Below are 288,358 nucleotides of genomic sequence, written 5' to 3'. Positions count from 1 at the left end.
GCATCGTTGCTTCATTTTCATAGCTATTTGTAAGTGTACCAATATCACAAGTTGAAAATTCATCAACTTTGAGTACCGTTAAGTTATCTACTATATCGAATTAATCTTGACACTCATTATTTCCTTGTGTTTCACTAACTAAAATATGTCTATGAACCTCTTCACCAATGGAGTAATATCATATGCTCTTATCTCTCAAATTATAAATTGGTTGATTTTTCCTTCTTATCAACCATAGAACTCAATATTTATCTAAGGGGCATATCCAACCTTATCATTACTTTATGATGTCTAACTTCTCCATGCTCAAATATATTATATTATTTCGTCAAAAGTATTTGGAAATCTGAGAATTACCATATCATGATTTAATAATATATATAATGCCTTTAGAAAATCTAATTCAAAGATCAACATAGGTCACACATATGATCAAGAAGTATTGATGATCTTGCTTGTTGTGATTTATTTTAATGATTTTACTTTTAGAATTAAACATGTTGTAGAATATTGCAAATTTATATATATTTTTTATTGATATTTCAAATCACATTTAGTGATCCATCATTGTGAAGAGAAAATTCTTTTTTCTCTCATCTCACTTCTTCCTCCAACATTTTTAAGGTTATTTCTCCACTCCAATCTCTCATATTCCTCTTACTAATAATGGATCATTGAGTGTGATAGGAAATGTTGACTGAAAATATACACAATTAAATCTAGAAGTTTGCAATATTCTACTATATGGACTATGGAAAAACCATACCAACTATTAAGAATAATATCATTATTCTCTTTATGTGTATTGTAATGCCCACCAAAATACCCTAGAGAAATTAACCTACTAAACAAAAAATAGAGATATTTTTTTTAAAGTGATCTAACATTACACATGCTTAGCTAACATAATATCCAATAAATGCATACACAATTGAATCATGAACATAACAATAATAATAAGAACACAAGCAGAAATAAAATCGCAACACATAGATATTATTCCTTGGGGTATTTTGACGTCATTACTTGACATAGTACTTAAGAACATGATTGTAAATAACATCATAACAATTCAATCCAAAACCTATTCCTTCATCAATTCTAATATTCATCTCTATCAAGAACATAGGTAATCATTCATTAACTATGCTACTAAAATACTATTACAACCCAACTACCATTAATATTTTAGATTCATTTTAATACACCAAACCCAAATGTTCCTATCCCATAATTCCATCATCTAGAACATAATTATTCCTTCCAATATAAGAGAACTACAATATCTAGCATGATAGTCATTACGCAATTACAGCCAATAAAATAAGATAAATAAGAGTATAACATCTATTACCAACAAGGATCATAGTCACTAATCATAAGAATAATCAACCATTTACATAACATATCTTACAAGAGTACCTTCTCCTATATACAACATCTACTACAATGAATCATAATCTTAAGTTATAATCAGAATTTTCCAATGTACATGATACAATGATATCTCCAACATCAAGATACATAGCCTCCAACTACAATATGAATACCTCATGATACATGATACAATAATGTCCTTCCAATCCATAAGAGAGCATAATAACCTTCTCCAAGAATCCAAGTACAAGCCAAAGAGATAAGAATCCACATCCATGCACACGAGCATCCAACGAAGAAGCAAATCCCAATGGAAGAAGGTATCAAACAAACTAGCCATGTGGAACCATTAAGGAACCACCCCTCGTGCTCTGAAGAATGACACAAGGTCTCACACACACACTCTAATCTTAGGCTAACACCTAACAACCAAAGCACATAAGACAAGAACAACCACAAAAGACAAATCCAATTCTTGAAGCAAGACTCAATCAACAAAGCTCAAAAGCAACAAACACAAGAGGTTTCCAAACAATAAGGCATAAGGAACTAGGACACATGTAGGGAAGAGTGTCATCATATGATATCACCACAAAATAGAAAGACCCACAAGCTTCATGCCCTGACACTCGTGATACCCATGTGGAATCGTCTCAATCGTTGAGAGAATCAAGGGAGTTCAATTTGTCTCTCCAAGGCCTTCCCAATCTCATCCTAAGCATGTAGTAGCACTCTAGGCCATGAGTGGGGAACCAAAATAATTCATCATCTTATTTAGATGAATTCCTACTACCCATCCCATCTAGATTAATTATTAATGTTATCACTTGTTAAACAAGAAAAACTTCCAATGAGATTTCCTAGCGGTCTAGATCTCCAAGGATCCTTACAAGGAACCTCTTGATAGTCTATCTCTTGGTACCCCAACACTCACTTGAAATCCCACTCTCCCATACCATGTTCCAAGACCTTAGGGTAAAAAAATACACATAAACAGTAAGGTTGTACCATAATAATCACATGACGACCATTGGTCTAAAATGACATAATGCCAAAATGTTATAGCTCACATCATCTAACTCCAACCAAGAGCCACAATAGAATTCACAACCATCCAAGGGTTCCTTCCAAAGTAATAATCAATAGATTCATATGACAAGGCCGATATCCACAACCTCATACATAGGCAATCAAGGAACCATATGATATCCAATAATTTGTAATATCCGCATATATTGTTTGCGAACATAATAATCCATAGCAAGTCACATCCATCTTTCTCAAAGACATAAAATAACCAATACCAATCAAGAAAGACATACTGAAACATTATAGGAAATGCATAAATCCAAAACATCGCCTCGGGACTGACGAAAAACATCACAGATAGCAAAAATGACCATAGAACAGGAAATAAACAAACTGCCACATATACAAAATGAAAGATCACATTTAAAACATAATCTAGCACCTACATAAACCAAAATAGTGCATGTAAACCATAATCTGGTGCATTCATAAAACAATGTGGCAAATATACCATACTCTGCAGTGCATACAAAGGATAAACTGGTGCATTTACCAGACAACACAATGCATATAAAATGCCATTTAGCGCATACACATAACAGACTAGTGCAAACACAAAACATTGTGGCACATACACAAAACAATGTAGCACGCAAAAAATAAAATAGTGCAAGGTAAAAGCTCAAACCTGTGTCACACTTTTATAAAGGCACCAACCAACAGAACTAAAATTGTTTAAATTTGATCACATAAAAGTGACATTTCTAAATTGAATTTTGAAATGATGTAAATTGATCAAATGTAGAAATATTAATGAATTTATGTCTTGTATTTTTTTAATTTTTTAGCAAAACAATTGGGTATGTGCAGGATCATGGTGTGCCAAAACAGGCCCTTAAGTGGCAATGAAATTTCAAAAAATCAGAGTTATGCAACTTGACATGAAAATTTGAATAAGTTGTGAAAATTATTTTTAAAATATGTAAGAAGAGAATATATATAAAATTGAATTTAGTTTCTAAGCTACTAGTTGTTTTTTGGAAAAAAAAAATCCTATTTGATGAAAATTTCAAATTTCAATGCAGTGGTACTAAAATTTCAGGAAAAAAATAAGAAGTAGACATATGTCTGACCACCCTAATCACAATCAAATCATAATATTTTTTTATAATATTTATAATATAAGTATTAGATTCATGTCCGGATGTGACACATACTTTTTTTTAATTTTTTATAAAGTAAAAAATTATTTATGAATTTTTTACTACAACTTTTCAGAAATTCAGAAACTCCTACGTTTGACCACCTTAACTTGGTCAAAACCTTATGATTTTTTTTTTCTAAAATTTTTCCCTATATTAGATGAAGCATAGGATGTGATGCATGTTTCGGATTCAAAAAATGTTATACCATTTGAAAGTTATGAGTGTTTTTCAATCAGGACTATTGTCAAAATTTAATTAGAAAATAAATAATAATAATTTATTAAAGTCGAAATAAGACAAGCCTTATATTGTTGGAAAGCTGGGAACGTCCTTAAAAAACCCTTTTCATTTTATCAATTTTGGCTACAAAAAAAGTCGTCAGCCACTAGTGTAAAGTTTGGAAAATCAAGGAATACTGAAAAACACGTTTTTTCAGTTGACTTTCCAGGCTTGTCACTTCCAAGCCAAATACCAAAGCATCCCCGAGCCGAAATTTGAAAATTTGACTACAAAAATCAGATATCCGATTAATATATAAATAAATTAGTATATGATATTAGGGAGAGAGGGAGAGAGAGAGAGAGAGAGAGAGAGAGAGAGAGAGAGAGAGAGAGAGAGAGAGAGAGAGAGAGAGAGAGAGAGAGAGAGAGAGAGAGAGAGAGAGAGAGAGAGAGAGAGATGCCCATAATTAATCTAATGTTTATTAATATATTAATTTATAAATAAATTAGTGTATGATATTAGGAAGAGAGAGAGAGAGAGAGAGAGAGAGAGAGAGAGAGAGAGAGAGAGAGAGAGAGAGAGAGAGAGAGAGAGAGAGAGAGAGGTGGAAGGGAGAGAGAGAGATAGAGAGAGATTAGGGGAGAGATAGATAGATGGAGAGATTAGGGGAGAGGGATAGAGAGAGATTAGGAGAGAGAGAAAGAGGAGGAGAGGGAGAGAGAGATTAGGGGAGAGAGAGAGAGATTAGGGGAGAGGGGGAGAGAGAGAGATTAAGATACCATAGGACCCAAAATGACCCAATATGGTATCATAACGGGTCGTATGGCATCCTAAGGGGTCATAAGGGTTCATGGGACACCATATGACCCCTAAGGACAACATACAACCCCTTATGACACCATATGGTATCATTAAAGGTCATATGGTGTCCATAGGCATTATATGGTGTCCTAGGACACCATATGACCCCTAAGGACAACATACAACCCCTTATGACACCATATGGTGTCATTAAAGGTCATATGGTGTCCATAGGCATTATATGGTGTCCTAGGACACCATATGACCCCTTAAGACACCAAATTGTGTTGTTATGGGTCATATGTTGTCCTAAGGGGTCGTAAGACACAATATGACCCAAAGAGACCCAATATGGTGTCATTAGGGGTCATATGGTGTCCTAAGGGGTCATATGATGTCTTAAAGGGGTCATATGACACAGTATGACCCACTAAGACACAATATGACCCATAACGACCAAATATGGTGTCTTAAGGGGTCATATGGTGTTCTAAGGGGTCATAGGACACCATATGACCCCTATGGACACCATAGGACCCCTTATGACACCATATGGTGTCGTAAGGGGTCATATGGTGTTCTAAGGGGTCGTAAGACACAATATGACCCCTTATGACACAATATGACCCAAAGAAACCCAATATGGTGTCATAACGGGTCGTATGGTGTCCTAAGACACCATATGACCCCTATGGACACTATAGGACCCCTTAAGACACCAAATTGTGTCGTTAGGGGTCATATGGTGTCCTAAGGGGTCATATGGTGTCCCATGAACCCTTATGACCTCTTAGGACACCACATGACCCCTAATGACACTATATTGGGTCACTTTGGGTCATATTGTGTCCTAAGGGGTCATATTGTGTCCTATGATCCCTTAGGACACCATATCACCCCTAACGACATGATTTGGTGTCTTAAGGGGTCATATGGTGTCGTTAGGGGTCATATGGTGTCCTAAGGGGTCATAATGTATGACCCCTTAGGACACCATATGACCCAAAGCAACCCAATATGGTGTCATTAGGGGTCATATGGTGTCCCAAGACATTATGACCCCTTAGGACACAATATGACCCAAAGCGACCCAATATGGTGTCATTAGGGGTCATATGGTGTCCCAAGACACCATATGACCCCTTAAGACACCAAATCATTATGACCCCTTAGGACACAATATGACCCAAAATGACCCAATATGGTGTCATTAGGGGTCATATGGTGTCCCAAGACACCATATGACCCCTATGGAAACCATATGACCCCTAACGACACCATATGATCCCTTAAGGCACCAAATCATGTCGTTAGGGGTGATATGGTGTCCTAAGGGATCATAGGACACAATATGACCCCTTAGGACACAATATGACCCAAAGCGACCCAATATGGTGTCATTAGGGGTCATGTGGTGTCCTAAGAGGTCATAAGGGTTCATAGGACACCATATGACCCCTTAAGACACCAAATTGTGTCATTATGGGTCATATGTTGTCCTAAGGGGTCGTAAGACACAATATGACCCAAAGCGACCCAATATGGTGTCATTAGGGGTCATATGGTGTCCTAAGGGGTCATATGATGTCTTAAAGGGGTCATATGACACAATATGACCCACTAGGACACAATATGACCCATAACGACCAAATATGGTGTCTTAAGGGGTCATATAGTGTCCTAAGGGGTCGTAGGACACCATATGACCCCTATGGACACCATAGGACCCCTTATGACACCATACGGTGTTGTAAGGGGTCATAAGGTGTCCTAAGGGGTCGTAGGACACAATATGACCCCTTAGGATACAATATGACCCAAAGCGACCCAATATGGTGTCATAATGGGTCGTATGGTGTTACAAGACACCGTATGACCCCTATGGACACCATGGGACCCCTTAAGACACCAAATTGTGTCATTAGGGGTCATATGGTGTCTTAAGGGGTCATATGGTGTCCCATGAACCTTTATGACCTCTTAGGACACTATATGACCCCTAATGACACCATATTGGGTCGCTTTGGGTCATATTGTGTCCTAAGGGGTCATATTGTGTCTTATGACCCTTAGGACAACATATGACCCATAACGACACAATTTGGTGCCTTAAGGGGTCATATGGTGTCCTAAGGGGTCATAGGACACCATATGACCCCTTCTGACTATGGTGTCCATAGGGGTCATATGGTGTCATAAGGGGTCATATGGTGTCCTAAGGGGTCGTATGACACAATATGACCCCTTAGGACACAATATGACCCAAAGCGACCCAATATGGTGTCATAACGGGTCGTATGGTGTCCCAAGACACCATATGACCCCTATGGACACCATAGGATCCCTTAAGACACCAAATTGTGTCGTTACGGGTCATATGGTGTCCCATGAACCCTTATGACCTCTTAGGACACCATATGACCCCTAATGACACCATATTGGATTGCTTTGTCATCATATTGTGTCCTAAGGGGTCATATTGTGTCTTACGACCCCTTAGGACAACATATGACCCATAACGACACAATTTGGTGTCTTAAGGGGTCATATGGTGTCCTAAGGGGTCGTAGGACACCATATGACCCCTATGGACACCATAGGACCCCTTAAGGCACCAAATTATGTCGTTAGGCATCATAGGGTGTCCTAAGGGGTCATATAGTGTCCCATGAACCCTTATGATCTCTTAGGACACCATATGACCCCTAATGACACCATATTTGGTCGCTTTGGATCATATTGTGTCCTAAGGGGTCATATTGTGTCCTACGACCCCTTAGGACACCATATGCCCCTAACGACATGATTTGGTGTCTTAAGGGGTCTTATGGTGTCGTTAGGGGTCATATAGTGTCTTGGGACACCATATGACCCCTTTGGACACAAATATGGTGTGTTAAGGAGTCATATGGTGTCCTAAGGGGTCTTAGGACACCATATGACCCCTAATCTCTCTCTCTTTGTCCCTCTCCCTCTCCCTCTCTCTCTCTCCCTCTCTCTCTCTCTCTCTCTCTCTCTCTCTCTCTCTCTCTCTCTCTCTCTCTCTCTCTCTCTCTCTCTCTCTCTCTCTCTCTCTCTCTCTCTCTCTAAAATCTGACTAATAAAATCCGATATCGAATTTCTGCCATCGCCATTAATGTGGCAGTTCAGTAAATAAAAGGCGGCAACGGGAAAAATTTTGGGGACCACAAATTTATACATTAAAATCGGATATCCAATTTTTGTACAAAAGAAAAGAAAAAAAAAGCCTTGTGGGCCATTTTGTGGATTCCAACGGCCCACAGTCTGCATATTCTATTTTTTGTCAAGGATCACGGGTTTTTAGGAAGGTTGAGACAAATTTGTGCTTTTGGGAGATTCTTAAAGTGAAAACTTACATTGTCAATCACATAGGAGCATATGTGTGGAGGGAAATGGGGAGTAGTAGTCCTCAGAAGTCTAAACACAAAAGAAAACTTTCAAATGGCCAAATTGAAGTGTATAGATAAAGAGATAGAGAATGTCATAGGAGGAGAAGACAAGGTATGTTAAATATTGCTAATGTTACTTCAAGTGAAGAGGAAATTGAATTTAAAAATGTGCCACAAGTTATTGAAAATTAAAATGTAGATTTTGAAAGTGAAAATATTGAAAATTTTGAAAATGTTGAAAGTGATAATGAAAATGCTCAACATGTGGAAAATTTTGACATAGGAGGTGAAAATGTGGAAAACTATAACATTGAAGGTGGAATTGCTCAACCAAGTGAACCATATGTAACACCTAATTACTTTAGAAATGAAGACCCTCTCATGGATGAAAGACAAATTCCAAATCCAAGACCTTCAAGAACCCCAAAATGGTTATTTGAAATCGATGAGAACATTATTTCGAATCTTGAAGGCAAGAGGTCAACAAGAACCGTTCAGTTGTGGGCTACACAACTTTTCAACCAAGTTTTAGCATTAAGACATTGGCCAAGCAATGCCAACTCTTTGTTCAATTGCTAAAGATGATAAAGATGAGACCATTGCTAAACAAATTGAAGATTCGTATGAACAAGAAGATGGAGAGAAATTATATTATTGCAAAAAATCTATTTGACGCTCTCAATTCTATTGGAAAGAATACCAAAGAAAGAGATAAGAGAGCCACTTGAAGAGTGATTACAACCTCCTTAGTAAGAACTCAATTGAGGAAGGCTCGTCAAATGAGACAAACTTGTGTTGATTTTAACATAAACCGTAAAACTTTGGATAGAGCACTTGCACAAAGACAAAGACTTGACGATCCACTTCAACAAGATACATGGGCATTTGGTGGGAGGCTTCCACGTGTTGATAGAAAGTTGACTGACAATGTGAAGGAGGAGATTCAACAATTTTGGCACTCTAATTCTAGAGTGTCACTTAATGTAAAGGACGTTTTGAAATTAAGAATCGGCAACCGAGACCACACACCGCATCCCAAACATTTCTTGGAATCAAGCCAAACAATGTTGTACAAATTTTTTTGTGAATTACATCCAACTTTTCAAATATCACAAAGGGCCTTTGAATCTTTGAAACCATTTTATTGTGTTCCTCTTAAGATTCGCAATACTTGTTGTTGCAAGTACCATGTGGAGTTTTCAATGTACCATGAACTTTTATGTCATATTCGTTCTACGATGCATACTAATGAGATGTTGCAGGATTGTGGTACAATGCTATTTTTGAGATCATCAAGAGACTTGCAAGATCTATTTTTATGCCCTAGAGATGATGGCTGCTATTTCTATAGAAATGATTGTTTGAATGAGAAGTGCTCAGAATGTGGTGGGTTGTCAAAGTTTATTTCATGTTTTCATGAGGGCAACGAACACAAGTTTGGAAAGAATTATGTTGAGAAAAAAAGATACGATATAGTGAAATATACTTCAAAGAGTGGAGGTGAAGGTTCTAGATGCGAATTAGTCTCAAGAGAAGTGAGTATTGCTGATTTTATTTTGGATTTTAAGGAAAATATTTTTTACAAGTATGCAAGGCACACCCATAGGTCTCAATGGTTAGATCAATAGTTCAGGATGTGTAAGAACTCTTTCCCGATTGGCACTATTGTATCAATGGTTGATTTTGCAGAGAACTATACATTGCAACCACAGAATGAGGTACAGTCTCAGTACTACAATTTAGTCCAGATTGCTATTTTTGTTCACATTACATATAGACATGCTTCTAATAGTACAGAAGAGGACAGGAAGATAATCAAGGAGTATCATTTTTATATGAGTGATGATAGATCACACTCCTTCGAGTATGTGCAACATTCTTTCGAGAATTTTTTTGAGTTCTTGCATGAGAAAGATATTGCAATTAACCAATATATAATATGGTCAGATAACTGTACGGGTCAATTCAAGAATGCCCGTATGTTTTATTGGTTGAGTAGAATGCATGTAGAGAGGTGTATAACTCATATTTGGTTTTTTTTTTAGGCAGGGCATGGGAAGGGAGAGCATGATGGAGCAGGTGCATGTTTGAAGAGAGCTCTAGTCAAGGAGCAATTGAGGATTTCAGGTGCAAATCTCTCTGATGCACATTCTATTGTTGATTGGTGTAGTTCAGCATTAATGTCACATGGAGGTACTCTTGATTCAGCAGTGAGTAGATTCTTTTGGTTGGTTGAGGAGGGAATAGTGGGAGATAGATTAGATTGTCAAACAATTAAAGATTCTTCAAATATGCATTCATTTCTCAGCTCAGATGATGCAAGTACATGGACCATTTGGACATGAGCGTTGGCTTGTTTTTGTCAGAGTTGTGTTTAGTGTGATTGGGATCAGTACGAGTCAAGTGAGTGGGTTGATACGTGGGTTCCCCACTATCTAACTCCTTTATCTCAAACAATATCCTTGTCAAATGATGACATGGAAAGTTCACTTGAGTATGATCGTCTATCAGATCTTGTACAGCCAGGACATGTTTTTGCAATTGTCACACCACAAGGGAATGAAGAGAGATCATAATATTGGTTGGCACAATGTGTACAGGGAAAACAAAAGCTAACACAACTAGTGACAGATGATGACGGGTTCACATATCCTACAGGTTCAGTTGTTGTTGTGGGAACTTGGTTGCGAACATACATGATTAGAAAGAATGGCATACCTGCATTTGAAGACTATGAGAGACACAAAACCATTATAATGTATTCACACCTTATTATAGCTACAAATATCAAGTTGTTGAAGCATCAAGCAAAACCGAAGACCAAAGAGCTATGGACAGTTACTACTACTGATCATGAAGCAATAATGGATACTCTTAAGCAAAGAGATGACCCTTCAGGCACACTTGAGTAGTAGGTCTTTAATGGTGCCTTATTTTTTTATCATGCATTTCATTTCAAACAATGATCATTAAACCTTAATGATCAAGTTTGTTACGTGTATATTAAGGATGTATTGAAAATGCAGGTCTATTGATGAACCTTTATTTTTGGCAACACGGTTTTTGCATGCACATAGTGGGTACACTCGATATAATCGGAAGGGACGTATTTTTGCAACATGACTTATTATCATGCATTTGATGAGCTTTACAATTTTTGTTATTAGAGAACACTATTTGACAATTTTTGATGATATAATTATCGCAAAACCTTTATGCTCATGCAAGTCTTTTTTGATGATATACAATAGTATCACATTATGATTTTTGCGTCAACATAGTGGGTTCTGTTGATATAATTTGAAGGGACGTATTTTTGTGGTATATAATCTGACCTTTTCATTTATTATCATGCATTTCAGTTGAAGTGATTATCATGAAGCCTTTATGTTCATCCATGCATTTTATGTGTAGAATAACAATTCTTAAAAATACAAGTTCATGCTAGATCATTCGCCGTTGACAAGACCCTCTCTTGGTGATGGTACCTATTCCTTTGTGCATTAATGAGATAAATTTGTTTTGCATAAACATTAAGTCAAGTGAATGTATTTCTATTTAGAAATGACCATATCTACCATCGTCTTCAACCATGCAGAGAAATGCAGTGAGAAGGGCTTTAATAAACATGTGTCTTTCTTCAAAGTTATGCTTGTATACTTTGTAGAGAAATTGGTAAGTTTCGTAATTATACAATCTTGTGCGTCTTCAAAATGTTTCAAATGATCTATTTATAATTTGCCAAACTAATTTGTATTAAGTGTTATAATTTGTTTCTTGTAGCACATTCATTCCGCATAAAAAGATTACTTATTTTGGTCTTCATTTATATGCAGGCATTGTTGTACGTAAGCTTTTCTCTTAGGACATGAGGATGTTTGATGCAGATGAAGTGGGATGTTGTATTTGTATATGGATGTGAATTGATGTAACATTAATGTCCATGTATTTGTACATGAGTACATTGGTGTAGTTGTATTGATAATGAAAAAAAAAATCATGTTTGCATATCCCTTCATGGATGTCACATGCAAGTGTAATGGTAATTATGTGTATACAATACATGGAAATATTGATGATCATTATGTGTCTACATTGTAATGCTTGTTTATATATAATTTTAGCACTTAGGGTGCTCAAGGGACGACGCCAGTAGGGTATGACCCCGAGTGTTCGATCGAGTGGGGGGATGAAATAGGAGCATGCATAGGGTAATAATGCCTAATTGGACATGTCGGAGCTGATGACTCATCATCGCGATGAGCAGAACGATAAATTGGCCACACAACAACATTCGATTGAGTGAGACTGATGATTTTTTCGCCAACCGAAAACTTGCTGCACTATTAAAACCATGGGGCAACTTGAAAAATCGAGATAGGATTTTGTAGGGACCCTCTCGTGGCCCTGTACGTTTAAAAAAATCGTTCGTAGGTGCCACGGATTCCGAGTTAGGGCCCGTCAAAGTTTGATAATTTTGAGCACTTAGGGCGCTCAAGGGACGACGCTAGTAGGGTATGACCCCGAGCGTTCGACTGAGTGGGGGGGCAAAATAGGAGCATGCATAGGGTAATAATGCCTAACTGGACATGTCGGAGCCGACGGTTCGTCATCACGACGAGTTGAATGAGAAATTGGCCATGTGACAATATTCAATTGAGTGAGACTGATGATTTTTTTGCCAACCAAAAAATTGTTACCCTAATAAAACCGTAGGGAAAATTGAAAAACTGAGATAGGCTTTTGTAGGGACCCCCTTATGGCCCCATAGGTTCAAACAGATTGTTCACAGGTGGCACAGATTCTGAGTTAGGGCCCGTCAAAGTTTGACAATTTTGAGCACTTAGGGCGCTCAAGGGACGATGCTGATAGGGTATGACCCTGAGCGTTTGACTGAGTGGGGGGGAAAAATAGGAGCATGCATAGGGTAATAATGCCTAACTAGACATGTAGGAGTTGACGATTCGTCATCGCGACGAGCTGAATGAGAAATTGGCCACATGATAACATTCAATTGAGTGAGACTGACGATTTTTTTGCCAACTGAAAAATTGCTGCCCTAATAAAACTGTAGGGAAACTTGAAAAACTAAGATAGGCTTTTGTAGGGACCCCTCTCATAGCCCCGTAGGTTCAAATAGATTGTTCGCAGGTGGCACAGATTCTAAGTTAGGGCCCGTCAAAGTTTGACAATTTTGAGTACTTAGGGCGCTCAAGGGACGACGTCGGTAGGGTATGACCTTGAGCGTTCGACCGAGTGGGGGGGCAAAATAGGAGCATGCATAGGGTAATAATGCCTAACTAGACATGTCAGAGCCAATGATTCATCATCACGATGAGATGAACAAGAAATTGGCCACGCGACAACATTCGATTAAGTGAGATTGACGATTTTTTCGCCAACCGAAAAATTGCTGCCCTAATAAAACCGTAGGGCAAATTGAAAAACCGAGATAGGATTTTGTAGGGACCCCTCTCGTGGCCCCGTAGGCTCAAATGGGTCATTCGCAGGTGCCATGGATTCTGAGTTAGGGCCCGTCAAAGTTTGATAATTTTTAGCACTTAGGGCACTCAAGGGACGACGTCTGTAGGGTATGACCCCAAGCGTTTGACCGAGTGGGGGGGAAAAATAGGAGCATGCATAGGGTAATAATGCCTAACTGGACATGTCAAAGCTGACGGTTTGTCATCGTGACAAGCTAAACGAGAAATTGGCCACGCGACAACATTCGATTGAGTGAGACTAACGATTTTTTCATCAACCGAAAAATTGCTGCCCTAATAAAACCATAGGGAAAATTGAAAAACCGAGATAGGATTTTGTAGGGACCCCTCTCGTGACCCCGTAGGTTCAAATGGATCATTCACAGGTGCCCTAGATTTTGAGTTAGGGCCCGTCAAAGTTTGACAATTTTGAGCACTTGGGGCGCTCAAGGGACGATGTCGGTAGGGTATGACCCCCAGCGTTCGACCGAGTGGGGGTGCAAAATAGGAGCATGCATAGGGTAATAATGCCTAGCTGGAGATGTTGGAGCCGATGGTTTGTTATCACGATGAGATGAACGAGAAATTGGCCACGCGACAACATTCAATTGAGTGAGACTAACGATTTTTTCGCCAACCGAAAAATTGCTGCCCTAATAAAACCATAGAGCAACTTGAAAAACCAAGATAGGCTTTTGTAGGGACCCCTCTCATGGCCCCGTAGGTTCAAACAAATCATTTGCAGGTGCCATGGATTGCGAGTTAGGGCCCGTCAAAGTTTGATAATTTTGAGCACTTAGGGCGCTCAAGGGACGACGCTGGTAGGGTATGACCCTGAGTGTTCGACCGAGTGGTGGGGGGGAGGGGAAATAGGAGCATGCATAGGGTAATAATGCCTAACTAGACATGTTGGAGCCGATGGTTCATCATCGCGACAAGCTGAACGAGAAATTGGCCACGTGACAACATTCGATTGAGTGAGACTGACGATTTTTTTGCCAACCAAAAAATTGCTGCCCTAATAAAACCGTAGGGAAACTTGAAAAACCGAGATAGGATTTTGTAGGGACCCCTCTCGTGGCCCCGTAGGTTCAAACGGACCATTCACATGTGCCATGGATTCCGAGTTAGGGCCTGTCAAAGTTTGACAATTTTGAGCACTTAGGGCGCTCAAGGGACGACGTCGGTAGGGTATGACCCTGAGCGTTCGACCGAGTGGGGGGGGGGGGGATAGGAGCATGCATAGGGTAATAATGCCTAACTGGACATGTTGGAGCCGACGGTTTGTCATCGTGACGAGCTGAACAAGAAATTGGCCACGCGACAACATTCGATTGAGTGAGACTGACGATTTTTTCTCCAACCCAAAAAATTGTTTCCCTAATAAAACTGTAAGACAAATTGAAAAACCAAGATAGGCATTTGTAGGGACTACTCTCTTAGACTTGTAGGCTCAAACAGATCATTTACAGGTGCCATAGATTCTGAGTTAGGCCCCGTCAAAGTTTGACAATTTTGAGCACTTAGGGCGCTCAAGGGACGATGTCAGTAGGGTATGATCTCGAGCGTTCGACCGAGTGGGGGGGAAAATAGGAGCATGCATAGGGTAATAATGCCTAACTAGACATGTCGGAGCTGAGGGTTCGTCATCGCAACGAGATGAACGAGAAATTGGCCACACGACAACATTTGATTGAGTGAGACTAACGATTTTTTTGCCAACCAAAAAATTATTGCCCTAATAAAATCGTAGGGAAACTTGAAAATTCGAGATAGGCTTTTGTAGGGACCCCTCTCGTGGACCCGTAGGTTCAAACAGATTGTTCGCAGGTGCCATGGATTCTGAGTTAGGGCCCATCAAATTTTGACAATTTTGAGCACTTAGGGCGCTCAAGGGACGACGTCAGTAGGATATGACCCCGAGTGTTCAACCGAGTGTGGGGGAAAAATAGGAGCATGCATAGGGTAATAATGCCTAACTGGACATGTCAGAGTTGATGGTTCGTCATCGTGACGAGCTGAATGAGAAATTGGCCACGCAACAACATTCGATTGAGTGAGAGTGACAATTTTTTCGCCAACTGAAAAATTGTTGCCCTAATAAAACCCCGAGCGTTCGACCAAGGTGGGGGGAAAAATAGGACCATGCATAGGGTAATAATGAATTGTATCAAGTATTGTTCATTAAATGAATTGTATTGTATTGTTGATTAAATGAATTGTATTGTTCAAGAATTGTATTGTTCATTGAATGAATTGTATTGTATTGTTGATTAAATGAATTGTATTGTTCATAAATTGTATTGTTCATTAAATGAATTATATTGTTCATTATACAAACAACACTTACGATGAAATGAAATGAATTGTATTGTTCATTAAATAACCATTGTTAACCATTGTTAATTATTGGAATGAAGATTAAATATTTCCATGATAGCACCATGCACAGATGAGCAACAATTTATATGATCAAATATCAACTTCTATATATATAAAAATGTCAAATGATTACAAATGTATGTCCATACACAAATATGGCATAAACGCCAACTGAAACAAAATGTATGTCTAATACGTGAATGTATGTCCATATACAAAATATACATGCCAACTAGACATGTAAGCATCCCAAAACTATCTATAACATCCTAAGCTGCTGATGGATCATCAAAATCAATCCTCTTCACCGCACTGCTTGGCTCTGAAGGATCTTGCACAAGAAAAACAAACCACGATTAATATTAGTTATATTATATAATTCACATTCGAAAAGTTAACATAAAAATGAACTATAATTGAACTATTCATGTTTACCTCATCTCCATGTTTTCTCTTCAGCTTTGCAGGACTCTTGATGTATGTCTTCGGCAGAGGAGGTATGTTTTGAATATTTTCATACACAACCTACATATATTCAGAAATGTGACATTGATACAAGTTAGCATATAATTGTCATTGATAATAACAAATTATATCTACTAATCAAAAAATAAAATAAACACACATCTAGTCGAGGCATCTCTTCTTCTTCTTCAAGTATATTAGGTGTAGTCATCAAGGATGTGAAGCCAAGAATTCTCGGTATATATACACAACAAGTATATGAAACTATCATTCTATGTCTAGACATGTATAATCACTATAAGCTATTTAAACTATTCATTCAATCATATTTGCATTCAATTACCTTTCCCTTGTCTCCAACTGCACTACCAGATCCTAAATCACACTGCCCTACACTCGTGCTGCTTGTGCCCTACAAGAGTAAAATAAGATATACATGCAAGTTACTATATAATCTAATTAATACCAATATAAATGATGAGCATGTATATACAATAAAATACAAACGACTAGGTGCAATAATATATGTACCGTCAAGCTATCAAGGCCAAATGAAATGGCCGAGAAGGTGCCCTCCTGAATCTGTCTCAACTCCTCAGTCATCAACTGTTAAATAGACCATGTAAATAAAAATTAGTACTTAATATTATCTAGATTATAAATATTTTTATTAAAATATAACATGAACTGTGAAAATACAAATCTTACCACTACATCATCAATGTATGATGACGGTGCCTCCTCGCCTCTAGCATGTGAGGACTCCCCAGGGTATCCTCCAGTCTGTGTAATAATATCCGGTGCATCATGCATCTCATGCACCTCATAATCTGCAATGTCCACAGGAGGATCAACGGGTTGTCCAACTGGACCCAAGCATACGTGCCCACACATGACACAACTATGGGGCACACATATGTGTGGAGCTGAGGATGATGTGTCAACGCCACCAGATGCACTACTACCATCAAGAATAGGTTGAGCTACTGACCCAGCTTGAGAAACCAAAAGGCTACTCAAAGAGTGAATAACCGATGGTCTGTGAAGCCGCCTCACAAATGATATCAGGATGTTGCACTGCAGGTGGGGGATCAACAGGAAGAGGGGGGACATTTGGGCCCTGGACTACTCTGACTGCCCCAGGTCTATTTTGAGGCATACCTAAACCTACACCCTGGAAAGGTTGGATGTCAAAGCAGTTCACATGTTTGTGTAAAACAAACTTAGCATACAATTTTTTTATGAAATAGAAGGGGATATCAAGATTGTTGTTGGGTGGTTTGTTGAAAACCATCCACCAACGATCCCAAAAGTTTTTCACAATACCATCATTTGTGCACCATTTAATAGAAAGTTTTATTTTTTTGGGATCTACGGGTTGACCAGTGCGGGTATTGACAAACAATGAGGCGATAGCGGCTTTGGATATCTCGAGATCCTTGATATCCTTATACGACAAGCCATCTACATATTTTTCCCTCATAGAATCTTGCCACAAAAGGGCGGCATTGTGCTCCTTAGTCATGGTTTCCATACTCTTTATGATCGATGTGAGAGGATCAAACATTGGGTTTAGACGAGGGATCCTATGATATACTTCTGCAATCCCCCTCAATTCATTCAAATTTTGTGCAACCAAATCCTGAATTGAGGGGGGGTTTGGCAAATGAGGGTTTGGTTGTTATAGTTGTGGTTGGTCAATGTTTTCATTGTTATCCCCCATTTTTAACCTAATTGAATGTAAACAATTAAATTTAGTTAACAAATTCAAACAATTAGGTATTTGATTTTAAAAACCTAGTTTTCATGAAAAAAACCATATTTTCAATGAAAAATCAAATAAACATTAACAAAAAATACAAAAAATGATTGAAAATGATTGAAAACAATAAAATTATTACCTTTCAATCTATTTTTTAGCAATTTTTTGCCAAAACACCGGATATCGGATTTTAATAAAATCGCGCAACTCGTGAGTTAAAAATGACTCATGGGCTGTCACTGTTGAAATATATTTGTCTCAGAAAATCGGATATCCGATTTTTATACTTAAATTATTTTAAAATAACATATATAATATAATAATATATTATATAATATATTATATAACATATTATTATATATATATATATAAAAGATAAGTACTACCATTTAATGGGGGTAGCTCCCTATATATTATTATATTATATAATACGTGTTGTATTATATTATAAAATATAATTATATATTATAATATATAATATAATATAATATTATATGTTATATAATACGTATTATATAATATATAATATTATATTATATTATACATTATATAATATAATACGTATTATATTATATATTATTATATTATAATATATTATATAATACGTATTATATAATATATTATTATATTATATAATATATATAATGTAATAATATATTATATAATATAATAATATATTATATAATATAATAATATATTATATAATATAATAATATATTATATTATATATATTATTATATTATATATATTATTATATTATAATATAATAATATATTATATAATACGTATTATATAATATATTATTATATTATAATATAATAATATATATAATATAATATATTATTATATTATATAATATATTATTACATTATATATATTATATAATATAATAATATATTATATATTATATAATATATTATTACATTATATATATTATATAATATAATAATATATTATATATTATATAATATATTTTTTAAATTAAAATTACAAATAAAAATTGGATATCTAATTTTATTGAATATCCGATTTGCATAGGTAATTACCAAGCCAAGGTGTACTGACACCCAGACCTAGCAAAAAGTCAACACAGATTTTCATGTTTTTAGGTGAGTGAAGAAGGCTATTTTTTTTCACATCGCCACTTTTTGCCCCCCCTTGATCCTGCACTAACCCAATTGATATTTTTTATACATTCAAAGACAAAATTTTCATTGTTGAAAAATGTTGAAAATCAGGGGTTCTAGTCGGCGCCACCAAAAATAATGAAAATGGACTTTTTTTTTTTAGATTTTTTTTTCCAAATAGAGAATATATATATATATATGTAGTGTTAAAAAAAAATTAAATTTTGATATATATTTTTCTCGTTATAATATTTTGAAGTCCAACATAGCTAAACTTGATAGTTTTTGTTTGGCGTCACCTTTTGACTACTAAATTTATCATTATCCAAAAAATATAAAAAATCTTTTTCGAGAAGATTCTTTCATCTAGTGTAAAATATTTTTTTTAATTTCATTTAATATTTATTTTTTAATTTCTAGTCAACCTCTTTTTTAACATTAAAAAGCTACTCGCAATGTTTAATTACTAAAAAATATTAAAAACTATCAAAATAGTAAAAAACTTATATGACTGGTTTTGTGACTTCGAGCTCTACAAAAGTGTATTTTTAGATTTTCGTAAAAAAAATATTCTGCTTGAAGAAAAATTGAGCAGAAGTGAGAAGTTTGAGAAATACAGATTTTTTTCACCATTTTTGTGCTACATCACATGACACATAGGCTAGTCTGGTCGTACTCGGTCCGACTGAACTACCCTTAGTTCTAACATTAAAAAAAATTGAATTGTTTTTGGATGGCACCATTTGAACTAAGGGAGTTCGGCCGAACTCAGTCCAACCGGACTCCCGACACCACATGGCACCACAGGGCCCGGGAGTAGTCCGACCAGACTCATTCTAGCCGGACTACCCTCCGTTGGCCCAAAGTGTGACACAGCTCCATTCTTTGGCCTCACATTTGTTAGACTAAATAGCACATAGACAACAAAGAATTGAAAGACTCAGATACGGAACAAAATAAAATGACTAAGTCCAAAAAATCAATTCCAAAACAAATATGAATTCAATAGAAAGTCTCATATAAGCTCAATTCATCCTAAACCAAGATGCATGATGACATAGATCACATAAAATAAAGTGAGAGACCTCCTAACACTGAATAGAAAGCTCATTCATGGAGACAAATCTTATGAAAATCAAAGACTTCAAACTACACCCACAACAAAGCAAGGTAGAAGATTCAATGTAAAGATGCAATGACAATAAAGTATCAAGCCATAAGATACTAGAGTTCCCCAATAAGTATAATTTCAAAAGATCAAAACAATCTCCCTAACAGTGCTTATTTTCTAACACGCACATCAACAATTCTCATAGCATACGACAACCATAAAATTGTTTTTCACTGGCATAGAGAAGACAATCCTTTCGAATTAAAAATACAAAGAAGTTATTAAGATCCTCCAACCTAGAATAATAGAAGTTATGGAAAGCAAATTGCCGAAGAGAAAATTTCACAGCCAAGCTCCAATCTTCATGCATACACAAGAAACTCCATTTCCTGTCAAAGGCAAAAAAACTCGAAGAAAATCTTCAATCCGAGAAACCCCCTGAGAGTCTCAAAACTCAATATTTATATAAATTAATTAAAAATAATAACCCATCACATCTGACTCAAAATAATGGAAAAAAATTATAAATTCTACCAACCATCACAACAAACGATATAAAATATAATAAAAATAATATAATTCTCCAATACCACTCTCAACAGCTAATAATAAAAGATGGTAAGTAATAAATAATAACTAAAATGAGTAGAAGATAAAACACTTAATAAATAAATAAGCTAATAATTAATAAACCAATAATTAAATAAAATAAATAAATTATGTAATGCCCCACCAGGAAACCTAGAGGACACCGGACAAAAGAAACAAAAAGACATAATTTTTTATTTTTCAAACATTAGTAAGAACCATGATTCCCATTAGCTAACGTCACTCAACATAATGATCAACTTTCAAATGAACATGCAATCTTAAGTTACCAGTATTATTCACAATGAAGTAAACCATCGATAACTCATAAAGTAGTAGCGGAAGATAGTAGAACTTATCATTTACATTTTACACCTAAGTCCTCCTAGGTTCCCCAACATTGTTACTTACAACAATCATCACAAGAAAGGGTTGCATTTCTTTTCCCAATCAGTCTACTAAATAAGGATAAACAAACTTTTAACATAAGAGAACAATATCATGATCACTACATATTTACTAAAATGAAATGAACATCTTATAGTTTACTTTTCTAGGAACTTAGGTACATCATGATACATACCTAGATCAAATTAATAAATAATGAGATAACATCAATTCATTAGTCATCTCATACCAATTCCTACTCCATACAACACTAGCCAAAGATCATTCCATTACATCAAAGTACCATGTTACATTCATTCTAAGGTAGGTTCATTAACACCATTATGTAGTATAACATAGATATTAAAGATGACTAAATGACATTGTCCATATATGAATTATTAACACCATACAACAACCAATTAATCACACCACATTGCCTTATTTACTATAAGGAATGATAATTATATTAAACATAACCACGATGAATGCAAGGAGAATAATTCCAAAGTGAAGATCAATATGATACTACACATTGCCTTAACATAGTTTTCTATCACTCAACATGGCACGCCATCATTTCGTATAACATGCACCAATAAGAAATGTGACTAAGGCAATCCTCATAAACAATATGCCTATAGCAATTAGCCACCCACTCATTTCAATAGCTACTTTTTCTATAAATGCTTATCCTAATTCATAAGAATGAAACATCTTTTAAGAAGTGTATCTCATGAAGCATACATCTCATTTAAGGTTTAGGATCTTAAGTTCATTCATTAGCCAACTCATATGCCTAAGACTAACATTCATCATGATGAAAAAGATATAAATATCACAAGAGAACATGAAAGGAACACAATAAAATAACCTAGATAACCAACTATCATCATTAACCTCCTAATTCATTACATCATAAAACATTATCCTCATACTAGGAGTAATCCAAGACTCATGTACAACTAGAATAATCCAATTACAAAATATGATCTTCAAATATAGGATCCAAAGCATGAAGCAATAAGCACCAGAAGAATCATCACATGAAGACACTCGAATCCATCCATGCACTCAAACAAGAACACAAATGGGTATGTGCACAAAGATGGTGGTCAAAAAAGTGGACACCACCCAAAAAAACATGAAAAGACAAGTAGCACGCACGCGGTTCTAAAATTTGAAATCACCTTGTACGCACTTAGGTCCGTTGTTCCTGAGCCTAAAAAAGATAGCGCGTATGCACTTCTTTTAGGAAAGTGAGCGCATACGCGGTACTTGTCAAAAAAAGTTTTTAAAAAAAAAATTGGGTCTTATTTTCCCATGACCACGGCGATTTTTCCTCCATTTCCTCCATGAAACCACGAACGGGCTGCCTCATTTCTCCTCCAGACGCTATGGATCAAGGTTAGTTTTTCTTAATTTTTTTCTTTCTTTCCCATTTATTCAATTTGTTTTATGTTTTGAATTTAATTTTGTTAATTTTGATTAGGTTTTTTAATTTTTTGTTTCAAAAACTAGATTCTGATAATCCACAATAAGAACAACAAAATGCACCTCCTGAAAACCCCGAAGAAAACCCACAAGATACACCTCTAGTTCCTCCTTTTGACCGTACACCTGAAACATAGGAGCAATTGATTAATCAGTTAGGGCAAAACACATCTAAAATAAATAGACTGATTAATAAATTGAAAACATCTGAGCTTGAGCATCATAAATCCCTCACCACTAGCCTAGAAACATTAGCTAGTGGTGCCACAACCGTTTCCACACAAATTACAAAATGGGGAAACTTTAGGGATAGGTTTCGTCAATACTATGCTGATGGGTTATCATACGAGGGAGTGAAAAACAAAAATATTAGTAAACAACAAATATGTTAATGCAAAGAGGTTTCCCATACATTGGTGTACCAATGTGCAGATGAAGAATCTTTTTTGGTAGAGGTGGTGGATGGTCTTTGATGATCCACCTTGTAATAATTATGAGGTGCCATTGTATTTTTTGAGAAAAGTATATTGTGAGTTTGTCCTCAATGTGCGGCCAAACTATTTTGACATGAGAGAGTTTCATGGTAGAGGTGGTGGCTCTGCCCAAGATAGACCTGGAGCCCCGTAGGTGAGTAGCCCCAAAGAGTCATCGCCCCCTAGCACCTAAACCCAAGGTGCATCAGGTTGTCCCAGTAGAGCTGAAAGAGTCGATGGAGCTACAAACTCTTCAGATGGCCACAACATTGACTGGTGCCATCATCCAACATGGGATGTCGTTAGCACACCCTCTTGTACTAGATGATGAGCCATTAGTTGCTCCAGGTGGCGACATAGAGCCCATTCAGCATATGTGTGTCAGTTGCTCGAGGATATGCTCAGGGATGGATGACGCGGCCACTGCAGATGGATCCACATCTCATTAGTGCATGATTTTCGGGAGTATATGTTAGGCCCGCATAGCTGAGGATTTGGCACTGACAGAGGAGTTGATGGACATGGTGTTTGCCCATCAGCGACAGACACGGGTGTGTTGATTTGAATTCATAGCATTTTATTTATCAGTCACTTTAAATTTGTAATTACATAAATGAATTTTCATTTATATATCGATTTAAATTTAGACAAATAATATGCATTTTAGGATGCAGCAATGGTATCCCATACTCCTCCCGCAGTTACTACAGGTGCAACTTCAATGTCTGAGGTATAAATTTTGTAACATGTTAAAATAGAATAGTACACTTTGAATTCAAAAAAATTACAAGATAGATTAACTATCTTTAATGCTTGGTCCAATTTTTGATTTGTAGGTGTTGACAGGGGACCAAATGTCCCAAATTGATGACATCACGCTCTCAGTGATCGATTTTGGCCTACAAGGCTATACGGTATCATATTTTGTACAACCTTTTTTATGTATTGTTTTGATGGAATATGCAAGTAATTTCATTTTAGATTTTTTAAATTATGTTTAATATATTATATGTACTAATATCTCAGGTTAATTTTATTTTTTTAGGGTACCCCCTCCGCGTCTAGGCCTCATCCTAAGAAAAAGAATTCCTCGAAGATGCCAAAACATGGGAAGAAGGTAATTAAACACATTTTTAGTTGTACAATTATTTGAAAATGTTGAAATCAAGTCTTAGTTGGGGTTTGTAGATTGATTAGTGTTTTTTTGTCTATTTTACATGTACAGTAGCCATTGAGCTATGTGGATTTGTTGAATGCACCTAATTCGCCTGTGGGTCAAGAGAGGACGGAGGTATGTATCTCTACTTTATTTTCTTGATTTCATGATTATATGCATGTGTACATGTGAACTTGTGATAAATTATAATCTTATTATTTTTTCATACAGGAAATATCCATAGTTACTTCATCAATGGTGAGCCCTCCTTCGTGCACTGGAGAAGCATCTCAGGATTTGGTACACTTTTGTTTGATATATTACATTAATTGTTTTTAACCTACAATACTTATGATTATATTAATTGTATTTAATTTGTGATCATTTTTTGTATAGGTAATAGCGACATTTTCTCCATCGATGGTGAGCCATCCTCAATCCATTGGAGAAGCATCTCAGGCACCGGTACATCATTGTTCTCTATATTATAGCTTTCAAGTGTTTTTGATGTATTTATGTTAGTACATTATATTAATTGTACATTTATTCTACAATAGACCCCTTCGTGGTTCGGCCATAACGTGGATCCTTTTAAGTTTGCCTTCAAGAAAACTCCTAAGAGTGACAAGGAGAGGAGAGCGAAGATATTAGCTCTGAGATCATTCGATGAGGTAGTCTACATTTCAATTGAAAAGGAATTATAGTTAAATGCATAGTTATGTTGTTAATTGTGAACTATTTTCTACAAAAGAATTCTAACTTGGGTTTTGAATTGTGGTTTTGCAGTCATCTACAGAGCCATGTATTGCATCAAAGAGACTTGATTTGGATGATCCACCACAAGTTTAGGATCATATAGTGTTAGTTGTGGTCATAGAATGACCAATACATGTAGATATATTCTATATTTTTATTGTATATCAATTTGGACATGACATATGCCACATTTTTGTAATACTTGTATTGACTTGGTAGACATGCCTTTTTTTTATATATATATATATATAAATGTTGATATTTGATCCAATAAATGTGTATTGAGTTCATTATTGTGTATTTGTTGTATTTCGTGGTTGTCCTTTGATAAAGTTAATTGATCATTTGCCTATGTAATCAACAATATGAATATAAACATCAAAAATCTATGATATAAAACATTGCAATCGTGGAATATGATTTGATAATTTTTTTAACAAAACTCCTTGTATTTAGTTCATTATTATGTATTCGTTGTATTTGGTGGCTTCCCTTTTATAAATTTAAATGAATATTTGCCTATGTAATTAACAATATGAATATAAACAACAAAAATCAATAATATGAATAAAACAACAATATGTGTGTGGTGTGAGAGCACCCTCACGCTCGTAATGGTCAAATTTTGGTTCTCGCGTGAACAAACTGATGTCACGAGCACGTTTGGGTGGGCAGGTTTATGCTAGGAATCCTCCTCTCATGCATCTCAAAGCATCAGAACGTCGAGAGTCATACCCTCCCAACGTGATCTCTCAAGTGCCCTGAGTCCAAGAAAATGTCAAACTTTGACAGACTGTTTCTTCCAATATAGGACACATATGATCAATCTGTTTGAACCTGTGGGGTCGCGTGAGGCTCCTCTATAATGGCATATCTTGGTTTTTGACGACTCGGAGCCATTTTCAATTGGTAGCAATTTTTTGCTTGCTGCAAAATCTGTCAATTGCATGCAATGCAAAGTTGCAAGATAGGCTAGAATTGATTCGGTTTGTCATGTGCACAAACCGATGTCACAAGCACATCTGGGTGGGCAGGTTTATGCTAGGCATGCTCCTCTCGTGCATCCCAAAGCATCGGAACGTCGAGTGTCATACCCTGCCGACGCGATCTCTCAAGTGCCATGACTCCAAAAAAATGTCAAACTTTGATAGACTATTTCTTCCAATCCAAGACACATATGACCAATCTATTTGAACCTATGGGGTCGCATGAGGCTCCTATACAATGGCCTATCTTGGTTTTTGATGACTTGGAGCCATTTTCAATTGGTAGGATTTTTTCACCTACTACAAAAACCGTCAGTTGCAAGATAGGCTAGAATTAATTTGGTTCGTTGTGTGCACAAACCGACATCATGAGCACATTCGGGTGGGTAGTTTTACACTAGGCATGCTCCTCTTGTGCATCCCAAAGTGTCAGAATGTTGAGAGTCATACCCTACCGGCCCAATCTCGCAAGTGCCATGAGTCCAAAAAATTGTCAAACTTTGATGGACTGTTTCTTCCAATCCAGAACACATATGACCAATCCGTTTGAACCTGTGGGGTCGCGTGAGGCTCCTCTACAATGGTCTATCTCATTTTTTGATGACTTGGAGCCATTTTTAATTGATAGCATATTTTTGTCTGCTGCAAAAACCGTCAGTTGCATGCAATGCAAAGTTGCAAGATAGGCTAGAATCTATTTGGTTTGTCGTGTGCACAAACTAATGCCACGAGCACGTTCGGGTGGGCAGTTTTACACTAGGAATTCTCCTCTCATGCATCCCAAAGCATCAGAACATCGAGAGTCATACCCTACCGGTGCGATCTCTCAAGTGTCCCGAGTCCAAAAAATGTTAAACTTTGACGGACTGTTTCTTCCAATCCAGTACTTATATGATCGATCTGTTTAAATTTGTGGGGTCACGTGAGGCTGCTCTACAATGGCCTATCTCAATTTTTTACGAATCAGAGCCATTTTCAATTGGTAGCATTTTTTTGCCTGCTATAAAAACCATCAGTTGCATGCAATGCAAAGTTGCAAGAGAGGCTAGAATTGATGTGTTTCATCGTGTGCACAAACCGATGTCACAAGCGCGTCCAAGTGGGCAAGTTTACGCTAGGCATGCTCCTCTCGTGCATCCCAAAGGGTCGGAACATCAAGAGTCATACTTGATAATGACAATAATGACAATTTTTGCTCAAATTGTATCTAGACTCAATCTATGATTCCTATGACCCGATAATGACTCAAATAATTCTCCATGATTATACAAGAATCAAGAATGCTTATGATTGACTTTATCAATAATGATCATGATTGACCTTATCACATCACATAAAATCAAAACATAGTCACAAAACATCGACACAAAAAATAGTCACATATTATTCAAAAATTTGCCTCTAAATATGGTCAAATCGACTCTTGGCTATTTGAATATACAAAAAAATGTCGTACAAATCATCTCATGGGCTTTTATATAAAATTTGGCATTACAATATGTGCGATTTAGCTCATCGCCATTTTAATATATAAAATTTGGCATCTAAATACGTACAAATCAGCTCATTGTCATTTAAATATACAAAATTATGCCCCTAAACATGTAAAAATCAGCTCATGGGCATTTATATATACAAAAAACGAATATAGAACATTTCGTCAATGATATATACAAAATTCTCAAAATCATTCTACTCTGAACCGTAGAATCAATCAAGTGAGCCTTCGGGATTGGCTCTAACTCGTATTGTGTCAAGTATTGCCTCGTGGTTAGATTCATGAACTTTCCATAAATCTTGTTATGAAGTCTACCATGATACTTCATCAAATGAATATTTGTTGCAACAACAAGGTTAGAGAAATGAAGAATGTGTTTGTGTGTTTCAAAGTCCTTGAACAACCAAACATCAGAATTATTGATAGGGTCTATCTTAAGCCACGTTCCTGTCACGACAATAGACCCTATTGGGTACTCAATACCCTCTCCGTCAATGATTGTGGTTGTCAATTTTCTTTTAGGCTCAACACAACGACACAAATAGTAATCTATTCCTTCTTCATTGTTCTCTTCTGCAACAACTGCATACACATGACCTGCATTTTATAAAGTGATAATTAATACCAAAAATAAAGTGTGATGTACAACAAAATGAACCAAAAAGAATACTTGCAAAAAAATTCACTCAAAAAATCACCTAAATCCACTAGGTCAGATAGGTCAAAATCCATTGATGTCTCCATCTGGCTCAATTGTAGTGCTTTGGGAATTTGATATGTATCAATGGGAACCAACGGTCTACAAGACCATTTGTCAACCCACTCTTATCATTCACATTCTTCCCACAAACAATACATGCATGAAGAGAAAAAACATACCATCTGTCTTGTATAAATTACTAATGAACTTGCATTTGAACTCATAAATGAGTGCATGTCACTCGATCCTGCAACTGTACAACAATCTAGATAGTTTTCAATGTTAGATCCAATGATCAACCAAAAATATCTAGGAACCATTGACGTACCTGGATTACCTGGACCCATCGTAGACTTACACCATCACACAATTGTTTTTGCATCTATCAACTCAGCACCACCTTCGTACTTCAATTCTTCTCTAGCTAGGGCTCTCTTTACACATGCTCTCCCTTACCATGTCCAGCCTCAGTGAAATTCCAAAAAAATTGTACACCACTTGTCATATGCATCCTTGTCAACCAATAAAACATCCTTGCATTCTTGAATTCTGCAGTGCAATTATTTGACCATATTAAGTGTCAGTTGTATTGTATGTTTCTTTCCTTTAAATTATCATAGAAAACTTTAAAACATCCTTGTACAAAGTCCAATGAATGAGTACGATCATCACTTATGTAGAAGCGATACTCTCTTACAACCTTTCTATCCTCCTTTGTGCTATCATCTACATGCATGAATGTTATGTGTACAAAATTAGAAACTTGTGTAGAATGATAATACATAGATTGCACTTTATTTTGAGGTTGTAGTATATAATTTTCAACAAAATCAACGATAGAGACAATGTTTCCAAGAGGAAATGTGTCCTTACATAACTTGAATTTCTCATCTAACCATCGAGCTCTATGTGTATGCATTATGTACTCATAAACTAGTTTCTCTTGAAACATTTTCATTAATTCAGCTACACATATATCATTTTTCACTAGCTCACATCTCTTCAAATCTTTTTCATCTTTAACTCTATATGTGATTGTCTTGTATTTTCCAAAAGAAACTAGTTTCCTACCAATTTCATGTGTGCTCTCCAAATGTACACATCTTGGTAAATGTTGCAAACCACCACATATTGCACAAGAACCTTCCAAACAAGGCATCTTATAATAAATGCAACCATCATGTCTATTACATAGCACACTTGAAATAAATTCTCTTACCAACTTAGGAGGTGCTTGTATATTGCATTCCTACAAACATCATTAGTGTGCAAAGTAGAATAAATATGACGAAAAATATCATAGTGCATGGAAAATTCAATATGCATCCTACAACAACACGTGGTGCGTACATGATTAATCTTAATATAAAAAAGTTTTGCCATTTAAAAAAATCTTTGAGAAATTCTTATTTGAGGAAACTTTTGAAGGAATCTTTCATAAAATTTTGTTTGAGTCATATCCAAATAGTGTTTGGCATGTGGCTCACGATTTGTAGACCTGATTGGCCTTCTAACAACATCTCTTTGGTTGGGAGAAACTCTTGTGTTGTCATACCAAAAAAAATCAATTAATGTTCTTAGTGCATCAACAACAACCTTGTCTTGTGTGGTAGTCTACCAGTGATAGAAGTGCAGACACAGTTGCAGTGGGGCCTTCAACGACCTCAAAAACTTCTTTTGAGGTCGTTGAGCCTCTTGGGAAAATAAAACTACGTCCAAGTACCCCGTACGCGGTATATTAATAACCGTGTGCGTTTGAGTCATATCCAAATAGTGTTTGGCATGTGGCTCATGATTTGTAGACCCGATTGGCCTTCTAACAACATCTCTTTGGTTGGGTGAAACTCTTGTGTTGTCATGCCAAAAAAAATCAATTAATGTTCTTAGTGCATCAACAACAACCTTGTCTTGTGTGGTAGTCTACCAGTGATAGAAGTGCAGACACAGTTGTAGTGGGGCCTTCAACGACCTCAAAAACTTCTTTTGAGGCCGTTGAGCCTCTTGGGCAAATAAAACTATGTCCAAGTACCTTGTACGCGGTATATTAATAACCGCGTGCGCACTGTTAGTCCTAAAATGTTGGCAAGCCCAATGGTATTTTTTTTCACCCTGTATGCGCTTAGAACTCATAATTAGCGCATACGTGCTCCTACGCCTTAAAAATGTTATGGCAGGGAAGCGAACTAATAGGCTTAGTACCCCGTACATGCTATTTGTAGTAAAGAAAATGTGAAGGAAAAGGGAGAGAGAGAGAGAGAGTACACACATATGTGTGTATATATATATTTAATATATTATATAAAATATATTATATATATATACATATATACATATATATTTATATATTATATATTATATGTATATACACATTATATATACAATATCATATTATACACACTCCCAAAATTTAAATAAAAGTAGCGCATACATATTGTTTATAGTTAAGATAGAGCATACATGCTTTTTACGCCATAAGTACCACGTACGTACACTCTTTTTATACCATAGGTACCTCGTATGTGCTTTTGATTGTTTAGGCTTGGAAATAGGCCTGGATGACAAAGCTACGGTTTGGAAGTTTTATTTCCCTCCATTTCCCTCCTTTTTGATGTGTTTTATTTTATCAACTTGGTTTCTCGAGTTTGTCGTCATCAGGTTTACACTTCATCAATTAGGTATTTCTAAAATTACCACCATATTTTCACCCATCTTCTGAGCTTTCTAACCATATAATTTTAAAAAAAATTGAACAACAATAACATATTATTATTGAATTTCTTTTACCAGTGTCTCCATAGTTCTCACAGACATACGTGCACCATTTTTTTAATAACTTTTGATATACTTATCCAAATTTAAAAAACTTTATATATTATTGTAGTGCACTTGATTATTTACAATTTAAAAAAAAATGTATTTTTTGATTTTTTTAGTGCAACTTATGCTTCGCGCACGAACAGGTACCTAATTTTTCAGGATGTGCTCGATTGGAAAAATCATAAAAAAAAAATACTCAACAAAAAATTACAAAGAAATACACATCTTCTAGTACTTACTCTTAACTATCTTTCTGAAAAAGGATTTGTCAAAATACTAAATCTAACTATGAATTTTTTGATGCGCACGTCAGACACTATGTTATGTTTTTTTTAGAAAAAATCAGGGTCTAGTTTTCGTGCGCGAAGGATTTGACCCCCTTAATCTTATCTAGTTTTTAAAAAGTTTAGTAGTTTGGAGACTAGATTTAGAGTAATACAATATTTATTCTTTGATTATCTTCATATCTTGAGTGGATAACTTTCAAATTTTGCCTCCAAGTTCAGGTTAACCTAATTTTAGAAGAAAAAAAAAAAGTGTCCACTTATACCCCCCTTTTTGACCACCATCTTTGTGCACTTACCCAAATACTCGATGGAGATAGGAAACCACTCGACCATGTGGAACCTGAAGGCCCACCCCCCATGCTAGGAGATAGACATAAGACCCTCAAATAAAAAAGCAACCAAAGAAGGGAAACTACCTATAACCAAGGGTAAACATACAAGGGAACTCAAGGATATAATGTAGACAAGGGCCATTTCAAGGACTTACTAGCCAACTCACAAGGGTAGAAGACTATACTTACCTAATCCCAAGGTTCTATATTAGTTACATAAGGGATCACACAGGATGTGTTTTTGCTTTGAAATCTGCTTTTATTCCACCAGGTACTGACAACTTTGTAGAGGCATATGATTTACTTGAAGGTATTCTACTAGTAAAAAAACTGAACATCTCTTATATTCGCATTGAAGGTGATTCAGCTATTATTATCAACGCTTGTATAAAGAGAAATATTGATAATTGGTAGATAAGATATTTACTTGAACAAGCATGGACACTAATTGATACATTTACAAACTTCACCATTTCACATGTGTATAGAGAAGGGAACTGGGTTGCAGATCATTTGGCAAATATGGGAAGTTACAAGGAGGAACTTAATATGATAGGTCCGAATTGTGATTTTGATTCTTATCCAATCCTTAAGGGGAAAATTTTGGAGGATATGGGTACAGGATAATATTACATATAGCTATGCAGTGGTCTTTTTCATAATGATATAAATTGGTATGTGTGGTATTATAAGTGCAAGGTCTCGTGGTTTTGTTGTATCTATATATTGTGAAGGGATATCGATTTGAGAAGCGTGTTGGATTGTAACTTGGATAAATGCATAAGTGAGATAGGTTGTGGACTGCTATGTAAATGTGTACAACTCTCGTGATGTTTTGGTTTGGATTGTATCTTGTTCAATATATTCCAGAAAGCATTCGATACTGGGGGATGTTTTATGGTACTCAATATTCTAGACACTATAAGATATTGTATTTTTTGGCATATTTGAGATTTAAATCTCACAACCTTTATATGTATTGTAGAGCAAGGATCGGCATTTTTCTTACTGGTTCTTTTCTCTGAGATCTCTTTGAATCAGCTTTATATAATAAAATATATTAAGTGGCACTACCACCTTTTAAAAAAAAACCAAAAAAAACCATCAAAATGTGATTCATAATAATCCATGTATACCCATGAACAATAACATCATCACGTATACAAGTAATTGGATCCAAGTCCATCTTTAGGTACACATTCCATCTTCAATCCATCCAAAACACATTTCAAAGCATCGAGATGTCATAAAATAATTCACAAGACATCAATAAACTTTCCTACATTAATAAATTAGATCTATATACATGCTTTAAACAACATCATAAACTAAACATTCAAGTCTCATAAACAAATTTGTTTCCAAGTGCTCAAATCACCTCCTAACCTCACGAAACTCATCACAACTTTATGAAACTGAAGGGAAACCATTATAGAGCCATATAGGACCAAATTATACTCTATAAACCTTCCATAAACAATAATTATAGACCCAAAATTGAAATGAATTCATTTAATGAGTTTTGCAAACATATCTCCAAAACAGCCTTAAAAATCTAGAAATGGGGGAGGGAGAAAGGAACATTCATAAGCCAATAAAAGCACAACAATAAATTAATTTTAAAAAATAAGAATACATAGAAAATAGAATTAAAACACACCATAAAGATTCCATTCCAATATAATTTGAATGAAAGGATTAAAAAAATTCAAAAACCCTACCTCGAATGGTGAGAAATGAAGACAAGAAGGAGAAGAAACTGATGCAGGAATTCCTAGCCCCAAGGGCCAAGCAAGCAACCAATCCAGAATAATATCCAGACCATAAAAAACAACAGAAAAAAAATCCACACACCCTCGAGCAAAATCCCTCCAAAAATCTCTTCAAAATCCTCCCCAATCTCCTCTCAAAATTATCTAAAAACTTGCCTAGAATAAATCCAAAAATGCCCTCACAAAAACTCCCTCAAAATTACTCCAAATTTTCTGGCAATCAATCCCAAATTTCCTTGCATCCATACACAAAAAAATAAGATATTTCTAGCATAAAACCATTTGCAAAAATTGTTTGAAGGAAGCCCCCAAAATCCCCCAAATTTTTTTCCCTAAAAACTTCCTCAAATATACAATCCAAAAGACTCTTCAAAAGCCACCTCTCAAAAGCCATTCATGGGAATGTGAAACCAATTCCTAACTAAAAGGTAATAATTAAAACCATAAGACAATAATAAACTCCCACCAAATAAGAATATAACTTAAAATATCATATATAAACTTAGTTAGGGTTTTCCACCAAAAGATTTAAATATGAAAAAGTGAGGATAATTCCCCTATAAAATAGCCACTCCAAAATATATAATAAACCAAAATATAAATATAATTATATGCACACCAACAATATATAAATATTTATTTATTATAAACCACATTAATTCAATAAAATAATATTAGATTAATTATCACATTATAACCATATTATTCATACACATAAAATATTCATGCACGCATATACATACATAAAATATAAATATAATAACTCAAGGAGATAATTAATAAACCATAAATTAAAGTCACAAATCAAATATGATGAAATACTTAAAGTACTATAAAACACTGAAACATAACCATTCACCCAAACCCATTCGCAAACTAGGGGTTAACAGACAATGCCTTGATGGCATTCTGAATAGGTGAACAAGACTGACAACATCACCTATTACGAGGCAATGGTTTAAGGCTAGGATAATGTAGGGCCATTACATTATCTAAACATATCACCATGGAGATATTTTTTAGGCGCGCTCAAACTTATGGAACTAGATGGAGTCGATGTCTAGTACCTGCAAACCTACACCACATAGCGAATGCATATGCATATATACAAATATAGCCTAATACATATATAATCACACTAGTGGAGGTGAATCATGACATCACATGTCCCTCCTAAGAGGGTGATGTGAGATCATCCCCTCTCACCACCAACATGAACACACATGATGCATAAATCCATCCAAATGTAACATCTATGATCAACTATACTAGGGTTAGTGGGTCATAAATAATGCGCCTACTTAACATTTATACATTAGGGAAATGAGAATATCTAACAGAAACGTGCACCATAATCATACTACGCACTAAACTCTAACTTTATCACGAATACGGTCACATAAGTAAAATCCATCATTAAAGTATCACACTCCTAGAACCAAAAACACGTCGTAAACAAAAATTAAGAATTAAGTAGAAGGAATAATACCATCACCAAACTAGGGTTTAGTGTCATAAAACTTGTTAGCAGTGCCCAAATTGGTGGGGTATTCAAATGCTATAAACAATATAAAAATAATAATTCACCAATAAATAACAAACCACAATAATTAAATACACAAAATATTAAATATCAAGAGCAAAAATTTAATTGAATTTATTATTAATAAACTATATAAATTCATTAATTAATAATTAGCAATTTAATTGATAAAATAACCAAAGCTCCACAAGACACCCCAACATAGGGATCACATAAAATACCACATGACGCCTAACAAAGCAACTCTAGCCACAACACCAAAACTGACAAGGTACCAACTAAGCTTAGAGTGTGTGATAGAACCTCATGTCCTCCGATCAACTTGCCATTGGGATTAGAGACGCACTCAGACCTGTGAGACTAGGTGGAGTCGATATCTATTACCTGCAATTTTGCACAACACCAATGTCTCTACAACAACATACATGTTGCATATAACATAAAATAATCAGGCAAGTGAAAGAGAGTTAAAACATCATACCTAGCTCATAAATGAGTAACTTATAATATCATCTCTATCACGAATACAACGATAATGCACTCATGGCAACCATAACATTTATCATCATATCTCATAAAGCATGGAGTAGGGTTAGCCTATAACATGATCTCATCACAAGCAAATATAAACCTCCACAACACATAATGAGTGCTCATAACATCCAACATATGTCAAATCAACATAAAAGTCTTGAATATATCATCATCCATATAAACCATAATGTATCAACGATCAATATGAAATATCAAGCATCAACTGTAAGTATCTGAGATATAAATAGGTCCATAATCATCCATCTAAAGCATCATAAAAGAGTCTAAGCTGAGTCCATAAAGTCTATCAATGCATAAAAGAAAGATGAATCAAGGAGGGGCACTACATATATTCAAGTTTTTTACTAACTTTTTAATAGGTTCATATATGTTTATTGTTCCACCTCCATGTTTCATTATGTTGTTACGATGTCTTATATTAACCAACACTTAAATATCTGTAATTGTTCCTTCTTAGTTTCAACTTTGTTGGTTTTGGTGATCTCATGATCTAAGTCATCACTAGATTCAAGTCAATCTCTATTTTTCACTTCCATGTGGAATAATCAAAATAATGACATGATCTTGATAAGCATTCACATTTATTGTCAAATGAATAACATTAAAAAAAATTGATCGGCTCATTGAGATTGTCATGATATCCACTTCTCTTAGCTTTGGTTAGGCAATAAGTACATTTGAGTGATTTGACCATTATAATTGCTCAAATCCAAGATAATTTTTGGTTGCATGCACGTTAATGTAATTAATAATTATAAAAAAATAGAATCTTATCAATAGTCTAGTTGATTTGGTTGAAAAATTATACTTGGGTGAGGGTAATAGCTCATTTGACTTGGTTGAATTTTATACACATTAAGGTTTATTTAATAATAGCATTTGATTTTGTTGAAAGCTACAATAGACTTGAACTTGCATTAACTACCATGTATGATCATATTAGGTAATTGGGACAACATTAAAATTATTTGAGAAAAAAATTTGATCATGATTACTCCCAGGGTATATCTTACTAGTGCACATATGGAAGATCCAATCCCCATAACTATTGATTCAACAAATCAATTTGACTTGGTCTATGTATAATATTGACTTTTTCTAACATGCTTGTTAAAAAATTAATTAAAATGGGTAATAAGCTCATTAATTTATCTTATTATTTTTAATTGAAAGAAGGATTCTCATGGATCCATATTCTACCCAGATTGCATCAAGAATGCATTTTCCAATTTGACCCATGAACATATGAAATTTTGTAGGAGCAAAGCATATCAATGACATATTGCACAAGGAATATGTTAATGAATAACTATCAACAAAAACCTTTCTATTAATTTAATTTTTATAATAAAATCCTTACAAGTGTCAACCATTAGGAAAAAATATTAGCATTTGATTTGTATATTCATTGGGAATTGTTTAAAATCCTTATCTATATACACTAAGCTCACTATTAGGATAAAATTACCCCTCATGCTATCTAATGTACATTGAGTATGTGGATAGATAAACTTCAATTGTAATTAATTGTTCAACACAATAAATATGCATTTACTTGTGATTTCTTTTTGTGTATCTTTTTTTATATACTTTTATAATTTTATGAAAAAATATATCTTAAGATAATAAATTCTAGCAATTTTGAAATAAATTTGAATATTTAGAGAAATAATTGATACCTACAAACTATCTTCACTTTCTAACTTGACCCTCCTTCTAATGTCATTTTTATTGATTTCAGTTTTCGCACACCATAATTTTGAATGACAAAGATTTCCCTAATTGAAAGTTGGCTAGTCTCAAGATTCTTTATCAATTTATTTCATGAGATTTTACCAAAATTTCTCAATTGAAAAATGTTTTGGCTAGTGTTTTCAAGGGGTTAAATTGAATATCAAGAATTATTCATGTGAAAAAAGGCCTACTTCTAGTATAACTCAATCACTATTAGCAAACATAAACTTTCTATTTCTCTTTTGAAGATGTTATAAATTTCATTTCAATATGTTAGACTTCCCACAAGTGATTGTTGACTTTTAATTTCTTAGAAATATTTAGAAACCTTCAAACAACAATCTCTCCTTAAAACTAGGGTATTGTGGAGTGGAATTTAAAATGACATTAATATTATTTTTTTGCAATTTTAGAGAATTTAGTTTTAATGTTGAGGAAAAGAAAATATATGTTGAGATGTACACAAATTTTTATCATATGTAAGTTTAAAAATAATTTGATATTCATGCCTTAACTTTGAAATATACTATCATCAAAACTAAGACTAAACCCAATCTAACACCAATGTCAAAAAATGCAAAAAAGAAAGGAGAAAAAATAACATAAATCAGTCTCTCATTCTTCCTTATACCATTTTGTGAATGTAAAATTTTGATGAGAATTTGATCTTTGAAGGACCAAAACTATGTGCATGATTAATGTTATATTTTAGCTCACATAGGTATATTTAGTTTGACCACACATGATGCCTCATCATAAATAATACAAATACATAAGAGATTTAAAAATCTAACCTTCTTAAAATTAAATGCATAATAATATAGAAAGAAAATAAAATTAAAGTTTTAAAAAGATCATTAAAATAAAAACCTAGAAAACTATAAATAAAAATTTGTATATCGTATTCAAGGTTGAGTTTTCATGAGTTTTCATGAGTTTTCAATCCTTCATAATGAGTTACAAGTGAGTCCATATAGGAAAATTTGGATGCAGAAGACTAACAATCATTCTCTCCAAAATCACAAAAGGTAAATTATATTAAAAATCAAAGGGTTAGTTTGACTTTCCCTTCACATTCTATTCAAGTCAAAATTTGACTTGTAAATGCATGTCACAAAACTAGTATACACTTTCCAAGTGTCTGACATGCCTTTCATGAGATCATTTGATGTAAATGATAATTCTTTTTTTTTACCAAATACCAACTTGAAGAGCTCTAGGTAAAGCTCAACTTCACATTCACCTTCCTTAAATTGAGTCCTTTAAAAAGTAAGCAACTTAATCTTTTTGAACAAAATGGAGTATTTTCATTTTGCAAAGAATATTTAACTCTTCCACCAGTCAAATTTTTCTCCACTACTATCTTTAGTAGATACCAAATTTTTCTATTATTTTAACAATTTACATTCTTTGCACAAACTCTTCATTCTTGATGATCAACATGTCTAGTATCTTGATCAAAGTTTTAATAGGTTTCAATGTGGTGTGTGATTCTTCAAATTTATCAATGCTACACAAGAGGTATTTGTTCAATCTTGCATCTATAAGGCATCATTTGGTGGCATTTGAATATTTGATAATAATCATAGTTACTCCAAATTAGAGATTACAATTGAGTTTTAGGCTATTCAAATAAAAAACTTGCACTCATGTGACCATATTACCTCTAGTAGATCTAAGCTATATTCCATTTTCAAGATTCCAAAGTGACCTAAGATTATGTAGATCGGTGCTTCATGTATTTGACAAATGTCTTTACATCATATTAGAATAAGTGCATAGCTTAAAAACTTACATGACTAGTAGATCAAATGAAAGTCATTAATCCCCTTACATGAGGTGCAATGCTATAACTTAAATATGGAAGTTACTTCTACTTCCACCAATTCCAAAGCCTGTAATATCCCCCTTCATTCTTCTAATAGACCTCCAAATTTGTCTAACGGATGCTTCTTGATGAAGGTCATTGATAAGGATCCAAGAGTATCATTTGTTATGTAATTTTAACTTGTATCTATGCTTTAACATTATACATTTTGATTTTCAATCTATGCATCTAATTCCAAGCCCTCTAATACATTGTTTTAAAAAATACACATAGTATGCACACGCGGTGTACACAACAATCACTTATTTCAAATAAACTAGCAAAACGCCCACATACATTAAGGGCTATATATGGTAATATTCCTTAGAAAGTTCTTCCAATATCCTATCGTAACTTATTTCCATCAGTTTGAAGTCGTTTGACATCACATTCCTCATTACCACTAGAAGGTCCACCAAATGTTCTACTAAAACTATCTAACATCGATATATCTAGAACCATGTTCTCAAATATACCCAAATTAAAATTTGCATGTCAATTAGACAAATTTGACAAATATGTATTCAAGTAAAAGTTCAAAATTGTGTCACACTTTTGACCAGCAAAGTGATTTTAGATTAAACATTTTTTCTTAAAACTACTTGACAACATGACACAAAGAAATTTTTGGATGAAAGAGTTTTGTCCAAAACCATTAAAGTGATATAATTTATTTTAAAAATTCAAACTAGATTGAATATATATAAAGTATTTTGATTGAAAAATTCCCTATACGGTAGGTAGTAAACCTCTTTCTCAAAAAAGAAAAAAAAATAATAACAGCAAACTCCAAATTTCTCCAATCAATGGTACTTTCCTAAAAAAAAAATTAAAATACTTTTTATAGAGCTCAAAATCTAATTTTTTATATATTTTGGTTAACCTTTTTTTTATATACTTTCCCATGGAGGCTTCAAATGCTTCAGAATTTGCTAGCCTTTTCAATGAATCAATCGTGAACATCCCACGACCACTAAGGGAGTTCCAGGAGACCACATTTATTTGAGGCATTATGTCAAACAGGTCGCGTGCTCTAATCGTGGTTGTATTTCTTTGAGGAATTTTGTCAAACAGTTAATGCACCCTACCCTGTCATGATTTCACATTTTGCATGTTATCTGAAGTGAATGAACTTCCTTATAGATTTGACGGTGTCCATACCTAATACATAGTTTCTTTTGGATCCAGGCATTGCAGATGTTGGCAAAGATTGCAGAATCTAGCTTTACACTGCCATTTGCATTTGCCTAGAAGTTTCTAAATCCTTTCACAAATCCATTTTGGTACACCCTCCAATATAAATGAAATATAAATTAAAACAAATATATTTTAGACCTATAAATTTCAATTAAAATACATGTGAAAGAATGTATTGAAGAGAAGAACTGATTTTTACACATCTTTTATTTTATATAAATTTAATGTGTGTGTCATTTTATTTAGAAATTTTGCCAACATCTATGAGTTTATTTAAAAGTGCAGGGAGGGATTAATTAAATAAATATGTTTTATTTATTTAATTAATTATCGGCATTTGGTTAAGTGAATTAAATCAAATAAATTGAATAATTTATTTAATTAATAGAAGAAGAGGGCTAGGGTGAATTAATTAAATATAATTGTTGATTAATGGTTAAGTAATCAAATAAATACTAAGTATTCATTTAATTAAGTGGACAAATTTATGTGTCTACAGGTTTCAATGTGGTTTGTGATTCTTCAAATCTCATCAATACTACACAAGAAGAGTTCGCTCAATCTTGCATCTATAAGACATCATTTGGTGACATTTGAAGATATGATTACAATCCTAGTTACTCCAAATTATAGCTTATTGTCGAGTTTTAGGTTATTTAGGACAAAACCTTGCACTTGTGTGACCATATTTCCTCTAGTAAATCTAAGATATATTTCATTATTAGGATTCCAAAGTGAACTAGGATTATGTAGATCACTACTCTATTTATTTGACAAAGGTCTTTCCATCATAATAGAATGAGTATGGAGCTTAAGAAGCTTACATGACTAGTAGATTGAATGAAACCAATTAATCCGCTTACATGAGATGCAATGCTAACTTAAATAAGGGAGCACAACCTCTATTTCCATCACATCTAGAATGCACAATACCCCCCTTCATTCTTCTAGTAGGCCTCCAAGTTTGTTCAACAAATGCTTCTTGAATAAGTCCAATGATAACTATCTAAGAGTATCATTTGTTAAAGCTCATAAGTAGATTTATTATGTCATTTCATTTTGATCTATGGTTTAACATCAGACACTTTGATTTTCAATTTATGCCTCTAATTCCAAGCCCTTTATATACCATTCTCTAAAAATACACACTTGTCCACAACAATCATTTATTACAAATAAACTAGCAAAACACACACATCCATTAAGGTCTATATGATAATATTCATTGGAAAGATCTTCCAATATCCGATCTTAACTCAATTCCATCAATTTGAATCCCTTTGACATCATATTCCTCGTTAACACTACAAGGTCCTCCACCAAATGTTCTACCAAAGCTATCCTTAACATTGATAATCTATGTTCCGCATACCCATATTGAAATTTACATGTCAGTTAGACAAATTTTTGTATTTGGGTATATGTTCAAAATTGTGTCACACTTTTGATTGACAAAGTGATTTTGGATGATCTAACAAATGCATGACATAAAGTTTTGGGTGAAAAGGTTTTGCCTAAAACTATTAAATCAATATAATTTATTTTTAAAATTCAAATTAGGTAGAATTGATATGTAATGCTTTGATTGAAACATATTTTAGTGAAAGTGTTTTGGTCGAGACATTTTTTGTTGATATTATTTATGTGATAGTCTAACCCTTCTTTTGATATAAACTCAACAAAAAAATTTATTTCAACTTCAAATTTTCCTATAAAGATACTTCATAAAAATTTAAAAATACTTTTTTATAAAGCTCAAAGTTTAGAAAATTCTTTTAATTTGTTACTAATCGATTATCATTATCAGACATAGGCAAAAATTAAAAAAATAATTTTTCAAAAAAAATATTATAATTACTATATTTTTATGACATCCTATCAACTTCGCTATTTTTCCAAACTTTCCATCCTAATTTTTTCTTTGTTGTATGTGAATGATGATATCAGCCAACCATTCCCTTTTGCTTGTTCAGCATGACTTACAAACTTTTCCCTTGCATTGGGAATGTCCAGGGCAGATCATCCTGGCTATTTAGGACGTTAAAATCAATAAGTTTTTAGAGGAATGTGAAGCATGTCAATTCATTCAAGATCTAGACATGCCATTTTTCCAGCAGGAGGTTGTGACGAAAGTGTCGGGCTGTTGAATTTGTTGCATGAAAAAACAAGTAAAGATTTGATTGGAATAAACCAAATGAGAAAGGGTTTCATGAGAGTTTGTTAGGGTTTGACTAGAGCTTGAATGAGATCTGGACATCACTTAGCAGTTAGCATTGAACAGAGCTTGAATGTTTCCTCTCCAAATTTTCGTCTGACCCGACTCATGAGTGCCTTCAAAAAAGGTGTTCCAACCCCAAAACATGATGATTTCAAACTTTGAACTGAGGTCACCATTTGAGATCCATTTTCATGAATTCCTTGCGGTCAAGTCATCTGAGAATGCCTGATCCACAATACATAAAGATTTTTCATTTCTTGGCAAACTTGGTTCACTGAGTAGATGGTATTTAAACAGAGGAGCTGCTGTGTGGATCTTTTTAAGTATCAGAATAGATGTAATTTACTTGTACCAACAAGCCAAACAACACAACACTTCATAGATAAGATTGTCTTTCATTTTCCCATATATGGCCCAGTCTATCTGATCAAGCTTCTTAGAAAGATTTTGAATCAAAACAGGAAATATGCTTTCCCATAGAGGATTCAGAATTTGCTAACCTTTTCAGCGAATCGATTGTGAAAATCCCACGGCCATTAAGGGGATTCCATTAGACCACATTTCTTCGAGGCATTATGTCAAACAGTTCGCGTGCTGTGGCTGTAATTCTTTGAGGAATTTTGTCAAATAGTTCACGCACCCTAGCCTGCCGTGATTCCACATTTTGCTTTCAGCTTTGATGGATGTTCATACCCTAATACATAGCTCCTTTTTGGTCCAGGCGTAGAGGAACGTTGGCAAAAATTGCAGAATTTGGCTTTACAAAGTTTCTAAACCCTTTCACAAATCCATTTTGTGTACCCTCCAGTATAAATGAAATATAAATTAAAACACATATATTTTAAATCTATAAATTTTAATTAAAATGTATGTAAAATAATGCATTGAAGAGAATAATTGATCCTTTTATAGGCATTTTATCTTATAATTTTAATTATGATATATTGATGCAAATTCAAAATGTTGATTTCGAAATAGAAATTTTTTTATCGAGAGTCCAATGCTAAATGAAATCAAGGTTCATTGTTTTAATTGAAATTTTTGCGAAGGTACATGAGTTTAGTACAAAACATCCTCAAGTGCTATAAATTCATTTTGGGTAACTTTAATCAAAATGATCTCAAAATTGGGGGTACAAAACTTAGGGATTTACTTCCTTGTTTGCAAGTTTGATATTTGAGTTAGGAAGTACAAGGAAGATAAATTTTGATGTATAATGACAAATCTTCGAGCACATAATTTAGTATGCATGAAATGTGACAATTATAATAAGGCCTTGAGAGATGATAGCTATATGCATAAACATTTGTGACTAACTTATAACAACCCTGTAAAACGGAAAATCGCGATCGAACCCTAGTAGCTCTCCCCTCTTCCAACTCTAAGGAGAGAGAAGGGAGATTCACTAGGGTTGATGGTTTTCACTTAAGGGAGAGACTTTACATTCAAAAGAGGGGTTGAAACCCACAAGATCCAATCCCACACAATGCAAGATTGGATGCTAAATGCGTTTCAAGGGTTAAGACAGCAAGGCTACCCTCTTTTGTAAAGAATGTTGATAGAAGAATTAAGCTAGGAATGCATAGAAAGTGACAAAGATTCGCTTATAAACTGAGATAGGGATATAGGATGAAACTGCGGACCTGGAATTAGCAGTAAAATGTCGATACGGCGCTGTCCTGCAAATTTGAGCAAAAGTTGACGGGACGATGGCGCCTGGCGTGCACACGGTCCTCCGAAAAATCCGTGAAATGAAGGGGGATCTGTTCATCTCTGCACAAGGATTCCAGATCTTCAATTTCAGCCACGTACCTGCAACCTACACACAGAAAAGCGAAGACGATTGGGGGGTTAGGGATTAGGGGTTTGCCTTTAGGTCAAACCCCAGTTTTGGAATTAACCAAGAAATGAGAAATGCTGTAAATGTAATGTAAAACAAGTACTAATACTTTGTTGTAAGGATGTTTGTATCCTTATGTGCGAAGGTATAGATGTTGTTGTTTGTTGTATGTTGTATGTTGTAGCATGTAATGTGTTGTAAGTGATCTCCTCTTCAATGGTTGAATCCTTGTCTTGAATGCAACACTTAGCCTTGAATGGAGACTTGAAATGATCAATTACTTGAAGGAATGCTTGAATGCTTGAGTATAGTTTCCACGCTTTTTTCCATCATATCCAATGAAAGAGGAGAATGTAGTTTATATACTTGTCAATTAGGGCTGATAGACTGATTTTCCCGACCTTAGGCCGACCAGGAAAGTTAATTTTCCAATTTGCAAACATAAAGACCCGAAGTCCAAAAAAGACCGGGCCCAAAATAGGACCCAGGGACCAGGGCGCTGGGCGCCCTGGTCCCACCTCCCGGGACAGCAGGGTGCAAAGGAGGTTCAGGCCAAGGTGCAAGAAAATGCAGTTTTCAGTGTCATAATCAGGTTTCGGGGTCTCCATTCAGGTTCCGTGTTGCGTCGCCATCGTGAAGACCGAAATGCAGTCGAAATTGCAAGTGTCGCAATTTTAGGACGCTACATTTAGCCCCCACTTTAGCGGGAGTATAAGCGTACGCCAATACTTCCGGTAAAGTACAAGGAAACAACATTGAAAAACTTTCACCACGTCAAGGAGGCAAGATACACCAAACCCCCAGTGGACTAAGGATCTTACGACTTCGATTGACAAAGTAAAAGGGAAGATCACGAGGGAGAACCATGACTGTCAGTAGTAAGGTTCCCTCACTATGAGTCATGCAAGAAAGATATAAAAAATTTTCAAGGCAAGGCTAAATTTGCCAAGAAATTTTCAAGTATCTTGAAAAGATATGAACGGGATGTATGCCCCCCTACGTTAAAGCGATCGCACACACCTCATCGGGGGTGATTGCTTTGAGGTAGTGATACATATAAGAAATGAGAAAGGAGCACGTTATCACAAGGATTTAGCCCCCAAGTGTAAGGTAAGCCCAAGGATAATAGACACAAAACACAAAGCACAAGGTGACTTCGCTTTCCTCGGGGTCAGTATGCTGTATGATAATTCATGTATATCATATGTATGTATGCATAATTGTTCTTCATTCCCCAATCAAGGAAGGTCACCTAGAAGAAGGGAACACATGTGTCTTTTGAGTCAACATGAGAGAGATCGAGAGATCTCAATGCTTTGCATCGTCCTCAAGTAGACAACACTAAGGACAACAAATAGAAGAATGAGAATAACACATAGAGGAAGTAACAAAAGAGAGGAGGAGAGAATCTGCTATGCTAATGTAACTAGTCCAACACGTCATCTACCCCCCGATCTTGCTGATCAATGTTTCGGGAAGGTAGGGAACACGCTAGAGGAGGAACATCCAACACAGCAGATGGAGCTATCACAAGATCCAAACAAGGGCTATGTTCATGTTCTGAGCCACATTGTTCTTGTCTAGGAGCTAGGATAAGTGCTTTAGAAAATTCATTAGATAAATGGTTATCAATATCAACAAGTTCATATTCACTATTAGAATGAACAGGAGTAACATTTTCATCATGAATAACATTTTCATCCATATCATCATCAAGATTTATAAAAATAGGATCTTTAACTCGCACAGGATCAAGACCATCATGCATCTTATGTTTAGGAGATTTCGGCTCAATCGTCGGCTGAGGAGAAAATGGAATAATGCTTGTTGAAGGTGTTTTTGGAGATTGCGAAGTTTGAGAAGCAGCTACTTGAGCTCTAAGACGACGCTTTCGTCGGCGTTCACGTGCAGAACGATTTCGTCTAGTCTTAGTAGGAAGTGGAGAAGATTGAGGAGGAGGAATGTTCTCATCCTTATCACTTGGGTGTTTAGGTTGTGGTCTCTTAGGCTGGATAATAGGAGAAGAAGAAGGTCTCTTCTCTCTATAGAAGGAAGGAGGAGGAACTGTTCCATATAAAGGAGGAATTTTTGGTTTAGGAAGGAGACCAAGTCCATCATGACGAGGAGGTATAGGTCTACTTTTAGGAAGTTTATTAATCATAGGCATAGTCACATCCATAGGGATGGGTTGGGAATCTTCTTGAGGAAAGACATTAGTTTTATCTTTCAAAGGAAGAATTTCCTTCTCAAGAATGATAGGAATGTCAAGTTTGGGTGTTCTAGATTCACTTAGAGATATGATCATATCTGTTTTCCACTTTTGATAAGATTTGAAAAGATGATCACTTCGCGGAGGAAGAGATTGGAATTGTTTAGGCCAAAAATAATCAACAGGAACGCTAGAAGTTCTTTCAGCTGGTTTAAAGAGACTATGATTGACAGTAACAACTTCACCATTATGGGGAAATTTCAAACACTTGTGAATAGGAGAAGCAATAGCTTTCATGGAAGATAGCCAAGGATAGCCAAGCTTCACACGAAATTGTTCAGAAGATGGGATAATAGCAAAGTCCACATCAAGGGATTTGTTACGGACCTCAATAGGTAATGTAATAGAACCAATTGCAGGAGAAGAAAATGCATCAAATAATTTCACAATCACATCTGTTTTGTCATAGATTACTTGATTCAATTGCAAAGTAAAAAGAAATTCTTCCGTAATGATATTAACCATACAAGAAGGATCAATAAGCACTCCACGGCAAGGTGTGTTCTTGACTTTTGCAACTATATATAAAGGACCATCAGGTGCCCTGATAGTTTCACTAGAATCAAATGTGATGGAAGGTTCTTTAGGGATTTTCTGCTGCTCTACAAAGTTAATCACATTCGGAGTCATAGACACAAGATCATCAGGTGAGACAAAGGAATCAGTAGTATCAATCGCATTAGAGGTATGAGAAGGCAATGGATCAGTAAAAATCTGAAGATTTTGGTTAGGAGGAGCTACAGATGTATTGCCTTTATCATTCACTCCAGAAACAGAAATAGTATTATTATCAATCAAATCTTGAATTTTCCCCTTTAAAGCAAAACATTTTTCAGTATCATGCCCAGGTTGACGATGAAATTGACAAAAAGATTTGTTATCAAAATAAGGTGAAGTAATCTTTGCAGGATCAATTTGCCTTATAGGAGGAAGAGTAAGCACATTTTGTTCCAATAACTTATTCATAATACTATGCAATGATTCATTCAAAGGAGTAAACTTTCTTTCTTTCTTGAAAAACTTAGAAATAGGAGACACACCTGATGCTGCATTCACATTGTTGTTGATGATGTTTTCATTGAATTTAATGGACTCTCTGTTCGGTTTAAACTTCCCAAATGGTTGTTGACTACTATCACCCTTATCACTCGGAGCCATAGGATGTGATTGTTCCATTTGACTCACAGTCAGTTGACAATTGTGAAGAGTTGCGCACAACTGTTGGAAAGAAGTAAACTCAGAAAACAGGAGTTTTTCTCTAATGTCTTTTTGTAAATTAGAAATAAAGATTCTTTGAATATCATTGTCAGGCACTGGAAAAGAAATTTGAGCATACAAATGCTTATATCTACCAATGAAATCAATCACTTTTTCTTTAACACCTTGTTTACAATGCATTAAATCAATCAAAGTAACTTTAGGACTTATATTGTTTTGAAATTGTTGAATGAAAGCATTTGCAAGTTGTTCGAAAGAAGTAATAGAATAGGAAGGCAACGAGCAATACCATTGTAGGGCTTTGTCTCTTAATGTTCTAGTAAACAGTTTTGCAAGCAGCCTTTGGTCATAAGCAAAATCAGTACATATTGTTTGAAAAGTCTTAACATGTGTTGGAGGATCACCCTTACCATTATAAAGCTCCAAATGTGGAATTTCAACATGTTTAGGGGGAATAGCTCGAACAATATCAAGAGAAAGTGGGCTCGCAACATCAAATGTGGGCACACTAAACTTGGATTGATTCATAGAGGCAATTTGTTGCTGTAAAGAAGAGACAGTTTGTGCAAGATTGTTAATGGTCGCTTCAGTCGAAGAGTTCATATTAGACATGTTAGATTGTGATGGAGGTGTTATGTTATTGAAAGAAGGTAGAGAGTAAGGTGGTGGGACACTATGATAGTTAGTCATAGGAGATGATTGGATAGGAGGAACACTACAAGGAGGAATGGAATGATTAAACGAGTTGCCCCCTTGCATCATGTTCATTTGTGGAGATATAATAGGAACACTCATTGAAGGAATGAATGAAGCAGTTGGATTGAATGAAGGAAGAGGGTTAATTGAAGAAGAAGGATTGCCCCCATGACTGGTGCTCATAGGAGGAATGTCTTGTGTTGAAGTAGTCATTATGTTTGATGTAAAAGTAGGTATGCTAGCAATAGAAGTCGTCAAAGGAATAGAATGATTGTCTTGAGTAGGAGGTTGTGTATAACCTAAGGTTTCGGCACAACTTTTCATAGGCATCACATTTGAATCCACAATGTGTGCAATACCACGCAAAATATCAATTCCATTCTTATCACTTTGAAGCATACGTTTTAGACCCTCAATTAAAGGAAGAGCTTGACTATCAGGGTATTCTTGAGACATCCATTGTCGAAAATCGTCAAATTGGTTATCCAATTTTGAAAGTTGTTCTACAGAAACCTCATGGAGAGCTTCTTCATCATTAAGAGGATTAGAGGAATTACCCATGTCCTCGTTAAAAAGGCCATTCAAATTAGGTTCCATCTCCTCAGTAATTAAACCTTGGAAGGACTTAATTCTAAGGCTTCGTCTAACGGGAATAGTGTAGCAAATTTCAGTAAAACTAGCCAATCTTTCAGATTTAAGCTGTTAAATACAATCAGGACAATCTCCCGAAATTTCGGAAAAAATGTCCGGGACCGTGGCGCTCGGAGTGCACACGGTCCTCGCAACTTTTTTTGAAATTTGCAGGGATGAAAGTTATGATGATTTTACAACTAACCTGAAAAAATTGAGTGATTTTACGATCTGTAGATAGGCCAAATTAAAGTTGCAATCTCAAAATTGAACCCTACCAAGATTGTCGAAAAATGCAAAATTTGAATTTTGAAAAAGAGAGGGAAACTGAAATTTTGAATTTTATGATTTTAGAGGGAATACCAAAAGCAATGCAAGTTTTGAAATTTGAAAGTTGACTCAATTTCACGCAAAATTCAATTTTGAAAGCGGAAATCAAAGTTGTTGTAATTAAGCACTTAATTTCAAAAGTCACAAATTGCAAAAATTTGAATGAATTACTGAAATTTCGAATGAATGATAACACACTTCTCAGATTTAGGACTGTAAGAAACACAATTTTGACACAAATTTCAATTCCAACAATTTTTGAATGATTAGAAGCCTCAATCCAAGCAATCACTAGACCAACTTTGACTGTAATTTTGAAGGTGTTAAAATTGATAAAATCAACCAAAATTCTGGATTTTAGCAGAAAAATACAGTAAGATCTCGCTCCCGAAATTTCGAAAAAAATGTCGGGGACGATGGCGCTCGGAGTGCACACGGTCCTCGCAACTTTTTTCCAAATTTTCAGGGATGAAAGATATTGTGATTTTATTGCGGAATCCAAAGTTATAGCTGATTTGGAAATGTTTTGATCAGTGAAATTGTCGGACAAAGGTTGAATCAAGAAGGTTTCAAAAATTAGGGTTTTGACACTTAACCACTTAATTTTCAAAATTAAAGCACAAATATGAATTGATAATTTGTAATAGAAGGGCAGATCTGAAACAAGCATTAACAATTAAACATTTCACAAGTTTAATTACTTAAAAAGAAAATTTAGGGTTTTTATGCAATTAACCTCTAAAATTTTGCAAAAGATCAAACATGGAAATGTAATCAAGGAATCCAATTTTCAGATCTAACTATGAATAATCAGAAAGGATGTTCACGTCGGGTTCACCAAAATGTAAAGCAGAAAATCGCGATCGAACCCTAGTAGCTCTCCCCTCTTCCAACTCTAAGGAGAGAGAAGGGAGATTCACTAGGGTTGATGGTTTTCACTTAAGGGAGAGACTTTACATTCAAAAGAGGGGTTGAAACCCACAAGATCCAATCCCACACAATGCAAGATTGGATGCTAAATGCGTTTCAAGGGTTAAGACAGCAAGGCTACCCTCTTTTGTAAAGAATGTTGATAGAAGAATTAAGCTAGGAATGCATAGAAAGTGACAAAGATTCGCTTATAAACTGAGATAGGGATATAGGATGAAGCTGCGGACCTGGAATTAGCAGTAAAAAAGTCGATACGGCCCTGTCCTGCAAATTTGAGCAAAAGTTGACGGGACGATGGCACCCGGCGTGCACACGGTCCTCCGAAAAATCCGCGAAATGAAGGGGGATCTGTTCGTCTCTGCACAAGGATTCCAGATCTTCAATTTCAGCCGCGTACCTGCAACCTACACACAGAAAAGCGAAGACGATTGGGGGGTTAGGGATTAGGGGTTTGCCTTTAGGTCAAACCCCGGTTTTGGAATTAACCAAGAAATGAGAAATGCTGTAAATGTAATGTAAAACAAGTACTAATACCTTGTTGTAAGGATGTTTGTATCCTTATGTACGAAGGTATAGATGTTGTTGTTTGTTGTATGTTGTATGTTGTAGCATGTAATGTGTTGTAAGTGATCTCCTCTTCAATGGTTGAATCCTTGTCTTGAATGCAACACTTAGCCTTGAATGGAGACTTGAAATGATCAATTACTTGAAGGAATGCCTGAATGCTTGAATGCTTGAATGCTTGAGTATAGTTTCCATGCTTTTTTCCATCATATCCAATGAAAGAGGAGAATGTAGTTTATATACTTGTCAATTAGGGCTGATAGACTGATTTTCCCGACCTTAGGCCGACCAGGAAAGTTAATTTTCCAATTTGCAAACATAAAGACCCAAAGTCCAAAAGAGACCGGGCCCAAAATAGGACCCAGGGACCAGGGCGCTGGGCGCCCTGGTCCTGAAGGACCAGGGCACTGGGCGCTCTGGTCCCACCTCCCGGGACAGCAGGGTGCAAAGGAGGTTCAGGCCAGGGTGCAAGAAAATGCAGTTTTCAGTGTCATAATCAGGTTTCGGGGTCTCCATTCAGGTTCCGTGTTGCGTCGCCATCGTGAAGACCGAAATGCAGTCGAAATTGCAAGTGTCGCAATTTTAGGATGCTACAAACCCTAAATAAAATGAGACTCCAATTTAGCGAATGATAAGGTCATGTGATTGTGCTAATTTTATGACAATGTGGCACATGTGACACTAAGGTGTGTCATGCAATAAACCCAAAATCAACAAATGTGACACCACGAAAGAAAACCATGGCAATAATACAAAGCAATGAACCCAATACGTAAAAGCCAAAAAAATAAAAAGTGATAATGTCAAAATGGAGAAAAAATAAAATATTACGAGATTCATGATAAAACAACCCGAGTGACAATGACTCAACTATTCCTCAATCAAACAAAGGCTACTAAAAGAAGTTTGAAAACTAAGTTCATGACCAAGAGTCTCTCAAGAATTTGGTGACTCAATTTAAAGAAATCGTATTAATGCTTGTGGCATAAACTTGCAACTAAAAACTTGGCCAAATGTGACTGGGTGAACCTTAAGTTTAAGATGTCACACTTAGAGTGACAAGAGCATAAATGCCAAGTGATTTTGTCTCTCCAAGACATAATTGGACTAGCCACATACTTCAATGAATGAGCATGCGACTACAGATGGTATAAACTCAAGATCAAACGATATGCCAAAAAGTCAACATAAACTTCCCCTTCCTACACTTGAAATATGAGGGAGGACTCAAAGTGAGGGATAACAAATTAAAGGTAAGGATCTCTAATCTTAAATTGATAGGGGCACATTGTGGAGGTTTCAACAAATGCCCACCCCACCCCCACTTTAAATAAAAGAGAATATTTCCAAAGACTAGGACTTAACAAATGTTGAAAAATGATGAACTTTATTCCAAGGTATGGAGCTCCTTATTAAAAACAAATGATCATCGTATGTTGAGTTGAAAAATTAATGGTTGTTTTCACTATTAAAGACCTCGCCCACATTGGTCAAATCCTAATGAATTCCAAAGAAATATTATGAAGTGAACAATTTTCAGCATTCAATGCATCTAGGCATGTAGAATTACGGTCATACCAAAGTTAAGACAAGGCAATTTTACAATCATGTTTGTACATCTTTCACCTAGGTGAACATATGATTCTTTCCCTTCTTTCCTCTATTTGAATTAACTATTATAGTTTAAATATTATTTGTTATAACTCTAATACTCATTTAGGAAAAGGCCTTATTTATATATGACAAAGTGTATCATTCAATCATGCCTCTTTTGATTACTTTGATATAGCTCTATTTCTAGCCAAGCATCTATAGCCCCAATTGAATTGCTTCTTGTCCCACTCTAGGTATATCCTTGTTATCGATCAATCATCCATAGCTCTAGGAGAGGTTACTTGAACCACTACACTGAAAGAGATTCATAATTATTTATTTTTCTTTCTCTTTTCTTCTCTTTTCACTTTTCTTATTCCATAGGTATTGAACCTTGTCTCTAGATTTGGGTCCACCATGGTAGTCAATCATTAATTTGTTTAATGGTTTACTTATTTACTTGATACCTACTTTGGCATGAAAGTAACTCTAGCACAACTAAACAAAAGATTTCTAAAACTACACCCTAGAAATAAACCTATTTTGATGAGAAGGAATTTGTCTTTGGGAATGAGGTAATTCGGTTGAAGACAAATAAGGTCTCAAAGGGATTGGTATCTTTAGATAAAGTATTTGATAGTGCAAACAAGTAGACAACAAAACTAGCACCAATTTGTGAACAAGACTTAGAAGAGGTAAACTTGGTGACTGATGTCTCTCTTAAGAAGGTGTACATTGGGAAGAAAATCAATCCAAAAAATATGACTACACTCATTGCTTTTCTCAAGAAATATAAACATGTGTTTGCATGATCCTGTGGTGATATAAAGGCATACAGAGAGGATCTATTCAACATGAGATACCTCTGAAGCTAGATGCCATGCCCCTCAAGCAAAAACATAGGCCTATTAACCCAACATTGGCACTCGAGATGCAACATGAATTAATGAAACTCAAAGATGGTGAAATCATAAAGCCCATCAAACATTCCTCTTAAGTCTCTAATTTGGTGCCAGTAAGGAACAAGAACAGATACATAAGTCTTTGTGTGGATTTTAAAAATCTAAAAGTGCCTCCACTTAAAGACAACTACTCATTGCCCAACATGGAAGAAATGCTACAAAAAGTGATTAGGTGTGCAATGTTGTTAATGATGGATAACTTCTTTGGCTATAACCAAGTGAAGGTTAAAGAATCAAAGCAATACAAAATTGCCTTCACTACTCCACAAGGAACTTATGTTTATGTCAAAATGCCATTTGGGTTAACAAATATTGGAGCAATATTCTAGAGAGCCATGAATGTTGTTTTTTTTTAATTTGATTTGCATCATTATGGTGGTATATTGGGATGACCTAACTAATTTTTCTAAGAAAGTTGAGGACCACTGTATGCATTTAGAGAAAATATTTACAAGGGTTGTAGAGTATGGGATATCCTTGAATCCCAAGAAGTGTACATTTGGGAGGTTGCATTGTTTCTAAGGATGGGTAAGGATTGATCCTGACAAAGTAGAACAAATTAACAAGATCCAAATCCCCAAAACTATTAAATAGATCCTATCTTTCTTTGGCCAAATCAACTTTGTAAGGAGGTTTGTTCCTAATTTTCTTGAAATAACAAAATCAATCTCTAAGATGTTGAAGAACAGAGAGAAAATTGATTGGGATGAAGAGGCTAAAAAGGCTTTTATGAACATAAATGAAGCCATTAAACAATCACTTGTACTAAAATCCCTTGATTTCAATAAGCCTTGTAGATCTTCTCTTTTTCCTCATTCCACATTGTTGTTGTTTTCTTGCTGACGTAGAAAAATGAAGAAGGATTTGAACAACCTATAGCAATTTTTAATAAATCTCCGCAAGTAGCTGAATTGAAGTATGAGATGATGGAAAAGTAGGCTTATGCCTTGGTTAAGGCTATCAAAAGATTTAGACCATACCTAGTGGGAGCAAAAATAATGGTCTATGTGCCTAATGTTGCAGTCAAGGATATCTATACCTAGCAAGAAGTCACTGACAAAAGGTGTAGATGGATCAATAAAATTCAAGAATTTAACATTGATATCCTAACCACTGAACTTGTCAATGGCCAAGGGATAGCCAAATTGATGGCTCAATGCAATCTTGAGGCAACAAAAATCAACAAAGTGGAAGAAGAATTTGTTGAACACTCGGGAGGACTGAGGGGGAGGGTTGACTTAGTGTGAAACTTCACAAATAATTATTAATGAATAATATTAACTTACTTAACAATAGCACATTGATCATCAGCACAAGAATCAACCATCAACAAAAGAACACCAAATTTACATGGAAAACCCAAACAGGGAAAAATCACGGTGAGAATCTAACTCACAATATGAATAAAAATGTTTACAATATTTTAGGCTTAAAGCCAAGGAGCACCAACACCTAAAGGACTTGCAGAACTAAGGTGCACAACCTTAGGCAAGATATAAAGAGGACTTTCATAGCTAAATGTCACTTCTTCAAGACAAGATACAAACTACTGCCAAAGGACTCACTATCAATTAGCAATGAATGAAATAGTTGAATTGAGTTGAGAAGGATTCTTCTGAACATGAAATTTTCCTTAAACAATTGAATCAAGCAACCAATATCATGGCAAACATCTATGATAATCTTCACTATCATAGCACATTGTCTTGCCGAATATATCAACTTCAAAGCTCTTCTCAAACTGATTTTTGCATCACCACAAACTCAAATCTGCTTGCAATTCATTCACATACACTTCTCACACAATTCACTTCCCATCCACACTTAATTCATCCATCCGCACATCTTAAATATGAGATACAACATTGAAATTCTAATTAAGGGTTGGCCAAAACAAAATAAGCAATATTACATAAAAGAAGTCACCTAAACCTAAAATACTGAAATTAGTCCACTCTAGGAGAAAGAGGGAACCAAAACAAATTATAACACATCCTTCCATGATTGATCCAACGGTCTGCACACACCAACACATTCTTCAAAGATGTTACCAACTGTAATGTGTAGACATAATCAACTAATCGGCCACATAACCTCTTCCACTACAAAATACTCCATGTGAATCTCCACATGCCAAGGTGAGACCCAAAATAACATGCCAACATATCTTCCAACACATATCCAGACCAAAAGAATATGATCCACTAAACTACAATACAATTAGAAACATCCAGAGGGCACTAAAAGCATTTTGAACCACCCATAATATAGGATGCCACAACTAACACCAAGAAGATCAACTGCAACAATCAAAAGCATATCTGGAACAACATCAATCCGGATAACCAAGTTTGACATCAATGACAACCATAACCACAACAATATCCAACAATCTCCCCTTTGTCATTGATGACAACACCAACGACAAGAACACCAACAACAACATGATCGTAATAATCTCACAACAACTCTCTCTTTTCAACTCTCTCCCCCTTTGACAAAAATGACAAAAGGCGTTGGAAACCATATTTACCAACTTGCACCATTTCTCCCCTTGAGAGCAACAACAACATTAATCCAAGAGACAAGAATAAGCACTAAGTCCCCCCATAGAAAGATGCACCACTGACAATGCATCTAGTTAGAAAAAGGAGGGGCAATAACCCCTAACTTTTGCTTGAGATACTCAAAATTATCCTTTGCCAAAGCCTTGGTAAAAATATCTACAATCTTCTCTGATGTAGAAATGTATTCTAGTCTGAATTCTTTCTCTGCAACTTTCTCTCTTAGGAAATGATAACGGATTGAAATGTGTTTAGTTATTGAATGCATAACTAGATTCTTTGAAATGTTTATAGCTCTGGTATTATCACACATAGTAGGAATATCTTCAACATATACTACTCTGATATCCTTAACAGTCTGCTTCACCCACAAAACTTGAGTACAACAAGATGCTACGACAATATATTCAGCTTATGCAATGGATAATGATATCGATTCTTATTTCTTACTCATCCATGAAACTAATCTGTCTCCCAAGTAAGAATGCTCCACCACTGGTACTCTTCTATAATCAACACTTTTGACCCAATCAACATTTGTCTATGCTTTTAGCATGAAATCTCCATCCTTCTTGTACCATAGGCCAACATCATGCATTCCTTTTAGATTTCTAAAAATACTCTTCACTGCTTGATCATGAGTTTGCTTCGAACTAGCTTGAAATCTTGTAACCAAACGCACAGTCTGCATAATATCTAGTCTAGAAGTGGTAAGATACAATAGTCCTCCAATCATAGATTTGTACTTCTTTTGATCAACATATGAAGATGCATCATCTTTGCCTAACTTGCATCCAACAACTAAAGGGGTAGTAACAGGTTTACGATTCTCCATATCAAACTTTTTTAACATCTATTTAACATACTTAGCTTGAGAAATAAAATTTACATCATCCAAATGAGCAACTTGAAGACCAAGAAACAATGACATCTCTCCAAACATAAACATCTCAAATTCTTTTTGGATCTCTTCTACGAATTCTTTACATAGATCATTACACCCTCCAAAAATAATATCATCAACATAAACAACAACAATCAACAATCTAATGTCTTCAACCTTGAAATAAATATTGTTGTCTACAGTTCCTTTCCTGAAGTTTTGTTGCAATAAATATCTATTGTATCTTGCATACCATGCTCTAGGCACTTGTTTGATTCCATACAATGCCTTCTTCAATTTTCAAACCATGTTCGAATCATCTGATAGTCTGAATCCATCTGGTTGTTCAATATATACTTCCTCTTCTAGTTCTCCATTAAAAAATGTTGACTTAATATCCATCTGATATACTCTAAATTTCTTATAGGTAGAAAAATAAAGATACATTCTAATAGCTTCCATTCTAGCAACTAGGGTAAAAGTTTCTTCAAAATCAATACCTTCTACCTGAGAATAGACTTTACATACCAATACTGCCTTGTTCCTTGTGCCTTGTCCTTGTTCATTCAGCTTGTTCCAAAACACTCACTTAGTTCCTATCACATTCTTATCCATTGGTCTAGGTACTAGATCCCAAGTCTGATTCTTCTATATTTGATTCAATTCTTCTTCCATAGCTTTAACCCAACTTTCTTCCTTGCTTGCTTCTTCATATGATTTAGGTTCAATGAAGGAAATAAAACAACAATCAGTTTGTTCATTTACCTCTATAACACTTCTTCTTGTCTGGACTCCTTTGTTCTCGTCTTTGATTATCTGATCTTTCAAATGATTCCTCTACACATATTTTGGGGTCTTAATTGTTTACTCTAGTTCTTCTTTATCTTCTTCTTCTAGTTCATCTGATTTCTCTTCATTGTTTCCTTTTGGTCTTGTCTTCTCTTCTGCAACAACATGGATGATCTTAAATTCAGTCTCTTGAACAGTTTCAGGGGCAATCTGATCCCATACTTTGCATACTTTAACATTTGTACTCTCCACTATCCTGTATAATCTCTTATTGTAACACCGGTAGGCTTTGTTGTTTGTAGCATATCCCAAGAATATTCCTTCATCTACTCCAGTATCAAAATTTCCAAGAACATTCTCATCTCTTCTAATATAGCACTTACTCCCAAAGATTCTAAAATATTTCACAGTAGGTGGTCTTCCATACCACAACTCATAAGGTGTCTTTGTGTGATTTATTCTTATCTGAACTCTGTTAAGAATATTAACAGTAGTATGCACAACTTCTTTCCAATACACATTAGCCAAGTTATCATATTTTATCATAGTTCTAGCCATCTCAATAACAGTTCTATTCTTCCTTACTACCATACCATTATGTTGAGGAGTTCTCAAAGCAAAAAGACGTCTCCTAGTGCCATATTTCTCACATTAATTATCAAATTCATTTGAAGTAAACTCTCCACCTCTATCAGATCTCAAACATTTGATTCTAGCATCAACTTGATTTTCTACCATTGACTTGAAATCTTTAAATCTTCAAAAACTTCATATTTTTCTCTAAAAAGTGTAACCCATGTCATTCTAGAATAATCATCAATGAGTAACATAAAATACCTTTCACAATTTGTAGGGCCATACAGATTTCTATTAATTATCTCCAATGGATATGATGTAGAGTACTCCTTGTTCTTGAAACTTCTCTTTGTTTGCATCCCTAACTAACATTCCCTACATACAGTATCAATAGTCTTGACAATTCTTGGTAAATCTCTTACTTCTTAAAAGTTATTGATCTTTATCATGTTATCAAAGTTAACATGCCCCATCCTCTTATGCCATAACTAGCACTCATTACTCTGACACAAATAACATGTATTCCCACTTCTGTCCTTTATAAATTAAACATTTCCATTCGTCTTAATTCCTTCAACTACCAACTTTTCGATTTTTTCTTTTTTGACTATACATTCGGTTTTCTATGAACACAAATTTATAACCTCTATTGTACATCTAAATAATACTCAACAAACTATGTCTCAAACCTTCTACATAATAAACATCATCAGTTTTATGCTTACCATCAATCGAGATGCTTCCTATTCCACAAATCGGTGCATCTTCCTCTCTTGCAAATTTCACTGATCTACCATCATACTTCTTCAAAGTGATAAACTTGTCTTTGTCTTTGGTCATGTGATTTGAGCATCCAAAATCAATGATCCATGATTTCGGTTCAACTTTAGCATGCAGTGTTGTCTTCACTTTTGGTCTTCCAGATCCATTTTGATTCTTCTCTTCAATAGCCAAAAATAAGGATTCTTCATTTGAGTCTTCGACATCTTCTTCTTTAGATGAATGTGCCTCCATAGAACAAAAACTCATTTTCCCTTTATCTCTATCATTTATTCTTCTTTAAAAATCATGTCTTCTATATCTACTCTTCTTTTCGTCATCATCATATTTCCTATAGTCTTCGTTGTATATATATTTAGAAGCATAGTGTCCAATTCTTCCACAATTAAAGCATTTTAAGGGCAACTAACCTTTGTAGTTTCTAGTTCCTTGCTTCAACCGTCTTACAAAGTTTTCTTCAATCTCATCTAGGTTCTCACTTGTTTTCGGTTCATATCCCGATATCCTTGAAACGTTAAATGCGGCTTCCCTTCGATAGGATTTTATATCTTCTATTTCTCCAATTTCATAAGCAAACAAAGTTATGATAAGTTGATCAATTGTGTAGTTGTTCAGATCATGGCATTTTTCAATAGCACACTTCTTCGATTTGTAGGGCTTGGCCAATGTAAATAGGATCTTTCTGATGACATCACTTTCTTCTAGCATTCCAGCAACAACTCGGATATCTTCCACTGTATCATTCACTCTATGTATTTATCTATCAACACTTTCATCATCAGCCATTTTGAAACCCTCAAACTTTTACTTCAAGTTCAAAAGTCTTGCCTGTTGAGTCTCGAAACACCTTCATATGCATAACATAACTTGTTTCAGATTCCTTTAGCTTCTTTCATTCCTTTAACCTTTCCAAAAACTTCATCAATAAGACAACTAATAAGAATTGTTCTAGCTTTGCATTTGTCTCTAGAGCCTTGATCTCATCTAGAGTTGATGGTCCATTCAGTCATCATTGATAACCTGTTTGGATAATCTCCTAGATTCCATTATGCAATGCTTTCAAATAAGATTCTATTATCTCCTTCCAATAGGTATAATTCATTCCATCAAACATTAGAGCTTTAACATGATGGTCCTACTCCATCTCTAGATCTACCTCAAGTGATTAAGCTTTCCAAAGAGGAACCTTGCTTTGATACCAATTGTTGAACACCCAACTAGATTGAGAGGGGGGTTGAATGAGTTCTGGACTTCACAAATAATTATTAATGAATAATATTAACTTACCTAGAAATAACACATTGATCATCAGCACAAGCATCAACCTTCAACATAAAAACATTGGATTTACGTGAAATAGGGAAAAACCATGACGAGAATCTAACTCACAATATGAATAATAATCTTTACAACATTTTAGGCTTAGAACCAAGGGGCACCAACACCTGAAGGACTTGTAGAACTAAGGTTCATAACCTTAGGCAAGATACAAAGAGGACTTGCACAACTAAAGATCACTTCTTCGAGACAAGATACAAACTACTGCCAAAGGACTCACTATCAGTCGACACCGAATAAAATAACTAAACTGAATTTGAGAAGGATTCTCTTGAACATGAAATTATCCTTAAATAATTGAATCAAGTGACCAATATCATGGCAAACATCTTCGATAATCTTCACTGTCACAACACACTGTCTTGCAGAATATATTAGCTTCAAAGCTCTTATCAAATTGACTTTTGCATCACCACAAACTCAAATCTGCTTGCAAATCATTTGCATACACTTCTCACACAATTCACTTCCCATCCACACTCAATTCATCCATTCACACATCTTAAATATGAGATACAGCATTGAAATCCTAATTATGGGTTGGTCAAAATAGAATAAACAATATTACATAAAATAAGCCACCCAAACCTAAAATACTCAAATTGGTCCACTCCAGGAGAAAGAGGGAACCAAAACAAATTATAGCACATCCTTCCATTGTTGATCCAACAGTCTGTACATGCCAACACATTCTTCAAAGATGTTACCAATTGTAACGTGTAGACATAATCAACCAGTCGACCACATAACCTCTTTCAATGCAAAATACTCCATGTTGATCTTCACATGCCAAGGTGAGACCCAAAATAACATCCCAACATATCTATTAATACATATCCAGACCAAAAGAGTATGATCCACTAAACTGCAATACAATTAGCAATACATCTAGAGGGCACCAAAAGCATTCCGAACAACCCAAAATATAGGATGCCACAACTAACACCAAAAAGATCAACAACAACAACCAAAATCATATCCAAAACAACATCCATTTGGATAACCAAGTTTGACATCAATGACAACCTTAACCACAACAATCTCCAACAACAAAATACAACTTGTATTCATTGCCTTGGTATAAAGATGTTATCAAATACTTGTAGACGGTGAGTTGTCCTGAAGATATGATAGATAACCATAAGATGACTCTTAAGTTGTAGGCCATCAAGCACGTCATACTACAAGGAAAATTGTATTGGAGAAATATAGATGTAGTGTTATTAAAATCTGTTGATAATGATCAGGCCACCAAAATTTTAGATGAATGCATAATGGGACTTTTGGTGGACTTTTTATAACAAATACAACTACTCATAAGATCTTAAAGGCAAGATACTAGTACATTGTTTACTGATGCCCATAAATTGCTAAGAAAGTGTGAAGCTTGTCAAAAGTTCTCTGGTTAGCTCAAGTGCATTGCCTTTGCAGCCTATGACTGTGGAAACCCCTTTTTAGCAGTGAGGCATTGACTTCATTAGGGAAATTACTGAGAAATCAAGTGGTGGCCACAAGTGGATCTTTGTAGTGACTGATTATTCACCAAGTGGATAAAGGCTATTCCCACAAGGAAGACAACTAACAAGGTTGTAATGGTTTTTATTGTGTAAAATATCATCATTAGATTTGGAGTCCTTACAAAGTTAATTGTTGATAATGCTATGTACTTTAAGTCAGATGAATTTATAACCTTTTGTGATAACTATGACATCAATGTCCTATTCATCACCATACCAACCACAAGGGAATGGGTAGTCACAATCAATCAACAAAAGTATGATGAAGATCATCAAAAGGATGCTCAATGAGAAAAATAAAAGGTCAAGGGATTCCAAGCTTAGGTTGGCACCATGGGCAGATAAGGTTGCCATTAAAAAGGCCACAAAGAAATCTCCATTTAAACTAGTTTATGGTGCTGATGCAAGACAACCAATCAATAACTTACTATCAATGTAAAAATTTATTTAGAAAGTCAATGAAGATATCTTAGATCCTATGGAAAACAAAATTAATCAATTGACAAAAAATGGATGAGGCAAGAAGGTTAGGTCAAAAAACCAATATGAAGAGACAACAACATGTCAAATAGTATGACAAGAAGACATTTGACATAAATTTTCAAGAAGACGATATGTTTCTACTTTGGAATGCAAGATTACACGAGAAGGGAAAACATGAAAAGTTTGAAGCCCCATGGATTGGTCCTTATGACATTGTCAACAATCATGGTCAAGGTTCCTATTTTCTTCAAAGTATGGATGGTTAGATTTAGGAATTGTCAATGCATGGACAATTCTTGAAACCCTACTTTACCTAAAGTAGGTTTTGATCCATGCACAATTGTGTATTAGTGTATGTTTGGACATAACGTTATTTGGTTGATTTGTGTTTTTTAGGTATGGTTTGCTCCAAAGTTATCTAGGTTCTCATCATATTCCTCTTGAATGCACATCCCCAACTAGAGCCACTAGTAATTCTTTTGAAATTTTAGGGTTTTTCTTTCATCCCAACTAAAACCCTAAAATCTTCATTAGGGTTACCTTGTTTAACAACAACATTTGACATAATCACTATTTTTAATTTTGCATACTCTATTAGCAAGATTTCATTTATATAACTTTACCTTGTTTAACAACAACATTTGACATAATTGACAACATCTATTTTCATTATCCATCTATCAACCTTTGAATGGTTTCTTCATCTAAAATTCTTCCAGGGCATAAACTAAATCCTACATGACCTCTTCAAGATTACACAATAGCGACACCCAAATGATATGCTTTACATTGCATGATTATACACAAATCCACAATGTGTATCTACAAGGTAAGAGTCTACTTCAACTTATGTGCTATGTATCAACACCCTTAATCTTTGGTCTTTGCATTACCATAGTAGATTCTTTAGGGTCCAAATCTAAACACACAAAACTACAAACATAAACTCAATTGTTCTTGAACGATACAATCTTACTCGACCTGTACGATACTCCTACGTCAAAAAGCATACATGATATCAAATTATGTAAAAAGATTAAAAATTAAATTACTACATTTCCACCTTAACACACTTTTAACAATTCACACTTCACAATATAAACATGTGACACATTTAACACTTCACATTTCACAATTTAACACACACTTCACAAACATAAACTCAATTGTTCTTGAACGATACAACATTACTCGACCTCTAAGATACTCCTACATCAAAAGCATACATGATATCAAATTATGTAAATAATTCCATTAATCAACACAACTCTGAACAAAATGTTAAATACAATATAAAAAAAAGCTTTATATACAATTAAGAAAATTTTAACCATTTAATTAACATATATAAATTTATTATATCAAATACAAAAAAATATTTTTAGTATATAGAGAAATCCAAACAATAAAGATCCTTCTCCATTAAATTTGTTTTAGCTATTAAGACTTTGTTTGAGCTTGACCCTTTTATTAAATCGTTTTTATGCTGGACTTACCTAGCTCATTTAGACTTTGTGGATGTGACTACAATTTTTCAAATACTATCATTTATTAAATAGGAAATATTCACCCCAAAAAATTAGGTTAAATTTTGGGATTCATACAAAAAGATCTTATTCAAACATATTTATCAAATATTAATAAAATATGTCCAAAATTTTCAAGAACAACTAGGTATCATTTTTTTTTTCGAGAACGGCAGACCACGGAAGGTGGTCTTAATCTAAAACGTGTAAAATTCCTGTGAGGTAATTTCAAAGATTTTTCATATTGCCTTAGCGGTAGGAGATTCCCTCGAGTCGCCATTCACGTGACTTAATTCAGTCCACTCAGTCGACCATACATTACAGTAATACACGGAGTCGAAATTGCCTTTTGTCAAAGCTTAATCCGACGGTTCTGCTTCCCTTTTTTTCCGCCATCCGAAGCTGCAAAGAGAATTCGCTTTTCGTTACACCAAGCATGAGGCTTAGATCTGATACCGGCTTGGCCCACATTCTCCAGTATCTATATATGCATGCCAACACATAAGGGTTGTACAAGAGGGAGAGGGTGAAGGAGAAGGAGAGGGAGGGAGAAGAGAAGCACAATTAACCCGTTTGCTTTCTCATCACTCGTCCCTTGGGCTGCAACCTTACCATAATCGTATCATCTTCGATTTGAGGCCACCCAATGGCTTCTGCAATTCTATTCAATTGTGGGCTTTATACTTGTTTACCCAATGGAGGGCATTCTCATTCAAGGACCTTCAATCACAAGCCCCTGCTATCTTCCATTCATTCTTCTTCTTCCTTCTCTTTGTTGCGCTCTGCGGATCACAAGCGCCCTTTCCTCAAACGAAAGGGGTTTCCCCACCGTCATCCGCTCATCACAATACATAATGTGGCGGCGCCTCTGAGACCAACTTTGGTACCTGAGAGTGAGGAGGAGAAAAATGGGGAAGACAGTTTTGAGCCCAGTGCACCACCACCGTTTAACTTGGCAGAGGTTAGAGCAGCCATTCCCAAGCATTGCTGGGTGAAGAACACTTGGAAATCAATGAGCTATGTGTTGAGGGATGTGGCGATTGTTTTCAGTTTGGCAGCAGGAGCTGCATATTTCAACAATTGGGTGACCTGGCCTATTTATTGGATTGCCCAGGGAACAATGTTTTGGGCACTTTTTGTGCTTGGCCACGATTGGTAAGCAGTGCTTGACATGCTTTCTTTTCTTTTTTTGGCTACTACGGCCTGCTTATTTGCTGTCCTTTCAGGGTATATGCTTAGCCCTATAAATCTCTTTTCTGGATTTCGTGCGTTGAATCCAAGTGGAGCAGCTTGCGTCCAATAACAAACACTGATGACTAATCCTATTGTGGTTGGGTTATACCCGAGTTTTCTTAGCAGCTGCTACAGAGAAAATATCCCATGGAAAATGAAATCTGTGCTTACCCACAGGGTTTTAGGATTTTTATTAGCAAAATGCCTGTAGTCCTTTCTCTAAAATTTAGCAATAGGAGCAGACTATAACTAAAACTCCTGTTTGTCAAAAAAGAAAGCCGCTTTCCAAAACAATCTCAGCAGCTTCAGTAAAATTTAATGGGAAAAGGGCCACTCATTTATAGGAAAAGATTATAAATTCTTGAATTGCAAGAATATTTACTTCGTATGATTCCATATGTTCCATTGTTATGGATTATAGAAGAGGTCGCACCCTCCATGAGAACTTGCTTTAATGTACCGAGTTTTATCTCTATACTAGTCAATTATGGCTTTTATGTATCAGAACTGTACAGCTTATGGTCATTTAGGACGAGGCCCCATAGAGAGCGTTTCAATTCCACACTTAGTCACCTAATTTTTGGGTACTGCAAAACAGTAAAAATGCCAGGGAAAAATAGAAACGGTCAAGGTATGGGAGCTCCTTTTTCAGAAACTCCAGAAAGGATCCATTGCCACATCTCAGCAGTGCATATACCAGAACTTGTTCGATTCTAAATTCTATTCCCATGCTGCTGCCAATTGTAGAGGACCACTGCTTGTAAAATCCCCACAAGGACATAGTTCTACTGCTCATCCTTGAAAAATGTTGATGATGTTTTCTGAGACTACAGTGACTTAGCTCCTAGTTTTACACAGCTGTAGCTGCTCGCAAAATTTAGGTATAAATATAAGTAGGCCCCCTTTCATGGGATTGCTAAGTCAGTTCTTCACTTTCATGAACTTGAAGTTTGGACAGCTGCGTGTGGATGCACTTAGTCAGTATTCTGGCCCATTATTCCTGAAATTACAAAAATCATTTGGTAGCTTTGTCACATGGAAGCAAATATAAGCTATTATGGCTGGTTTATGTTCTTTTTTAACAACTTAGATTATGATAGTAACTCCGTTGTATGTCCCTCTGCTTTTTAGCAATAAAACATATTCATTTTCAATCTAGGAAGTTGAAGGATTAAATTTGGTTTTAAAGGTTTCAAATCTTATTTGTACGCAATTTTGAAGTTGTCTTCTGACAGACTCTTTTCAATTGGATTTTAATAAAGACTGACGATACAAATTTTCAATATTTGTCTGCAGTGGCCATGGAAGCTTTTCTAACAATCATAAACTCAATAGTCTGATCGGGCATTTGACTCATTCTTCTATTTTGGTACCTTATCATGGCTGGTAAACCTCTAAAACCTCTTTTTAAGATAAGACATTTTTATTTTCAAACTCTAGTGTGTTCTACCAAACTGAATTGAATCTTTGCTCTGTACAAAATGAGCAGATCCTTAAATGAATCGCTGTATAGTAAAAATTAATAATTATAGTCCACGAAGAGCCTTAAAGAGAGTTGGATTTAGTTTTGTTGAAGTCCAGCCAGTGCTATGCACATGGCCTGTTATATCACAACCTTGTCTATTTTTCTTTGGCAAAATGTTTTCAAAACTTTATTATTTCTCTATCTGCTCACCTCTATGTATTAATTTACTATATCGAACTATGCTTGACCTGTTTATGTAACAAATGTAATGGATAGCTATTATGATTCTTGTAAATACTTTCACATGGCATGAGGTTGAATTTTTGGCACGCATGAAATTATTTATTTTCTTAAAGCTGTGTTTGATGTAAAAAATGGAAAAAATGCCAGTATAGCATTAGAACGGGTAAAGCAGTTTCTGACTATTGTCAGAAATTTTGGATTTCTAATTCCTAGACTATTTTGTTGGTAGAGTTCATTTCGCTCTTCCACTTAGTCTCCTTTGGCATTGTCAAGTGAGTACACAGATATTGTTTTGGCAGATGCTCTTTTTAAAAAAAAACTGTTTGGTTATATCTCAGTATTTCCTTTGGAATTTCCACCATGGATAAGAGTGTTATTTTTCACTCTCTTTTTAACTTTTGTTCTTCTTCTGGGTGTTATATCTGTCTTGTCCATGCTTGGCAACATGATGAAATTGGTTTGAAAATAATTTAAATGAGTGGGCATGCAGGAGAATCAGTCATAGGACTCATCATCAGAATCATGGTCATGCGGAGAATGACGAATCATGGCATCCTGTAAGCTTTATAACAAGTTTCCTCCAAACTGCACATTGTTGTTTACTGTTGGTTGTGTGCCTCTGCTATTTGGCAGTTATAAATGATCTGGTTTTTGGGTATCTCAATTGTTAATATGCACAAGTGCAGAAGGGTTTCTAAGTTTAGAGAAACATAGGTAAGATGAAGATCATAACAACTTCCAAAGGTTCCTCTGTCCCTCCCCGGGCGTGCATATCCATGATTACTGGGATATGCTCTGACAACACATGGAGGAACTAAACATAATTTCTGTCAATTCTGGAATTAGATTATCTATATTTCTACAGACACTCATTTTTTCCCTCAAATATTGAAAGATAGCTCAGGAAATAAGTCCTCTTTTTTGTACTTTTTGGATTACATGTTGGAGCTAAGAGGATACCCATGTTTGAGATTTTGATCCATTTTCTTTCAGATGTCCGAGAAGATTTACAACACTTTGGATGAAACAACAAAGAAGATGCGGTTTACCATTCCATTTCCTCTCTTTGCATATCCTTTCTACCTGGTAATTCTTACTGGACTTGCAATATTCATTTTACTATAAAGCAAAATACAGTTAGTCATGGTATTGTTTTCAAACTTTTGATGCAACCAATTATTTTGCATAGTGACGCATCTGCCAATTCTTTTTGCAGTGGGGGAGAAGTCCTGGGAAGAAAGGTTCCCATTTTCAGCCTGATAGTGATCTTTTTGTTCCAACGGAGAAGAAGGATGTTATTACATCAACGGTGTGCTGGACTGCAATGGTGGCCTTACTTGCAGGACTAACAGTTTTTATGGGTCCTGCGTTGGTGCTGAAGCTCTATTTTATTCCCTATTGGGTAAGCACTATCTGTTTCAGAAAGGTTATTCTATCTTTAATTGTATTCCATGCCTTATTATTTTGATCACTTGTATATTCCGGGATTTTTAAACTGGAAAATTGGGTTTACTTTTACCATTATGCTTGTTTTCTTCCATCCCCTGTTGGAGCTTCCTTGACAGCGTAATACACTTCATGGAACTTAGATTCTTTTGCAATCTTAGACATCGATCACAATATTTGTTATTAACTCATGAAATGTGTTATGTGCTTCAGATTTTTGTAATGTGGTTGGATCTGGTGACATATCTGCATCACCATGGTTATGATGAGAAACTTCCATGGTACAGAGGCAAGGTACAGACTGTGTAATTGTCTTAGCAATTCCATTAATTTTTTTGAATGTTTGACAATAGGCACCAGCTACCATGCAGGAATGGAACTATCTTAGGGGAGGGCTAACCACCATTGATCGAGATTATGGTTGGATTAACAACATCCATCATGATATTGGAACGCATGTTGTACATCACTTGTTTCCTCAAATACCTCACTACCACCTGGTGGAAGCGGTATGTATGTTCTCTTTTGTGTTCATCAACTATTAAATTATCTGACGAATAAACCCATTAAGTTTAACTACCTCATGCTTTCTCATCCAAGTGTGGCTAATGGTTTTGGGTTTGAGCCAGAGTAGCCAGAAACTCTATGTCCCTCCTTGGGCACGCGTATCCCCATATCCGAAACAGATACGTATCCAATACAGCCCGGATACATGTTGGATACTGTACCCACGCATGCCCAAAAAACCTTGATTTCCAACCGTGCCAAATACTATGTGATTTGATTTTTTTAAAATTTGGCATAAATCTCCCTAAATTTAATTAAAAAAAACTTCATTCATCCAATTTAAAAAAAAATCGGTATAAACAAAACCTACACAAAATGAAAATGACAAATGAAATGTTTTTCTATTTCATTGACCGAATTTTTTGGGTTATCTTCCAATGCAACTCTACTATTTTTGTATTTTGTAAATTGTTAAATCAACTTATAATTATTTATGTAGCAATTATGTGTGTATGTTGCTTTTAGAGTAATGAAAATCTCCTCCAATAACTTAGAAAATTGTGTTAAGTATATGTGTACGTGTTTTTTATGAATATCGTATCCAGCCATATCCATATTGGGGATCTTAAAAAATGGCCCTATCTGTATCTGATACAGTACCCGTATTTGTATCCGTATCTGTGTCCATGCAACTTTGGTTTGAGCACTAAAAATAATTCTGGCATGTCCATGCAACTTTGGTTTGAGCACTAAAAATAATTCTGGCAAATAGCTTACATATAATGTCTGTGCGGTTATGGATGTATCAAAATATTATCAGTATTTGAGCAATCATTTCATATAGTATGAGTTATATGGGAAACTAATTGGAATATTTTTCCTGATGTATAGACTGAAGCGATCAAGTCTGTGCTTGGGAGATACTATCGCGAGCCTAAGAAATCTGGTCCTTTTCCATTTCACTTGCTGAAGCCCCTGCTGAAGAGTATGGCAGAGGATCATTATGTTAGCAATGAGGGAGATGTTGTCTTCTACCAAACGGATCCCAAACTCAGAAAATCTGAAACATGATGTTGGTGCATGCATGAAGATGGCAGAGTATTGTTTATTTATGACATCCAACCCCAGCTATATACTGACTAGTGCCCCAAGTTTTGGGTGATTATTATTGTACACTTCAACAATTTAAACGGTTGCTGGCATGAAGGACGGCCTGATTGGTGTCTGGTGCATTTCACAAAGAATATGGAGAAGTCAATATATTACTATATATTGGCTTGCAGATTTTTTTTATAAAAATTCATTTTTTATTGGCACATTTTAATGTCCAAATGCTTGGAAGTTCTCAATGATATCAAAATTTGAATGTATTTTTCATATTGAAAAGTGCATGTAATACTATATATTATCAATGGCTTTACAACAACAGATCCAATATTGTATTGGAACGAAGTAAGTGTCCATGATTCTTGAAAGTCTTTAAGGATTTTAAAATTTGAAGATATCCTTCATGTGCTTTACATTATTCGATTGGCATTATTTTATTTGGCTAGCACTAATCCACTGGCCCACGTTTTGAATTTGTTTGTATTGAATATTTTTTTGGATGATGATTATTTTATGTTCCAGCCATTTTAGAAGTTGGTAGGAAGGAAGCCCAAGTTAGTTTTTGGTGCACTTCAGAGAGAATATAGAGAAGATATTTTATCATATATAGTACATGTTTATGAGAAATCCATATTCTGTTGGTCCATAACGCTGCAAAGACTTAATGATTTCAAAATATGAGAATTTATTTTTTGCATGTAAAAGTGCATTTCATACTTTATATAGTAGTGGCTTTGCGAAATCAATATTGTAACAGGCCATAGTGAATTTCCAAGATAAAAACTGAAGATATTCTTCCATACAATATCGGATTACCATTCTTTCCTATGGCATCTAACTCTAGCTGTATACTGACTAGTTTCCAAGATGTGGCTTTATTAGCTTTCTAGTCTCTAGATTTAGAAATTATTATTTTGTGGGTGATGATTATTGCATGCTTGACCAATTGCAGAGTTTCTGGTCATGCCCCAATAGGTTTATGGTGACTTCAGAGGATAAATATATTTCGTAAGGCCATTATGAATAACAGTAAATAATGCATTTTTGAGAAGGAAAAATATCTTTAAAATTTGAAATCATTCAAGACTTGAAAGCATTTTGAACACTTAATCACAGTTTGCAAATTCGGACTTGGGGAGTACTCAACACGTCAAAAATTTCAACTTGGAAAGTACTCGGGGAAAACTCAGCCCTTAAAAAAACACATAGTTACAAAAAAATGTATCAAATGAATTTGGTGGGGGTCTGGGGGCAACTTCCCCAACAGGATTGAGGAGCAGTGCCCTCAGTGGGGTCAAGGGGCAATGCCATGAGTTAAATGGGAAAACTTGCTGATTTTTTGGTAATCTCAGCGAGTAATTGCCATAACATGCAGAGCAAAAAAAGGCTAGTACTTGGTGACTTGCTGAGTACTCGCGAAGTATGTAAACTATGCACTTAATGCACCAATGCAATATAGATTCATTACAGAGATGTCAAAGCCAATATATGGTAAAACATTGGTTTTTGTTTGATTTGATGACTGTTCCTTCAGCATTGTCATCATCTATGCCCTAGATGACTGTTGGGCAGTTGACTTTTTGGCAGTTTGTTGGATGCACTTGTCAATGCCCACTGGGCCATCTATGGAGATTTTTGTATCATAGAAAACCCTAATGTGTCGGTGTGTAACAGAACATGATGCCTGGTTTTATTGGTAGTCATAAATTGGATATTTTAAAGCCACACCACCGTGCCTGTGCTTCCTCGCTGTTGTACTTTTGGAGCATTTTTTATTATTTTACTTGTTCCTATGATTTTCTTAGTCAGAATGGTCTGAATGGCCATGTTTTTGGACCATTCTCCCATTTGTTTTGGATTGAATGGGTCAAGTTGAGGACCAACCGTCATACAACCAGATTTATTTAAATATTGATCATCACTGTCATCAGTTTATTATTTGTCAAATCAAGAGGGTGCACAACTTGGTTCAACAATCCGTTGGTGATCATTCATATTTTAAATAAAAATACAGTGATAGTATTTTATGTCAAATAATGTACACCAGGTCAAGAATGAAAGCATATGACCAAGGCATTCCTAGGGTTCAAGGTTATCACAAATTTTGCCTTGACAAACCACACGATACTACCAAATATGAATCTTAACATTGGGCGTAGTTTTAGCGCAATAAAATTCTTAACGTGGCAAAGACATACTAGAAACAATAAAAAATTTAATGAGCAAAAGACAAATATGTTCCAATGGATTTTAATAAGCGTTAAGAAAAGTAGGCTGTCTAAGATCTTGCCCTAGAACAGGGTTTTAACAACTGGTCAAAGAGAGTCCATTACTTCATATTGTTCTATCATGCCTCACATCTCTGAGGATTTTATTCACCACATTTTCTGTTTTGTCTATTAAATTTTGAGTATCTTTTTAAGTATTAGTCAACAATTTTGAATGTCTTCTCAAGTTTTATATCAGACTATTTCAACTATATTTAATGCTTTGGCTTTGATCATGTATGGTTTATTTGAAAGAAAGTCACAAGCTAGCCATAAATGAAAAGGCTTATCCATGTTGGTGAGAAAACTATTTCAATTAATGGTCCACAAAGTTATTGAAAACAACATGCACAATGCTGCAAATCATTGCACGGAGAAATTGAGTATTTTAATTCTTTATCTTGTTTGAGACAAAAAAAAAAAAAACTATTCTTGTTTTATGTTATGTACTATGCCTGTCATATTAGCTAAATATGTGACTTACATAAAAGAAAAGTAGAGAAACAAATGGCTCAAACTTAGCACTACTACTCACCTCTGTTTATTAATTGTAAGAAATAAAGACAGCTTGCCATATGAATGGTAATTTATATCTCAATAATTGATGATGACAAGTTCATACATTTGATTTTATTGTACCACTTAGAGCGGGGTCTCTCCAAGTATAAATCTAAAATCTTTATGTAACAACAAACCCTAATCAATTAGTGTCTTAGAGGCCCCAATAAATAAGCGAGGACTAGGATATTTCAAATAAGGTGATTCTTGGGTATGACATAAGAATAAGAAAGAAGATTAAAAAGGAAGTTAAAATTAAATTTTCTATAAGCGCTTTTTAATTCATTCAAATTTATATTATTGTTATTGTTTGTTGCACAATTTATATAGCCTGAAAAAAAAAATTGTCACAAAAAATATTTAATTTATGAAAAAAATTATACAATTTTTTATATTAAAATATTTTTATCAATTTAATTTAAGATTTGATCAAATTAAAATAAAATATAAAAATAATAGTAATTTATTTCTAACAAAATCTTATTTTATTTTTATGCATTATAATAACTGAAGTTAAAAGATTTTTTTTATTAGTAAAGAGAAAAACTCTTCTCAAAAAATTTAAAATAACAATCATAGATAAAAGCAAGTGAACATTTTATCATAAAGAAATTTAAAGATAAAAATTAGAGTTTACAATCATGTGATCACATCATATGAAACAAGTGTCACATAGTGGCTAGTGCTTGCCTTGTTTTTAGTATAGTTTTAATAATAATTATGATTTAATTTTAATAATGATTATATTTTAAAAATTATAATAATGAAGATAAAAAAATTAAACATTTCATAATAATTAAAATTTTACTAGAAAAAATAATATAAATTAAAGAAATCCTAATAAATTTTTAATTTCACAAAATAAAGTTAAATAATTAAAATAGTTTTAGATTAGCCAATAGGCTTTTGCTATAAGTGAACTTGCCCTATTGCAATGGATGGTAATGATAATGATGTCTCCATTATTTATAAATTAGGGGTGATAATTTATTAATATTGTAATTGTAATAAATTAAAAAAAATTGTCTTACCCTTTTTAAATATAGATAGTTATATACTTATATTTTTATTAAATATCTTAAATTTAATTATAATAACATTGAAATCTATATAGTAAATTTATTCTTTTATTATGACTCTCATGAACCTAATTATATTTTACTAATTTACTTAAATATAAATTATTTTTAATCCTCTTTTTTATTAATGTTAATTATTCTTCATTTGAGGTGGAATGATTTCACTCTACCTAATTCTAAAATAAATAAATCACTTTTAATCCAAAAAAACAATAAAGAAAATAAAGAACAATATTTGATGTTTTTTTTTTTTTAATAGAAAATATTTGAAGTAAATTTTAAAGTTGGTTTTTAATATAAATATTTAATATAATTAGATTTTTTTTTATTGTTAATATAATTTAAATTATTAAATATATTAAAAAATATAAAAAATTTAAATATGTATGTTTATTAAAATTAAAATATAAATTAAATATGTATAAGATATATAATGAATATCAAATAATATTAACATCAATAAAAAATATTGTTTAATAAACATACATATCTAATTTTTAATATTTTTACTCTAATGATAAATCTAAACAAATATTGTTGTAGTTAGTTTTAGTGTTGTTGTGAATCAATGATATGTCTTGATATAAGTATTTTTTTCTTTAAGATTTTCCTAAATTTACATATATTTATGGCTATACCACTAAAACTAATTATTTTGGATTTCCTAAAAATCGGCTTATAACAACTAAATTGTGTATTTAGCCAATAAGTGTACAGAAATAATTTATAATGTTAAAAAAGTACAATTAGGCTTTGGTAAAATAAAAGATTAAAAAAATTAAAAGTTAAAATTTGTTTGTGATTGGTTCAAATTAATTTTTTTAATAACTAGTTAACTAGAAAAACAAAAAATTCATTACAATAGTATTGCCTAACAACAAGTACTAATAATATACAAGTCATGATAAATGCAAAGTACATATCATTGTAGGTGCAATCCAATATAGAGATGCAATTGAGAATTTCATAACTATTTTGATATACATGCCTTTAAACTATATCATATGCTTTTAAAAATTAATGTATATTGGTATGTCTTTAAATTAATGCCTTTGAATTTTAAATTATATTAATATATTAGAAAACATAATTTTTGGCTCTAATTATAAATAAGCAAAAAAATAATAGATACAAAAAATGTAGATGAATGTTTTTTGAATTTTTTAAAATCTTTATTTCATTGCTTATATGATAAAACAATTATTACTATTAGTAATATGTGCTTTAAATTTAGTATTATAATTTACTAAGCTTCTATATTTATATTAAAGATATTAAATAATCTTGTTAAAAATATTATAAAAATAAGAAACAATCTATTTTTGATAATATTCTAAATCAATTTGTATTTTTTATAATAAATTTTATAAAATGATATATATTAATATTATTAATTAGAATAAGGGGGTGATCCATGTAGTATAACGGTAAAACATTTGTTTGGTGAAACCGTCACCAAAATTCAAATCTTCATTGGGTTGGTGTACTCGCAGTCTAAGAATACAATATTATATCTATGTGTGCTCACGAATTTGAATAGATCAAAAAATATATATTAAAATTAGAATTATATATATATATATATGCCAATCTTTAATATATCATAATGTCCCCTTCCTAAGCATTGATAACTTGGTGATTGCTAGTTTGTGGTTGGGTTAGGGGACTTGGAGACCTTGTAGTTCAACTTATTTGGTATTTACAAGTGTTGCTTTAAGCTTAGTTCAATTAGAGATGCATCATGACACTTTTTGGAGTGGTTTCAAAAATTTAGTCATCATTACTATTTTTAGTAAGTCATCATTTTGGTGCCAATTTGATCCCTTAGCATCAATTACACCTTGACATGGTTGGTTTGTGTATTTAATGATGAGTTGGTGATTATTTATAATTAGGAGAATAATTTTAAGTAATGCTAATGTTATAAAGTTAGATTAAATATTTAACTCAACATTATTTTAAATATTTAAATGCCTTCATAAAGTGGGCACTTAGGGGACATAAGGCAACTTTAAAAAGTTAAGTTAATGTTGTTTTAAAAAGGAGGATGCCTACATGAGAGACATAAAGGGATTTTAATAAAACAAAACAAATGTTTATTTCTTCAATATGGGTGTGGGGTTTTGATTGTGATACAAAAAGGTGTTTTGAAGTGCATTTGCAAGTTATGTTTGAGATTTGATAACAATGCATTATTGATTTGAACTTTGTTTTCCAAGAGCTTTATGAAGATGAAAAATCTCATAGAGGACATTATTCATGGAAGTGAAAGATCTTTCTTGGCTAGTGCCAGGTGGTTTCATTAAGGAACTACGCATGAGCTTTGTGAAAATTCTAGTTTATCATACAAATTATTGGAGGGGAAATTGTGAACAAATTTGTTGAAAATCAAACAAAATATTAATGAAGCATTCAATTGCAAATTTATCCTCCCTTTTGTTGGTCGCACTTTCATAGCTTGTTGTACTAGTCTAGGTGAGGGTGTGAGTTTCCTAGGGTAAATTTCCTAGAGTTTGGTGTATATTTTTGCATGAAATGGGACACCTTGGTGTCCACTTTTATAATGAGAGATTTTGGGTTGGATCATCTAGGGTTTGAGGGGGGTTTGAAGGCCATTTGCATCCATAGTTTGTTGTTTACAGTCACATATCAGACCTATTTACAAGAGTAGCAAATGGGTATGCTTGCATTGTTATTTTGAGGCTATTTGACCATCTGGATATTATTGTTTTTGCTCATATATTGTTGTCCAAACTTTATAATATTTTTAAAAGTCATTTTTAGCTTGTGGGCATTTCCAATACTCAATATATTAAAGTTTAGTTCATCTGCAAATTGTTGCAAATAATTACATTTGATTGCATTCTTCATATTATCATAAAAAACTCAAACATAACAATTCAAAAAACACAAAAAAGTAAAGTGGATATTGCATATACAATCTAGAAGTTAAAGAATAGTCATATACACCATCAAATTCGAGGCCTAGATGTCACTCTCCATCCTACTTTCTATTTACCTTCAAACGAGGGACTTTTTAAGAAGTGAGGAGGCTATCTACATCTACAATAGAGGACAAAAGAAAAAATCCACTTTTGATTATGTTTGGATGGGCTTTCTTTGGAGGTGCCAATACACCATTAAGGTGTATGATATGAGGATGCAAAAGTGTTATGGCTGAAGAGCACACAAAAAATACTAAGAAGCGGGTGGGGGGGGTGGTGTGGGGGTGAATCAATATTTTAATTTTTCAAATGCACAAAACCAGATAAAACATAGAGAGAGAAAACATCAAGATGCAAACACTAGATTTCACATGGAAAACCCTTTCGGGTAAAAAACCATGACACACAATATCTTGCATAAACAAAATGGGCACAAACCCAAAATACAAAAGTGAGCACCAACTCACTGAGAGCACCTACTCCCCTTGAAGCACCAACTTCAATTAGCTAAAGTACCTACTCCAGTCTAAAGTGAACAACCATGCCAAACCTTCACTAAAAAATTAGCATCCAACCACATTTATTTTGTAGTAAAATATCATCTGTGCTATTCCCTACACCTTTTAATAATGTTCCTTAATCTTTAGCAACCCTATGATGAAATGAGCTCTTAGTAACAACATCTATACAATACCTATAAAATTTCAATCTTGTTGGCAATGACATGAACTAAAGTAAGGCAATCTTTAACTTGTCTTCATCAAAGAAAATTCCCAAACCTACCTTAGTCCTCAAAGCATATTCACTTAGAGATTTTTTTTGATCAAAAGATAAAATGCAAGGACCACACCAAGGTCAAAAAGTGAGTCATGACTGATTTATCCCGCCACTAACAAACAATACCAATAACAGTCTCAACATCTGAACACGATGTAACACTTATAAGGCAATAATTATTCACTCTAAATAATGCTTTACACACTCCCACACAAGCATTACACCTGAAGAAATAAAACCAAAAAATCAATGCAAATAAATAGTTTTTTAAAAATATTTTAAAATGGTTCAACATTAATAAAACCAAGAACTATGCGATTTTTGTTAGACTTCTAGTAAGGGATAAAGGCTGATACATCACGTTTCAATAATGATTCCTCACCACCCACAAATAGTCCTCTCTACTAAAAGTATGAAGTCACCACTAATAGTCAATGCTTAGGAATAGAAACCACGATGTCTATTGTGAACAAAATATCATAGCTCATGTATTCTCAAAAGGAAAATCCGTTCAATTCGAAAGGCATTTTTTAATAAAAAAATAGTCCATGCATTCAAATCCAATATTTATATTGGTCTATTAAAAACATGTCTGCTTGTTTGCTAAAAATAGAATCAACGAATCCCATCCTTAGCTATGTAAGGGCAATTGGACTCTCACAGATAACCACCACTACACAACGTACTATCCAAACTTTAAGATTATTCGATTCTATATAAATATCACATCAACATCTAAAACCATGAAAGAATATTAATTTTTTGACTACCGTTTTGTTGAATATTCAATTGGTCATTTGTAAGTAGACAAGTTGGTAGGTGAAGTGGATAAGCAACCAACTTGAGCTGACACCCTAGTTGCTCAAACAAACAACCAAGTAGCTCAACCAGACAACCATGTAGCTCAACCAATAAAGCAAGTAGCTCAACCAACCAAGCAAGACAAGTATCTCAACCAACTCAAACAAACAACCAACCCTCTCAAGCACACAACCAAGTAGCTCAACCAAACAATTAATGAAGATCTAAGGAATAATCAGCAGCTTGACAAGCATCTCATACCAAATCCTTTTAGAAAGCCAAACATAGTTCTAGACTACTTTGAGTAATCCTCCAAAATTTACACAACCTTGATCATCAAATTTTGACATCAATGACAAAATATCCAACAATCCTCCCCTTTGTCATCGATGGCAACCCAACCTGAAACAAAAACAACTTTAAAACAATGTTTCTCCCCCTGACTTACTACTCCCCCTTTGACATCAATGATTGAAACCAACCTGCATAATTGAAATGGGGTTAATAGAATATGACAATGAAACCCCCCGAGTCTAAACAATAATTCAATGATGGAGTGGAATCACTCCCAACTTCCCTCTTCTAATATAATCAAGAATGTATAAATTGTTAGCAACCATACTTGCATCAACAATATCTTTATCATCTTTAATGGTTTCACAACAATCTGAATTGAAAATTAAAGTGTGTCCTTGAATACACAATTGACTCACACTTAATAGATTGTGTTTCAGACCTTCTACATATAAAACATTCTCAACTTTAGTCTCACCATCATCCAAAACAAGTGTACCTTTACCTTTGATTTTTGCAAATGTATCATCGCCAAATCTTACCTTACCTCCATTAGTCCTTTTGAGAGCCAGAAACTTTCTCTTGTCTCTAGTCATATGCCTAGAACAACCACTATCTACATACCATATGCCTTTTTTCATTTTGTGTATGAAAGGTTGTTTAGACAATCAGGGATTCCACTAAAACTTCTTTCCTATTCTTCCTCCAAACCTTAGCAACCTCCTTTGCTTTGTCCTCTTTTTCAACCTTCTTGTTCTACTTAGAGAAATCTGCCATATCACTTCGACAAGCTTTTGCAATGTGACCAAAGTTATTACATTTATAACATATAATATTGTAATTCCTTGGAGGAGCAAAAAAATTCCTACTCATAAATCTGAAATCATTTCTTGTAAACATTCTATAGTTGATTGCCTTGTGTCCAAAATAATTTCAAGAGAAGCAATAACCATAAAGGGAAAGAATTGTTAAAATTGGTCATATATGCTTGCCTTGAGACAAGAGGCATTTTGAAAAACATTATTTTTTATTTTTGATGGTGAATTCTTTGTGTTATCCACATTGATCTTCTGTTCTTCTTCTTTTGTAGACTTAGAACTTTGACCTTCATCAAGACCAACTCCACCTTTATGAGTAGATGATTTTTTTGATCCAATGACTTCATCCAATGACATGGAACTTTTATGATTTATCTTATCATGATTCAAATGTGCCAAAGATTTATCTAACTTTCTAAGTGAAACTATTTCAACTTCAAGTCTCTCAGATTTTTCTTCCTTGAGCTTAAGATGATTTCTAATATCTTCTTCTATTTTCTTTACTTCTTCAACCTGAACCTTTAAATCAACTATCAATTTTTCCACTTCTTCAAGAGCTTGAGATATCTTGTATTTTGTCTCACTCTCTTCTTGTAGCAACAACTTCAAGTTCTGATTTTTCTTTCTAAGTCTCTTAATTTCATATAGAGCACTTATCAACTTTTCTTCAAAATCCACTTCTCCTTCTTCATCAGTATGATCTCCATCTTCTTGATTTTCAGCGTGTGCTTCTTCTATGGCCATGAACATTATTTCATCACTTATAGATTATTCATCACTAACACCTGATGAACCACTTTCCTTCCTTGAATAGAGACTCTTTTTCTTTTTCAGAGTCTTCTTTTCTTTTCCCTTGTACTTATTTTTGTTAAGCTTATACTTCTTTTCATAGATGCTATCCTCACTTTTTGCATATGGATATTTAGCTGAAAAATGTCCTACCTTACCACAGTTAAAGCATTTGAAAGACAACTTGCCTTTATATTTACTAGAACCTTTCTTCAACATCCTCATAAAATGTGCTTCATCAGAATCAAATTCTTCATAAGAATTTTCACTAGATACACACTTTGTCTTTTCCTTTATTCAAAGCTTTTAAGGTTGCCTCTCTTTTGGATGAAGAACCAGAGTTTGTCCTCATCTCATACACTGTTAGAACTCCATGAACCTTATCAACAATCAACATGTCAATTTTTGTCATCTCTTCAATCATTGAAACCTTTGCATCAAATCAGAAAGGAAGAGACCTTAAATTTTTTTGTATATAGTGGACTCCTCAACCTTTTCTCCTAAACCCTTAATAGAATTAACAACTTTATCTACTCACAAAAAGTAAGCAGCAACGTTTTCCTCTTCCTGTATCTTGAGACTTAAAAAAATTATTCTATGATTATGAAGTTTTTCTTTCTTAACCTTGTCATATCCTTCATATGTTTTCTGAAGTTTCTCCCAAATGTCATGAGTGTAATTCCCACCAAGAAACACTAGAGAATTAAACCAACTAACATCCTAACTAAAAAACTTAGAGATAATACTTTTTTTCTAAAAGATACAACAACACATTAAAAAAAAAACCTAAATAAGATGCATATAACATATTAACATGATTACATAATGTATGTGTAAAATATGAATCAAACCACTGAACTATCCTAAAACACACAAAATGAGATGGTTATATGGAAAGAAAATTAATAATTAACAATACAAACTCATCCTTCCTAATGGTGTCCCATCTTCCTCTAATTCCAAGGATTTTGTAGATCTTTTTGATGTGGCTCTCAGCAGTAGCATGATCAACAAAATGACTACCTAGAATATGAGGAGCTACATGATATTATGCTAAATGCATGATTGATATGGTATGATGCTAAAATGCTATGCTAATTTGCTATGATAATTGCTAATTGCTCAAATGATAAAATGTAGAATTAAACTAGCATGAGGAGAAGCCCCTTTGAATGCAAATGAGATGCTTTTTATAGATTTTTCAAGACCAAGGCTGAGGTGGAAGAAATCAACGGTTGAGATCTGATCTGGAGACATCAAGGGCTGAAAATGAAGAAGTTGGAGAGGGGGGACACTTCTCATCCTCAGAGGGACAAGTGTCAAGGATTCTTCAACAAATGCCAATAAGAGGGCAAGTGTCAAGGGGATAAAGGACATGTGGCAAAGATGCCACGTGTCCTCAAAAGGGAATATCCAACCTATAAGAGGTTAAGATAACCTTGGTTAAAGGATAAAAGGTTAGGTAAGGAGGAATAGGGCTAGTTAAACCCAAGATTAGAGAGGATGGGTTGGGTTAGAATATGGTTAGGATAAGTGGTTAAGATTAGGAGCCATGTGCTCATTTGAATTAAAAATTCAAATTAAATGATAAGGGATAATTAAATTCAACAAATAAATTAAATTTGTTTATTTAATTATGGAGATAAAAGAAATGAATTATGATGGGACAGATTAATTAATTCAAGGGATTATCGAAATGAACTATATAAACAAATCCTTAGATTTATTTACAAGTAGAAGAATAAAAGGCTAATTAATTAAATCACTTCGTATTTAATTAATTAACAAGGCTTATTAATTAAATCACTTCATATTTAATTAATTATCTCCAGAACAATTTTAGGTGTATACATTTTGCCCCTCTTTGAAGCGATGTGCGGCAACGCATTGGTTCAAATAAATTTTTGCTTGATGATGCTGACATTCCAGATATTGATAAAAATGCTGATTTTTGCCCTAGACTTCAATAATCACGTGGTAATGCATGTACACCCCCTCGGGAGATGAATTGGAGAATTTTTTCAATTTTTAGGATTTTTTAGAAAATTTTGAAATTTTTATGGATTTTTTTTGGAATTTTTTTATTTTTGTGAAAATTTTCAAAATTTTAAATTTTGTCTATTGATTCATCTCTTGATAGAATGGGAAAACATTAATTTAAATGGCTTTGAAAAATGAATTAATTTGAAAAATAATGCCACTTAATTTACTTACCGTCTCACCTTTTTAAAAGGGTAAAAGTAAAATTCATTTACCATTTAACTCATTTGTATTTTGATAATTTGAAAAATCGAAGCTCTAAGACAAAATGGTTATCCCCTGGTGAAATCATGGATTTGAGTGCGTGCGGCGATGTCAGCGGCCTCTTGAGTATGGTCCTCTTGTACATAGGTCGAAAACCCTCTCTTGTACGATTTTTTCAAAAAAAAAATTGGCACATTTTTCGGATTCTTTGTTTTAGGGTTAAGTGTCTCGGTTTTAGCGTTAATTTTTTTTTTAGTGCCCCCAGCCTTTCCTCTAGCATTTTTGGTAGGTGTTTTAGTGTTTTTTGATGATTTAGCGTATTTGGATTTTTTGATAGCGTTTTCGGTCTTTCTTTTAGCGTTTTTAGAATTTTGGTGTTTTGATCAAATTATTTAGCGCTTTGAGCACACAGATTAACATTTTCATTTTTCTAGCCCTTTCAGGCATTGTTTTGGCATTTTGGTATGGCAATTTAGTGTTTTTGGTATCAGGATGATTAAAATGTGATTTTTCGTCCTCATCGTTGATTGATTTTGATCAGTCTCGATTATCATGATGTTAATAGGTTGATAGGATAGATAAGAATGACCTCATGATAAATGAGTCAATGATGAAATCTCAACGAGATTGATTGAATCTCACATGAGCTGAGTAGATTGATAGATTGATTGACAGATAGATTGATAAGTCAAATACTGATACTGTGATTATAGGAGGGCTTACGTGTTTTACAGTTGCGGGAGAGATTCCTGAAGACCTGACAGTTGATACCTCACCTTAGACAGGCCAATATTGACACTATTGATAGATGCAAATTATCCTCAGTGATAGATATGCCTCGGTATATGATTAACTGGGGGTTGTTGACTGTGCTAGCAGAGAGATGGTATAGTGAGCATAACACCTTCCACCTACCTACCAGCGAGATGACAGTGATGCCGGAGGACGTCTATCGAATACTGCGGATTCTTGTTGTTGGGGATATTGTTTTCTATGATTTGATCGAATAGGGTGGGATCGATGCATTGAGGAGGATATTCCATGATGACCAGAGTTGCAGATATGACATCCCCTGGCAGGAGATGCTTGACTTATCATATGCTCCACTACCTTCTGTTCTTGCCGGGTTCATTGGAGGGTCCCTTTGTCCCGATCATAGGTCAAAGGGATTATCGGTTGGTTGGGGTTGCTTGCTGGAGTAGATGATTGTGCATGGCATATGATACTCTTGGGGTTCGTATATGCTTGCACACTTATACCATCATCTCCATAAGGTTGTTTATCTTGGGGTCACTAGTTTCTCAGTAGGAGTTACACTATTGCAGATTTGGGCATGGGAGCATATAGCCATTACATGTCCTTTAGCAGACAATGATTGTCTAGTGGGGAGATCGTATTTCTATGGTTATGCAGGTGTGGTTGTCTAGCGAAAGCTGGGAAAACTCGAGCACTGACGACGGGTGATAAATGACTTGGATACAATCATTTGCAAGCCCTACCGAGATTGTGTTCCATGGTAGGAGGATGGACTCGAGATGCCTTATATATTTTCGTCGTGATACCTGATTGGCTGCACTCCATTTATTATTGAGCGCTTCATTGTTACCCGAGTGTTGAGACAGTATGGCCGAGTACAGGGTCCTCCATAGGCTACAATACATTATGCATGAAGATGACAAGATGTGTCCGATTGGGGGCCTATGATTGCTTATGATCAAGCTTGTTTTGAGTACATGTCACTTGGAGCTCACGATTGCTATTATCTGCAGGGCACCATTGATGGAGGGATGACTATTGAGTATGCATAGTATTTTGTTGCTCATCCATTTCCTAGATTATCATGCCCTGATGAGCCAATGCCATCATTTTACAATGAGGAGGAGTGACCACCATGCAGGGTTCCAAGACAACAAAGGGATGGAGGTGAGGGTGGAGCAGGTGGAGGGGGTGATGGCGGAGATGGTGGTGGTGGTGGGGGAGATGGAGGTGGTGGAGGTGGCAACTCATTAGTAGTAGTAGGTACAACATGGGCAAGCAATTTGAGGCCTCGTATAGAGATACCTAGTGACTGGGAGGCTTGGGTAGTTCGAAGGAGGAGATCTGGGGGTTAGGGAGGACATGTGCAATAGGGACCACATCAACAAGCACCCCAGACGGAGGCACAACAACCAACACAACAACCCTGACAAATACAAATCAGAGTGTCATCTCACCAGCAGTAGGCACATATCAATAGCTTGCAGAGTCTTGTTTAACAGTTACATGATAGGTGACATAGTTGCAGGGTCAGGTTGCCATGCTCACAATAGAGAGGGATGTTGTGATTTAGAGATATGGGCACGCTGAGGAGCTAGTATAGACATTACAACAAACAGTCGGCCAGGGACTGACCAGAGACCATGAGAGATCTTGTCTATCACCCAGGATGAGATGATTACTACTAGTGTCTCTACTTCTAGGCTGTGCCCCCAGAGAGACGAGCAGAGTCTGACACACAGAGTTCCAGGCATGGGGAATCTCAACAGGGTACAGAGAGTCGGGGTGTTACAGGCCCTAGGAGAGATCCAAGAGTCCAGGAGGAGCAAGTCCCTTAGGTGGTTCTGTAGCAAGCACAGGTGTAACTAGACCAATAGATTTTAGGGAGAGTTCATCTCATCACCCCACTTGATATAATGAGACATTGATCATTGATCCGATTTTTGTATACATGATTGATGAGATACATGGTGATTCTTTCTATGTATTTTTGTGATGTATCTCCGATATTTTTGTGATGTATCTCCGATATTTTTGTGATGTATCTCCGTTATTTTTGTGATATATCATTGTACATTGGATATCAATTCTTTTTTATTATATGAGATGCTACTGATATTATTTCCCTATATGTTTCATGATGCAATGGATGCACTTATTTACATGGTTATGCATTTACTTTCTATATGATGGATGTATGCACTTATTTACATGATGAATGCCTTTTTATGATTATGTAGCTTATGGGTTTTATTGATGATGAGATGCAATGCATGATGGATCTATTTATGATGGTTTATACTTATGAATGAGTATGAAATGGATGATAATGAATCTATATGATCATGTTTTATGAATGATGCAATGATTTTATGTACTATGCTATGCACATGCAATGAAATGATGATGTTATGATACCATAGGATGATGATACCATGTATGATATGAGACGTCTATTGATATGATTCCTTCTACCTTTATGTATGTATGGCTTTGTTTTTATGATTAATGATTCAATGATAATGTGAAATGCAATATTTTACAAAATATGATGATATGTGAATGTCATATGCAATGAATGGACTAACTAAATGAATAACATGTTGTACAATGATAATGATGTGAAATTCAATGGTTGATGAACAATTCAATACAAATGATTTACTTTATTTTTTTGTGAATGCCATATGCAATGAATGGACTAACCAAGTGAACGATATTTTGTACAATGATAATGATATGAAATACAATGGTTGATGAATAATGCAATATGAATGATTTTATTTATTTATTTGATAATGTCCAATGTATTCAATCACTTAATAAGGGAGATAACACCATTTCAAGCCTCCAGTCATGTAAAAGTGAGATGTCTAGCATGCTTTATGCAAAATGCAATATGAATGCAATCTACTGTACATATGCAACTACTAAGGAATGTGTTGGCTTGATGATGATTTTTGTAATGGATGACTTTATGTGTTTTCATTGATGACACATATACACACACCTATGTTCATATTTTCATAGTCATCTTAGTTAAGACAAACCGGTACTACTCCTAACTCTTAGTATTGCAAACCAATATCATTTGTATAAAGAAGTCTAACCGGTATGAAGATGTCTAAACCACTATATGTAGACAATCGGTATATGCAGGAATGACAATTGGTTTTGTTCTATTTCACTGACACTAGTTTGAAGATTCAACAAAGATCAACAAGGAGGCGAATGGAGGACAATCGGTCTATGAGTTGGAAGCAGTTAACACTCAACCGATATCGATGTTCCAATTGGTTTCACTAATTGTGTGATGAGTTATCACCGGTCGTGATGAGTTATCTCTGACCAATATTTTTGGCGGTGATCTGTGATGTGTTATGAAGATTGTCCAGATATACTAAACCTAGGAAATTGTGATAAGGTTCTTGAGCCGACATGAAATCTAATGTCTACAAAAAGACATTGTGATGAGCTATTTTGATATGTAAGATACAAGTGATGTTATGAGTTAGAGTTGATGCGATTTATTGAAGGAGTTGCAGAGTATGTCGGTGATGTAGTATTGAGTGAGCAAAAGAGGATCTATACAAGAAAGATGTACTATTTCTAGATCATACCACATGTTGTTTTCTAATCACTACAATGGTTAAATCCCTTAACTGAGTGAGCTCTAACAAGCTTCATTGTACAAATCCTCTAACCAGGTGATCCATTAGTTTCGGTTTGAAATCTTCTATCAAGGTTACTCCTAACAGGGTACTACCTTTAACTGGGTATAGCTCCAAACAGGGCTTTGGGATCTTTAACATGATTCACTCCTAACAGAGCACTTTCTAGACCTTAACCGGTCAGTTACCTATTTCTATAGATAGTTAACTTGTGAGTCCCATCTCACCATGGTTTTTCCTAGTTGGGTTTTCCACGTATAAATACTTGTGTTATGGTGGATGTTTTACTTATTGTGGATGCTTTTATAACACTTTGGTTTGCATGCAAAGTCTTAAGTATACTGGTTAATTGTTTTTACCGGCCTATGTTTAATGTGTTATTATTTTTGCTATCACTGATTCACCCCCCCTCTTAGTGCTTTATGAGTCTATCAATTGGTATCAAAGCCTAACTTTCTTAAAACTTAATCACTTGGAAGGAAACCCTAAAGCCATTATGGGAGATATGAGTTATAGAGAGATGGCTAGAGTACTTGATGCAACTAGGGAAGAGCTTGAAACCCTGAGAGGTAGATTTAAAGCTTCACAAGAAAAAAGGAGAGAGCTGACTGAGCAACTATTGGAAATCTCTGACAACAGTTCTTCAAATGAGGCCAACATTGATGCACTGGTTGAAGAAGTGGAGAAATTGGATGGTGAAAAGCTAAATCTGAGGAGAGAACTTGAAGCCCTAACAATCCGTATGAGTCAAGAACTAGAAGCAAGGAGGGAAGCTGAAGACCTGATCAAAGAGAGAGATCGTGAGATTTATAAGATCAAGGAGGAGAATGCAACTTTGCATTAACATTGGTATGAGGAGAAGGAAGAAAAAGAATCATTACAGTTAGATCTTAAAATGGCAATGTCTCTTAGAGAGACCCTTACTAAGCATAATGAAGATCTTACCAAAGAGCTTATTGAGGCTAATACAAAACTTGAGAAATTCAACAAGAGTTCCTCCATGTTGGATGAACAGATCCAATCTCAGAGGATGAAAGGTGACACATCTGGACTAGGATTCAATACATCTGAGAAAGGAGAATCTTCTGGTACCAAGAGCAACATGCATAAAGGTAAAAATGCTCCTAAGGCTAAGAGGCCTACCGGTAAGAAATCTTTTAAACATGTTTGGTTTATTTGTCACAAACCTGGACATACTGCTAATGTGTGTAGAAGCAAATCTAATGAGAACACAGACTATAATGCTAACACTAGATATGTATCTAGAAGATTTGAAGGTCATTGTTACACATGCAATATGTATGGACATAGATTAGTTGAATGCAGATATGGAGCGAACAATCTAGCACCTCACATGAATCCAAGACCTATCGGTGACTGGAGAAGTACCTATGACAACTAGAGAAACTTGAACTGGCAAAAACCCTATGTCAACCGGATCATTCCATATAATATGGAGAAGGTAACAAATGTGATTTTCACAATTTGCAATAACTATGGACATGTAGCTATGAAATGAAAAAGGAGAACTGGAAGAGGTAATGCAGGACCTTGGAGAACTGGAAGAGGTAATGATGGCCTGCTATCATTGTCACAAATCGGGACACATGGCTAAGTTTTGTAGAACCAAGAAGAACAAACCGGTTAACCACTTTGAAGATCAGAAAGGTAAGAAAGAGGTTGAAGAGAAGGAGACTGGAAAGAAAAATGATGAAGAAAAAGAGAAAACAGAGGAGAAGATAGCAAAGAAAAAAGATGAAAAGGAAAAAGCAAAGGTGAAGCAACAAACTGATGATGATGATGACTCAATCAGTATACAAGGTCCAATTGATGTGGAAAAATTGAGCGCATATGAACTTATGGAGATTGCTACAGTGATGCAATCCCAGGCTCAAAAGAAAAGGTTAAAAGAGTAGAGAAAAGAAGCATAAACTATACAAATTGCTATTGACATTTTGTCAAATATCCTACCAGAGACTGACACTAGCAATTTGTCTACCCCTATTGGCAAGCTTGGCCAGTTGGTTGCTGACACTACTGACCAACTGAAATCACTTGAAGAAGCAACACATACCTTAGCTGAAAAGAATTACAGGAAGAAGAGGGGAGAGCAATTAATGTTAGATATTGATAAAAGCAAGAATGCTTTATCTATGAATAAAGATCTTTTGAGAACTATTGTTGAAACTGGAGGATGAATTTTGGCCTATACATCTAACATTTCATTTTTCTATTCTGATTTGAAGAAGAGGTGAGAAGATACAGAAAAGGAAACAGAGAAGATATGTAATGCTTACATACCATTAAAAGATTCAGCTTTAGATTTTGGCAAATCAATTGATGCTTTTCAACATCGGTTAGATGTTTATGATTTTGAACAGGCTAAGTGGCTTAGATCCTTGAAAGAACTGAAGAACCAATTGAGTCCAAAAGTGGAAATCTTACAAAGGGCATACAAGGATTCAGAAGCAGTTTTGGTGACCCCGAAAATGAGCACAGTAGATGTAATGAATGGATTTGCTGCACAAGTTATGACAACTATTGAGATCACTGAAACATTATTAGAAACATGGGATAATGATTTTGCACAGATGAAGATTACTTTCAGTGACATTTTCTTAAAAATTGCAGTGAACACTCCTTGAAAAACACTTATATTTATGTATATGCAGTTTTTAATGCTAATTTTGATATAATATATATGTATTTTACTTTTCAATTTGGCATTGTTGTCAAAGGGGGGGTAGAAATATGTATGTGATGTGAAAATTTTGTATGTAATGTTGAGGGGGAGTTTGTAAAGAGGAGTAGAAATATGTATGTACAATTTTTGTAAGCACACTTAGTTGTAAAGTTGTAAAATTTTCTAAGTGTTCCCATCAATACCAAAGGGGGATATTGTTGGCTTGATGATGATTTTTGTAATGGATGACTTTATGTGTTGTCATTGATGGCACATATACACACACATATGTTCATATTATCATGGTCATCTTAGTTAAGACAAACTGGTACTACTCCTAAGTCTTAATATTGCAAACCGATATCATTTATATAGAGAAGTCTAACTGGTATGAAGATGTCTAAACCAGTATATGTAGACAACTAATATAGGCAGGAATAACAATTGGTTTTCGTCTATTTCAGTGACACCAGTTTCAAGATTCAACAGAGATCAACAAGGAGGCAAATGGAGGACAATCGATCTATGAGTTGGAAGCGTTTAACACTCAACCAATATTGATGTTCCAACCGGTTTCACTGATTGTGTGATGAGTTATCATCGGTTGTGATGAGATATCTCTAACCAACATTTTTGGCGGTGATTTGTGATGTGTTATGAAAGATTTTCCAGATACACTGAACCTAGGAAATTGTGATAAGGTTCTTGAGCCAACACGAAATCTAATTGTGATGAGCTATTTTGATATGTAAGATACAAGTGATGTTATGAGTTAGAGTTGATGCAATTTATTGAAGGAGTTGCAGAGTATGTTAGTAATGTAGTATTGAGTGAGCAGAAGAGGATCTATACAAGCAAGATGTACTATTTATAGATCATACCACCTGTTGTTTTCTAATCACCACAATAGTCAAATCCCCTAACCGGGTGAGCTCTAACAAGCTTCATTGTACAAATCCTCTAATCAGGTGATCCATTAGTTGGGGTTTGAAATCCTCTATTGAGGTTCTCCTAACAGGTTACTACCTTTAACCGAGTATAGCTCCTAACAGGGATTTGGGATATTTAACATGATTCACTCCTAACAGAGCACTTTGTAGACCTTAACTGGTCAGTTACCTATTTCTGCAGATAGTTAACTTGTGAGTCCCATCTCACCGTGGTTTTTCCCAGTTGGGTTTTCCATGTATAAACACTTGTGTTATGGTGGATGTTTTACTTGTTGTGGATGCTTTTATAACACTTTGGTTTGCATGCAAAGTCTTAAGTATACTAGTTAATTGTTTTTACCGGTCTGTGTTTAAAGTGTTATTATTTTTGATATCACTGATTCACCCTCCCCTCTTAGTGCTTTATAAGTCTATTAGAATGCAATGCTATGATTGGACTGGTCATTTGATCATTCCTTTTTATCATCATTGAGCCTTTAAAAATGTGGCAAGCGAGTGCAAACATCAATGGTATAATTGAACCATGATGACCTGAGCATTGTTTAATTGGATTTTGATATTGCAAGTTAAGACAAGCTTCGAGGTATAATTGAACCAAGATGAACTTAGTATTTCTTGCGTAAAATAGACAAAAATTAACCCTTTTCATGTGCAAATCTGAAATACCCTCAATGACACTTTCTTGATCATTTCTTGAGACAAATTTGCACATTATTAATGATTAATTTACAAATAGTAGACAATAAAATATTACGTTCCCTTCCTTGTTCCTCTAGTCCCATACATCTTTGAGTCACTCAGGAAGCATGATAGAAAAATTCAAGAATAAAACATTTGAACATTCTTGTTGAAGTGTACAAACCATTTTTTGGAGGATATCATCCATTGATATGTGTTTGCAATGTTAAGTTTGATGGTTGATGTCTTAAGGTTTGATCTTGTGTTCAACGTTGGATGTTTTAGTTTTCTCTTTACAATTGTTGTTTCACTGTTGTTCGTCTATTTTGTTTAAGTCAAGTGTGGAATGCCCCTAGCTAGGTTCATGATTTTGCCCCCAGTCCAGAAACAATAATTTATTATGGATATATACGATGATCCAAGCCATGGTGAGAATTTATCTATAATGCCTACGTATGTACGAAAGGCTTTATTATGGATATATGTAATGGCGGCGGATGCAATCGGAAAGATGCGTGAACTAATAGACAAAAGAGCCAGTTGATAGATAGCACCTGTTTCTAGGTTTTCACTACCTGTTCTTATTGCACTTTTTCTTATATTTGATTTTTTTTTCTTTCTTTCTTTTTGCCCCTTTTTTTTTTTTTGCTTTTTTTCTTTTTTCTTTTTTCTTTTATTTGTTTGACTTTTTTCAGACATAGAACTTCTTCAAATTCATAGTATTGATGGGTTCTTCGAACCAGTCACCTTCTGGTGTTGATAATTTATATGCATTGGATTCATATGAAGCTACCACGACAAAATGACCTAACCAGTTTGGCTCAAATTTCCCCTTTTTCTCACAATCTCGTTTGTTTCATGGGTTTTATCTTAGTACTAGATCTCCCACTTGAAAAAGCCTAGGATTGACTTTGTGATTATAACTCCTTGCCATCTTTTGCTAATATTCTCTTAGATGATCAAAAGCATTCTAGCGACACTCTTGTAACAACTCCAGTTCCTACAACTTAGATACTCGTTGTTCCCCATCTGGAATGAGCCCTTTGAGTGACACATGTAAAGAAGGCATCTCTACTTCAATTGGTAAGATTGCTTTAGATCCATAGACAAGGCAATATGGTGTTGCCCCAGTGGGTGTAAGAATACTAGTACGATAAGCCCACAAAGTAGGATTTAGTTGAACATGCTAGTCTCTACCAACTTCATTAATTGTCTTCTTTAGAATCTTCAGGATAGTTTTATTAGATGCTTCGGCCTGACCATTCCCCAAAGGATAATATGGCATGGAAAATCTATGCTAGATCTAAAAAATTTCACAAAGCTCTTGGACATCTTGATTTTTGAACAGACGCCCATTATCAGTGATGATGGAGCTAGGAATGCCATAGTGACAAATAATGTAGTTTAGGATCAGAGAAGCAATCTGTTTCCCTGTGACCATTGTGAGAGGCACTGCTTAATCCATTTTGTAAAATATTTTGTGGCTATTAGGATGAATTTGTGACCATTGGAAGAAGGATGATTTTTCCCACAAGATCAAGATCCCATTGAGAAAAAGGCCACAAACCCGCTAGAGGATGCAACTCTTGGGTTGGTGAATGTATGAGATTGCCATGGATTTGACATTTCTTACATTTATTTTCACACTAAAAAGAATATTTTTCCATGGTTGGCCAATAATAGCCCAATCATATGAGTTTCTTAGCAAGAGTAAGACCACTTGAATGAGTGCCACAAATTCCTTCATGGACTTCGTTTAAGGCCTTCTCAGATTCTTCACGTTCAAGGCACATGAGGAGAGTACCATCAAGACCTTGTCGATAAAGCGTGTCAACGATGATGGTGTAACGAGTGGATTGGCGAATGAAATTTAATGTTTGATTCCTTGATAAGTCAGGAGGAAGAGTATTATCTTTCAAGTAAGTGTTAATTTGACCATAGCAAGAGGAATAGGGTTCGACAAGATGACAAATGATTTGGGAAGTAGGAAATTCATACGCTAGGTAAAAGAATTCTTCCACTAGGAATTTGTAACGATCTTGATTTTCTTTTGTTTGTAGGAGAGAAGCAATCGTAGCCATGGCAACTGCTGCTTTGTTGTTGTATAGACCTAAAAATGGTCTGAAGATAGTTAATTAAATAGGCAGTTATTTGATTAATTCCCCTTCCCAATTAATTGAATTCACAAGCAATTTAATTAATTTATCTACTCATCTACTAGTAAATAAATCTAAATGATTTATTTATATAGTTCATCTCATATCCCCCTTTGATTAATTAATTCTAAATTAATTAATGTCCCTCCATATTAATCAATTCTTCTAATCCCTAATTAAGATTAACAAACTCGAGTTTGTTGAGATTAATTACCATTTTCCAATTATTTGAATTTTTAAATTCAAATGAGCACATGGCTCCTAACTTTAACCACCTAACCTAACCATCCTCTAACCTAACCCATTCCACCTAGCCCTGGGTTTAACTAACCCTATCATATCTTGCACATTCTAACCTCCTTATCCTAACCTCCCATGGTGTGGATATTTTCTCTTTGAGACACATGGCACTTTGGCCACATGTCTCCTCCCTTGGACACTTGCCCTCTCATGAGCAAGGCTCCTTGACACTTGTCACCATAGAGATGACAAGTGTCTCTTCCTCCATCCTCTTCTCCAACTTCCTCAATATTGGCCCTTGATATCTTCAGATCAGATCTGGACTGTCGATTCCTGCCACCTCAGCTTTGGCCTTGGAATTCCTATAAATACCCCTCATTTTGGAGCAATAAGGATCCCATCTCATATCAATTTAGGCATTGTTACTATAGGCAATTTGCATTTCAATTATCTAGTAATTAGCTTTGGATTAATCATAGCATGTTAATCTAGTTTCTTAAATCATGCATTTCATATCATTTGCATAATCCATCATGATCAAGTAGCTACTCAACTCTTGAGTTGTCATTTTGGAGGTCATTGTTCCACTGAGAGCCCATCAATCCAACACCTTCAAGGTCCTCAAGAATAGAGGAAAATGGGACATTTCAAGGAAGGCTTATGGTTCGCATCTTTGATCTACTTTTCAATTAAGCTTTTTGATCATGTTTTATTGTCTCATTATATGTGTATGCTTCTTTATATATCACCTTTTTAGCATCACACTAATTGGCGCAAACAGTTGCACTAACAGTCCAAATAGTAGCTCTTACAGTCCAAACAGTCGCACCTACGGTCCAAACAGTTGCACTATGAGTCCAAACAGTCGCACCTACGGTCCAAATAGTTGCACTATCAGTCCAAACAGTTGCACCTACGGTCCAAACAGTTGCACTAAGAGTCCAAATAGTAGCTCTTACAGTCCAAACAGTCGCACCTACTGTCCAAACATTCACACCTACAGTCCAAACAGTCGCATTTATGGTTCAAACAGTTGCACCTATGGTCCAAACGGTCACATTTCCAGTCCAAATGTCAGCTCTCTTGGTACGAATGTCAAGTTTCTCATATTTCAACATAAACTCTCGAAGGTTGAGCACAATTAGAGTTTCTGGTCTAAACAACATAGTTCTTAGTTTAAACAATATCACTCTTGGTCTAAAGGTCAACTCCTTTGGTCTAATCAACAACTCTTATGAGTTGAATATCAAATGGCTCATGTTGCAACATTGGATCTCCTAGCTTGTACTTGTTAGGTCTAAATATCCGTCCCGTGAGTCTGAAAATCACAAAGTTCGATCAAAATTACAATCTCCTAAGTTCAAACACTTAATTTGCTAAGTCTACACATCATTATTTGAGCTTTAGAGTCATTGTATTGTAGAACAACATTTTTTGGTCTGTCTGTCAACATTTTTGGTCTGTTTGTCAGTGTTTCTGGTCTGCAGAGTAGCGTTTCTGGTCTATTTGTTAGCATTTCTGGTCTATTTGTCAGCGTTTTTGGTTAGTTTGTCAGCATTTCTGGTTCACAGAACATCATTTCTAGTAAGTTTGTTAGCATTCCTGGTCTATATAGAAGCGTTTCTGGTAAACTGCATCGAAATCAGAAAACAAAAACAACCCATTTCTCAAATAGTCAAACATAGAGACTAGGTCATTTTCTTGGGTCATTTCAACTGCGTTATCTTTTGTCAAAACAGATTCAAGAGCAAGACACGCTAAAATTCTCAAGTATTCACCTCAAACAAGTTTAAAGATCAAACACCTTAAAGTGCAACATCACAATTTTCTTTGATAAACTGATCATTCAAACATAGTTTCTCATCAGGATCTATCATCCTTTAATCATGAAACTACAACGCTTGATCAAAATAACCCCGTTCTTTATCATAGGATACATCATTCCTATTGAACTTGGTCATATCAAAAATCACAAAATTTGCACTCCAAAACTAAGATCGAAAAACTTACCAACAAACAAATACTTGAAAAGATCATTTCCCCAACAATTCCTCACTTATTGCGACACATTACACAAGATTTAAACACAAAAACATTCAAAACACGTGCATGCCCATTTTAACCAGAGCTCAGAGATGAAAGATTATAGAAAAGGAAACAGAAACATTTGAAATAGCTAAAAATCATATCAACATGACATATCAAAGCAAAATACAAGTAACAAGCCAACATACCAGAACAATCAAACAAGTTCAAAATCAAAATCCAACTATGTCAAAACCTCACAAGGATTCAAATGCATCTCCAAAGAAAGGTGGTTCTTTTATGCAACTCTTAAAAACATCCCTAAATGATTTGGCTGAGAAAGATCAAAATCGTGCGCCTATGTCTAGCAAAGGCTCATCCCCACATAAGCAAATTGACTCTCCAAAGGCATCTATTCTTACACTTTTTAAAAGCTTGCAAGAACCTTCCATAGCATCATCACCAAACAATACACCCAAAGATGAAGTTCCCAAGTGATATCCATGATTGGCATCAAGCCTATTTCAGAGTATCCTATTCAAAGCTCACCTCCTTCATATCCAAACATTAATTCATTGCAGCATCCCCATAGCGCTCCCTTGCAAATTGAAGTCCTCATTCATAGAACGCTCATTAAACGTGTACTTATAGATGGGGGAGCTAGCTCAAACATTTGCTCTTTAAGTCTTGTTCGTGCTCTAGGATATTCAGAAGATGCAATTGATCCCTAGAAAAAGATAAACATCAAAGTACATAATGAAGAAGAGCATCCCTCCAAGGGAATTGTGGTGTTACCTATCATAGTAGGACCTTTGCAGAAAGATACACCATGCCAAGTTATAGACATGGAATCACCATACAACATACTCTTGGGAAAATCATGGATACATGATATACAAGCTATTACATCAACGTACGATCAGTGTTTAAAGTTTCCCTACAATGGGCAGGACATCACAATATCAACAGACTCAAATCCATTGCAGTGTTGTAGCAATCTGAAATCATCACAAGAGGTCATTGTTTCACATAACCGAGAGGCAACATCTTCAAGAACACAATCCAAGGAACAATCATTTGAATCATTTATGTCAAACATGGAAAACCAAAAGCAGCAAAGAGATCAAGAGAATGAAGAACATTTGCTATCAGGGAAAAACAAACAAGAGAAACTTCAAATTGAGAGGGACAAAGAAGCAGATATAGTAGTCAATGTAGTTCACATGTATGCAGGACAAACGTTAGGAACTAGACCACTTGAATCAGAATCACATTCGACTAACATGGACTTAACCGAGGACGATCAAGATTTTCTTATACAAGGTCATTCTAATGAGAGTATCATTCTAGACATGGAAATACATACTGAAAGCTCTGACATCTCTATCATGACCCCTAATATCTATGAAACTATTCAACTTGAAGATCCTTTATCCTTAAGCTATCCTGAACCTATGGATTGGGAAAATGAAGGACCTACAACCATTAATACCCTACCTAATGACCATGCCATATCATTATATCTTAATGAAATCAAACCCATAACAACTTTCACCAGGGATTTTGCTAACGTATCTTCAAGTCAAATGGGTGTTAAATCTCCTAGTCGCAAAAGTGAAAATCAAGAAAACAATATCAGGTCTAATGCCAAAACCATTTATTGGCAACATTAGATCAAGAAAAAATAAAAATAAAGGATGCATCTAACGGTGAAAAGCTCCTCGAGGTGCCGAAGGATGGGATATTTGACACCTTACTTGAATTTTATCAAGAGAAGTCATCAATTCTGATGGAACCAACATAGGTAGTTATCATTGGCACAACTGATCTATATCCAACAACTTCTCTATCAGAACCAACAAAGATAGTTATCATTGGCACAACTGATCTATATCCAACAACTTCTTTATCAGAACCAACAAAGGCAGTTACCATTGACACAATTGATCTACATCCAACAATCTCTCTATCAGAACTAGCAAGGCAAAATTATTTGGAACTTTTCAAAAGGAGGCAAATCAAAAGATGGTCATATGCAAACATTCCAGGGTTGGATCCAGATCTTATAATACATCACCCAAATATCAGTCCAGGAGCATGCATCAATAATGGAACACAACATAGATCAGGAGCAGGAATTCTATTCATCACACCACAAGGTCATACAATTTCAAAAGTGTACAAATTAAGCTTCTCATACACCAACAACACAACAAAATATGAAACTTTGGTTACAGGTATCAAAATGGTTGTAGAATGGAATATAAAACAACTTCAAGTCTTTGGAGACTCTCAACTCGTCATCAATCAAATCAGTGATGACTATCGAACAAAATATGACAAACTCATGCCTTACAAAAAGATGGTGGATGATTTCAAGAAATATTTTGTTGAAATCACTTTTGCACAAATTCTAAGAAATGATAACAAAGCAGCAGATGCCATGGCAACACTTGCTTCTCTATTAAAAATACAACAAAATCAAGAGCGTTATGAATTCTTGGTTGAAGAGTTGTTTTACCCTTCTCATAATTGTCCCAATTCCCAAACCATTTGTCAACTTATTGGACATGATTCCTCCTGCTATGGCCAAACTTACACATACCTAAAAGATAACATCTTAGCTCCTGACTTATCAAAAAATCAAAAGAGAAACTTTATTCGCCAATCCTCCCACTATACTCTCGTCGCAGATACCCTATTTAAACAAAGTCTAGACGGTACTCTTTTAAGATGTCTTGAACAAGAAGAATCTGAGAAGGATTTACATGAAGTCCATAATGACATTTGTGGCACTCATTCAAGTGGTCTTACCCTTTCGAAAAAACTCATACGCTTAGGCTACTATTGATCGACTATGGAATGAGATTCTTTTCAAATAGCTAGAACATGCAAACAATGTAAAATCCATGGGAACTTGATTCATGCACCAGCATAGGAACTTCATGCTTTGGCAACATCTTGGCCTTTTTGCCAATGGGGACTTGATCTGGTAGGAAAGATAAATCCTTCTTCATCTAATGGATACAAATTCATCCTGGTAGCTACAGAATATTTCACAAAATGGATTGAAGTAGGTCCATTTGTGGTTACAACAGTATTTGGGTCAGGAGCATATCAGCTATCAACACAGGACGGGGATCAGCTCGAGGAACCCATCAATAGCATGCATCTAAAGAAGTTTTATGTTTGAAAAAGCAGAAAATCCAAAAATAGTGAAAAAGCAGAAAATCCAAAAACAGTGAAAAAATAGAAAATCCAAAAACAGTAAAAAAGTAGAAAATCCAAAAATAGTGAAAAAGCAGAAAATCCAAAAACAGTGGAAAAGCAGAAAAAATACAAAAAATTCTAATATGAGAAAAAATGCAATAAAAATATATGGTGAAAACCTGGCAAACAGGCGCTATCTGTCAGCTAACTCTTCCATCTATTGGTTGATGCATCCTTCTACTTGCATTTCATTTCCGTCAGCCTTGTTCATATCCATCATAAAGCCTTTATACATACGTAGGCATCCCAGGTGATTTCTCGTCATGGTTTGGATCATTGTATATATCATAATAAAGTTTGTTTCTAGGCCGGGAGAAAAAATCCTGAACTTGGCTAGGGGCAAAAAGGTTTCGATCATGTTGAGCTCAATCAAACAGGTAGAACAACAGTCAGACAACGCTTGTCAAGTGAAAAACTGAGACACATCCAACACTGAACATATGATCACATTGTAAACCATTAACTATCACATATCAATCTAAATATGACAAAACACATATGAATGGATGATATATCTTGACTCATAATTTTTAACACTTTGGCAATAATGGTTCAATTATTTTATTTGGATTTTCGCTATCATGATTTCTGAGTAACTCCAAGATGTCTTTGACTAGAGGAACAAGGAAGGAACATGATATTTTTCTTGTCTATTGTCTGTAAATTAATCGTTAATATGTGCAAAGTTGTCTCAGAACATGATCATCAGAGTATCATTGAGGACATTTCAGACTTGCATATAGAAATGATTAATACTGCCCGTTTTATGCAAACAACACTCAGGTCATCTTGGTTCAATTATACCTCAATGCTTGTGTTAACTTGAAAGATCAAAACCCAAGAAAGTAGTGCTCAGGTCATCATGGTTCAATTATACCATTGATGTTTTCACTCACTTCCCACATTTTAATAGCTCAATGATGAAACATAGCAATGACTCCATGACCGTCTGATTGTTGTATTTCATTCGCATCTGCATTTGCATTTTAAAGTAGATTTGCATTTCATTCTGCATGGGATCACAATGCTCATCTTTTCCAAGGCCAAAGACTAACATGGTGTTATCTCTCTTATTACGTGATTGAGTACATTGGACAATAACAAAAATAATCAATTCATTCATCCTGCATGATAAGTTAGTTCATCTCATGTAATCATTGCATACTAAGGCATCACTCATATAAAGCATCAAATCAATCATTCATTTAGTTAGATCATCACACAACATTCATCTAATCTCAAATCATATAAAATAGCACCATTGCATTGCATTGCATCCATCTCATTTTAACATGCATGGGAAAATCATAAAAGTATCATAAACATGGAAAGCATTGCATTGCACATACATCACATGACATTTATAAGCATCACCATACATATTTGCATTTGCATACATCATGTAAATAATGCAGCATCATATATCCATCATCTAGAATTCATAAGCATATAGAAATTAAAGCATACATCAAGCATACGTCATGAAAGTGACTGCACATCATAACCATATATCAAATATAATGCATCCATCATCTCATAGGTCATGTAGATCGAATAAGATGAACTGCATATCATATCATCAAAGCAAAATCAATGTCCAAGGTACAATGATATCACAAAATATATGAGATACATCACAAATATACACCGCGGGAATCATCACTATCTCATCACAAAAATGTGTGTACATGAATGGATCAATGTCCCATATCAGTGTGACCACTATGACGCAGAGCATAACTCATATTAAAAATAAAAATAAAATCAAATAAAAAATCATCAAATCAGAATAAATCAAAAAATTGTCAAAAATCATCAAAATCGAAAAAAAAATATTTGAAAAAATCGAAAAAAAATAAATCATCAAATTGAAAAAAATAAAAAATCATCAATAAATTAAGCAAAACCCCCCCGCCCGTGGTGGCGCCCAAGGCACCTGTGGTGGTGCCCGCAGCGCTGCCTGCGGTGCCTTAGGCACCCGCGGTGGCGCCTAAGGCGCCGCCCGCGGCTCCGATGGTGCCCGCGGTGGCGCCCAAAGTGCCGCCGCACCACCATCCTCCCCTCAATTTTGAAAAATTGCTTAAAAATTTTAAAAATTGCAAAAAACAAAAATGACATTTAAAAAAAAAAAAAAAATCGATGTATTTTTTTGGAAAATACATGGATAAATCTAATTTTTGGGAGGCGAATTGAATTTTTTTTGAAAATCTGAAGAAAAAAAAACCCAACGCGAATCTTATGCTCCCCCCTCAAACAAACCCACATCAACATATTTGAATCTTCCTGCAACATGATATCAACAAACTGTCAGTTCTTTATCCAATCAATCTTATCAATTCTCTCAATTGATCTCATATGATCCATGCTATCATGTCTTATACAGGATGAATCCCTCCTGGAACCAGACGTTTTGATCAAGTCTTATACAGGATATATCGTTCCTGAAACCAGACGCTTTGATCATCTTTGTCTTATACAGGAGGTGCCATTCCTGAAACCAGACTTGATCTCAATCTTATCAATTCAATCAAACTCTATCAATCATCACATCAAGAACCACATCAAAGTGATTGAAGAACTCACACTTTCATCAACCACAGTTAGAGGAATCATCCAATAGTCTATTGGGAAATCAATTTCGCAAAGATCCAAAAAATAAAAACTCCAAAGGTCAATTATCTCAATTGATCTTCCGAGGGGGCATCATCATACCGCATATCTATCAATCAGTGTCTGGGGCATCATATCATCTCAAACATCGAATCCACATCATATCAGCATCATATCATCTCAAAAATTGAATCAACATCATATCGAGATTTATCATCTCCAAAATCGAAACCGCATCATATCGAGATTTATCATCTCCAAAATCGAATCCGCATCATATCGAGATTTGTCATCTCCAAAATCAAATCAATATCATATCGAAACCAAATCTGCATCAAATCAAAATCGAATCTACATCCTATCGAAATAAATATCAACAACATCATCAATCGAGTTTTCTTTGAACCAATGTGTCGTCACACATCGCTTCAAAGAGGGGCAAAATGTATACACCTAAAAATGGTCTGAAGATAGTTAATTAAATACGCAATTATTTGATTAATTCCCCTTCCCAATTAATTGAATTCACAAGCAATTTAATTAATTTCTCTATTCATCTACTAGTAAATAAATCTAAATGATTTATTTATATAGTTCATCTCATATCCCCCTTTGATTAATTAATTCTAAATTAATTAATGTCCCTCCATATTAATCAATTCTTCTAATCCCTAGTTAAGATTAACAAACTCGAGTTTGTTGAGATTAATTACCATTTTCCAATTATTTGAATTTTTAAATTCAAATGAGCACATGGCTCCTAACTTTAACCACCTAACCTAACCATCCTCTAACCTAAGCCATTCCACCTAGCCCTGGGTTTAACTAACCCTATCATATCTTGCACATTCTAACCTCCTCATCCTAACCTCTCATGGTGTGGATATTTTCTCTTTGAGACACATGGCACTTTGGCCACATGTCTCCTCCCTTGGACACTTGCCCTCTCATGAGCAAGGCTCCTTGACACTTGTCACCATAGAGATGACAAGTGTCTCTTCCTCCATCCTCTTCTCCAACTTCCTCAATCTTGGCCCTTGATATCTTTAGATTAGATCTGGACCGTAGATTCTTGCCACCTCAGCTTTGGCCTTGGAATTCCTTTAGATACCCCTCATTTTAGAGCAATAAGGATCCCATCTCATATCAATTTAGGCATTGTTACTATAGGCAATTTGCATTTCAATTATCTAGTAATTAGCTTTGGATTAATCATAGCATGTTAATCTAGTTTCTTAAATCATGCATTTCATATCATTTGCATAATCCATCATGATCAAGTAGCTACTCAACTCTTGAGTTTTCACTTTGGAGGTCATTGTTCCGCTGAGAGCCCATCAATCCAATACCTTCAAGGTCCTCAATAATAGAGGAAAATGGGACATTTCAAGGAAGGCTTATGGTTTGTATCTTTGATCTAGTTTTCAATTAAGCTTTTCAATCATGTTTTATTGTCTCATTATATGTGTAAGCTTCTTTATATATCACATTTTTAGCATCACAGTTGTCAGTCCATGAAATTTGTGTAAAAGTAATTTCAACAAAATACTTTTTGAAGTCATCAACCAGTTTTTTGTAAGGCATTAGATTATCATCCTTTGTTTGATATTCGTTGTTAATTTGATGGATTAGTAGTTGAGAATCTCCATAAACATGTAACTCCATGATGTTCCATTCTATAGCCATTTTGATTCCTGTGACCAATGCCTCATATTTTGTTGTGCTATTGGTGCAAGGAAATCTCAATCTATATGACTTCATAATGGTGTGACCTTGAGGTGTGATGAATAGGATGCCTGCTCCCGATCCATGCTGTGTATAAGAGCCATCAAAATATAACTTCCAACTTTGTTTGGTAACCATATAGACATCTACATATGAGAATTCATTGTGCAATGGACACTAATCATGAAGTAGCAGTTCTCCTAGTTGGTCTGCAACCACTTGTCCTTTGATAGCCTTTCTGTCAACATATTCAATGTTAAATTCTCTCAGGATCATGATCCATTTTTCTAACCTTCTTGTTAATGTTGTGTTACTGAGAAGATATTTCAATGGATCTATTTTAGCTACCACCTTTATTGAATGACTCAACATATCTCGTCGCAACTTCTAGGATGCAAACACTAAATTTAGGCATGTTTTCTAAATAGATGTGTAGTTGAGCTTGTAGCCAACTAGAGTTATTTTGATATAGTATATAGCTCACTCTCATCCCTCATGATCTTGTTGTGCTAGAAGAGTTCACAATGATACATCTATGGTTGATATGTAGAGAAACAATGGCTTGCCTTCTATTGGTGATACTAAAATAGGTGGAGTTACCAAATATTATTTTATTTTGTTGAAGGCTTGTTCACACTTGTCATCCCATCTGAATGGAATGTTTTTACGTAGCAGAAGAGTAAATGGGTGGCACATGTCAGCCAACTGAGCAATGAACCTTTTGATGGACTGCAGTCTTCCTTGAAGAGATTGTAACTGACTGATATTTTTAGGTAATTCTATTTACATGGTTGCCTTTACTTTAGCTGGATCCACCTCTATGCCTTGAGATGAAATAATGTATCCCAGAAGATTTCCAGAAGTGACACCAAAAGCACATTTCTTTGGATTTAACCGTAGCTTGTATTTTTCTAATCGGTCAAAGATCTTTTCCAGGATCTTAATATGTTCATTTCTGTTATATGATTTAGCCAATATATCATCAACATAATCTTCCATGAATGTGTGCATCATGTCATGGAAAATTGTTGTCATCACTCGTTGGTATGTAGCACCTATGTTCTTCAGTCCAAAAGGCATGACGTTCTAGCAGAATGTACCCCACTAACATGTGAAAGTCATCTTCTCCTGATCTTGAGGTACTATTTTTATTTGATTATACCCTGAAAAAAAATCCATTAGAGAAAACATTTTGTGTCCTACTGTTAGGTCCACAATGATGTCTATGCTTGGTAAAGGAAAGTCATCCTTTGGACACACTTTATTTAAATCTTTGAAATCTGTATATACTCTGATACTCTTGTCTAGCTTTGAAATAGACACAATGTTTGATACCCAGTTTGGATATGCGACTAGTCTTATGAACCCCACATCTAGTAATTTTTTCAGTTCTGCTTTGACAAGGAGAGCTATGTGAGGATGCATCTTTCTCAAATTTTGTTTTACCGGTTTGGCTCTCAGAGCGACATTTAAGTGATGCATTATGAGATCTGGATCCAACCTTGGCATGTTTGCCTATGACTAGACAAAGTTTATTTGTCTTGTTTTAAAAAATTCATTGTAATCCTGCCTCTCCTGTTCTAGCAGTGATGCTACTGGATGTAGAATCTTAGTATTTTTTGAGGTCCCAATGTTAACTGCCTCAGTTGGCTCAATTAATATAGAAGATCTCTCATGTTAATATTTGGGAAGAGTGTCAAATCTCCCATCCTCTAGCGCCTCAAAGAGGTTTTCACCATCAAATACGACCTTTCTTTTTACTTTTTCCCTATCTAATGTTGCCATTAAATGGTTTCCAATATTAGATCTTCTATTTGATTCATTTATTTCACTTTTACGATTAAGAGATTTGACACTCCCTTGACTAGAAGATGCATTAGCGAAATCCCTAGTGGAAGTTGTTTTGGGTTTTACTGCATTGAGATATAAGGAAATTGCATGATCATTAGGAAAGGTATCTATCTCAATGGATCCACTATTTTCCCAGTCAATAAGTTCTAGGTGTATCAAAGGTAAAGGATCATCAAACTGTGGTGTGTCAAAGGCATTTAAGGTCATAATGAAGATATAAAAATCTTCAATGATTATTTTGATGTCTAAGATGTTACCCTCCTCAACATGACCTCTTGCGAGTAGTTCCTGATTGTCCTCAATGGATTTAGAATTGATAGACTGTGATTCTAATTCAAGTGGTCGGTATTCTGACGTTTTTCCTTCATACAAGTGAACTACATCGACGTCAACATCTTTTGCATAACATGAGTCTTCAAAAGATTTCCCAGATTTGTAGGAATCCCATTCCCACTCATTGGAATTTGTTTCACTAGAAGCTTGCAATCTAAGGATTTGTTCATAAAGGTTATGAGTGGCTTCTTCTTTTTTTTATGGCAAGTTCTTCCTATCTTCTTTACTCTGTGTCTTCTTGCTGCTTGTGAGCTGGTTCTTCTTTTTGTTGTCTGCAAGTTGCTTGTTGTTGTTGTTGTTTACAAGCGACTTCTTCTGCCCTCTTAATGGCAAGATCTTCCTATTTTTGCTCATTTTCCTTTTCTTGTCATCTACGTGCTACTTCTTGTTGTTGCTCTGGATTGTTCTGCCGAAAACCTAATCTTGATTTATCTTTGGCATGTTGAGAAGGAGGTTGTATGGGCTCTAGGATACCTTCTTTTATTTTGCCTATAGGGCCATTGCCCTTATACCCCATTTTTCACATGATATCATATCCTTTTCCACACTACTCAATTGGGATGCTAATATTGTTAACCTCTGGTTGAACTTCTTCGTCATCTTTATATAACCATTGTAAAACATCTTTATCTACAATTTCCTCAGCTAGTGTCCCTGCTTTGACAAATGATCCATCAAGTATTTTAAGTGGTTTTGAGGTTGGTTGTTGTTTTGACAACAATGACTTTCCATATGATTTTGGAGAGAGTGGTAAATCTGGTAATGAATATTCTCCTACCCCTTTGTCTTTCAGTTGCACCTTTTTCTCAAAAATTTCCAAAATTGAGGCAAATGAATTCTCTTTGGGTGGTGCTCTAGATGAAGCTGTTTCTCAGTTGTGTAGAACAATAACCTCTTGCATTGGTTTCAAATTACTGCAATATTAAAAAATATTTGAGTCTGCTGATATTGTGATCTCTTGCCCATTGTAGGGAAACTTCAAGCACTGGTGATAAGTGGAAGGTTTAGTTTGCATGTCGTGGATCCATGGTCTTCCCAAAAGCATATTGTAAGACAAATTCAAGTCCAAAAATTGACACACTGTATCTTTTTGCATGGGCCCTATTCTTATCAGTAACACCACTGTTCCTTTGGAAGAGCGTTCTTCTTCATCATAAGCTTTTATTGTGATCTTTTTGCGGGGATCAACTGCATCTTCAGAGTAACCTAAGGAACAAACAAGACTTAATGAAGAAATATTTAGGCCAACTCCTCCGTCTATTAGGACATGTTTAATGCGCATTTTATGGATGAGAATTTTGATATGAAAAGGAGCGTTATGTGGATGTTGTAAAGACATGACATCAACTTCAGTGAAGGATAGGAAATGAGGTGTTGTTAGGTATCCCACCATGGTTTGGGATTGATCAACATCCAGGTCTTTGGGGATTGTGGTATCTACTAGAGATTTTTCCAAAATCTGTTTATGTGTTGGTGACAGTTTTAAAAGCTCTAGTATTGATGTTTGTGCGGGGTCTTTTGCAATTGGTCCACTATATTATATTGTTTAGAGATGGATGGTGTGTTGGTTGTAGGACCTGACAAAGTTACCTTAGCTTTACTCCTAGTGATGGCATGTGCTGGTTCTGGTTGTGATTTCTCTTTAACGACAATAACATTAACCATATTATCATAAGCATTAGCATAATTGATTTTTTCTTTTCCTTTGCCATCTCCTGTTGTTGATGCTTCACCCTTCTCATAATTTGGGAGTCGAGTTTCATGAGTGGAATTTCTAAATAAAGGTCTTGGAAATGAATAAAGATAAATACTTTCTCATGTTAGCAACTTAACTCCTTGATGTGCTAACATGAGGAAGTATTTCTCTTTATTCATTTCCAGTACCTTTTCCATGAATTTACTGAATTTTGGGTCTTGTTGCACTTCTTTGATAGTTTCTTCAGTTATTTCCTCATTGTCATCTTGATTGTGGGGTCTATAGAAAGGATTTTCCTCAACCATCGTAGATTTTTGTTTTTGTTTCTACTATCTCAATTTATTTTTTTGATTTCTAGACAAAACCGACATACTAGTAATTGAGATTTTAAGTTTTTGATCCATGTTTGAAATGCAAATTTTTGATGTGATTTGACCAAGTCCAATAGGAAAGTTCTATCCTATCGATAATGACAAGGTTAATCTGATCTAACATTTTAGTTTCATGATGAAGGATGATAAATCCTGATAAAGAAACTATGTCTGAGAGATCAGATATCAAAGATGTTGATTCTGCACTTAAGATGTTTTGATCTTAAACTTGGTTAAAAAATATGTACTTGTAAAACCTGTTTTTCCAGTTTCAAATTATCCTGACATAAATAACCTAAGAAGTACTCCAGAAAGGGTATACAAAATTGTGTTTAAGTTTCTCAAAAAAATTGTATTTTGCTCTGTATTTATGATGCAAATCTACAGATGCGCTAAAAGAAGGTATGAAAATGATACACTGTCCACCCAAAACGCTACTCTGGACACTAAAAATGCTACGCTGTCCTAGGAGAATGCTACTCTGTCTCACTAAAATGTTAATTCCAGGTCTTAAAGTGTTATTCTACTATGTGGACTGAGAATGCTAGAATTTGAATTGATAATGCTATAGGATTCCCTGAGAACTCTAAAGTTTCACCTTAGAATGCTAGAGTTTGACCTAAAAACACCAGTGTTTTAGCTAGGAACGCTAATGTTTCACCTGAAAATGCTAGATTTTGACCTAAAAATGCTAGAGTTTCAACTAGGAACACTAATGTTATGAACTGATACGCTATTTTGTCACCTAGGAACACTAAACTACTATGTGAAGTGTATTCCAATAATTTGATGTTTATAGTTGAAATTTTGTGTCTCAGTGGATGATATTTTGATTTGATTTAAAAACAAAATAGAAGCCAAAATTTCAATAGATTGTCTTTGTCTCATAGTATAACGTCAAGTGTATGTTCAAGGCTTGAATAAAGCCCAAGTTTCTATGAGTATATAACATAAAAATACTTCAAGTAGTTCTAGCCTAAGCATAATTGGCTTCACTATTATTTCTCAACCCACATCTTGGTACCCTTTTATCTCACACAACCTTGTCACCCCCAAAAGGGTGCCCATGTTTTTTCCTTTGCGAGAGCTAGTGGAATCCTGTTAGGAACCTTAGAATAAGTACTCAAAAGGGGAGTTGACAAATATGCTCAAGAGGGACTTATGGGGAGTGTCTTCAGGAGAGATTCTCCCCCTTGCTCGCACTAAGAGAATAAAAGTGTTCGAAGGTGAACCAGGTAGCTCCTAGCTAAAAAGAGGTACTAGTAAAGGTATTTGTTTGGTGCTTCGGGGTATAAATCAATTAAGAGGTCTCCTAGCCTTGAAAACCAAGGTTTTATATACTTGAAGGTATGAAGGAGAGATATTCCCAAGCACTTTCATTAACTTCAATTTTCATCAAAATCAGTTTTATTTTAGAGCGGGTTAGATGAACCTGGCATAAGCCATTCCCACTTGGGTCGTTCCCCTCCCACTCGACCTTATGGGATCCTCATGAGGGTAGGCCCACTAAAGATATTGCACTAATGAAATGAAAAACAATGAGTCTAGCTTTCTGATCACCTAATGAAGGGGAGAGCATACTCACCTATCATCTCAGATATACAAGACATGTTGTTCTTTGATCTATTAATTAGTCTATGTGCCTATTTAAAACAAAAAAATGCAATATCTCGTGGCTGCACATAATGTTAATATTTTATAATTGAGTCTTTGGATGCGTATGGTTTTGTAACTTTGGTCTTTGATAGTGAAAAGGTACGTGAAAAACAGAAAGGTAAGAATTAGTTTATGGAAATTAGAATTATGCAAGTAGAACTGAAAATGCTAAAGAAACTCATCTAAGCGCTATTATGATATATCAAAACGCTATTCCATGAAACGAAAAATTCTAAACTTTCAAAGAAAAATGCTTGTCTATGATACTAGAATGCTATTCTGTGAAATAAAAATGTTAAACTATCAAAGCAAAATGCTAGTATATCAAATTAAAACATTATTTTCTAAAATCAGAATGCTAATGTTGTAGGCATTTACACTGGAACAGAAGCTGAATACACCAATTTTAGTTACCAAAATGCTAGATTGGATTTATGTTGGCATATTGGCATAACTGATAGAGATGATGATATATTGATGGACTATTAGTGATGGTATATTGATGGACTGTTAGTGATGATATATTGATGGATTGTTGGTGATGATATAATTGTGATATGATGCTCTATGATCAGTTAGTTGTGTTGTCATTGATGGAAACCATGTTTTTTTATGTTTGGTATATCATCTAAGTTATCTAATTATAGCCTAACCGGTAATGAATTGGGTTGGACAACAAAACTGCTAAGTATCATTCAACCTATAAGCAGGAACAATGAAGGAGATGGTTGCGGTAGAGATCCGTGTTGAGTTAGGTATTGTGGTTTGGAATGTATGCTTATGAAATTATAATGAATCTATGAGAGGTACCAATTCATGTTTGGAGAGCTGGAAGTCATGTTTGTTATTGACTATTGTATATTCAGTGTAGGGTTTGAGAACCAGTGTCAAGATCTTTAACCGGTAATGTTTTATGGTTTGGCGGTGAATCTTATCATGTCCACTACTTAGTGATGACATGTAAGAAACCATGTGTGATGATAAGATTGCATTTAAGCACGTACAAGGAGCGAATTTCTTGGGAAATAATGAAGTGCTTAACAGAATGTGTTAAAGGGTTTGGCAGCTTATCAGATCGATGTGCGGTGATGTGTTATGATCATTCAACAACTGTAATTGTCTCGAAATTTGTTGTAATGATCTGTATGATGATCTATAATGATTTTTAATGATATGATGTGATCTATGATGTAGATTCAATGTATTTTGAATTTGGTTAGGGTTATGTAATCGACCTAATTGTAAAGTGTATTTAGGTCAAGTTTGAGAAGGTTTAGTGTGCCGGTGATTAGAGAAGGAGAGTGTGCTGAACTAGATTGAGATGTCTGCATGTGTGAAGCATATTGGAGCTGAAATGGATCTGTAATAGCAAGCAGGGAGTGCATTGATCAGATTACTTATCTGTTTTTCCCTAACAATTGCAGTAGTATTAAAATCCCTTAACCGAGTAGGTCCTAACATGCTTGATGTTGTAAATCCCTTAATCGGGTGGCTCATTAACTTGAGTTTAAATCCTTTAGCAAGGTTACTCCTAACAGGGCTGAGGTTGAAATCCCTTAACTGGGTGACTCCTAATAGGTTCTACTCTTAACCAAGCATTATTGTAAAGCTCCTAACCGAGCTAGGCCTTTAACAGGATGCATTCCGAAAGAGTGCAAATTTTGTGGGTACCAATTCCCACCGTGGTTTTTCCCATTTGGGTTTCCAAGTGAAAATATTTGTGTTCATATGGTGGTTGATTTTGTTATGTGTGGATTTGATATCTTTACATTTCTTACATGTTGATGAACACATGAATGAGTAGTTTGGTAAAAATGCTTTAAGTGATTGATTGAGTAGGCATCGACTGGTTATAAACTATTTTTGAGAAGTATTTTCAAATTGGTAAAAGATTTTAGTTTATTATTATCACTGATTCACACACCCCCTCTCAGTAATAAATGGATCTTCACAATAATAATTGGTATCAGAGCATCAGGTCCTCTTTGTGCAGAAGCTTAACCGCTTGAGGTAAATATCCGAGAAGATGATGAAGAAGGAGAGTCCCAAATTCACTAAGGACAACTACAAAATATGGAGTGACAGAATAAAGATTTACATCAAAGGTATGGGTGTTCAATTCTGGCAGCATGTTATTACTAAGTATGTACCTTGTATCAGTCCTTTGATATCAAATCAACTTAAGGAGCAACAAGAAATCATTCAAGCATTGGAAGCCATTGTAAGTACACTTTCTGATACTGAATATATGGATGTCCATGGTTAAGAAACTACTTTTGAAGTTTGGGAGAAGTTAGAATTAATCTATGGTGGTGATAAGCATGTGCAAAAGGCTAAAGAAGAAAGCCTTAGAGGAAAGTTTGATGATATGAGAATGATGGAAGGAGAAAATATCACTCAGTATGGATAGAGGATAAAAGAAGTTGTTGGTGGAATTAAAAGTGCTGGTGGTACTATAGAAGAAGACACTATGGTGAGTAAAATTCTTAGAACCCTATTGCCTGCCTATGCCATTAGAGTGTCTGCTATTCAAGAGTTGAGGTCAGTTAGTAATGATAAGGTTACTGTTGATTCTTTGATTGGTAAGCTCACTTATTTTGAGTTGAATAGTTTTGATAACAATGTACCTAAGACAAAATCTTCTTTCAAAACATTTGTATCTAGTGCACCAGTGAGAAAAGGGAAAGATGTTTGTCAATGCAAGTCAAGTCATCATGGTAGTAGCAAAGCTGATGTGAATGATGAAGACAATCTAATGGAATTTGAAGCTCTATTGGAAAAAAGACTTCCTAGAGGTACTGGTAAGTACAAAGGCAAGCTTCCTCTTAAGTGTTTCTCTTGTAACAAGATAGGACACATACTTAAGTGTTTCTCTTGTAACAAGATAGGACACATAGTTGCAAACTGTCCTAATACTGATCAAAAGGAAAAGTTTAGAAAATATAAGGGAAAAGGAAAGAAATAGTGTTATGTTGAAGTGGATGAAGGTGCTACCGATGAAGAATCTATGGATGAAGACAATGAGAAGATTGTTTTTGTTGTGGTTAAGGAAGATATCTCTGATAAGAAGGCTTTGGTATGTCACATTGATAATAGTGATGAATGGATTATTGGTAGTGGTTTCTCACACCACATGACTGGTGATAAGAACAAGTTTATTTCTCTTAAAGAGTTTGATGGCGGTGTATTAAGATTTGGGAACAATTCTCCCTGTATGGTAAAAGGTAAAGGTTCTACCTCTTTGAATGGTAAAAGTAATGCTGATGATGTATATTGGGTTGAAGGTTTGAAACATAACTTGTTGAGAGTTGGTCAGTTGAATGCCAAAGGTTATCATCTCGAGTTTAAGAATGGAGTGTGCAGGATCTTAGAATGCAAAGGAGAACTGATTTCTATTGGTAAACAAACTAAAGTTAGCTTATTCCATCTGAATGCTAGTGTAAATAGTTGTTTGGTTGCTAAGTTTGAAGATAGTTGGTTATGGCATAAAAGGATTTGTCATGTGAACTTTGATAATGTGGTTAAGGTCAACAAGTCAAATATGGTGAGAGGTATGCCAAAACTTGTTAAACCAGACAATGTGATGTGTAAAGAATGTCAGTTGGGTAAGATGACTACATCTTCTTTTAAGAGCAAATATTTTTCTTCTGAGCATATTCTAGATTTGGTGCACACTGACTTATGTGGTCCTATGAGGACTAGAAGTTTTTATGGTGACAAGTATTTCATGGTATTTACTGATGATTTTCCTAGAATGATGGTTACTTTTCTGAAGGAAAAGTCAGAAGCTTTCAGCAAGTTTAAGGTATTCAAGGCCTTAGTAGAAAAGGAAACCAATAAGAATCTTAAGTGCCTGAGATCTAATCGGGGTGGAGAGTTTACATCAAATGAGTTTGTAAGATATTGTGATGAAGATGGAATAAAGAGGCAATTATCTTCTCCAAGGACAATACAATAGAATGAAATTGCAAAAAGGAGAAACATAACCATTGTTGAAGCAACAAGGACTATGCTAATATAGGTAGCTATACCTAATATATTTTGGAGAGAAGTAATCGACACTATAGTATACACATTGAACCGGGTATTGGTGAAGAAAGGTAATGAAAATACACCCTATGAGTTATGGTATGGTAAAACTTCTAATGTTAGTTATTTCAAAGTCTTTGGTAGCAGGTTTTTTATAAAGAGGGATGATTATACTTGTAAATTTGACCCTAAAAGTGATGAAGGAACATTTCTTGGCTACTCTACTAAGAGAAAAGTTTTCAAGTGTTTCAATAAAAGAACAAAGAAGATTGTGGAAAGCATCAATGTAAAAGTTGATGAATACTCTGATGAATCTGATGATACCAACAAATCTGATCCAACAGATGATGAACAAAAGCTAGTGATTATTGAACCGGTAGTGTAGAAAGATGTTGAGCAGAACAATGTAGAGGGAGATGCTCAACCGGTAGATGAAGAAGATGAAGATGAAGAACAAGAAGAGGTTATTGCACTGGAATGGGTTATACATAGGTATGTAAGGTTAAATCATTCCGAAGACCATATAATAGATGACAAGAATGCTGGAGTGCAAACTAGAAGAAAAATCAGAGAAAGCTCGTGTCTATTTTCTACAGTTGAACCAAAGACAGTGAGAGAAGCTCTTAAGGATGATGATTAAAAAAAGGCAATGAATGAAGAACTTGATCAGATTGATAAAAATAACACTTGGTCACTTGTTCCTAGAATTGATGATAAAAATGTAATTGGTACAAATCGGGTGTTTATAAACAAGTTGAATGAAGAAGGAGAAGTTGTTAGAAACAAGACAAGACTAGTTTGCAAATGGTATGCAAAAGAAGAAGGTGAAAATTATGGAAAGATCTTTGCACTGGTTGCTAGGCTTGAAGTTGTTAGAATGCTACTTGCATTTGCAGCTTTTAAAGTTTTAAAAGTCTACCAAATGGATGTAAAGTCAACATTTTTGAATGGTATTCTTGAAGAAGAGGTGTATATTGAACAACCAAATGGGTTTGCATTGACAAAATATACGGATATGTCATGCAAACTACATAAAGCATTATATGGATTAAAGCAAGCACCAAGGGCATGGTTTGAAAGAATTCATGAACATCTGATAAAGATAGGATTTCAGAGAACCGGTGAGGACAACAATGTTTATCTGAAGACTGAAGGAGACAAGATGTTGATTGCAAAAGTATTTGTTGATGACATCATATTTGGAGGAAATGATGATATGAGTATGACTTTTGTAGATGAGATGAAGGAAGCGTTTGCAATGTCTCTGATAGGTGAGATTAAAAAATTCATTGGTTTGCAGGTCCAACAATTGAAAGGTGGAATTTTTATCAGTCAGTCTAAGTGTGTGAAGGAAGTGTTAAAGACTTTTGGAATGGAAGACCGTAAACCAGTTGGAACACATATGGTTATAGGTTGCAGATTGTCAAAAGAAGATGATTCACCCTTAGTGGATGAGAAGGAATACAAATCTATGATTGGAAAACTTCATTATGTTGTTCATAGTAGACCGGATATTTCCCATGTAGTTGGTTTACTAGCAAGATTTCATAAGAGCCATAAGGAGACACATATGACAACAGTGAAGAGAATATTCGGATATCTTAGAGGCACAGTGGACTATGGATTATGGTATCCATACAGAGGAAATTTTTCTTTGCAAGTATTCATTGATGCTGATTGGGTAGGTAATGTAGATGACCAGAAGAGCACAACCGGTGGTGCATTATTTCTAGGAGGAAGACTGATATCTTGGACCAGTAAGAAACAAACTTTTATTTCTCAGTCTACAACAGAAGCAAAGTATGTAGCTGCATCCATGAATTGTGCAGAAGCTATATGGATGAGACATGTATTGGAAGGATTCAACTAAGATATGACAGAACCAATGATCATACATTGTGATAACACTAGTTCTATAAACATTTCAAAGAACCTGGTACTGCATGCTAGAACTAAATGTATTGAAATGAAGTATCACTTTCTGAGAGAAAGAGTGTAGGAAAGAAAGTGAGATTGGAGCATGTGTCAAGTAAGGAGCAGTTGGCAGGTATATTCACTAAGACATTACCTAAGGCTATCTTTGAATATCTCAGAGGTAAGTTAGGGGTTATACCCCTACCCATGGTCAACTAAGAAGATGTGGAAGCATCAATTCAGTGAACTCATTGAATATCTTTTACTATGGATTGATGAGAAGTGGGCTACTCCTTAGGGGGAGAAGCAAAGATGAAGCAACAAAAATGAAGACAGAAGATGCCTTTGCACCTTTGACATTGTTGTCAAAGGGGGAGAAGAAAAATGACAGGGAGAAGTAATGCAAAGGAGGAGAAGATCAAAGGAGAAGATCAAGTGAAGCACATATCAGTACAACATGGAATGATGAGTTCCTAATATTTGTCATCAGTTGATTGTTTTAGTTGCATTCTTTTAGTGTTGCCATCAATGCCAAAGGGGAAGAATGTTGGCATATTGACATAACTGATAGAGATGATGATATATTGATGGACTATTAGTGATGATATATTGATGGACTGGTAGTGATGATATATTGATGGACTGCTGGTGATGATATAATTGTGATATGATGCTCTATGATCAGTTATTTGTGTTGTCATTGATGGAAACCATGTTTGTTTATGTTTGGTATATCATCTAAGTTATCTAAGTATAGCCAAACCAATAATGAATTGGGTTGGACAACAAAACTGCTAAGTAGCAGTCAATTGGTAAGCAAGAACAGTGAAGGAGATGGTTGCGGTAGAGATCCGTGTTGAGTTAGATATTGTGGTTTGGAATGTATGATTATGACATTATAATGAGTCTATGATAGGCACTGCATCATGTTTGGAGAACCAGTAGTCATGTTTGTTATTGATTGCTGTATATTCAGTGCAGGGTTTGAGAACCGGTGTCAATATCTTTAACCGTCAATGTTTTATGGTTTGGTGGTGAATCTTATCATGTTCATTACTTAGTGATGATGTATCAGAAACCATGTGTGATGATAATATTGCATTTAAGCATGTACAAGGAGTGAATTTCTTGGGAAACAACAGAGTGCTTAGCAAAATGTGTTAAAGGGTTTGGCAGCTTATCAAATCAATGTGCAGTGATGTGTTATGATCATTCAACGATTGTAATTGTCTTGGAAATTGTTGTAATGATCTGTATGATGATCTATAATGATTTATAATGATGTGATATGATCTATGATGTAAATTAAATGTATTTTGAATGTGGTTAGGGTTATGTAGCCTACCTAATTGTAAAGTGTATTTAGGTCAAGTTTGAGAAGGTTTAGTGTGTCGGTGATTAGAGAAGGAGAGTGTGCCAAACCAGATTGAGATGTCTGCATGTGGGAAGCAGATTGGAGCTTAAATAGATCTATACTAGCAAGCAGAGAGTGCATTGATCAGATCATTTATCTATTGTTCCCTAACAGTTGCAACAATATTAAAATCCCTTAACCGGGTAGGTCCTAACAAGCTTGATGTTGTAAATCCCTTAACTGGGTGGCTCATTAACTTGAGTTTAAATCCTTTAGCAAGGTTAATCCTAGCAAGGTAGAGCTCCTAACAGGGCTGAGGTTGAAATCCATTAACCAGGTGACTCCTAACATGTTCTTCTCTTAACCAGGCATTATTGTAAAGCTCCTAACTAGGCTAGGCCTTTAATAGGGTGCATTCCGAAAGAGTGCAAATTTTTTGGGTACCAATTTCCACCGTTGTTTTTCCCATTTGGGTTTCCACGTGAAAATATCCGTGTTCATATGGTGGTTGATTTTTTAATGTGTGGATTTGATATCTTTACATTGCTTACATGTTGATGAGCACATGAATGAGTAGTTTTGTAAATTTGCTTTAAGTGATTGATTGAGTAGGTATCGATATTGGTTATTAACTATTTTTGAGAAGTATTTTCAGATTAGTAAAAGATTTCATTTTATTGTTATCACTGATTAATCCCTCCCCTTCTCAGTAATAACTAGACATTGCTTACATGTTGATGAACACATGAATGAGTATTTTTGTAAATCTTCTTTAATTGATTGATTGAGTAGGTACCGGTACTAGTTATGAACTGGTTTTGAGAAGTATTTTCAGATTGGTAAAAGATTTCTGTTTATTGTTATCACTGAGAAATAAAAGTGTTCGAAGGTGAACCGGGTAGCTTCTAGCTAAAAAGAGGTACTAGTAAAGGTATATGCTTGGTGCTTCGGGGTATAAAATCAATTAAGAGGTCTCCCAGCCTTGAAAACCAAGGTTTTATATACCCGAAGGTACGAAGGAGAGCTATTCCCAAGCACTTTCTTTGACTTTAATTTTCATCAAAATAACTTTTATTTTAGATTGTTAGATGAACTTGGCATTAGTTGTTCACACTTCAGTCATTCCCCTCTCACTCGGCCTTATGGGCTACTCGGGAGGGCAGGCCCACTAAAGATATTGCACTAATAAAATGAAAAATGATGAGTCTATCTTTCTGATCACCCAATGAAGGGGAGAGCATACTCACCTATCATCTCAGACATACAAGACATGTTGTTATTTGATCTATTAATTAATCGATGTGCCTATTTAAAACAAAAAATGCAATATCCCGCAACTACACATAATGTTAGTATTTTATAATTGAGTCTTTGACTACGTATGGTTTTGTAACTTCGATCTTTGATAGAAAAAAGGTACCTGCAAAATAGAAAGGTAAAAATTAGTTTATGGAAATTGGAATTCTACAAGCAGAACTAAAAACACTAAATAAACTCATCTAAGTGCTATTTTGAGCTATCAAAATGCCATTCTGTGAAACAGAAATGCGAAACTATCAAAGAAAAATGCTAGTCTATGATACTAGAATGCTATTTTGTGAAATAAAAATGTTAAACTATCAAAGCAACATGCTAGTTTATCAAATTAAAACGTTATTCTGTAAAATCAGAATGCCAATGTAGTAGACGTATGCATTGGAACGGAAGCTGAATACGCCAATTTTAGTGACCAAAATGCTAGATTGGATTTCTGGATGTACTTGTCAAAAAAAACCTAAAGGAAAATATATTAAAATTAGGGGCAAGAGCGCCACAGTGGGTGCCAAAAATGTATGTGTAAAATATGAATCAAACCACTGAACTATCCTAAAATACACAAAATGAGATGGTTTTATGGAAAGAAAATTAATAATCAACAATACATTCTTAGCCTTCCCAATTGTGTCCCATCTTCCTCTAATTCCAAGGATTTTGTAGATATTTTTGATGTGACTCTCAATAGTAGCATGATAACAAAATGACTACCTAGAATATGAGTAGCTACATGACAATATGCTAAATGCATGATTGATATGGCATGTTGCTAAAATGCTATGCTAATTTTCTATGATAATTACTAATTGCTCAAATGATAAAATGCAGAATTAAACTAGCATGAATAAGATAAAAGCATGAAGGGAAGCCCCTTTGAATGCAAATGAGATGCTTTTTATAGATTTTCCAAGACCAAGGCTAAGTTGACAGGAATCAATGGTTGAGATATGATCTTGAGACATCAAGGGCTGAAAATGAAGAAGTTGGAGAGGAGGGACACTTGTCATCCTTAGAGGGACACGTGTCAAGTATTCTTCAACAAATGCCAATGAGAGGGCAAGTGTCAAGGGGATAAAGGATATGTGGAAAAGATGCCACGTGTCTTCAAAAGAGAATATGAAAACCATAGGAGGTTAAGATAACCTTGATTAAAGGATAGAAGGTTAGGTTAGGAGGAATAGGGTTAGTTAAACTCAAGATTAGATAGGATGGGTTGGGTTAGAATATGGTTAGGATAAGTGGTTAAGATTAGGATCCATGTGCTCATTTGAATTAAAAATTTACATTAAATGATAAGGGATGATTAAATTCAACAAATAATTAAATTTATTTATTTAATATTGGAGATAGTATAAATGAATTATGATGGGGAGGATTAATTAATTGAGATTAATTAATTCAAGGTATTATCTAAATGAACTATATAAAACATCCTTAGATTTATTTACAAGTAGAAGAATAAAAGCCTAATTAATTAAACCATATCGTATTTAATTAATTAACAGGGCTTATTAATTAAATCACTTCATATATAATTAATTATCTCTAGACCAATTTTAGGTGTATACACATAATACTAAGCACAAGCGGAAATAAATTCACAACACCTAGCTTCCATCCGCTAGGGTATCCTAACAACATTACTAAAATGCAATAATTGAATATATATGTGTAACATTTATAATGATACATGATACATTCCCTACTTAAACTAATGTCTTATCTGTACTCATAACATATGAAAGTACTCATTTTAACAATAGAAAGATAACCATAAGACATTACATAATCTAACACTTCTAAGTTACTAAATTCATTTTAATACACCAATATAAAATATTTCTACTCTATCAAATCTTGCCAACATTATAATTCTATACATTCCTAAAATATTGTTGGTACCAGTACCACATAGATTAAATATATGATAACATCTTTGCATTACAAAGTACATCTAATGAATAATCCAAATTACAAATTACTTCAATATTTACAAATAGAATGTCATGATACATTGGTTATATGAATGATATCCAAATTAAATAATACATAGATACATCTTTTATGTATAATAGATATTACATTTACATCACAAATCCATAGAATTGAAACTAAAGAGAAGTAGAAACATCCATCACGCTCATGAACATCCACAAGATATCTCAACAAAAGAAGGCATCAACCAATCAACCATGTGGAATAAAAAAGGTCCACCCCTTGTGCTCAGGAGAATGACATAAGGCCCTACAGACACACTATACCTGGGCCGACAAGTCTATACATCCAAAGGAAAAAAAATATAGACAAACAAAAACAAATTGAAAGATTAAAACAACACAAGACATAGGCTCAGCATAAGACACAACTCACTAGAGGCTTCCACACATTACAAAGGATAAGGTTGTAGTACAAACGTAGGGAAGAGTGTCATCACATGCCATCAACAAGGGTTATCCTGGTAGTCTCTCACTAGACCCCGACACCCAAGTGACACCCATGCGAAATTGACTCATCCTTTCATGAAGACAAGGAAGAACGGTCATGCCAACTAGCCTTCCCAAACTCATCCTAAGCCCGAAATAGCACTCTAGGACATGAATGGGGCATCATACGTATCTTGTTAATGTGAGAACTACCTAACCCCTATATTAATTTATTAATATTATCACTTGATTATGGTAACTTTCAATGAGATCTCCTAGTAGCCACTTAGGGTCTTGACACCCACTTGGAAGCCAGTCCCCCTATATGATCCTAAAAACCTAGGGTTAAAACATGAATAAAAACATACTTGACATCATGAAATATTATTAATTCATACAACATTGGTTCCATAACATAAACTGAACCATACTTGATTTCTGATCCATAAATCACTCCTTAAATCATTTATCCTCAAGACACCATCTTAAATGTAGAATCGGTAAACCACAATGGATGAACATAAGAAATTGAAAAGGAACACATGAAACCATATAAAACCATCATATAGACTTTGGAAAATCAAAAAAGAGAAACACAGACTCAAAACCAGGCCTCTAGTCCGACTTGGACTGACACGAACTCCAAAAACTCATTCGGGAAGCAAATCTAGGAATTAGCACTTTTGCTCCATGAAATGAAATTTTTGTCAGTTCTTTTAGTGATTTTGTTAGTTATTTTAGCACATTCACTCACTATTTTGGTGCAATCACAACAAAAGAAAAACAAAAGCAAAATAAAAGCAAAACAAAAGCAAAATAGAGGCAAAATAGAGGGCCTGAAAACTGATCCAAAGAAAAAAAAAAGAGAAATAACACATATGACAAATATTTTAACACATATGACAAATATTTTAACACATATGACAAGTATTTTGGTGCATATACCCTTCGTATTAGTGCTTTTGCAACAAAAATATGACTACAAACTTGGGTTCAATTAGGGCTCAAATATCGACACCCAAAAGACCAAAATTGCAAAAACTAAAAAAGACCCATTTGAGATGGGTGAGTCTCCTACTAAGAAAAGTAATTATATAGATCTTAGAATAAAAAATCACATCACAAGACATCATACACTGAAAATGACCCTTTAAATTAGTGAAATAGGAGCACCCGAAACATCCATTGAACAAAATATCAAAGCAAAAACCCAAAAAATTTCCAACATATTTAAAACACTATACAAACATAAAATAAACATTTATTTTTATTTTATTTAAGAAAAAGTACATTAAATAAGAGAAAATCAATAACTCCAACCTGGAAAATGAAGAATGGACTATGAAATCAAAGATGCACAACTTCCACATGAACAACGAATCAAAACGAACCAAATGACCTCAAAAAGAGGCACCAAGAACAATCCAAATCTGAAATTTTTTCCGTGTAGTCCCCTTTGCAATATTCACAAAAAACACCTCTTAAAAATGCACTCCATACACACATGTAGATTGAAACTCTTCCTCACAATTCCAATTTTTGAAAAACCATTTTATAAAACCACCCTCATCACCTTTCCAAAACCACTCTTCATAATTTCCATTAATGCATTTTAAAACCCAAAAAACCCCTTTCCTCTAACACTCCCAACCAAAATAGCAACCCCAAGTTTGAACACAAGCTCTCTCCACAACAATTGAAAGTGAAAGAGAAATTACAATCAATTACTAAATTACAACTCCCACAATAAATAAAAATAAATAATAAATCATTTTGTACAACTTGATTTGGCCTAGTGGTGAAGAACTTGTGCTCTTGAAAGAGAGGTCACAAGTTCAAATCCCACAAGGGGTTAGTGTATGTACACCTTATCAGCTTCAACCCATTATCGATCAAACAAAATAAAAAATAAAAACATTCCCACCAAATGAAAATTCTTATATAATATAATACACAAAGTAATATTAATATTATAATAGGAGACCCACAATAATTAATTGCGCACACTTAGGATTATACATTATAATTTATTATTCACCTCAACCATACAACATCAAACCATCAATAAAATTAAATAAAATACATCATTACCCAAAACCACATAAAACCTAACAAGATGATTCTAACCAAGAATACTAGAACTCACATAGGACACTGACTAGGGTTAGAATGTGATATGGCCTTAGTTTCACCTCCGATCAATTTCCATTGGGATTAAAGGCACACTCAGAGCTGTGATACCAGATGGAGTCGATGCCTAGTGCCTGCATCTTGCATAACATCACTTATTTATGAGCAGGGTGTGAGAATTGCAACATCACAGCCCGCTCATAAATGAGTGATATGACATTGTCCCTTTCCCATCCACAAAAATAAGACATCATAGCAAAGATATAACATCATAAATGACATCATCATCATCATTCACATCTAATGTAATCACAAAATAAGGGTTAACACATGACAAGACATCATAATTAATAAATGTATATCACATGTACATGATAATGAATAAACAAAAGTAACCAAACATTAACATCATCATAAGTCTTGAGTATAACATCATCCATCACAGTAACATAATGTATTAAAATTCATCATATCGTATCTCAACATAAAGAGTCTAAAACAAGTCCACAAGTATCTATCATACACATCAGAAAAGAGTGTATCATGGAAGGGCACTACAATGAGCTAAATCACAATGCATGACTTTCACAAAATTTGTCTTTGACAAACCACATAATATTGTATTTGTGTCTTTTGTATTTTTTTCAAAAGCCTTCTTCTCATCAATATCCATTGGAGGAATCAATGGAGCTATGTAACCAAAAACTACACTATTCCAAACATCTGAACCAAGAGACATTAGATAAGCTCGTATTCAAACACTCTAGAATGCATAGTTGGAGTCATCAAATAAATGTGCTCTATTCATAGCAAGACCTTCAAGAGAACCCATGTGTGCAATTAGTTGCAACCTCCAAGCATTTAAGCTATATTTTCGAAGGAATCATGCTTTGATACCAATTGAAGAGCACACAAAATATTGAGAGGGGGGTGGGGGTGAATCAGTATTTTAAAATTTTAAATGCTTAAAACTAGATAAAACATAGAGAGACCAAACATCAAGATGCAAACACCAGATTTCACTTGGAAAACCCTTTCGGGTAATAAACCATGACACACAATAGCTTTCATAAACAAAATGGGAACCAACCCAAAATAAAAAAGTAGGCACCAATTCACCGAGAGCACCTACTATCCTTGAAGCACCAACCCAAAATACAAAAGTGAGCACCAACTCATTGAGAGTACCTACTCCTCTTGAAGCACTAACTTCAACTAGTTGAAGCACCTACTCTAGTATAAAATGAACAAACACTTTTAATTTATAGTAAAATATCATCTATGCTATTTCCCATGCCTTTTTATAATGTTCCTTAATCTTTAGCATCCAACCACTTTCAATTTGTAGTAAAAGATCATCTATGCTATTCCCCACACCTTTTTAGAATGTTCCTTAATTTTTAGCAACCCTATGATGAAATGAGTTGTCAGTAACAACACCCATACAATACTTAGAAAATTTAAGTCTTGTAGGCAATGGCATGGACTAAAGTAAAGCAAGTTCTAACATGTCTTCATCAAATACAATTACCAAAACTACTGAAGAGAGAAAAATGATGAGAAGGCTAATTGCATATATTAATTATGAAACACGACAAAAGTGTTCAAAAAATAAAACAACCTTTATACTTTTCTTCTCACCTCCTCTGATTGAGCTTGAAGTGGAATTTGTGCCCTTGTCTCCACTTGATTTGCTCCTTGATATTGAAGAATGTGGATTGTTCTCCAAGATACACAACAAAAGGTTGATTGTGTTATTTGTGAGGAACCTATTATTACTAAGAGGGAGGGTGAATCAGTAATAACAATAAACTTTAAAAATTTAACAACCACCAACAACTTCTTTCAAAACAAATCATAAATAGTATTGGTAATAACTGAAATCATAATGTTGATCAGATTTATCAAACTGTTCTTTTAAGTATTCATCAACATGCATGCATGCAATAGACATATATGAACTCAACACATGAACACCAAGATTTTCACGTGGAAACCCAAATGGGAAAAACCACGGTGGGAATTGGTACCCACAAAATTTTTGCACTCTTTCGGAATGCACACTGTTCGGAGCCTAGCCTGGCTAGGAGCTTACAAATATGCCTCGCTAGGAGCAGACCCTGTTAGGATTCCCACGGTTAAGGGATTTGCCTTAGCCCTGTTAGGAGCTTTACTCTGTTAGGAGTAACCTTGTGAAAGGATTTAGAACCCAAGCTAATGAGTCACCCGGTGAAGGGATTTATATAATCAGTCCTGTTTGGACCTACCTGGTTAAGAGATTTTGAGTCTGCTACAACTGTTAGGGAACAACAAATGTATGATATGAAAATAGAACTCTCTGCTTGCTTGTACATATCCTTTCCTGCTCCAATCTTCTTCTCTCTTGCAGACACACACACACTGGTTCGGCCACACACTCTTCTTTTGATCACCAACATAATAAATCATCACAGACTTACCCTAAATAGACTTTGCAACTTAGTTGGTTACAAAACCCTAACCCCATACTAAGATTTACATCATAGATCATCACAGATCTTTACAAACCATTACAGATCATCATATGAATCATTACAATCATTTACAAATCAATTACAGTCATTGAATGATCACCACACATTGATTTGATACACTTTCAAACCCTTAGCTCATTCTACTAAGCACTTCGCTCATTCCCAATAAATTCACTCCTTGATCACACCAAAACAACATCTTATCACTTCATGCAGATTCAGCCATGTCATCACCATCTTACAAACATAATGTAATACATCGCCGAACTCAAAATCATTACTAGTTATAAGATTTGAATACCGGTTCTTAAACCCTACTAAAACCCTACATAAAATACATCAGTGAATAAAAAACATGACTTCCGGTAGCCAAAACATGATGTTGTTCCGGTCATAACCTTATTACAATGTTACAAACACAAAATCCAATCCCCAACACCAAATTCCACATCAATCTCTAAATCCAATTACTTAAGCATAACACAGTTTCACATTTACCAGTTAAAGTCCTATTTTCCCGTTAACTGTCAAATCCATTCCATAGCTTTCTGGTCAATCATAGATGACTTAGATAACATGAAAGAACAATGTAACCATAGTTGCCATCAATGACAACATAAACTGATCATCAAGCCATCAAACAACATCTCAACTATATCATCACCAACAGTCCTTATACCAGTTCATCAATATCATCAACAGTTATGCGAATATGCCAATAGATTGAAGGATGAATGATAAGTTATGTATACCTAAATTTTGGCATAATATGGATATGATTGATGAATTTGTCGGCTCAAGTTGACAATATAACAATATGAATGAGATGGATGAATTGTGAAGGGAGGAGACTCCAATTTATAGATTTGAGGGGCCTAGAATGGATAGTCAAGATTGAAAGGAAATGGAGGGCTCAAATTAAAAGAAGGTGAGATGGATTTGAGAGGACAAGTGGGAGATCCAAGAGATCTTTCCATAAAAGCATTTATTGTCTCCACACTTCTTAAGTACATAGGGAAGAGATCCTCAAGTACATTGGGAAGAAGAGAAACTAATTAAAAATTATTTGGGAAGGACAAATGGAATGAAAAATTCCCAAGAAAGAGGGGGAATTGGAAGAATAAAGGATAAAAGGAATTAAAAATTCCTTGGGAAGAGAGGGCATGGAGAGACTCAAGGAATTCAAAATTTCTTGGATAGACAAAAGTGGGTGGCATTTAAGGTTGGGAGGTGAGATGGGAGAGATATTTATGGCATTATTGTGGACTCATTCCTAATCTTGGAGATTAGGAATGTGGAAATTATTAGTGAGGGTGATGAGGTTAGATAATGAGGTATTATAGTGCAAGTGGACAAGTTAGGAGGATGTGATGGGTGGAGAGAGAGTGAGTGGAGAATTTAAGATTGAGAGAAATGATAATGATGGTTAGGCCTAAATTAATTATACTAAATGATGGAGATTAGGAGGATGATTTGTAGGAACTAGGATAATAGTTTAACTAATTGTGAATTAATTTAACTGATTGGGATTAGAAGGTAGATTGAAACATTTGTCCAAGGTTGAGTTTGATTTATTGAAATAAATCAAACTTTAGGAGAAATGAGATATATATAATTAATTGATAAATTAATTATATGGATGGAATTGGATAATTAATTAAATGTCATTTAATTAATTTAGGGATAATAAAGGATAACATGATTAATGAAATTAATTATGCGACATAGGGTAATTAATTTTATGTGTCTACATTTTTCCCCTCTTTGATATAGCATCATGAAGTGATGTTATATCAAAGAAGAATAAAGCATAGTGGATATAAAAAGATAAGGACTAGTAGCATGAAGCCCTAATCATTAGTGAGTTTGAGGAAGGATGATGAGGAGGTAGTGGTATGATCCCTCAAGAGGAAATGCAAGTTCCAAGAACATGGGTGTGCTCTTGAAATGGATAGGAGGACTATATGATGAAAGGGAAAAGGGGAGAGGTAAGGATGGTGTAGATGAGAGGGTATATATAGGCCACGAGGGGGAGGAGGTGAATAAATTTGATCCTCAAGGTATAAGGGGTATCAAAATAAAAGAGGATATGATGGATTGAATGGAAGGCTTGTGAACGAAGAGGATGTGACTGTTGTTATGCATTATATGGAGAGCAATCATGAAGCAATCCTAAGTTTAATATTGCAAAGGACTATCGACAACACTGATTACATGAATCAATATGTTATGAAGATCCCAAGCATGGACTAGACTCTCAGACAATAGGTTATCTTAATGTATGAAAGCGTACATTTCACTATGATCAAATATATGAGATATATGAGTTGGATGGCATCCTCATGCACTCAATTCTTTTATGGGGTCTGGATTGGAATATGAAAGGAATGGGCCACACAACTATACCGTCACACTCAAAGTGAATGTAATACTTGTTAGATCAGGCACGAGAAACCATCAAACATGTCATACCACAAAAACTATTCCCCAATGTACACCAACCAAGACGTACCAAGACATAGGATGATTTAGGCAATCATGAATAGGTATAGTCCTAGGACTAAAAAAAAAAAGCGAAAAGATCATTCAAGCAAATGACTCATTTGGACAACAAACATCTCTTGCCAAGAGTAGGACATGGATTTGGATAGGTTTCTAGGCATGTGAAGGATGCATCCTGATGGGCATGATGATAGGATAGATTGATAAGAGGCAACAAATAGCCTGACGAGGAGAGATGCTAGTCAAGAGGATCTTTGCTTGGATTTGGTTAATACATTATGGATAGGTGTTTTAATTACACACAAGTCAAGACAAGCTCAGATGGGTGGGAAAAGTTTAGTGTATTGGGGGGAAGCTCAATTCAATATGAATGTCTTTATTCACAGTAGTAGGTTAGCTCATCATCTCATGTAGAAGGAGGTGGTGATGGTATGAAAGTGGTGTGTGCTGAAAATGTGTGAAGAGGGTGAGGAATACCTGCACAAATGGATAGGACATGAGTTATGATGGAAGATGGGATAACTGGATAAAATGCAATGTGAGTGAATGGAATGAATGGGTGGGAGAGAATGTGATAAGTGTCCAAAAAGATGGTGGATTTGATTTATTTACCTTGATCCCCGAAAATAGGTTTTCACCAAGGTACTTACCCATAGTGCCACAAAGTGGTTTTCACTGATGGACGAAATGATTTTTTCTTTCTTTTTTTTTGCATTTTTCATTTTTTTCTATTTTATATGCTTTTTCATTTTTTGATTTTTGAAAGTTGGGATTCCTTGAAGATTAGGTGTAGAATTTCTTAAGATGGATGTTATTCATTTGTTCATCCAATGGTTCTCCTTTAGGTGTGGCCAACTGATAGGCTCCAAATCCATATTTAGCAGTGATAACATAAGGTCCAAGCCAATTAGACTCTCACTTTCCTTTCTTTTATTGATCTTGGAGATTTCTTTGATTTTATTTGAGGACAAAGTCATGAACTTCAAACTCTCATGGCTTGACTTTCTTGTTACAATTTAGATGAAGGCGATTCAAAGCATTGAGGTGTCATTCATCCAGTAATTCTAGTTTTTGAAGTCTTGCTACTCTGTATTCTTCATTAGGAAGAATGTTTTGCAATGATTACCTTCACGAGGGAAGATAAATTTCAAGAGGGAGGACAACTTTGAAGTTGAAAACAAGGGGATATGGTGTGGCTCTTATGAGTGTATGAATGCTTGTATGGTAGGCCCAAACGGTGTGACGGAGTTGCAAATACCAATCACTACTAGCTTCATTGATTGTGTTTTCCAGGATATTGATAAGAGTTTAGTTTGAAGCCTCAACTTGAACATTGCCTTGCAAGTAATATATAGTGAAAAAGCGATGTTGGATGGAAAATTTCTGGCATAATTCTTTGACATTTTGATTTTTGAAGGGCCTGCTAATGTTTGTAATGATAACCTTGGGGATTCCATACTGATAGATTAAGTAGTTCAGAATAAATTTTGCAATATGTTTTCTAGTGGTGTGTTGTCCTCGATTTTGGCATGGTCAAAATCGTAAGGAAATCCTATGAAACTCGTATGTTTCATACCTCACGAGCTTTGGGAAAGGCTAATCGACCTCGTCGATTAGTCACTTTTCATTTTTCATCTTTATGTTTAGTCATTTAGAAGTTAGAAATTTCTATGTAGTGACTGACACACCGAACTTTTTTCTTTGACATGTCAGTTAGTCATGTTAGTGACTAACACGTCAGACTTTTTTATCAGACATGTCAGTTAGTCATGTTAGTGATTGACACGTCAGACTTTTTCCTTTGATATGTCAGTTAGTCATTTTAGTGACTGACACATCAAACTTTTTTCTCTGACATGTTAGTTAGTCATGTTAGTGATTGACACATCAGACTTTTATCTCCGACATGTCAGTTAGTCATGTTAGTGACTGACATGTTAGAATTTTTTCTCCGACATGTCAGTTAGTCATGTTAGTGACTAACACACCGGACTTTTTTCTCCGACATGTCAGTTAGTCATGTTAGTGACTGACACGCCCGACTTTTTTCTCCGACATGTCAGTTAGTCATGTTAGTGATTGACATGCAAATTTTTTTCTCCGACATGTCAGTTAGTCATGTTAGTGACAGACAGGTTGGACTTTTTTCTCCAACATGTCAGTTGGTCATGTTAGTGACTGACACGTTGGACTTTTTTCTTTGACATGTCAGTTAGTCATGTTAGTAATTGACAAATCGGACTTTAAAGTCCAACCTGCAAGTTTTTCCTAGTTTTTCTCCTAAGTTCTTTTTGACCTTGGATTCTCATCCCAATTCATGGAATTTTCCCTTCTGATGCTGACGATCTTTGAGATACTAATGATCAATGTTGAAATGTCTGAGCCCTCCCAGCAAATCGACAGAGAAAAGAAGACGTGCTGATGAGTTTGATGATATGGCGCCAGGCAAAGTTGAGATGCAAGTTGCTTTGGCTTGGTTTGAAGAATTTTATAAATCCAATGAGGAGGAGAAAATTGAATAAAGTGTCACATTGACACTATCTTTTCATGTAGTTTCATTGTTCGATGTTGCAAGTTTTCTCGCACTTGCATATTTTCTTTCTGTTGTAGTTGTAGTCAAGTGGGACTATGCAGTTGAATTAGTCAACGGTGCCCTCCTTTTTCTCCACTCCTCTCTTATATATAGAGGAGCCTCATTTGTAAATATTTATCTTTGATATGCTTAGTAAAACTTTGCCAAAATTTTGTGCCAACTAAGTCTTTATGTTTTTTAATGTAAAATTTGATTCAAGGAAATAAAGATAGCAATCAACTTATTTCCAAACTTTGTATCAGATAGAATATTGTGATTGTGATTGGTATTATTCTTATGTTTAATTCTCATAATCATTCCTTATGTTCTTGAATCTTTTGGTGAAATTGTGAAAGTTTATGAAAGAGCTTTCTAATTGTGGAAATAGCCTTTGTGTTGTTTACATATTTGGGAAATTTTTTGATGTTAAGTGATTAGTAGTAGGCTTTGTATTGCTACTATTACTTGTAGTTTAAAGAATTGGGAATTTATACTTGAAGAATTTGAGCTGCAAGTTAAATTTTTTATCATTTGTAATCATTAGCTTAGTTAGAATTACATTCAAGAAAGACTTTGTGCTTCTTGATTGTAATTTTTGGTGTAATTTGTTGGAGTAATTTGTTCATTTGTTTAAGTATCATAAGTGATAGAGAATTGTAACAAGTGGAGGGAAAATACATAAACTCTAAAAAAAGAGAGTTATATGCTCAAAAATTACCCACAGATTTTAGTTTCTTGTTAATTAGAGAAGAAATTGCAAAGGGAACCTCCCCTTGTAGAGAGGAGAGATTAATTTCTCCACATAACTATGTGTGAATTATATATTTTGTCATTGGTACGCTAGTGACAAAATATTCACCCAACATTTTTTTGGCGACTCTACTGGGGATACGATACACATCCAAAAGCCTCATGCTTTTTGTTGAAGTATACCGGTATCCTATTCATTGTAATTCCTTTCCTTATAATTTATCAAACTTTCACCAAGAATATGTAAAATGGCTGCTCAAGGTCCTTGGGGGAATGCTTTTGCTTTATTGAACCCAACTCTACCCTTACATGTTCTTCCTAATGGTTCACAGAAATAAATTCCCAAGTTTTTGGGAGATGGTGCTCAACATCCCGATGAGCACATCATTTCTTTTTATATTGCATGTGGTGTTCTTGGTGTTGAACATGAAGATGTATCTATAAGGTTATTCATTGAAACCTTACAAGGTGTAGCTGCTAATTGGTTTTACCATTTGCCTGATAACTCTATCACCAATTGGGCTACTCTCAAAACAAGATTTGAGTCAAGATTCAAACCTGGTAAAGATGAGCATGCGCTCTTGGTGCAATTGACTCAAATGAAGAAGGAACTGTAAGAGCCCATGTGGGAATTTTTTGCTCAATTCAACAAGTTGCATAACCGCATCCCAGTTGCTTCTTAGCCCATTGCTGCAAATTTGAAGTTCTTCATCATCAATGCTTAGTCACTTGAGGTGAGTTTCTTGTTGAGGAGAGAAGTTCCAAGAGACCTTGTAGATGCACAAACCTTAGTAGTTGAGGTTGAAGATGATCTTATCCTTGCGGGTAAGATAAAGATAGAGCCAAATGGATCCAAAGAAAACTCTTCTTTGGGATCATGGTCTACCAAGAGAGCAGATACCATGGTGCAAAGGCTGGCTAATAATTTGCTTTCCCTCAAAAAGAAAATAGCTCAAGGTGTATTTTCTTCCCCTTATGAAGATATTCCTAGGAGGCCATATCCAAATACTACTCCTAGTTATGTAGCTAGAAATCAAGATAAGCTTCTTTTAACACCATAAAGGCTTTCTCTTGAGGCACCACCAATAAATGCAATAGTGAATAACTTTGAATATGAACATAGTGATCTTGTTGGTCTCTTCCAAGAGGAGGAGACAAACACAACTGGTGACTATCAAATCTGGTTTATGCAGTTCCAGAAAGCTATTGAACAAAAAGAAAAGACCATGCCAGATACCATGGAGGAAGACAATCACATCATGAGATGTGAAAAGGTGAACATGCATGAAGATCCCACTCAAGTTGAAATGAATGCTTTCATGCTCCAAGGTCATGAACCTGGACATATCTTGCATAAGAGACCTACCCCAAAACTTGATGAAGATCTTTTCATGAGCACTATAGAAGAGTTTTGTTCAAGTCTTGTTGACGATTCTCTCCAATCAGAAGTTTGTGAACAACCTACTAAGGAATATAATGCAATCATGTTTTCATCCAAATCACATGAAGAAGATCATTACGTTTAGCATGTGGTTGTTATGGTTAAAAAACCAAATGTTCAAGTTGCAGCTAGTAAGAAGGATTCAGTCTTTGTATGATCAAGAGGATGTCCAATCAGATATATTTCTTGGTTGGAGGCTAATGGAAAGCCAGAGGTCCCACTTGTACATGAGCTTGAGGATATACTTGAGAAAGAAGCCAAAAAAGTATATGCAGCTACGCAAGAGCAGTCTGGTTTGAAAACTCCACTTTGGGGCAACAACACATATGAGTCATCCCAAGAGGAAGGTGGATTTGTTCATCTTTTCCAAGGAGCGTTGCATCTAGTTATAGCACCCCTATTCATGCTCCATCTATACAAATTTTCTTATGATCATGCAAGGCATTGCAAGTTGCTAAAGAAAGGTAACTATTATGGAAAGCCCGTGAATGGTTTCATTTAGGAAGGTTTCAATTGTCAGTTAGTTTAGTTTAGGTTAGTTTTCTTTTCAATAAGTGTAGTTGCACAAGCTTGAGTCTTGTTTTCAGTCATATCATCCTTCTTGTCATCTATGTCTTTGTTGCCTGACTCTATAGCTCAATGGATACAACCACCTAGAGTTTTGGATTCTACAATCTTCAAGTGGTGATTTTTTTCCCCTAGTCAGAGCCAGTTGTTGTCCTTGATTTCGGCATGGCCAAAATCATGAGGCAACCCTACAAAAACTTGTTCATTTCATACCTCACAAGCTTCAAGAAAGGCTAATCGATCTCGTCGATTAGTCACTTTTCATTTTACATCTTTATGTTTAGTTGTTTAGAAGTTAGAAATTTCTATGTAGTGACTGCCAAGTCAGACTTTTTTCTCCGACATGTCAATTAGCCATGTTAGTGACTGACACTTTAGACTTTTTTCTCTGACATGTCAGTTACTCATGTTAGTGACTGGTAGGTTATACTTTTCTCTCCGACATGTCAGTTAGTCATGTTAGTGACTGACATGTCTGATTTTTTTCTCCGACATGTCCGTTAGTCATGTTAGTGATTGAAACAACAAAATTTTTTCTTCGACATGTCAGTTAGTCATGTTAGTGATTGACAGGTCGGACTTTTTTCTCTGACATATCAGTTAGTCATGTTAGTGACTGACATGTCAGACTTTTTTCTCTGACATGTCAGTTAGTCATGTTAGTGACTGACAGGTCAGACTTTTTTCTCCAACATGTTAGTTAGTCATGTTAGTGACTGACACGTCGGACTTTTTTCTTCGACATGTCAGTTAGCCATGTTAGTGACTGACAAGTCACAATTTTTTCTCTGACATGTCAGTTAGTCATGTTAGTGACTGACACGTCAGACTTTTTTCTTTGACATGTCAGTTAGTCATGTTAGCCACTGACACGTTGGACTTTTTTCTCTGACATGTCAGTTAGTCATGTTAGTGACTGACACGTCGGACTTTTTTCTCTAACATGTCAATTAGTCATGTTAGTGACTGACACGTCAGACTTTTTTCTCTGATATGTCAGTTAGTCATGTTAGTGACTGACAAGTCAGACCTCTTTCTCCAAAATGTCAGTTAGTCATGTTAGTGATTGACATGTCAGAATTTTTTCTCCGACATGTCAGTTAGTCATGTTAGTGACTAACACGTCAGACTTTTTTCTCTGACATGTCAGTTAGTCATGTTAGTAACTAACAAATTGGACTTTAAAGTCTGACCTACAAGTTTTTCCTAGTTTTTCTCCTAAGTTATTTTTGACCCTGGATTCTCATCCCAATTGATGGAATTTGCCCTTCTAATGCTAATGATCTTCAAGATACTAATGATCAATGTTGAAAAGTTAGAGCCCTCTCCCAACAAACCGACAAAGAAAAGAAGATGTGCTAATGAGATTGCTGATATGGCATGAGACAAAGTTGAGATGCAAGTTGCTTTGGCTCGGTTTGAATAATTTTATAAATCCAATGAGGAGGAGAAAAATGAATAAAGTGTCACATTGACACTATCTTTTCATGTAGTTGCATTGTTAGATGCTGCAAGTTTTCTCGCAGCTGCATATTTTCTTTCTACTATAGTTGTAGTCAAAGTGGGACTGTGCAGTTGAATTAGTCAATGGTTCCCACCTTTTTCTCCATTCCTCTCCTATATATAGAGGAGCCCCATTTGTAAATCTTTATCTTTGATATGCTTAGCAAAACACTGCCAAAATTTTGTGCCAACTAAGACTTTGTGCTTTTTGATGTAAAATTTGATTCAAGGAAATAAAGATAGCAATCACCTTATTTCCAAACTTTCTGTTGGATAGAAGACTGTGATTATGATTGGGATTATTCTTATGTTTAATTCTCATAATCATTCTTTATGTTCTTGAATATTTTGGTGAAATTGTGAAAGTTTATGAAAGAGTTGTCTAATTATGGAAATAGACCTTGTGTTGTTTACATATTTGGGAAATTTTCAGATGTTAAGTGATTATTAGTAGGCTTTGTATTGTTTCTATTACTCATAGTTTAAAGAATTGGGAATCTATACTTGAAGACTTTGAGCTACAAGTTAAATTTCTTATCATTTGTAATAATTAGCTTAGTTAGAATTACATTCAAGAAAGACTTTGTGCTTCTTGATTGTAAGTTTTGGTGTAATTTGTTGGAGTAGTTTGTTCATTTCTTTAAGTATCATAAGTGATAGAGAATTGTAACAAGTGGAGGGAAAATACATAAACTCTGAAAAAAAGAGAGTTATATGCTCGGAACTTACCCACAAATTTTAGTTTCTTGTTAATTAGAGAAGAAATTTCAAAGGGAACCTCCCCTTCCTGAGAGGAGAGATTAATTTCTCGACATAGCTGTGTGTGAATTATATATTTTGTCATTGGTACACTAGTGACAAAATATTCGCCCAACATGGTGAAGGTGATTGGTATGGCCTCCACTCACTTTGTGATGTATTTTGTGGCAGTTATGATGAATTTGTGGTCATTGGATAAGGTGGGATGAATTTTACCAATGAGATCGAGCCCATATTGTGAGAAGGGCCAGGGTGTAATGAGTGGTCGCAGGTCTTGAGATGACACATGAATCTTATCACCATGTTTATGAAAGGGCACACATTTATTGACATAGTGATAGGCATCTTGTTCCATTGTAGGCCAGTAGTATCCAATGCAAAGGAGCTTCTTAGCTAGAGTGAGACCACATGAGTGCGCACCACATCTACCTTCATGTAACTCATGTAATGCTCATTTAGCCTCCTCTTTATCAAAACACCCTACAAGGGTTCCATCGAAGTGCATTCAAAATAGGGTGTCTCCAAGAATAGTATATCGACCAAATCAACAGATGAAAGTTTGTTTCTAAGTTTTGGTAGGGTGAGGGGGAATGGTGTTTTCATGGAGGTAGGAATAGGTCTCTTGATACCAGGGAGAGTTGGGACCAGCAAGGACACATACCTTGTCAGACTTAAGTATATTGTATGTTGGGACCGGAAGGCAATCAACCGGGAACTCACACTTTTGATTGTTTTCAGGTATTTGTAAGAGAGAACCGATATCATCCATGGCATCAAAAATCCTATTGTTTGTGTACAGGATCTACTCGAACTGAATGAAGGGGAAGAACTATTAAATTCCTCTACCATATAGCAATAGGGAGTAACTTGTCATCTTTTGTTTGGTACTCATTATTAACTCATTTAATGACAAGTTGGGAGTATCCATATACATGGAAGTCAGTTATCTTCCATTGAATAGCCAAGTGGAGACCAATAATGAGAGCTTCATATTTTGCAATATTGTTTGTGCATGTGAAGGCTATTTTGTAGGACTTGGTAATGCAATCTCATTGAAGGGTGATTAGCAGAATCCCTACCCTTGATCCATGCTGCATGCAAGAGAAAGAGCCATCAAAGTAAAGCTATCACTTGGTAGATTGGGTGATTGTCATGATGGCATTATCTTGGATTTCTACAATCAATGGGTGGTCACCTTGCTGAGGAGCATCAACTAGTTGATCAACGATGACTTGTCCTTTTATTGCTTTCCAATATATATATTGAATGTCAAATTCACTTAGTAGCATAACCCACTTAACAGTTCTTCCTCTAAGAAAGGATTTAGAGAGGAGGTACTTGAGATGTTCTATATTTGCAATGAGCTTGGTCTTGTTATTGAGAATGTAATGGTGAATCTTTTGAGTGCTGAAGATGATTGCAAGGCATGCTCATTCAATTGGGGTGGAGTTTATCTCATATCCTACTAGTGTACAACTGATATAGTATATACCACGTTCTTTCCCTTGTTCATAAACCTGTGATAATAATGCTCGCAGGGCCACTGATGTAGAAAAAAAGTATAGGAGAAGGGGCTATCCTGGAATAGGAGGCATTAGTACAAATGGGAAAGCTAAGTATTCTTTGAACTTGTCAAATTCTTTCTGGCACAAACAATCTCACTAAAATTTAGTGTCTTTGCATAGGAGGTGAGCAAACCGATGACACTTTTCTATAAGTTGTGTTGTGAACTGATGGATGGACTAGAGTTTGCTGTGGAGATTGTGGAAAGCCTTCAAAAAAGAAAACAACCTTTATACCTTTCTTCTCACCTCCTCCAATTGAGCTTGAAGTGGAATTTGCACCCTTGTCTCCACTTGATTTTCTCCTTGATGTTGAGGAATGTGAATTGTTCTCAAAGATACACAACAAAAGTATGATTGGAGGATGAATGATGAGTTATGTGTTGCTAATTTCTGGTATATTATGGATATGATTGATGAATTTATTGGCTCAAGTTGACAACATAATAATATGAATGAGATGGATGAATTGCAAAGGGAGGAGACTCCAATTTATATATTTGAGGGGCCCAAAATGGATGGGCAAGATTGAAAGGAAATGGAGGGCTAGGATTGAAAGAAGGTGAGATGGATTTGAGAGGAAAGGCGGGAGATCCAAGAGATCTTTCCATAAAGGAATTTATTTTCTCCACACTTCTTAAGTACATTAGGAAGAGGAGAAAGGAATTAAAAATTCCTTGGGAAGGACAAAGAGAGTTAAAAATTCCCAAGAAAGAGGGGCATTGGGAGAATAAACGATAAAAGGAATTTAAAATTCCTTGGAAAGAGAAGGCATGGGGAGACTCAAGGAATTCAAAAATCCTTGGATAGACAAAAGTGGGTGGCATTTAAGGTTGGGAGGTGAGATGGGAGAGCCATTTATGACATGTTGTTGACTCATTCCTAATCTTGGAGGTTAGGAATTTGCAAATGATTAGCAAGGGTGATAAGGTTGGATAATGAGGGTGTAGACGTTTAATATTAGTTAAATTATTATTTAATTAATTTAATCCTTTCCACATAATTAATTATTTTAATTGTTTTGATTCCCTTCTTAGGATTAATTAAATAAAATTTAATTAATCTTATCACTATAGCCTTATCATTAATTTATCAAAATCAATTATTCTCTATTCCTCTAAAATCATTTAGTCTCCATTATTCCCTCTAAATCTCTATTAGTTAATTAATTTCAATTAACTAAGCTAATCATGTGATTCTTACAATCACATTTTCTAATCCTATCATCTAGCCTAATTAATTCCTCTCTAATCATAATTCTCATTTCCTCCAATTTTATATTCCTCCACTCATTCTCTCTCCTCATGTCACATCCTCCTAACTTTCCCACTTGCATTCTAATTCCTCATTAAGCCACCTAATTTGTCCTCCTAATCGCTTGCTCAGTCCTAATCACTTTGATTAGGGATTAGTCACCTCCTTTCCATAAATAGCTTTCTCATCTCACCCTCCAAACCTTAAATGCACCAACTTTGCCTCTTCCAAGGAATGTCAAATATTTGCACATTCCCATGCCTCCTCTCCCCAAAGAATTTTTAATTCCTTTCTCCATTTATTCTCCCCACACAATCTTCTATTTTGAAAATTTTAATTCCTTTGTCTTCCCCCAATGAATTTTATATTCCTATTTCTCTTCCAAATGTACTTGGGGAACTCTTCCCTATGTACTTGTGAGGTGTGGAGACAAGAAATTCCTTTATGGAATATCTCTTGGATCTCCCACCTTGTCTTTTCAATCCACTCCCACCTTTTTTCAATCCTAGCCCTTCATTTCAAATCAATGTTGAACCTCGATTGTGGCTCCCTCCAATCTATAAATTGGAATCTCCTCTCCTCATAAATCATCCACCTTTCAAGTAGTCTTATACTGCTCATTTGAGTCTTGCAATACATCAGTGACACCATCATAATGCCAAAATATTACCATAGTCAATTTATACCATCTACAATCATCATTTGAATCCAATCCCTCTTTTTGTGTAGTGGAGTGAAATAAACATATCCTTTGCCAAAGAGAAAATCAAATCAAATGGAGCATTGGGCACATCCACTTCATCAAGCTCAATTAAGGGAAGAGTGATGAACTAAGGTATAATGGTTAAATGGAATGTTTGAATGCTTCTTTTGTGTTTTTATATGATTTATACAATCAACCATTGATCTAGATTTTTCCCTCTTCATTTTGTCACATCCGGTGGGACCCCATGTCCCTTTGAATTATTATTTTTTGCAAGTTTTTGTGAAGCATTTTCATAGGTTGCGCATCAACGTCTCTGACTGCACATCTACATCTCCGCCTTGGGTTCAATGTTTCTACTTCAACAAATCAGCGTCTGTGTTCAAATTTTTATTTCCCACCTAACTATTTATGTGTAGGAATCTGCAAATCGACGTTTGTATCTACAGAATGATGTATCTGCCTCTGTTTCAACACCTCTGAATGGTTAAATCGACGTCTCCATTTTAATATATTTCATTCATAGTTTCTTTGTTTTAACGATTTTTCTAGTTTAGATTTCCATTTCAAATTGTTAGCATTTAGATTTTTGATAGAAATTTTCACATTTTGAACACTTTAAGCTAACTATTTTTGGTGGACTATGTATTGGTGTCTACACATACATTTCAATGTCTACGTCGATGGATTGACATCTTTACCTTTCTATTTTCCCACTTAGTTGTTGCATTTCAAATTTTGAGTTTTTGAATAACTGTTTGACTATAGAACTTGGATTAATGTCCCCGCAGGTGTGCTTTGACATCTTTGCTAAATTATTTTCCCACCTGATTTCCTATTTTGAATTTTTGAATTCTGCAGGCTAATTGTTTTTATTTGTAGGAACCCAAATTAGCGTCTACGTAGACGCTTCAACATCTATGCCTACACTTCAGTGTCTCTAGTGTAAGTGTTTATTTTTAGATTTTTACTAACTGAGCTTTGTCCTTGCAACTTCTCCTCTTGTACAAGATTGAAAAACTAAAACTACTAATTGTTGTTGCAGGACATTTTGTCGAAGAATCTTGATTTTTCTCTAGTTTAGATTTATTTTCATTTCTTAGAATAGCGAACATGTTTTTAGGGTTAAAAATAATGTATGTCTTTCATGATTGGTGTGCTTGCACATCGTGTAGGGTGGACCCACCATTACACCTAGTATCCTCTCTTCTCACCTTCGCAAATCTTGGGTGAAAGAGAAAAGTGATTAACATTACCCAAATTTTCTTTTGAGTAGAGAATCACCTCTTGGGGGCCTCAACAACTCAAGGGAGTGTTTTAAAATTGAGGTACGCCAGGGATATCCTCTCTCTTGATGATATCTCGAGCGGTGTTTTCCGAGCCGCTATATAAATATGCTAAACAGGTGGCTAGAGCATTGAGTGAATTCGGCTATGTGGAGGCCTTTTTTGCATCGATAAGCTTAATTAAAGTCTTAATTGGCTTGTTTCGATAATCTATTTTTGGACTAGGTTCCCTTAGAAACTTACTAGAAACCTTATTTTAGTTACCAAAAATTCTATTTCCTTGTTGGCGCAAGAGGTTGGACCTCTGAGGCCACCCCAATTTATACCATTCAAAGTAGAGATAGATGTTCCCCAGTTCATAATATATTTGGGTCTTCAGGGTATGCAATTCTTGTATGCTCAAGAAGTGTTGTGATGGGGGAACCAACACTACCCGATCTCTATCTATCCGCTTTGTCTAGGGGGATCCAACAAGTAGAATCCAGTTTCCAACCTAGGTTGTATGTATTTTGCATGTATTTATTATGCATACTTATAAATTTTTTCATATTGGGCTAATGTAGGCCCCCCTCTTTTATGATTTCTTCAAGCATTACCTTGGCCATTGTGTATTCATTGCTTGACATTTCTTGCCAAGACAATCCAAGCCAAATCCACTTTCCACTCATGCACCAAAAACCCATGTCGCTCAAGCACCCCAAGAGATCCATTTCCCATCAAGTCAAGAAGAAGAAACCCAACTATAAGAAAATCCTCAAGAACCATAAATTCTTGTACACAAATAGTAAACTCTTGTTGAAACATTGTACCTTCCTACACCATTTTTACAATTATCTACATGGTTATGGTAATGATTTTGATGAAGAACCTTTGAGAACATGAGATTTTCACCAGAGATCGGGATTATCCCAATTCCTCAATAGAAGTGGTCATATCTCATTGTCCAACCTACCTCTACTAGAGATCACTTATTGAGTCATTTCCTATCTAGGGCAATCTATCCCTCTTCTTTTATTCAACTCAACTTCTTCCATAATCATTACCATTTTCACCATTAAGGACTTAGCACACATCAACCTAATCAACATTTTAATCCAATTTCAATCAATCAATCATCAATCTCCCAATCCAGGGTCAACACTTTGTGAAGTTTGACTTAGACCTTTATCATTGTCAAATCCTCAATTAGCCTTGTTCTTGAGAAAGAATCTATCTCAATTATATTGTTCAATTGATCCTAACCATTTGGGCTGATCAAACCCCTAATCACTTGTCTTATTTTTCTTAGGAACAAAGTCTATCATAAGTAGAATAAAACTTGATCCAATCTTAATCCAAAGGTCTAAGTTTAGCCTAGCTTGGTTTTTACCTCACTTTGTGGCCAATATCATTGACCCCTACACCTCATATATGTCCTAATCCAAGAATTAAGGTGTTATCCAAATCAATCTTGTCCTAATCCAAGGAACATCCAATCAAATCCGAATCAAACCAAATCCAAATTCACCAAGTCCTTGTCCTCATAGTATCATCTCATCACTATCCATTCAATTCTCCAACTTGTCATTCCATTCTTACAATTCTCAAGGTTACCCATGTATGGTCTTGACTCGCTCCCAAAAAGTGAAGATGGTCGCCAAAGGCAGTGAGATGTCCAAATGTATTCTTCGTGTTGATCATGATGACCACTTCGACACAGACTATGTTGACCAACCTGAACACTGTCCATAGTTGAAAACCTTTGTGGAATATCCTTACAACCAAGAAATAGAAAAAAATATGAAAACCAATCCAAGTGGGTTCTTGGTATAGCTTATAAGACAAGGGGTACACTTGCCCTTGAACTTTGACCGATCAATCCTTGACATTCCTATGGAAGGTGACCTTGCTAACCAACCTCTTCTTCATACCATTCTTCATCCACCACCTGCAACTTCTTCCCTTGCAACTTCCATACCCACAACTTATATGCCTTCTAGCATCTCCAATCCTCCCATATCACAACCCCCTAGGTCATTCGTACCTCTCCACAATGTTGCCAAATTTATCAATGCTAGCTTACGACCTATTAGTATCATTATCGCTTGGTGCCCCTTAGTCACTTCAAAACCTCTCATATCATCCTATCAATATATTGGTGGTGGTATACAGGTCGTGTCTACGTATATCCCAAACTCCAACATAGGTCAATACATTTCTAATGTCCAAAATAAACAACCTGATCTTATTAAAGAACTTCAGGACATGAAGGGTCTTATCAAAAGCCTTAAGGATGGGACACGTAAGAAACCAACACATTTGAGGAAAATTGTCCTTGTCCCTATGATCCTTCTATTTCAGTGGCTCCATATCCCCTTGGTTTTGAAATGCCTAAGTTTGAGAAATACAAAGGCAAAGGGGACCCTAGATATCATGTGCAAGAATTCTATATAGCCTGTCAAAAGGTCTCCTATAGTAATGTCTACTTACGTCGACTTTTTCCTAAGAGTCTTAATCGACCCACCCTCGCTTGGTTATCGACATTGCCTCATAGAAAAGTTTGTACCACATTATGAATACAACATTGAAAATGATGCCTCTATGATAGACGTATGCAACACAAAGCAAAGGCCTGGAGAGAGATTCACCAACTTCTTGCAAAGATGGAGACACCTCATCAAGAAATTCCCTTGGTACATACAAGAATCCTACCAAATTGAGTTGCTCCAATGCAACCTAGTCTTGGAAATGTCTCACCCTGTAACCTGTTAGTGTCTTGAGTCTTTCGAACAAGTCACCAAGAAGGGCCTAGTGTTAGAAAGATTTCTCCTAGAGGAAGGTACTCTTAAACCCTATCAGAAAGATTCCAAGTTGTCCTCCTCGTACAATGACAAGCCTAGGTTCTGGTCTAAAAACAAGAACATTGTCAATGATGGAGTCACCGATGCCAAGTGTGTCCTGTTGGAAATTGACACTCATCTGGCTTATAGGTGTTGTCATTGATGGCAACACATGGCAACACACTTCATGGGAGATTCGGAAATCAAGGTAACTGACTTCACTTCACCGACATTCAGGGGACCGACATACATGTAACTGACAAACTTGGAACCGGTATTCTAAGGCCGACATAGGATATTGAACTGAAAAGCGTTGAAGTGGCAACAATCATATTGTTTCATGTTTATATTTTGTTTGGGCCAACATGTGTCTTATCATTTGTAATATGGCTGTAAGCCGACATAAGACATTTGTGTTTATTCATATAAATGGGTATATAAGTCAGTGTGAGTTAGGTCATTTTGTGGATATGATAGATAAGAGATGTGATAGGTTATGTGATGGTATGCGAGCGAGATCTTGATCAATAGAATGCAAATGTAAAGATTTGTAATCGATCTTCATTATTTGTCTAGAGGTTTGGGAAGTGATCTAAGTTACCGGTAAGGGAGGTTACAGTTTAACTGGTATAGACAATGCTTAAACCAAAACTCGTCCAGCATAGAAGATGCACATTCGGAGTTTAGTTTTTATTTGTAATCCAGTTCTTTGGATTTATAGTCAGTAAGGCTCCTTTTATGATGAGCAATGTGCTCTAGGAAGTGTGCCTTCCTTCATGTGCAGGCCCCTATTATAATATCTATTTAGTTGGCCAGTGGATAGATATTATGGGTCTCTAATCCCACTGTGGTTTTTCCTTGTTGAGGTTTTCCACGTATAAATCTTTGTGTTATGGTGTTGATTCATGCGGTTGCATTAATATTACTTGTTGTTACTTTCTTTTATGCATACCGGTTAATAAGTGGATTTGTTAATAAGGCTAAAAATATCTTAACTGATAGAACACTAATTCAGCCCCCCTCTCAGTGTTCTTGGATTCCAACATGTCGAAACCATGACCATCTTGGCCAAACCCACCACCACCAATAATAAATCCAATAAAAAATAAAATTCAACCTATCCCAACCTTACAACAACATCTTCGTCCAAGTTCACACCTCTTGTTCCAACAGCCAACCCCAGCATGAGTACACCTTGCTTTCTGAACCCATGGAGGTCATCTTTAAAAAGCTTGTCAAGGTTGCTACTGTTGTCTTCCAATCACTCATCCTTTTGATGCAAATCAACCAAAACCTATAAGGTACAATGAGAATGAATATTGTGACTACCATCATGTTTAGGGTCATGATACAAGTGTATGAAACTCAAGAATTATATCCAATACTTGACTGACAAAGGTGATGTTGAGGTTGTGGTCCCTAAACTTGGTAATTCAAATGACAAGCTTAAAATATATCAGGACCCCTTCCTTAAGCATGGTAAAGATAAAATCTCATCATCTCACAAAGTTCATTATGATTACACCAATCACATGACCGGATTTGACTCCTTGGTAAGTCGCATCAAACCTATCGATACCCATGTTAACACCATTACCATCCAAGGAGTTTATCCCTCATTCACTCCTCACCAGCCTAGGGTGACCATTTAAGGTTCCCCTTCCCCTCACTCATCAAGTAGACCCTCCCAAGATAAGATAGTCATTCAAGGTGCTTCACCTCATATTCCTAGAATGACTACAATGTCACTACTCACAGAGGAAGAGTTACCATCCAAGGAGCTCCTCCTCCTCCTCCACAAACTTCAACATCACATACAAACTATTATGATATCCTTGACCATGTCAGAAATATTCTTGCACAAATATCCATTCTTGAATTCCTCAAGCCTCACCCATTCACAAAGAGATCCTTGAACAAGCCCTCCTTGAATCTTGTGTTCCAGATAACATAAACACCACCCAATTTCAAGCCTTATTTGGCAACCTTTCCATGCAACACCATCTCATATTCAGTTCCAAAGATTCTTCATCTATTGATCCATCCCACAACAAACCCCTTTCATAGTGAAGCCCTCATACATAAGGATACAATCAAGGGAGTCCTTATAGATGATGGATCTGGATTGAATCTTTGTACCTATAAATTGATCAAACAACTGGATATTTTTGAAGACTTGGTTGACACAACTATAAAAATCATAATAAAATCTTATGATGATGCAGAAAGGGTCTCCAAAGGCACAATCACATTACCTCTTCAAGTGGGCCCTGCAACGGTGCAAACTACTTGTCAAATCTTAGACCTTGATCTCCCCTATAACATCCTCCTTGGTCAGCCATGGATCCATTCCATTCAAGCTGTTCCATTCATTTACCATTGATGCCTTACATTTCCTTACAATGGTAGAGAGATCACAATCTCGGCTGATCCACAATCCTTCCAGTATTGCAAACTCCTTGAGGGAAAGCACCCCTACCATTTCCCACTCAATACACTCATTCTACAACCTCCATTTGACCTTCCAATGTCGCATCCACCTCCAGTCAACTCGATATCAAGGTTAAGATAGTTGACAATGGTTGTGGAGAGTATACACTTTAGAATGCACTCTATGTGGGACAAATCCCACCCTCCCCTAATTCATATGGAAGACCTAAGGAAATTGAGATCTAAAAGAAGCCTACTATGAAATGAAAGAAGAACATATTTGAGCAATGGGGCCCAGTTGATGAAGATAATCTAGAAACCAATGCCATTTCTTGGCTCTATCGAGAAGAGGATGAAGCACCGATATATATCCCAAAGAAAATGTATCCTAAAGAATCTTCTATGGTAGATAAGATGGGATATAAAGGACACGGTCTTGGACCCTAAGACCAAGGAAGGAAAACACCCATTTCACTAGTCTCTTACAACTATAATAGGGGCTTGGGTTACTCTCTAGTGCCTAAGGTTACTATTGTTGGTGCTCCGATAGAACCTCCTTCTAATATTGAAGACTTTGATGAATAGGAATTCCATGAAGTTCCCTTCTAATACCTTGATGACCTTTGCAACAATACTTACATTAACACCATCACCCCATCACTCCTCCCAATCCATCAAAAAATCAACTCATCCACCTAGGATTCATTGACTATGACCAACAAGGACCACCTGCCCTTGACATCTATGTTGATGAAAATTCCCTCTTGGAATTAAAAATGTGAGACCTTGAGAATCACACATTTGTGAATGTAATCCAACTCAACGAGGCATAATGTGGTAGTCAGGTCAACTCCCTTAGTTGCAAAAATGATAATAAAAAGGAAAAACAGAAGTCCCCTTCTGAAAAGCTCTCTGAGGTGCCTCCAGACTTAGAAAAAGTAAAAATAAAGGACATATCTTCTAGTGAAAACCTAGATCATGCACTAGAAGATGAGAAACTTGACCTGCCTGCTGTGGTTCCTCCGTATCAGGATAAATCATCATTGCTGATTGAAGAAATTGGTGCCATCAACATGGGTAAAGATGATAATCTAAAGAATGTGCTTGTTGCAAAGTCCCTTACTAGTAAGGAAAGATAAAACTTCATAAGGTTTCTTAATGAGACCCAAATCAACTTTTCTTCATCATATATTGATATGCTAGACCTTGATCCAGAACTGGTAGTACACATCCTTGAAGTAAAACTCGATGCAAAACTAGTTAAACAAAATTTCTGCAAGATGAACCCACAAATTTCCCTCGTCAAATCAAGAACTATAGAAGATGTTGGATGTAGATTTCATTAGGCCCATTGATTATCTTGAGTGGGTATCTAATATTGTACTTGTTGGAAAGCTGATGCAGAGAGTCTTGGAGCTAACCCTATTCACCTTCTTGGTTTAGTTGTCTTACTCAACCCTCTAACTCCTCAAGCCCATCCAATGACACTTGGTAGGGGTTTTTCTAGTTAGACCTCCAAGGTCTATTTCACTTTGGCTTACCTCCAAGGTATAACCACTGATCTTAGACAATCACCACTTCCTATTGAGGCTTCCACCTCAATCCCTAACACAACTCCTAAGGCTCCAACAACTTCTACAAAGGATCACAATACACCAATTTGTTCTATGTGTTCAAAATGCATTTACATAGTGTTTTTGAAGTCTTTTAGGGGTTTGAGCAAATTCAAACCCATCCCCAAGGCTAACTAACCTCTCTTTGTCTCTACCGGCTCCAAATAGGCCTAATACAATTCGCCCTGCATTGGCGGTTTTCAAGACTTAGTTTGAAATTTTCCCACACAAGGTCACAAAGAAATTGCAGATTGAGTACCCTTTTTCAGAGTTACAAACAATACTGAAGATTTGCATCTGGTTTTTCCGTACACATATGGGAACCAAAATTGTCCTGATTTCAAGGGTTCTAGGCCTACCGAGTGTCTCACAACTTTGTTCTTGAAAAGGTTCACCAATCAAAACATCTGCCAAAAATAATGATGGATTCTTCAAGGGAACTCAAAGGGCTTTCCAACCACATGTCATCGTGTCTTCTACCAATCCACTTGTGCTTTGAAACCCCACATCTTCAGCTATTGTAACTCACCAACTCCTAGTTGTGAGCCTAGGGCTTCATTGCACAATCATCACCAAGGCCTAAAAAACCAAAATAGCTACTCTAAACTTATGTGCAGACCCTAACCTATCATTCCACATTATTATAAATGGTGCCATCAATGGATTCTTAGGTTAGAGCCATTTTTCCCTTAAACCCTACTTTGCAAGGGTTTTACACTTAGTCACAGAGAATGAATTAGATCTCTACAACCAAACACACTTAGAATTGCTAATCTACCTTGCTAGAAAGATTATTCAACAAAATCTCATTCCCTGCAATGAGATTCTACTGATAAGTCCGTACTGGACCATACAATGAAGCAAAAACAAGGAAAAACTGTCAAAACATTGAAAAGACAAGATTTCTTTAAAACACAAAAATTGGCTTTTGCATTCCAAATCCTCCAATCTATACAATGAAGGTTTTTTTGGCTTATATTCTCATGATTTAGTTGGTTGAAGCAACTTTGCAATGCCAATCAACAAAAATGCAACTTTTGCAAATGTTGCAAAATGTTGCTTAGCAACTTTTACATCTTTTTTGTCACTTAGGCTGCAACTTTTCACTCAAGTGCATTCCAAGGCTCAAAAGGCCCTCAATGCAATCTAGGAGACTTAAAAAAAAATATTGCACCCTATTGCATCATGACTTTGTTCTAGAGTAGTACACCTATGACCATCATCAACATTACATCTTCTCGGATATCAGCATCATGAACACAACAAAAGCTTGACAAAATCTTGGACAACTCAACCATGACTTCCTGGAGTCCCAAATGGTTGGCCCAATCATTACAACATTAAAGACACATAAAAAAAAACTTAATAATAAAGAAAAATTTGCCTGGAGTGATAGGTGCCCTGCACCTCACTCCCCTGGGACAAAGAACTCAAGTCCCTTGAGTTAAGAGGTCTGCAATTTCCACACCATGCCAGAGTATATTAGATTCTGACATCCACATAGCATTTGATTCAGGTAATCCTGCCCACTTGACAAGATAATACTTGTATACTCCTTTCCTTGTCTTTTTTACTACCTTGGTATCCAGGATACTTCTCAACTTGACCGGTTGGCATGGTGGCAAATCTCTCACCCAATCTTCATTTACCTGCGATGAAATGTTCAAGTAATGTGTTTGTGATTCTCCCTTGTATGGATAGAGATCACATACATTAAAGATAGGAGAAATACCCAAGGTGGGAGGGATTTCAACTTGATATGCATTCTGTCCATATTTGTGCATCACCTTGAGAGGCCCAATCTTCTTTATCAATAGCTTGGTAGGCTACCCTTTTGGAAGTCTCTCCTTCCTTAGGTATGCTAGGACCAAATATCCAATCTTAAATTGCACATTCTTTCTTATTTTATAAGCATTCACCTTATATTGCTTTGACTTTTGTTATAAGGTTTTCCTTACCTTATCATGCACTTCTTTTATACCTTCTACAAAATTCTCACCTTGTGCACTCTTAGGTGCCATAGAACTGAGATCTCTAAGCTCTAGTATGCCCCTAGGATGAAATCCATACACTATCTCAGAGGGACTTTTACCTGTGCTTTGGATAACTGAGTCATTGTATGCACATTCTACCTGGCTGAGGACCAAATCCCAAGTCTGCCCATGTTGTTTAGTGAAGCATCTTAGTAGATTACCCAATGATCTATTGACTACCTCTGTCTGACCATCTGATTGAGGATGATAGGCAGATGAAAAGGATAATCTAGTTTCCAACTTTCTCCAAAGTGTCCTCCAAAAGTGGCTTATGAACTTCACATACCTATCACTGAATATAATGATTGGAAGGCCACAAATTCTAACTATCTCCTTGAAGAAAAGTCTTGTAATGTAGATGACATCATTGGTGCTCTTGCAGCATATAAAATGTGCCATTTTGCTGAACCTACCTACCACTACATACACACTATCAAATCCCCTTGGAGTTCTTGGCAAGCCTAACACAAAATCCATGCTCAAGCATTCCCAAGGCCTCTGAGGCATGACCAAAGGTTGGTATAGACCTACATTTCTTGATGAACCCTTTTCTCTTTGACAGATTGCACATTGTTATACAAACCTTTTCACTTCTGATTGCAACTTGGGCCAATGTTAAAACCTACTAACCTGCTCCAAAGTTTTATCTATGCCAAAATGACCTCCTATACCTCCTTGATGCTTTTCTTGGATAATGTTTTGTCTCATAGAATATTGGGGAATGCAAAGAAGGTGTCCTTTGAACAAAAAACCCTCTTGTATCATATATTCTAAATAAGAGACATGTGAAGTGTTAGAATAATTAGTACAAACAACATATATCTCTGCAAAATCCTTATCATCCTTGTAGAGGTCTTTTAACTCATTCAACCCTACACTTTGCAATTGTATCTGTTGCATTGTCATGACTTTCCTGCTTAATGCATCAGCTGCCTTTTTTGCAGTACCCTTCTTGTGCTTGATAGTGAAGGTGTAGGATTGTAGGTATTCAACCCACTTTAGGTGTCTTTGATTCAACTTCTCTTGCCCATTAAGGAAACTAAGGGCATGGTTGTCAGTGAAAACTACAAACTCTTTGGGCAGCAAGTAATGACACCACTTCTTCAATTCTTGTACCATGGCATACAACTCCAAGTCATATGTGGAGTATCTTTTCTTAGCTTAATTTAATTTCTCTGAGAAGAATGTTATAGGATGGCCTTCTTGGCTTAAAACTGCCCCTATTTCCCTATGGCTTGCATCACACTCATTGTAAACAAAAGATTGAAATAAGGCAATCTAAGTTTTGGCAGCTTTGCTATCTTAGCTTTCAACTATTCAAATCCCTTATTGGCTTCCTCTTTCCACTTAAAGTGACATTTAATCCCTCCTTTAATGGTGTTTAGTATAGGAGCACAAACATGGCTAAAGTTTCTCACAAAATTCCTATAAAAAGATGCCATTCCATGAAAACTCCTAACATCACTTATGCCCCTAGGTATAGGCCAATTAAGTATTGCTTCTACTTTACTTGGATCCATCTTTAAGCAACCTTGTAAAATAACAAAACCAAGGTAAACTAACTCTGTTTTCAAGAACTCACATTTTTCAAGGTTGATTTTGAGTTGAGCCTCCTTCAACTTCTTCAAGACCATCTCCACATGCTTAAAGTGCTCCTCCTTGGACTTGCTGAAGACCAAAATGTCATCAAGATACACTATAACAAATTTACCAATAAAATCAACTAAGACTTCATTCATGAGCCTTTGAAAGGTACTAGGTGCATTGGTGAGGCCAAATGGCATCACCAACCACTCATATAGGCCTACATTGGTTATAAAGGTTGTCTTCTATTCATCATCAGGTTTGATTCTTATCTGATGATAACCAAACTTCATTTCCACCTTTGTGAAGTAGCTTGATCCACCTAGATTGTCCAATAGGTCCTCAATCCTTGGCATGGGAAACCAGTATCTTATAGTGATCTTATCAATCGCCCTTGAGTCAGTGCACATCCTCCATTTTCCTCCTTTTTAAGGCACTAATATAGTAGGAAAAACACATGGACTCAAACTCTTTTTAATAAGCCCCTTGTCCAAGAGTTCTTGCACTTGTTTGGCAATCTCTTCATTTTGGCTAGGTGTCATTTTATAAGCAACTTTGTTAGGAAGATTTGCCCTTGGGATCAAATCTATTTGATGATTTACATCTCTCATTGGAGGCAAAGAATTAGACATATAATCTCCTATAACTTTTTCATATTTCTTTAGTAAACCTTGCACCTCTTGAGGCACTTTACTCATTGGATCTGCCTTAGCTTCATCTTTAGGTTTTATCACTGTAGCATAGCCCTAATTACCTTCTTGTTTTAATACCTTAAGAAACTCTTTACCACTCAACAACATAACACTTGACCCTACTTTTTTTTCCTCCTTTGGATCAGGTAATGGATCCATTTGATACTTCTTGCCATTCTTGGTGATGAGATAACTATTTTTTTCTCCATCATGACTGGCTTTCACATCATATTGGCATGGACGACCCAAAAGAAAATGAGAAGCATCCATAGGCAATATGTCACATAGAAGTTTGTCTTTGTAGTCACCAATTTCAAAGTCCACCCATACTTGTTCATCGACTAATACATGTTGACCTCAGTTGAGCCATGACACCTTATAAGGAGTGAGATGAGGCAATCTTTTTAGTTTGAGTTTATCCACCATTTCAACTGAGACAATATTCTTTGTGGAACCTGAATCCATAATCACCTTACAAATTTTCCCATGTGACTTACAAGTGGTCCTAAATAAACTTTTCCTCTGTGGTGGCTCTTGAGCTTGGGGTATCTTAAGCATTGTTCTTCTCATCATTAAATTTTCTCCATCTGTCACTGGCCCTACCTTTCTGATTGGAGAGGTCTCACTTTGAGTATCCCCCTCTTTCACTAATTGAGTCCTCCTTTTACCCATGTATGAGCTGGTTGAACTTGAGGCCTTTCCCGGGCACCTAGTCATTGTATGTCCAACTTAATTGTAGTGATAACACCTACCGGTAAAGACTATATTTCCTCTTCCTGAGTTTCCAAACCTGCCCCTAAAATTACTTCTCCCTCTAAAGGTTCCTCTATATGTTCCTCTTTGGGAGTCCCCACCGCCTTCTTGGTTTTTTTGTTCTTCACTTCTTGTAGCATTCTGCCCTCTACCAAAGGTTCCTCTACCTCTAAAATTATTACTACCTCTATGCTTCTAATTTTGTTAACTTCTCCTCTTGATATTTTCCTCTTCCCTTAATGCCAACTAAAAACACTTATGAAGAGTGTCTGGTGTGAGGATGCTTATTTCATCTTGTATGTTTTTCCTAAGGCCATTCATGTACCTGGCCAATTTCTCCACTTCATTCTCATGCTTCCTAGCCCTAAAACTTAGTTTGTGGAATCCCTCAGTGTATGCATTGACATCTAGTTCCCTCTGTTTCAAATTTGCAATCTTTTGTGGATTTGAACTTCATAATCCCTCGGTAGGTATTGAGCCTTAAGCCTTATCTTCATACGCTCCCATGAAGTTATCTTCTTCTTGCCTACTTGTACCCTTTATTCTTGCATCATGTTCCACCAAACCAATGTTGATCCCCTCAACCTTGACTTGGCCACATTGAATCTTTTCTCCTCTGCTACCTCCTTATAATCAAAATTATTATTTAATGCTTCTATCCAATCTAGTAACTCCTCTCCATTGAGGTTTCCTCCATAGGTGGGTAATCCATCCAAATTGTCCTTGGAAATGGATTTGATTGCATCGAAGAATAGTTTTTGGTCTTGGGGCATTTCTATTGTTGCGGGTCCTCCTGATATTCAACTTCTTCATCTGTCTCATCTCCCCATTTCATCTTAACCTTCCCCTTCTCCTTCTTAACATCTTTGGTTCCTTTACTCCCTTCCTGATCCTTCAATCCTTCTAACATCTCTATCACCATCTGTTGGATGGCTTCTGGAGTCATTGCCTTTGGAGCAATTGAACTTGCTATTGATTCCTCATAGTCTGACATACTTCAAAAGAGTGGCTCTGATACCACTTTGATGCAGAGAGTCTTGGAGATAATCCTATTCACCTTCTTGGTTTACTTGTCTTACTCAACCCTCTAACTCCTCAAGCCCATCTAATGGCACTTGGTAGGGGTTTTTCTAGTTAGACCTCCAAGGTCTAGTCCACTTTGGCTTGCCCCCAAGGTATAGCCACTGATCTTAGACAATCAACACTTCCTATTGAGGCTTCCACCTCAATCCCTAACACCACTCCTAAGGCTCCAACAACCTCTGCAAAAGATCACAATACACCAATTTGTTTTATATGTTCAAAATGCATTTACATAGTGTTTTTGAAGTCTTTTATGGATTTTAACACCTTCAAACCCATCGCCAAGGTTTCCTAACCTCTCTTTGTCTCTACCGGCTCAAAATAGGCCTAATATAATTAGCCCTCCATTGGCGGTTTTCAAGACTTTTTTTGAGTTTTTCCCACACAAGATCACAAATAAATTGCATATTTGAGTACCCTTTTCAAAGTTACAAACAATAGTGAAGATTTGCATCTGGGTTTTCCATACACATATGGGAACCAAAACTGTCCTAAATTCAAGGGTTCTAGGCCTACCAGGTGTCTCACAACTTTGTTCTTGAAAAGGTTCACCAGTAAAAACATCTAATGAAGATAATCATGGATTCTTCAAGGAAACTCAAAGGGATTTCCAACCATGTGTCATCTTGTCTTCTACCAATCCACTTGTGCTTTGAAACCCCATATCTTCTGCTGTCCTAACTCACCAACTCCTAGTTGTGAGCCTAGGGCTTCATTGCACAATCATCACCAAGGCCCACAAAACCAAAAAACCTACTCTAAACTTATGTACAGACCCTAACCTATAATTACACATGATTACAACTGGTGCCATCAATGGATGCTCAGGTTAGAGCCATTTTGCCCTTAAACCCTACTTTGCAAGGGTTTTACACTTAGTCACAGAGAATGAATTAGATCTCTGCAACCAAACACACTTAGAATTACTAATCTACCTTGCTGGAAAGATTATTCAACAAAATCTCATTCCCTGCAATGAGATTCTACTGATAAGTCCGTACTGGACTGTAGAATGAAGCAAAAACAAGGAAAAACTATCAAAACGGTGAAAAGACAAGATTTCTTTAAAACACAAAAATTGGCTTTTGCATTTCAGATCCTCCAACCCATACAATGAAGTTTTTTTTGGCTTATATGCTCATTATTTAGTTGGTTGAACCAACTTTGCAATTCCAATCAACAAAAATGCGACTTTTACAAATGTTGCAAAATGTTGCTCAACAACTTTTAAATCTTTTTTGTCACTTAGGATGCAACTTTGCACTCAAGTGCATTCCAAGGCTGAAAAGGCCCTCAATGCATTCTAGGAGACTTAAAACAATATATTTCACCCTATTGCATCATGACTCTATTCTATAGTGGTACACCTATGACCATCATCAACATTACATCTTCTAGGATATCAGCATCCTAAACACAACAAAAGCTTGACAAAAGCTTGGACAACTCAACCATGACTTCCTGGAGTCCCAAATGGTTGGCCCAATTATTACAATATTAAAGACACATAAAAAAAAACTTAAGAACAAAGCAAAATTTTCCTAGAGTGATAGGTGCCTTGCACGAAAAGCCCTCTGGGGGCATAAGGATTTGTACAGACTTTAGGGATCTCAATATAGCAAGTCCTAAAGATGAGTTTCCATTGCCCATCATAGACATGATCAACTAGGTAAAATATTCTTTCCTTAAGGGATGGTTTATTTTGATACAATAAAATCAAGATCACTTAAGAAGACTAGCACAAGAAAACATTCACCGCCCCTTGGAGAACATTCTGTTATTAGGTCATGCTCTTTGGGTTAAAGAACGTAGGTGTAGCTTATCAAAGAGAAATGACAACCATTTTCCATGATCTTTTGCATGACATCATGGAAGACTAGGTGGATGACCTCCTGGGTAAGTCTAAGACACACAAAGAGCACATCCCTATCTTGCAAAAAATATTTTAAAGACTAGAAAAGTATAAGCTCTGGCTTAATCCTAAAAAGTATGTCTTTGACATCAGATATGGAAAATTGTTGGGATTCATTGTGTCTCGTAGAGGAATTAAAGTAGATCTGACAAAATTCAAAGCAATCATGGAAATGCCTTGCCCTAAGACACTCAAGAAACTTTGCAGTCTAAAAGGTAAGCTTAAATCCATCTGTCGATTTATACCACAACTTGCAGAGAAGTGCCATCCATTTGCACATCTTCTGGGCAAAGATGCCAAGTTTAAATGGGATTACTTGTGTCAGAAGGCTTTTGATAAACTAAAAGAATACTTGGCCTCTCCTCCAGTACTAATGCCACCCATTCCAATAAAACCACTTCTTTTGTACATATCAACAACTACAGTGGCGTTGGGGGAATCACTTATTCAAATTGATGACTAAGGGAAAGAACATGCAATCTAGTATATCAGTCTTACCCTTGTTTCATAAGAGCTCAATTATACTCCTATAGAATGAGAATGCCTTATGGTGGTCTTAAACACTCAAAATCTTCACCACTACATGCTTAACAATAAGACCAAACTCATAGCAAAAATTGATCCCCTCAAGTACTTGTTATCTAGAGCTTCTCTTAATGGGCATACAACTAAATGGGTCATGTTGTTGAGCGAGTTTGACATTGAGTATGTAGGTAGAAAATAAATAAAAGGAAAAATCATAGCTGATCAGTTTGCTGACACTCCCCTTCAAGGAGATCATCCCCTCGTTACAAAATTTCCAGATGATTCCATCATGTCCATCACACAATCTGCACAATGGCAGTTGTATTTTGATGGTTCTTGTACGCAACATGGAATGGGGGTAGGCATCTTATTGATTACCCCTCAAGGTGACTGTATCCCAAAGTCCTACAAGATAGCCTTTGCCTCTACAAACAAAATCGCAAAGTATGAAGCCCTCATCACTGGATTATGCTTGGCTATCCAATGGAAGATCATTGAACTGCAAGTCTATGGAGACTCCTAACTCATCATCAAACAAGTCAATGGTGAGTATCAAAATAAAGATGACAAACTGCTTCTTTATCCTTCCATGGTTGAAGACTTCAAGAAGCATTTCACTTCTATTCAGTTTGAGAAATTTCCTAAAACAAACAACAGAGCTACCGACACAATGACCACCATTTGCTCTCTCTTGTAGATGCCCACAAATAGTCAAAAGTGTGAATTCTTGGTTGAGCATATTTTAGTAGCAACATATTGTTGGTTCCCAAATCAAAAGATCCTAGATCCCAGAGGAATTGCCACTAACTCATTGACAGACTTAGGATTGCTTTTGGCCAATGAACAAGATTCAACACAAAGGCAGCAATCTTCTACTCTTTAGGCTCTACAAGACCTAGGTGGGTATCCTTGTTGCAATGTTTCACAACATATCTTTACATGGACATACATTGTAGTGTTTAGGAGATGCTTTCAATGAAAATATATCAAGGAAAAGCAAGATATACTATGAATTTTGGCTTGAACATTAGTTTGTAATACTTTGCTTGTATTGAAAACTTATTCTAATCTATTCTACTCCTAATGTAGAAAAACTAGAAAATAAAATATAAAAGGTGAAATAAGAATGTTGAAATGATCCTAAAACCTAGAAAAGTATGACCAGTGCCTATTCAAGGGAGATAGAGATTCAAATAATAGGTCTAAAGACAAACAATATCATGATATTAGCATTAGAATCCAATACTAAACATTCAAGACTTGCTTAAAATGCTCAGACTGAGAATATATTCATAACCTTCTCACAAAACCTCTCACACAAATGTTGCAATATTCAAGACAAAATTTAATTCATTTACTTGAAATGAAACCTATCAAGACATACATATTCTCCATTAGAGAAGACAAATTGAACATGTCATTAACATAACAATTCATACAATACCATACAACAGTTTTGAGCAAGAAAAATGAATGTCCTCTTTAATTTTCAGTATAAAAATGATACATTCATGATAAATTGTTGTGCTAAATAAATCTGTAAAAGACTATCTGTCAATATTTTGCTTCAAATCTATCCTAAGAAAAATTTTCAGAATCATTCTTCTTGGCCCTGAATTCCCTTTTATAACACAAGGGAGCGAAAACAAGCTTCAGGCCAAGAAGGCACATGTCTAAAGTACAAGTCATTACATTTTTCCATAAGGCCCATTCTTATCCTTGTCAACGTGCGTGCAATCTTTCTAGTTTCATTAAATGCAAGCGTTTGGGAGGTCACCATCTTGGAACCCTTGGACTACAGGTTCACAAAATCTACCTCTAACTGGTACTTTGACACATGCCTTTGTCAGGATCTGAAGTACACCTTGGTGCCTGGCATTAGGTAACCTAGAGAACAGTCCTTGATGATTGAATTAACAACCTGCACAAAATTTAGAATCAACAAAAAAGAAAGACTATGACTAGTCTTCTTCCTCAGGCTGCTCTTCCTCCAAGGAGCAACACTTTTTATGCAATGCTTCTATTTCATCAGTCACCCAAGAAAAATCCCTCAATCCTTGCAATTTTTTCATTGCCTCCTTTGTTTTATGGGCATGTACAACTACAACTCCCAAGGCAAATCTATGGTACATCTGATCCATCTCCATAATATTATCAATAATATTAATAGAGGTATCCCCTTGGTTTGGATCAATAGCCAAAGATGTCAGAACTGCATTGATTGCATCCTGGAAATCTTTCCATCATCTATCAAAATTGTGGGGACGTGCCACTTCTTAAGCCCTTGGAAAGAATTGATCATTCCCAACAATGATTTCTTTTCTTCTTCTATATTGGACAACTCCTTAGTCAATAAATTATATTTTTTCCAAGTGACCCTTACAATTTGGGGTGGTTGGGCCACATTTTTTACTACCAACATGACCTCTTTCAATTGTTGACCCTCTGATAGCCAAGTGATTCTTATTGGTTGAAAGAATGAAATAATTTCATCCAACTGACTCAAGAGTTGAGATGTCAAAGAATATGAAGTATGAACTTCATCCAATTTATCAATAATTTTATTTTAAATCCTCAAAATTGAATCTTTCATGATTTCAAAATAATTATTTTCAGCTTCATCCTTAACTCTTCGTAATTCTTTATTCATTCTTTCTAATTCTTCAAGCCTAATTCCTCCTAAAGAATCTATAGTCACCTTCTTTATTTGCTCCTTCAATGCACAATTTTCAATGAATATCTTGTTGTAATTTGCATTGAGAGCCACATGCATATCCTTTAATCTCAAATGCTTTTTCTCAAGGTCATCCACTACTAATTCAGCAAACTGGACTGCATGTGAGGTGATTGCTATGACCTCTGATGCAGTGGTGTCCTCTAGGGTCCTAATTATTGCATCCCTTATCCTTTGTTGTCCACCTTGCATAACCATAGGCTTTTGGAAATTTGGGGACTTTGACCATAGAGAAAAAGCCTCTAGGCCTACACTCACCCCAGACCCATGATCATCAAACTCTTTTGCAAAATTGGGGTCCTTCTGCCGCATAATCTGATCTAACAAAAAGATTTTCTCAAAGTCCTAGCCCAGGACAAGAAGCACGCCACTATTTCTAATCATCTCCATGCCTTCCTCAGGGGTGCATATGAAACTATTCCTGTCAAAATTTTTGATCTCCTCATCAGATAAATCCTTCAATTTTTCCCTAAGCCAAAAAGATTTGAAATCGGGAGAGTTCACAAAACTATCATCTACTACAAAGTTTTTTGAGGCAATGATCCTTTCATCATTTGCCTCCTCAACAGGGATTTTACTTGGGATAATGGCCCCATCTAATTCATTTAGGACCTCAGCAACCTCATCTTCATGGAATGTTTCTTGAGGGGGAGAAGGGGGTGGCACATTTGTATCAAAATCCACCAGGATATCTACAAAATCAAACATTTTTGCCTTTCCCTTTTCAACTCTCCTGACCTATTCAGTTTCCTACCCAGAAGTGCTAGGAGATGTTATTTCAACTATCACTGTATGCCCTTTCATCTTGTATACTGTAGGGGCAGGGTCATTAGGCCTTGTCTCAAATTTAACCCCTTTGTCCTTGGCGTCGCTTCTCTCCATTTCCATCTTTATTATATCATTTTCCTTTCTTATCATGAAAGACATCTTGGCAAAATCAGTCTGGAATCCCCTGTAAAAACCTTCAAAATTGGGATCCTCTTGTTTCCTCTCTCACTCAAGCTTCTTCATAAGCTCCCATTTTTTCCTATTTTGATAAAGAATCATATGAGACAATAAAGAATAGTGTTTTAATCCCAACTTATCTTTTTTATATCTTTCTGCCATTAACCCTTCATGGAGCTTATCATGGATAATAGCTGGACAATCATACAACTCATTTATTGAGGGGTGATGGATATTAATGGCAATCATCATGAAATCTATGGGCATTTGATTAAGCTCACAGTCTACCCCAAGAACCTACCCTAATGCATAGTAGGTCTTAACAAAATAGGGCTCAAATTACTCTAATTTGAAAGGCTCCCTCTCAGATGGTAGTACATAATTCAGTGAATTTTTGAAAAGCTTTTTCATAAAGTGAGGAACAAATTCCTTTCTATACGTATCCTTTTTGTACTGGTAATTCCTTTCCAGATTACTTCAGTTGATTTCTTTGAGGGAAGACCTGTCCAAGCCAAAACATTCTACAACCACCCTATGTGAAATGTCCAATAGGACATAACCATCTTCTGATCTTACAGTCCTTCTTGGGGGGTCATAGGCAACAAATAGCTCTCTTATTAACATTGGTTCCACAAAGACATTCGACCCCACTAGCTTCCCCAAGTTCAGTGTCCAAGGATTCAACACTAAAACAAGTTTGTCCCTATTGCCATAAAAAGAATAAAATAAATCCCACCCTCTCTCATTTGTGATTGGATCTCTGCATCCTACCTCTTTGTCATTGAAGGCAATTTTGATGCTATCATTCATAGAGGACCCCTCGGACAATTCTAATAGGTCTTGAGGTAGGTTTCTTGTTTGTCTAGTTGATCTTTTTGTAGCCTCCTCTAGCTTCTTTTCAAATTTGTGTTGTAATTCTTCTATTGTCATCTCAGGAGAAAGAGGGGTAGTTGGCATTGTTTCTAGTTACTCTAGTTAAGCTGGTGACTCTCCTTTATATTTTTTTGTAGGTCTCTTGGGAGCTGGCCCTTTTGTAGAAGCAGTTTCCCTCAATTGTTCTTTTGCAGGATTAGTTTCCCTCACTTGCCTTTGAGGAATTGGGGTTTCCTCATCAGGTGGGTTTTCAGTAGCAAGGGCATTTTTTGCAGGAGGATGGGCTTCAGTGGTAGGTGTTTCAATGGAAGCTTTTTGGGCAACCCGTCTCCTCTTTTGAATTAGTTTCCTAACTTTAGGAGGGGGGCAGGCTCATCCGAAGACTCACTGTCAAAAATAATAATGACAGTCTTTTGAGCTGTCCTTTTCTTTCTCTTCACAACCTTTTCTTTAGGAGGAGAACTTGCTTTGGCTTCTTTAGACATTTGTGGGGTAGATTGAAGGCTTGGTTCAACAGCGAGAACATTTTCAATTATCGACATAGATAGAAATACATCAAGGGGAATGACATGGGTAATCTCTGGCATTGCAGAGCTAGTGCCAACTTAAGGGGTATTCTTAGTAGTGGGAGTAGTAGAGTCCTTGACAAGGGAGGCTATTTTAATGTTAAAATGAAGGAGAGCCTAGGAAAATGAAGATAAATGCAAACTCTACAGACTCTAGGGTACACAAAAAAGCTCTATGTATCACAACTATAACAACCTAGCAAATGCACAAGGATGGTGGAAGAATTAAGTTATTGGTCTTTCTGTTGGGCTGAATTTTCTGGAGGGGCACGTTGATTTGCTGAAATTCGCTCTTCTTCTCTCTCAGGGATGCTCTGGATTCTTCTTCACATGCAAGTTATCAGAGAAAATTGATGAATTTCTCTTTTATGGCGATGCCATTAATTCATTTGTGTTGGATAGAGAAAATTGTTGGCGCCAAATTTAAATTTCATCCATTGATCAGGATTTGAATGGTCGAGATTGCCTTTGACAACCTTCGAATGATGACATGGCATTTATTAGACTGTCCTTGGCCAAATATTTTCAAAATCATGTCGTTTGAAATTTTTATTTATTTTATGCCTTTTACCATCTCCATGGGATAAGCCTTCCTTAGACTTCTCTTTGTTTCCTTATCCCACACCACCTTTTGCCATCTTGACAATCCTCGTAGGATAAGGTCCCTATGTATTTACCTTTGTTTTTTATCCCACAACACCCGAAAGCATTCCTCTCACCCTCACGAGATAAGGTCTTGCCATTTTTTCTTTATTGGAACCCTTTTATCCTTATCTCGCAAAACATTTGTCAACATTGTCTCTTCTCACGGGATAAGGCCTTTGCATGTCTTCTGAGTATCTCTTATCCTGCATTTCTCATAACTCCTTTTAATTTCCCACTTGAAGGTGCCTTTCCTTGATAATTTTTGCCTTGCATGGGATAAGCCTCTTAAGCTTTTCCTCTCTTATCCCGTGATCCATCTCTTATCCCCACGGGAATGCACGAGATAAGAGATCCTATCAATCTCGCCTTCTAATTCCTATCCCATGATCATCACTGAGTAGGAGAAATCCCTTGGAGGATAAAGTTATTTGTATTTACCTTGTTACCTCTTATCCCACATCATCTGTATCAGTCTATGAACATTACGAGATAACTTTACCTTATAACTCTGAGTTGTTTCTTATCTCGCAGGCCCATCAAGGAACCTTAAAACCATCGTGGGATAAGACTTTCCTATCTACTTCTTTACCTTTTCTTATCCTGCATGGTCACACTACACAGTGAAAACTACTACCATATTTGTGAACAGTCCTTATCCCGCACGAGCCTTTTGCTATTATGAAATGACTGCAGGATAAGGATCCCTTTATTACCTTTGTCTCCTTCTTATCCCACGGGGCTTAATCACAACTTCAAAGGTGTCGCGAGATAAGTCTTGTTCTTTAAGCTGTACAAATTCCTTATCTTGCGCGGTTGAGATCTTTCACTGAAAGGCCTTTGGGATAACATTTCACTGTGTTTCCTTAGCACACTTATCCCACACAACTATGAAAGTAAAATGGGAACTTAGGTGGATCATTTTTAGCATGTGGCAACTAGGCGAGGGTAAAGTGACCATGCGCAGGGGCATTCCTAAGGAATTTTTAAAAAGCAAAACCACGAGGGTACCTAACACTTAAAAATTAAAGTGAAAACCTCAAGTAGTAATTCCTAGTGCACAGGGCCGATAAATGAATGACAAACGACCCCTCTGATGACAACTTAAAACCCGGTTACCGGCAAATACAAGTCAACAACAAAACAGAACATTGTCAAGGAGAATAAAGGGAAAACCTTAACAGCTCTAAAACCCTTTTCAAAAATATTAAACCCTAAGTTCCAACACACAGGCAAGGGAAAAATAAAGCCAATTTTAAAATATTCCAACACATATGATGTCCCAAAATTAGAGATAGGAATCAAACATGGTATGTGTCCTTGTTGGTCCTGATTTCCTATGGTATCAAGAAACCTTTGCCTACCTTTGAGACAACACTATTCCCCCTTACCTCACCAAAACCCAATAATAGACCTTCATCTGCAAATCTTCTTGATACACTATCCTTGGTGACACCCTATTTAGAATGCACTTCAATGGAAGCCTCCTAAGGTGTTTAGACAAAGAGGAGGTTTAACGAGCACTAAGTGAAGTACACAAAGGTATTTGTGGGTCACACTCAAGTAGCCTTACTTTGTCTAAGAATCTCTTGTGCATTGGATACTATTGGCCCACAATGGAGTAGGATGCCTACCACTATGTGTAGAAATGTATCCCTTGTCAAAATCATGGTGACAAGATTCATGAACCTTCTCAGGATCTGTAGCCATTCATAACACCTTGTCCCTTCTCTTAGTGGGGGCTTGATCTCATAGGTAAAATCCACCCTACCTCATCCAATGGCCACAAGTTCATAATAACTACCACTGAGTATTTCACAAAGTGATTGGAACCCATACCGCTCACCTTTACAACTAGCAAACAAATTTCTAAGTTGATCCTGAACTATTTAATTTGTCGCTATGGAATTCCTAAAGTTATCATAATAGACAATGACAGAAATTTCAAGAATCAGGACATCAAAGAGCTATGCCAGAAATTCACCATCCAACACAGTTTCTCCACCATACTACCCACAAGGTAATGGTTAGGTTGAGGCTTCAAACAAAACTCTTATCAAGATCCTCAAGAAAATAGTCAGTGAAGTTGGCCATGATTAGCACTTGCAACTCCATCCTACCCTTTGGGCCTACCGCATAAGCATCTGTATGCCCACAAGTGCCACATCATGCTCTTTAGTCTTCGGTTCCAAAATAATCCTACCCCTTGAGATCAAGATCCCCTCAGTTTGGGTGTCGTCGCACAACATCCTTCCTAATGAAGAATACAAAGTGGCCAGGTTACAAGAACTAGAATTGTTAGATGAATGATATCTCAAGGCCTTAATTCACCTTCGAGTATATCAGAATCACCTCTGAGTGAGCTACAACAAGAAATTCAAGACCTAAGAATTTTACATTTTTGATCTTGTCCTTATGGAAAATTAGATAAATCTTCAAGACTATGAAAAGAAGGGGAAGTTTGAGCCTAATTGGCTTGGACCCTACATCATCACTACAAAGTATGGTTCAGGAGCGTATCAGTTGGCTACACCTGAAGGAGGCACTTTCGATGAGCCCATCAACATCATGCATATGAAGAAGTTTTTTGCTTAGTCTTCAGAAAGTACCAATTTTCAAAAAATTAGAAAGATAATTTTTTTTTAAAAAAAAATCATAAAAATACCAAAAAATAAAATAAAATGAAAAAAGTAAAGAAAAATCAATTTGTCCATCAGTGAAAACCACTTTACGGTTCTATAGGCAAGTACCTCAGTGAAAACTTGTTTATAGGCATCAAGGTAAATAAGTCAAATCCACCATCTGTTTGGACACTTATCATATTCACTCACATCACTCCACTCTGCATCCATATCCCTTTCATCCTTCCCACTCTTTTTTCTCACGCATATTCATATCCCTTTCCTATCTATCCAGGCAATCTTTGCCTTGGTTGGTCACCTACATCCTCACATTCATCCCTCATCCCCACTCCCTCCTCTTAAAATGATGAGCTATACTTCAAACCTTGAATAAGGATGATCCCAGTATACTAAGATTTTATCCCATCACACTGAACTTTTCGTTGTATTCTAATCTTTTCCCATCAAGCTAAGCTTCTTCTTGATTTGCGCATCTATTGGTTCCCAAATCAAAAAATTGTAAAACCCAAAGAGTATGCCAAATTCTATAATCAATCTTCACAAGTGAACAATTTTCACCCAAAGGTAGATAACTTCTACTCTTTAGACTTTGCTATGCCTTGGCGAATATACCTTTATCATCAATAACTATTCACTTCTTTTGATAATAATAAAGAAGATTGCATTCCTCACACAAATTATGAGAGTAAATATATTCAGTCATAAAATAATTCTTCCTTATGTATTTCATTCTGGCATGAGGATACTAAAATAGATAAATCAAAATATAAAACTACTCTCTACTGCTACTACTGAAATGAAAAGAATATAACTTGAAAACTTAGTTGAAAGAAACCTTGATAATAACTTAGATTGTTGCCTTTCCTACAAGGCTACGAAGTCCAAATAACTAGTATCTTTCTTGTGATTATAATTCAAACTATTTCACACTTCATTGGTTCATGCCTTGCACCAACGTGTAAGAATGCAGCGTTTTATGGTTCTTATTTTTAATCCAACTAATTCTTTCAAATTGTTGTGACTTGTTAAATGAGTTTAATTCTGCCTTACATAAACTAGTTAAATAAATCACACAAAACAAGAAAGTTGCTTTGATAAATCAAAAATATCCTTGATATACTAATTTGAATAACAAGAAAATAACCAAATTGGAGACAACCACACAACACTTATCAAGATTTACCACAAATAATTGAAATAAGAATTGAAACACAAAATTCTTGCTTTTTATTATCACCACTGTGAAAAGGTGTTACAAAGTATTGTATATGTTCTCCTTGAAAAGTTTCTTCCAACCCCTTTATCGGTCTTGGTTTCTCCCTTATCTAAAAAATGGGAGAAGCAAGAAGATTCATACCATTACAAAATGACCATTCAATTTTCCTACCCAAAAATGAAAGGACATGCATTTTCATTAAAAACAACAAAGCATAATTATTGTGTTTTTAAACAAGTACAATTAAAACAAAGACAACATAACAAGAGATAATTAAAACATGAGAAATGTTAATGACCATGAGTGTACTCCTTCTCTTCATATTGCAAATAGAAACCCATAACCAATGGGTCTGGCAAGGTTCTATTTTCAATTAGACCGGGCTTCATGACCACCAGCTAGCACTTTTCTTTATCATTCTTTTGAGGGCTTTAAATATTGGCTTTCCCATTGATGGACATCAAAATTGCTAGGCCACTTATATTTTTGTACTTCTAGTACATTTTTTTTTACAAAAGGGTAAAAACTTTATTGAAAATCAGTCACTAGAATTACAAAGAGAACCGGAGCCCCGAGGCCCTAGAGAAGAACCACCAATCATCCAGCTTCAAAACCATCCATGTCATCAGTGAAAATCTTCTGTAATTCTTGATAGTAATCCCCAGAGAGATGCTCCCAACCTTCAACTTTCCAATCACTATCATGTTCCGAGGCCCACTTGGCCAAACAGTCAACCGCTCCATTCCATTCGCGAGGGATGTGGATGAAGGACACCTGCTCCATTAAAGAGCTAATTTGGAGAATCTATCGAACAATCCCTACCAACTGCCACTGAATCCCCCTCACCTTCTGCTCAGACAACAAGTTAACAACAATTTGTGAATTTGATTCACAAATCACCTTCCTACGACCCAACACCAAAGCCCGCTCAAGTGCATAAAGAATCGCAAAACCCTCCATAAAATTATTAGACTGCCATCCCTTATGCACCGAAAAGAAGATCACAACCTCCCCCCTACTAGTCCTGCCAACACCACCTATTCCAGCAGGGCTTGGGTTACCCCTAGACAAACCATCAGTGTTAATCTTGATAAACTCATCTTGAGAGGGTATCCACCTTCCCACCCTATGCACCTTCTTCCTAGCCCGTTGACCTCTCCTGACACAAGCCGAGGCAGGAGACAACTCCTACAAGCCAAGCCTACTCACAATATCTGCCTCATCTCTACCCAGTGGGAAATTCACCTCACACTTAGCTTCCACTATCTCCTGAATAATAGCAGTGATCTTATTCCAAACTTGCTGAACAAATAGTTTAGCCTCATGAAAGATCCTCCTATTCCTTTCGAGCCAGATCTGCCACAGAATGAAGATGGGCCCAATATACTAGATAGTCTGGAGGAAAGAGGACAGGATAGGAGGTCTGCCCAAACTACTCCAAAACTCCACTAGAAAATCTGCATGGACACAAGGATGCTTCCACGACCCCCACCAATAATGCCAGAGAAGAATTGAGAAGGGGCATCTGAAGAATAGGTGTGAGGTATCTTCCTCTCTGTTACCACACAAGACACAGATAGAAGGCCCTAAGAATCCCCACTTGCTGATATTGTCCCAAGTTAGACATCTATTCCAAGCCACAGTCCAAGCAAAGCAATTACACTTCGGCCAAGAAACATTATTCCACACTTGTTTCCACCAGTTCACTTCTCTTCCCTCAAGTCTTTGGCTCAACAATTTTCAATACCCACTAGCCAGAGAAAAAACACCCTTAGGATTTGGAGACCAAGCGAGCCCATCCCTACCCTTGAGGGAGCTACAATGTCTACTCGCCAATATTCCCTGCAGCTCAGCACACTCTGCCTCCATCCCAACAACTAGCCATTCATTAGGAGTCTACCACCGCTCCAAGTCCAGTCGACCGCACTTATCAACAGCCTTAAAGTCACTCACCCTTGACAATCCTACTTCCAAAAACCTCTGACATAGGTTCCCAAGGTTTGGAAACTGATCAAGGATGGGAGGGTACCCATCCCAAGAGTCATTCCAGAAAAGTACCTCTCCCCCCCCTTCTGCAAATCCAAAAAAGGCCTACCTTGATGAGAGAAGCCCCCCTCTTGAGAATATACCAGATCGATGAGCCCTTTCCTTCAAGCGGATATCTAAGGATTTCCTCCATCAAGATCCTTTGCATATACTTGTTGGCCAAAATCCTAGCCCAACCTTGATCCTGCTCAACACACCACCTCCAGTATAATTTAGCTGCAAGTGCTTCCCCAAAAAGAATAGACTACCTTAACCCAAGCCCCCCCAACTACTTTGTGCTACACACCAGGTCCCAATTGACAAGGCTCCATTTGGAAGAGGAGAGATTACCTACCCATAAGAATTGCCTAGCCAGAGAATCCAAACCCTCCAAGAACCACTTAGGAGCCACTTGAAGCATACAATAATAGATCGAAAGAGCCTAAACCACCGACTGAATCAGTTGAAGCCTCGCAGCAAAGGATAACCATCTATGAGTCCAGTGATCATCCTTCGAGTGGAATTTATCCAATATCCCCTGCCACGACTCCCTAGGAGGGTTTCCAAGAGAAATAGGAATACCCAAATAAGTCAAGGGTAGGGAGCCAACTTGGAATCTCAAGATAAGAGAAATCCTCCTTTGAATAGATTCAAGAGTTTCAAAAAAGAGGATAGAAGATTTATCCTCATTGATCAACTGGCCTGACGCCGCAAGATAAACATCCAAGATCTTACGCAGATTAGTAGCTTTGTTGATCCGAGCCAGCCCCATAAGGGTTGTGTCATCCACAAACTGCAAATGAGACCTACGACTGAAGGTCATTACCCCATCTCTAACCCTAAATAATACCTAGGCCCACATTATGCTTAATCAATCTCCCTAGACCCTCAACAAGAAGAATAAATAAATAAGGGGAGAGGGGATCCCCCTGGCGGAGACCCCTAGAAGCACCAAACAACTCAGTATGGTCCCCATTGATAAGCATAGAGAAAGAAGTGGACGTAACACAACTCATAACCCACTCGATCCACTCATCAGCAAAACCAAAAGCCCTGAGGATCTTCTGAAGGAAGGACCACTGAACTCTATCGTACGCCTTATCCATATCTAGCTTGATAAACATAGCTTTTTCCTTGGAGGTTGCCATAGAATGAATAGTCTTCATAGCAATGACCACCCCATCCAGAATTTGGCGCCCTTCCACAAACCCACTTTGCTCCTCAAAAATAACATTCCCCATGTACTTCTTCAATCTATCCGCTATCAACTTAGAGATGATCTTATAAATCATTGGCCTAACCAGTCGGCCCCTTCACACTTGGGGATTAGAGAAATGAAGGTTGCATTCAATGCCCGAAGCATCTGCTTATTCCTCTGGGACTCCTGGACAACTTCCAATAAATCTAGCTTGATAATATCCCAGAACTCTTGAAAGAATTCAACCGGGAACCCATCCGATCCTTGAGCCTTTCCTTTCCTCATGTGGAAGACAATCCTCTCAAGTTCTTCTAGCAAAATAGGACACAAAAGCTGTTCATTCATCTCCCATGAGACAAGAGAAGGAATACAAGCCAGAACCTGATTCTCCTCCACTGTTTCCCCTTGAGAGTCCTCCCTAAAGAGGGACTGGAAAAATTGAAGCGACTCCCTAGACATCTCCTGCAAGGATAAGCACTGCTCACCTCTATCATTATTCACAAAGTTGAAGAAGAAAGAAGTGTTCTTGTCCCCCTCCTTCAGCCAATCAATATGAGCTCTCTAATTCCAATAAATTTCTTCCCTAAGCTCTCATTCCTCCACCACCTTGACAGCCATGTCTTCCTCTCTATGTAGTTCCTCAGACAAACCATGCTCTCTGATTTCACTGGTGATCTCATTCAACACAATTTGAGCAGCTTTCTTCTCGTGAAAAATGTTCCCGAAACTTTGTCGGTTCCACTATTTAAGCTGAAGCTTAACAAATTGTAGTTGCTTGGCAAAAGAGTACATGGCAGTGCCAAAGGCCGGCCTCACTTTCCTCCACCAATCCGCAACAAGAGCCTGCAAAGAAGGGTCCCGAAGAACCATAAGTTGGAATTTAAATGAAGGCGAGCAGGCAACCCGAGCCAAAGAAGAAACCAGCTTGATGGGCCAATGATTTGACCCTCTCCAATCAAGAATCTTAGACCTTGTGGACCATCCCCCACCAATCCAAAAGCTAGAAACCAGAAAATGATCCAACCATTCTGCAATCCAATACTCTCCCACCCTCTTGTTGTTCCATGTGAACAAACCATTGCCAGGCTTAATGTCAACTAGCTATAGCATGGAGATACTATCCTGAAAAAGGAAAGAAGAAGGTTCCAACCGCATTACACCCCCCATCTTTTAACTCAACTCCAGGATGGAATTGAAGTCTCCTACCATAATCCAAGGATGAAAGGGGGCCAACCTTCACAAACCATAAACATGAGACCATAAGTTTTGTTTACTATGAAGATCAGTGGGAGCATAGATGTTCAAAAATAATATGAATTCCCCAGTCTCAAGACTAGATAGCACCCCCGATAATGAGGATCTGGAGGCAGCCCACCAGATAGGGTGAAACCTTAAAGGGTTCCAAAGACAGGCCACCCCTCCCGAGGAACCAGCTGCCCCAACACACTGACACTTACCTCTCCCCCATAGCTTTGGCATGATACCCATCATACTCTCCACTAAAAGTTTAGTTTCTTGCAAGAATAGGACATCAGGTGAATGATTCCTAATCAAATCTTGAACAACTTTTTGTCTAGGGCTGCTATTCAAGCCCCTTACATTCCATGAGAGCACATCATTTAGGAGGATTGGAAAAGTGTGAATCCAGAGTCTTTACTGACCCTGACTCAACTAAATTCTCCCCCATCAATTCGATCTTATCCAAATCCTTCTTTCTGCCAACCTTTGAGCTCTTCTCTGAAGCACTTTTCTTAATATCTTTCTGATGTAGACCGAGGTGAGCAGAGGACTTATTACTTTTAACCCCAACCAGTTCCAATTTCTGAGCTATCGGAGACCCCTCCCCCTCAGCCAAATTCACCTCAATACCAGGAACCAGGCCCAACTGTACCCCTACTGTCTATTCCATCTCCATCTACTGGCTTCCAACCCCCAACAGGGCATGGGTAGAGTCCTCCATTACACTTTCTGGGACCCCTCCTGATGCTCCTTGATCTAGAGGGGTTAACTCCAGATTTATTTCCTGATGGCTCAGGTCATCCAAGGCCTCAAATATATTAAAGGTATCCTCCTCATGTCTCTCCTGTAAGGGCCTTTTTTGTCCTCTATTCCTATTCTTTGTCTTAATTGAGACAAAACCATCAGCACCCTCTACCACAACCGACATGGCAGCTTTCCCTTTCTCAGTCCTAGCAAGGCTCGGTTCGGACTGCTGAGGTTGTCACACCACCAATTTGTATCTAGCACACTTATGCTATAAATGACCATAAGCATGACACATAGGGCATCGAAAAGGTAAAGTCTCATAATCTAATTGTTGAACCCAAGAATAAGAGCCTGCACACATATCTATAGCATCTGTCAAGGGTTTACTAAGATCTATTTCAACACAGATATGAGAAAAGGTCATTACCTTTCTCCCCAGAGTTTGTGAAGAAGATCCCACTGGCTTCCCAAGCAGAGTGACAAGCATCCATAGTACATCCTCTCAATAGAATTCTACTGGAAGACGTGGTAACCAAACCCACACTGGAACTCTATTTGGGAGCTACTCAGAAGGATTAAACCCTACATGCCACAGTTTAATGAATAGTCCCACCTGGTTGTAAAAATACGGGCCTCCTTCAAAGACCCTATTGCGATCCTCCATGCAGTTGAAAGTAACCATGAAGTAGTTATTTTCTAGAAGCATAATCTCCATTTCCCCTTCCGGTGCCCAAGTCCACTGCGCCTAGTTTTCCAAAAACTGCAGGGAAACCCTCATTCCCAAAAACTTGCAATATAGCGAGTGATTTGAAAAATATTCAATGTCTTCAGCTATTATCTTTGGAGGAATGATCAACTTCGGCCTCTCACTGCATCTCTCTAGACAACCATTAATCTTCACCATGCGAGAGCTATGCACATTCCCAGATCCCGAATTAGAAGAGAAGAGATTATTGTTAAATGTCTTCACACTCTAAAGTGGGGGTTTTGAGCCCAACGCAGCACGAAAATCCATGGCTAGAGCAACCTGCAAGGTCTCCCCACCTAGATTCGCCATCGGGCCACACAAAAAAAATTAAAAAATAACAAAGACCAAAGGGCATGGGCCCCCACCCCAAAGGGCCCCCACGAAGGCTCAATGCTCAAGGAACCTCCCCTCACCCACACCACCGAAATGAGACCCACCAAAAAGCCCTATCACACGGGATATCCACGGCCGTAGCAGGCAAAAATAGCACCCCCGCGCAGTCTCCACACCTCCCGGCGACCACCCGCACCCCCACAGCCAAGCCCTACCAACCTCTTCCACCACAGCCTTCCCCCGACACCCTGCACTTCCCCATCGTGCGAAACCACTCTAGAACCACCTACGAGCTACGGTCCTGAAACCCTAGCTCGACCACCTGCAAACCCCCGCGTGAACACCATCTCCATCATTCAAGATCTCCCAAAATCTTTCCTTCTCTCGAGGAATCTGATCGAAGGTGATAGTTGTGAATCACACTTCTAGTACATTCAACATGTGATATTTCGATGAACCTAGTAAATGCATTATCCAATGTTATCACTTTGTCTAGAAAGAGATTGAAACATTGCACACTAATATCCTTTTTCCTGAAATATGAGTGAGAATCTATGGCACCATTTGATTGAATTCAACTTTCAAATCATGGAAATCTTTGATATGCTTATCTTTATCCATAATTGAAGGGATAGTCCAATGTTTGAACATGTGGAAGGACTCAATCTTAGCATTCAACCCTGGGTTCTTCTGTAGAGATATTTTTAAGCTCTTCGATCACATTTTTCACCATTTTTTCAATTATTTTGATGGCATGGGTAGGACTTGGATCTCTTTGCAACACTTTGCACAATGTGATCAGAGTATGATGCATTGGTTGTTATCTCTTAGATAATGAATTCAATACAAGTTTAGTTTCCTTGAATATCTCCAATAACTTCATCAATGAGTCATATCCCTTATACACATCTTCTAGCTTATTAACAACATATTTTACCCCATGAATCAATATCTTTTCAAACAAGAGAATTTGTTGTGACATCTTTTGCTTGCTATCTTCATTCATTTTCCTCAACTCTTCTATTTCTTTTTCATATTTTTTCTTTTTTGCAATCGAGCTCTTGGTATCAACACTTTATCAATGGGCTTTGGTGGTGCATTCCTATGAAAGACAAGTGCCTTGCTTTGACTGGCTTCTCAACCCTTCAACTAATCTTTCAACCTAACATTTTCAATGTACAACTTATTTATCTCTTCATTCATATTAATTTGATTTTTTTCAAAATCAGCCAATTTTTGTTGCATGCCTTTTACAACATCTCTGGTGAACATTGCAAAATGCATTGTCATGGTGGCCGCCTCCAAGGAGGAGGTATCTTTAAATGTCAATATAGCAGATTCTTTGGTTTCCTAGACCATGTCAACTAACTTTGGCTTGTCAGTGCTCTTTAATCTTACCCATACTGCTATTAAAGTCTTTTTCTTAGGGTTGTATCCTGTCCCACTTACCCCTTGTTCTGAATCAAACTCTGCCACTAGAAATGGGTCCTCTTAATGCCTGACTTGATCCAATATGAATATTTATTTCATTATCATCCCAGGGATATTTAACATATTGATTTTCAACACCATCTCTTTGGATTCATTTGGGATGACATCTATCTCATCAAATATCAGTTCCCTAAAATTTTTCATTGCAATTTCATTATGTTGTGATTCATCAACACCCATCATATTCATTTTTTTATTTTCCTCAAACTCTTTCATCTTCATTTATATCCAAAAATATTTGAATTCAGGTATTTTGATGAATTCATCATCTTCTATAAACCTCAAGGAAATATAAATTCTTTCATCCTCTTCATATCCTGGTAGTGCATTCCCCTCAATCTATGCCCCATGTCCATGTACTACTTCTTTATATCTAGGGGTGATCCTTGAGGTTGATCGACTCCCTCTCCATCTTTCAAATTTCTCAAGGCACTAACAACTTTATCAGCATCTCATGATCCTTCAATGTCATCCTATGACATTAAAGGCATTGGGTCATCCCTTTTTTGCCTTATTGGTGGGGGTGGACTAGGTGAATATTATTGAACAAAAATTGCATCTCGAGCATAAACGATTACAACCCCTTTGATTTTTGTCACAAGCAATTTTGTCTTTTTGGGTGAGGGACCATCACCAACTGATTTTCCATATAATATTTCAAAATTATCTATGTATAAATAAATTCTCTTGAGGATATTAGGTTACTCGGTAAAAAATCCAAGGAAACTTGGATCCCCCTTCCTCTTTTCCTCTTCCAATTGTATTAGAATATTCTATTTTCTTCTTTTAAAAAAATCTCATTAAAGGTTTCACAATTTTTTATGACATCCTCTGTTTATATGTGGTGACTGATCAGCAAAGTACTGTACACTCAGCACGTATCCTTGCTGGGGTTACTGATTCCCTGTTTGCAGCGTGTGAAGAAATTATAGAGAAGGCTTGATCCTCCAAGATTATGTTGGAAGCCACTAATAATTTGATTGCAGGATCCTTTAGGGTTAAATCACTTTTGGATTTTGGGTCTAAAATTGACATGCATGCTTTCAAACTTTAGCTTGGTGCTTAAAACAAATCTGGTCAAATTAACATGCATGCTTTCACACTTCATCTTGGTGCTTAAAACAAATATGGTTAAAATTAACATGCATGCTTTCACACTTCAACTTGGTGCTTAAAACAAATCTAGTTAAAATTGACATGCATGATCTCACACTTCACTTTGGTGTTTAAAATAGACATGCACATGCATTTTTCACACCTTAGTTTGGGCTTTAAAATGAACATGAATCGAGCTTGTTAATACAATAAATCACACATTGTGATATTTAAGGGAAAAAGAAATTTTTATTGTGTCTAGGGTAGACCTATTGTTGCATTAAGTACCTTTCCACCCACCTTCAGGGTCTTGGGAGAGAGCGAAAGGTGATAACGACACCCACTTTTTTTTTAGTAGCAAGGGGTATCTTTGACTGGGGATTTCATCACCCCATAGAGGTACTTCGAATTGGGATGCATTGGGGATATCATCTCTCTCAGTGTACTCTCAAGCGAGTTTTCTGAGCCACTATATAAATATACTGGTCAGGCGGCTAGAGTGTTGAGTGAATTCGACATATGTGAGGGCCTTCCCTGCACCGATAAGATTAACTAAATCCTTAAGTGGCTTGCTCTGAGAATTCATCGTTGGATTGGGATCCCTCGAAACTTATAATAAGTATAAACTTAGTAGCCCAAATCCCACATTTATTGGTTCTGGGTGTGCGGATCGTGCCCCATAGATACCCTCCATGTACCTTGCATGATGAGACAGAAAATCCTCAATGATAAGATCTTCGGATCTTTGGGATAAGAGAGACTGGCATGCCCGAGAAGTGTGTGTCATGGAGTGGAGTGAGTGCTTCCAGATTCTCTATCTGTTTGTCTTGTTTTGGTATTTTGCTGTGGGGGGGCCATGAAATGGTTTCCACTTTCCATCCTAAGATTGTCTTTTGTGATTTTATGTGTATCGTTGTGCCAAGCCAATATTGAGTCAGTATTTGGGCTATTTCAAGCCCTACCTTGAGTATATCTGAATTCTTTGAGTTTGTTAGAACACAGTTCATCTAGCTATACTTATCTTCAGACAGTGTTCTCAGAATTGAAAAACATACTTGTCCTACAAACAGAGTTACTTGAAATAGAGTTTATACTAAAACATCAGGCAATCGAACAAATATTTGCATACTTGTGACCATAGGTTTTCTTAGAGTCCTTCGGGTTTTCCTAGTCCTCATTATCATCCTTATTATAGTCCTCCTTTACATCCCTAGGGCTAGCATAAGTCCTTGCATAGTCTTCATTATTGTCCTCATTATAATTTACATAGTCTTCATTAGTGTCATTATAATCTTCATATTAGTCCTTGTTTAGACCTCATATACATTTGCCTTAGTCTGTCGTCATTTGCATACTCATCCTAGAAGGTCATAGCATGTGTCCTAATGGGTCTACCAAGTGATGCTTTTCTCCCCTTCGAGAAACCTAATCTAGTGCCAAATGACAGTCAATGAGAAATCATTGATGAAGTGCACCTCAGTACATAGGAGTCGAGTTTGAGCTAGATAGAGAGCATAAGATTGCTCGTAGAATTGATAGAGAAATTGTTGCAGAACTTCTTAGACAAGAACTTGAAAAAATTGCATTGCAAAAATCTCAAAGTACTCAACAAGTTTTGCATCTTAATCCCTTGTAGAGAGTTAGGTCTAGGGTTGCATACCTCACTTTTTGGTCTAGAGTCTTGCATTCATAATCAAGGTCTGTCATCATCTTTCATTAGGTCCTGAAGTGTCCTCATATAGAAATCTTAAATGCCCATCACAAGGTCACAAAAGGCAAAGAGCAAAATGGACCCAAAGACTGACCCGTCAATTAATCCTTCTTGGAACATGGACATGTCAAGCAGTCAAAACTCTCAATAGTCAAATCCCCAAGTCATTCCGACAATACATGAGCTACAACAAAAATTAACACGTGAGCAAATTGAGTCATCTCAATAGGACCCACATGTCCTTATGATTCTAAACACTCTTATAAACAATGACATGGATAGGTATCTTTCTTTGTTATTACAAAATGGTGCCAAGTTACCTCAAGGTTTTGATGTCACAATGATCTTCCCACCAGAGATTACTTTAGGCCAAGTACTCAACTACCAAATGTTTCACAAACACAAGCTATGACTCCAAGTTCCTCCCAAAATGCATCAACACCATCAACCCAAGCAAATTTGGTGTCAAACACAAGTTCTCAAGCAAGTTCATCGTCCTCAATAATGAACGTTAGTGCACAAACACAGGCTATCATAGCCTTTCAAACTACACTAGTAATGTCCAATGTTTCGGCACTAAGTTAAACACAAGCCTCACATATTTCTCATACAACAAGTGTGACTCAACCTCTGGTTTCCTACTCAATAGCTTCTACATACAGTCATTAGAACATAAACCCAGGTTCCGCTAATACAATGAGTAGAACCCAATCAAACATAGGTTCACAATTCACTTATTTCATAGTACCCAACGGAACCCATAACATGCAAAATCATAGTTATGGTACCTTTAAACAACCTCCTATTTATACTACCACAAATCTTTTGTGGGAAATATACACGCGCAAAGTGTACCACTGACTCAAACAGAAATTTTAACCCAACAAATATAGATCTACAACAACAGATGACAACTATGAAAATCGGTAATGACAAAAAGAGCTATATGATGTAGGATTTATGTCCTTATCCCTTTGATCATACAATATAAATGCCTGCTTTCCTTCCACATTTTGAAACACCAAAATTTGATAGATATCGAGGGAAAGATGATCCTAGAGATCACATCAGAGAATTCTTTATTGCATGTATAGAGGTTGCAACTGAAGACACTTATCTAATGAGATTGTTTCCAAAAAGTCTCAAAGGTTCTACCTTAGAGTGGTTTTCATATCTCCCACCAATGATCACATCATGGGGTGAACTAGCTGAACAATTCATTGCTAACTTCTTGCATAACATTGATACCCCAATTATATTGATGGATCTATGTGTTGCAAAACAATATGAAAAATAAACATTCGCATCCTTCTTACAAAGATGGAGATATCTATACAAAAGATGCAAGACTATTGTTCCCAAAACTGAGCAAGTTGACATGTTTTCAGAAAACTTAATCCCAAAGATTAAGTACCTGATACAAATGCAATGTTTGACCATATTTAAGCAAATCACTGAAAAGTCCTTAAAGTGCAAGAAGAGACTTGTAGAACAAGGTATCATAAAATATGGAAATTCTACAAACAACACCAACAATGATAAATCTAAGTTTTGGTCAATAAATAAGAGTGTGACCAATGATGGTGTGGTAGATGCTCGTACAATGAATAGAGCTCAATTGATTGTATCTTTACAAGGATCAATTCAATCATCTAGTCAAAATAAAAGTCCACATATAGAAAATAACACAATGTCAACAAACGCAAGTGCTGCACAAGCTACAACCACAAGGTTCCCAAGGATGAATGCTCCAAGAAGTAACTACACACCACTGGGTGATTCTATTGAATCGACGTTAAAGAAATTAATACAGACAAACATGATCACTTTGCCATAGGTTAGAGTATATGAACTAGGTCCTTTCAAACCTACATGGTGGGATGATAATGATTTATTTGACTATCATCGTACAAAAGGTCATAAGGCTGCAAGTTACTATAAGTTGAAGAACTTAATTCAAGCCCTGATAGATCAAGGTGACATCACAGTTGATACCAACAAAACTTCAACAAACACAAATCACACCATCTTTAAGGATCCTTTTGTCAAACATGACAAAGGCAAGGCATCAACATCAGGAACACGCGACAACACTGCCAACTACACAAAAGTCTCATATGACTATACCATTCATGCTATTAGCTCAGGAGATGTAGTAAATGTTGATTCACAAGAAGAACTTGATGATAATGAGCAAAATCAAGGGACTGATAACTATGATAACCAAGTTTTCATGATGTCAGAAGCACCACAATATGATAAAGATGAGAATATTTGTCTTATGGACTGGGGGCAAGAAGAACCACCTTATTTAGGATGGTTTGAAGATAAAATTATAGCACAAATCATGAATGTCAGACTTGCACATGATGACTATAGGATGGGATATGAAATAAACCTTGTTAACACAACATATGTTGTAGAAATGTCCCTCACAAGAGATAATACAATGGTTGTACTATCATAATAAATCCAAGAGACGGAGACTGTGCAGTAGTTACCCGCAGATCAAAAGTAACCTTGCAAGGAGTACCATCAAATCAGTCACCAGCTGTAGGGAACTATAATGTAGTTGAGAAACTGAAGAAAATCCCAGCATAGATATCACTCTTTGAGTTATTGCATGTATCATCAAATCACAGAGCTATCCTAGCTAAAGAACTTCAAGATTCAGTAGTCGACAGAGATATAGATGAAAATGATTTCGAATCCATGGTAGGGAATCTAGCTGATGTTACCCGTATTGCTTTCATGGAATGGGATGGTCCTAATGATAGACTTTTCCATAATGATCAACTACATCTAGAAGCTTACATACATAAGAAGAAAGTCATAAGAGTACTTATCGATGGAGGAGCCGATCTTAACAGCTGTACACTAAAGTGGTCAAGGCATTGATTTATTTTGAACTTCACATAGATCCTTCAAATAGAATAAACATCAAAGCATATGATGATGAAGAACGCCCTTCAAAAGGTGTAGTCACACTACCAGTACAAATAGGACCTGTCACAATAGAGGTTACCTTTCAAGTGTTGGATAGAGAATTAGGGTATAACATGCTCTTAGGCTCCTCATGGATTCATGCCATGCAGGCCATACCTTCAGTATTCCACCAATGTGTTAAGTTTCCACACAATGGCATTAAAATCACCATCCATGGTGATCCAAACCCATTTAAACACTATAATCACTTAAAGTCAAGTGTGGATAACTAGGTACCCATTCAATCAGGTAGCACCACTCACTACACAAATGGATTCATTGACAATAATAGAAATATAGAAAAATACACCTACAACATCTTCTTTACAGATTAAGGATGTTGGTTGTGGGGAATACTCCATTTCAAGTACCTCGAATGTCATACAATTATCTCTTTCTCCTAGGTCTTTTGGGAAACCTCAAAATATTGTGATGAAACAAGATAAAGGAAAATAGATAGTAAAGTACTTAGATTTATGATCATTCATTAGATGGGGAGGCTTACAGGAAGAATCCTTAAACGAAGATAGCAAGCAATGGATATATAAAGAAGAAGATGACATGACGATACCTAGGTTACCTTTAGATTAGTATGACAATGGTTTCAAGATGCTACAAAAACATGGGTATGATGGTACCATAGGCTTGGGACTACAACAAAAAGGAAGATTGGAACCTATTTTACCTTAGGAAAACCCAAATAATCAAGGGTTAGGATATAAACATGTACCAAAGATAACAAAGGCCAGAAAACGTACACTAGATATATTGAACAAACCTTGGCTACCATCAAAGTACATACCTCATAATTAGTTATCAACATGGGTATTTCCCCCTTCATCTCAGAGAAAAAAGAAAGCACCAACATATCCTAGTATGTAGTCAAATGGTGAAGATATGAGGCGTCTTCTACAAGAAACTAATATGGAATCACCTAACAATATAGTACCTGAAATATTTGCACAAGCAAATATGGTAACAAAAATGGGCTTAGCACCAACAAATGAGCCTAATCCTTAGATTCTATCAATAATTTTGTCAAGGGAAACAACACAAGCTCTACTAAATTAGTCAGATGAAGAAAGACTGCAATGATTTATACCAGGTTTGAGAAGGGTATCCACCACACAAAGGTCCACAAATCAAGATCAAATTCAGTTATAAGAACAAGAAGAGATCAATGACACAACCTCAGAAAGTGGAACATACATAGAAAGTGTGCCAGATTCTCACGACTATGAATTCCTATCTAACCATGATGGAAGCCCACAAGCAATAGATACGGCATATGACAACCAATCACCCATTGATGATGACATTGCTTATGACCATACACCAGATCATCCAAATTTAGTAAAACATGTTCAAAATAATTAGGTATGCATGTTGTCAGAGTCTTTTACAACAGATGGAAGAAATGCCTTACCCCTTATACATTCAAATTTAATTGATTGGGGGCGAGAAGAAAAACCAACTCTAGACTGGTTTGAGAATGATGAAGCTATTGCAGAATTCCTTGGTGTCGGAGAAGGGTTTCCACAGAGTGATCATAAGGCTGGATTTCCTATAGATTTGGATAGAACAACATACTTTGGAGAGGCAAGTGACTCTGTGTCAGAAGATACAGATGAAAGTGATTACAATGGAAAAAGCAAGTTAGACAACCTCCCTATTGAATGAGAGAATTCAACATTACTCATGGAAAAGACTGAAGAAGTCAATATAGCAGAAGGAGAAGTTATACATAATATCCACTTAGCCAAATCATTAAATCAGGAAGAAAAGGACAAGTTCATACAATTCTTCAAATAACGTCTAATCAATTTTGCTTGGTCCTATGTAGATATGCGAGGTCTAGATCCAGAATTGGTATTACATCACTTACCCTTGCTACCAGGAATCAAACCGTACAAACAAAAGCTCAAAAAGATGCATCCACATATTGCATTACTGGTAAAAGTGGAACTACAAAAACTTTTGGATGTGGGCTTCATTAGACCTATTGACTATGCAGAGTGGATATCCAATCTAGTACCAATGACTAAGCCCATTGGGGGCATAAGAATCTGCATAGACTTCGGAGATCTAAACAAGGTATGCCTTAAGAATGATTACCCATTACCTAGCATAGACATGATAGTTGACTTAACTGCTGGGAATGAAATTCTTTTATTAATGGATGGTTTCTTAGGATATAACCAAATCAGGATTGCACCAGAAGTTCAACACAAGATGACATTTACCTGCCCATGGGGAACATACTACTCGAACGTCATGCCATTGGGTCTTAAGAATGTTGGAGAAACATATCAAAGGGCTATGACAACATTATTTTATGACATGATCCACAATATCATGGAAGACTATGTTGATGATCTATTGGCTAAATCACAAAAAAGAGAAGGCCACCTTGAAGTCCTTGCTAAGATATTTGATCAATTAGAATAATACAATGTCATATTAAACCCCAAAAAGTGTGTGTTCGGTGTAACAACGGGCAAACTTCTAGGCTTTATTGTTTCTAACAGAGGAATTGAGGTAGATCTAGCAAAGGTCAAAGTGATCATGTATATGCAACCTCCGTCAACACTCAAGAGGGGTGCAAGGAAGATTACAGTCTATAAGAAGGTTCATAGCACAGCTAGCAGATAAATGTCATCTCTTTCAACATTTACTCAGAAAAGGAGTCACCTTCAAATGGACAGAACAGTGCCAAAAATCTTTTCAAGCTTTAAAAGATTATCTTTTGAATACTCCAGTATTAGTTCCACCTACTCAAGGCAATCCCTTATTACTATATATATTAGCAACAAACTCATCATTGGGAGCCCTTTTGGCACAACACGATGATCAAGGAAAGGAAAGAGAAATCTACTATATAAGTAGAACCCTAATTGGATATGAGCTTAATTACACTCCTATAGAACAAGCATGTGTAGCAGTGATCTTCGCATCTTAGAAGCTTAGATGTTATATTGTGAGTCACAAAGTTCAACTCATAGCACACTTTGATCCACTAAAATATTGGTTGAGAAGAGAAACATTAACTGGAAGATTGGCCAAGTGGGTCATGATTTTAAGTGAGTTTGACATAGAATATGTGGACAGAAAGGCAATCAAAGGGCATATTATAGCGAATCAATTAGCAGAAGCTCCCTTGCAAGACAGTCACCCACTACTAGTGGATTTTCCTAATGAATATGTGTTTACATTGACAGCATCCACCACTTGGAAATTATACTTTGATGGATCTTACACAAATCATGGGGCAGGAGCCAGGATTCTTTTCATCACCCCTCAGTGATTCTATCCCGAAGTCATTCAGAATCAATTTTCCTTGTACAAACAATATATTTGAATATGAAGCTCTCATCATAGGACTTCATACCGCTATACAATGAAAGATAAAATAACTACAAGTGTATGGTGACTCACAACTGATTGTCAACCAAGTCAATAATGACTATAACACAAAAGATGAGAAATTGATGCCTTATAAACAAATGGTAGAAGATTGCAAAGAACACTTCAGTAACATCACTTTTGAATAAATTCCAAGAATGCAGAAGAAGGCAGCGGACGCCATGGCTACAGTAGGCCCTCTCCTAGACATGCCTAATAATGAAACTCAATTTGAGTTTATTGTAGAACAATTGATGGTACTAGCATATGAGATTCCATCATCACAATATGTATAAGTAATTGTGGGTTCTGAATCCCCATGGTATAATGAGATATATGCATACTTACATAATCAGTATATGTCTCCTGATCTGTCAAGAAATCAAAAGAAGACTCTTATTCGTTAGGCATCCAGACACATTATTATTACTGACACATTGTACAGAAGGAGCCTTGATGGAACACTTCTCTGATGTCTTGATGGTGAAGAAGCACAAATTGCCTTAAAAGATGTACATGATGGAATTTGTGGTGCACATCCAAGTGGCCCAACACTATCAAAGAAATTATTAAGAATTGGATACTATTGGCCTACTATGGAAAAGGATGCCTATAAATATCTACAAAAGTGTAGACAATGTCAAGTGCATGGAGACCTCATTCATGTGCCAGCACAAGATCTCTAGCCTATCACATCACCCTAGCCATTTTCACAATGGGGGTTAGATCTTGTTGGTAAAGTTAATCCTACATCTTCCTAAGGGCAAAAATTCATCTTAACGAGTACTGAGTATTTTACTAAATGAGTAGAGGCAATCCCTCTCACACACACCACATGTAAGAAAATAGCAAAATTCATGCTTAACTATATCATCTGCCAGTACGGGATTCCAATGTGCGTAGTTACTGGCAATGGACGTTCGTTCAAGAATCAAGAAATGAGAGAATTGTTTGAACAATTCCAAATACAACAGAGATTTGCAACACCCTATTATCTGCAAAGTAATGGACAAGAAGAGGCAACAAACAAGACAATATTAAAGATCCAAAGAAATTTGTCACTGACACAAGATGATACTGGCATCTCCAATTAAATCTCACTCTTTGGGCTTATATGATAGGGGTAAACACACCTACAGGAGAAACACCCTATTCATTGGTCTATGGTACAGAAGCAATATTACCTATTGAAATATAACTACCATCTTTAAGAGTCTCCTTAAAACACATCATATCAGAGGAAGACTATCGATTTGCAAGGTTACAAGAGCTTGAAATGCTTGATGAAAAGAGACAAACTTCTTTAAATCACTTGCAAGGTTACCATAACAGACTGAGAAGGAGTTATAATAAATGAGTACGACCAAGAAATTTTGAAGTGGGAGATCTAGTTCTCAAGGAGAACCAAAGGAACCTAGAAGAACGTGAAAAGCCAGGGAAGTTTGAACCTAACTGGCTAGGTCCTTTTATCATAACAAGGGTCATAGGAAATGGAGCATATGATTTAGCTACCATAGAGGGAGATCCACTCCCTGACCCTATGAACAACATGCACCTTAAACGATATTATATCTAAGAGCTGGGTTAGTTTAGGTTTGTCTTTCCGCATTGCATCTCATTTTATTCAAAGCACTACATCACATATAGTTTCTTTCCAAGCACATCACATTCACAAATTTCATGGAATATAGTCTCTCCATTTACATATCACAACATCAATAAAACAAGACAACTGTCCAAGTTTATCATTTGTTTGTATTCAAGAGAAACAAGGGTCATATCCTTTCTTAGATATTCAGACATGAAGTCTTGGAGGTCCTAAGGTCATTCATTTCTAACAATTCACTGTGACGACACTTTACTTATGGTTGGGTAGTGATTTCACTATTTGAGACTTGTTAACCCAAAATCTATAAATTGCTATATCTCAAACACATTAATAAAATCTCTAATTCATTGTAGACACCTAGTTGATCATATGACTAGTGAAAAATCTAAAATTCCACTTCAGCGCCACTGTAATTGTCACACCCAAGTAGGTTTCATTACTTACAAGTCAAGGCAAGAAAATAAAAAAGAAAAAGTGTTATGCCAAATATTCATCTCAAGGCAAAAGAGCAATGATATATAACTCAAATATCATGCATGCAATTATGACAAAAAGCTTGACTATGGGAACATACAAGTAATTCCATCAGGGCTATGGATGCATGTTGGCAATGGAGCAATATTTGAGAGATTACAGTTTATAACCTCGTCGGAACTCTAAAAGCTTGTTGGCAGCAAGGCTCTATTCTAGATGCTTTTGAAGTGAGAATAATCCACATAGCTAGTCATATTGGATGCTAAGGATCTTTAGTGAACACAAGAGAGGGAATTAACTCATTTGCACACACATGGGAAAAAGAAGATCAAAGTTTCAAGAACCAATGGGGAAGTTTTCCGCATCTCCATTTGTAAATCCTAGTCACTAAGTGTGTTAATTTGGATATTCCAAGGGACCTTAAGGATCGATTGACCGCTTATCTATGAAATTTTTTGTACCTCTAACTCAATTGGTGTATTACAAAATATTAAACAAACACAGTCATCCTTGTTCGAATAGGAAATGCATCTTCATCATGCATATTGAATTAACATAAGTCATATCAAAAATTCATTGTCTCCACATTCATTTTGCAGATCATCATGTGATATAGGTATGCATACTGGGGGCATAGCTGATAAAATAAACCAAAAACATTCAAATACGACCCTGAAAAAAAAAAATATATAAATACCAAAAACATTGGGAAAACACGAAAATTCAAAAACATTGGAAAATCTTTCAAAAATACCAAAAATATTGAAAAAACAAAAATCAACCAAAAAAATCCATATACGATCCTGAAAAAATCAACCAAAAACATTCAAATATCAATCCACAAAATCCAAAAACAATAAAAAAACTTGCAATAAAATGTCTCGCAAGAATCAAACATCCTAGCAAATATTCAAAAAACACTTTGCACAAAGTTAATAAAGGATATAACTATCTAGTCAAACATCTGCAATCAACTGATCAAACTATCTTATCAATATCCATATCAAGTTATCACTATATTGTCTTAAACAAAGATGGATACACTCAAAATTAGATAGATCAGTCTTAAACGGGGTCCACAAATTTCTGAGATCATACATTATCAACCATCACATCAAGCAACTGAGAACGAAGGCACAAATCAGTATAGTTGTTGAATTTTATCCGGGTTAGTATTTATCTTTTATCATTTGGCGACAGATTATGTTCCTATGCTCCTCAAGGATGTCCACAAGTGACTAAAGGAGCCATGATGGGCATTATATTTTTCTTTGTTTGTTGTTTTTTGTTTGTGGTGTGAACCAATGAAGTTTCGGGGCAATTTCTCTAGTGGGTGTCTGTGATAGGAGCATTCAGCTTGTGAATGCCACACATACCTCGGCACCTAGCTTGATTCCCAGAATGGAGGGTTCACTCCTTGTCTGCTACTTGTTTATTTCTTCAATGAGAATAATAACTCTAGTTGAAGTCTCAACCCGAAGTTTATACATTCACTTGGTAAAGTCACTATTTCCATAGCTAGTGTTCATTTGATTGTCAACCTAGAGACGTAATACTTGAAATGGGTCTCCACTATATAGGCACTAAGTTCCTACAATAGCTACTCTGCATTACTGTAGCAACTAACATTTATGTGGAAAAGATAAGAAAGAATTGAAACTATTGAAAGGCTACATGAAAACTTCTGCATTAACATAAATTCATTCAAGCAATACTGGCTAAGTCCAATGCCGCTCAACAGAAATTACTCTGTTTTGGTTTGGCTGTAGGAACAGTCAATTGATATGTTTCCAATGGCTGCAAGAACAATCAATGCAAGAACGTCTACTGCAGCTAAAAAAAAAAACTAATCTTAACAAAGGCACAAGAACACTCACCAAGTGGGCCCCCTTGGATGAGTGATTCCAGGCTTCCCAAAAACAACTCTAAGTGCTCATAATAACATATTTTCATTCATTGTTCTTCAGAAGTCATTACATGATTTAGCATCAAAGGAAACTCAAAACACTTATAACTTTATTTGTAAAATCTTCTACTCTGCTTTCTCTCTTTTCTATCTAACCTCAGAAAAGAGATAAAGACCTTTATTTAAAAGAAATCAATTACTTCCTATTACACAAATCACGCCAATTAGAAGAGGAAGATAACTAATCAAGAAAGGAAACAACCAGAGTTAAGTCGTTGATAATGTGGATCTAAACCGAACCATAGTCATAACACATCGTGGTGGTATTTTCAACACTAATGTCTACTTTGAGTAAGACATCGGTAAACTTTGCGCAATTACTTTTCCTCTGTTGTTCCTTACGCTCATCAGTATTTCTGCTGATTCGATCTTTCAGTCTCCTCCTTGAATGTCTCCTACTGCAACTGGCGCTATAGGAGAGCCTTCCTAACAACATCAATTTATTCCTGCAATATCAAAAAGAAAGAACACATAAGAACATACACATCTATTTTAATTAATCAAAACATATATTAATTTCACACATGATATTGCCTAAACAATCCGCATTGGCAACAGGAATGAATAACATGGTTGCAGGAATAAACTGGCAAAGACAAAACATGTTTTAATAGGTTTAGGATAACATCTGAAATACATATAGTAAACTTCCAATACATCATTACTATTATGTAAATCAAAATATGACAAAAACTTAAGAGTTCCGAGGATAAAAATATGCTAATGTCTCAACTCATCATGCCCCCCAACTTTAAGGTCTTGTTGATCCTCTAGCAAGAGGAAAATTCCTGATTCTAGCACTAACTCTTAAGTCACCAACGGTTCCTTGACCTGTTCCTCTTGAAGGTAGATTCCAATAAAACCCCTTCATCTTTTCTAATCTAGACCATATGGACTCCTCTGTAGCTACATCATAGGGGTGATCTGTAACTTTACATCCCAACAATGGCCACATAAGTATAGGGGGCTGAAAGATTAAAGGTAACTAGTTATTGGTTTTCATCCTACCCAGTTGGATATATTTAGGGGCTCTTTGCATAGCTGTATGAAAATTTGGTAGTGAATGAAGTTCCCCTTGTTTCAATTCTTCTGGCAAATTATTCCAGCGCTGAGTTAGGTCTTCAATTGTAGTTGCACTTTCATTTTGAGCTAAATGCTCATATGCTTGGAATATTTCTTCCCTCATTGGCAACACTTGATTCCTCACATCTTGCCTTACCAAAATCTTCTGCCATTCATAATAGAGAACTCTTGGCTCTTTTGCTTCTTTCTTCAGTGGTAATGGACAATCAAATTCATTATCCCTATGTGTTATGGCCTATGCTCCCATGCTGATTTCATTCTGAATACATGACATTAAGGCTTTTATGTGGATATCCCCAATGTTAACAAGGGATTCCACTCACTATCAGAAGTTACAACATAGTTATGCAAGTAAAGCTCACACAATAAATTTTTCACAGCTGCTGGGAAAGTCTAATAGGCATCATAAAATTCCTTAGGGGTTTCTAAAGAAGGGCTAAGGTCCCTAACAATGCGGTTTAATTTAAAATTTAAATATTGCTCTTTCAAATGCAGAGCATAAACTCTTGGCGGTGCCCTACATTGCATTAACTCTGGGACCATATTAGTGATTGTATCAACTTTGGCTTCTAATTCTTCAGTTTTATTATCCCTTTTTTCAATTTCCTTCTATTATTTGTCAATAATCCCTTGTAATATAGCCCTTTCTATCTCCCACTGCCTATAAAATGTTAATGCAATAGATAAATTGTTGAGAGATGATGGAGGTCTAATAGCTGTTACCTTTGGATGTGGAATTTCTTCAACAAGTTCCTCAAGCTGTCGTGCTACATATGCTAGACTTGAAAGTCTATCAACATCATCCTCCTTCTAAATTTCAACCTTTGCTAGGCTTTCTTCTTCTGATGCTTCTATTGAAATAATCTTTGTTGCATCACTTACTAGACGGACTTTTTGGGTAGTACTCCTAGTTCTTCTTGCATAAACCTTTGGAGTGGCTGCAAGAATGGTTTCTACCTGTGGCTTTGCTACATGAGTTTTTCTCTTTTCTCTATGCCTCTTGGCTGCAGGGGAAACTTGAGTTTCCTGCGGCTAAACCATAGGTTCATCTTCTACATTAATTCCTTCTAATTCCATCCCTTTTCTTTTAGGAGATGTTGATTCCCTTTGAAAAGAAGTGGAGGGTTGCTCCATGTTTGTATCAACCATCTCTTCCTTTGTCATAGTCACAGCTCCTTTAGTGATGAGCAATTCATTCTCTGTAGAAATTATGGGAGAAGAGGGTTCTCCCATTTCCTCCTTTTCAACTACTAACTCATCTGCAATAGGAGCATCCTCAACCCTAAACTGCAATATGTCTTCAAATACCCCCCATTCCATCTGTGAAACATCCCTAAGAGAACATTCTACTAGCAATTTTATCAAACCATGATGGCTGATAGAACAATTTCCATTCTTCTGTGTTTCTTTGGCACTTGTGGAAATGAGGTGATATAAAAAATTAGGAACATTCACTCTTCGACCATGCCGTAAATGACTAAGAAATTTGAAATGGGGTGAATGTAAATTTGAATACCTCCCTTCGCAAGTAATGTACTTCATTACATATAAAGCCACCTGGGGCCACTCTATTGGAAGGGAAACCCTCCTGGTTCCTTGCTTGTCCACTGTTAGAGGTCCATCTGTGGGGAGTATAAATTCTTCTCTAGCGCTTCTGGTGTCTTTTGATTCTAGAAACAATTCTCCTTCCTGCGGCAACCCTATAACTTCAGCTATTCGCTGCTCTATAGAAATGACCCTTAATCCTTTAACAGTAGCCTTTCCTTCATTAAATGAATGCATAAAATCAGAGGCAATTTCTTCATTATAATCCCTTATTTTCAGAAAGTAGACAATCCAATCATGCTTCCTGAAATAATGCTCCTAAAGAGCATCCTGCAGCAATGCATCATGGATTGTTGGTTCATGGCAAATTAGATCTCCACCCATTTCTTAATGTGTTAATGTAGCAAACTCTGCAGCTGAGAAACGAAGAACCAAAATACTCTACAGACTGAAAATTGAAGCTTCCTTACCTATTTCCAAATTTGGCGGCAGAGTTCATTACTTTCTTATGCCAAAGAATATCTTATTAAAGAAATGATGGCAAGCAATCAAATCAACGTACCGAAAAGGATGAGTAATTACTAATTTTGGAAATCGAACCATAAAACACCCCCCTAACTTACTTTGGCACGTGTTCACATAGGCTGAAAGGATTTAGGGAAGTGTACATGGATTTAGCAAAGGCAATAATCATAATGAAATTATAAATGCCTATTAAAATAAAATAAAATATGTACATACTTGTAAACATGCGAAAAGAATGGCGAAATGAAATGAAATGATAGATAAGGAAATGAGATGGGATGATGTGGATGGAAAAAAGTTATTTATGGAAAATATTATTTCCATAAGACATGGAAATATTATTGTGAAATGACGCATGGAGAATTGTGAAGTGGCAAGCATGTTCACTACAGTGGCTGCAGGAACCTTACCTCCAATACTTTTCTCAATTGCAGAAGGAACTTGATCAGTTGTTGCAGGAACTTGATCAGTTGCTGCAGGAACTTGTTTTTTATCCTTTTTAGCAAATTGCTGCAGGAACTCCTCTTTGTTGGCAGGCTTATGATAAAGACTCAATCTGCGACCATTTACCAAAAGCTTGAACCGAACCAGGTCAATTATGGTCAAACGAACAACTCCATTGTTGAAAACTTCATCTATCTCATATGAACCTAACCATCTAGTTTGCAGCTTTCTCATAGTATCTTTATATATGGAGTCATACAATAGTGCCCAGTCACCTGCTTTAAACTTTTTCTCTTTGATGTATTTATCATGCCATTTTGCTCTCTAATTTTGTATCATTTTCGTCTATTGGATAGCCATTTTTCTCCATTCATCCAAAGCATTCAATTGTTGAATACGTTCCTTTTGTGCTTCATTGTGTCATATTTAATTGTAAAGTTGTCCTTAGATTTTTATGCTCAAACTCAATAGGCATCACTACTGCTTTTCCATACACCATCTCAAAAGGTGTAAAACCAATTGGTGTCTTCCAAGTTGTTCTGTATGCCCAAATTGCTTCCGAAAGTCTATGAGACCAGTCTTTTTTATGAACAACTATTGTCTTGGTAAGAATATCCTCAAGCTCCCTATTTGTAACTTCTGCTTGTCCATTAGCTTGTGGATGATATGGGGTAGATTTTTTGTGCCTTATATTGTATTCATTGACCAAGGTTGCAATCAATGTTGAAGTAAATTGTGGGCCTTGGTATGATACAATTTCCCTGGGTACTCCATATCTTGTAAATATCTCCTCATAAAGGAACTCAGCCACCTTATTATCTCTTGCATGTGTCATGGCGCGAGCTTCCACCCATTTGGTTACATAATCAGTACATACTAAAATTTAAGATTTTCCATTAGAAGGGGGATCAATGGGGCCAACAAAATCTAATCCCCATTTATCAAACGGTGCAACCACTATTTGTGGATACAATGGCATCTCATCAGATTTAGTAGGTCTCCCCATGCGTTGGTATCTATCACATTTTCTTGTATACTGTGTTGCATCCTTATATAATGTGGGCCAATAATATCATGTATTCATTATTTTGAGTGTTGTTCTTTTAGCAACAAAATGTCCTCCACACGGCTCATCATGACATGCATGCAGGATATCATATGTTTCATCTTCTCTTACACATCTTCTCATGACTTGGTCAGGTCCAGTATAAAACAAACAATCAACAATCCATGAGAAGTTAAAGCTTTTCTCCACTAACAACCTTCTTTCTTTAGGAGAGAAATGAAGTGGCATTTTAGCAGCAGCTAAATAATTGGCAATATCAGCATATCAAGGAGTGTGCGCTTGTATAAGGAATAGATGTTCATTCAGAAAAGAATCATTTATGGTTGTAGGATCTTCCTATAACTGAAGTCTTGAAAGATAATATGCAACCACATTGGACTTTCCTGGTTTATCAATAACTGTGATATCAAATTCCTGCATCAATAATAACCAACGAGCTAATCTAACAGTAATTGAAGGCTTGTTCATGATATATCTGATTGCAATATGATTAGTATGCACAAATATGGGATACCCATTTATATAGTGCCTGAATTTGTTGAGTGCATATATAACTGCTAACATTTCTTTTTCAGTGACTGTGTAATTTAACTCAGGCCCCTGCAAGTTCTTGCTAATATAATATATTGCACTCTCCAAGTTATCAACCTTCTGCCCTAAGACTGCTCCTATTGCATAATCAGATGCATCTGTATGAATTTGAAATGGTAAAGACCAATTCGGACCTTTAAGAACTGGTGTTTGGGTCAAAGCGTGCTTAAGGTTCAAGAAAGCTTCATTGCATGAAGAAGTCCATTTAAATTCCACATCCTTGGTAAGTAGAGAATATAAGGGACTTGCAATTTTGCTGAAATCTTTGATAAACCTTCTATAATATCCAACATGACCAAGGAAACTTCTAACATCTTTTTGCTTTACCGGTGCATTGATATTCTGAATAACTTCAATTTTTGTTGGGTCAACCTATATTCCTTTTATAGAGATATCATGACCAAGGACTATTCCTTCCTGCATCATTATGAAGCACTTCTCACTATTTAATGACAAACTATAGTCTTCACACTGTTGCAAAACTTTCTTCAGGTTCCCTAATTCTTCTTCAAATTCAGAACCATAAGTTGTAAAGTCATCCATATAAATTTCCATGATGTCTTGGGAAATATTTGAAAATATGTTGATCACCGCTCTTTGAAAAGTGGCTGGAGCATTACACAATCCAAAAGGAAGAACATAATATGCTTATGTTCCCCAAGGACAAGTAAATGCAGTCTTCTCTTGGTCCTATGGGGCTATCTGAATCTAGTTGTAACCACTTAATCCATCAAGAAATGAAAAGTATCTCTTCCCAGCCAAAGAGTCTAATATCTTATCCACAAATGGCAATGGAAAATGATATTTTCTTGTTGCTAAGTTCAAAGCTCTATAATCAACACATACCCTCCACTTTCCTCCTTTCTTAGGAACTATTACCAAAGGTGATACCCATTGGCTATCAAAGATGGATAGATAAACCCAACCTTTAACAACTTCTACAATTCCTCTTTAACTATTTCTTTTGATGCAGGATTGATTCTTCTTTGTGGTTGTCTGAGTGGGCAACAATCTTATTTTATATAGATACGGTGGGTACAAACCGTTGGATCTATTCCATGTATGTCCTTGTAATCCCATGCAAAGGCATGTTTATGACATTTAAGTAAGTCCATGAGTGCTACTTTTTGAGTATCTGCAAGATCACTATTGATATTCAAATATTTATTCAAATCAACTTCTATTTTGATAGTAAGATCAATCTGGGATATATCAGAAAAATGAGAAGTATAGACTTCCTACAGCAACAGAGTATGCAATATATTAGTGGCTGCAGGAAAGTCTAAATCTGCAATATTTGGTACCAACTCCTGCAATTGTTGTTCTTGTTTTAACTCATTTGTTAAAATTTTATAAAGAATTGAGTCTTCATCATGTAACTGCATGAATGGCCCTCGATTAATCATCATAAGGTGATTAATAGAGTCAACTCCCTCAGATTATTCTCCCAAAGTAGGCCAAATGACTTGTTGTTGATCAAATTGGGGTTGAGCAGAAGAATACAAAGCTAATGTTTTTGTAGAGTTCCCATATGAAATAGTCATATCCTTTAATCTACATCCAATATATGCATCAGCCGTGGCAAGCCAAGGTCTTCCCAAAATCACCGGATATCCTCCCAATGTCCCCTTTGGAGACATAATCATAAAGTCTACAGGTTATTCCCAAGAATCCAAAGTAACAACCACATCTTCAATCATACCATCAGGTTGAACTGTAGAGCTGTCAGCAAGTTGTAGGATTGTAGGTGTAGGTCTGAGACTATTGATTTCAAGTTGTTGCATTACTTCTCTTGTCATCACATTATTGGCTGCCCCTAAATCAACTAAAACATTCCTTATCTGAGTGTCATTAATGACTATATTCACAACAGGACTACCGGGATCAGAATATTTAGGAATTGAAACCTTTCCTCGCATAATATCTGCCAGTTGACCCATCACATGCACTGTTTGGGGATCCCTCTTCTTCCTGCCAGGTTTTTTTAGACATGCCTCCCTAAGTACTTTACTGTATATAGGAACATCTTTTATTGCTTGCAACAATGGGATTTTAATACATACATGTTTCAGTTTATCTATGATATCAAAACCTTGCTCCTGTTCTGTAAGAACTTCCTTTTCTTGCAATCTCTAGGGAAATGGGGGTAATCTCTATTTCTAAGGTATTGTGGCTATTGTATTAGAGATTTTTTGTTCTTCGTGGACCTCAGTTATAAATAGATGAGATGGATTAGGAAGAGTTGTCCAGGTTCTGAGGTGAATATCACTTATAGATAGAGAATAGGTTGGGTATTGATTAGGGTCAACTGAATAAGCTTGTTGTTTTTGCTGAGATTTGATATTAGGATTTGGCATTGGCTGAGTGGGCAACTACATTGGTTTAGGTGGAACAATAGTGGCTGTAGGGGGAGGCATTATTGCAAGCGGTTGTGGCTATTGAATAGGTTGTTGATATCTAGAAGATTGGGTAGTCCATGGATGACTCCCCCTCCATTGAGGAGTAGGTTGCCAATTCCCTTGAAACTGGTTCCCTTGTGCCTGAGGTGGATACCAATTTCCCTGTGGTTGTTGCCACTGTGGCATTTGACTAGCAAAATGCCGCCCTTGGCCTTGAGGACCATACAAGTTTGGATAATTATCAAAATTTTGAGTATATGGTGATTGCCATTGACTATTTCGTACATAAGAATTTCCACTAGAACCAGAAAAAGAAAGTGGATCCGGAGGCATACCTTGTCTTTGGAAATTTGGCCTTCTTTGAGCAACATAGAAAACTTGTTCATCCTCACCTTGTATTGGCTTGAAGTCAGAAACCTCAAGATTTGCAACCATTTTACAGCTGCAGTCCTTTTTTCTTTGTCTACAATGAAGGAAAAATTATGCAAGAAATGCATCAGCTTCTTCATGCTTCTTCTTAGCTGAGAGTGTATCCAACTGAGTATCCATATTGTTTATGATGTCCTCCTTAAAGTCCTTCAACAAATGGCTAAGTTCCATTCTAGAAACTCCAGTACTAGATGTTGATGAAGGAACTCCTGGCTTGAAACGCCTATTTTTTTTAGACGCTAATCTAGAATCAATCTTACAAATTTGTCCTATTTCATTCCATGTAGATTGTGTAATGTCACCTCCTCCCATAAGATCCAGAGCATCACTGAATTCATCACTGATTCCTCTTAAAAATATCAGCTTGAGGGAATCTTCATTTAGAGTACTATGCTTAGACTTTTTGACACTAAACAAAAACCTTTCCAGGTAATCTTCAAGACTCTCATCTTCCTTCTGTGTCATTCTAAAAATGTCATCCCCATGACGATCAATGCCTCTACAATAGTCTTTATACTTTGCAAGAAACAATCATTTCATCTCATCCCATGTATTGATTGTGCTACTACCCAAACTCATAAACCATCTTAAAGACGATTCTTTCAAAGTGGTAGGAAATATTTTGAGTCTATGGGCATCTGTAGTATAATCAAAACTCCTACAGAGAACATCAAACTCAAACAGAAATGTGACTGGATCCTCTGTCACTAATCCATAGAATTTAGGGAGGGAAGAAGTTGGAATGTTCTTGAGATTAGCATTATCATGCTGATCAGATATGGGGAACTCAAATGTTGGGTCCAAAGGTGGATTATTCCCACCAGGAGATGGATTTCCTTGCATTGGACTAGTGGGGGAGTTACCAAATGAAATTCTTCTTCTGGTAGTCCAAAAGGGAACTAAAGGCTGCCTTCTGGAAATTCAGATTCAGGGTGGTTCAAATTCTCTGAGGTTTGATAAAGTTCAACAAAAGGATTTATATCTGGGGAATTAATTTTTGCATGATTAGGATGACTGGGTAGAAATATACATAGAAAATCTCTTCTTCTCTTATGCATGCAGGTTCATAAATTTTTTTCAAACAATTAGGTATGCCAGAAAAAAAATTAACTGAAAACTGAAAAGACAATAACCATAACAGGTTCTTAGTTTGACACCATCCCCATCAATAGCGCCAAAAATGTTCAACCCAACAATAAGAATAATAACTCTAGTTGAAGTCTCAACCCAAAGTTTGGACATTCACTTGGTAAAGTCACTATTTCCATAGCTAGTGTTCATTTGATTGTCAACTCAGGGACGTAATACTTGAAATGGGTCTACACTATATATGCATTAAGTTCCTGCAATAGCTACTCTGCATTACTGCAACAACTAACATTTATGTGGAAAAGATAAGAAAGAATTGAAACTATTGAAAGGCTACAGGAAAACTTTTGCATTAACATAAATTCATTCAAGCAATACTGGATAAGTTCAATGCCGCTCAACATAAATTACTCTGTTTTGGTTTGGCTACAGGAACAGTCAATGGATCTGTTTCCAATGGCTGCAAGAATAGTCAATGCAAGAACGTCTATTGCAGCTAAAGAAGAAAACTAATCTTAACAAAGGCACATGAACACTCACCAAGTGGGCCCCCTTGGATGAGTGATTCCAGGCTTCCCAAAAACAACTCTAAGTGCTCAAAATAACATGTTTTTATTCATTGTTCTTCAGAAGTCATTACATGATTTAGCATCAAAGGAAACTCAAAACACTTATAACTTTATTTCTAAAATAGTCTGCTCTACTTTCTCTCTTTTCTATCTAACCTCAGAAAAGAGATAAAGACCTTTATTTAAAAGAAAACAATTACTTCCTATTACACTGATCACGCCAATTAGAAGAGGCGGATAACTAATCAAGAAAGGAAACAGTTAGAGTTAAGTCGTTGATAATGTGGATCTAAACCGAATCACAATCATAACACATCGTGGCAGTATTTTCAACACTAATGTCTACTTTGAGTAAGACATCAGTAAACTTTACACAATTACTTTTCCTTTGTCGTTCCTTACGCTCATCAGCATTTCTGATGATTCGATCTTTTAGTCTCCTCCTTGAATGTCTCCTACTGCAACTGGCGCGACAGGAGAGCCCTCCTAACATCATTAATTTATTCTTGCAATCTCAAAAAGAAAGAACGTACAAGAACATACACATCTATTTTAATTAATCAAAACATCTATTAATTTCACACATGATATTGCCTAAACAATTTGCATGGAAAAATGAATGAATAACATGGCTGTAGGAATAAACTGGCAAAGACAGTATAGTTTTTAATAGGTTCAGGCTAACATCTGAAATATATATAGTAAACTTTCGGTACATCATTACTATTATGTAAATCAAAATATGACAAAAACTTAAGAGTTCTAAGGATAAAAATATGCTAATGTCTTAACTCATCAGCTATAATATAGATTGCATTCATTAATAATTACATCCAAAACATATAGAAAGCATGGCATTAAAACATATAGACATCATTCATAAATCATGTAGACATGCATCACATAACACATAGAATCATACATCCTACATAGAACACTACACATAATAGATCGCTGTCGAAAAAAAAAACTGCATATCATATATATAACTCAAAAATCATGGTAATGTGTCAGAATACAATCATCATAAAAAAGGCCGAAAGGCTCAGATAACATGATCTCAATGTCTCAACCCACACTGCCTCTGTCTCCAGGTGGATCCTGCCTGCTAGATGTTTGAAGTGGACCCATGACACCACCATTGTTGTTTCTCCACAAAGTAGACCTACTAGAACCTGAATGGCCTCTAAACTCACTAAATCTAGGAGCTCATTGTGCCTTAGGTACATCACCATGATAGAGTTGTCTATAATATAGGGCCTCATGTGCAGCGTAGTAAAGTCAGTTAGCTTGTTAGTGTGCATCTATACTCAAAGCAAAATGTTGGTCATAAGCGGCTTGAACCAACTGCATCCACCTCACCAAAATGTCATATATAAATTCATCATTATTCAATTAAAATCAAAGGGAAATCACGAATCCTTATCTAACAAAAGAATCCTAAATAAACCAATGAAATAATGCAAAGAAAAATAATAGAAATATAAAATATTCAATTAAGAATCCCAATTCCACGAGTGCATATGGCTTCCATTGTTCTTCTCTTCTTCGTGGTATGGTGGTTCTCGGATATTGCGCTGACAACCTGCAAGTGACACAAAGATTCAAAGTTCATGATTGTTGAAAATGAAGATTGAATGCTCAATTTATAGATTATTGGAGAGGATTGATTGAGAGGTGGAACTCAGGTGAGCTCACATGCTGATGATAATTGAACCGTTGATTCGGAGGTGGAACTTAATAGATTGAATAGATAATTGAGTTAATTGATTGAGAAAAAAATTGATTCAAAGATGAAAAAGAATGATTGGAGGATAATTGATTGATGACAAAGAAAGCTTTATTTAGAAAAAGCTAATTGGAAGATAGAAAAAGAATGATTGGAGAGAATAAAAGAAATGATGTAATTAATCAATTAATTGAAATGATTAATTAAAATAGATTGAATAGTTAACTGAGATGACTGATTGAATGTTTTTTGGGAAAAAGAAAAGTGGAAGATATAAATAGAGATTGAAAAGATAATTGATTTAATTAATTATTTAATTGAATTAATTAATTTAGCATGTGCTTGCACTTTGACTTTGATTTTCAATTTAATCTTTGCATGAGATTTAATTCAATTATTGAATTTATTTTAAATTCAATTTATTATTTGAATATATTTAATACTTGACTTTGATTTTCAATTTGATTTTTGAAATCATGCACATGTATTTGAAACTAGACGAAATTAGAAGAATTTGAATTTGAATTTGGAGAATTAATGAAATTTAATGAATTAAGAGGAATTAATGAAATTAGATGAAATTAGAAGAATAAATAAAATTTAATGAAATTAGAATTTGGGGATTGGAATTTGAAGAATTAATTAGTTAATTAAATAATTTAAAGAAACTATTAAATTATTTAGAAATTGAATTTAATTAAATAATAAAGATTATTTAAATTAAAGGATTAAACCACAATTAATTAAATAATTAATATTTAGAGGAAGGTCAATGATTAATTGATTAGAAATAGGAATAGAAATGAACTTATTTAAATAATAAAGATTATTTAAACTGAGGGATTAATAATCACAATTAATTAAATAATAAATGAGAGATAGAAATTGAGATAGAATAATTAATAAGATTGTGAGGAAATATGAATTTAGAAGAATAAGATTAATTAATTAAATTAAATAATTAAAGAATTATTTAATCAATTAGAGGAATAATTAGTACATGATCAATGAGACATTTTTAGGTGTCTACACTCGCTACCATTTTCAAAAAGCTCAACTATGATATGCTCACATCATCCTCTGCTTGTATTTCTCATTTTTCCCTTCATCGTTGTATTGCAAACCTTTTCCAAGCACTCTCTTTGCCCATTGTGGGGATACGGTTACCGTGTTACCACAAAGCCTTTTTATGTTAAGTTTATGTTCGTTGCAGTATTGAGATATCAATTCTTTTATTCATCACTCTATCGCGACATCATTTGTTACCAACCACTAACACCATGCGGTTTAGCGGGGACATCATTTTAGTTTACCGCTTCACTGCAAAGTTCATAAGCAAGTAGCATGTCACTTATGTGGGACTGCAGTGACACTTAATGTTACTTCATTTTACTGCTACACTACAACCCACCCAAATGGTTGTGATTTAAGGCTTGTGGTAGTGTTGTAAACTAGTAACTTGTCTCCTTCTTACCGCTATACCGCCAAAAGGATAAGACATGGCTAAGGGTTTGTGAGATTGTTGTGAATATATCAACACCTTTATTCTTACATCGACCTTGCAGCTTACTAGCTATTCACAAAAATGATATATGCGGGATTATGATAACTTGTGATGGGGCAATACTAAGTTAATATAATGGGTTGACTGTGACTAGAAGGGAATAATATGAAATTTAAAATAAAAAATAATAGGAAACTTGAGACACGTGGGATTTCACAAGGGTGATTTAGAGCTTGAAAGGTATAAAGAAAACAATATAGACTCAAAAATTATGGCTTCTCAAGGAATTTTGAGGTTTCTAATAGCATCAACCAAATACCCATCTGCACTATGCTAATCAAATCTCAGGGATAATTTTCTCATCCATATCCATTCACACCTTCATCTACTCTATTTCCTATGATTCAATTTCATTAGTCACCTTTGCCCATTTGGATGCATCCTTCCTGTTGGAGCTCAAAATCATTGGTTTGATGATCCCTAAGAGTATGCAACTTTCTATTATTAGGATCAGCAATTGATTTTGGCCAACTAGTGGAATGATCAATTTGATCTAACTTCCCTTCACTTCTGGCTCTACCAGACCAAGGCAGGTGTACCTTATCACCAACTTTTTTTTTATATAGACTACAATTAGCTAGTAATACTTAGGCAAATGATATTACAATACTCCTATCTAGAGTCACTCTTAAATGACATGAAAATAAGAATGGCTTTCCCTTATATCTTCTACTCCTACTTTGCAAAATTGAAACTGAAATGAAATCTATTTTATGGAATGAAAATATTTTCTTAACTTGGTTTTGATGGGATGCAATGTTGAGTATGCAATATAGACTAGTGTCTTTCTTCTCAATGGGCATAGAGTCTTATGGAACTTTATCTCTTTCGGTGTTCTTACAAGACAGTCTTACAACTATCCACTGTTGTTCTTACTACAACTATTACTCTTATTATGACGGTCACCATGCGTTGAATTTAATCAATCTCATACAGTAACTTATCCAAGAATACATGTCTTCCTATTCATGAACTGAAAATAACAAGATAGCAATAATATATAGAAAGAAACCTTAATGCAGCCTCCAATCTTCTCAATATTGAAATAGTAGGCAAATTTGAAATATCGAACCACATTAATCTGAATATCACATATACGCAAAAAGAATACTGATTTTGTATTGCTTAAAACCAAATTACATCACAATAGTGATAATACCCTTATGGTATGATATTTTACAAAATTTGTTAGCAGCAGCCAAGAAGGAAGACTGAGAGGGTGGGGGGGGTGAATCAATCTTCACTGGAACATTAAACTTTAAGTACAACAATAGATCTAACAGATTGCAAAAAATGAATAGATAAGCAAATTAACAACACAACGCACAACACCAAGATTTTGACGTGGAAAACTCGGTTAAGGGAAAAACCACGGTGGGAACCTACCCACAGTAAGATGATACTCTATAGTAGTATGTGAGAATATTACAATGGGGAATGTACATGCATTCAGGCACACTTCCTAGAGCTCACTACTCAAATAATATTTTCCTAGAAGGCTACAACCCTCAGGGAAGTCTCATTGACTTACAGTAAGATTCAAACTACAATCTGGAAGAAGTGAAGTGAAGGAATAGCATCTTCAAATGCTTGATTACAGTTTCAGTTAAGCACTATTGTTTTCTCTACAACACCAATCTCACCAAAAACTCAACACCAAAGGATAAATCACTTTTTCGCACATATACCTCTCTCTCTAATAATGTAGACACAACATTGACACCCAAACTACATGAATAATTTACCTATATATACAATTCCTCAACCTTGATAACAAGGTCATCTAAAACCTAACCCTCAACTCTCAATTACAAAATTACATCACACAATACAAAGATCTATCACTGGACCAATATAATGATTTACATAGCATAGCAAGGTCCTAAATAAAATTCCCAAATGATCAACTCCACCAGAAATCACGCCAAGATCAACTACAACATGCTACACCACCAGAAATACCGCATAACACGCAAATCATCACCGGTTGATAGAAACTACCAAAAAATCGCACAAAGATCAATGCGGATCACCAAAACAAATATGACATGACTAGGAAACACCAACAAGAACATTAGAATCATTTGTAATGGTTGCACCAACACCATTTATCAAATCTTCATTGATCAACATCTGAAAGCTCAAGAACATAACCAATCAACAACTATCACGAAGAAAGATAACTTGCAGGGTACCAAATTATGTTCCATCTTAAATGAAGATACACAAGACCAACCAAAACAATGTCCCAAAGTCTCAGCACAAGATCTGATCACACCGGAATATACCAGAGGAAATATCAACCTCTGCAAAACAATGATCAAAACCAAACTACAAACCGGATCAGAAAATCTTCCCAATAACACCGAAATAAATCACATGAATATGTTGACATCAATGACAACAACGTATCCTAGCAGCAGCAATGACCAACCATATCCAACAATCTCCAACAAAAATTTGATCTCCCCTCTTAATTCTGGCCTTGGTTTCCTTCTTATAAGTGAAGGAAGCGACAAGCTTCAGGTCGTAAATTTTGAAAAGATACAAATATTTATTTAATTTACTGTTACAAGTTTTATTTGTAAAACCAATATTGTCACCCAAAACCCTAAGTTATTAATTATTAAATTAATAATCCTTTGGTCCCCAATCCTTCAATATTTCCTTTCCTTTCATATTCTCGTGAATAATATTCACTTCGCGAGTGAAACTATTACATCATCACATAAAAATAACTCCCCTATATTGTTAAAAATAATCTCTTCGTTTGATGAATATTTTAACCCTCAAGGCAATCCTTTTTTTTTTCGTTAGATTCAATGACAATCCCAAAGACACTGAGAGGGGGGTGAATTGGTGTCTAACCAGTTGGTGGAATATTTAAACGTATTTATATCTTTGCAACCCAAAACAATGTATCGGTAAACAAGAAATAGTGCAATAAAGAGAAATAATAGAGACAACATAAATGAACACCATAACACAGAATATTTTAACGAGGAAACCGGGTGTGGGAAAAACCTCGATGGGATTTGTGACCCACAATATTTACTCACTGGCCAATATGAATAAATACTACTTACAATAGGGGCTTGCACATGCAGGAAGGCCAACTGCCTGGAGCACACTGCTCAAAAGAGTCTCACTGACTACAAAATGGATAATTAAATCCAATACAATGTACTGCTCAAAATAGCATCTCAAATACCTGGTTCAGTATCGATTTAAGCTCAGTCAGATACCTTAACCAAAACCTTTCATTGTCTTTACATATACCAATAATAATCACCTATCCTTTCCATTACAAAAATGATCTATAAGATCTCATACATATATAATTCTATTACAATACATTATGTCAGCTTACAAATAATCAATTATATTTACACTATAATTCACATAAACAAAACTTGTCTTATGTCGGCCTGAGAGCCGGTATACTTCATTTCCAGTGTAATCTAGATGTCGGTGAAAGTGTTTGCCGGTGCCGGTACCTGCCGGTGTATGATGTCTTGAGATGTTGATGCATGTGTAGAAACATGTTGTCGGTTGGTTGCTAGTTGGTTGCCATCAAATGACAACATCAACTATTCTCATTAGAGTGTAGAATGCCAACATTTTTACTTATGATGTCTATGACATTTAATCCTTTTGGCAAATTATTCATCTTTAAGTGAAAATAATACCCCTATTAATAAGTTTTCCTTTCGGATGAAATGATTTATTTTGTGCTCACTTGTTTTACCAAACATAAATCTACAATTTCTGTCAAATATCTTTCTTTGATCAGTAGTTTAATTATTTGGCACTCTTTAATCTCCATTTTCCAGCTATTGTTTCTTTTTACTTAGTGCCCTAATTTATTCTGTGTAGCACCAAAATATTATCATTGGTCTTTACACCAACCTTGGCTAGGTTTTACAATGATCATAGCAGACCATCAAATTTGGAATTTTAAATGAACCTTCATTGATAATGATCCAAACATTAATCTCCCCCTCTTGATATTTGATTCTCCCACATTTTTATATTACCAGGCACTTTTGACTCTAATATCTACAAAAACTGCTTTTAATGAATGTGCACATATTAGTTGAAAGCTCCCAGGCATTGTGTCTACGTATTTGCAGTAACGATACAATTCTCCCATCATTATCATCACTATTCTACAACTTCGGTTTGTGGATTTTGCCTTCACACTTGTCCATTAATTTTATGTGCTACCTTGCTTCCCTTTATGTCTCCCAGGGCGATTTTGCATACTCGTCTCTTGCCACAATTTGTCTATTCTCACACTGCGGCCTGCGGCCTGGGGCCTGGGGCCTGGGACATTGCTTTGGAAAGAACACTTGAACTATGCCAACCATGGATATGGGAATCGGTCTTGCCATTGCCGATTGCTAATTTCTTAAAGTCTTTTGTGCATATCTGCTATTCCACAGCCTTTTAGGGATATCCATCCCTCTTGTATTTCGTCCAAATCTCTTTAAGCCTTAGCAGATATTCGATGCTATCCCGAAATTAGCCAGTTCATGGGTATTTCTTTCCTTGAGAGGCCCATGTTAGGTGTTACTTTTTACAATGATTTAAATTAAAGTGCTTTGATAAATTTCTTTTCGGTGTACCTTGTCTTCTCCTTGAAACTATTTTTTGTTTTGCACATGAGCCTTGTTTTGCCGATGATAACACACTCTAGTAAGCTCTTCTCTTTATGGGGTCCACCACTTTGGCTCGTATTAACTAATTTAATGGTTTTTGTTTTGTCATCATATATATAGTTTACATATATAAATCATTTTTTATAATGCTCCATAATGATTAATTTAAATCATTTTTGATTGATTTAAATTTTGATTTCTCTTGAGTGTTATTTAAATAATAAACCATGTTGTATCTTTGCACTCATATGATGAAGGTTGGATCCTTTTTTCTGAAACTATGTGTTGGGTTCTACCCTCATGGAAGTCACATGTATCCCCACACAAAGTGAATATTCGAAATCAAATGTTCAACTTGTATCTCAATATATTGATTTAAGTTCTCAAGCTTCTGGAAAGCTAAATTTTTCATTAATGAACTTGTAACAATAATAATCTTAGTTGATGATCAAATAAACCATTCTTCTTAGGCTAACACTCCAACTCTTGTTCTGACATATTTTGCCAATAAATCCATTTGAACAGGTGACGTGAATGATTTGGAGTAAATTTGTGATCATGAACTGATTTAAACATTATCAAATTGTACACTGACATTTTGTAAAAAATATCCAATCATGGTTTTTGCATCCAGAATCAATGTTGAAAACTATCCAAATCAAATCATGAGGTCACAAAAGTTGGCAAACATGTAGACATTTAACTACAGATTGCAATGTAACTGATGGCTCCGAGAAATTCCTCTCGAGCTGAAAGACATTGACTTTCAAAGTGAGCTCTATAATTGATTTTAACCTTGTGCAAGTCTCATATTTGCATAAATTGCATTTGGTTTAGGCTCAGAAAAAATATCAAATAGATTGTTGAGGGTTTGGGAATTTGCGTAGGAGTTCATAATCATACTAATAATTGCATGGATCAATTGGTTTATTCTGAGGGTAATCTGGGTGAGAAATATTAATCTCAACAGAAGGCTACTTTGGTAATTTTTTGCACTGTGCAAGTAACAACATGAATAAACTACAAATGGAATTGAATTGGGAAAAATAGCAAATGAGGTCCTGGGATCATACAAATTCGTACGAGGACACTTTTTTAATAGGAGAATCATCTGGGATATTCATTTTAGCATGAAGGCTCTCAGATACAAAGATATTAAATCTAAAAAATGCCTACTCGGAAAAGTTGTGTGACTCAAGATTATGTGCACCCTAAATTTTGCCACTTAAAATATGTATCAAATCTGACCGTGGGAAGCTGAATATGGGTGGTCATGATTATATATGGGTGGTAAACATAATTGCATGGTCAAATTGCTCATCAGGATCAGGATTCATGGCTGCATTTTTTGGGGTGTTCATTAAATTATCTCATTTAGGAGACCCTAAATTTTGCCAAAATTCAGGGTTCCAACACTTCCCATGTCTGGCAGTTTATCCAAATCCTAGTCTTGCTCTTGGAAAGAGATGTCAGGTAGCCTTGTGTATGCCATTTGCATGATGGGTCTTTCTCTTTGATTTTTATTTTGTGTCCTAGGACTACTCCTATCTAGGGCTACCTTGATCATTCTATATCTTGGTATGTCCTAGGTTGGCGTACATTAGGGCATTTTTGTGGTATGGCATGTTTGATGTTTCTCCTGTACGATCCTACGGTCTTGCACTTACACCATCACAACTTTTGCAAACCCGTGTGCATTGAGATACCTATTGTCTGAGAGTATAGTTCATGCCTTGGGTTTTCACAACATCCTTATTCCTATAATCAGTGTTGTAGATAATCCTAGGAAATATCAAACTAGGTTTTCTCTCCACATCTACACAACAAGAAAATCCCATCCACTCTTTCATTTCATCTTATCCATTTACCTTGCAGACTCTGATTTATTCAAATCCCCTTCCTCTTTTCTATTTTCCATCTGTTCCTCTATCTGATCCCTTTCATTGTATTACAGTTGGCTCATTACAAAATATTGTTCATAATCATCGCATTTCGCTTACATCTTCAACATTTATCAAATATTTGCTTCTGGATTTGATTATGTGTCTTTTTTTGCATCAATGTTTTGGATCACACTTTGTGATCCATCATCTTGGCACTCTCTTACATCCTGGTGATGGATCACGGAGTGTGATCTGAAACATTGATGCAAAAAAAAGACACACAATCAAATCCAAAAGCAAATATTTGGTAAACCTATGGATTGTGAAAATCTAATGGAATTAATCTTCAACATTATTCATATTAGCATTTTACAATCACATTTAGGTTACATTGCATATCAAATTAAAATTCATCTTGCATTACAATCATTCTGCATTCATTAAATTCACTTGCATTGCCTTCATTTCAATTTAGAATTCATTATCATGTAGTTGCAAATTGCATAATAAATCATATTCTTTTGCATTAGGATTCATTTCATATCATGAGTACAAAGGAATCATTTGCATTATTCAATTTGCATATTAGGATCATTTTTCGTACTAGATACATTTGCATTTCATCTAAGTTTGGTTTGTACATTCTTGTTCATCCATTAAGGTTCATTTTTATCTCTTTCCATATCATTAGAAGTCATCATCATTCATGCATATTCATTGCTCATTAAATATTTCAGTAGTCATGTCATTTAAATCCATTTATAGCTTGTATATTAATTTTATTTTCATATCATAATCATTATCGTTTAATATACATTTGCATTTCATGTCATAAGTAAGCATGTCATAATCATTGCTTATCATTTAATCTCATTACATTTATTATATATCAATCTCACATCATAATAATCATAATATCCATAAGCATATACATCATACATAAACCCATCCTATCATTATGTCAATATAATGCACATGATACATATTTCATCCTACACACACCATGGGTTAAGCATACTCCTAACATATCCAAAATAATCATAGAATCAAAATCACACACGTTATATATATAGGAATCATAAATGCACCCATCCTACATCCACAACATGTTAGGAACCGATGCCATGGAAATGTGGACAAGACGCAAAAACAAAGTTCAATGTTAGTATGTTAGTTTCAACCATAAAACTAAAACAAAGAATTAAAAACTATTCCAAAAACACATCAAAGGAGATTTAAAATCATAAATGAAACAAGAACAAAATAAAAGAAAGAAGAAGAGTCTCCCTAAGATGCTTCCATGACACCTTTGTTGCTCCTCCCTTGTTTCCCTCCTCTCCAAGTTCCAAATGAATAGAGCTCTCAGCTTTTAGCATTAACCATGGATGTCAAATGGTGATTCAAGATGGTTGAAAAATGAAAATATATGCTATTTAAATGCAAAGAGTGACGCTATGAGAAAGCTCTAATTATCTATGCAATATTTCAGTATAATAACAATGCTCTAATGCTTCCTCCTTTGTTTGAGGAGAAGGGTTCTATTTATAGACAAAATGGGAAATTAGATGGTTAAGATTCAATTATCTTAAAAAGGGATAGGATTGAATGATCCTCAATCCATGTGATACTTTCAGACCTATCTCATGTTGACAAGTGTCACCGTGAGAAGGGTTGAGAGGAGATAGAAGAGGCATTAAATGCCCGAAGGGACATGATGGTTACCCTAGGGGGTTGGGTAAGGGTTGAGTTAGTGGATAAAGATTTTATTCAAAGGATAAACTCTTGTGCAAGAGTAAAAGGGATAACCATGGTCAAAGAAATGAATGCTTGAAGAGACCCATGAGTTAAAAGGATGGTTAAGTTAGAGAGAGTCTCTAACCAAGGGTCAAGGTTGAGTTAACCATTATTGGTTATGTAAGAGCCTTACAAGTTTTGGAAGACTTTGGAGGTTATCTTGTTGAAGAAATAAAGCCTTTAATGCTTTATGAAGACTTTGCATGTTTTTGAAAAGTGACCCCTTCTTAAGGAATGTGCAAATATTTAGGAGAGAATTAGGCTAATTAGAATGGTTTAGAAGAATCTAGAAAAAGGGTTAGTGTGCAAGTGGATTTTGTAGGAGAATGCAAGTGGGCGGGATTTTTAGGATTTTTAAATAAATATAAATTTATTAAATGTGTGCAACTTGCATTTGGATAGATATTTAAATAAATATTGATTTATTTAAATGTGAAGAGGGTATTTAATTAAATGTAGATTTAATTAAATGTGAAAGGAGGATTAAACAAATATGCTTAAGAGGACTATAGAAAGAAGTCGTTAAAGGCTTGAAGACTTTGAGGGAAACCATTAAAGGCTTAAGAAGACTCTAGAAGGAAACCATTTAAGGCTTAAAGACTTTGAGGGAAACCATTAAAGGATTAAGAAGACTCTAGAAGGAAACCATTAAAGGTTTGAAGACTTTAAAGGAAACCATTAAAGGTTTCAAGTGGGTGAGGATAAATAGGATTTTAAATAAATAATTTATTTATTTAAAATTATGGTGCAACTTGCATTTGTAGGAGAATGCAAGTGGATGGGGATTTAAATAAATATTCATTTATTTAAATGTGTGTGCAACTTGCCTTTTTAGGAAAATGCAAGTGGGTGAAGGATAAAGGGGATTTAAATAATGTGTGGGGAGGGATTAATTAAATAAATATGTTTAATTTATTTAATTTATTGTCTGAATTTGGTTAAGTGAATTAAATCAAATAAATTGAATAATTTATTTAATTAATAGAAGAAGAGCGTTGGGGTGAATTAATTAAATATTAATTTAATTAATTGTTGATCGATGGTTAAATAATCAAATAAATACTAAGTATTCATTTAATTAAGTGGACAGATTTATGTGTCTACAGGAAAATATCATAAAAACATAGTCATAAACATGTGCATACATCCATCCTGCATCACAAACACGTCAAATCATCATCATAAGCATAAGCATCCATCATCATCAATCATAATCACATAGATCAAATTCCATAATAATGTCCATAAATAAAATACATCAAAATGAATTGCCACCAAAAAACATGAGCCATCTCATATATATATCAAAAAATATAATCTGTCTAGTCATAATACAATGAATCATCCCTGAAGGGTCAAAATGTCACACAAATATGAGATCTAGCCAATGTTGTCGTTGTCACCCGCACTTGGATCATCCCACCAGCTAGATGAACATGCTAGACGTGGTATAGGAGCTCTCATATCCACTAACTCACCATAAGTCTTTGATCGTGTCTACCGAGTCTGTGCCTGCTCTGCAAAACTGGGTGTTCGTGGATTTGGGGGGACTGCATCTTGATATAGGCCCCGGTAATATTGAGCCTCTCGTAGAGCTCTCTCTTAAGCTCTTTGCACATCCATGGCTTATGTAAAGAGGGTCATCATTTGTCCTAGATCTAGGGATCATCGAGCTAAATCTCTCTCCCCTCGCAGTTGATTGGCATCTACCTCTGCCCTACTTGACCTATCCCTTGATCCCTCAACCTCTAACTCTAGGTCCTCTATCTATTGCAACATCTTTGAGGTAGTATCAACCTCTATGCAGAGGGAATCCCTCTTTGCCATCAATGCCTCCAGATCTATTCTCAAGGCATCTCTATCAACCTCTGCCTATTGGTTGTCAATCTATGCTCACTCCCGCTCATCCCTCAAGCTAGCTCATCCCTCAAGCTAGCTCATCCTCCAAAATAACTACCTGGACTCTCTCTATGTCCTGCTCCAAAATGGCTTGATCCAAAATGGCTTGAGGTACCTGTCCTTGTGATCCCTATCCATATACATCCATTGGCTATGTTGTGGTTGTACCTATACCTATGGTACATGTACCTACAAATCCTATACCTACACCTGCACCAGTGTCAATGCCTGTACCTATGCCCAACCTCCCCTCCTAGGAACCCTTTAGATACTCCTGGCTCCCCCAACTGCTCCTCTATCTCCTACTCCATCTACCTCTCCCCCCACCATCTGGTTAACTAAGGGTGCCACCTCATCAACCTCCAACACCCCTAGCACCATCAGTCATATTGGCTAGTGTGCATCCCACCATGCGACATAATCTCCTATGTATCCTAGATCAACAACATCTAGCCACTCATCCTAGGCAACTGTCTCAATCCTCATCCAGTTGAGTCAAACCTCAAATGGTCCAATGGCATCTCCCCAGGTAATTGTCTCTTGTGTAATACGGGGATGCATCCGCTCCTCCCCAAATATGTCCCTTTGTATCCCAAACTATCTCATGACCCTATGGGGAAAGTACTGATCAATGATGTGCACTATCCAACTGAATAACTAGCACTATGTCTGAGAAAAATCAAGCTATATGTCCCTACTCCACCACTCACAATCTGGGAATGGATGCCAATTAAAGATCATCATCTTGTCGATAATAAGACACCAAAACCAAATCGTTCCCACCCTGGTGTAATGGAGAAAGCCTCCATACCTCTCAACATATGGTTATCGTCACCTCTATGCTTGTTCCCTAGTGGCTTGCATACGACAATATGCTCCCAGGACCGTATATGAAGAAGGGTAACACCTATGCATTCTTGTACCCACGATACACACACATGTGCATACTATGATACAACTGTCCCAGTATGGTTTCTCCCCATGCATAGCGGGTCCCATCCTCTATCATGTAGTATAAACATCATGTCCACCCAATCAAGAAACCATGCCCACTAAGGTCAGGCATTATCCTACCACTGATCAAACCACAGATGAAAAACACCAACTGAGGAATGCATTGCTATAGCTCCATCTCTCACTCCAAGGACATCTGCATCCTATTCATTGGCAAGTCCTTAGTCTGGCACATATGTTGGAGATACCACTCCCCTACATCTAGTTGGTACCCGGGGTTGACTTCATGGATTGGTACCTTTAGGATCCACCAAACATCAAGCAATGTGATGTTGGCCTCACCCGTAGGTAGGTGTAAATGAACATGTCTCACTATGTCAGCACTCCACTAGTGTTGTCATCATGGCAACATGACATCAAATTTGAGGCCATTGAGAAACAAACTCTAAACCACACCATGATAATACATCATTTTCGTCTCTATGCAGTTGACTCCATGGCCTCATGGTGGGAGTCCAATGCTCCCGTGACTGCAAGATCACAAGATTATCCTGCATCCATTCAATCATTCATGTCAACGTTTTCTTCTAAGCCTCTACCCATCCCAAGCCTCAGGAAATCTCATCAAAACCCCTCAACTTGTTTCTTTTCCCTCTTTTCCTCATCCCCCCTCCTAGGTGGAGACAACTTTTCCAAAAATGGAGATGTCAAAACTGCCTCCTATGCGCCAATCTAAAGGGCATAGACGATGCATTCTAGTTTTTTACCCCCTCCCCTTGCCCATTGGTAGAGATGTTGTTCGTCAAACCAATGTCTATGCAAATGATTTATCATCTACGTAAACAGGGATCATCCACATAGGTTTTGATCCCCAAACAAGTTGATTCAGCGATCAACATTTCCATCTCGAGCCTATCTACCCTCATTTATTATGCATAATAAATGCTATTCTACCAAAAGGATGAAGTCGACGATAGGGTACATACTGGTGGGCCTTACTTCGGTGTCTCTGGTACCTTTGTACCCTCTTGGCATGGTGCTCATGAACGAGAATCCTCGGTATTGTGCTCCTTTGTTCTACTCGTTGTAGGCTTTGTGAATAGTATGTGTGACAATGACCCCTCCATGGGCCCTGTGTGGCTTATATGGTCCCTTCTTTCACCCTTTCGTTGCGCCTTCTTCATTCCCTTCTTGTCCTTTCCCCAAATTTCTTCAAGATTTATCCTTCTCTTCATCTTTCTCATCTTTTCCCACCACTTTCTTCTTTTTTTGAGAATTTTCCCCAAAAAAAATTAAATTTTTTGATTAAATTCTTGAGGGGGCATACCTCACCCGCGTCTTCATGCTGGGGCATCTTTCTTCGTCTTTTAGCCACCACCAATTTTATCGCTGCGCAAAAGAGGGGAAAAATGTAGATGTCTAAAATTAATTAAATTCTTATTTAATTAATTTAAGCCTTTCCACATAATTAATTAATTTAATTGTGTTGATCCCCTTCTTCTTAAGATTAATGAAATCAAATTTTATTAATCTTATCACTATAGTATTATAATTAATTTATCAAAATTAATTATTCTCTATTCCTCTGAAATCATTTAATCTGCATTATTCCCTCTAAATCTCTATTAGTTAATTAATTTTAATTAACTAAGATAATCATGTGATTCCTACAAATCACCTTTTCTAATCCTATCATCTAGCCTAATCAATTCCTCTCTAATCATACTTATCATTTCCTCTAATTTTATATTCCTCCACTCATTCTCTTTCCTCATATCACATCCTCCTAACTTTCCCACTTGCATTCTAATTCCTCATTAAGCCACCTTATTTGTCCTCCTAATCACTTGCACATTCATATTCACTTTGATTAGGGATGAGTGAACTCCTTTCCATAAATGGCTTTCTCATCTCACCCTCCAAACCTTAAATGCACCAACTTTTCCTCTTCCAAGGAATGTCAAATCTTTGCACATTCTCATGCCTCCTCTTCTCAAGGAATTTTTAATTCCTTTCTCCATTTATTCTTCCCACACAATCTTCTATTTTGAAATTTTTAATTCCTTTGTCTTCCTCTAATTTTATATTCCTATTTCTCTTTCCAATGTACTTGGGGAACTATTCCCAATGTACTTGGGAACTCTTCCCCATGTACTTATGAGGTGTGTAGACAAGAAACACCTTTATGGCATGTCTCTTGGATCTACCACCTTGTCCTCTCAATCCTCTCCCACCTTCTTTCAATCCTAGCCCTTCATTTCAAATCAATCTTGACCCTCCATTCTAGGTTTGGAGGGTGATATGAGAAAGGCCATTTATGGAAAGAAGTTGACTCGTCCCTATTCAAGGTGATTAGGGATGTGAAAATGATTAGGGGGGCTGATTAGGTGAGTTAATGAGAGATTAGAGTGCAAGTGGGAAAGTTAGGAGGATGGGACATGTGGTGAGAGAATGAGTGGGGGAATATAAAATTGGAGGAAATGATAAGTATGATTAGGGTAGATTAATTAGGCTATATGATAGGATTAAGGGTGTGATTTGTAGGAATCAAGGGATTAGCTAATTAATTAAAATTAATTAACTAATCAGGGTTTAGAATAAATATTTGGAATAAATGATTTTAGAAGAATAAGGAATATAATTAATTTTGATAGATTAATTATAAAAGAATAATGATAGAATTAATTAGATATGATTTAGTTCACTTTAAGAGGAAGAGGACTACCATAATTAATTTAATTAATTATGTGAAAAAGGCTAAATTATTTAAATATTAATTTAATTAATTTTAGGCATCTACAAAAAGGCTAGGTTGAGTGGATTGACTAGTTTGGGTTGATCAATTTGATCACATTGATAAGGTTGTTGCTTAACATTCAAAGGTATATTTAATGGGAGATTTGTGAAGGAGTTGGGGTTGTTGATTATTAATTTGAGACATGAAGTTGGTTGAGCACATCTCAAATTTGGCCTTAGTTTAAGCATAAAGGATCCTTTTGTGCTAGAGTAGTTTTATTCAATGGGTGTTAACTCCTGGGTCATTTGGACTATGAGGTTCTTTAGTTAAGGGATTGGGACCTATTGGGGTGGATGCATTAGAATTTGGATCAATATGGATGGGTCAAGGATTTAATGTTGTAGGGTTTGTAGGGATGGATGTGTTAGGAAAAGGGTGTCTAAACCATTCATATACAAAGAAAATTACTATTTATAGTAACTTTATATTTGAGCACAAATGGGTCAAATTTTTTTCTCAAAGCTACAAAATTTTCAAATAAACATGTTGGTAAAGTTTTCACCCAAGATCATGTCTGGATTTCAAGATATTAAAGTTTCTATTTTAAAAGCTTCAAAGTCAAGTTTGACGCACTTAACGGCTGATTTGGGCCCAACAATGGTCACAACTAGTTAATAAAGTTATAGCTTGATAGAGAATTACATTGTTGCATAGAGAAATTTTCTCCCACTGATAGAGAAAGAGCACAAGCCCAAGGTGCTTAACCCATCTCTTGTGAATAGATAACACAAAAATATAAATGAACCTTTATTTCCTACTTCAAGAAAAATCGGGCATTTTTTTATCCCACAAAGGCAACCAAGACACATTCACACATCCTAAACGATATGAAAACAACATCCAAACACAAGGAATGACTAACTAAGAGGTCTAATGGTCAATTGACAAATTTTATCAACTTAGTCTCACAAGAGATTAGATTTTTTCTCTCAAGGAACAAAATCCAACACAAAAGGAAGCATAACAAAAAAAGGTACATAAAATGTCACCAAACCAATATGATAAGCATTCAAGGAAGACCCTCAAGAATAAATTTTGTTCAAACAATTAGCAACTACCTACAACACTAAATTCACCTTATCAGATGAAATCATCCCTAATATAGAATCACTTAGGTGATTTGGGAATAACCACTATATATCCCAAGATCACCCCTTTCTTCAATAGAACTGTTCCTAGTAAAACAAGTGATTTTGGATTGCTAGAATGCAAATTTTAGATAGCTTCCATGTTTAAATTTTAAGAAGGTGTAAGTATTCCATACAAGCCTACTACCCAAAATTAAATATACTAAGTTAAGACCTTTAAAACAAGCAAAAAGTAATAAAGTCTAAAAATGAGAGAATTGTCAAGCAAAGATAAGCTATGAAGATCAAAGACAAGACATATTGTACCATCCCCATTTTACAAGTTATTTTAAAGCAATTTGAACCAATAGCTTCTAAAATTCTGAGGACCTAATTTACCACATTTAACATACCCAAAATCATAAATTCATTTAAAGTAAGATTTACTACTATTAATGAGTTAACATTCCTTTTCAACTAATGCAATATAAGATTATATGAAAAACCTTAACTTTTAGTTGAAAAAAATCATACTTGTGATTCTAACTTGATCATTACATAAGTTATAAAGCATAACATGAGAAAAATGAATTATTTCAAGGTCTAATTCAAATTATGCCTACAAATCTTAGAGTTAGGACTATTCACTTGATAACATATCCTTCACAACACAAGGTACAAAATCAACTCCAATTATGACATACACAATACAATGTAATTGTTCTTATCCTAAATAGGGATGAGGCAAGTGCAAGAAGTTGGCTTTACATTTTGGCTAAAAAGTTGAAGTGTTTTTCCTAAACTTTTTAAGTTTGTCATAGATGGACAAAAAATTTGAAGCACTTACACATAGAATCTTTCAAAAGTCAAATAATGTGAAATGCAACCTTTTTTAGTCTAATTTTCAAATATATAATTTATTCTGATACCCAAATGATACAAATTATTTTTTAATAGGCATGTATAAAAATTCGCCTATTTAGGACCATACCATGCACGAGTACAACCACCACAATTTGACCTAAATTAAATTATTATTTTTATTTCTTTTGGGAAAAGATGTATATTATACTAGGGGATTTTTTTTATAATTTTTTTTCCAAATATTTTAATTATTAATTTTTTATTGGCCTTAATTATTGTTTTTGAAAACCCATCATGTAGAAATAACATAATTTGAGTTAAAATAATCATTTTTTAAATTCTATTTTTGAGTAAATTATTATTTTTATATTGATGTCATATATTTTTTTACAAGAAACTTGAAAAAATTAAAAGTTATTAAAAAATACAAAAAACTTGACATTTCAAGTTTATGGACTAATTTCCTCATAAATTGATTTAAAATAGAAAAAATAATCTAATCATAATAATAAAATATTTTAAAAATAGACATCTTTGTCTATAATGGGTTTTAATTTAAAAAAAAAATCATTAGTCATATTGCCAAAGTTAGTTTTTCTCTTGTTGTTTTCATGGTTATACTTCCAGGTCTATGGCTAAGGTTTGGGATTCCAAGCCTAAAACAAAGACAAAACTATGGGTTTCAAAATTCTTTTTCTTTTGAATGTGTACCTGGTTTGGGATTCCAAGCCTAAAACAAAGACAAAACTATGGGTTTCAAAATTCTTTTTCTTTTGAATGCGTACCTACTCTAGAACATGTAAATGCTCTAAAAAGGAGTGAAAATTGTTAATGTGAGGATCCGGTTAACACTGAGAGAGGGGGGGGGGGTGAATCAGTGATAACAATAAACTGTAAAATTTTACCAATCTGAACAATACTTCACAAAAAAGTTCATAACCAATATCAATAGTTGATCAAACAATCACTTAATGCAGATTTACCAAAACATTACCGGTAGCAACTTAAGTGTTCATCATTAAGCAAATATAATAAAGACATCAAATGCATAATCCATCCACAACATGAACATAAGGATTTTTCACGTGGAAACCACGATGGGAATTGGTACCCACAAAATGTGCACTCTTTCAAAATGCGCCCTGTTAGGAGCCTAGCTCGGTTAGGAGCCTAGCTTGGTTAGGAGCTTTAGAACAATGCACGGTTAAGAGAAGACCTTGTTAGGAGTCACCCGGTCAAGGGATTTTACAACTTAGCTCTGTTAGGAGCTTTACCCTGTTAGGAGTAACCTCGCTTGAGGATTTAAACCCAAACTAATGAGCCACCCGGTGAAGGGATTTACAAGATCAGGCATGTTAGGACCTACCCGGTTAAGGGATTTTAATGTTGCTGCAACTGTTAGGAAACAATAGATAAATGATCTGGACTCAACACTTCATATCTTGTTATTACAAATCCTTGTCAGCTCCAATCTTCTTTTGTCATGCAGACATCTCAATCTGGTTCGGTACACACACACTTCTTTGATCACTGACACACCCAGCCTTCTCAAACTTGACCTAAATACATTTTACAATTAGGTCAGTTACGAAACCCTAACCTACAATGAATCTACATCATAGATATCAAATCATTACAAATCATTACAACAAATTACAAGACAATTACAACCGTTGAATGATCATAACTCATCACCGCACATCGATCTGATAAGTTGTCAAACCCTTAACACATTCTGCTAAGCACTTCACTGCTTCCCAAGAAATTCAATCCTTGTACGTGCCAAAACATCATCTTATCTCTTCACACGGATTCTGACACGTCACCATCAACTTATGAACATGAAAAGAATCACTGCCAAACCACAAATCATCGTCGATCAAAGATCTTGATACCAGCTCTCAAACCCTAGCTGATTATACAACAATCAATTACAAACATGACTTTTGGTTCTCCAAACATGATGCGGTTCAAGTCATAGACTCCTTATGATGTCATAAGCACACATTCCAAACCGCAACACCTGACTCAACACAAATCACTACCGCAATCATCTCCTTCACTATTCCTACTTACCGACTCATTGTCACTAGGCAATTTTACTTTCCAACTCAATCCAATTCAATCCATTACCGCTTAGACTTAACCAGTAGACTTAGATGACATACTGAGCATAAACAAACACGGACAAATATGGTTGCCATCAATGACAACATAATTAATTGATCATCATATTATAGTTATATCATCACCAACAGTCCATCAATATATCATCACCAATAGTCCTTTACCAGTACACCATCATCTCCATCAATTATGCCAACATGCCAACAATCTCCCCCTTTGGCATTGATGACAACACCAAAATCTCATCATGAAACCTGTTATGTTTTTTGTACATCACTGTCTGGTAATCAGTTCTTCTCCTCCTATCATATTTCTTCTCCCAATGACTGTTACATTTCTTCTCCCCCTTTTATAACAATGCCAAAGGTGCAAAGGCATCTTATGTCATCATCTTAGCTGCTCCCCCTAAGGAGTATCAATCTATAGTGAAATATATTCAATGAGTCCACTAGATTGATGCTTCCACATCTTCTTAGTTGACCTTGGGTAGGGGTATAACCCCTAACTTACCTCTGGGATATTCAAAGGTAGCCTTAGGAAATGGCTTAGTGAATATATCTACCAATTGCTCCTTACTAGATACATGCTCCAATCTCACTTTCTTTTCCTGTACTCTTTCTCTCAGAAAGTGATACTTCAATTCAATATGTTTAGTCCTTGCATGCAGTACCGGGTTCTTATAAATGTTTATAGCACTAGTGTTATCACAATGTATGATCACCGGTTCTTGCATATCTTGCTTGAAACCTTCCAAGACATGTCTCGTCCATATAGTTTGTGTACAATTCATGGATGCAACCACATATTCTGCTTCAACTATAGACTGAGATATACAAGTTTGTTTCTTACTGGTCCAAGCTACCAGTCTACCACCTAGAAAGAATGCATCACCGGTTGTGCTCTTTCGGTCATCTACATTCCCTGCCCAATCAGCATCAGTGAATACCTACAAAGAAAAATTGTCTCTATATGGATACCATAATCCATAATCAACTGTCCCTCTAAGATATCTGAATATCCTCTTCACTGTTGTCATATGTGTCTCCTTAGGGCTCTTCTGAAATCTTGCTACTAAACCAACTGCATGGACAATATCTGGTCTATTATGAACAACATAATGCAATTTACCAATCATGGACTTGTATTCCTTCTCATCCACAGAGGGTGGATCATCGTCTTTTGACAATCTGCAACCAGTAACCATAGGTGTTCCAACCGGTTTATAGTCTTCCATTCCAAAGGTCTTTAACACTTCCTTCACATACTTAGGCTAGCAGATAAAAATACCACCTTTCAGTTGTTGGACCTGCAATCCAATGAAAAATTTAATCTCACCTATAAGAGACATCTCAAATTATTTCTTCATCTCATCTGCAAAAGTCATACTCATATCATCATTTCCACCATATATGATATCATCAACAAATACTTCTACAACCAACATCTTGTCTCCTTCAGTCTTCAAATAAATGTTATTGTCCTCACTGGTTCTTTGAAATCCTATCTTTATCAGATGTGCATGAAGTCTTTCAAACCATGTTGTAGGTGCTTGCTTCAATCCATATAATACCTTATGCAGTTTGCATACCATATCCTTATCTTCTGACAATGCAAACCCATCTGGTTGTTCAATATACACCTCTTCTTCAAGAATACCATTCAGAAATGTTGACTTTACATCCATTTGATAGACTTTAAAGCCTTTAAAAGCTGCAAATGCAAGTAGCATCCTAACTCCTTCAAGCCTAGCAACCGGTGCAAAGGTCTCTCCATAATCTTCACCTTCTTCCTATGCATACCCTTTGCATAGTAGTCTTGCCTTGTTTCTTACAACTTCTCCATCTTCATTCATCTTGTTTCTAAATACCCACTTTGTAGCAATCACGTTTTTATCATCAAGTCTAGGAACAAGTGACCAAGTGTTGTTTTTCTCAATCTGGTCAAGTTCTTCATTCATTGCATTTAACCAGTCATCATCCTTAAGAGCTTCTTTAACTGTCTTTGGTTCAATTGTAGAAAGCAGACAAGAGCTTTCTCTAATTTTCCTTCTAGTCTGCACTCCAACATTCTTGTCACCTATTATCTGGTCTTCAGAATGATTTAACCTTACATATCTAGGAATTACCAGTTCCGATGCAACAACCTCTTCTTGTTCTTGTTCTTCTTCATCTACCGGTTGAACATCTTCATCTGCACTGTTCTGTTCAACATCTTTTTGTACATCCGATTCAATAAACACAAGTTTGTGTTCATCATCTGTTGGATCAGATTTGCTGGTATCATCAATTTAATCAGAAAATTCATCAATTTTTACATTCACACTCTCCACAATCTTCTTTGTCCTTTTGTTGTAACACTTGAAAGCTTTTCTCTTAGTGGAGTATCCAAGAAATGTTCCTTCATCGCTCTTAGCATCAAATTTACCAATACAATCATCTCTTTTTATAAAATATCTGTTGCCAAAAGCTTTGAAGTAACTAACACTAGGAGTTCTACCATACCATAACTCATAAGGTGTATTTTCATTACCTTTCTTCACCAGTACCTGGTTCAATGTGTATACAATAGTGTTGACTGCTTCTCTCCAAAACATCTTAGGTACATCTCCCTATATCAGCATAGTCTTTGTTGCTTCAACAATGGTTATGTTTCTTCTTTCTGTAATTTCATTCTGTTGTGGTGTCCTTGGAGAAGATAACTGCCTCTTTATTCCATTTTCATCACAATATCTCACAAACTCATCAGATGTAAACTCTCCACCCTGCTTAGATCTCAGGCACTTAAGATTCTTACCAGTTTCCTTTTCTACTAAGGCCTTGAATTCCTTGAAGTTGTTGAAAGCTTCTGACTTTTCCTTCAGAAAAGTAACCCACATCATTCTAAAAAAATGATTAGTAAATATCATGAAATACTTGTTGCTATAAAAACTTCTAGTCCTCATAGGACCACATAAGTCAGTGTGCACCAAATCTAAAGAATATGTAGTCATCTTACCCAGCTGACATTATTTGTACAACACATTGTCTGGTTTAACAATTTGTGGCATACCTCTCACCACACTAGATTTGCTGACCTTAACCACATTATCAAAGTTCACATGACAAAATCTTATATGCCATTACCAGTTATCTTCAACCTTAGCAACCAAGCAACTATTCGCATTAGCATTCAGATGGAATAAGTTACCTTTAGTTTTCTTACCGGTAGCAATCAGTTCTCCTTTGCATCCTAAGATCCTGCACACTCCACTCTTAAACTCAAGATGATAACCAAGTTGTCATTCAACTGACCAACACTCAACAAGTTATGTTTTAAACCTTCAACCCAAAATACATCATCAACATTACTTGTACTATTCAAAGAGATAGAACCTTTACCTTTAAACATACAAGGTGAATTGTTTTCAAATCTTACTACACCACCATCAAATTCTTTAAAAGAAATAAACTTATTCTTATCACCGGTCATGTGGTGTGAGCAACCACTGTCAATAATCCATTCATCATTGTTGTCAATGTGAGATACTAAAGCCTTCTTATCAAACAAATCTTCCTTAAAAGCAACAAAAACAATCTCCTCATTGTCTTCATCCTCAGATTCCTCATTAGTAGCACCTTCATCAACTGCAACATAACACTGTTTCTTTCCTTTTCCCTTGTATTTTATAAACTTTTCCTTTTGATCATTATTAGGACAGTGTGCATCAATGTGTCCTATCTCGTTACAAGAGAAACATTTGAGAAGCAACTCACCTTTGTACTTACTAGTGCCTCTAGGAAGTCTTTTAGCCAATAGAGCTTCAAATTCCATCAGATTACCTTCATCATCCACATTAGCTTTACTACCACCAAGATGACTTGACCTACATTCATGACTTTGACAAACATATTTCCCTTTTCTCACTGGTACAGTAGATACAGATGCTTTAAAAACATATTTTGTCTTAGGTACACTATTATCAAAATTATTTAACTCAAAAGCAGTGAGCTTACCAATCAAAGAATCAATTGTAACCTTATCCTTAGTAACTGGCCTCAACTCTTGAATAGAAGACACTCTGATGGCATAGGCAGGCAATAGAGTTCTAAGCATCTTACTCACAACAGTGTCTTCTTCTATAGTACCACCAGCACTTTTGATTCCACTGACAACCTCTTTAATCCTCTGTCCATATTGAGTAATATTTTCACCTTCCATCATTCTCATATCATCAAACTTTCCTCTAAGACTCTCTTCTTTAGCCTTTTGAACATGCTTATCACCACCACAGATTAATTCTAACTTCTCCCAAACTTCAAAAGCAGTCTCTAAGCCATGGACATCAATATGTTCAGTATCAGCCAGTGTACTTATTATGGCTTTCAGTGCTTGAATATTTTCTTGTTTCTCCTTCAACTGATCTGCAGTCAAAGGACCGATAGGAGGTACATACTAAGTAGTAACATGCTGCCAGAACTGAGCACCCTTACCTTTGATACATATCTTCATTCTATCACTCCATATTTTGTAGTTGTCCTTAGTGAGTTTGGGACCCTCCTTCTTCATCATCTTCCTCAGATCTCTTCCTCAAGCAGTTAAGCTTCTACACAAAGAGGACCTAATGTTGTGATACCAATTGTTAATGTGAGGATCCGGTTAACACTGAGAGGGGGGGTGAATCAGTGATATCAGGAAACTGCAAACTTTCACCAATCTGAACAATACTTCACAAAATAGTTCATAACCAGTACCGATAGCTGATCAAACAATCACTTAATGCAAATTTACCAAAACATTACCAGTAGCAACTTAAGTGTTCATCATTAAGAAAATATAGTAAAGACATCAAATGCATAATCCATCCACAACATGAACACAACGATTTTTCACGTGGAAACCCAAATGGGAAAAATCACGGTGGGAATCAATACCCACAAAATATGCACTCTTTCGGAATGCGCCCTGTTAGGAGCCTAGCCCGGTTAAGAGAAAACCCTGTTAGAAGTCACCAAGTGAAGGGATTTTACAACTTAGCTCTGTTATAAGCTTTACCCTGTTAGGAGTAACCTCGCTGGAGGATTTAAACCCAAACTAACGAGCCACCCGGTGAAGGGATTTACAAGATCAGGCATGTTAGGACCTACCCGGTCAAGGGATTTTAATGTTGTTGCAACTGTTAGGAAACAATAGATAAATGATCTGGACTCAAACTTCATAGCTTGATATTATAGATCCTTGTCAGCTCCAATCTGCTTCTCTCATGTAGACTTCTCAATCTGGTTCGAGACACACACTTCTTTGATCACCAACACGCTCAACCTTCTCAAACTTGACCTAAATATATTTTACAATTAGGTTGGTTACAAAACCCTAACCTACAATGAATCTACATCATAGATCATATCAGATCATTATAAATCATTACAGATCATCATACAAATCATTACAACAAATTATAAGACAATTACAGTCATTGAATGATCATAACTCATCACCGCACATCGATCTAATAAGTTGTCAAACCCTTAACACATTACGCTAAGCACTTCGCTGCTTCCCAAGAAATTTGATCCTTGTATGCACCAAAACAACATCTTATCTCTTCACACGGATTCTGACACGTCACCATCAACTTATGAACATGAAAAGAATCACTGCCAAACCATAAATCATCACCGGTCAAATATCTTTATACCGGTTCTCAAACCCTAGCTGATTATGCAATAGTCAATTAAAAACATGACTTCTGGTTCTCCAAACATGATGTGGTTCAATTCATAGACTCCTTATGATGTCATAAGCACACATTCCAAACTGCAACACCTGACTCAACACGGATCACTACCGCAATCATCTCCTTCACTATTCCTACTTATCGGTTCACTGTCACTAGGCAATTTTGTTTTGCAACTCAATCCAATTCAATCCATCACCGGTTAGACTTAACCATTAGACTTAGATGGCATACCAAGCATAAAAAAACATGGACAAATATGGTTGCCATCAATGACAACACAATTAACTGATCATCATATCATAGTTATATCATCACCAACAGTCCATCAATATATCATCACCAACAATCCTTTACCGGTAACATGCCAACAAAAATATGATGTAATTAGAAATGGGTACCCCATTTTAAAATGGAACGAGTACTTGTTTTGCATGGATTTCCAAGTCATAGTTAAGATTGTTTTCATGGGAGACTAATTTATCCCACAAAATATAATAAATACATATGGTATAAATTTCTTTTCTTTTTTTTACATTTTTCAAAAAATTCCATCTTCGTACAAATTTCTATTTTCACCATTGATAAACTTTGGATTTTCTTTAGTTCTTAAAACACAAAAATCTTAAAATCAAAAGGTACCTGTTAGAAAAAAACAATGATGATATTACTCTTTTCAAATCACATAATGATTTATTACTTTTTTTGCCATAATTCTAATATATTATGATTTTAAAAATATCAAAACACACAATTTTAAATTGCACAACAAACTAATTTATAATTCGATTTTAAATCTATCCCAATATAAGAAAGCCATAAGCAATCCACTTAATGTGAATCATAGAAAATGAAAAAAAATATTTAAACAAAATATATTCATAAAAAGAGAAATACCTTCGACAAGGGGTGTTTATCATAATAACCTTTGGCAATCATCTTCAAGGTTCTAATCCAAGCTCCAAAACACACAAAAAGTTTCCCACCAATCTTTTAAAAAAGAATCTCATACATAAAGAAGAGGAGAAAGTCAAGCAAGAAAAAGAACAATTATTTTTAAATTGCATCTCCTTTACAAAAAATCCTAAACGTCCAAATAGCTTATTGCCCTTTTCACATCCAAACTATTAAGTAGATATTTTGCTTAAAAGAATTTTTCATTTCAAATGGCTAATGTATAACATTTCTAATAGTTTTATTTAACCTTTTTTAATTTCATTTAACTAATTCTATTTGTATAGCACTTTCACCTTATTTCATTTAACTAATTCTATTTGTATAGCACTTTATTTTAAGGTGAATATGATTAAAATCTATTAACCTATGTCTTGAATTAATTGCATTCTAATTATTGTGCAAATATTTTGCAAGCTTTATGAATACTCAATAAATACTAATACAAGAAGAGCTAAGTAACATATGCATAACACTCACACAGATTTAATCAATTTTCATTCTTAAATAAATTTACAAAAGATATTGACTTAGATCAAGATTCGCATGACTACATAGGTAAAATCTCGCAACTCACGATCAAGTGAAACAAGAGTTCAAACATAATACATTTATCCAAATTGATTATTTCAAGATTAATCATAGATGGAGAGATCTATACCTATACACCCAATTAAAAATTAAACATATTTACATAATAAAAGAAAATTGTAACACAACATATAAGTAACTAACATAATATAATCTAGAAGACAATATCAAATAATTATATGTGATTGAAAAACATCTAAAGAAGGTTCATAAAAAAAGTATCATCAAATTTTGATTCTTATATCCCATTGCTTAGACACTTGTGCTATATTTTTGTTAATGTCACCTTACCAATGATTCTATATAGAATGATGGCCAATTCATTGAAGATGGTAAAGAAAGGAAGGGGGGAAATCTTTGCTAAATTTGTTGCTCACTTCAAGTTGCTAGTGGTTTCTAATGCACTCATGCAAATTCAAGTTTGGTCCAATAAAGTGACCCTTCAAGTTCAAGATATTTAGACTTTATTGGAACATGAATGAAATGTTCCCTGCATTATTACTAGGGTTCTCCTTCCTTTTATCCTTGTGATAGATCCCCTTGCTAGGGGCAACAATATGGTCATTGTGAATTCACTTGATGCTACTCTTGTAACTAGTACAAAGGTTTTCCTCTATCACTAATTAGACATCCTTCTCACTAGTCTCTACTTGCATGTTGCTAAATGAATGGTTGTTGTTTACTTATTGTTCTCTTGCATCCTCTCAATAGTAGGGGTAGCCCCTACTAACCAAGGCAAGTTTTGCTACCTAAAACTTGTCATTCACCTTTGAGGAATATTTAGAATTTACTTTGTATTTTGGATCAACAACAAGATAGCCTCAAGAAAGAACATGATATTATATGACTCTTATTAGCTAGAGTCAGTGTAAGAAGTGAAAAATATATTAGATGGAGGTTGAGGTAACCATGATGATCGAGGCCTTCCTCCTAATTCCAATTTTGTAGTAATAATTTATGCTCGTCTTTAAACTGATGAATTAAATATTTGTCACCTTTTTTAAGTCAGATATTGTAACAATTTCAAACTTTTCTGATACTTTTTTATGTTGTTGAAGAATCAAACTTGTCACCATTTAGATGACTACTACAACGACTCTATCATTATTACGACGACTATCTCATTACAGCAACAACGAGTTTATCATTACACCAAACACCCTCCAACTAAACCATTTTCACAACATAATGCAATACCACCATAGTATTGCTATATAGCTTGGATTTGTTGAATAAAAAAAATCATGTTACAAAACCACGTTTTTAAAGTGGAGATTAAGAGGCAATAGTCTTTGTATTAGTTGTGTTAATGATGAATCATGTCCCCGTACTAAGTTTGACACCATTGCAGTAACGCCGAAATGTCGCATGAAAAATGGCGTGAATACGTGGAGAGGAGCCTCATTTGTCGTGGTCTGTCGTTTGCCTCATTCACACGGCATTGACCCACCCTACACCAGCTAATCACCGCGTTCTCTTCTATTCTCTTCTCCGCGTAGGAAATGGCGGCGCCTGCTCTCGTTCACACGCTCCTCTTGTGCCTATTTGGCTCACCATGATCAAATCCAACACAAAACATCTTCTGTGCGCTGAAAATCCAGAGAAAAAAAATGGAATTGGGTGGAGAAGAGTCGACGGAATTGAAAATGAACGACGGATCATATGGGTATGGATATGGATTCGGGTACGACCGAATGGCTCAATGGAGTCAGCAAGAGACCAGAGGGTTCATCGCCCTGAGAGCAAAGCTAGAACACAACTTTGTGCACACCAAGCGAAACAAGAATCTCTGGGAGCTCGTGGCCTCCAAAATGACGGAGATGGGCTACCGACGCACAGCAGATCAATGCAAATGCAAATGGAAGAACTTGGTCGCTCGCTACAAGGTTAGCGCACACACTTCCCAATTACTTAATTACTCCCTTCCCCTGTTTTTTTCATTTCTCCCCTGTTTTTAACACTCTGGTGCCCGAATTGCAGGAGACTTCCCCTGAGATAGACCTGGGATCTCGCCAGTGCCCATTCTTCGACGAGCTCCATGCCCTGTTTACTGACAAGGCGGGAAAGCGGGCTCAGATTGATCAAGCCGAAGAAGGGATTTGTGGGAAGAGGAAGAACAGGGGACTTGTGAAAATTGCAGAGGAGTGGTCTGAGGAGGGCGAGGGAGAAGAGGAGGGGGAAGAGGAGGAGGGAAGTCAGGAGGTTGTGGGGATGGCGAAGAAGAAGAAATCCGCAGACAAGGACAGGCTCCGCGTGACTGCAGAGAAGTCCCGGGCCAACAGCATGAATGAAATTCTTGAGGATTTCTTCAAACAGCAGCAGTTGATTGAAATGCAGTGGCGTGAATCGGTGGAGTTTAGGGAGGCAGAGCGACGGGAGAGGGAGAGGGAGTGGCGGGATACGATGGAGAGGCTGGAGAAGGAGCGGCTGCTCATGGAGCGGGCATGGAGGGAGAGGGAGGAACAGCGACGGGCCAGGCAAGATGCCCGTGCTGATAATAGAGATGCCCTTCTCGCTGCTCTGCTTACCAAGCTTATTCGCCCTGATATGTGATCTCTGCTCTGCTTGCTTCCTCTGTTCCCAGTTTTTCTGTTTTTCTATATAGGATTTCAGATGGGAGAATCAGTCATTCATGGCTGGCTCTGGATTTTCAGAGAATTGGGTCTGGATCTTGGAAGATATCTGGGAATTGGGTGTGAAAACGGTGAGGATTTTTTCTTGTTGGTGGCGGACTGGGAAGAAAATTGCATGGCATCTTCATGGTTTGGTACTGTGTGCATACAATGTTTGACTTGCCTGCCTGTTGTGGCTCTTATAGTTATCCATATTTTGTACCGCTATGCTATGGTTCAAATGTTTTTTGTTTTGTTTCCACAAGTCCACTTCAAATCTAAAATCTATTTTTCAAAAAAAATCATAAAAGATTTCATGAATATTAAAATGGGTTTAATAAAGTTGTAAAAGACAATAATTTTTTTTTTTTGGTTTAGTTTGTCTTAATATAACAAGTAGAGCTAATCTAGAAGAATTATGAATATTTGTTGAGATTAATTATTTGAAAATTTGTGAGGTTTGTTTTGTAGTCTCAATGGTTGGTGTAGTCAAGCGAATTTAGAAAAATTAATGTTGAAGAGTTGGTGTAGTCAAGTTGGGGCTTTGGGTTCTTTCCATGTAGGTCCATGGTTCGATTAAAAATTGAAATAATTTGAATGAATGCCTTAAAATTTGTTATACTTCATAGTTCAATATACATCTAGAAATTAACATAATGATATTCAATTTTATAATTAAATATTAGAACAAAAATGTAAATAATGATATTTAATTTTGTAATAAGTTAGTAATATAAATACTTTGGTAGGGTTGTTGATATACAACAAAGAGACATGTATATACTGGGGTCAAATATTTGATCCTCACAACCCAATAGATGTTGTAAAATAATGATAAGCCTTCTACAAGAGATTTTAAATAAGCCAAAAATATACAATATATTCATACAATATGTGAGAATCCAAAAAGCATGTAATTACTTATGATCCTTTTGAATATATAGAAAAGTGGTGAAATGAGAAGGTAGGTGTGGACTATAAACTCCTTTCAGAATGTAGGACATGTGTTCATGATGAATTATGTGCATGGGACAAGTGTGACAGAGGTATCATATACACATGAAATAGGTGTCTCAAAAGGTGAGTACATGTGTCTCAACCACATGATATGAGACAAAAAGGTAAAATTCTTAAGTGAAGACTTAACTAGCGCGAACAAGACTCTCCTAGGTAGGCTAAAAGCTAACTAGTTTCATAATGTCATTATATACACTAACAATGTACTCCTACGTAAACTCATAGAAGTGTGTATAGATAATTGAAAACAATAATCTCTAGTCTTGCATAATGGAGTTCTTCCTGAAGGCCCACTTCCTTTTCATCTTCACTATACACTTCTTTTAAATATTTTTCTTCTTTCTTTTCATCTCTATCATCATTTGCTTCCAATGCCATGAAGAGTATTTCTTCTCTATCATTGTTTAAAAATTATTCATCACTTTCCTCTGATGATCTATTGTCTTTTCTTGAATTAAGACTACTTTTTTACTTAGGAAAATCCTTCATCTTTTCATATTGACCTTGTTTGTAGCCCTTCTTTTGATGATGTTTTCTTCCTTTTTTATGTAGTGATCCTCTTCATCCTCACTACTTTTACTCTTACTCTACGAACATTTAGAAGAAAAATGAATTGTTAGTTTTTGCTTCTGGTTTTGATTGTGTGTGGTTTTGATGCAAAAATCTCACACAATCAAAACCAAAAGCAAAAACTAACAACTATCATGGATTGTGGAAAAATCGTATGTTTTAGAAAAATGAAGTATTCTACCACAATCAAAACATTTGAATGGTAACTTACCTTGACACTTCTTGGATCCTTTCTTTAGCTTTTTCATGAAGTGGGCTTCTTCTTCATCTATTTCATTGCTTGAGCTATCAATTGGTTCACATACTTTATTGTTTCCCTTCCTCAATGCTTTGAAGGCCACCTCCCTTTTTTATGGCTTGCCTTCAATCCTCATTTCTTAAGCCGTAAGAATCCCACACAACTCGTCCTTTGTCAATTTTTCTAGATCTCTCATTTCTTCAATTGTTGAAACTTTAGAATTAAATCCTAAGGGAAAGGACCTTAATACCTTATGTATAATCACAACTTCTTCAATCACCAAGGCCTCTTATTGTTTTCACAATCTCATCAACGCGAAGCAAATAGGAGGCTATGTCCTCTTCTTCTTCCATCTTAAGGATTTGGAATTGTCTTCGATGGGTTCGAAGCTTTGCCTTCTTCACTTTATCATCTCCTTGATCGATATTATTAAGCTTATGCTACATGTCCTTAGTTGATTTGCAATGCATAACTTTTATGAACTCTGATTTGGATAATCCACACTAAATCACATTCTTGGCTTTCGCATTATTTTCACTTTCTTTCTTTCTTACTTGTTTGTTGGTAGAGTTGTAGTGGCTATGCAACCATTTACAACTAGCTACCAAATATCATAACCTAGGGCATTTAAATATATTTTCATCCTAATGCTTCAAAATACATAATTTCTTCCATCAAATAATGGTGTCTTGTTTGATGAGAATCCATATCCTTTGTGTTTGGTCATATGTGCTCTTTTAGATCTTCTCTCAAGTGGTTAGTCTATATCCGAAGGAAACTGCTCTAATAAAATTTATAGAGCACTCAATTATACTTTAAGGGCACACAATATATTGAGAGGTGGGGATGAATCAGGTATTACAAATTCTCAACTTCAAATCCAACTTAACATTACCAACAATTTTGGATCTTACTTTATCATTAAAACCACTAAGCAAATGATAAACATAAACACATTTTCACAAGAGAGAACACTAGATATATATGGAAACCCAAAAGGGAAAAATGGTGGTGAGAATATCCTCACAAATGAATATGAAACTTACAATTATTTATGGACACCAACCCATTAGAGACACAAATCCCTTTACAATGAATTTTTAGGCACCAACCTATCGAAGACACTCCCTCAATTAAGAAAACACAAGATGAATTGTAGACCTTCAAGACTAAATACTCAACTCCTATCTATTATGATCATCATCAGAATTCCCTCTCATGGTGCATATGATCTTTTGATAAAACTGCACACAATGTTATTCACAACGCATACGCATACACACACACACACACATACAATAATATATACATACACATTCACATACACATACACATACACATACACATACACATACACATACACATACACATACACATACAAAGATGCATACACATACACATGCACATGCACATACAATGATAATTACATTCATATGTCAACCTAAAATATAATTACAATATCTGTAAGTCGACCACATTAAATTACTTAACCAATCGTGTAATAGGTTAGGTCTAATAGCCCACATGCTACTCCAAAAGAAGGAAAATGTCATGTGTTTCCCAATATTGACCCATCTGGTCCCAATGATCATACACATGCTATCTTCAATGAGAGCACACTACACTCCTCTGACACATCAAGTCGAAACACAAACCCAAACGGCCAACTTGCACAATGACCACTTTATCGCTTCAAACTTTATATTTGATAATATTAACTAAAAATTTTGGAATATGATGAATCATGTGTACACTTACTCTCCTTTCAAACAACATTCATAACCCTTAGGATGGACAAAATGCAAAGCATTATGAACTACCAATGTAAACACATTGTCTGAGGAATAGACCTCAAAACATTCTGGAAACCCTTTCTGGATCACCTCAAACACTAGTGATAGATACAAGATGATACAACAAACATTTTGCAACAGATATCATCAACATGAAATATCACAATCTTTTTGGATCCTTCTAGAACTCAAATGCATAATCATAGGCAAGACAAAGTTATACTCTTTTGGATACGTCAACATCAATGACAAAACTAACCAACACCTTTGACATCAATGACAACCTTTTTCCAACAGTCTCCCCCTTTGTCATTGATGGTAACCCAACAAAATGTTCCCCTAAGAATAATACTCCTTGAACAAGTTTTGTCATCTAGCATTTTGGCTTTCTCTCTTCGCCTTTAACATCAATGACAAAGGCCAACTGGAATATTTCATCTAGGAATTCCTCTCCCCTTGTCTGAGATAATTTATGTATTGAAACATTCTACCCATCACCACAAGACCTCCAAGCTTTCTTGTTTAATGGAGTCAACACTCCCCTTGAACATGTACTTCCTCTAGAACATCAAATAAGAGAGAGATCTTTCTCTCATCTTTTGCATGAAGAATTCAAAGGTATTGTGATATTATTTCTTTTTATACAAAGACCATTTTTCATCTCTCTTCCCAACAAGTATTATATTTCCTTGGTCTCAATAAAATCATCATCTTCTATGTTGTAATAGTCCACAATAGAATCCCTAGAACTTCCTTCTATGGTTTCACACTCTTCGTTACCAAATGTAGCAATGTAATATTTACCACCAGATCCATCACACTTCTCATATTGATCACGAAATACAGTATTAGGGATTTTTATCTTTTTTAGACTATGTTCCTCTTCATTTATTTTCCACACCTTCTCAATTTTATTATTTTGATCAAAAAAGTTTTTTCCTTTCTATACGGTTAAGAATTCTTCACAAAATTACTTCTTTAATATCTTGCAACATGTCCAAAATTATTGCATTTGTAACACATGATATTGAAATCAACCAAAGGACTAAATACATTATTTTATCACAAAATTATTCTTCATTATAGGAGATCTTCTACAATCCATTGTCTTATGTCCATAATGATTGTAATTGAAACAATAACCAGAAAAAGAATAATTGAACCTAGTATTGTATCCTTGCCAAGTCCCAGATTCAATCTTCTAAATCTCCTCTTCTATCATTAAACATGGATGAACCCTTCATCTTCTTCCTTGAAGTCCTCAGTCACTTTGGACTGATCTAATCTTGAACTCAAATGCATAGTCATTGACAAGACATAATCGTACTCTTCAAAATACCTTAACATTAATGACAAAACTAACCAACACCTTTGACGTCAATGATAACCTTTTTCCAACAATATTGACAATGGGGGTGAATTAGTATAACAAGAATCTTTATTTTTTCAAAAAGTAATTAACCATAACAAAAATATTTCAAAAATTAATCATATCTAGCAACAAAACACATGAAAGATCTAGCAATAAGGAAACACAAGACAAACAAATGATTTACGTGGAAACCCTTGCAAAAAAAAACACACAAAAAAATATTGCTTGTATAAAACCTTTTCAGAATTTTTTGTAGGCACCAACCCATAGGAGAAACCAATCACATCTTGATGATTCATAGGCACCAACCTATTCAAGACACTAATCTCCACCATTGAGAACCAACTCAACAAGAGACACCAATCTCCTTGAATGAGTGTCACCAACCTTTTGATCTCCACAATTAGGAGGCACCAACCTCCAAAGAAATAATATGATGATTATATGAAACTTCTTCTTTAACCATCTCTAGTTTGTCTCCACAAATCTGCTCAAATAATGTTTCTTTAAATATTTTTATAATCTTCAAGATTTTCTTATCATAGATCTACACTAATCTGTCTTAAATATGATCATAAATCTACAATAACACGCCTTAAAATCTACTCATAAATGCACCTTATATCTACTCTAAAATGGGAATAATATTCAATAATTTCTTGCTACTAGAATCACCAATTTACCTTCTAAAATACCACATGCAAGCACCTCTTCATTCAAGAGTGGTGACCCATCAAAGGAGGTCGACCAATAAAAATATATTTTAATTTTGATTTTTAACACCTCTTAACATGGTCACCACGTGAAGAGGGATTGGCCCATAACATCAACATTTGTTTGCAATAAATAATCTCCAAGGAGGGTGCCAATGAACCAAGGGTCAACCTAGGAAAATAGGCCTAAAAAAATATTTTTATTTATTTTTTATACTCCAAGACAAGGTGTCAAATACTAGAAGGTTGGCCCAAAATATTATTTAATTATTTACTTCCATGCAAGGCTACCAACCAACATGAAAAAATGCCTTCCTTAACGATCTTAATGACAACATTTATCCTTTGAATTCCTTTGACATCAATGACAACATATTATAACACCTCATTCTAAAGCATAGTTTTCATTTGGGAGCAACAAATCCCCACCTATAACTAATACAATAGATTGAAGTTACAAGAGTGCATTGATTAGAGTAACACATATATTGGAAGAGATACCTCTTGCTCAGTGTATTTTATGTGATACACTAACTTGATGATTTTATTCATTTGATCAAATAATATCCAATCTATGAATAATAACAACAATCAACCTAAAATATAGACATTTTGTGATAAGATAAGGTTTAGCATAGTGTAGTGTTGTAAATAGTACACCTTCATTAATATATCCAATTTCACACTCTCATAGCACTCATTTTAGTATTTATATCTCCTCTATATATTATAGGACCTTTATTGTAATTAATTAACATTTAGTTCAATATTATGGGTCTTATTCCACTTTATTACATCATCACATTGTTGTGCCCTTTATCATTTTATCTCAATTTATCTTTAATCCTACCCCAATTTCAACTTCCAAAGTATATGTTTCATATCTATAAATTATGGTTTGAGCCATCGAGCCAGAATCAACATTGGAACCTCGTTATCTTGCATTCCTAAAAAGTCAAAAAAATTATGTTGGGACCAGGGCGCCCTACCCTCATGGTCCTGCACTTATTTCCCCAAATTTTGGGAGGATAATTTGGTGGTCCTATCTAATTCAAATTCTACTCCATGTGAATAAATCACAAATTTAAGTCATCCTAAAGGTGACCTCAATTATGAAATCCCTATATAAGTTATCCTTCTCAATTCATTTTCATAATCTAGCTACATCTCATCATTATGCTAATATTTCAACACTTCAAGAGCAAATCTAATTCAAGGAGAAACAAAATACATCAAGGCATCTCCCATTTATGTTTCATCTATTATTTCATGATGGATTTTATGTGATTTATCATGGTATTGCATCAACACATGGAGGACTTATCCTAAGAGCATCGCATCACCTATTGTAGCTACAGGTACCTACTGAAGCCAGGAAGCTTGGGACAATACTAGGACCTAACAACGAAGCATCTGACCAAATTTCATGAGAAAGTGCCTAGACCGGAGCGCTAGGGGTGCCATGGTCCAGGACTAGAGCATTATAGGTGCCATGTTCCTTCCAAAACAAGTCAAGATTTGACATCTCAGAGACCTAGTTTGAAGCTTGTGTTCAGAAATTTGACTGTTTGGACATGGATATACCTCAAGAATTGTCATCACATCAATTTCAGCTCAATTATTAGACAAATGTACACTTTTGGATTTCCTTTTCATTCTTATACATTTCCTACAGTTCTCATTTCAATATAAGACAACATACTCAATTTAGGTTGCTTGTCCATGCATGTATCTTCTTACCCTAGATTTGATATTCAATTTACATCATTTCAATTATATTTTCAACTCAATCAAAAGGAATATAATCCAATTAGTATTCAAACCTCTTCCTAATAGAATTGAGGTTGAATCTATTTAATTATTCCTCCTTTTAATGTAATGCGTGCAGAAGTTAGGTCATTTCCTAGTTTACAAAGCTTAACTTGTGAAACCCTAAATTTTCATCAATTACACATAGAAATCAAGTTGCAATACAAGTGAAAACAACTAAGTCATGTTTAGAAGACAAGGGAAGCACATAATTTATTTGTATTGTTGTAATAGGGTAAATCTATAAACATTTTTATGTATTTTAATAGAATTATAAAGAAATAATCATTTTGAATCTTGTGACTTGAGTCCTTTGTGTATTTAAGCTCCTTTGTGTTTGTGGGTTTGGTTGTCTTTGTATTTTGCATGGAAGTTACTATTTAGTGAATGGTTGGATCATGTTTCAAGATAATGTTTTGGATAATTGAATATGCACTCAGTGAGAATATCTTAATGTTCTCCTTACTTGTAGCCACTATCAAGAGTTTTTTATAGTGGAGTAGACCACTTACAATCATTACAAAAGTATCTTGGTCTAGTTTGTTGCACTTGTAGACACTACGTTACCACTCACAATGATTGAGTTATCACTTACAACCACTAGTATATATACCTATAGCAATTAGGAGGGATGCATACTATTTTTGAGGGATCAAATTCAACAATTTCACTGCTTACAGTTGGGTTTGATTACACATTTTTTTTACAACAATAACTACATCCCCTTAGCTATGAGTGTGGATTGTGGGTTGTGAGCTCAAATTTGGGTTGTCATAGTAGGGTGGCTCTATAAACTTGATATTTTAGTATATATTATAGCTCTATGAATGAGTGTATATATTTTGAATTGAGGCTACATGGAATCTTAAAGAATAGAGTGTAAGGGTGAATATCCTACATAGGATTAAAACTAGAAAAGCATAACTATACGAAAGAAGGTTAAGATAATATAGATACCATTAAGGATAAACACAACACACTATTATGCTCAATGTATCGATAAGACTAAATGAAGTATTAGAAATTATAAAATGGGAATAAGCAAGAGTGGATGCATCAAAGGATGGTAAAAGGAGAGGCCATGTGTTAAAAGTATGTGTTAATGTATTGATATGGTTGTCATTGATGTCAAACTTGTTGTTTTGGATCGGTCTAGAATGTCTATGGTTCAGAATGTCCATGGTGCAGAGTTATCTCATTGTGTTCTTGATGTTGCATTTGTTCTATTGGTTGTTTTGAAAGTGCTTGGGTTCGAAATCTATTGCTGGTGTTGACTGTTGTTGGTATCTTCATTGGATTTAATTTCAGTATAATGAATATGATGAATCTTTGGTCCAGAAACATCTTTGTGTTCTTTGGATGTTGTATTGATCATTGTGCTAGTTGTGAGATTCTATGTTTGACCTATCCTTAGGTTTGGATATGATTTGTAGAAGCGTGTTTGAAATTTTATGGGTCTCAGCGTAGCATGTGGAGATTCGAATTTGATTTATATGCATTGGAGAGTATGTTGTTAACTGTTAATTGCTTATATGGATGTGTAGCATATGGATATGTTGTTGGTTATGTTCCAATGATTGCGAATTGGTGAATTGAACTTTGGAAGATGTGTTTCAGTCCCCTTTTTCTCCTAGAGTGGATCAATGTGTGTATTTTTGGTTTGAAAAACGTATCTTGATTCAGGCCGAGTTGGTTTAAGCTTTGATGATATATCTTGTATATAGGGATGAGTATGATTGAGTCAAGTGGATAAGCATGAGGTGTCGAGTGTAGATGTATGATTTGGAGATAATAAGTGAGGTTCGGTAAAGAGTAGAAGAATAGTTGTGTTCTGTGTGTGTGAAAAGTGGATAAGTATCTGTAAATTGTAAGACACAAAACTTCAATTAAGTCATTGCATGCATGGTTAGACATATATAATCATGAATATAAAAACCAACCTATTGCCTTCTAAAAGATGCAAGTATAAACTTGCTCTCAGATTTGTCTAAGCAATACCAGTGAATAGACTACACCAAGACGAAGGATTTAATCTATATGAGCACAAGAATAAGCTAAATGTATGCAAGATTAAGCTAGATGAATGAATATTAAGCTAGATGAATGAATATTAAGCTAAATGAAATCAAGCAAACATAATTAAACTAAATATGCAAAAAGCTAAACTAAGATGCAATAATCTCAAAGCACAATATCTTCAATGACTCCAAAGCAAAATCTACATAATAACAATAAATCTATAGGGTGTTTTGAAGGAGAGATGAAGGCTGAATTTATAGAGACTCAAAAGAGAGACCAATGGTCTAGATCAATTAACAATGAGCAGTTGAGATTCCTCAAGAAAAAACACATTTTAGGATAATTGAAATAATTGAGAGACAGAAATCAAGGGAGATCTGGCTTTCAAATGGTGATAGAAATACAATTTTTTTTCACTATTCAACAAAAATTAAGAGAAGTAAAAATAGGATATCTTGTATTGAGTGTTCAAATGGAAGACTTTTAACAGAACGGGAGGATATTGCTTCAAAGGTAGTTAGGTTTTTTAAGTCACTATTGTCTTCGGAGTATGGAGATCTTCATAATAACATTTCTTCTAATATTCCTTCTTTGGTATCTTCGGAAGATAATAAAATTTTGATGTCTCCTTTTTCTTTGGATGAAGTTAAGAAATTTGTTTTTGCAATGAACCCTAATAAGGCTCTAGGACGGGATGGCTTTACACCTTTATTTTTTCAGAAATGTTGGGATTTTGTGAGAAATGATGTTTTATTGGCCCTTGAGGAAGCTAGAAGGAATAGGTCTATTTTGAAAGAGATTAATAATACAATGATTGCAATTATTCCTAAAAAAGAGGTTACCAAGACATTTGCTGATTTTCGCCCTATTGCTTTATGTAATACTTTGTACAAGATTTTTACCAAGGCTATTTCTTTAAGGTTGGCTAAAATTCTACCTAAGATCATTTCTTTAGAACAAGGTGGTTTTGTTCCAAGAAGGGAGACGACAGAGGGAGCTATAGTGGCACATGAGGTTTTGCATTCTATTTCTACTCAGAGAATCCCGACCATGATCCTCAAATTAGATATGATAAAAGCATATGATAGAGTAGAATGGGGGGCATTGTGTGTTGTTCTACTTAAATTGGGCTTTTCCAAGGCATGGGTCAAATCGATTCATGCTTGTATTTCTTCTGCAAGGTTCTCAGTTCTAATTAATGGCTCCCCTTGTGGTTTTTTCTCCTCTTCTAGGGGTTTGAAGTAGGGGGATCCCCTGTCTCCTTTCTTGTTCATTCTTCTAGCTAAAACGTTCAGTTGGGATATAAGAGCCGCTAAGTTGGGAGGGCTTTGGAAGGGAATTAGGATTCAGAACTTTCCACAAAGTATTTTGCATTGCTTGTTTGCAGATGATACCTTGTTATTTGGTCAGGCCTCTTTGGGTGAGGCAAGAGTGATAAAGGGGATAGTACAGAATTATGCATCCTTTTCTGGTCATAGAATCAATGTTGATAAGTCAAAGATTTTTTTCCTTCATGCTTCACAATTGGTTCAGGATAGATTGAAGATTTTTTGGGGATTTGCATCTGGAAATCTTCCTTGTTCTTATCTTGGTATACCTTTCTTCATTAAGCAGGATAGAGTTGAGTTTTGGGATAAGATCATTTCAGTTATCTCTAGAAGGATCCTATCCTGGAATCATAGATGGTTATCTTTGGCTAGTAAGTTTGTTCTTATTAAGTCTGTCCTAAATGTTGTTCCTATTTATCTCATGTCTGTTTTGCAGTCTCCGAAAGCGGCTCTTGTTAGTTTGCAAGATACTCTTAGGTCCTTCCTTTGGAGTAATAATAAAGATGGTAAGAAGAAACTCCCTCTGGTAGCATGGGATAAAGTTTCTTTTCCTAAAAACCTTGGGGGCACAGGCATTAGGAGTCTGAAAAGTTAGAATTTAGCCTTAGGTGCTAAGCTGGTTTGGAAATTGTATGAGAGACCATTCTCCTTTTGGGCACAAATTATGTTTGCTAAATATTTTAAATAATAGACTAAGAGAATATTTTTTTCAAGTTTCTAATTTATCATTTGGTTCAGCTATTTGGAATTTTCTATGTAAATGTAAATCAGTGATTTTGCCTCATCTCTCATGGATTGTTCATAATGGTAGAAAGGTTAGGTTTTGGGAGGAAGTTTGGAATGGACATCCCCATCTAGTGAAATCGAGGGATTGGTCTCCTTTTGGGAGGAAGTTTGGAATGGACATCCCCCTCTAGTGAAATCAAGGGATTGGTCTCCTTTAATTTCCACTCTTTCTTCCCTTTGGGGTGTCTTTGTGGCTGATTATTTTAAAATTGAGTATAGTGGGAATCTTAAGGTGGCAAAATGGAAATCAATCGAGTTTTTAGATATTGATCAAAATGTGAAATTGGAATATGAAAATATGTTGGCAGAGAGAGTAATAATTCTTTCTAATGCTGACGATGAGCTTATCTGGACAAGGAATATCTCTAGTAAGTACACAGTTGAGGATGGCTATAATTCTCTCTTGGTTGCTAAAGATTTATCTACTTGGCCATACAAGCTGTTTTGGCATATGGCTTGCCTCCCAAAGGATGGTGCTTTTGCTTGGTTAGCAGTGCAGGACAGGGTCCTTACAGGAATGAGGTTGGACAAGTTGGGTATTACTGCAGTATTTTCTTGTGTCTTTTGTAATAAAAATTTAGAATCCTCTGCACACTTGTTTCTTCACTGTGATTTTGCCTATGCTTGTTGGCAGTGGTTGTTTGAAAAGCTTAATCTTTCCTTTGTTATTGGTAAGGATCTCCTTTCCCACTTTAGAGCCCAGCCTCTCCTGTTTGCCTCATCTTTCTATGCATGTCTTTGGATTATTTCTCCATCTATTGTGATTTGGAATATTTGGTTAAGCGTAATAATAGGATTTTTAAACAAACAAGTTCTTCCTTGGCTGAGGTTTTATTGAGGATTGAATTTTCCATCTCTAAAGTTGCTTTGTCTTTTATCTATAAGAATTTGGAAACCCTTACCTCTTTTTCTCATTGGGATGGTAGGGTAACTCGAGTTTGGAGAATGTTATCAGTCTTACCTTCTCATGGATCTATTTTAAATAAGACTAATGCTATAAGTAAGAGAAATTTTGCTTGCTGGAAACCTCCTCCGCAAGGGCACTTTAAATTGAATTTTGATGGTGCTTCTCGTGTGAACCCTAGCCTGGCAGGGGCAGGTATGGTAACTTATGATCATAAGGTAAGATTTATTCAGGCTCATTGTCATGCGATTGGTTTCAAGTCTAACAATTGTGCAAAATTCTTTGCGTTGTCCTTTGGTTTGGATATGGCTATATCTTTGGGAATTAAGGACTTGATAATTGAGGGTGATTCTATGGTTATTATTCAAAGTGTCATGAAAAACAAGTTGAATTGTTAGCAATTACAATATATACTTGATCATATTTTGCAAAAGTTAGACTTTTTTTATTCCTTCTTGATTTCCCACTATTATAGGGAAGTGAATAAGATTGCAGATTTCTTGGCTAATTTAGCCATTGACAGTGATGCTAATATGCGAGAGGTAAGTGTGGATGAGATCCCTTCCTCGGTTTTGGAATTTTTGAAGTAAAGAAGGGCCTAGTTTTTGTCTTCATCAACCTCCTTATTTGGTGTGGGTTTTCTTTGGTGTGGGTTTTGCTATGCTTGATCACAATGTTTATTTTGACAGGGTGTCTGATTATGGTTTCATTTCTGCTATGTGGTACCATTCTAACTAGTGGTTGGAGAATTGTGTTTCATAGATAGGGGTGGTTCAGACTGGTGTTTTTTGGCAGCAATGGATATGCATCCTTCAGTGATCATACTTTAATCTTCCTTCTATATGCTTCTATTGGCGGCTTCCTTTATATCTAGTGCGGCTTGTGTAATTGGGATGGGTTTTTTGATGTACTATGCCAATGGGCATTTGGTATTGGGTAGAATAGGCTTGTGTTACTTAAGCAATACTAAAGGATTTTCTTACTGGTTCTTTCCCTTCAGTGCTTTTTGAACCAGACACTGTAAAAAAACTTTTAAAATTTAATATAGTTCAGTGGTTCTATCCACTTTTATCAAAAAAAAAAAATAATAATTGAGAGATCAGATTCAGTTAATCTTGAGATGGATTCCAATTATAGCTTGATTGAATGCATTTAGATTATAAGTCTGAGTCTACATTAGAGATAAATTTAGTTGATTCCATGCATTTGAGATAAAAATGGGTGATTCCATGCACTTTCCTTTAATTTGCTCAAGATTTTTTATTTAGAAAAAGCCTTTTCAATGCAATTGAACCTCTTTCCTCAAAAGCTTTGAGTTTAATTTTAGAGAAAAATGATTAATTCAATTTATTGTTTTTTTAATTTTTAAAGTTATCTCAATTTTAGAAAAAGAAATATCTTAAGTTTGATTTCTTCTCTCAATTTAATTCTTTTCTTTTGTTTTCAATTTCACTCTTTCTTTTGTAAATTAATTCCCTTTTTTGTGATTAATCTCTTTTTGTAAATTAATTCATTTTTTGTGATTAATCTCTTTTTGTAAATTAATTCCTTTTTTTGTGATAAATGGCAAATTTATTTATTAATTAAATATGCTAGGTTATTTAATTAAATAAAAAGGATAATTGATCAAAATGATTTACTTGGAATGATTTAATTAATATAGAGTGATTAACTTGCCATGTAACATTAATGATTGAAGAATTAATTAATTAGGTGCTCAAGGTTGATTTAATTGCCTTTGGTTAGGACCTTGGTGATGTTGTCGAGATTAGGGGCCCATTGTTTAGGTGACCATTTTTAGGGTATTACATTTACCCCTCTTTGAATTAATGTGTGAGTAGTGCGTTGGTTCAAAGAATAGTTGATGTCAAATAGATATCAGTTCTGAACTTGATGGATCACAAACCGATGAAGAGAGAGATGTTCAGCTTGATTTGAAGCGATAAACTGAACAAAGTTGATTAAAGCAATACCGATCTTGAACTTGATTGAACTAGAACCGATGCAGAGTGAGATACCATTCTTGAACATGATTGATCAAGAAACGAGCATCGATCTAGAACTTGATTGAACTAGATTGAGCGAAGCAAGAGAAATCGATTCTGAACTTGATTGAACAAGAATTGACTAAGAGAGAGATAAAACCGATTCTAAACTTGATTGAACAAGAATTGATTGAGAAAAGCGATAAGAACCGATTTTGAACTTGATTGAACAAGAATCGATTGATCAAAGCAAACCGATTCTGAACTTGGTTGAACAAGAATCGATTAGCAAGAGAAAATGTCCAACTTGATTTGATGTGATGAAACTGAACATCGATTTGAAGATTGATTCAGATAAGGACAAAGATTGATATGCCCCTAGAGATTGCTTTACTTGACATCGAAGAATCTCAACTTGATACAACGTGATTTAGTTAAGATGTCCCTAGTAACAAGGTTTGGCTGATTTTCTTTGATTGAAAGGATTTTCGCTCAGCTTTAGATGAAGATTTGAAAAATTTCTCAACTTTAGATGATGATAATCACTGAAAAGATGTAATGAGTATGCCCCCTCGGGAGTGAAATCAAAAGATAACGAGGATACAACGATTATAGGCAATTTTGAAAATATAAAAATATTTAGCGATGATAATTATTTGAGCACGAAGATTGATGTTGAAGATTAAAATCAGAGTTGATTTGAGAATTTAAATTGAGATTTAGAATTGAGCGCAAAATGATTTGAAAATTGGTTTGAGGATGAAAGTGCTAAGTGGTCAACGTCGTGAGATTTAAACTAGAAAATTAACGTCAGATTTCGATTTCGATCCCAAAAATGGACTCAGGACAGTCGATTTAGCTTAGGGTACAAGTTTTATGCCCATCAGAGCAAGTTTAAAAATTAGGGTTTGGGCTATATAAGAGGTTCAATGTGTCATTGTCAATTCATTTTTACCTCTCAAAGTTTTAAATTTGAAAAACCTCCTATGAAGAAAAATGACAATTCCGATTCAAGAGCATCGATTCAAGCACCAGAGATAACATAATCAACCACGGAGCTACAACCCATCAGTAAGTGATCGATTTTTAGCCTTTGCATTTCTCAAATTTTAATTTTTTTATGAATTTTGCATTTTGAAATCCGTTTGAAGTCGTGTTTATCATTTTGTTGTGTAGTTCAATACCATTTCTCGTACGAGTTTCTGTCCTTTAGTAGTTTGTCGTTTGGACATGTAGGGTTTGTTGTCTGATGGTCATCCATGAATCTTACAATAGTGTTCTTGATAGACCATTTTGTCATGCGACATATTATCATATGTCGTATGATAGTGTTTAATCATTCGACATGTAATTTTGGCTCATACGAGTTTCTGCTTTTCTGTGGAAACTCATATAAAAAACAACAAGCCTTTTTTAGAGTGTAAATAACAATTTTTTATTTTGAATGTTGTATATTTGGATTCTATAAAAATTTTATCACATTCTTTGCGCAATTTGGATCACGTACTAACGATTGGTATGTTCGATTTTGCAGATTCAGTTTCTTGATATTTAGTTTCGGTGTACATTTTCGTTGACGATGAGGCTGGTTCGTGAGTTATCAGACGCAGAGAGAGGTCATATTGATTTATGTAGATTCAGATACCTATTACAGATGCGTGATATCTGTGTGAATCATGGTATGTTGACTGCTTTAGTTGAGCGTTTTCATTCTGAGCATAACACCTTTCATTTACCGGTTGGAGAGATGACCATCACACTGGAGGATATATATAAGATTTTGAGGATTCTATTTGTTGGAGATAAGGTGGATTATGATTCTACTCCACAACTGGGTATTTTGGCATTGAGATGGATATTCCATGATGAGACTATTCTTGATCGTGCTATTATGTGGGATGATTTGATGAGTAGATATGGTGCACAGTACCCTCTGGCGTGCATTTTGGCAGGTATGATTGGTTATTTTGTGATGTTTGATAGGGGACAACAAGGATTTCTATGTGGTTGGGGCAGAATGGTTGAGAGGTTGTTGACTCATCCAGTGAGATTAGGGTGGGGATCATGTTTACTCGCTCATATGTATCAAGAGATGCATGAGATTGTGTATCAAGAGGGGAAGAGTATGGCAGCAAGTGTGTTAGTTTTACAGATATGGGAATGGGATCATATCCCAGTATGCAGACCTATAGTAGATGATTCTAGAGAGGCACACTAGCCTATTGTATGTTGTTATTTAGGTTATGTTACTCAACCCCACTTGGGAAAGACTGACTATTGGAGGAGGCAGTTAGATGATTTGATTGTTTTAGTACGGAGACCGTATAGGGGTTTAGAGCTATGGGATGATTGGAGAGTGCAGAGGAAGGATATGTTCATGACTTGACCTCTTATTGGTAGATTGGTATCTATCATTGAGAGATTTGTAGTATCTAGGGTGATGAGACAATATGGGAGACCGCAAAGTATATCCTAGGAGTTCACAACATATGCCTGATATGGGGAGGAGGAGAGATGAGGATGGGCACTGAGACTGTCATATGCGCTAAGCATGCAAGAGTTAGCAGGTTTACAACCCCGAAGATGGGATTATCTAGAGGATATAGCAGATGTGGGGGCATTGCCCCAATATAGAGATTGGTTTCAGAGACATCATTTTCCTTGATTTACATATCCTAGAGAGAATGCACCTCTTATAGAGTAGGTTGAGGAGGATGCACCAACACAGGTATAGGTACTAGGCTAGATACAGGGACGAGGGCAGGTACAGGGATAGAGAGCGGATGCACCTAGGAGAACATGAGGTGATCCTAGTGGTAGTAATAGCAGGGCAGCATCGGGAGGTAGACAACGACAGAGAGGGGAGGGTGGATCTTTAGTAGTTGTTGGGGCGAAGGCTGGCGGTTCTAGAGCAGCAAAGGTTGGAGGTGAGGAGGAGAGAGGGCCTCCTAGGAAGGTTAGGCAATAGAGAGATGAGCAGGGAGGTGGAAAGGGTGATGTTGGGAAAGAGCAGGGAGTACCAGATGTAGTATAGTCTTTGAGGACTAGGTTGACAGGTTTGCAGTCACAGTTGATAGTGGCATAGTCGCAGCTGGTAGAGTGAAACCAATAGCTTGTTGAGATCAGAGTTGAGCGTGATCGATAGCTTGCAAAGGTTAGAGCAGAGCGTTATGCTCTTCAGTGAGAGGTTTTGCATCAGACGAGTCATGTAGCTTATTACATTGCAGCTTATAGTGTAGCAGTCCCAATAGTGCAACAGGTTGTTCTATATTCTCAGTATATGGCTCGATCTGAGGGAGCTAGGGCATGCAGACAGGATGTCGGTCAGTAGGCACCACCTCCTCCACCCGGCGATGAGGGAGAGGTAGAGAGCTAGATTTTTTATATCTCCTAGATTTTGTTATATACCCCATTTTTTGTAGCCTATACGATTCTTGCTCGGATGAGACATTGTATTTGATAGTTGATATCATTTGTACTCTTAGACACAGAGATTATGACGAGATATACAAGCTCTTGATTTGATTTTATCGTACTTGTGTTGATTGATTATGAGATGTCTTTCTATATGCTTGATTCTATATGTATGCATATCTTTTCAATATGGATGAATGTAATGGAAATGAATATGGATGTTGTTTTTTGTTTTTCTATATGCAAATAAATGATGAAAATGAGTAACTAGTAATGCAAATATTTATTTTTAATGCAATAATATGAATGCAAATAAATATATAATGAAATGTATGGATCTATATAAGATGCTCATGTATGTAGCTAACATCTCAATACACAAGTACTCGATCGTAGAAATAATGATGAAAAAGATACCACTTAGCTAAGAAATGACGATTGCTTGAGACTCTCATTCAAAAGATAAAGAGATCATTGTTATCACGTCGAAATCACTTGAAATGCATAAAAATTTAGAATGAATGCAACCTAAACTTAGTCACTGAATTTGGTATGCTTAATTTTCATCACTGAGCTTTTTACAAACACAACAGGCAAAATAGAGTTCCTTTCTTTTCAATATGTAATATTAATTATCTTGTCTGCAATGACCCTTTTATCATTTATGTCCTTGGACAGATTACACATGCATCCGGATTGCACATTAAAGAAATGACTCCAACCTCCCTGTAGCATACAAATAAGCGGAGTTGAGGTATGTGTGGCAATTTCACCTTGATGTGAAGGCACTTATCACAAACACCCAACTGATTAGATGTTTCCAGATCATCGGAACCATTCCTACAAGAAGAAAACAAAGAAAAGTATTATGCCCCCAATCCTTGCTCCTCTTAGTCAAGATAGACTTCCTCAAGTTACTCAGAGGGAATAATAATTGAAAACCAATTTAAAATACATCACACAAAGAAAATTTCAATCATATCTCAAACAGTTTAGTGATTGTTTTCAGTAGTTTTGTTTTGCTTGTTTACTCGGTGATAAAACTCTTCAATAGTTTGGAGACAGGTACTGACTTGGATTGCATGACCTGATACTACCAATAGAAATATGACTTGGTTGATACTGCTTAGGACATGTAAATTGATCAGTCGATTACCCTAAGACTAGGACATTGATCGGTTTCAAGCCATGAGGGTTCCAAAAGAACTTGGATGTCACAAAAGCGACTAAAAGATTTGTACAAGCGAAAGCAAAGATGCAGGAAAGCGGGAATGAAAACAGGAAATGCCAAATTTGCGTTGATAGACGGAGCGCTTGAGTACTAGAGGCTCCTGTTTACCAGGTTTTCACCTACTTGGAAAAGATCCTTTCTTTTTTTTCTACCAAGGTTCCTGTTTACCAAGTTTTCACCAAGGAATTTGATTTTTCTTTTCTTTTTCTTTTTTTGATTTTTTGATTTTTTTTCAAGACTTTTTAGCTGTACAGTTTGTTGGATCAGAGAATACTAAGTGAATAATTTCTTCAAGTGAATGGTGTTAATCGGTTCACAGAGTTGTTCTCCTTCCAATGTTGAGAGTTGATAGGCACCAGAGCCAAAGATTGTAGTAACGATGTAGGGACCTAGCTAGTTGGGTTCAAACTTCCCTTTGTTGTCTTGAAATTGTTGATTTTTAGGATTTTATCTCAAAACAAGGTCACCAACCTGAAATTCTCTTTGTCGAACTTTCTTTTTATAACCTCTAGACATTCTCTTTTGGTACACTCTTAGATGATCAAGCATCACTTTCCAATGTTTATCCAGGAACTCGAGTTCTTGCAATCTAGATATTATGTAGTCTTCATCAGTAACAAGACCTTGCAAAGAAAATCTCAAAGAAGGTATTTCCACCTCAACAAGCAAGACTACTTCGGATCCATACACCAAAGAAAAAGGTGTAGCCCTAGTAGGCGTTATGATACTTGTTCTATAAGTCCATAGTGCATGATTGAGCTACAGATGTCAATCCTTCCAAAATTTGTTTATCGTTCTATGCAAGATAGTCAACAGATTTTTGTTAGATGCTTCAACTTGTCCATTACCTTGAGGGTAGTATATGGATGACCAGTGTTGTTTGATTTTGAACTTTTCACAGAGCTCATCTAGATCTTTGTTTTTGAACTACCCTCCATTGTCAGTCACAATTGAAGAAGGTGTTCCATACCTACAAATAATATAGTTAAGGATTAACAGAGCTACTTGTTTACCGGTTTCTTTGATTAGCGAAACCGCTTCAACCCACTTAGTGAAGTACTGCAGTTATGATAAACTTGTGTCTGTTAGATGATGCAGGATATATTTGGCCAATGAGGTCAAATGCCCATTGTTGAAAAGGCCAATGTGTGATGAAAGGCATTAGATCCCTTGTTGGAGCATGTATGAGGATCCCATGTAGCTGACACTTCTCACAAGTTTTAACAAATTTTATAGCATCTTTTCCATATCTGGCTAGTAGTAGCTAGCCCTTAGCAGTTTTCGAGCTAAAGTTAGACCGTTTGAATGAGATCCACAAATACCTTCATGCACTTTAGATAATGCATGTTGGGACTCTTTAGTTTCTAGACACCTAAGAAAAGTACTATCCAAACCTCGCCTATATAGATCGTTAGCGATGATGACATATCGTGAAGCATTTCGAATAAGGTTTCTTTTCTCATTACGGGTAAGATTAGTAGGAATAATTTGGTCACGCAAGTAAGAGTAATTGTGGCTATAGCGAGATGAATCATGTCCAATAATAGAACAAATCATTTGGGACTCAGGGGAATCATAAGCAGGATAATGTAACTCTTCCACCAGGAATTCAAAGCGGAACTCAGATTCTTGTAATTGTGGTATAGACACCAAGGTCGCCATAGCATCTTCTGCTCTGTTTGTTGATCTAGGAATCTATTGAAATGATACAAAGGTAAAGTATTTGTTGAGGTCATCAACCATTCTTTTATAGGGCATCAAATTCTCATTGCGAGTTTGGTATATATCATTAATTTGGTTGATAATCAACTGAGAGTCTCCATAGATGTGTAACTCAACAACCTTCCATTCAATAGCTAGCTTGATTCCATTTACCAAAGCTTCATATTCTGCAATATTGTTTGTGCATGGAAAGAGAATTTTGTAGGCCTTTGGGATTGAATATCTTTGAGGAGTGATAAAAATTATTCTAGCACCAGAACCTTGTTGAGTGAAAAACCCATCAAAGAACATTTTCCATGATCTCTGAGTAAGGTGCATGATGGATTCATCTGGAAATTCTATGTGCAAACGTTGATTGTCTTCAAATGGAGCATCAACAAGTTGATCTGCAATGACCCGTCCTTTGATAGCTTTGTGTTCTATATATTAAATATCAAATTTTGTAAGAACCATAACCAATTTAGCTAATCTCCCTGTAAGTGTTTCTTTGCTGAGAAGGTATTTGAGCGGATCAATCTTAGCCACCGGCTTGATAGAATGTGCTAGCATGCAGTGTCTTCATTTATGTGATGCAAAGATTAATGCCAAACAATCTTTTTCTATGATAGTATAGTTCATCTCATAGGACACCAAGGTACTGCTGATATAATATATAGCTCTTTCCTTTTTATTCTCATCCTATTGTGCCAAAAGTGCCCCCAGTGATGTATCAGTAGCTGATATGTAGAGAATCAAGGGATTGCCTTGAATTGGTGGCATCAATATAGGTGGATTAGAAAGATATTCCATGATTTTCTTTAGACATTTTTCACAATCTTTATCCCAATTGTATGTAACTCCTTTATGTAATGCCTTTGTGAATGGTTGAGCCTTATCTGCTAGCTGAGAAATAAAGCATCTTATAGATTGGAGCCGCCCTTGTAAACTTCTCATTTGACTGACATTCTTTCGAGGTGGCATTTCCATGATAGCCTTAACTTTTTCTGGATCCACTTCAATTCCTTTTGCTAAAACAATGTATCCTAGGAGCTTACAAGATGTAACCCCAAATGCACATTTCTTGGGATTTAATCTGAATTTGAATTTTTCCATCCTGTCTAATATTGGACCTAGTTTTGATAGGTGTGTTGATCTTTTCATAGATTTAACTAGAGTTTCATCAACATAATCCTCCATGTTTTTATGCATCATATCATAAAAAATTATTGTTACAGCTCTTTGATAAGTAGTGCCTGCATTGTTTAAACCAAAGGGCATTACATTCCAACAGAAGGTTCCCCATGCATAGGTGAATGTTGTTTTCTCTTGATCCTTAGGTGCAATTTTAATCTGATTGTATCTGAAATAACCATCCATCAAAGAGTACATTTCATAGCCAACAGTCATGTCTATGATCATGTCTATGTTGGGCAGTGGAAAATCATCTTTTGGACAAGCTTTGTTTAAATCTATGAAATCTGTGCAAACACATATTGATTTGTTAGGTTTTGAAACAGGTACAATATTAGATATCCATTCGGCATAATCAATTGCTCTGATGAATCCAACTTTTAGTAATTTTTCTAGCTCAACCTTAACAAGTAATGCAACATGAGGATGCATTTTTCAGAGTTTTTGCTTAACAAGTTTAACTCCGGGAGTGATAGAAAGATGATGCATTATGAGGTCACGATCCAGACCTGGTATGTCAGCACATGTCCATGCAAAATTGATCTTCTTTGTTGTGAAGAAATCAACAAATTCTTTAGTTCTTCAGCTGACAAGGATTAAGCTACATGTATGGTGTGTTGAGCTTCTTTTGTTCTAATGTTTACTGGCTGTGTAGGTTCAATTAGCACTGATGATCGCTCTTAAAAGTGATTAGGAAAAATGTCAAGTATCTCACCTTCAGGCGCCTCAGAGAGGTTTTGACTGTTAGGTACGTCCTTTATTTTTACTATTTTTTATTCTGACACCGCCATAGTGTGGTTTTCGCCATCAGAACTCTTATTTTTCTTGTTTTGATTTTTGCGACTAAGATACTTGATATTTGCTGATGTGATTTTCTCACTTTTTTCACTGGTGGAAGAGTCCATTTGTTCAACTCCATTAAGATAATAGGCTAATGTATAGTCATTGGAAAAGGTAGGTATATTCAAAGGTTGATCTTGGAGAGTACAGTCAATAAGCTCAGGATGTACCAAGGATAAATATTTAACAAGTTCAAGGGAATTCACGGTATTATCATCACAACCTCAGACCGACAAGTCGATTTCTAGAAGACTACCTTGCGTAAGCATCTCGAGACTAGGAAGAGTTAGAACATGACTATCAAAGTTTACGTTAGTATTTAAAGGATCTAACCCAATAGACCTACCACTAGCACTATCCTCTACTTTAGACTGGACAACATATCGTGGCTTGATAGTGACAGGTTCAACAGACAAAGTTTCAACATCCATGATGAAGTAGTCATAGTTTGGTGTCGAGTAGGTAATGTCATAAATAGAGCTTATGTTGGAGTGATCAGAGTTAGAAGATGAAGCCTCTGACTCTTCTTCAAGTGGCTTAGTGAAAGCATGTATAGTATCAATATCTACATCTTTGATGCTACAAGTTCCTTCGTGATTTGGTTCAATGATCACTTGTATTTGACATACCTCTTGACATATCCTTGATGACTCTGCTAGTTGTTGTCATCTTTTCCATTCAACTTCCTCTAGACTAATGACCGATCCTGCTTCTGTAGCCTCCAATTCTTCATCTGTAGTCCCATACCTAATTTTCTCTATCTCATTAGAGGGAGATATAGTAGGTAAAGAATTTTCTTGTGTTCTTTCTTCTTTTAGTTGTTGTTCATAGTCTTCTTGTCTTTTTAGTCTAATTTCCTCTATTTTCTTTTATAGTTTTAAGCGCACTATCTCTTGTGCTTAATCTATGATATCACTAAGTTCTTCAGGAGTTTCTTCAGTAGATGCATCTGACAGAGGCTTTGGACCCCATTCATACTCATTCAAGTTAGTTTCTGAATTATCTATTTGCATTCTTCTCATGTATGTGACCAAAATGTTCAGTGATGCAAACAACTCTTTAATTCCTTCGATTTCTTCTCTCATATCTTATGGGATTTCTACTCCTTGCAATGTCATTGTTGATATAGTTGGAACTTGATTACAAGTTGCTTCTTCTCTCTTGATTGCCAATTCTTCTTATTCTTTTTCATACTCTTCCTGAGTTTGTTGAGTATTTACTTCTTGTGATGTTGAAGGTAGTATCTTTTTCCTCCACTTAGACTGATGATGAGAAGTATGTTTTTGATTTGATGACTACTCTAAATGGTATCCAAGTCCAGCTTTATCATTTGCAGACTTAGTTTGTAGCTGAATAGGTTCAACAATACCTTCTTGATGCTTGCCCAAAGGACCGGTACCTGAATAGCCTATGTGTTGAATCATCTTATAGCCTGGACTGTATTGTTCAGGGGAAATCTCATAGTGTTGCACTTCTTTGTTTTCACTATCTTCTTTGAAAATCCATTTGAGAATAGCTTCCTCTTTTGTTTCATCTGCAAGGGATGTAGAGGACTATACAAAAATACCATCATAAATGACATTTGGAGTTGAAGTTTGCGGCTTCATAGCCTCTAATGGTTTCCCAAAATGGCTTGGCGATGGAGGAAGAGACATTAGTGAAATTATAGGTTCTTTCTTGTATCCATCCATGCCAGTATCTATGATTTACAATTTATTTTCTAGGTCTTTCATCAAAGTTTCTAAATTGTCAATTGTAGAGGCTACTTTGTTATAAGGAACAAAGGTACCAATACACTGTTTAATGCACTACAGGTGTAACTTGTATTTGTAGGAATACTGACTTCAACTCCATTATATAGAAATTTCAAGCATTGATGATAGGTAGATGCAACTGCTTGCATTTTGTGAATCCATGGACTACCTAACAAGATGTTGTATGAAAGAGGAAGGTCAAGCACCTGGAAAATAACGTCTCTTTCCACAGGTCCTACCCTGATCACTAATAGTACCAGACCTTTGGAAGTTCTTTATTCTTCATCATAAGCTTTGATTGTTATTTTCTTTGTTGGATCAATGACATGTTCAAAAAATCCCAACTATGTCAGTAAACTGTAGGTACAAATATTCAACCCAGTGCCTCCATCTATCAAAACATGTTTGACTCGGTGTTTATGGATCATAGCTTTGATGTGTAATGGTTGGTTATGTGGGCGATTCAGTGAATTGTCATCTTCTTCAAAGAAGTTGAGGTAATGAGGTGAAGTCAGGTGACCCACCATAGATTGAAACCAATCTACATCTGAATCTTTGGGGACATTAGTAGTGAGCAAAGCTTTGTCCAGGATCTCTCTATGAGCATAAGAGATCCTAAGCAGTTCAAAAATGGAGATTTGAGCAGTGGTTCATTTTAATTGTTTGAAAATGCTATAACCAGGAGAGGATGATGAAGCCAGCTACTTAGATTTAGCCGTGATCATATTTGGTTGTTTGTTTGAAGAAGTTGGTAGGTTTGATGTTGTTTGATCAGGATTCGAGGAACTAGCTCCTTTTAGAGTAACCTTTTTTTGAGCGTGGGTTACAGCATTTGCAATTTGTGTTTTATTTTGTTTATCTTTGATTATGATCACATTACAATATTCATATTGGGAAGATTCAATCATGTTGATCACATTGTCATTTTTAGCATAAGTGTGACTTTGGCACGTCCCTTGGATTTTGAGGAATCACCTTGTTCATAAGAATGCAACAAGTCGTGTGGTTTCCAACAACAATTTTGCCAGCATCGACGAGGTCTTGAATCTCATGTTTGAGTTTCATGCAGTTGTTTGTTGTATGACCCTTGTTTCGATGATATTCACAATACTCATTTTCCCTCCAGCATTTGGGTTTAACTTCTGGATCATATGGTCTAGAGTTGTCTGGCAATGTTATCAGATCATTTTCCAATAAAGTCTTAAGAGTTTATTCATATGATTATTCCAGAGGAGTGAAATCGTGTTTAGGCTTTGAAAGCCAAGGTTTCTCTTTAAACCACTCTTTTGATTTCTTCGGAGGGTTTTCCACCACAATTTCAGCTGCTTTGAGTGCTTGTGTGCCGCTAGCCAGATTAAATATTGTGGGTTTTGATTTTGTTTTAACAGTGTCCACCACTCCATCATTAACAATGTTTATGTTGTTATCTTTGTTGTATTTCCAGTATTTTTTATTTTCTTTGGAACTAGAGCCTTGTTGTGTTTCTTTCCAAAGTGATATATCTCCTTTTTTTATAAGCATGTCTTCCATTCTAAGGGCACTATGTACCATTTTGTTGAATGAAGGGTATACTTGCATTTGGATATTGTATTTCAATTCAGGGATCATGTTATTGAAAAAGATATCCATCTTCTTAGAATCTGGAATAGGTCATGAATATCTAAAGAACATCTTTCTCCAACATTGAAGAAAAGTGAGAAAAGGTTCTCATGTCTTCTATTTGGTATTGCAAAGCTCGATCATAGTGACTGGATGATGAATGTTATAGGAGTATTGTTGGAGAAACAATTTGATTAATTCCTCAAAAAATTTAAGCCCCATAGGTAGGCTTGAAAACCATTCCATAGCTTGTCCTCCTAAACTCCTCGAGAAAAGGCGCATGAGATATGATTGTTCATGCATGAATTCCATACATAAAGCACAAAATTCTCTTACATGGTCTTGAGGATCTGCATTACCATCATATTTGTCAAACATAGGAATCTCCACTCTTGAAGGAAATGGAGGCATGTGAAGGTTTTTGCCAAATGGGAACGAGCATATCGTATCCAAAGAATATTGTTTTAATGATTTATCCTTCTTTTTCATTTCTATGATTTCAGTTTGTAACGCTTGCAATTGTTTGTTTACCAGCACTAAGGGTGTCTCTTCCTCTTTGGTGATAAGGGTTTCAACGTTATAAACAGTAGGAAGTTTAGCGCCTTGTTTTGCTAGCTCTAGAAAATAATCTTCTTTTTCTCTAGCCATCATAATCTTCATCATTTTTTGGAAATCTTTATCCTATTGACAACTATTTATAACTTATGTAGGTTTAGAAGCTTCAAAATCGCTAGATGAGGAATCACTGTCATTAGCATGGGTGTTGATATTGTCATAAGTATCTTATTTAGCAGCTTGTCTTTCTTGCCTTTCTCCAAACATGGTGGGAGATAATGATTGATCAAAAATTGGTATATTTGACGATGAAGGTTTATTAGAGACGGGGCCCTCTACGAAGAATGGATTATCTTGTAATGAAAAGGACGATCCTTTACCTTTGGCAGCTTTCTTACGATAACTTCTGGTTTGAGCAGGCATTTATGACTGATGTGACCGAGAACTAGATGTGATGCAGAAGTCAAGATCAAATTGAAGCTAGTTGTTTGTTTGACGTAGTGATTGAGAAAAGTGACTAAGACTCAGTCTAGTTTTAGGAACGATCTATCATGTATAAGACGTGATCTAAGAAACTAAGTTTGATTTGAGAGAAGTGACTAAGACTTAGTTTGGTTCCAAGAACGATTTATCCTGTATAAGATGTGATCTAAGTAACTTAAGTTTGATAAGTAGTTGATTGAACTAGCTGAAAGATGATCGACAAAATCGCGCAACACAACGACAGGGGTACACTATCAAGATTGTTTACGCACATAATTATGATGACCAGATTTATGCTCATTGTAAACTTATTTAGGCAATTAGACTGATTAGGCAAGTATGACAGTTCTAGAAAAGTGTGTAGACAGACAAGTTTTTGGACTGACAAAATCAAGAATTCGTACGACAGAGTTTTTTAGACCCAGACGACAATTTAATAATTCCTAGACAATACAGACAGTTTCTTGTATGGGTTGCTTCCTAAACTTGCACGATAGTTTAGTGCTCTACAGACAAAAATGTGATGCGTATGATGATTATTTGTATGACAGTAGACTACAGGCCAAACGACAATTATATGGTAACAAAACTACAATTCTAATAGGGCCAGATGATAAACTGACAGGACCAATGAAGACTCGTACGACAAATTGTGTATAACCAGACGATAATTTAGTAGACTCGTATGACAGTGGATTGGACAAAGATGATATTCTGACATGGGCAGAGTTTTGATGACTGATAGAGACTAGATTTTGACAAGGACAAAGTTTTGATGACTGACAGAGACTAGTTTTTGACACGGACAGAGTTTTTTTTATCACTGAGCTTGTTGATTATTTTCCCCAGTTTCAGTATTTCAGTTTCAATTTCAGAGGTGAAAAACACAGAAAACATGCAAGACGTATAATAACTTCAAGCATAACACGCTAACCCTACGGAAGTTGGCTTAGAGAAGAAAACCTTTGCTTGCAGACTCAGGTATGTACACCCAATAGCTAATTAGAATACGGTCGTTGAGTCTCACACAATGGATTCTCAATGTTGTATTAGCCAGCTCCAAACGCTAATGGGGGCATGGAATGGCAAGTATCTTGGGAGAGTTACTATCTCTCTTGCACAAAGATTATCCTCCTTTCGGAGGTGAATTGTGTAGCCTCTATCTTATAGTTCTTAGTCAGGAATTTCGTTTGAAATTACCCCTTGAAGTCACGCAAGCATGATTGAGGCCTATAGCCCGACAAGGTATCGAAACAAGCTGTAGTCACATAAATGTGATTGAGATCATGAGGCCCTATAAAATGTTCAATAAGAAAGATCGCAAAGAGAAAACTCAAATAATCCCATCCTCTGAGACTTTTAATCACCAAAGGCCTATTTATTATAGTGAGTTGGAATGCTCAGGTCCAGTTGTACTCACTCGGGTCGTTCTCACAAGGTGATTACTTTTTCCCACTCTGACAGGCCCACTAAAGGTACACAAATCTCAAACTTAGAAAAAGCTTCGAGGGTCTAGATTTCTAATTGTCTGTGCAGACAAGAGCATACTCTCCTACCTCTTAGAAATTTCTTAAAACATAAAAGATAGATTTGTTCATTAACCAGATAACAATTTAAGTGCCTAAAAATAAATTTAAAGAATACACATTGTTCGGTTGAATCTCCTCAGGCAACCTGCAAAAACAACGAACTAGTAGTCATATTATTTTTGTGTGACATGTGTTTTGTAAAAACTGGTTAGGCTGTCAAAATCTCTCAGGCAGACAAACAACAAGCCAGGGTCAGCATTAGTACCCAAAAAATTCAACCAAAAAAACCCTAAAAAAAAATGCAGTCTGTTTTAATATCAAAACCAAAATATCGTACGAGTATTCTCACCGAGTCGTACAATAATTCGTGATGGACCGTATGATACCTGCAGTTTGTCATTCGGGCCTCTGTGAAAACTTGTACGAGTTTTTACAGAAACTGTACGAAAAAAATCTAAAAAATAGAAGTAAGTTAATTTGTGAGGCCGAAACATGTAGTCTTTTGCCCCACAGTGGGCGCCAAAAATGTGTGTGTGAAAAGTGGATAAGTATCTATAAGTTGTAAGACACAACAATTCAATTAAGTCATTGCATGCATGGTTAGACATATATAATCATGAATATAAAAACCATAACAAATCGACCTATTGCCTTCTAAAAGATGTGAGTATAGACTTGCTCTCAGATTTGTCTAAGCAATACTAGTGACTAGACTACACCAAGATGAAGGATTTAATCTATATGAGCACAAGAATAAGCTAAATGTATGCAAGATTAAGCTAGATGAATGAATATTAAGTTAGATCAATGAATATTAAGCTAAATGAAACCAAACAATCATAATTAAACTAAATATGCAAAAAGCTAAACTAAGAAGCAATAATCTCAAAGCACAATATCTTCAATGACTCCAAAGAAAAAACTACATAATAACAATAAATCTCCAGGGTGTTTTGAATGAGAGATGAAGGCTAAATGTATAGAGACTCAAAAGAGAGACCAACGGTCTAGATTAATTAACAATGAGCGGTTGAGATTCCTCAATAAAAAGCACATTTCATGATAATTGAAATAATTGAGAGATCAGATTCAGTTAATCTTGAGATGGATTCCAATTATAGTTTGATTGAATGCATTTAGATTATAAGTCTGAGTCTGCATTAGAGATAAATTTAGTTGATTCTATGCATTTGAGATAAAAATAGGTGATTCCACGCACTTTCCTTTAATTTGCTCAAGAAATTTTATTTAGAAAAAGCCTTTTCAATGCAACTGAACCTCTTTCCTCAAAAGCTTTGAGTTTTAATTTGAGAGAAAAATGATTAATTCAATTTAATTGTTTTTTCTAATTTTTCAAGTTATCTCAATTTTAGAAAAAGAAATATCTTAAGTTTGTTTTCTTCTCTCAATTTAATTCTTTTCTTTTGTTTTCAATTTAACTCTTTCTTTTGTAAATTAATTCCTTTTTTTGTGATTAATCTCTTTTTGTAAATTAATTCATTTTTTGTGATTAATCTCTTTTTGTAAATTAATTCCTCTTTTTGTGATAAATGATAAATTTATTTATTAATTAAATATGCTAGGATATTTAATTAAATAAATAGGATAATTGATCAAAATGATTTACTTGGAATGATTTAATTAATTAAATAAATATTTAATTAATATAGAGTGATTAACTTGCCATGTAACATTAATGATTGAAGATTTAATTAATTAGGTGCTCAAGGTTGATTTAATTGCCTTTGGTTTGGACCTTGGTGATGTTGTCGAGATTAGGGGCCCATGGTTTAGGTGACCATTTTTAGGGTATTACATGTTCAAATGATATGCAAGTTGTGTTGAGACTGTGACAAAGATTTGAGACAGAGTGTTGACATTTGAGATCAAAGTTTTGTGTGTTGATGTTGGTTGCTTGATGTAGAGTTCAAGGATGGAATCATGATCGGGAGATCCTTCTTTTCATATCATTTTTGTATCTTTCTCTGATGCAGTTAGGATCAGGTTTGCAAGTCCTCATTTGTATATTGCCCCATGAGAATTTAGCCTTGGTTTGCAAGTCCGGAGTAATTAGCTCTTTTATTTGTAATATGATATACGTAGTGGATATATTTTGTGGCAAGTTCTCACCATGTTTTTTCCTTGTTTGGGTTTTCCACATATAAATCTTGGTGTTCATGTGTTGTATGTGTGTTGAAGTTTAATTGTTTATGTGTTGTATTTAAATTTTTTTTTGGACTGATTTGTAAGGAAGTTAAGTAGCGGAACAACTTCCTACAGTAACCTTGAGAGGAGGGTAATGCAAAAACTAATACAGGTCATTACAACAGTTACAAAAACTTAACAAAAGTAAACAAACTATCATGCATACCACAACACAACAACAGAGTGATTTACGTGGGGAAAACCCTTTCGGGAGAAAAACCCCACACTCTAAAAGCAACTCAATATATTATTCAACAATCAATAACAGATTACAATATACTTGTAGAGAAAACTCTTCATAGGAGTACCACCAATTAGAGACTCAGAGGTAACTCAATAGCCATAAGAATCTTACATCCATCCTCTATCTCATGCACCTCATATATAGGAGATACAATAAAGGAAATCATCAAACGGTATTACAAAACCATGGGCTAAAACCACCCAATAAAGTAAAGCCAACCTTATCTCCATTCTAGATGTCTTATGACGTGTCAAAAAACACATCAACATGTGTTCCTCCCTGTTACAGCTCATTTATGTGTCTGATACATTTTATATTTCCTATTTCAGAAGTCCAAACTTTCAGAGGCCATAACTTGTGAATCGTGTGTCTAATTGATGAACCATGTGTTCGATTGACGAATTGTTTGAAGCACTGGAAAGCTTGCAAAGTTCTCTATCACCTCACAAACCGCTACACCGTTTACGCCCACTTTTCAGAGCATTTTGGAGCTTCTCAAGTCCTCAAAATTAATTTTAAACCTTTCTCGCACCCTCCATAAACAAAAACTTTAATATTTTTAAAATTAGCTATGAACTTGCAATGAAAATTTATCGACATGCTTATCTAGCCAACCAAAAGATTCAAGGAGAATTTTGCATCATTTTGTGCTCAAATGAAAACTTACTATAAATAGTAACCTCATGTAAATGCAAGGTTGAGACACCATTTTCCCAACATTTTCTCCCACTTGTCAAACACTTTGCAAGAGCAAAGGGAGTATCAACACAATAATTTAATTGCTAGGGGCCATGAGGCCCATAGACTTCAAACACCATCTGAACTTCTTTGTGCTCGCAACCTTAGTTAAAGAATCTGCAACATTCATCAAAGTCTCTACCTTAACTAGCTTCACCCTACCATCTTCGACCATATCTCTAACAAAATGATATTCAAAATCAATGTGTTTGGTCTAGGCATGAAATGTCGAGTTTTTCGCTAGGTAAATCGCACTCTAACTGTCACAATAAACTGTCACTACATCTTGTTTTATTCCAAAATCTGAACATGGCCTCTTAAGCCAAATGGTTTCTTTACAAGCATGATTAGTTGCCATATACTCTACTTTTGTAGTGGATAAAGCAACCGCAGCCTGTTGCTTACTCATCCAACTAATTTCACCACCTAATAAAGTAAACACATAAGCATTGGTGAATCTTCTGCTATCAATATCACCTGCCCAGTCTGAATCTACATAACCATGAATATCAAAGGAAATCATGTCTCCAACCAAATTACCATGATAACACAAAGAATACTCTAAGGTACCCTTCAAATATTTGAAGACTCTTTTGACTACATCCTAATGAACTCTATCAGGATTAGACATATATCTAGAAAGAACTCCCACTGCTTGGGCAATGTCTGGTCTAGTACAGACCATAGAATACATAAAAATTCCAACTACACTATAGTAAGGCACTCTTCTCATGTCTTCCATCTTTGATGGAGATGTAGAACAATCTGAAACAGATAATTTCATTTCAACTGTGAAGGGAACACATAATGGTCTACAATCTTGCATGTTGAACCTTTGTAATACTGAATTCACATAGTTACTCTGGCCTAGCTATAACTTTCTATTCACTCTATCTCTTCTAATTTTCATCCCAAGAATGTGTTTCATTGTACCAAGATCTTTCATTTCAAATTTAGCAGCAATCTAAGACTATAGTTATGAAATCATACCTTTCGCTTTACCAATGAATAACATATCATCAACATATAATGCACTGTATAGGAAATTATCACCATCAGATTTATAATAAACACAGTGATCTGATTTAGAAGGCTCAAATCCCAAACTCAACACATATGTATTAAATTTTTGGTACCACATCCTAGGACTCTATTTGAGGCCATACAAAGATTTATTCAATTTACGTACCAAATTACTTTTACCTTTCACCACATAGTGCTCTAACTATGTCATATAGATATCCTTCTCCAAATCACCATGAAGGAAAGTAGTTTTCACATCTATTTTCTCAACCTCTAAATCATAAGTAGCAAAAAAAGAAAGAAAAAATCTAATGGATGTCATTTTTGCAACAGGAGAAAATCTCACCATAATCAACACCCTCAATCTGAGAGTAGCCTTTTGCAACCAACCTTGCTTTATACTTCTCGATGCTTCCATCTGAACCAATCTTTTTCTTGAACACCCGTCCTTCAAGAAATGGTACAAGATCTCATGTATCATTCTTTTTCAAAGATGTCATTTCTTCTTCCATAGCAATCTTCTAATATTCTACATCATTCATACCTAATGCCTCTTCTACATATCTAGGTTCATCCATGTTAGTATTCAAAGAAAAAATACATCTCCAATCATTAGGTGAATACCTTTCAGGTGGTTGTCTATATGTCTTGTAGACCTTTGAACAAGCTGAGTCAAAGGTTCTTCCTCTTCTTCTGAAGATTCAGAGCTAGATGAGCTCTCCTCAACTTCTTGCCTATCAAGTGGTCTCGATTTAACTCTTTTAGGCATAGAAGGGAATTGAATCACATCTTCCTTTTTATTCTATTCTGGTTGCAATGTAACATAATGAGACTTAATTTTTCTAAAAATAACACTTCTACTATGAATTACCTTTTGTGCAGCAAGGTCCCAAAGCTTGTATCCTTTCTCACCATAATTGTAACCGATGAAGATACATTTCACAGCCTTGTTCTCCAACTTATTCACTTCTCTTTAGGTACATGTGCATATGTCTCGCAACCAAAAACTCTAAGATGTCTTAATGAAGGCTTGTGACATGACCATGCTTCCATAGACGTTTTATCAACAAGAGCTAATAGGAGATCTGCTAATCAGGCAACAAGTAGTGGCAACAACTTCAACCCAAAAAATTTATTCTAGACCAACACCACTTAGCATACTCCTAGCCTTCTCTATCAGTGGCATGCTCATTCTTTCTGCAACTCCATTCTGTTGTGAAGACTACAGATTTGTCTTTTGTCTGTTACTGCCACTATCTTTACAAAATATCAAAATCATTAGAGAAAATTTCACTGCCATTATCAGTCCTCAAACATTTAATTTTCTTTTTAGTCTGCAACTCAACCATTTCTTTAAATTCTTTAAAATAACTGAAAACTTCATATTTACTCTTTATAAAGTATACCCATGTCCTTCTACTAAAATCATCCATAAATGAAATATAATATGTGGATTTCCCAATTGAAGGAACATCTACAGGACCAAACACATCAGAATGAATAAGATCCAAAACACCACAAGATTTATAAGAACTTGAGTAAAATTGAACATGGTTTTGTTTTCCATAAATGCAATGCACACAGAATTCAAAGTCGAGATTACAATTATTCAAACCTTCAACAAGGTTTTTATTTTTCAAGGTCCTCAGACCCTTTTCTCCAATGTGGCCAACTCTCTGGTGCCATAACATAGTCTTCCATGTAGGTAACTTTGCTTCAAAAGAAAGAACACCCTTAGATACCCAAAAGCCATGTCCATCCGCTAAAGGCGAAACCCTCAAATCTTCCAATGAAGTATCCACAGATTCACTTTTTATAGAAGTGCTATTACACTCAACAGTGTATGCCTCTAGCTTATACAAAGTTCCAAACTTGACACCTCTAACAATCACCATAGCACCCTTAATCATTTTACATCTTGCATCAAAATATACTACCTTCACACCTACAACTATTAGTTTGATCACAGATAATAGATTTCATTTTAATCTAGGGATATGCAACGCACTGCTAATCCTTTTTATTCTACCATCAGGAAACTTGATCCTAACTTTACCTCAACCAACAATATCTAAATGTGAATCATCTCCCAAGTACACCTCGCCTCCATTAAATTATTCATATTTAGAAAACCAATCTTTATTGGAAGTCATATGAAAAGATGCACCTAATTCAATTAACTATGCATCATTACCTGCATGAGTAGCCAAAGTTGTAATGAATGCATCACCATCTTCCTTCTCAAACTCAGAATCATAATTGAACTTCTTCTTTTTCTTCTTCTTTTCATCTTCTTTTCTTCTTTGCAGTCCTTAATTATGTGACCTGAATTATCACAATTCCAGCAAATGACTTTGGACTTTCCAGGAGATTTCGATCTCCCTTTGCATTTGGACTTATTGTGCTTCTCATTCTTCTTGCCTTTTTCCTTAGGTCTTCCATGAATAGTTAGGGCTTTCTTTGAACTAATGGATACCTTCCTCCGCATCTCTTCACCAAGTAGGACACCCACCACATCTTTAGATTTCAAAACAACAAAAGTACTACCAATAGCCATAACAAGAGAATCCCACAAATCAGGCAAACAACAAAGAAAGATTTGGCATTTCTCCTCTTCGTCTATCTTAACACCAACAAATGCAAATTGAGCCACCAACATATTAAATGCTTCTAGGTGGTTTGTGATTCGTCCACCCTCTTCCATTCTCAAGGAATACAATTTCTTCCTCAAAAAATCTGATTCAATAAAGATTTCGCTTGATACATTTTACCAAGCTTAGTCCATAGCTTCTGTGCAAAGTTTTCTTCATGGACATTGATCAGAATAGAGTCTACCATGAACAAACTAATTAGACCCTTGGCTTTACGGTACATAACATCATATTGAGCAACCACGGTAGGATCTAAGGGTCTTGAAACATTCAAATCAACAACATCCCACGGATCTTGATCTATTAGCAGATCTTTCATCTTTAGCTTCCACATCTCAAAATTACTACCATTAAATTTCTCCACCTCTATTCACCCTAACGAACTTGCCATCTAAAAAATTTCTACAACAAGATCAAAAAGTATCTTCTGCAAAAGCTCGCACTCAAATCTAGATTAGTTAAAAAACCCCAACAACCCACAATTGAAACCAAAGGTGATCAGGCTCTAATACCACTTGTAAGGAAGTTAAGTAGCAGAACAACTTCCTGCACTAACCTTGAGAGGAGGGTAATGCAAAAACTTTGTACAGATCATTATAGCAGTTACAAAAACTTAACATAAATAAATAAAATATCATGCATACCACAATACAACAACATGGTGATTTACGTGGGGAAAACCCTTTTGAGAGAAAAACACCACACTCCAAAAGAAGCTCTTCACAGGAGTACCACTAATCAGAAACTCAAAAATAAAGCTCTTCACATGAGTACCACTAATCAGAAACTCAAAGGTAACTCAATAGCCATAAGACTCTTACACACATCCCCTATCTCATGCACCTCATATATAGGAGATACAATACAAGAAACCATCAAATGGTATTACAAAACCACCCAATAAAGTAGAGCCAACTTTATATCCATTCTAGATGCCCTATGACATGTCAAAACACACATCAACATGTGTTCCTCCCTTTTACAACTCATTTATGTGTCTGATGCAATTTATATTTCCTATTTGAGGAGTTCAAACTTCCAATGATCATAACTTGTGAACTACGTGTCCAATTGACGAACTATTTGAAGTGTCAGAAAGCTTGTAAAGTGCTCTATCACTTCATAAACCACTACACCATTTATAGACACTTCTTAGGGTGTTTCAGAGCCTCTAAAGTCCTCAAAATTAATTTTAAACCTTTCATCACACCCTCCAAAAATAAAAACTGTAATATCTTCAAAACTAGCTATGATCTTGCGATGAAAAGTTACTAGCATGCTCATCTAACCAACCAGAAGCTTTGGCGAGAATTCTGCACCATTTCATGCTCAAATGAAAACTTACTATAAATAGTAACTGTAGACGTATAAAAATGACCACTTTCCTAAGTGAATATTTAATATTCATTTTAACCTCATTCCTCTATTTAATTAAATTTTGTTTAATTAAATTATTCACATTCATCTATTTGATTAAATAAGTTATTCAATTTATTTAATTAAATTCACCTAAGCCTTTGATAGCCTTTAGTTAAATAAATCATTTTATTTAATTAATTTCCCTTTCTCCCCTTTTAATTAAATTTATATTTAATTAAATTGTTCATTGCAAATAAATAAATCTAATTTATTTATTTAAATCCCCCACTTGTATTTATGCAAGTTGCATCTATTTTAATTGAAATAAAGTAATTTATTTTAATTAAAATTACCCCCCATCCACTTGCATTCTCCTACATCTCCCACTTGCCTCCCTAAACCCACTTCTAGATTCTTCTAATCCCTTCCAATTTAGCCTAACCCATCCCCTAAATATTGTCACATCCCTAAACAAAGGGAAGTCACTTCTCAAACCCTCAAAGTCTTTGGAAACCATTAAAGGCTTTATGTCTTCAACAAGTTAACCTTGAAAGTCTTCCATACCATTAATGGTTAATTCAACCCTCTTGCATGATTAGAGACTTTCTTTCTAACTCAACCCTCATCTAACCCAAGGGTCTCATCAAACATTCATTGCTTTGACCATGGTTATCCCTTTAACCCTTGCACAAGACTTTATCCTTTGGGTAAAAGCTTTATCCAATAGATAACCTTAACCTAGCCTTAACCCTTACCTCCTAAAGTAACCATGAGGTCTTCTCAAGCATTTAATGCTTCTTACATCTCCTCTCAAGTAGTCTCTTGTTGATAATTGTCACCATTTCATTGGTGAAAATTGTAAACATGGATTGATAACTTTCAATCTTGGCCCTTGATAAGATTATCCAATCCTGACCATTCATTGCCCTATTTTTCCTATAAATAGATCTCTCATTCTTCCATTTTCATATCCAAGTCTTTAGTATCAAACTTATAGATATTTTACTAAGCATCTAATCTAAACCATTTTAATCAAGCATTTAGCCTCTCTTTGAATAGAAACCATCTAAATAAGCATTTTTAGAAGCATTTATAATTATCATAGCATTACCATATTAGACTAGCATAGCATGTTAGGGTAGTTGTTACTAACCATCTCATCGTATTATCATAGCCATGCTAGTTTAAATCGTGTTAGATTTAGTATCATGCATAACTAGGAATGCATTCATGCTAGATTGATCAATACCCCTCATTCTCATGGTTGTCATCCCTAAGTCACTTTGCTCAGTGATCTGAGAGCAAAGGCATTTGCTTGAGGGGTCTTGTGAGATAGAGAACAATGAAACATCCCTTTGGAAGTTGAGTTATTCAATATAACTCCATAACTTGCACCAAGAGTCCCATTGGTGTGTGGCCTAGTTTTGAAATCACATTTACCGTTTCATCCCCCCACTTTTCCCGCACACATTTTTGGCACCCACCGTGGGGCCCGACCACATTTATATTATCGTTTTCAATGTAGGACTAACATTGTAGGTACGCAGAAAAGTTGAGTTAGCTCATTGGTGCTTTTCTTTAGCGCATACGGGTTGTCTGTCAGTGCATCCTGCTTACCGTTTAGCGCATCAGACCCAAAACTTAGCGCATCCTCCAGTCTGATTAGCGCATAACATTTCTTTTGATAATTGATGACCTCAATGCATTGAAGCATCGGTTCAATGCATCCAAGCAATAGCTTAGCGCATCGGGGCCATCTGTTAGCACATTGGTGATTTTCTAAAGCATGTCGGTTCTGCAGATTAGCGCATAGCAAAAACAGAGAGAGAAACATAGTTTGTAACTGAGACAGAAAGTTAGACTTGTAGAAGTTCATATTAAAATCTAAATCTTTCACTAACTGGTGTTTTGTTGCAGGTTACTAATCTTTGTTTTGCAGGATTGGAGGATTTTGATTTTAAGGCATTTTGATTATTTTCTTGTTTCTAACTTTTTCTAAGTTAGTTATTAGAAGTATTTTACAATCCTTGTTGGTATAAATAATGAACTCATTTTCCTTTGGTGTTACTTAAAAAGAACAACAAAAAAATCATTTTCTTGTTTTCTTAGGGAGAAAATACTTCATTTTTTGGCTATAAAAAGAACAAAGACAAATTTTATTTTTGCAAAAGTTTTAAAAAGAAACTCACCATCCTTTGGTGTTTAAAAGGATCCACTTTATTTTGCACAAGTAAAAGAACATCACTTTCAAATTCTAGACAAAACAAAAGAGGGAAATCTTTCCCCTTTTGAATTTATATTTTGTTGACCAAATCACAAATTTGCTTTGTTGACCAGGTTTTGATTCGAGCATTTATTTTGGAAATACACACTTTTGCTATGAGGATTTAAAAAGAACACCATGCCTTTTGGAGCAACATCTCCAAATAGAAGTTAGCAAATCATTATCTTGAAGCATAAAAAGAAGTTGTGTGTTTTGTCTCGAAAGTGGAAGGTATATGCTCTCCCCTTAACTGGGTGACCAAAAAGCCAAACCACTCTTATGCTTTATGTATTTCAAGTACTTAAATCCTTTAGCAAGCATGCCCTCCCGAGTTGCTCTTAGAGTGTCATTTAAATGGTCGATGAGAGGGGAACAACCTAAGTGGGAAACAACTTTATCACCAAGAGTTCCAACCCACTATAATCAAAAGTGGAGGTTGACGAAACTCCCTTCAACAGTTTGCTCAGTGATTAGTCTTCCCCCAGTATCTTTACGATATGTAAAGCCTTTGTTCTAAAGGTTGGGAAGCCTCCCGAAGGAGTTTATCACTGAAGACCAAACAAGAAGCTTGATTACGAACTTTAGCAATAGAAACCTTGAGCCGAGTCAGTATCCAAACATTGGCAATATCATAGTGCAAGGGTGGGGAAGAATCCACCCCCAAGATCACTCACCATATATCTCCCAAGATAACTACCCAATTGTGAAGCAATCCACTTTGGGTTAATTTCTGGAAAAAGGCAAAAAAATGGGTGCCCCTTAGGGGGTGACACGACTATTTGAGCGGACAGAGTATCAAGACTAGTGGGCTATGATATTGTTGATGACCCTTGAGTAAAGAGTATGTCTGATTTGTCTTCTTTGTATCCAAACCTATGAAAACATCAGGGATTTGAACACATCCTCACAGAACATACACTATCTATTAGCGTAGGCAAAATTGGTTGTCTCTTTCATGTTGTGTTTTCAATTTATATTTTCAGAAAATCATCCATCAAAATCAAACAAGTGTTAAAAATTTCCAAAAAGACAAAAAACAGAGCAATTAGGGCAGTTCAACACATAAGAGCAACTTCTTAGCGCATCTGAAACATTATCTAGCATGTACCAACCCAACCTTAGTGCTTTTATTCATCAAGCTAGTGCATAACACTTATCTTTCTGATAAACATTTCACTAGCGCTTTTGGATACCATATTAGTGCTTTCAAGCATCAGTCTAGCGCATTAGGGGCAAACCTTAGTGCGTTGAGTTTAAACTTTAGCATGTATTCAGGACATAATAGAGCTTGATCATCCCTGTCAAAACAAATTTTAAAACTCTGAGTTAACGCATAGCATGGGAAGCTTAGCACATAGAGGACTTTAAATAGCACATCTAGATCATACCTTAGTGCATCTTGTCTTTGTTTTGGTGCATGGGTAAAACTTAGAAAAATAGAGAGTAAACCAAACAATTTTTGAAAATTTTATCGTCAATCTTAAATACCCTTTTGGATCCTTAGTCAAACTTACCAATCAAAATTTGAACCAAAACATCAGAGAAAATATTCCAACAATCAAGCAAGCATCCTTAGAATAACAATTGTCGAATCTAAAACTAGCCAGAGATAAGACTTTATCCAATCAAAATCAGGTAGTACCATCACATTGATCAAAAGGTCCGCCATCTAAACAGATTCTATCAACCAAACATACCTAGTTTAAACTTAAGTCGTCAAATCAAGTCTCCATATCTGGAAACTCTTATCCATATCATTTGACGCACTTTGTCATGGAGGCAAATCTAAACCTCTACTCGATAAAGTAGGCTTAAGTTTTCAAACGAAGTATCCTAATCCAAACAAATCAAAGGAAACCATTGATCATTCATGTATGATGACTCCTCATATTTTGAGAAGAAAAAGTCTTCATCACAAAACTGAGTTGAAGAAGTACCAACCTAGTTCTAAGACACTTGCAAAACGGAATGAGTTTCTCTACATAAATTGTCAACTCTTCAAATCACATCGTGCCTTTCTCCATCATATGTGGTTGTATCTTCAAGGCAAATCAAACGAATTTGACGAAGAACCATTAAAAAGTAGAGCCTTTTGCCAAAAATTAGCATTCAGTCAATGATTGAATCATGGAGGAAAGATCAACCCCAATTTCTTCCCACAAGTCTGCATCACTTATAACATAGCTCGATTTGAACCACCAACCCATGAACAAGTAGAAGAGGAATTTGTTCCTTTTTTCAAAGAAAGCTTTTACTAGATGCCCATTGTCACTCGCTCTCAACGAAACAAGCAAAGCAAACCACAACCAGAGTCCAATATGGGTTAAAGATTATCAAACCCTTTTGATTATACTGATCTAGGAGAAATAGAGATCACTGAGGAGCTTCTTCAAGAATGTTAAGAAAACCCCTCATTCCAAAAACTTATGGAAAGACTCATAGAAGATAACAAAGAAAAATATATGCTCATGCTAACAAGCAAAGGAGTTAGGCTTCCTGGAAACTTTGATACTGAAATCTTTAGGCCAAGGTCTCAAAATTATGCTTATCAAGAGCAACAAAGAGAATAGGAAACACGTGACCCTGAAAACATACCCGAACAACATAACATACCTGAACACACCCATGCCCGAACTAGGGATAATGAAAGAGAAGAAGCTTTCCCTCAACAAACAAATGTGCCCATGGTTGCTCTTACACAACAAATTCAAATGATGCAAAGACAAATGAAAGACATGAAATAGGGGACCATAGTGCGATACTCCTTAAATGAAATTTTTCCTTACCCCTTTGACAGGAGATTAAACATGATACCTTTTCCCCGAATTCAGATATACCCAAATATGATAAATATGATGGTAAGAGTGATCCCCGCGATCATGTTCGAGAATTTTGTACCATTTGCTCATGATGACACTTATTTGATGAGGTTATTCCCAAGAAGTTTGGGAGGGCAAAAAATGGAGTGGTTGTCTAAACTTACACCTCTCATCAGATCCTTTGATGAATTGGTAAATAAATATATCACACAATACTCCTACAATATTCAACACACGATCACCATGTTGGATGTATGTAATACCAAATAGAAAAACAATGAGACATTCATGGTGTTTCTTCAACGTTGGAGACGTATGGTTTCGAGATATCCTGGAGATGTACCTGAAAAAGAAAAAATGGAGATTTTCTTCGTCAATCTAAATAGTGAGATGAGTTATCTACTCAAGCTCCAGTGCATACCATCTTTTGCCAAGTTGATCAAAAATGACATCCAAGTAGAAGAAGCATGCATCAAAAAAGGGACATTGAAGCTCTTCAAAGAAGGAACTAATTCATCCAACTCTCACTTTAACAACCAAAACAACAACAACACTTAGACAAATCCAGATTCTGGACAAGAAACAAAAATGTTGTTAATGAGGGAGGAACTGACGCTAATGATATGAAGTCCAAACAACCAGTGTTGGCTTTATCAGGTAATCTGCAAGCTAACAAGAATCAAAAGGGTGTTAACCAAGGCACTAACACTTATCCGCCAAATTCCAATCAGGGACCTTTAAATACAAACACCAACAACAATACCCAAGGTAACAACACTAATCAAGGAACTAACCCAAATCCAAGGGGTAACACCAACAATTTCCCAAATAGACGCATCTACACACCATTGGGGCAATCCTTAGAATCAGCATTCTGAGAACTCCTGGCAAACAAGATTATCACATTGCCATCCATAAACAATTTTGAACCCCAGATCAAACAACCTTGGTGGAATGACTTGCATTTATGTGATTTTCATCGAAACAAAGGACATCACACAAATGATTGCATGAGGCTTAAAAACATTGTTCAAGACACGATCAATAGAGGTGATTTAACGATTGATGGTCTCAAAATGAATGGTGATCATGACGCCCTTAAAAATCCTCTTCCAAATTACAACAAGGAAGGAGCTTCATCATCAAATGATACACGGGGAGCTCGCATAAATCACCTGTACAACAACACCATCAATCACATATCAACAGAGGATAATCATATCAATGTCATAAATATCAAAGACAAACAAGACCATACATCAATTAATGTGACAACTCAAGCTCAAAAATATGTCTTGAAAGGGCATACATCAACATCAACCACTATCCCCAAGACTCAATATGATTTGGTAAGTCAACTACGGTGAACTCCTGCTCAGATATCCATACTCGAGTTGTTCAAACTCTCGCCAAAACATAAGGACATATTGGAACAAGCACTAGTTGAAACAAATGTACCTCAAGATCTGGATATTGACAAATTTCAAGCCATGGTGGCTCACATGACAAGGCCTCATAATCTCACCTTTTTTGAACATGATAATATCTCTTTAAGTCATCCACATAATACTCCCCTTCATATTGAAGTCTTAGTCTACAAACATCGAGTTAAAAGAGTATTAATAGATGGAGGAGCTGGTTTCAATATCTGTACCTTAAAACTTATCCGTGCATTAGGCTTCTCCGAGAAGTTTATTGATCCACACAAAAAGAGCACCATCAAGGCATATAATGATGAAGAAAGATCATCCAAGGGAACAATGATACTACTTATTTAGGTAGGACCGATACAAAGGGACACTATGTGCCAAGTCTTAGACATAGACTTAACATACAATATTTTATTGGGTCGTCCTTGGATACATGAAATGCAAGCAGTGTCGTCAACTTACCATTAGTGTGTCAAATTCCCATATAATGGGCTGGAGATTTCCATATCGGCTGACAATAACCCCTTTCAACATTGCAATGCTATGGGGGCAGCCCAAGACAGCTTGGTTCCACATAACAGGGAAGCTCAAACTTCCTCAGCATTGGATCATCATCAAGAAAAGCTCAAATCTTTATCAATATATTTCAAACAAAAGATGAAAATCAAAGAGCAAGACATGGGAGAATACTCTTTCGAACCCATGTGTCTATCCAAATTTCCAGCATCACCAAAATCTCATGGACAACCTTCTGCATCGACACATCAAGCAACACAGCCCATCACCAAGTTTGATGGCAAGTTTATTCAATTGGGCACACTAGCACATGAATCGGAAGAGAAAGACATCCTTAGTTGGCTATACAAGGATGAGGGAGAAGACAAAGCTGCTACTTTGGAGGTAGCCATACCAACACAATAGTATGGAAAAGGATTCCTAATCATGCAACAGATGGGATACAATGGCAAAGGACCTATAGGCAAGCATTAAGAAGGCATTACAGAACCACTGGACCCTCCTTCATAGTTTTCTTGAGACAAAACGGGATTGGGATATGGACACAACACACACCCAAGGAAGAAGCAAAATAAATATCAAAAACCTCAGTGGAAAGAAAAGAAGAAATGCAATGAGGACTCATGGCAAGAGGCACTGCACCAAGCAGCAGAAACAACAAGGAAAGAGCGAGAACACCAAGAAAAAGAGAAACGACAAGAAGAATCAATCATTCAAAAAAAAGAAACAGCTTATGAGGAAGTACACCATGTTCAAGAACCTATTCAAAACAAGGCAGAATCACCTCCTGAAGAAATCACTCCTCCTCAAGGAGAAACAGTGATTGAACAAATGCAAAGAGTACATGTAGGTTTTGATTCAGAATTAGAGGAAACTACTAGACTGGTATCAATTATCAGGGATCTCTTTTCACCTTACAACATACCTGTCAATGGCACTGAAAGGCTCTAGGACAGTACTTCTGAAATTGATTCTAATGACTATGAATGGGGCAGTTGTTCAAATGTTACTAAAGATATCCTTGAAGGTGTTATTCATACACCCCTTTCTCAAGAAGGACAAGGCACAAAGTCTAGATTACTTGAATTTGGTCCACAACATATCTACGAAGCTAAGGAAAACGAGCAACGACACTACAAGCAAGTCTACACGGAAGATGATACCATCGAAGACCTTGACAATATCATTAACTTACCCAATATCCCTGACAACCTTAACAATACCTCTATCATGATACTTACCACAGCCGACCTCGACCCACCAAATGACTCTTTACCGCTTGTATTTCCCAATTTGATAGACTGGGATGAACATGAACACCATGACATACATATTTTCCTAGATGATGATTCCATTGTCCATTACCTATGTATTGTCAACCCGGAAACAGACTCTACCAGCCAAAAAAATAATGATATCTGCAATCGAGAGGGTGCCAAGTCTCTCAGTCGCAAAAATGAAAGAAATAAAGGATCTAATGCTGAAAACCAGTCAATAGTAGTACTAATAAGAAAAAGTCAAAATAAAGGATGCATCTAAGGGTGAAAACCTTTTTAAGGCACCTACAGATGGGAGAATTGACACTCTTCCTGAACACTATCAGGAGTGATCACCCATATTGATTGAGCCCACTCAATCAATCAACATTGGTACAGAAGAAGCAGCTAAAAACATACACCTAGCAAAATCTCTGATAGAAGAGGAAAAACCAGAGTTTATCAGATTCTTCAAAGAAAAGAAAATCAATTTTGCTTGGTCCTATGCAGATATGCTTGGAATAGATCCAAACTTAATCATGCAGCATTTATCTATTGCTCCAAGAGCTAAGTCAGTCAAGCAAAAGTTAAGAAAGATGAATCCGCACGTAGCATTAATGGTCAAAGCTGAAGTAAAGAAGTTATTGGATGTCGGATTTATTTGACCTATAGACTATGTTGAATGGATTTCAAACATTGTGTCAGTTTCAAAACCAGATGGAAGCATCAGAATATGCACATATTTTAGAGATGTTAACAAAGCCTGTCCAAAAGATGACTTTCCTTTGCCCAGCATAGACATAATTGTAGACCTCACAGCAGACCATGCAATGCTATCATTAATGGACAGTTTCTCTGGCTATAATCAAATCAAGATAGCTCTAGAAGCTCAAGATAAAACAATGTTCACCTATCCTTGGGGAACGTATTGTTGGAATATCATGCTTTTTTGCTTGAAGAATGTTGGGGCAACTTATCAAAGAGAAATGACGACAATCTTTCATGATATGATGCATACCTTCATGGAGGACTATGTGGATGATTTACTGGCTAAGTCATTCACCGGAGTAGAACATCTAGGCATATTAGATAAAATCTTTCAAAGATTGGAGAAATTCCAAGTCAGGATAAACCCCAAGAAGTGTGTCTTCGGGGTAACATCAGGCAAATTATTAGGCTACATTGTGCCAGCAAAGAACATTGAAGTAGATCCAGCAAAGGTACAGGCCATCATGGAGATGCCACCTCCCAAGAACATTAGTCAACTCAGATCTCTACAAGGACGACTGCAGTCTATTAGGCGATTCATAGCCCAATTAGTAGATAAAATTTTACCCTTCAATCATTTGCTACATAAGAACATACCATTAATATGGGAAGCCAAGTGTGCAGAATCATTCTATCAAATCAAGCAATATCTAATGAATCCACCAGTTCTGGTACCACCAATAGCAAGGAAGCCACTTATTCTCTACATATCAACAACGGACATATCATTGGGGGCACTGTTAGCACAAGAAGATCAAGAAGGCAAGGAATGAGCTATATATTACATCAATAGAACATTAAATGGATATGAGCTAAATTACACATTCATTGAAAAGGCTTGTTTAACTGTGGTATTCACCTCTCAAAAGTTCTAACATTACGTGCTAGCTCACACAATCAAGCTAGTAGAAAAAATTGATCCTCTCAAGTATTTACTCAGCAAAGTAGCTCTTATAGGCCGACTGGCTAAATGGGTCATGATTCTCAGTGAGTTTGATATCCAATACATAGAGCATCAAGCTATAAAGGGACAAGTAATTGCAAATCAATTAGCTGAAGCACCACTACCAGATGAGCAACCAATGAAGGTAGAATTTCTAGATAGGGATGTCCTTACTGTTACACCCAAGAAATGGACCCTATACTTTGATGGTTCCTACACTCAACATGGCTCAGGTGTCGGCATCTTGTTCGTCACTCCTGAAGGGAACACAATTCCAAGATCATATAGACTCATGTTTCCATGCACCAATAACATCGTTGAGTATGAAGCACTGGTCACGGGAATCAAAATGGTCATAGAATAGAGAATCATGGAATTGAAGGTCTATGGAGATTCCCAATTGGTTATAAATCAAATCAACAATGAATATCAAACAAAGGATGACAAGCTACTACCATACAAAAGAATGGTGGATGACTTCAAATAGTATTTTGTACACATCACCTTCGAGAAAATACCAAGGTTGGATAACAGAGCAGTCGATGCAATGGCTACTATCGCTTCACTACTGCAAATTCCAAAGCAACAGATTCGTTATGAGTTTCTAGTAGAGCAATTGTTTTCCCCTGCCTATGACAATTCTACATCCCATGTTATCTATGCCTTAACTAGTTCAGACTCTCCTTTATACGAGACAATCTATGAGTACCTTAAAACCAATACCCTACCCATTGACCTATCTCATAATAAAAAATGCAACTTTATCTGGCAAGCCGCCCGTTATAGCCTAACTGCTGATACCCTTTACCGTCGAGGTCTAGATGGTACTCTTCTTCGTTGCCTTGATCGTAATGAATCTAACTCTGCTTTACACGAGCTTCATAGGGGTATCTATGGCACGCATTCAAGTGGTCCTACTCTCACTAAAAAACTTCTGAGAATGGGAATTAATGTCTGACAATGGAGAAAGACTCTTATCAATTTGCAAAGAAATGTCCTAAGTGCCAAATCCATGGCAATCTTATTTATGCACCAGCATAGGAATTGCAGCCATTTACAACATCTTGGCCTTTCTGTCAGTGGGGACTTGATTTAGTAGGGAAAATACATCCTTCTTCTTCAAATGGACACAAGTTCATTATCACTACCATAGAGTATTTTACAAAATGGATTGAAGCAGTCCCAATGACCACAATAACTGGAAAGCAAATTGCCTCTTTTATTCTCAATTATCTAATTTGCAGATATGGCATCCCCAGTTCTATTATCACAGACAATAGTTGTCCTTTCAAAAATCAGGATGTACGAGAATTATGTGAACAATTCAAAATCCAGCATCGTTTCTCTACACCTTACTACCCACAGGGGAATGGTCAAGCAGAGGCATCAAATAAAACAATATTGAAAATCCTAAAGAAGACAGTAAATGATGCAGGTAAGGATTGGCATGTACAACTCAATCCGGCACTCTAGGCATACAGGACTAGCATCTGGACACCTACAGGAGCTACGCCATATTCATTGGTGTATGGGTCAGAGGTAATTTTACCTCTTGAGGTAGAAATTCCATCACTCATAGTATCTTTAAAAGGCCTCATTCCATATGAGTATCGAGTCAACAAATTGCAAGAACTAGAGCTTTTGGATGAAAAATGACTACATGTCTATAATCACCTCAAAGCATACCAGCAGTGCATGTGTAGAGGCTACAACCACAAAGTCATCCCTAGGATTTTTAAATTCGGCGATCTTGTACTCAAAGAAAAACCTAGAAATCAACAAGATCGAAAAAAGAAGGGGAAGTTTGAACCTAACTGGTTAGGTCCCTATGTTATCATATCAGCCTATGGATCAAATGCCTAGCAACTTAACAACTTCATAGGGTAATGTGCTCGACAAACCAACCAACAATATCCATCTGAAGAAATTCTATACTTGAGTGGTCTAATGCACGGAAAAAGTGAAAAATAAAATAAATAAAATAAAAATCAGAAAAATACAGAAAAAAAAATCAAAAAAACAATAAAAAGGTGCAATAAAAACAAGTGGTGAAAACCTAGCAACAGGCGCTATTTGTGAGGGAATGGCTCCTCTATCTATCATTACCCATATCTTTTGCATCCGAAGTCAAAACTAATGGCCATCGCCCAACACCTTTCACGCAACATTATCTCGGACACACTTAGTGTAGTCATTGTCCTTGCTTATCTAAAGATCAGTTCATCATATCTCACCATGGCTTGGTAATCACTGTAAATATCCACATTAATCAGTATCTATAGCTAGGGGCAGTGTTCCTCTGACTTCAAACTTTCCAACAACAAAGAAAACACGAATCACAGCACGCCAAGAAAATCCTGTCAACAACAGCTCAGCAGCCGAGAAAACAAAACACAGATCCAATTAACAACTTCAACACACACATGATAGATGATTTTCTAAAATATAATTTGTTTACATCTTGCATGAAGTTTTGACTATTTTGCACTTCAAATTTTTGAATCATTGGATCTCCTTAATTTCTCAACGATGCATCGAGCTAGAGAAAGTAGTCAGAGAGTTTGATATTTTTTTGGTTTTTTGTCTATGAGGCGATCACTTGTACTGTGCAAACTTTTGTCTTGAGACATGATTAGAAACATATTACTGAAGACATTATTCCACTTTGTGCATACAAATGGTTCAATCTTGTCTGTTTATATGCAAACAACACTCAAGTCGTCTTGGTTTAATTATACCTAGACACTTGTGTCATCTTGCAATATCAAAATCCATGTACGTTTTACTCAAGTCATTTTGGTTCAATTATACCATTATGCTTGTATAAACTTCCAACATATCAAAACCTCAATGATGATAAACCAAAACAAAGCAAAAACATGTGACTACACAGGAATGACAACAAGAAAATGAGGGTGATCAATTAGTTGCATATCATTTTAAATCTTGCATTAGCTGCATATCATTTTAAATCTTGCATTATTTGCATATCATTTTAAATCTTGCATTAGTAGCATATCATTTTCAATTTTGCATTAGTTGCATATCATTTTAAATCTCACATCATTATCATTAGCATACATCTCATTTTCAAGATACATCTCACATCATTATCATTAGCATACATCTCATTTTCAAGATACATCTCACAAATCAAATTCATCACAACAACTTATCATTATATCATCACATCTTCATCATAAACCATATAAATCAATATCAAATCTAGAATATTTATCTAAGCATCACATCATCATCATCCATAAATACATCACATGTGGATCAGAAAATCGATGTCATATATATATCTCTAAAAAATGATCAAAATATACAACGGATGTCATGTCTGTCAAAATACAACAAAATGATCAAAATCCAATAGAGACAAGTCTCTCAGGTATGACTATCTCCTAAGGCTGATGGTCTCGCAGTAGATGTCCTAGCTCCTGGATCTTTAGGTGGTTCACGTCAAGAAGGCCCTGTAACACCTCTTCTCTCTGACCCCATTTGACTCTGAGCTGATCGACTAGCAACAAAACTAAGAGCTCTCTGCTCTCTAGGGAATAGATCCTCATATAACCGTCTGTAGTACTCAACCGCCATGGTCGTGTACCATATCTCCCTCAGTGTGTCTCTCATAGGGGCACTAACCATCTCTCTCTACAGTCTCTCTGCAAGATCCTTTGCTCGACCTAGGTGCTCTATCACTATATCCCGCTCTGCGGTAATCTGACGTTGCTGAGCTAGTACCTACTCCTGCAACTCTTGCACTATAACATGCAGTGCTCAGATCTGTGAATCTTGTCGATGCTATGGTACCCTGATCTGCAATAGTACTTGAGTGGTGACACTACCTATCCCTGTCCTAGGCCCCAGTGGAGGTAACACATCTGATCTCCTCCACTGGGTCAGCCGCCTAAACTCCTCTACACCACCCACAGCTGCTAGCACCTCACCTACTCTGCCAACCCCGCCAGCTCTAAGAACCAAACCTCCTCTACCTCCATCACCACCCGGTCATCTGACTAATCCAATCCTCCCTCTATCTCCTCCATCTCCTCTCCCATCTCCCCCTCTATCTCCTCTCCTCCCTCCATCCCTCCCTCCATCTCCCCATCTCCCTCCATCCCCTCCTCTATCTCCGTGTCTCCCTCTGCCACCTCCCCTCCCATCTCCCTCATCATCTCCTCCATCATCCCCATATCCCTCCTACATCTCCTCTCCCTCCTCTCTCCATCTCACTAGCCTCTCTAGCTGCTCATCCTCATCATCGTCAAAGGCAGGAAGCATCTCTGTTGGATTGGATATCTGTGCCACGACATGTGCCATGAATTACACTACAAACTCCTCCGTCATCACAAAATCCACCACTCCAAACTCGTAATCCCAAATATGTCCGCCCAAATGCATATACTCCTCCATAGCCATTGCACTATCAACAGTCGGACCCCATTATAGCACGTCCTGTCTTCGGCGAGCATATAAGCATGCTCCCTGTGGTATACCCTGTTGTCGACCATATTGTTGTTGAACACAGCTATGAAAAAACCTCTCAATGATAAAAGGTGTCCACCCAATTAGGTATCTCGACATATAAACATAGGGCATCTCTAGCTTGTCCTCAGCCCACACCTCTCAATCCATATATAATCTCCAGATGACCATGTCAATATCATCCAACACCCTCCTCCAATGCTCTATTTTGCCCAGCTTACGCTGGACAAATATACCTATATACCCATATGCATAGGCTTGACCAATCGGCCTATTCCTATCTGCAAGTGGCCTGGTTGTAGGAATGTGCTCCCAAGCCCACACCTGTAATAATGTAACCTCGACTGATAAACTCGTGTATCCCAGATACACTACCTAGTGCAGCTCCATGTATAAGTGTGCTAACATACAAGATCCCCAAGCAAACATGTGTCCCTGTGTAACCATGTCCTCTAACACCAATCCCCAGCCCACTGCCAGTCCCTTCGACCTACGATCGGGACACAAGAATCCACCTACAAAACCTGCTAGTACAGAGAGTAGTGGAGCATAATCAAAATATATAAACTCCTGCCAAGGGATCTCATATCCATAAATTTGATCATCATGGAATATCTGGTGAAGAGCCTTTATCTCATCCTCCTTCATCTACTCATATGGCAATGCCCCAATCACTGGAATCCCTAGAATCCGATAACAGTCCTCTAGAGTGACTGTTATCTCGCCAGTAGCCAAGTGAAAGGTGTTCATATCATTGTGCCACCTCTCTGCCAAAGTTGCTAGCAAAACCCGGTTAATGATATAGTGAGGCATGTCCAGCAAAGAGGATAAACCACACCTCTCAATAACATCTCTATCTATTTGTGTCAAACGCGAAATCAAGAACCATGGTCTCAGAAATCGCTCTCGTGACTGGAGTATGCCAAGCTGTGCCTACAAAACAACAAATGTCCAACATCAGTTCCCATATCTATCTGATATATCCAATCAAAACAAAATCAACTTGAAACAACGAAGCATTAAATCAAGTTCCATATAGAAAATCAAATCCCATATCGAAATCAATCAAAATCCATATCAAAAATCAATGACCCATAACGCAAGCATTATATCGAAAATCAAATCCCATATCAAAGAATCATATCAAAGATCCATAACGCAAGCAACTTAGCAATCCATATCAAAAATTAATGACCCATAACGCATGCATTATATCAAAAATCAAATCCCATATCGAAGAATCATATCAAAGACCCATAATGCAAGCAACTCAAAAATTCATATCGCGAACATCAAATCAAGAATCATATTGGAAATCAAGAATCAGAACTTATATCGGACATCAGATTCAATTGTAAAGCAAAGATCCACATCAATATAAAATCAAGATCCTCATTCAAACAATCAATTAGCTTGACACTTCATAAACGAAAGCAATTTCAACAGACTCTCAATCATCCTACCAAGACTTGAACATCACAATCTATTGCAAGGCACACTATTACAAATCCATATCAAAAGAAAATGGGGATCCTCATCAAAAACAAACACTCAATATGGCAATCCATATCATATGAAAAATTCAAAATGGCAAAATCTGACATTAAGACAGCAGGCACGACCTTGAAAAAGCTCAGTAGGCACCTATTCACCCCTAAACCATCTCCCTCATCTATTTTTCCCCCGCAATGAAATCTTCCAAATCCTCTTTAGCCATTTTTCTTGCTCACGTGCCAAAGTATCCCTCCCACACGCTAAGCTACCACCCATGCACTAACTAAACTCAGCTACGCTCTAAGACCTTTACCCCATGCGCTACACTATCTCTATGCGCTAACCAAAACTTCCATCATGCTAACCTAAGAACCCTATGCGTTAGGTTAACCCTATGCACTGCACATGCAAACCTATTAGCCCTATGCGCTAGAACTCCCTACGCGCTACCCTAAACCTATGATGCACTACAAACTAACTCCTAGATGCTACCCTAGTTGAAAAACCCTATGCGCTAAAGTTCTTATCGTATGCGCTAGGAGAGGAACCCTACGCGCTAAATCACGAAAATCGGAAGCAAAAAATTAAAAACATGACTAAAATCAACAAAATAAAAAGCAAACAGGGCAAATTTAAGGTGACTTACATGTGGACCATACGCGGTGGGCCTCCGGTATCGGCAAACACGCTCAAAACGGTGAGAAGCATAAAGAACCGACATTTTGTCACTCTCGCAAGAAGTCAAAAGGTGCAAATAATACAAATGAAATCACTTTTTACCTTTTTATAGGGTAAAGGTCAACTAGGGTTAGTAGGTGGGGCATGTATTTTTCTCATTCTCTAACTTTTAACCCTATCAAACATCATTTTTTGGGAGATGAATCAATAACTCTGCATTCAACACAGTCAACATTTAAAAATGCAATTAATTCAAAAATGATCATCAAAATCAACAAATTTTTAAAAATACTTGATTCATCTCTCGAGGGGGCATCATCAATATCATTCATCAAATCTGGGGCACGACATCATCATATCGACATCTCGACACAAACATCATATTTGGCAAAATTTTCTTTGAATCAACATGTACACACACGTCACTTCAAAGAGGGGCAAAATGTAGACATATAAAAATGACCACTTTCCTAAGTGAATATTTAATATTCATTTTAACCTCAGTCCTCTATTTAATTAAATTTTATTTAATTAAATTATTCACATTCATCTATTTGATTAAATAAGTTATTCAATTTATTTAATTAAATTCACCTAAGCCTTTCATAGCCTTTAATTAAATAAATCATTTTATTTAATTAATTCCCCTTTCTCCCCTTTTAATTAAATTTACATTTAATTAAATTGTTCATTGCAAATAAATAAATCTAATTTATTATTCAAATCCCCCACTTGTATTTATGCAAGTTGCATATATTTTAATTGAAATAAAGTAATTTATTTTAATTTGAATTACCCCCCATCCACTTGCATTCTCCTACATCTCCCACTTGCCACCCTAAACCCCCTTCTAAATTCTTCTAATCCCTTCCAATTTAGCCTAACCCATCCCCTAAATATTGTCACATCCCTAAACAAAGGGAAGTCACTTCTCAAACCCTCAAAGTCTTTGGAAACCATTAAAGGCTTTATGTCTTCAACAAGTTAACCTTGAAAGTCTTCCAAACCATTAATGGTTAACTCAAACCTCTTGCATGATTAGAGACTTTCTCTCTAACTCAACCCTCATCTAACCAAAGGGTCTCATCAAGCATTCATTGCTTTGACCATGGTTATCCCTTTAACCCTTGCACAAGAGTTTATCCTTTGGGTAAAAGCTTTATCCAATGGATAACCTTAACCTAACCTTAACCCTTACCTCCTAAGGTAACCATGAGGTCTTCTCAAGTATTTAATGCTTCTTACATCTCCTCTCAAGTAGTCTCTTGTTGACAATTGTCACCATTTCATTGGTGAAAATTGTAAACATGGATTGATAACTTTCAATCCTGGCCCTTGATAAGATTATCCAATCCTGACCATTCTTTGCCCTGTTTTTCCTATAAATAGAGCTCTCATTTCTCCATTTTCATATCCAAGTATTTAGTATCAAACTTATAGACATTTTACTAAGCATCTAATCTAAATAATTTTAATCAAGCATTTAGCCTCTCTTTGAATAGAAATCATCTAAATAAGCATTTTTAGAAGCATTTCTAATTATCATAACATTATCATATTAGACTAGCATAGCATGTTAGGGTAGTTGTTACTAACCATCTCATCTTATTATCATATCCATGCTATTTTAAATCATGTTAGATTTAGTATCATGCATAACTAGGAATGCATTCATGCTAAATTGATCAATACCCCTCGTTCTCATGGTTGTCATCCCTAAGTCACTTTGCTCAGTGATATGAGAGCAAAGGCATTGGCTTGATGGGTCTTATGAGATAGAGAACAATGGAACATCCCTTGGGAAGTTGAGTTATTCAATATAACTCCATAACTTGCACCAAGAGTCCTATTGGTGTGTGGACTAGTTTTGAAATCACATTTTCCATTTCATACCCCCACTTTTCCCGCACACAGTAACCTCTTGTAAATGCAAGGTTGAGACACCATTTTGCCAATAGGGTTTATATCTTCACCATGCACTTAAGAAAACAACGATGAGAAAAATTAGGCTTAAGGAAATTTTTTAAACCTACCATACATCTTGCATAACAAAGTCGGTGTAGGGTAGGGTTACAAACCCGCCTGACACCAATGGGAAAGGTATGGCATGGAAAATGGTATTTGGAAGGGTCTCAGACCCGCCATACACCATGCTTTGGTTCATGGCAGACCTGCGGTCTCGCCAAGCAACATAGAGGTATTGTAGTGCGAAGGATAAAATACTGTGAACATGGTGTGGAGCGTCGAGGTAAACCTGCCATGTACCACTTCAATGTGTAGTGTGTAGCAGACCTACAACCTCGTCACACGCTACAAAAGGTGGTAAATAATGCATACAAAGTAAAATACATAAAGTTGGTGTGGGGTGAGGCCGCAGACCTGCCATGCACCACTATGAATTGTAGTGTGTGATGGGCCTATGGCCCCGCCCAACACCACAAAAAAGGAAAGTGTGATAAACAAAATCCGGTGCCATAAGAAAAAGTCGTCTGAGACCATTGACCTGGACGACATCACAAATGTGATGTAAATCGAACAAAAAAATGTTATGAATCCAATCTAAAAAGGGGTTTGAAACCCTAAAGAACAAACAAATAGGAATACATACCCAAATAGGATAAAGAACTTTTGGATGAAATTCGAACAAGTCTTCCTCCCTCAACTTCAAGCGAGATCAAACAGATAAAATGCAAATCGAGATGGTGGAAAAATAAACTTAAAAACCAAAGAAAAATACTCTTATTCGTTTTGCACAACAGGGGCATTTAATAACTTAGAGTGTCATAAATAGGTGCAAGTTGGGTTTATAAACTTGATTTGCACCTGCAAGGTGTGAGTCGAGTTTATAAACGTGATTTGCACCTAGATGGGCAACACAAATGAAAAGAGGCATAAATCAGATTTATAAACCCGATTTGCACCTAAAAGACATACTTGGTGTAAATCAAGTTTATAAACCTGATTTGCACCTAGATTTCACACTTAAGTGAAAAGGGGACAAACAAGGGGAAAATGTTCTTATAACGATAATGATGTCTTGTAAAGCATGCATAGACCATTAAAACCACAAATGGACAAAAAAATTGTGGGGTACCCTCGATTTTCACAATGCAAAAATTGAGAATAACAATGTACTATTGATCAGCGTATTGGTACCTTAGCAGCATGAGATTTAAGAAATGAAGCAAGAAAAAAGAGAAAAGAGAGAAGCATCATTTAATGTTCCAAGACTTGTTGATCCAGAATGTAGTGGAGATCTAGATGAAGCTAAAGAAAGTTTTATGAGAAGATTGTAGTGAGGCACTGGAAAATACAAAGGTAAGTTACCTCTAAAATGTTTTTCTTGTGGTAGAATTGGACATTATGCTTGTATAGAGTGAAAATAGATAACAACAATTTTGAAAGACTAAATGAATTCAACCACAAAACCCTAGCCTAACAACAACAAAGATCCACCATAACATATGAAGATTACCTAAGACAATGCAAATCAAATGAAATCACAAAGATTATACCATCACATGTCCAATAAGGTTTGGATCTCCATTCTTCCTATCTCCATTGATCTTGCTTGATATAGTTGCTCTCAGATTTTATGTGCACAAGAGCTCAAAAAAGAATGGAAATGTGGTTGCAAGTAGGATTGCATGTAAAAGGCGTAGTGTAGTCGAGTGTGCAATTGAGTTAGTCAGTTCACTGGGGTTGATAATGAAGGAAGCATCTCCTTATATAGAAGACATTATAAGAAATGGAGGGATAAGATTGAGAGGTGTAAAAGATAAATGGTCAGCTATGATTAGAGGGTAGGTAAAGGAAATAAGAAAATAATGAGAGGGTAGGTAGTGTATGAATTAAGAGATGAATGACATGTGTCATAGGTAGAAAAGGTTAATGAATTAATTAAATAAATAAAGATTTATTCAATTAATAGAAGAATTGGGATCAATTAAATAAATAAGATATTTATTTAATTTAGGAAAAGGATAATTTAAATAAATAAATGTATTTATTTAAATAAGAAATAAGGCTAGAAGAGGATAAATGAATTAATTAAATAAATAAAGATTTATTCAATTAATAGAAGAATTAGGCTCAAATAATTAAATAAATTAAAATATTTATTTAATTTGACTAGACAATTTTAGGTGTCTACATTTTGCCCCTCTTTCAGACAATGCAGCTTGTTGCGTTGTTTCAAAGAAGATAAGATGAACTGATACAAAGTTGCCCCAAGATGGGAATGATATGCCCCCTCGAGAGATTGGATGAAAATGTCTAAAAAGATCACAGACAATCTCTCGATAAGAAAGGAAGGCTAGAATGGACTGACCAAATAGGATAGAGTGACAGAGTCACAAGATAAAGAAGACTGACTCGGGAAACGAGGGCTAGGGCTAGGGTAGTCTATAAGATAGACCACGAGGGGAAAACATCCTCATTGTCATCCACACATCCAAGAAATCAGAGTGCAAAGAGAGAATTGAGCAGCAGCAGTTAGCAGCGATGGCATTGGTGCATAGATTCGATCATGTTCGTCGATATCAGAGGCCAATAGATGCAGGAGAGCCGGTGAGTACCACAAAACCTCCTTGTATGTTGTCGCATGAAATGTTGTCATTAATGCATGCTAGGTAGTGCAATAAATGCGCTTTAGGATAATGTCAAAAAATGTCAAAAATGTGTAGGCGCGTCTGCATTGGTGCCAGGCGTGTCTAGGTTGGCTAGGCGCATCTGCGTTTGTGCCAGGCGCGTCTATGCTGGGAAAAGCGTTTGTGCTAGATGCAAGCGTGTTTGCGTTGTGTAGGCACGTTTGTGAAATGTGGGCACGTCTGTGCAAGACAGGCACGTCTGTGCAAAGTATAGGCACGTCTGTGTATTTCAGGCACGTCTGTGCAGAGCAGGCCCGTTTGTGCAGTCTGTGAGTGCATTTATGTCATGAAGGCACATTTATGTCTTCAAGGTCAAATCGACAGTTCTGTGATGAACATACGTTGTCGATTGGATAAGCTAATGAGAGGATACACTCAAGCAGGTCCTCTAGGGAAGACTAGGATAAAAGATAGGGCTAGGATTGGCAATTTTGTGATAGAACATAGGTTGCCAATTAGGAAACTACTCAAGAGGATACCCTCAAGCAGAGGCCCTAAGATATGATAGATCAAGGCACTTTGTGATGAATAGGGAGTACCAAGACATAGTACTTTGTGATGAACAGGGAGTACCAATAGGAGCAGCACTTTGTGATGAACAGGGAGTGCAAATATAAGCAGCACTTTGTGATGAACAAGGAGTGCAAAACACGTAGTGCTTTGCGATGAACAGGGAGTACCACTAGGATAGAAGCAACACTTTGTGATGAACAGTGAGTGTTACTAGGATAGATAGCAACACTTTGTGATGAACAGTGAGTGTCACTAGGATAGAAGCAACACTTTGTGATGAATAGTGAGTGTCACTAGGATAGAAGCAACACTTTGTGATGAACAGTGAATGTCACTTTGACTGACATGATTGTTTTGTTTGACTGTAGGAGTACTTGCCTATGCTAGAGTCACAAGAGAGATTCCCATCGACTCAGAGGTTACGACTAGAGCTGACATTCGAGGGCAGGGCTCCCATAGAGGTTATGGGTCTGAGATACATTTTGTATGTGCCTGAGTTTCGGGCGAACATGGGTTTGCTGACTGCGCTTGCTGAGAGGTGGCATTCTGAGACATGCACTTTTCATTTGTCGATGGGTGAGATGATAGTCACCTTGGAGGATGTGTACAGGATATTGAGGATACCAATCGACGAAGAGCTAATACCCTATGATCGAGATGGAGATAGGGAGGCCCTGAGACGAGTGTTCCAGGATCCGGGACTGGAGGTGAGGGTTGGACATGTGGCATGGGACACGATGACAGTGACAGGACTGGCACTACTAGCAGTGCTAGGAGGAGTGATCAGTGGGCTCCTGTGTCCAGACAGAGCGACACGGGGGTTGGCTGTGGCCTGGGGGAGCACCTTGGAGACACTAGTTACACAACATACCAGATATGCCTAGGGACCGTGTGTGCTGGCACACTTGTACTATGAGCTTCATCAGTTTGTTTATCATGGATCCATAGGATTGGGCTACGGAGTTACATTGTTGCAGGTTTGGGCATATGAGCATCTTCTAGTCACATGGCCGATACATTTCAGAGGCCGGGGTCATGGACGCAATTTTGTTCATTTATATGATATGATTACCTCATAGCCACGGATTGGCAGGTTGGAGCACTGGCGTCGAGTGATCGATGAGATTGACACTGTGATATGGAGGCCATACCGCGAGTGCGAGTAGTGGGAGGATGACACAATGGATCTACCCTATACCTTCAGGAGTAGATATCTGATTGGGTGGATGCCTTATGTACTGGAGAGGCAGTTAGTGGACAGGGTATGCAGGCAATTTGGTAGGATCCAGCAGATGCCACGGGGTTCTAGTATGTATGTGCGGACAGTGAGAGACCAAGCACACTTTGGGCCACTATTATCATATGATCAAGTTGTGATGCAGTTGGTAGAGATGGTGCCCATGCCATGGGATATGTGGCCTGAGATTGAGGATGCAGATATGGATGCAAAGTACACTGCATATTGGGTTGAGCATCCATTTCCATACCTGATAGACCCAGGTGAGCAGATAGATGGAGATGGCTAAGGGGATGAGGATGATGATGGAGATGGTGGAGGTAGAGGCCAACGGAGGAGGCGGGGTGCAGTTGGAGAGAGGAGAGTGGCTCCACGGAGAGAGGGTGGGGAGGAGAGATAGGCTCGGGTGGTGAGGGGTCATGGTGGATTGCCACTATAGGTGCCAGTAGCACAGGGTCCTAGACAGGTGCAGGGACAAGGATAGATGTAGGTATAGGTACAGGTAGAGGCACAGCCATAGGCACAACCACCAGTACAGGGGGAGCCACAAGCACAGGGGGCCGAGGAGGAGGAGGATGAACTATTTGAGCTGAGGGAGATCTGCCAAAAACAGGCAGATGAGATCCAAGATCTAGAGAGAGAGATAGTTAGGCTTAGGAAACAGCTGAGGGATACTAAGCAGGAGCAGGATCAGGCTATCCAGCGCTATACTGAGGCTAAGACAACACTAAGGGCTAGGAGGCAGGCATCAGAGGACACAAGGGCTGGATATGCCTATGTTCTGTGGGCAGGGGAGGAGATAGGTTATTGGCGAGACCTATACTACGGGGTAGTGCCACCAGAGCAGCGGGCTAGGAGCTTCCGCAGACCATCGCAGATAGCGACGACTACTGGAGGGAGTCAAAGGAGACAGGCGTCCAGTGGTGGAGTTATGGGTCCACCACCACCACCAGATAGAGGGGGCAAGAAAGATGATCTTGGGGCGGGTCCTTCTAGGGCTCAGACTCCATCGAGGCTAGGCGGCTCTGAGGGAGGGAGTTCATCATAGCCATAGAGGGCTCCCTATGTATTAGTTTTGTACCATTTTGTATGATGATGTAGACACCTTCGGGTGATTGTAGCCATATGATTTTGACATCATTATATCATGACACTTATGATTATATATATA

General features: G+C 36.0%; 2 protein-coding genes across 2 annotated transcripts; both read left to right on the top strand.

Moving 5' to 3' along the window:
* Window positions 1–64,559: 64,559 nt before the first annotated feature.
* Window positions 64,560–70,641, top strand: LOC131028169 (omega-3 fatty acid desaturase, chloroplastic). The gene is made up of 8 exons (XM_057958402.2): window positions 64,560–65,377; window positions 66,752–66,841; window positions 67,654–67,720; window positions 68,157–68,249; window positions 68,380–68,565; window positions 68,823–68,903; window positions 68,981–69,118; window positions 70,008–70,641. Exons 1-8 carry the CDS (start codon window positions 64,869–64,871, stop codon window positions 70,185–70,187), a joined length of 1,344 nt encoding a protein of 447 aa, XP_057814385.1. The 5' UTR covers window positions 64,560–64,868; the 3' UTR covers window positions 70,188–70,641.
* Window positions 70,642–225,893: 155,252 nt separating this feature from the next.
* LOC131028171 (trihelix transcription factor GT-3b) lies at window positions 225,894–227,304 on the top strand. Its single transcript, XM_057958403.2, has 2 exons — window positions 225,894–226,350; window positions 226,445–227,304. The coding sequence occupies exons 1-2, from the start codon at window positions 226,075–226,077 to the stop codon at window positions 227,015–227,017; spliced, it is 849 nt and encodes a 282-aa protein (XP_057814386.1). The 5' UTR covers window positions 225,894–226,074; the 3' UTR covers window positions 227,018–227,304.
* Window positions 227,305–288,358: the final 61,054 nt, after the last annotated feature.

The sequence above is a fragment of the Cryptomeria japonica genome, chromosome 5 (assembly GCF_030272615.1).
Source record: "Cryptomeria japonica chromosome 5, Sugi_1.0, whole genome shotgun sequence".
In the NCBI taxonomy this organism is placed as follows: domain Eukaryota; kingdom Viridiplantae; phylum Streptophyta; class Pinopsida; order Cupressales; family Cupressaceae; genus Cryptomeria; species Cryptomeria japonica.
Note: the sequence above shows the minus strand (reverse complement) of the source record. Positions and strands in the feature narration are given on the sequence as shown.

Excerpts from the sequence above, each read along its gene's own strand:
- LOC131028169 (XM_057958402.2), top strand. The coding sequence starts at position 64,869 with ATGGCTTCTGCAATTCTATTCAATTGTGGGCTTTATACTTGTTTACCC. Across the intron at positions 65,378-66,751 it reads TTTGTGCTTGGCCACGATTG|TGGCCATGGAAGCTTTTCTA; the intron begins GTAAGCAGTGCT and ends ATTTGTCTGCAG. Across the intron at positions 68,904-68,980 it reads TTCCATGGTACAGAGGCAAG|GAATGGAACTATCTTAGGGG; the intron begins GTACAGACTGTG and ends GCTACCATGCAG.
- LOC131028171 (XM_057958403.2), top strand. The coding sequence starts at position 226,075 with ATGGAATTGGGTGGAGAAGAGTCGACGGAATTGAAAATGAACGACGGA. Across the intron at positions 226,351-226,444 it reads ACTTGGTCGCTCGCTACAAG|GAGACTTCCCCTGAGATAGA; the intron begins GTTAGCGCACAC and ends CCCGAATTGCAG.